Source organism: Balearica regulorum, chromosome 8 (assembly GCF_011004875.1).
Source record: "Balearica regulorum gibbericeps isolate bBalReg1 chromosome 8, bBalReg1.pri, whole genome shotgun sequence".
Taxonomy (NCBI): domain Eukaryota; kingdom Metazoa; phylum Chordata; class Aves; order Gruiformes; family Gruidae; genus Balearica; species Balearica regulorum.
Window position 1 is genome coordinate 337,500 of NC_046191.1, and position 240,064 is coordinate 577,563.

A 240,064-nucleotide genomic window follows, 5' to 3' on the forward strand; every position below is an offset into this window, starting at 1 on the left:
ATGGAATCACATGTTCAATGCTGACCCTCGTTAATGCTAATGACTGCTGCTGGCCAAGGCCCCCATTCAAAGGGGAAAACGTACTCTGTCCTTGAGCTTGTTGAAAGGCTGCGTGGCTGAACAGATGCAGGCATATCTAACCTCTGTGACAGTAACCGTCTTGAATTCAGTCCTGCGCTGTGGCCGTGCTGTCAGAGACCGGAGCACAGCCCTTACTTCTCCATGGCGACTCCCAAAAAGACTCGCACGGACCTTGTCAAGGTGGGATTCAATGCCATTGCTTTCCCTCTTTAGACCGGTTGCCTAAAAGCCCACGTGCTGCCTTTTGGCACGACAGCCCAGCAGTGGGGGTCAGGCAGTCCCGAGTCGTTGAGAAACGCGTTGGGATTTTGTGAACGCGCAGGAGCTCACGTGCACTCAGGCCGGTGTTTGACACGGTGTTTGTCTGCCAGGGATAACCTGGGAGGCCAAGCACCTCCAGGCTGAGAAAGGGACGCAGCCCGGCTAGATGCAAACAGGGGAGGGCTCTGGCGGGTGCCCGTGGCTGGGAGGAGAGACCTGCACCTGAGGAGAGGGAGGACCTTCGCTGAAGGGCTCCCAGGTGAGCCAGGCATCAGGAGGGGAGTGCAGCATGCTCGTGTGCTGCCCTGTGCTTGTCTCTTTCATCTTCTCCAGACTGTTCACCAGCGTGTGCAAACAAGTATATCAAACCGGGACATCTGACTCTGTTCTCCTGCCTTTCCTGGAAAAGAATGTTTGTGGTGCTGGCAGTTGCATGCAGGTAAGTCCTGAGCGGTCCCGGTGCCAAGCTTTCTTGCCCTGCGCTGTGAGTGATGTGCGTTCTGGAGATGGCACAGAGCCGTCTCTGGTAGTGCTTGTCTGCTCGGGGGCAGTTTGTCCCCTTTGCCGTGGTGCCTTTTTTCAGCAAAGGGAATTTTCACTGTTTGGTTTGGATTTTACTTTTGTGTGAGGTTTCCAGTCTAAGGCCTTGGGTAATCTGCCTGCTCCAAAAAATTACAAGTGCTCAGTGTCTGTAGATGTGGTTATACCCTTCCTGCCTGCACTCTGACTTGCTGACATGTTTATTACATTGTTATAACTTACTATGGGCAAACTTTACTTTAAACGCTAACCTTCACTGATAAAACAGATAACGACCTTCCTAAGCCATGCCAGCCAGAGGAGTCCCACTGGAAGCTACTGCAGCGGAGGGTGATAAATTAGCAGATGACACAACAAATAAATAAGGGTTAAGGGAGAAAACGTGGGCACGGTGCACATTCTTTCTGAGCGTAGCTGACCCTGGGGATTGCCAGGCTTTTATGATGCGGTTTGGGTGCCAGCTTGAAATCCGGTAGTCCTGCAGAAAGGTGGAATCCCAGAAAGAGACCTGTGTTTTGTGGACCAACAGGTAGCACTGATCATCCCAATGCACAGCAAGACTTGGTGATTTCATCCCAACGTGCTCCCCTGCGTGTACTCGTGGGATTTCTGCCTCTGTGCGTGGTGGGATCAGGGCCTGTGCTCACCTTCCTCGTCTGACAATGCAGCACTTAATGGTTGGAGCTGGTTGGTAAACAGATTTGCATTCCAAGGGGGGCAGAAAATTTGTTACTTAACAATTTTGGGGGGTCACTTCTCATGCTTTTGAATGTTTAGACACTGGCACAAGTAAAGTTTTTTTTGTTACGACAAAAATGAATTGTGTAATGGAAAGTTGCCTAAAAATGTCTGGATTGGGCTTCCTTAATATGTGGAACACTGTCAATGGAGAAAAAAGTGGAGGTCAATAATCGATTTGGCAGGTCTGACCATTTGAAGGAATGTCTTCAATGAAGAGCAGCTCAGGAACTGTAACTGCATCACAGAAAAGCCTTAAGTCTTAAAACTGACTTTAGAAACTGGTTGAAAACAGCACAAGGACAAACAGACAAAGGACTACTGCCCTGGCCGCCTGGTAGGCTTGAGGTGATGGTCTAGCTCTTGTTGCAGGCAGGTCTTAAAATCCCAGAACTTGCTTAAGCCGTGGTAAACTATGATAAAAATCAGGTAATATATTAATAATAGCTTTAATAGAGTGATTCTGGGGTAACACTTTTTTTTTTTTTCCCCCTCTGGGCTGGATTGATGCAAATGGCAGCCCCTCTGATGGGCACCTTGCTGAGCATCTCCTCTGAGAGCGTGTAGGAGCTGCAGAGCTCTGGCTCTGCACGTAGCGCTGCGTCCCTGCCGAGCTGCCTAGCACTGTGCTGCTGCGGCATGTCTAAGTGCAGAGCGCTTGCTCTGCGCGACCACCATGGCAGTCCCACAGCCAGCTGGGGTCTGGGGCAGGCCAGGCAGATGAGCTGTCAAGGGCTCCGGTCTCACCGGTATTTTAGAAGCACGCCTGCCAAAACTGAGTTGTAGCCAGCCTGCGTGGCAGTGCTTCCACGAGGGAGCAGACCCAGCAGCCAGCATGCCGGAGGCGATGGCAAGTCCTGAGCTCTCCTAAGCTGCAGAGACCTACCTGTGTCTCCTGGGTCAGCACCAGTGAGCAGGCATGGCCAGGGCATCGTGCTCCGTCCCTGCCTTTGACGCAGCGTCCCTCTGTGTAAAGAGGCACCAGAGTCATTGGCGGGGAGAGAGAATGCAGGGTGGGGTGGGAATCGGCTCTTCGGCCATTGACGAGGGTGTTTGGCAGCCCTGGGATCTGTTCCTGGTGTCCCACGCTACACCTGTGTGCTGCCTACTGCAGAATATAAAAGTTGTCTTGCAGCCAGACCCATGAAGCAAAGATGTGGGCTTTTTTTTTTTTTCCCCAGGGAAGTGCCCAGAAGTTAGTTTGCAGTACCTGCCTTGTCATTACCTCAGGCTAGGCCCAGTAAAGAGTATCAGCAATATGTTGTTTGTTAAATGAAGGTTTGCGCTCTGTGCCAGACTGTGAAAGTATCTGCATGATGTGAGTCATTCCACCAGAAATAGACCCTAAACGACCAAAAGCTCGTTGCACTGTGTCAGGAATAAAGTTTGGACAGGAAACAGAGGGTTTTTTGGCTTCAGCAGACAAAGTGAACCCCTCGTGAAAAGAATTTGCGATTTCAAGTGGAAAATGTGGAAGGAGGGAAGAATGTACAAATAATGCCAAGAAACAGACTCACTTCTCTGGCACAAAATATGAAGACGTCTTTCCAGCTGATGGTGGGGGACCCAAAAGCGATGTAGTGGTCAAAAGTTAGTAAACCTGGTTGTCTTTTCATTCTGGTTAGCATGAGTAATTTTCAAGTAGGTTTTGAGGGCCCTACAGTATGTTATAAAATCCCTTTTGGGTGACAAGAGCAAGAACAAAAAGCAGATTCGAAGTTTGTCAGATGCATATATTCATGTTTCACTGGTGAAAACAAACAGAACGGACAGTTCTTTTGAACTTGGGTGTAGGTGTATACAATGAGCTCATGTAGATCCAGGTGCAGCCATTAAGGAAACATTTGATATTGCTAAGTTCCTTGAACTTCAAATGCTGGTACTTCTAGAAAGTGTGTTATTTAATGTAAGTGTAAATACCAGGCAAGAAAGGGAACTGCTTTTTATAGCTTAGGAAGTCACGTGCTTTCCCAACAATAAATACAATTAACCATTTCATGCACTCTGCACACAAGAAGAGGGTCTTAATGATGTAGAACTGGCGACGTTATCCCTCTATACGCTGCTGATACATGGAACTGTGACAACATTGGCTGCCTGTAGCTTTACTAAAAGCCACGCTTGAACTGTCTTCTGCCTACAAAACATAAACCCCCTGCTTCCGAGGCTGTTCATAGCTGTTTCTTTGCAGACCTCATCTCAGTGATTTTCCTGCCTTCGTGCCTCTGAACTCTTTCTTACAGCCGACTTAGAAAAGCGTCACACTCCTTTCATGTGCTGGCAGGCGGCCGTTGAGCGGGACAGAGAGGGACGGAGGGAGCGGAGGTGGTCCTGGCAGGGACCCGATAGCTGTGCCAGCAGAGAGCCGAGCGTTGCAGGGGCGGCTTCCCAGCCTCAGGCAGGGACTCGGCTTGTTTCTGTCAACTCTTAGGTTTCGGTGTGGCGCACCCGGTACACCCCTGCTAAGAAAAAGCTGATGGTTCGTGTTCACGGATGTGTTGAGGACCAGTCTTGCACAAGGAAATTACTTTGGTTCAGGCTAAGCAAAATATTAGTACGGTGTTGATGCGGAAGACAGCCCTCCTCCTGCACTCCATATTATTTTGTTTCAACATTGTAAAGCAGGAATTGTTATTTTTTTTCACTGTTTTGTCTCTGTTTTAAAATTATTTCCAACTTCTAGCAACCTCTAAATTTGCTAAAGAAGTAAGGCAGTAAATGGTCTACCTTTGTAATGGTGTTTAGTGTTGAGGGCATCATCATAGTTTAATGTATTTGTGGGGGGAATTAAATGACAGATAGACCAAACTTCACTATCCGCAGATGTTTATGCTGTGAAATGTGGACACAAAATCGCTTTTAAAAGGTTTTAAAAGCTGTGTTTTACACTTCAGTTTCTAGTGTTAAAGACAACTTCTCACAAACATTGCCTAAAATTCTTACGTTCTCTCCTTCACTGATGTATTTAGATCCTGAAATGTATTGATCATATCTCTTAAGTTCCTTTGTGCAGGACTAGAAATAAATTACCCTAGGTCAAGTTCTGTTTATACAGTGGACTGTTCTTGCAGAATTACCTTCTTGACTTAATAGCTTCCTTTTGGATGACATTTCTGCCAGAAAGAAGACAAATTGTCTAAGGTCAGCGTGCAGATCAGCTCAGAGTGTAGGAGGAAATTGTAGCGGATCAGCTAAATTGCAGCGGGTCTGGGCGGCAGTGTTGGGCAGCACGCCGCCGGTCAGCGGCAGGCACCGTGGGAGCGCAGCCCCCTCCCTGCGGGCACAGTGCGGCAAGAGCCCTTCGGCTTCCGAATGTTGTCGTGCTGTAGTTTGCCTGGTTCAGGCGGTTCTTGAGGTTGACAATTTTAACTGGCATGATGACAATGAATTAGATCAGCATAGCTATCCTTTCAGCTTAGTGTTGACGTGTTCGGCGTTCCCCCAGACTCCTTATCTTAAACCTAGCAATTACCTGGCCGTATCCACAGTGGTCACGTTTCTCTGCGGATGTTACACGGTGCAATTTTCCCTGCACCTTCCCTCCCACTCATTCCCGCAACCTTCTTTGAAATTGTTGTCTTACAAATAGTTGGGAGCCGAAACCTCGCAGCTGAGTCTGCTCTCGTAATTGCACAACAGCTGCGATGTTGAATTTGTTTCCTGATGTGTAACATCGGGGGACAGGACTGAAGGACCTGATGCAGATCCCATAATCCTACTCTTGGTGAACTTGACGCTGTTCCGTATATGTATGTATGTTATGTAGAACACATTAGGTTGTAGTGAATGCATTATACATACATATAAACCCCCTATTATTTGGTTTATGTGTATATATAAAAACCCAGATAAATAGGAGTTGATTTGGAATAGTTCCACTGAAGTGAGTGGCTTTATATTGTGTGAAATTTATGGTGAGAGAACAATCAGGGCTGCAGGCACTGGTCAGAGTGGCACCGATGTCTGTGCATTTTGCAGATGTGCTTAAAAAACTAAACTAAAACTTGACTCCATGCCTGCCTCGTCATATACTCTCTTCACCGAGGTGGGGGTTAGCCTGTTTCTCTGTTGCGTTGCTTGTTACTGCACCTTAGCTCTGTTCAGAGCACCCCCAAAGCCCAGGCGTGTGGGGGGGGAAAAGCTAAAGCACTACTGCGTCACATTTAAAACGATGGAGTTACCTTTTCCCTTTGCAAATTCTTCTATTTATTCTATGTTCTACAAAAGAAGCAATATAAAAGTCTCCTTTTAATTAAGCTCTTTCTCCTTTGAAGTTATTTTGGATTTTTTTTTTCACATTGGTGATGTAATTTATGTAAATAATCATCTATCTATGAAAGGAGTGTGTCTGTCAAAAGCTAAAATAAAAAACATCCGTCATTTTGAAGTGATTAACATTCTCCAGATGTTTAAATCATCAGATTTCAGGAGTTTCCCTTTGTTGTGATAATGATATAGTATCCAGAACAAGAATGTTTACTTTTTTGTATGGGTCAAACACAGATTTTTCACAATCCTATTAAAGCATGCAGTTTATTGTAATTGTATGTGCAGATGAAAGCATATGCAGTTATTATTATTTCCCTTAATTGTAAACTGCTGCTGGTAATTTTACTGTAAAGCTGAAACAAAAGGAGCGTACTTGAAAGGACCACCACTGCCCACTTATGTAATCAATTTATAGATGTCAAGTTTGTACAGAGATGGTTATCCCTCTCCGTTAGAGGACCGGTGACACGCTACCACCCTGCAGCCCGTGCTCTCCCCCTCTGCGTTTTGGGGGAGTTCCTTGGGCATACAGTAGATGTAGCTGATAATATTAAGTGACAGTTCTGAACCGCTGTAGTCAAACGCGTTCAGCTTTAGGCTTCAGGGAGGAAACAAAACATGCATTCCTCTCTAATGCGATGGACCTCACGGTTGATCAAGAGAGCTTTACCCGTCCTCCACCGGCCAGCTCACTATGGTAACTGGAGACACAAAGCCTTGCTGGACATACGGGGGGTGACAGTCGAGGAAAATGGCTGCACATGTATGCAAGGGGTCATTTCCTTTCCTTTCTGCAGCCACGGCAGAGCAACACTCTGCAGTTCTTAACACTAGCTAACGTAGGAGAGAAATGTATGGATCACCGTGCTGGTAGGCTTTTCTCTGAGCTGACAAAATACACCTGGATAAAACTCTGAGTCGGCTGCTGGATGATGGCAACTAGCCGGCATGTTTGTTTTTAATAAAACCTCTCCTGAAATACAAATTTTGAAAAAAATTCCCTAGAAAAGTAATAGATACTTGTACCAGATAAATAACTGCTTTTTCTTCCCCAAGATTTCATTGGAGCTGAAACGTTAACCAAGGCGTTGTTCAAAACGTAACATTTTCTCAGTTGGTGGAAGGTTCTTGTCAAAAGAATAGACGTGCCCTGCGGGAACGCGGCATTGGGCGGCAAAGGCAGGGACGCCTGTGAACATGAGGATCGCAGCGCTCTGCCCTCCGACACCTTCCCCCCGGGGCTTGTTTGTGCACCCTGTCTGCTCAGCAGCTCCAAGCTGACTTCTCTTAGAAAAAGCCACAAACCTGTCAGAGCGATTTCTTCCTTGTCCCACCCAGAACTCGCATTTCTCTAAAGCTGCGCTTGGATGGGGTCCGCGAGGGGGAAGTTGAGCCGTGTGCCAATCTCTAGTGCATGCTACGAAAAACATGCCTTTTCCCAAGCATTATCTCATCCCCCTCGCTGGCCTTTACACCACGGGAAAAAGGCAGATAAGTGAAAGCTGCGTTTTCTGGAAGATGAGAAACCAGAATTTCTCTCCGTTTCTCTCCAGGGGCCCCCTAAGATACCATACGTGATTAAGTCTCTAAAATGTTTGCCTATTATTTTTATCGTGCTCCTCAGATCCGATCTTGCCTTAGGCAACGGGAAAGAGAAAACTCACTCAAGTACAGCTTTTTAAAAGTCCAAGCTGTCCTGAAGTAAGTTTCCTGCGTCACGTGACCTTTACAGGGTCATCAGTGTACTTGCTTAGGATGGCCAAAATAATTTAGTAAGGACATCAAGATTTATTTGCAAATAAACCAGCTTATTCCACCGAGGCTTGCTCTGCAGCCAAAGGGCTGAAATGGTGAGCCAGATCAGCCGAGGAGCTGAGATGTGTGGGGAGGAAAAATACACACATGTGGTCAAACATCCGAGTGCTGATCCTGGAGCGGCTGGAGAGAGGAGCAGGGACACGGGGCGGGAGGGCAGGGTGGTGGCACAGGCAGAAGGGCGACAGCCGGCCACGGGAAGGGAGGACCGGCAGGCGTGTGGGGACAGCAGGAGGACAAGGCACGGGGAGATGGGACGTCAAGCAACGCCAGTGGAGCCGTCCCCCTCTGGAGGGACAGGGCTCTGCCCTGCAGCCCCACCGTGGTCTGTCCCCCACCGCTCCCCCAGGCAGCACGGTCTCCGTCCTCACGCACGTGGCCTGGCAGCGACCCTCTTGTCAGCACATCCCCTTCTCTGGAGGAGCCTCTGTACGCAGGCGAAGGCTGCGGCTAACCCTGGCCACACCACCCAATCGTCCGCGCCAAACCGCGACTGCCGTGGGTGTGGGTGCAGGGCTCGTGCGGGACATGAGCAGCTCACGCGGTGGGATAGTCTTTTCAGAAGAAGGGGTAGGATTTGGACGCCCCGGTTTGCCCTGCGTTTTGCATGGTGTTCAGCAAAGCCCGCTGCCTTCTGGGGGAGCGCTCGCTTTGCTCCCTGGGCAGGCGAGGCGGTGGCCGGGAACGGGGCATCCCTGGCCGGCTGCGGTGCCCGAGGCGGGCAGAGCCCCAGGGTCACAGAGGCACCTCTGTGCGCCCGAGGGGCAGCCCAGGAGGCCCTGCTGCTCAGGGCCAGCTCTGGTGGTTTTTAGAGGTGCTGAGCAAAGCTCTAACTGAGACAGTCAGAGCCTGGGGCTTCTTCCCAACCATGTTTCAACATTTTGATTGCTCTTGTGCTATTTTTGTTACGCTGAACTTGCTTGTAATTTTCGTTACCTAAGACAGGAGAGACGGTCAAAGAGCAGTTCTTCTGGGTCATGTTTTCCATAATTTTGCATCTTTTTTTCTTCTCTAGGTCTATCGGCCTGGTTGTAATGGATGCATTAGCACAATTCCCGAAGCAGATAATAAACAGACGGGGCTCACTAAGCCCTTACCCACAGCCGAGATGGCCACATCAGGGAGTCTGGCAGCGGCTCGAGGCTCCGCTCTGCTGCGCGGGGTCTGACTCTCCATCCCCAGAGCTTCTGTGGGGCTCGGCTGCTCTGCCAGCACCGCACCAGCGCAAGTGTGGGCAGGAGGATCGGGTCAAACACCTCGCGCCTCCCAGTGTACTCGCTTCCTCCCTAGAAACCAGTGCGCTTCAGAATATATGTAATCAATTATGCAAATGGTGCCATTACAGACTAGGTGAGCTGCTCTGATGGACGAGTACAACTAGGCACGTTCTCCTAAGGACAAGGGAAGTGGGTGAATGGGTTTAGTTGTTAGCACTGGGATCTGCTGGGAGTAAACCAGTTCTCCCCTAGGGAGTTATGTTAGCAATGTCTAGCGTAAATGAAGGATGAATAAAAGCCAAAGGCCGTCTTCTGTCTTTGTCCTACCCTGGTATTTTCGCGTAACAGTCCTGTGCAGTCCACTCTGGACTCTTGGTGCTAATTAAAAAGGTAAATACAATGCGGCACAGTTTTTCTGAGTCTGCATTTTGGTTCTAAGCACAGTTTGTTAGTCGCACGTCGTGTCCTGGGCAGAAATACGCCTTTTTTCATCCCTGGTAAATGGTGCACCCAGTTGTCTTTTTCTGAGCTGGTTCTCCCATCTGTTCCCAAGGGCTGGCAGCACCGCTTTGCCCTCTGGCAGTCTTTGGGGCTCCTTGCCCACCCCTTGTAAATGCAGAGAGCGTGCTGCCTTTCTGATTGCCAGAGCAGTGGGAGCCCGCTGCGAGGGCAGGGTCCGGCTGGGGGGCGAGGGAGGCAGAGGATGGGCTGCGGGGAGGTGCCAGCGGGGCAGACCCGAGGCTGCCAGGCCTTGGGGAGGAACAGGGGGGTCTGCGCGTTGCTTGCGTCTGCTGCAGAGACGCGTTAGTGTGGGACGACTCTTCCCGGTCCGGTCGCTGTACACCGGGGTCCCGTCGCCCTCTGCCCCCCATCTGGGCTCGGGCAGCTTGCTGGCATGAGCAAGGGCAAGAGAAACACCCCATTCCCACGGGCAAATATTTCATCCGGGTTGTATCGGCTCTCCCTGACGCTGCTTTCAGGGGAGGGTGTGTGTTGGTGCTCTACGAGAACATACTGTAAATACAGGCTTAAGAAAGCAAGTAATTTCTCTCGTTGCATTTTGACTTCGCTGTGCGTTCCCTCTGAGCCTGACTAATGTGGTTTTTTTCCTGGCTGATGCTGAAACAGATTCTTCCCTTTTCTAAAGTAACTTCTTTTTCTGAGTCTTCCATGACCTCATTCACATAAGCTTGCTAATTGGGTTGAAATATGAGCCGGTTGTGCAGCTAATTTTCCCCTTGATATACTGGACCCTCCAAAATGACGGCTTTGGAAAACAAATGACTGCTAAACAGAAGGTGAGTTACAAAGCCATACTGAAGTATCTGTTCTGCGGCATTTGCAGTCTCTAGCACCCTGAAACGTTAGTTCTGTTATTTTTACTCTTCCTGTTTTTACACACAGTAGCAAGTACTACCTGTCTAATGCAGCATTATATTACGTAGCACGGTTTGGCTGCCTGTCACCCCGCTGCAGTAGTGGATTTGGTGCATTTCAGTGCTACAATGCTGGTTTTAGGGACACATGAGTGGACCACGGGAGCATGTTTTATTTGGTTAGCTGACATAGAGTTTCTGCCTGCAAACGCATTCTGAAGAAAAATCCAGCTATTTCAGAGCAGTAGCAATTAAAGAAATCAAGTAGGTATTTGTGGCTTCCTACAAGTGTGTTTACGCGTTTCTGAACCCAAAGTGCCCCTGGGTTCGGCAGGCTGGCACCTGAGCGGGGCTGGCCCCGGAGCGGCTGTGCCGCCCGTCCCGTGCCTCGCTGCTGCGGCGCGTGGGCAGGGTGACGGCGTGGGCTGTGGGCTGTGGGCTGTGGGCTGGAGGAGCCTGGGGGCGACCGGCTGAACCCTGGGATTCTGCGAGGCCTTTGTCCCTTGCACCAGGACCCCCTCAGCCGTGCTGCACACCTCCCAAGCAAATTTGGGAGGAGTTGTAAAATAGGATATGCCAGCAAAACAGACGATTTCTGGAAAGAAATGGTATAAATACAAATTCTTGGCTTGAATCTGGTTTTCAGGCAAACAAAACTCTAAACTCCAGCACCTGGGCACCCGTCAGTGCTTTTCGATGACTTTAGTCATTTGAGCACGTCGCTTCATCCCTATTCCTTATGGAACTGCAGATTTGTTGTGTGCTCTGGAGTCCAGGCGACACCCCAGCCAGCTTCAGCTGTCTTCTTTCAACTTCATGCTTGGAATTAAAGTTCACACAATGTTTTCATTTCCCTCCTCCCCCCACCTGCCCAATAAAGTAGAGGGGAAAAAAAAAAAAGGGAAAGAAAAAGGGTGAGGACAGAAAGGGGCGGGGGGGAGAAAAGACAAACACAAAATGCAGTTCACTTAAAAATATCTCTGCTTGATGGAGGCTAAAAGGTGGCAGCTGTGCCAAAGTAGTGGACCCTAAATCGCTGAGCAAAAAGGAGCAGGGAAAGCTCTGATTGCTCCTAGTACAGTAGTGAATGTGCACTCTCAGCCACAAATCAAGCAAGCTTAAAAAAAAAAAAAAAAAAAGACTCAATCAAGGCAATAATGGCCTCCACTTCACAATCAGACAAGTGCTTCTACTTCAGAAATCCTACCATTTATGGCTGATTGCTAACCCTGGCCTCATTTCTAATCTAAAGGGCGAGTAATAATTTGGAAAAGGAATTATAACAACTTCCCAACCATTTGGTAAATCGTTATTATTTTAAAGGGGTGTTGGGAGGCTGTTGCTGTTTGTCAGATATTTTTTTCCTGCTGCTGCTCTACCACTTCCACCACACTGATTCTCACTGATGTCACACTAGAAGAAAAGTAATGTACAGTGAAAATATATAAGAAAGAAAAGCCCAGAGCGATATTCCGGTCACAGGGCTTCGCTGTGTTAAAAGTTTCTATGAAGGCACAGGAAGCGAGATGAAATGGTTCTTTGCCTTTGTTACTGCAGGGGTGCCCAGAGCCTTGCATGGGGATTGGGGGCTGCGCTGAGCAGGGACGCTGCTCCCACCCAGGAGCTGCTGGCTGGATTGCCTGGGGTGGGAGGCCTTCTGCCTTGGAAACTTCCCCAAGGAAAGGGAAAGGGGGAAGCAGCGCTGACCCTGCCGGCAGCCGGGGCGATGTCGCTGCGCTGGGGGCGAGGGTCTCCCTGCGGAGGGGCTGCCTCAGCTCTCACCCTCTGGGGTAAGGGGCTGCCCAGCCTGACCGAACCGACGTGCTCCTGGCCTAATCCTTGGTGTGGGCAGCGTAGCGAGAGACCGTGTTAATCATTTAACCGATGGGTTATCTTGACAGGAAACGCAGTATTAGTCTGGAACCCTGACATCTTAATTGCATTTATTGCACTTACTTTCCCGTTTCAAGCACGGAGAACTGCATATGTAAATATTTCGATATTTACGTAAATATTTATTCCAACATCTTCTGCAAGTCTGTTGTGATTTTCAGGTACGCATTTTCTAGGGAGAAAACACCAAATCAGAGGATTCAGACAATGCGCCTTCCAGCCACGAGTCTGGGGAATGCCACAATTGCCCTGGGTCAGAACACAGGAATTTGTCTGATGCCTCTGTTCTAAATGACAAAACATTTAAAAACACGCAATGTGAGGCAGAGCAAAAAAAACCAAGGGGGACCTGTGTGCGGCTTCACCTGAGTTAGCTAATCCTGTTGAAATCATGATAGTGTTTTCATAATAGCAGGCATCTGTGATCAAAATACCTCTTATCTAAGTGAATGGAGGACAAAATGGGATGCCATCATTTCCCTGGATGAATGTGATATGTTTTGTGAAAGGGACGATCAGTATATTTTGGAGGATGGCAAAATTTCATTCACTGACTCAGGAGATAAATGCAGCAATAGCTTTAATGCAGCATTATACGCCCTATCTCTGGTTTGTGTTGTGAAGGTGTCTGTTGCAACAGCTCTTTAGGCCCGTATTTTAAATATGATTTGAAGAGAGACTGATTCAAAAATTTTCAGTGACCCAGTGAAATCTGAACTACTTATTGCAAGACAAAAAATATAATGCTTCAATCAAAATAACAACTTGGAATGTGTTTTATTAAATGGAGTTCATTTAATATTACCCCAGAGTGCTGTGGATTTGAGAGCACATTCTTGAATTTGAACTTTCATATTTAGGTAATAGGAATGAGGGGAAAATGGTCATTTGTAATATTGCAGATTTTGGGCCAAATTCTGATCCTGCGTAGAACTAGCCACGGCGTTCCTGCATATATTTTCCAGAAGTGGCATGTCCTTGGGTCCTGTCTATCATTCCGAGGTGAAGATGGTGCAGGGAAAACATGTAGGTCCTGCACAGAACTCTGCTATATTTCTGCAATATTTCTGACATGAGTGTATTTTCAGTGAGAGAAAACAAAACCAGGCTCAGGCTCAGTCTCAGTGGAACCGAAGAAAATTTTGTCTAAAATACGCCACTGAGGGATGTAAGATAATGGAAAAAAGTAGATTATATGCATAAACTCTGGGCACATTTCACTTGTAAATATTCCTTGATTTTTGTCAGCAATGTTATGCAAAAATATTTAAATTAGCAGATTATAGAAGAGCAGTACTGTCAGTTTAACATTGATACAGAATTGATCATGGAGGGGAAAACTTCTTAGAAAGCAATGGGAGCCATTTACATCTCTATTAGTGGAAAATTGGTGGTCATTGCAAGGGAAACAGGTTTTCCCGGTCCAGCTGTTTAGTATTTCAGGAGTTTAAATGACTCCTACTGTCAGAACGCAGCATGTGCGAAACAAATCACGAGAACTGATTTTTCTCTTCAAAGATAGTCCTGCGAGTAAAACTGACTCCGAAGTCCGTCACGTCAGGCAAAAGCGTAACCTAGCGACTGACTCACGATGAACCTGAGGTACTGCATCGTTTCTTTTTTATGGGTAGCCCTGAGTGAGACCGCAATAATCTGTTTACCTGCTTTGAGAGTTTACAGCTTCTGTAATTTGAAAGGTATCTCTTTCTCTTGCCGTAACTACCACACCAGTAAATGTGACTGTGGGTGATGCAGCCCGATCTGTGTCACGGACGTCTTGGGGTACGGAAAGGGACAATGTGGCATCAAACGCCCTCCGTGCGTAATGAACCCAGAGAATTAGAGCAATTTCGGTGGAATATATCACATAAAAACCGTGTCGGCTTATCTAGATGTTAGTGAGTTACAGATGCTGGGAGCCTCGGCTTAAAGTTCCCGTACCACTGACAAAAGTATTTAATGGAGAATCAGGTTACAGACATGTCCAGTATCACAATCACAAGCACCGTAAGCACGATACTTTACATTCTCTGAAGTTGCTCGTGCATTTTATGTACTGTGGACAGATGTGTTATTGACAAAAAGTGTAACACAGCAAAGCTAACGCCCTAAGTGCTCACGTCGCCGGCAGGGCTGCGGTCTCTGACCCCGGGAGCGGGCTCAGCCCGGGGCAGCACACCGCCCGCCTCGGGGCCACCGGAGGCAGCGGGGGCGGGACGCGAACGGACGGGGCGAAGGGAAGGACGGAGGGAAGGGAGGGCCGGGCCGCCAGCCCCTGCCTCCTGCCCGCTGCCAGCGCCGCGCCCGGGCAAGCAGCGGCGGCGGGGCCGGTGTGGCCGCCAGCTCGGCTGCCGGCTCCGCTCCGGGCTCCGCTCCGCCGCCGGGGCGCGGGGTCGGTGCGAGCGGCCAAAGGACCGGCCGAGCCCCCGGCCGGCACCGGCTCACGCGTGGGTGCGGGGCAGGGGGATCCCCGCGGGGTCTCTCCGCGGGCGCGGCCGGTGCGGAGCTCAGGGAGGATGCGGAGCTCGGGCAGGGTGCGGAGCTCGGGCACGATGCGGAGCTCAGGGAGGGTGCGGAGCTCGGGCACGGTGCGGAGCTCAGGGAGGGTGCGGAGCTCGGGCAGGGTGCGGAGCTCGGGCACGATGCGGAGCTCGGGCAGGGTGCGGAGCTCGGGCAGGGTGCGGAGCTCGGGCACGATGCGGAGCGCGGGCAGGGTGCGGAGCTCAGGGAGGGTGCGGAGCTCAGGGAGGGTGCGGAGCTCAGGCACGATGCGGAGCGTGGGCAGGGTGCGGAGCTCGGGCACGGCAGCGCCCGCGGGAGCCGCGCTGGAGCCGCCCGGTGCTGCGCCGGGGTCCGCGCCGCGGGGACGGGTCCTTGTGCGGGTCCTGAGCTCGTCCTGCCGCGTGGGCCGGTGCTTCGGCACAAAACCTGGACGTGTGGGGAAGTGACCGGTGCCTACGGGAACAGAACAAACATCTGCGAGCCTGCGCCGTACAGGTTTCGCGCTTCCTAGATCGTGCCACAAGTCCCGTAAAATGGTATTTACAGGGTGCTTGTTTAGAGAAACGAAAAAGCCCCTTCTTTTGTGTATGGGGCAAACTCTGACACGCGTATAAATTGTCCCGCGCTTTTAGTTGGGGCTGTGTACCGGAGGTTGGATTTTTCACTTGCTGCTGTGTGGATCCTTATGCCAGTGCAGCGCTAGCATGCGTTCCAAGGTATGCCTGCTGAATGGCAAAATAACCCACGGGTACGTTCCTGCGATGAGGTGCGGGAATTGGCGTGTCTGCCAGAGAGGCAAAGTGATTTACCAATTAAACAGTCAAATTGATAGCTTTTAGCATTCTTCTTCAAAAAGGCTAATTACAATGACTATAAAACTTGATTACAGTGTTATCTGAGGAAAGGAATTATGTCCCTTTTGATAAAAATTCAATTGGTTTTGAGAAAAGTGTTTATCTTTTCATGGGGTCATGCAGAACATGATGGAAACAAAATAAGATTTTTTTTTCCCCTCAGTGTAAAATTGACCAAAGTATTGTATCTGCTCAGTTACCATAAAGAAACTGCATCCAGAAAGCAGAATAAAAGCTTATGTGTAATTTCTATATGGAATTTGTATATTGTTCTCTGTTTTTAAAAAGAAGGTGCTCTGGTCTTGATGTCTAGGTAGTTGTGTGCTGTGGTCACACCAGAGCTGGCAGGTTTAAGACAGTAATTCTTACAGGCTTTACTTTCTCTTGGTGTAAAGAAACTAAGCGGGCAGCTAAGACAATATAGGCACACGATTATTTTTTTTTTTAAGACTTAAATATCCTTTTAAAGGTTGTTATGAAAAATGCACAGCATGCTGCACTAGTGTTATTTCCAACTGTTGGTAGATCAGAAGTTAACGATTCTCCTTAATATCATATTATGTAAAATCAAATTGACAAGATATTGCAAAGCAATTGTGTATTTTCAGCATCCAGAAGTATTGAAGACCTTCTAAAATTCCAGTGCATGGTATAGTTTAGAGTACAAAGTAATTTAAAAAAATTGAGATTAAATTGTTGTTAAAAGCGTAGACTCAGGCAACTTCCAAGTAAAGCATTAATAGGAGTGATGACTGAGAACTGATAAGCCGTCCTATCCCGAGAGTTTCAACTCCATTTGGAAACAATGATTTCCACTGCAATCTGATGCAGTTACTGCTTTGTTCTTGTAAACTGATTTAAGTACTTTTAAGTCTCAGAGGAAGAGCTGTTCCAAGCAAATACTTGTGCTTGTGACATCTGTGATTTGCATGTAAAGAATTATCTTGGCGAATCAGTCAAGTGACTTTCATGCTGAAGTGCCTGCTGGATGCCATTTCTGAGCACAACTGGCTAATGCTTTGGCTCTAATCTGAGGAATGACAACGTAAAGTGATTTTCTGGTATGGATGCTAAATGTTATGGGTGAGAAAAGACGATCAGTTACTAGAGTGAGTGAACACATCTGCCTCCCCAGAAACGACTGAATGCAAAGCGAATGGGATTGTAATTTTAAATGTTCCAACATTTTAACATAGCAAAAGCAAATACGGAAATCGGGCTGAAAATACCCTTTTGTTAATTAAGTGGCTAAGCACACTTACAAATGGTAAAGATTTGACCATTTTAGGAATCTTGTTGCTTATCAGTAATTTTTTCTTCTGCCATGAACCCCAGAATTACCTCTCCAAAAGCTGCTGCCTCCTGTTCCGCGTAGCCTTTCTGTCCACTGCGATGCCTGCAGTCTGCGGCCGAATATTGCATTTAAAGCGTAACAGAATTAGTTATATGAGCTGGAAATAAAACACAGCTTGCCAAATTAATCTCAAAAGAAACTTGTGAAAGTTGGGTAAGACTGGGGAGAAGCATGGTTATGCCCTGGTATATGGGTAAGGGCAGTGGTGTGTGGAGCAGGGCAGCGCTGATGTTCTGCACGTTCCCGGCACGGCTGCGGGGCCAGTGAAACACAACCCCACTGTCACCCTCTGAAACTTTTTGTGTGTGTGTGTATGTGTAAAAAAATCAGAAAAAAACTTGTCAATATTTTAAGCAGTGAGGTAACATGATTCCCTAATCTTTCACTGAGAATCATGAGACTGTTTATTTTTCTTGTTGTAGGGTCTTGTGGGTTTTGTTTTTTTTTTTTTTTTTTTTTTTTTGTTTTTTAATAAGATCCCTAACAGTCTTCAATAATTGGAGTTAACAGGTATAAAATAACAAGATGGCAATAGTTAGGGTAACCTTTCTAGGTAAAGACTGTCAAAAAATCTTCCCGAATTTGGTATCATTTTTAAGAGGAAGGTGGGATCATATCACACATCAGTTTCTGACAAACCGTATTTCTAAGAAGGTAAATCCTGTGCATAGTGTTACATACTGTAAAGGTTTGGGCCATTATTGTAGTGCTTGGATTGCATTTGAAAAAAAAAAGAAAAAAGAAGCTTCCCCAAAAAAATGAGGTAGTTGCATTGAATACCTTTTCTTCCCAATACATAGCTCTGCCCTTGAAAGCATACCAAAGTCCTGGTTTATACACAAAATTAGTAACTGTGATCCCGCTCCCAGCATACGCAGGTGCGTTCATGGCTGTACGTAGTTGGCAGGTAACCTCTGGACTCTGAAATGGGCCGCCTCTGGTCTCGAAAATATGGTCTCTTTGGGCTGGCGTTGAAGTCTGATGGGGGTTCTTTGCATCTCGGCTTTTTCAGTGCCGAATTTTATCTTCCCACGCATGGTGCAAGATCACAGTGCTGCAAAGCGTGTGGAAACTGCTGACGCTCATTGATGGCTTCTACAGTCACTTGCCGTCGTTTCTAACAGACACGAGCCAGACCTCGGCGGGACGGCTTTAAATGCAGAAGATGGTTCAGACCGTTGTGAACAAACTCTCTGAAATCCACCCCCCCAAACACCCCCCGCTTTTAAAAGCAACACCCGCCTCCCCCGCAGGCAGGAGGGACGTGCGGGATGGTGGCACCCCCGCCAGCGGGGACGGGGCAGCCAGCCGATGGGCTTTGCGGGGCTGGGGGGTCTGCGAGAGCCCCCGCCCCGCCGCACCGAAGCAGATGTTGCTGTTTGTTGATGGAAACTTCAGGGTTCAGCTCAGGGCACAGAAACAGTCGTGCCTCGGAATGGAAATGAAGGTCTATGAAAATCTGCGACTGGAGGCCTGGAGCAAGCTCCCGCCGCAGCGCTCTGTACGTGCATGGCAGAAGCCACGACCCTGCACCCGGAGGAGCTGCTGTCCCTTTGGCCTGCCGTGGGGACCCCCGGCTGCTCCCCCAGTGTGCCTGCTGCCACGCGGGCTGCGGGGCTTGGACTTTGCTTGCCCACGTCCCCGGTGCGGTGGCCCCTCAGCACCTGTGCCACGCACTCCAGTCGCACCAGATGCTTGCCGTGCACCCCCCAGCAAGCTGTGCTGCAGCACTGGCCGAGCCCCCTGCCCCGGGTCCGGTCAGAATTAAACAAGGATTGGCCCGCTCAAATACCCAAGGTTTGAAAACAACATGCGCACTGTATTACTTCTGAAGGTTTCTTGTGGTATTTCAACACCTTATGGTCTTGGTCCTCTCACAAGCTGCTGTTCTTTCATCTTCAAAATTTGTCACCGGTGCCTCGCCCCCTCCACAGAGGGGGAAAATAGCAGAGCCCGCGCTTTCTGCTCCTTGCTCAATTTGTGCTCGCAGCCAACAGCTAAGGAGAGCATCAACCACCCAGCATTTCACTGGATATGACTGCAATCTTCGTGCACGGACAGAAAGGTGCTGGCCTCTCACTTTCCCATGCCCCATCCAGGTGCTGAGGTGTTTCAAGCCACCAGAAACAGGATGAAAGCAAGCACGTCAGACTGCTCAAGCTGTAAGTTAGCAATGCAAACAAGCAACACAAAAGGCTCAAGTTTATTTTCTTGGCATGCCTGCTACTGGAAACACAGGCTAACAGGTCTTTCAGAATCTATTTAAAACCCCCAATTACTTTTCCCTTTGGCTGCCACCTAGTATGTCAAATTTTTACAGTGGAATTAAAATGTCCCCAAGACACATGCTTATGTAATGGAAACGATGACAAGTCCCTACCTATATGAACTGGGAGTTACTGTACCAAATAACTGTTTCCCTCAGGGTCTTGTTTTGTCATAAAAGGAAGGGCTTAACATCCACTATTGCTAAGATTTACAAATTCACCATTTTTCTGAAAAATACACTAGGAGTATGGAGTGACTTCTCCAGGAGTACAACAGAAATGCACAGATTATTGCACTGGTCTATATTTAGCACTTATGGCACATCAGTGGCTTGCAGCCTGGTAAGAAAGCCTGTTAACTCTACATTTTGGTTGACTTTCTGCCCAACAGCTGGAGCTGAAGCCGCGTGCTGGCCACATAGAATGACACACGTAAGTGAGCTAACGAACTATCAGCGTACGGAGTTGGCTAAAAGATGCAAAGAAAGGTAACACTTGACAGCTGCTGGCCAAGGGAAGCAGAACACAGGAACACGCTGGGGCGGGAGCCTAAGGCAGAGGAGAACAGCATCAACCTTGCTGCCTGCTGCATCAGTCCGGAAGGAACCTGGACATGCCCGGCTGGAGCTGGCCTAGAGCTGTACGTAACTTCTAGGTCTCCATTCTAACCTCCACACCAGATACTGCTGACTAATATGTGGCTCTGTGTTGTTTTAAAAGGGCCATCTATATTGCTGCACATGGCTTTGCAGAGTTCCTACAGGGATTAAAAACCTTCAAAGATAACAACCCAGTGAGTTTCTCTGCTCTGCAAAAATCAGAAGGCCTGAATCCAGCATTTGGAAGTGAAATGCTTCCATAGAGAACATGGCCAAAGGCTGTAGCAAACCAGTTATTTCTGTGGTAGCTGACAGAGTAAAAGATTGTTAATTCAACAGTGCTGTTAAACCCCCCCCCCCAAAAGTTTTGTTCTCTCTGCTTCTGTGGCATTAAACCTGTTCACAATTCTGTTTAATTACATTTTTCTCCGGTACATGTCCATCAGAGTGTAACTACTTAGAGCAGTATTTATATCTCTTACAAAGAGCATTACAGTTATTCAGTTTGCCATTTGATTTCAAATGCCTTAGTCTATATCGTGATTTCAGCAAAAATATCGAGACTGCTTTCTGTGTCATCTTCAGGCTCCAATTCTTCATTGTGATCCTCTGGAGAGGTGTGTACACTGTGTTCTTGAATGGTCTTCCTCTTTCTTCTGTGAATGTACACAGAGCGATTCTTCTCTGCCGCCTCAGAAGGCGAGTTGTTTGCACTGACGGCACTTTTCAAAGCTAACTCTAAGCCTTTGTGGAACCTAGAAAGAAACAATTGTATAGTTACCATTTTTGTAGGTTTGCTCAGGATCTGCAAAACTACTCTGAGAAACTAATGCTTTTCTAATACAATCAAAACGTGTTAAGAAAATCGTTACTAACATTGAAATGTTCTCGCCAATACTGGAAGAAAAATAAGAAATATCAGCACACATCCTCGTGTATGCCATGCCACTTCTCTTCTTCTGCTTGTATGTTAGAAATTAATTAGTGGATGTACTCACATGCCATTAAGACTGTTAATCTTGCAGAAACCATGAAATGGTATCAGGTTAAATGTCTGATGAACGATAGCATTAATGATCAGATGCACTGCGACCATCAGCAATTACTTTTAACTTTAGCAACTACAGAGATTTTCAATGGATATATAAAAAGAAACTGGTCTTAGTGCACGTAGGTGTCTCTCCAGCGTCCCTTTGATCCTCAGGCTCTTTGGCTCTTCTGCCAATGCTGCTCCTCAGCTGGAGGCAGACAAGCGCGTGTAACCTTCCACCACCCTCACACACCATCAGTTTGGGAAACTATACACAGCATTTAGGGGATTAAAGACTGCACTGCAATCTGAATACTTCTCAACTGATTACCGTGATAGAATAACAAATGCTGTTATCATTAGAAAAAGAAACTTAAACCCTACTCAGTAACAGTCTGCAAACTCATATTGTTTATAGGTTTTTGCTTAAACAGTTTATAGTCTTCAGAGCTCAAAAAATTAACTGAAATTGTACTTTAGACTTTGGGGGCGTTGTCTTTTTTTTTTTTTAACATAACCTCTCTGATGCATTTTTCACTTTTGGATTTAGATGTCATGAATATGATTGGTGTAATCTAACAAACCTGTCAATCCTCCTTATGTTTTCTTCCATTTTCCGATTAGCTATATGTATCAGAAATTCAATATATTCTTCGGAGACCATCAATTTCCCCTTGTGGATTAATGGAACTTCTAAGCAATGAGTGCTCCGGACAGCCTAAAAAAACACACAGAAGGATTTATCTAGAATAAAGTTTTTTTATTTTATGAAGGTTATTTAAACAATATGGGGAATTCATTAAAGGAAAAAAAAAGCCAAACCACTTATCCACACCATTGGTAGCTGTGAACTATTGGTTAGTGTGAACTAAAGCAGAAAGATGTTTCTTTGCTACAGCACACCCTGTGATAGCTGTTGATCGCATTACAATTTAGATCTTGGCTCATAAAAAAAACAAGCTTAAGAATAATGATATCATTTTGTTACATTCCTTACAGGTTAAGTAGAAAAGTCCTTACCATCATAATTTTTCCTCCTCTGCCAACTGTAATACCAGAGTTCCTGAACCCAGAATCAACAGCCACCGAATGCTGCAGAACAAATAAATGCCTTAAACAGGTCTTGTAGACTTTTACAGCAAGAAATAATTACAGATGAGTTGCAATGCAGTTTATAATCTCAGTTTTGCAACTTACTCAAAATCATCTCCCCAAATTAATGAAATAATAGTTACATTACAATGTTCTTGAGATCAAATGGATGTAGTATCACAAACTGTGGTTTGTTTTCAAAGAACCACTGTCAATCTTCATTGTCTAATCTTAATCTATTAGCACAGATGGGATATTAACATCTCTCTGGGCACTGTACTATTCTATCTCGAAGAGCTGGTAACCACATAGACAGTCGTGCAGCACTTTCAGAGATAACAGTGTAGCAGTACTATAAAAAAGCTAATCAACTCTCTTCCACATTAACGAAGGAACAAACCCATCACAGATTACTCTCTGGAATCAGTGGGACAGCAGAAGGCAAAGGTCCTATTCAATTACTTGAAGCACTGGAGCCAAACTGCCTGGCTGGTAGCAAAATGATGTCTAAAAAACCATCGCTTTTGGCCAGCGAAAGCAACCCAGGCTGCCTGGGAAAAATCTTTTACCAGGCAACCTGCTTCAGCTTGAAGGCTGAATCGTACTTGAGTAATTTTGTTTTCTAACAAGTAAAGCAAAATCTCTACTAATTTTAAAGCTGTGTTTTCTTCATCGGCTTACTTTCAGTACCCTAATTATTAAACATACAGCGCATCTGGGACTAGTGCTAAAACTTACTCAGGAGCCAATGCTTTTGCAGCAAGGAATGTAACAGAACAACAAGTTAACCCTGTTACTTGGCGTAATTTTACCAGAAGCTGTGCATCCTGCAGCTCTCGACACAGCACATGAAGAACGAATGGTTCAAACTTGAGCACAACGTCACCGGTGGCTTTCTCTAGTGCTGTCATCTGGAAAAGACACCAAAATATTTACATTAATACTGCAAGTATGTACTGTTACTACAAAAAAACCCCCAACAAACCCAAACCAAAAACCAACAAACAAACAAAAAAACCCAACAAAAAAAAGCTAGTCAGTGTGTGAAACAAGCATTAAAAATGCACCAAATGAGTTCCAAGCAATCAGGATTGTTCAGCTGCTTTTGATTTTTCATTGCTCATGATACATAGAAATTCCATGGATTCCCATGATTCTGTTTGCTAAACTGATTAAGTTTGATAGAAATTCATCGCAAGATAAGACTTTAAAAAACCTGAAAAAGTGTGCTTCCCTATTTATTTCTTTGTACATTCAAACAAATCCATACAGTCAGTACAGCATGGGAAGAGAACTGTTTTACTGCAATCAGATGAAACCTGAGCAGGTTTTTTTTTTTTAAACCGTTCTTTAAAATCAAAGACATTTAGTTTCTGAAGTACATTTCTCAATTTCGGAAAACTTTCTGAGGTTCAGCAGATTAAATTCATGGCCTAACATACTTGATCACATTTTAATCCTAGTTTAAATAACAATGCATAGCATACTGTGTAAGAGTTATTACGATAAAAAAGTCAGAGGTAGAAATTAGAGACATAAACCCACAAGACAAGGAAGAAAAGAAGTAGCAGCTTCAAAATTATAAAGTTTAAGAAATTACCTTCAGACCCCTCAGTTCCACTAGAAGGCTGAGATGCTAGTGGCAATTTTTCCTGGATTTGCAAATGTGGAGAAAGCTGTATGATGTTCTGCATGGCTTACTATTATAATTTCTCTACTTTTCTATGCTACCTTTATGCAGAGAAATCTTAGGGGCCGATATTACTTTCTTCCATTCAGAAAGGTCGCTTTGAGGCAGTTACATTACTTATTTCACTGTATGATTATTTAATCATAAGCACCATTTGCCCCCCCTTCTTGTTTGCCTTCACTCGCTTAATTCCCAGCACTAAAAAATTTGCTATGTTAACTTGAGAAATTTCAGCTGTTTTCCCATACTTTGTTGTTTTGTCTAGCCCTTCTCATCTTTCTTGTAAAATGAAAGTGTTCAATAAAATCTTCAGGAAATAATCACATTCACATGCTTTTTTAAGACATGATTGCATAAAAGAAAACTGCTGAAGTAACACTCCTTTAAACATTGAAAAGTATTTAGATGTATTTATGCAGCATCTCCTCCATAAAATGTTCTTATTTTAAGTTGAAAGCAGGTCTTTCTGAACGGCTAAGTTTGTAATTTGTGTGCCAGATTTAAAAAAAATGCCCAAGTAACCACAGCTGCACTAAAGCTGATGAGAAACAGAAACGATCAACATTGCATAATGCGGCGTTGTACAGAAATACCTAAGCTAACTTATTTAGCATTTGCCTGGGCCTGGAAAGGAGTCGTGCTGACACAGTGCTCCTCTGAGGTGAATTCACCGTGCCCGAGAGCGTGCTGGCACAGTCAAATAGCTCCCTTACCCAAAGCTGGGCTCTGCAGTTTGCCTGGTTCCTCTTGCGGCGCAGCACCAGCTGGCTGTGCAGGCTGCCGAGGGCCCCGTGCTGCGTAGTGCCTGCCGGGGCCGTGCCGATTTCAGCAGGAACACACACATGCACACGCAGCAGTCGGCATTCACGGTGCCTAACGTGGGCTGGGACGTGCCTCGGACGCGTGCGTCCCCTTTTCAGGCGTGTTTCCGTGATCCCTTTTCAGACGCTCTCCCATGTTTGCGAGCTCTGTTCTGGCCATCTGAGCAGCACAGTGTCTGCTTCAGCAAAGCCATCGGCACCCATCGTGGCTGGAAGCCAAGTTAGACAGACTTGTCTTCGAGACAAGGATTATAACAGAGAACACATTATTAGCTGCAGTCAGCGTGTGTGATACCAGTGAGGGTGTTTTTGAGGGTTTCTGTTTCTCTGAAAAGGCTAAGTAATTTACCAGATACTCTAGAGGCAGCTTTTCAGCGAGAATACAACTAGTTAAGAAAGTTACACACCTATAGATGTTAGCACTGCCCCAAAGCTGTCTTGCAGTACCTCAAAAAGCTTAATAATGAAACAAAATATTTTCAGTAAAGGTTTTTTTAATTGTCTTACTGCATCTAAATCATTAATTTCCTGCAAACTCAATCAAATAGGGAAATACCGACAGTAATCTTCTATTAAGTCTATGAAGCCTGAGGCCCTGCTTTGCTCCCAGTGAAGCTGATGGGAAAACACCCGATGGGAATAGGATTAGGCCCCCCATCTCTAAAGAGTCAAAGTCTAATCACTATCGTGAAAGTACCTGTTGGCGATACGTCAAAAAAGCTCACACAAAGCAATACGAAGCAGAAAACAACTGACGGTGTTTAATGACTGACCATGGCAACACATTTACAGCAACGCAGAACACAGCCCTTGTCCTAAGAGCAGCATACGCTGGTACTACAGCAAACGCTTTCACTGCGGCGCTGCGCAGCCGCGCTCACGTTACTGGCTCGGGTGTAAGTTACAGTCTGACGAGGGCAGTGCACAGCCCACTGCGTTGGGCAAACCCTGCTCTGGAGAAAGGGGTGCGGTGACACCTCACTCATGAGACACGCTGCACAGACACTCCAGCTAGGTATTTGTCAGCAGTGTGCAAAACCAGCAGCTGACGCCATACCTTACAGGTCTGTCCGTATAGACGTGTGGACAGAACTACGTGTGCATAGGTCCTGGTGGAAGCAAACGCTCTGCACACACACGTCTCAAGGCATTAAACGGCAGCTGGCCAAATTCTGCTGTACATACAACCAAAAATCCAAAGTTGAAGGTGGCTGAGATTCACACCAACAGTATGTCAAGGAAAAAGTACACCATTTCAGTTTTACACTACTGTGTAGTTATGAGATTATATTTGTGTCATGTCAGTAACCTTGCAAAGAGGTACTTCATAACACATGATGCTTTTTCTCTAGGCACTGGAAGGATAAAGGGATAAAAACAGATTACAAAACAAATAGCCTATATTCATACTGTTGAGGTTAATATACAAATGGTCTGACAGCCGAAAAGCGCAACACTCAGCATGCAAGATCCTGCCTTCCCTTCTCATTTCCTAAACACTACATTAGCAAAGCTTTATCATACATTAGAGTATAGTAGTTTAAAAATTAATCAAAGATATTTTTCTTACACTTGCATTTTATTGATTAAAAAACCAGTCCCATCTACCTGTTAAAGGGAACATGAAAAATCAGAGTATTTCCTCCCATAAGAGTCAGCAACAACCCACTGTGTCCTACTCCGCCTGAAATTTGCTGATGGAAAGTTCGGTGAGCTCTGGTTTGCTAGAACAAATGCTAGCAAAGCCAAATATTTTGAGGGAGATGTTTTTTTTGTGCATGTGTGAGAATGTATGCATATGGTAAAGTGACCTATGAATTGAGTGAGAGAATTTTGCCCTTGTAACTGCTTCTTTTTTGTGACAGACAAAGCAAAGAGATGTGTGCAGAGAGCAGACTATTTTGAAAGCATACTAAAAAAATCCCACTAGATGTAATTTTTTTTTTTTTTTAATTTTAGGGGATATTAAGATACCAAATTAAAATGCAGTACAAGAGATTCACTGTTACACTAGTTTCAGGTCTCTGTAAATTAAAGGCTGTTAGCACAGCAAGCTGGGCTCAAGACAGTTTTAAATTCAAGACAGTTGTTTTTTTTTTTTAACTCAAGACAGTTTTAACTGTCTTGAAGGAGTTATTCCGTACAAAATGAACATGCTCATTGGCATGCTTACCTGAACACATCTACATTTAATGGAAACAAAGGAATTAATTTTGGTTGCTTCAGGAATTGCTGACCAAAACAACAAAGCAAGAATGGCTGCAGCTTATGAAACAGTTAATGAGGACACCACAAAATATTTGTTAATCACAACTGACCCGTTCTGAAAGAGGTATTACAGTTACTGCATTAATGTGTACGTCAGGCTCCAACTGTTGGAGAACAGGATAAAAGCCACATTGTCCTGCAGGAGCGTTGCTGCTTGAGTAAGCATCACCTCAGATGCTGCCTGACACGGAACTTTTACTAGCTTCATACAGCAATTGCTGCTTCAGAACTAACATGGAACATACTGTTTTCATTTAGCCCATCGTAGTCTGCTAATGACCAGGTCATCACTGTCCAAAGACCAGCAAGTCAAGTATTGTACAGAAATTAAGCTTCTATTACTTTTGGATAGGAAGGCTTTTAAATCAAATCTAGTCTCCACTGCATACCTTGGTGGCAGTCCAACAAGAAAGGAAAACAAAGAGCAGATATAAAGCTGCAGAAATGAAAAAATACATTGTTATCCTAACAGTAGTATTTCAGGAAAGGAAGAACGTTTGCTTACAAAAGCATTATTTCTGCTTGTTCTGAATAATGAGAATATAAGAGAATATAAGAGAATATAAGAGAATATAAGAGAATATAAGAGACAGAATCACTGTATCTCGTATTTTCAGAAATCATTTTTTGAAAGACAGCCTTCTGCTGTAGAAGCAATAGTAATTACTGACTTCTTGTTGAGCTATCGTGGTGTGGCAATTATGTGACTCCAGACAGCAAGAAATTATTCAAGTTTCACATTAGCGGCATTTAGAACTATACAGAGAATTTGGTATTGAGCTTAAAAGTATTCCCTTCAAAACAGGTCTTAAGAATTCATTAAGTAGAACGCCTAGAAGAAAGTTTATTTTGAAATTAGGTGTCAATTCATCTCAGTAACAGGAATAAAGAACCTAGAAATTTCTTTGTATTTTACATGATGTGTTTTCCATGACACCGGACACGTTACATTAAATAAATACAAGTTGTGTCGTGTTGTCCTCTTACCACATCGCCTTTGGTGCACGCTTCATGCGTTACCATGAGCCACGTGCAGTTCTTCTTCTGGATCTCACAGCTGTTTATATCCTGGTGACGAGGAGAAATGATTAAACTGGCGCTGCAGAGAGGTGAGCTTTGATCTCCTGCTTGTGTAACAGGAAAAATACGGTCCCTCACAATAAATAATGTCGCTTTTGAAAAAGCATGTTTTCTTAACGTACGGAAACACAAAGGCAGCTTAAAACTGACTTACCGATGCTCATGTACATTGCCAGCGCGGGACTACAGCCGGCGAGCCACGGAAGCCGCCTGCCGAAGGGCAGCCCCCCCCCTCCGGGGACCGGCCCCCCGCCTCAGACCGGCTGCGCTGCCCGGCACCGGGGGCCGCACCCCCGCCTCAGACCGGCTGCGCTGCCCGGCACCAGGGGCCGCACCCCCGCCTCAGACCGGCTGCGCTGCCCGGCACCGGGGGCCGCGCCGCCCCCCCCGATGAAACTCTCGGTTTGGCTCGCCTCGGCCGAGCGGCCTCCAGCCGGCACGACCCGCGGCCCTGAGCGGGGCCGGGGAGCGCGGCCAGGGACACGCACCGCCCCCCGCCCGGCCCGCCCGAAGGGCCCCGAGAGCCGAGGCTTCGGCCGGGCCCCCCCAGAGCTCTGCCGCCGCAGCGGGATCCCCAGGGCGAGGCGGGACTCACCGCGGCGCTGCCCTGCGCCAGGACCAGGCGGCCCGAGCAGGAGCTGGTGGTGCAGAACTGCGCTCGCCCGTTGAGCAACTGCACGACGGCGGCGGCGCGCTCGTCCAGGGCGCCCTTCCTGCTGCCGTCCGCCCGCGCCAGGCGCTGCGCCTTCCGCTGCCGGAAGGTGGCCATGGGGGACGGCGGCACCGGGGACCCGATGGCGGCCCCCGCGCGAGCCTGACGGCGGCCCGGGAGGGCCAAACCTCCCCACGCAACGGCCGAGGGGCGGGCGGCCCGGGCGCGGTGTGAGACGCCCGTCGCCGCGCCCGCCCTCCCCCGCTGCCCCCGCCCCCGATCGGCACGGGCCCGCTTTCCGCCGCGGGGCAGGAGCGCTCCGGAGGTGGGCGGTGGGCGCGAGGGCTCCCCGGCGGTCTCCGGGGCTCGGCTCTGCCCCGGGCAGCGGGGCGGGCCGCGGCGGGGCGGGGCGGGCCGCGGCGGGGCGGGGCTGGCGGCGGCCCCGCACTGCCCGTGCCGGCTGTCCCCGGTACGCGGGGCTGGGCTCCGCAGGCCGAGCCGGACACGGCCGAGGTGCTCCGGGCCGGGCAGTCCCGCCGGCGGGAGCCACTAGGCCGCGGCGGGCGGCGAGGGGTGGCGGGGCGGGGCCTGGCCGCGAGGGGCGTGACAAGGGGGCGGGGCCTGACGGCGAGAGGCGTGTGCTGACTGCAGGGGCGCGCCGGGGGCGGGGCCTGGGCGTGTCCTCCCCGCCGGCGCTGAGGGGCCGGGGCTGTTCTCCTCCCGCCGCGCGTTTCCCCGAGCAGCCGGTGAGCCTCCCGCGTCAGGCGCGTCTCGTCCGGCTGTGCCCCTGCTTGCGACGGAGCACCAGCTCCGCTTCCCGACCGCCCCGGGGCCCGGGCTCCCGGCGGCTGCTCTGAGGCAGGGAAGGCCCCGAGCAGCTAGGCGCCGCCGCGCCCGCCCTCCCGTCCCCTCCCCTCGGCTGCCGGGGCGCTCGCAGAAGCCCGTCTTGGTGCCCTGCGCCCCAGCTGGCCGTGGCCTTCCCGGCCCCATCCCCGCCTGCGCGGAGGCGCTTCCCGGGTCCCCTCTGTCTGCCTGCCCCCCCTTTCTGTCTGAGGAGCTGCTCCGGCATCCGCCCGGGCCTGGCGGGTGGTGGGCTTGTGCGGGGGGACCGCTGGGCCTGGGGCCCCCCTGCCCCCGGCGCTCTCCGCAATCCCATGGGATTCCCCGAGGGGCAGAGCCTGCCCTCCTGACCCGCAGGCTGTGGTCCTGCTGCTTGCCCCGCTCCCTCTTCCCAGCGTGCTGAGCTCCTGCACCTCCTGGCCGCTGTAGCCAAGGCTGCCCCCAGCCTCCGTGTCCCCCGCGTCCCCCGCCAGTCCTTCCTTGTGAACTCCTCCTCCATCGCCTGCACCTGGACGCTCTCACCGAGGCACTCGGGAAGCCTCCTGGGTTGCCTGTGCCTGCCTGTTGCCCCTCCAGCAGATTCCGGGGTTGGTTCCAGTTGTCTGGAGAAGGCCTCAGTCATCAACCTGCAGAATCATTTCTTAAAACCTACAGGTCCAGTTTTTTTCTGAGCAGAACAGAAGCCTTCTTTTAATTTGGTTTATTGTCTCTACCAATAAAAGTGATCTATAGTTCAGGAATTCCTTTGCAGTGTAGAGTTTTGTCATGTCCTGGAGAAATGTTAGTAGTGTATATCCACGTGACTAATGCTCCTTTTGACTTGAACAGGTACCCAAAAGTGTGAAGCCTTACAGACTGTATCGGTTAGGAGAAAAAAGCAGTGTCAGAGTCAGATACTTTTTAAAAGCTGTGATCATCTTTAGGAAAAAGCCTACCTCTGGCTACAGCCAGAATGTCTGCACTTCAGTTTTTGCTGACTTGTTTTAATGTCCTATGGTATTTTCTATTTTTGATAGCTGATGAGTGGTTTTGTGCTGCTTTTTTTTTGCATATGAGTTTAATAGTAAGCAGGAGCAGTGACTGGAGCGTCACTTGGTTAGATGACCCTGTCAGCCAATGTGTGACAGCCTGTTTTGCAGGAATGTAATAGTAAATTGTTAATGTTTTCCCCCAAAGTATTGTACATCTCTGCGTATTTGATAGCAGTGCAGTATTCACAGGAGCTGCGATAGAAATACTTCTATGGATAAATTATTTGCATGTGATTCTTTTAATGTCCATAAAGTCCTGCAAATGGTAGAGTTAATTTTATGCGTTTTGCAAGATTAAAGGGGGTTTAAATCAGGAGTGAGGCTCAATTTAATCAGTTGCTTGACAGGTGGTTGTTTGATTTCTTTATTTTGAAAATGCAAAATAAATGATGAAGGCAACACAAAATTACTGTTTTTCCCCTCCCCCAGATATTCTGATCACTATGGCAGCCACAAGAAATGTGATGAGAGCTGTCAGAGTTTTTGAATTTGGTGGCCCTGAAGTGCTTAAACTCCAGTCAGATGTCTTAATTCCCGATCCAAAAGAAAATCAGGTATGTATGAGTTCTGCAAACTGAAATAATGGTATTGAATGATAACAGGTACACTCAGTACAGAATGAAGAATCCATACCAATGCTTTTCATCTTGAATATGTAGGTTTTTGATCAGCATATTCATACTACCTGAGACATCGTGTTTAACAAATGTGGGCTTTTTACTGTTATATGGGCTACATATTCCATATAAAGGATTTCCTGAAAATGGCTTCAGTTCAACACTGAATATTTGCTAACTCTGTTTAAGAATTTAGTTAAAATGCCATGATACTGTGCTGTGAATTCAAGTTTTAAATCTTTTAAATTATTGCTTAAGAAGCATCTTTTCTTTTAGGTGTTAATTAAAGTCCATGCCTGTGGGGTAAATCCTGTTGAGACATATATTCGTTCTGGAAATTATGCTAGAAAACCAGCTTTACCCTACACTCCTGGCTCAGATGTGGCCGGTGTAATAGAAAGTGTTGGGGAACATGTGACTGCATTCAAGGTATTTATACATTGGGTTTTAATTCATTATTGTTTAGTGTATCCTCTTTGTGTGATTGCTATACTACTACTCCTGTTTTTATTGCTTATAATCATGTAATCTGTTTTGGGAGGGGGGTGGAAATCACCTTTATTGCCTGGTGAAAGCATGCAGCGAGATTGTATTGGCAATCCAGTCTGCAGATCGAGCTGTAGGGAGGTCTTGAATGCTGTTGACCTCCGAGAGTTAAAAGGTCTCAGAAGAGGCACTTCAGTTTGTCTGCTCAAAGCAATGATATCAGGTGTACAAAAGCTGTGGTTCAGAACTATTTTTATGGTATTGTAGAAATATTTGAAGTTGGATGCTTCCTGTTTGAGGTAATTTTATGCAGAACTGAAAAATTTTCTGTAAAGTTTTTTTGGAAATGGAAATAGCTTTTATTTTACTTACTTATAAGGCCCCATAAATTACATATTTGTTGTTGAAACTGTTCAAATACTTTATTACTCTAGTCTAGTAATTTGACTTAGATTTTCTCTGATATCCGTGAAATTTATTTAGTTTTTAAATCAGTTCTTCCTTTCAAGTCACTAGATTGTTGGTCTCAGACAAATACAAAAATTGTAGTTAAAATTGTGTTGAAATTTCCTGACTTGGAATTTATGTAACTGTTGTGGGAGAGATCAGAGATTTGGTTGTCTAGCGAGGAGAATCATGTTTCTTCACATTTTCTTATCAGTAGTTTGCTGTATCTGCTGTGTGTGCTTTTTGTTTCTTACGGAAATTGTGATGCTCTTCGCTTGAATGAGAGAGAGAGATGATGAAATCATATGTGTGCTGCAGACAGGCATCCTGAAAACGCTGAGTAGCCAAGCTCGTTCACTTGCACGCTCATAGTGCTTGAGAAAGAGCTACGCTGTCATGTAGGCCCCTGCACAATAGTTAATACGTGATACCTGCAAACCAAACTGATGGGGTACACACGCTGTGCGTTTATTGAGATCAACGTGCAAATGGCAGAAAAACCAGAGCTCAGTAACTGTGGACGTTGACTGACGTAGTTCTGCGAGCGGGTTGTGCAAGGCTGGACGCTGACCCAGAGCAGAGCCGCTGGCGTCGTACCCGTGGGCAGGACTGAAGTGCTGAGGCACACAGGCGTGCAGCGCCCTGCTCGCCGTGCGTTGCCTGCATCTCCTGCTGAATTGCTGGGTTGAGTATTCCCTGCTGAAGAACAGCAGCAATACTTAGTTACCTTAGGGTATATTAAGGGTGTATCTTTCTTCCACATTTAAACAAAAATAATTATAAAATGTTTGTTTTGTGTTTGTAAAAGATTTTGAGGTTTTGCATTTGGAATCTGTGGATGGAATTCTTTAGTGTTCAGGTTCATTAGGGTTAATATTAACGAGACAGTAGGTTTGTGTGTTACACTGTAGAGTGGGGGTTATAATTATGACACTTTAAGTACATGAAATTATTTGGTTTGTGTTGCATTGGTTGTATGTATTGGCATTAATAAAAATATTCTCTGTGACAAATATAACTGGTTATTTTTAATAGGAGAGCTATTAGAAATAGCCTAAACTTCCATGAACTGGTTCTTTATGTATATTAAGGAAAAACTAAGGGAAATAATTGATTTTTCCATTTTCTTTCCCTCCTTTCTAGAAAGGTGACAGGGTTTTTACCATTAGTACGGTCTCTGGAGGATATGCAGATTATGCAGTTGCTGCAGCTAATAGAATCTTTCCTTTGTCGGATAAATTGGACTTTAAGCAAGGAGCAGCAATTGGGATACCCTACTTCACTGCTTATCGTGCTCTTTTCCAAAAGTAAGGTGCTAAATCTAAGCTTGTGCATTTTAGTTCTGAATATTTAAAATACTGAAGCTCATATTTTCACTGTCCTGTAAAATGGGGGGAGATCAATGAATGGGAAATGTTTAAAGCACTTAAGTTAAATTTGTTATACTGATGGAATTGTCTGGTAATTGTTACCTAGAAGCTAGTGACTGTATTTTACTGTTAAGTATTTCTTCTTAAGAGAACAGTCCTGGAAAGGCTTCTTTGATAAGTATCATGTAATAAAACATATAACTCTATAACTCTTTTTCTGTACTCATTGGTATTTTAGCTAGGGGAGAAAACCAGGAATAGTTTTAATTTCTTAATTAAATGAACAGTGTGCTGTAGAGCAGACCCACCTCTTTCCTTCATGAGCCAGAGACTCTGCACAGTCCTGTCTGTGGGACAGTATAACGAGTAAAAGCCAGGCTTCCATGTCAGCTAGGTGAGAGCTTGGGGCTGCAAATCTGGTTTAGTTTGATAGAGCAAAAGATTAGAACTAGTGTGGTTTGTTTTAAGACCTGTAACAAGTGAAGATCTTGAACTGAGGTTCAGTACCAGATTGTTACTTGCTGCTAGTTGCGTGTAGACATAATTGCATATTCCTTAAATTGATAAATGATATGGTTTATTTTGCGTCCTTGTTTTCCCAAAGTGGCTGATTATACCTGTTCAGCCATAGCATAAATTGGAAATAATGCTGTGTGAAATATGAGATTTGATGTCAGTGTATGCAATCTGATAGTTAATGATTATGTACTGCAATCTCAATGCCAATGTCTTCCGTTTTTTTTCATTCAGAGGACGTGCCAAAGCAGGGGAAAGTGTGCTAGTGCATGGTGCGAGTGGGGGAGTAAGTATTTTGAGAAGGCAAGTTGTAAGAAATGCTGTTTTCTGTCCTTGTATCTGCTTTTGTCTGTGATATGAATTATGGTCACGTTTATGTCAATAAATAGATTAGCAAAATTAGGTTTTTATTTCAGATACGCTAGGATACATTAGAGAGCAAACCCCATTACTCCAAATAACCATGAACTGTGTGATTATGTAAGCTCCCTAAACCCGAGGGTCACATAAAAGCACTTCGCTGCAGTTGGAAGTTGGTCCAGAAGCTTTATAGCTGGTCTTCCTCAGTTAAAAATAATAGCAGAAAGCTGTAATTTTAAAATACGTACAAGTTGTTCTCAGTTCTCTGGGTGTAATGACCACTGCATAGCAACTATGTGTTTCTGTGATATTTTTACCTATTAGCTAACAGCTAGCTGCACGAGGAGAGATACTGGAATATATAAATTCATGACTGAATACTATGTGAAACTGAATGTATAGTTTTCCTTAGTTCTATGTGAAAAGCTAGCTTTAGATCTCTTTCACACAACATTCTAGTTTAATTTATCCCCTATACACTGCATGGTGTTGCTCAGCTTCTGCTGATGCACCAAACAGCTGCAATGATCAGGCAAAGTTTCCTTAATTATTTGATAGACAGCAAAAAGGTGATTATGACAATCTCATATGAGGAGGAATTCGGATCTCATTCTAAGATACTAGAATGACAGCATCGTACCTCTTTTTTTTTTTCTTAAACTAAATGCAGTGTTTCTATTCTTCTTTATGTTTCTTGAAAAGATATATTGCCTTTGGTCTGCAGAAGCATGTAATGCAAATGTGTTGTTCTGTGGACTTGTAACCTTTGTATAGGAGTACTTGTAAAAGCAGTGAGATATGTATAGGTATGAAGCACATGCTGAAGAGAAAAGATGATTTGTGCTGCACCTTTTCTTTCAAGTGATGCTGACTTCCATAATGATTCTTTCTTCTTTTGTATTTTTCTTTGAAAATCAGTCTGGCCATGATGTATTTTAATTAATGGTGTTTGTTTTTTCATTTAGTTGAAAACTGATGGTCTGCTGTTGAGAAAACAAGGTCACATTTGGCAAACAGTTTGGGTAGATCCTGGCCAGACAGATGGTCATGGTAGATTTTTTCAAGAAGCCTGTCCATTTATTTTGTGTTACTCGTACGTACAAATTTAAGTAGCAGAGCCACAGAATGGAGGTTTTTATGGTCGTCTTTCTTTGTGTATTTATTTGCTTGTGTCCCCCTCCAAAAAAAGAAAAAATATAAAACAGTCATATCTTAACACATCCTGGAGGAGGTATCCAGCTAGGTGGTAGGTACAGCGGGCTGCTGAATCCGTGGCCTCAGGAAGCTGACCAGCTGGGACCGAATCCCAGAGAGGAGTTGTATGTGTCTGCTGTTCCCTCGTTTTGCTTCGGCATTCTGTTGCTGTGACACAAAGCAAAACCAAGAGATGGCATTGATATGCCTCAAGTGCTCGTTGGCTCCAGCGCCAGGTTTTTATGAAGGGATCCCTCAGCTCTAAATATCCTCTGGAGTGCAGAGCTGGTATGAGACACTGGGAATTTGGCTTCTAAAGATATCATTTAATCTGTTTGTGAAAGGTGAAAAAGTAGTGTTAATAAAATTTGTGCTTGCAGATTTTCTTTGTGATAAATAATGCTGGTATCAATAGCAGGTGATTCTGGAAGAGAAAAATTTCCTTGGCTTTGTATCAAATATATATGGCCCAACTTTAACAGATAGACAACATTCTACATGGATTTATGTCAAATGCTAATAGCTATTAAAAAACGCACAAAACTTTACTATGCCTCTGTAAATATATTTTCTTTTTTTAAAGACTATTTGGCTATCTTTAAGATCCAAATTACTTATTATGGCTAAAAAAAAAAATTTACCAGGCCAACTTTTTAAATGGGTAAGTTCCAAGTTGCTGGTACATTATATAAAAGTTAAAATACTAAGAAAGAAAGAGAAAAAGAATTTTTTTCTTCCTTTTCTCGTTTCTTTTCTCGTTTCTTTTCTCGTTTCTTTTCTCGTTTCTTTTCTCGTTTCTTTTCTCGTTTCTTTTCTCGTTTCTTTTCTCGTTTCGTTTTTGTTTTGTTTTGTTTTTTGTTTTTTCTTTTTTTCTTTTTTTTTTTTTCTTCTCCCCTCAGGTGGGAATAGCAACATGTCAGATTGCCAGAGCTTGTGGTTTAAAGGTTTTGGGTACAGCAGGAACTGAGGAAGGCATGAACATGGTTCTGAGAAATGGTGCTCACCAAGCATTTAATCACAGAGAAGCTAATTACACTGATAAAATTAAGGTAAGCATGTATCAGGGCTAGGTGATGCAGTGTGTATTTTTCTTACTAATAAAATGTGAACAGTTGTTTGCAGAAGTTTTTAGAAGTAGATTTATGTAGAAGAGTAGTGTACTGCCTTTTTAATTTCTACACAAGGAAAGCCTTTTCCAGGCTGGAAAAGCTGAGCTTCACAAGCAATGGCATTTAGAAATTCTTGCATTCCAGCAAATTCCAGTATGGTAGCATATCATAGTTCAGCATATCAAAATATGCTAAAATTAAACTTATTAGCTGTCAGCCTTAGTACAAAGGCTGTATTTAAAATTTTAACAATAAACTGTAAAATATATGTTATGTCTAGCATGTGAAATAAACAGCGGTACCCAAGCACTAATTGGAGTGATTTAAATAACATGTTATGTCTTGTATAGGAATACATAGGGATGAAAGGAGTTGACATAATAATAGAAATGCTGTCTAACATCAATCTTGCTACTGACTTGCAACTGTTGTCCTATGCAGGAAGGGTGATGGTAAGTACTTTTTGTCACTGACTTCAGTTTGTGCATTAAGCAATGTGATTCAACAGTTACAACTTGAACTATCATATTTTAACTCGTTTGTAACAGGTTGTGGGCTGTAGAGGTCCTATTGAGATAAATCCAAGAGACACTATGAGTAAAGAATCTAGCATAATTGGAGTTAGTCTGTTTCTTGCAACTGAGGTAAGAAACATTTCTATGTTAAAGAATGTTTTGTTGGCTTATTCCAGTACCTCTCTATTTCCAGTTAAAATTGTTTGTAAGGGTGAAGGGATGATTTTACTGTAACTAACTTGTTTGTTCATTCCTTTATGTTTTTATTTAATCTCAGAACATCATAAAATATTTGTGGATCGTGAAATTTGGTTTAACGTGCATAAATAGTCAATACTTTTCTAAAATGTAAAAACCTTGTGGTAAATGCTGTCTTTATTCAATGCAGGAGGAGATGCATGAATGTGCAACAGCAGTCCTCAAAGGCATAGAAGCTGGCTGGCTGAAACCAATTGTAGGCTCTGAATATCCACTGGCAGAAGTAGCTAAGGCTCATGAAGACATTATTCATAGCAGTGGTGCTCGAGGAAAGATGGTGCTCCTTCCATAAAGTCTTTTTCCATTTATTTTGTAGCTGTTCTAACTGCACCTTGGCTTATATGATTCATTGAATGTATGTTATAAAGCATACTTTTGATCAGGTTTGACAGTAACAGCAAATGCTAACTTACATTAATTAATCAACAATCTATTTTCTTTTTGTAATAAGCAGAGTTGCATAGAATTTAAAGTAATTTTTGTAGCCTTTTTGGCTGATGTGGAAATAATTAATTTGCTTGTGTGGCCTTGTGATGCAGGGGAAACTAATATCTAAGATAGGATTTGATACCATGCTCTATGTGAAGTTATAGTGAGGCCACTGTAGGTAGTGCAAAATGAAGCCTGCTTTTTAAGCAGATACACCAATGCATATAACTAAGTATATGCATATAACTAGGACTCTGCAAATTCTTTAGCCACATAATTTGTCTTATCTTTTGTCACATAATTTACTTGGAATAAAAGCATTTACTGCCAAAATAGTTCACTTGCCAGCTCAAAAGATGGCCAAAGAATCTCTCAAATCTGAACTGTTTGGAAGCAGAGGCAATTTCATTTTGCTATGCCTGACGGTGTCTGAGGTGAAAGTGTCCCAGTTAATCTGAAGCTGTATGCTAATATTTGCTACTTTGCAACTGATCATATTGGCAGCAGCAGCTGATTCCTTGATGGTAAATGGCTGGGTAGTGAGGATTGCAATTCTTCCTGTGACCTTTACTAAATTTAAAGTCACCTGAATCCCTGGCTACGATGAGGAGAAAGGAGAGGCTGCACTGCTTTCGTGGGTATTCATGTTATTGCACAAATGAATGTGTATATGTTGTTGACTTGTTCCAAATGCAATCCAATTAAGGAAGGACAATTTCTTTGACAGTTTTTACACTCAAAATACTGTTTGGTATTACAGGCACTTTCTTTTAATGATGTAATTCTCTAATGAGCAGTGAAGTCATCACTTGCTGAAGAGTTTTCTCAACTTCAAGGATGAGCTTTTCTGTTCCTTTCAGGAAAAGTGAGTCCTTACTAAACAGAAACTGTTTAGAAGTATTTTTGTCTATGAAGGTTACATGCTTTTTAACATTCGGTCTGGATTCATTTGGTGTCATACTATCAGAAATCAGTACACATTCTCTGAATCTCTGTACAGGTTCCTCAGGGTGATAGCTTCATCACACTACCATTTTCTAAGTTGTGATTTTTTTTCTGAACAGGCATTCATTTCTGCTGACATTTTGTTTAATCTAAACTAAGAAAATAATTGGCAAAATCTTTTGAAATGCCTGGATTTCTCCTCTATGTTTGTGATCCTTTGTTAAAATATAAAGGTGAGAGAGGGCCCCACGATCTGTCTCTTTATAAGCCTCTCGATGAGATCTTAACATTTTGTTTTAGTGTTTAATTGACCATGATTGTTCTGCGTGTGGTTGGGAGAAATCAAATCCTGACACACTACTTGTCTCTAGAGCCTGAAACGGATTGGTTATTTTACCTGTGTGTCCTCTAGGAACAATTGACTCCTTTTAGAAAATTGGACACTATCTGTGTTGAACTCTTGCTGATATTCGAGCGTCTTCATTGCACTTGGCAGACATGTTTAAAACAAAAGAAAAACCTATGCCTGATCTCTGGTTTTGCACAATGTTTTTGGTTTTTTTTTTATTAGAGTAGTTGGAATCGAAATATTTTCCAAACTTGTAGACATGTTAGCATATAAATACTGGGTATACTAAAAAAAGTGGTAGAAAATTGTCAACTTATTTACACAGAAAATGTTACAGGTGATAGCATCTGTCACCTGTAGGATCCTCCTTCCTGGCAAGTGACTTCCCCTTGGAGGAGACCAGGAATAGTTGGATCATTAGAACTGATGCAATGCCAGCTTGTTTAAAGTCTATCTCAGAAAACATCCAGTTTTGCCGCTTGATTCTTCTCTTGCATGTAGCTATGCAAAGAGATGCAAAACACTTGCTTGGAAATGAGATAATACAGCTTTACTTCCTCCTCCTCTCCAAGTGCAGTCTTAATAGACCAGGAAGTGGGTCCTGGCCTTCATGTGGTCTTCTCCAGTAGCCATGTCCCGAGTGCTGTCACTGCTATGTGGATGAAAATATTTTGGCACCTTGTTAATGGAAAGTGGGTGATTTATGGTAAGTGGATGGAAATCAAGAGAGGATTTTCTTCAGAGCTCTAGCAAAAAGACTTAGTTTTGTGTTATTGTAGTTGATTTGGGTAACAATAGTTGAAGTATCATAAAAATCATAGATGGTTTGGGTGGGCAGGGACCTCACAGCCCATCCAGTGCCACCCCTGCCATGGGCAGGGACACCCTCCACTAGCCCAGGTTGCCCAAAGCCCCATCCAACCTGGCCTTGAACACTGCCAGGGAGCCAGGGGCAGCCACAGCTTCTCTGGGCAACCTCTGCCAGGGCCTCAGCATCCTCACAGGGAAGAATTTCTTCCTTATGCCCAACCTAAATCTACTCTGTTTAAAACCATTGCTCCTTGTCCTGTCAATACAGGCTTTGGTAAAAAGTCTTTCTCCATCTTTCCTATAAACCCCCTTTATATATTGAAAGGCTGCCCAGAGGCTTCTCTTCTCCAGGCTGAACAACCCCAACTCTCAGCCTTTCTTCATAGGAGAAGTGATTGTTGAGTGCATCACCCATGTCGGTTGTCACCAGCTCTCCTGTCTTATTTACTGGAGGTGGTACATTTTCTTTAATCTTCCTTTTCTGGCCAATGCATCTGTAAAGGCTCTTATTATTCTTTGCATCCCTTGCCAAATCCAGCTCCAACTGTGCCTTAGCTTTCCTAATCCCATCCCTACACATCTGGGCAGCATCCTTGTATTCTTCCCAGGATATCCATGGAACTATGTGCTCGTGCTACTTCCAATCTAGCTAGCACAGTTAATGAGACTATTGGGAACTGTTCTTTGGCCAGTTGTGTGTTATTTTCTAATTTGAGAGAATGTGAGATAAATAATAAACGTCAGTATTTTTCTAAATAGCTGAGTATAGATACTAATCTTTTTCATATTTTACATTTTAAAATTAATTCTGATTCTGACACTCTGTTCTGGGTTAGCAATCAATGATAGGAAAGACTGGTGTCAGATGAAAGACAGGTGGGATCTGTCCTTCAGTTACACCTAGATTAATGTTTTCTTTTTGTTAAAGGAACTAGTAAGGTCTCACTGGGTAGTATTTTCATTGTTTCTCTAAGCTGGGAACTGAGGCTTAGGTCTGAGACAGGTGATACCCTGGAGACAAATATTGTGCGAATTGCAGTGTGTTGGGGGAGGAAATCAGTATGGCTTTCAAGAATATGGACTTGTGAGCAATAACCAGGCACATATCACAAAAAAGGAAAGAAGGTCTTTACAGTGGGGCTTATGAAACTAATTCACTTAATACTGATGATAAAAGAGCAAGGTCTTAGTGTCAAATAGAGAAGGAATGTTTTTGTAATGCAAGGTTAAGTGATGTAAGGAAGACTGATTTTGTCCAGCACTGAGTTGGTCCCTATGGAAGTTGGTCCCTATGGCATCTCTTCTGTTGTAAATTAACTTCTTAGTAGATAGGAGACCACTCTAAATTCAGGATTCATGTTTTCAGGTATGGAGAGGTCTCTTTTAATGCCATGTTAATTTTATTTGGGACTGCCACACAAGTGATAACTTACGAGTGAAATTTAAACTTACTCCAGCCAGTAAATCAGCCTCATCGGGGGCACAACTGAAACGCCTCTATGTGAATGTGCATAGCATGGGGAATAAACAAGAGGAGCTGGAGACGTGTGCGCGCCTGCAAGGCTATGACCTTATTGGCATTACAGAGACGTGGTGGGATAGCTCCTATGACTGGAGTGTTGGGATGGAAGGGTACAGGCTCTTTAGGAAGGACAGGCAGGGCAGGCGAGGAGGGGGTGTCACCCTCTATGTCAATGACCAGCTGGAGTGCATGGAGCTCCATCTGGGGATATGTGGTGGGTTGACCCTGGCTGGGGGCCAGGTGCCCACCAGAGCCGCTCTATCACTGCCCTCCTTCTCTGGACAGGGGAGAAAAAGTATAATGAAAAGCTTGTGGGTCGAGATAAGGACGGGGAGAGATCACTCACTAGTTATCGTCACGAGCAAAACAGACTGAACTTAGAGAGGGAATTCATCTAATGTATTACTAAGCAAAACAGAGTAGAGGAATGAGAAATAAAATCAAATCTTAAAACACCTCCCCCCACCCCTCCCATCTTCCCGGGCTCAACTTCACTCCCGGGCTTCAACCTCTGCCCCCCTCAGCAGCACAGGGGGACGGGGAGTGGGGGTTACGGTCAGTTCATCACGCGGTGTTTCTGCCGCTTCTTCATCCTCAGGGGGAGGACTCATCATTACCCTGCTCCAGCATGGGGTCCCTCTCACAGGAGACAGTCCTTCACGAACTTCTCCAATGTGAGTTTCTCCCACGTGCTACAGTTCTTCACCAACTGCTCCAACGTGAGTCTCCTCCATGGGGTGCAGACCTTCAGGAGCAAACTGCTCCAGCGTGGGTCCCCCACGGGGTCACAAGTCCTGCCAGCAAACCTGCTCTGGCGTGGGCTCCTCTCTCCACGGGTCCACCGGTCCTGCCAGGAGCTTGCTCCAGCCCGGGCTTCCCACAGGGCCACAGCCTCCTCCAGGTGTCTCCGCCTGCTCCGGCGTGGGGTCCTCCACGGGCTGCAGGTGGAATCTCTACACCCCCTCATCCTCCCTCCATGGGCTGCAGGGGGACAGCCTGCTTCACCATGGTCTTCACCACGGGCTGCAGGGGGATCTCTGCTCCGGTGCCTGGAGTACCTCCTGCCCCTCCTTCTGCACTGACCTTGGTGTCTGCAGAGTTTCTTACATCTTCTCACTCCTCTCTCCAGCTGCAAAAGCTCCCTCTAACTGTTTTTTTCTCTTTCTTAAATGTGTTATCACAGAGGCACTGATTGGCTTGGCCTTGGCCAGCGGCGGGTCCCTCTTGGAGCCGGCTGGCATTGGCTCTATCAGACACAGGGGAAGCTTCTAGCAGCTTCTCACAGAAGCCACTCCTGTAACCGCCCCCCGCTACCAAAACCTTGCCATGCAAACCCAACACAGGATAGATGAGGAGCTGACTGAGAGCTTATGGGTCAGGATTAAAGGGAGGCCTGGGGCAGAGGACATCATAGCTGTGGTCTGCTACAGGCCACCTGACCAGGGAGACTGAGTGGATGAGGCCCTTTATAGGCAAATAGGAGCAGCCTCACGTTCACAAGCCCTGGTCCTTACGGGGGACTTCAACCACCCTGACATCCATTGGAGGAACAACACAGCAGGGCACAAGCAATCTAGGAAATTCCTGGGATGTGTTGATGACAACTTTCTTCTCCAAGTGACAGAGGAGCCAAGGAGGAGAGGTGCCATGCTGGACCTTGTTCTCACCAACAAGGAGGGCCTGGTAGGGGATGTGAAGCTCAAGGGCAGCCTTGGCTGCAGTGACCACAAAATGGTGGAGTTCAAGATCCTCAGGGCAGCAAGGAGGGCACACAGCAATCTCACTACCCTGGACTTCAGGAGAGCAGACTTTGGCCTCTCCAGGGATCTGCTTGGTAGAGTACCATGGGACAAAGCTCTAGAGGGAAGAGAGGTCCAAGACAGCTGGCTAATATTCAAGGGTCACCTCCTCCAAGCTCAGGATTGATGCATCCCAAGAGGAAGTCAGGCAAAACCACCAAGAGGCCTGCATGGATGAACAAGGAGCTTCTGGGCAAAGTCAAACAAAAAACAGACGCTTACAGAGGGTGGAAGCAAGGGCAGGCAGCCTGGGAGGAATACAGAGAAACTGTCTGAGCAGCCAGGGATCAGGTTAGGAAAGCCAAAGCCCTGATAGAGTTAAATCTGGCCAGGGATGTCAAGGACAACAAGAAAAGTTTCTATAGGTATGTCAGTGATAAAAGGAGGATGAGGGGAAAATGCAAGTCCCCTCCGGAGTGAAACGGGTGACCTGGTTACCCAGGATATGGAGAAGGCTGAGGTACTCAACGACTTCTTTGCCTCAGTCTTCACTGGCAAATGCTTGAGCCACACTGCCCAGGTCGTAAAGGCAGGGACTGGGAGAATGAAGAACTGCCCACCGTAGGAGAAGATCAGGTTCAAGAATATCTAAGGAACCTGAAGGTGCACAAGTCCATAAGACCTGATGAGTTGCATCCACGGGTTTTGAGGGAACTGGTGGATGCAGTGGCCAGGCTACTCTCCATCATATTTGAGAAGTCCTGGCAGTCTAGCAAAGTTCCCACCGACTGGAAGAGGGGGAACATAACCCCCATTTTTAAGAAGGGAAAAAAAGAACACCCAGGGAACTACAGGCCGGTCAGTCTCACCTCTGTGCCTGGCAAGATCATGGAGCAGACCCTCCTGAAGACCATGCTCAGGCACATGGAAAATAACGAGGTGATTGCTGACAGGCAACACGGCTTCACTAAGGGCAAATTGTGCCTGACAAATTTGGTGGCCTTCTATGATGGGGTTACAGCGTTGGTGGACAAGGGAAGAGCAACTGACATCATCTACCTGGACTCATGCAAGGCATTTGTCACTCTCCCACACAACATCCTTGTCTCTAAATTGGAGAGACATGGATTCGATGGATGGACCACTCGGTGGATAAGGAATTGAGTGGATGGTCATACTCAAAGAGTTGTGGTCAATGGCTCAATGTCCAAGTGGAGACCAGTGACGAGTGGCGTTCCTCAGGGGTCGGTACTGGGACCGGCACTGTTCAACATCTTTGTCGGCGACATGGACAGTGGGATCGAGCAAGTTTGCTGGCGACACCAAGCTGTGTGGTGTGGTCTACACGCTGGAGGGAAGGGATGCCATCCAGAGGGACCTTGACAGGCTGGAGAGGTGGGCCCGTGCAAACCGCATGGAGTTCAACAAGGCCAAGGTCAAGGTCCTGCACGTGGGTCGGCGCAATTCCAAGCATGACTATAGGCCGGGTGGGGAATGGATTGAGAGCAGCCCCGAGGAGAAGGACTTGGGGGTATTGATTGATGCGAAGCGCAACATGAGCCGGCAGTGTGCGCCTGCAGCCCAGAAAGCCAACCGTGTCCTGGGCTGCATCAAAAGGGGTGTGACCAGCAGGTCGAGGGAGGTGATCCTGCCCCTCTACTCCGCTCTGGTGAGACCCCACCTGGAGTACTGCATCCTGCTCTGGGGGCCCCAGGACAGGAGAGACATAGAGCTGTTGGAGTGAGTCCAGAGGAGGGCCACGAAGCTGATCGGAGGGATGGAGCACCTCTGCTATGAGGACAGGCTGAGAGAGTTGGGATTGTTCAGCCTGGAGAACAGAAGGCTCCGGGGAGATCTAATTGCGGCTTACCAGTACCTGAAGGGGCCTCCAGGAAAGATGGTGAGGGACTGTTTATCAGGGAGTGTAGTGACAGGACAAGGGGTAATGGGTTTAAGCTGAAGGAGGGTCGATTTAGATTAGATGTTAGAAAGAAATTCTTTACTGTTAGAGTGGTGAGGCCCTGGCAGAGGTTGCCCAGAGAAGCTGTGGCTGCCCCTGGATCCCTGGCAGTGTTCAAGGCCAGGTTGGATGGGGCTTTGGGCAACGTGGTCTAGTGAAGAATGTCCCTGCCCGCAGCGGGGGGGTTGGAATTAGATGATGTTTAAGGTCCCTTCCAACCCAAACCATTCTATGCTTCTATGAATAATTTTTTTAACATACTGTAAATAGATATACATCTCCAGAGATATACATACTATTCCCAACAATATTAATTCAGCAGGACTTAAGTAAGTATTTGCATTTCTCTTGGGGGTGGATGAGACATTATAGCTTTAAGTCTCGTTATTAAACACAGGATTAAAGGAATATGCTGGGTCACTGAGTCGTCCTCATTTCTTTCAAGCAGTTTGTCATATAATTGGTGTTGTGAACTACTTGAGCTCCATCTTCTAGAGTAGGTAGACCACAGTGCTGTTTCCTCTGTGCAAATGTAAATGTGAGGTCGTTTTGCTGTTACACTGAGTCATTTCATTGCTTCTTGTTCTTAGAAATCTTATAAACCTTAAAACCATTGCATCAAATGGATTGTTTTGCCAGAGAAGAAGATTGAGTGTTTCTGAGTTAATGATTTCAAACTAAAATTTCAGTAAGTGCTTTTGGAAATAGTTGCTAGGGAGGAGAAGGGTTAGGCAGACTCAGCTGTAGTAGTGCAGTAACTTGGTTCCCTGCCTCTTACTCCCCTCTGGGTGTAGCAGGACACTTCATACCTCAAGGCTGTGCAGATGCCCAGAAGCTGGTTTCCTTGCAAGTTGCCCTTTCTATAGGGGTCAGGAGCTGCATATCTGCTTGCAGGTTTAAGAGTGATTAACCTAGTGTAAGTGATGTGGGCAGGTAGTTTCTCAGCTGATTGTTCCGGTAAAAGATGCTGATTGTTCCTATTCATTCAGGCAGAATGCAGTCTGAGGCGGTGATGGCATGTAGGGAATCTGTGATTCCACTTGGCAACGCTGTTAGAAAAAGTAAAACATTTCTTAAGGTACTAAATAGGAAGTGAAGAGTAATGGTTAACGATGGATATGATTATGGAGACCATGATATGATATGATTATGGAATATACTATTTCCTTATGCATTGTATGCTTTTAAATACTTAATTCTTTCTAATTTGGCCTTTGGTCAGAGGGTGTTATATGCATGAGTCTTATGATTTACAATGGCTCCTTCCTTGCTTGTTGCTGCCTCTGCATTGTGGCTAATGTTTAGAGATGAAAATCAGAGCAGCGTTTTCTTGTCTGCGTATGCACTGCTGCTTTTAACAAGGGTATTGTTTGTAACGGGGTTTCTCACCAGAAGGTGTCAGAGTAGTTCTATTTTTATTACATCGCCAGCTTCTCTCTAGAGATGTAACCTAGCAGAACAAGACGGCATAACTTAGACTTTGTGAAGAAATGTAATAGAACATTTAATTCTTCTGTCCATTTTTGATGTATCGTACAAATAGAAGAGGTTGCTGAAGTCGTGTGAATAAAAATAATGCTGTAGCGCTGAACACAAAGTGCAGGAAGGGGTGAGGAAGCTGGGGAGGTGCTTTCAGGCTGCGGGCAGGAGACATACTTGCGAGGCCCGGGTTATATTGCTGGTATTGTTGCAGAAATAAGGTTGGGCCTCAGCTGGTGGGTGTCGTTGAAGCAGTGTAAGATCTTGTCACCGCTGTCATGATGAAGGTGAGGAGGCATCGACTGGCCCACATCTCGGTTACAGCAGTCCAAGCCTTGCACATTAGCGCAAACCCAGCTTCGCTGTGATCGGCGAGGGGGAATGGTCGAGGTGCTCCTGTGTGTTGCAGGCTGTATTCGCCGTTAGAGGGACACTAATGGCCAGTGGAGGGAGAATCGTCTTGGCTAGGTAACTTCTTCAGCTGCTGCAGATAAATTTCTTAGAGACCTTATTTGTCACATTTCTGCCTAATCTTTCAGGTGTATCTGATCTGTGCAAGCCACCCATCTAATGACTGTCAGCCTAGAGAGCCCTTGGTTCAGCTCTCCTTTTAGGACATGCCGTCTCCCTTGGCAGGGTGGGAAGGATGGAGGATCATAGACAATTGAATTGGGCAGAAGAATTCTGTCAGCCAGGTTGTTTATTTTCAAGTAACTTGTCCTGATTTAATCAGATGGGGTTTCTGCAGCAGTGGTTCCCAGTGCTAATCTGCTTGGGGCTGCCGTGAGCGGTGGGAAAGGTTGCAGGGGCTCTGACTGCTGCGCTGGCCTTTGCATACGCAGGCAAGGTTTGAGGTTTAAGGTGTGCAGTTGTTTACGCGTGCCACAGTCTGGAAACTGCTGCTATACCTGTTTCTGAAACAGAAAAGAGTGGAATCGTACTGAAAAGCAGCTGTTATTTGTTAATCTCATTGTACCCAAAATAAATGCTGCCTGTGCTTTCTAGTCATTAAAAGTATGGCCTCTCCATTGTAACCACGTCATCCCCTGTGTGTATTCCTGACTTCTTGTGCTACAGCATGGTACAATACATTAATGAGACTTTAATTAAAGGGCTAGGAAGATAAAAAATCAAGAGGATATTGATGTTCTTGATAGTTGCTTCCTTTAGAAAAGACAGTTCAATATTAAGTGCAAGCAGATGGCATCACAGAAGACCTGAGGACAGTGGAAGTCCTTTAACATTTTGGAGGAAGTGCATCAGAGGGGAAGGCTGTCCCTCCTCTTCATAACCTTGAGGATGCACGCTCAGTTCAGCCGTATTGTGGGCCCTGAAAGCATTACCTGTGTATTTGTGCTTCAACTTGAACTCACAAGAAGGGAAGGCAGAAGGGAAAAATGGGAGCGTGGAAGGGTGATTGTATCTATCTGCTTTATTTGAGTAAACCTAGAGATCATTGAAATGCATACTTTGGAGCTTTCTTGTCGCTTGCACTGAAAGAACAGAAATCAGGATGGACATTTGAAATGATTGTGCATCCTATCACCTCCTGTGCTATATTTTTAAGTTCATAGGTCTGTGTTGTATCATAACTCCTTTTCCACCCCCCCTTTCCTTCCCTGAAAGCTTGGAGTCACTGCAGGGGACAGGGAGCATCCTGCAGCCCCTCCCACCCCTTCAGAGCTCAGGCCGTGTCGCCCCCCGGGCTGGACCAGGGCCCGGGCTGGGGGGCTGCGCCGGGGCTGTTTTCCCCCGGCTTTTTCGTGGGCCAGGCGGGGTCCGTGCGCCTCGGCCGCAGGCGGGAGCTGGGGGCCGGTGCGGCTGGTGGCTGCGGGAGCAGCTCGGGGGGCCGGGGCAGCCGGGAGCGCCGGGCGGTGCGGGGGCAGGGCCGCCGGGGGCTCGGGGACCTGCCCGGGGCTCGGGGACCCGCCCGGGGCTGGGGCCGGACCCTCGTCCCCGGGCGCAGCGGGACCCACCGGCAGCGCTGGCGCCCTCGGCGCGGAGCGCTGGCGCCCTCTGCGCGGAGCCCCGCCCGCCCCGCGGCCTCCCCCGCCGTGTCCTAGCGACGCCCGGGGACGCGGCCGGCAGCGCCGGGACCGCAGGCAGCGCCAGGCCCCTCACGGCCGCCCCTCGGCCCGCCGCCGCCATGAGCGGACCGCCGCCGGGGTGAGTGGGGCGGGGCGGGGGGGTGCCGCGGGGCTCCCGGGTCCGGTCCCTTCCCCGCGGCGTTGCCCCGCGTCCCTCGCTGTCAGCGGCCAGCCCTCCCCCGGCCGGCCGGCCGGCGCCGGGCCCAGCGCTCTGCCTTCCCCCCTTACCCCCAGCAGCAGGCTGGCCGTCTGCTGAGGCGGGGGGCGGCGGGGGGCTGCGGGGCCACCGTGCGGTCGGGGACACCCGCGTGTGCTCAGGCGTGGCCGCACCCCGAGCAGCCCCACAGCCTACCTGGAACAAGGTGAACCGGCGGCTGCTCTGTTTTTGTGGTTGTTTGCCTTTTTAATTCCGTAATAGCAATGGCAGGGGATTAAGTGCCGCAAACAACTTGGAAGATCTAAAGGTGTTTTCTTGCACTCCAACGTGGCCAAACGGTAGTTTTGGATGTTACGTTTGTGTGGAGTCAGGTGCCCTGACCTCTGCAGCTTGGCAACCTGGGATGTCCCGGTCAGCCTGGGCGGAGGTGGGCGCGTTTGAATCCAGGAGCCCTCCGATCCCAGAGCCCTCTGATCCAAGAGCCCTCCGATCCCAGAGCCTTCTGATCCAAGAGCCCTCCGATCCCAGAGCCCTCCGCCAAGGCGGTGACCCTGTGCTGTGCACGGGCAGGTGGCTCACAGGGGACGGGGCCGCTGGCCTCCGGCGTCTCCCTTTGCTGTTGCCCCACTGCAGATCCCCAGGTTGTGAGTTTCAGAGTGTCCAAACTTCCCCAAGATGGTATGAGTTACAGATACTGAGGAGCTCCGCAGATCGCCATCTCCATGACAAAATTTGACACATCCTGTTGTAGTGGGCGGTGCTCTGAATAAATAAATAATGACATAACTTGCTTATAGCCGTACAACCGATCAGTAGCAGAACAGGAATCTTTTGGCTTCCGTTTCCATGTCTAGTTGTGTTCAAGACTGGAACATGTAGCATGATTTGATTATTTAAAAACCTTTGAAAAAGCGTTGTGCATGAAAATCTCTTTTATGAAGAAATATATAGAACTTCGAGCAAAATACCTAAAACCTTATTCCTGCAAGATTGTTTCACTCTAGTTACCGCGTAAGGCACTTTTGGACTCTGGATGGCATTTGTTAATTCAGTTTTTGGGAAACAATTATGTGGTGGCTGATGGCATTCACATCACAGATATTTCAAGGAATATCTCCCATCTGCATCGGACACAGAAAACAGTGAGAATTACAGAGCTGTGACTTACAAAGAGCTTGTTAAAGTGGATGGGGAGAGCCCAACACACGTGGGGTTTGCCTCTGCTCCTCAACCATTTCCCTTCTGGAAGCCATCAAACAGTGCTAGCCTCTTACAGCAGCCGAATGAGTCGTAGGATCACAAAATAATTCCGTGGGAGCTCTCTAGTCCAGTCTCCTGCTCACAGGGTCAGCTGTGAGATCAGACCACGTTACTTGATCCAGACTGATCCCAAAAACCTCCGAGGGTGGGAACAGCACGCCCCCGGGTGCCCTCTCCATTGCCTGGCCCTCCTCGTGGGGAAAAATGTTTTCATTAGACCCGCCTCAGGCCCTCTTCTTTCAGCTTGTACCCGTTGTGCCTCCTCTGGCTCCGTCTCCTCCACCCCGAGGCCCTGGCAGGCTGCTGCGGGACCCCAGAGCTGCCCCTGCTCAGCCTGGCCTCGTGCTCCAGCCCCACCATCGTGCTGGCCTCCCCCCAACTCGCTCCAGACAGCCGTGGCCTCCTTGCACTGCACGGACGCAGCAGCGCGTGGGTCTGACGAGTGCCAAGGAAAGGGGACGATCACTTCCCTCCTGCTGGCTGTCCTCGCTGCCCAGGCACGCGGGCTCACCTCCGTTCAGCTTGTGTCCCCTGGACTGGCCGGTCGTCTCCAGCAGAGCTGCTCCCCGGCCCGGCTGCCTCCGGCCTGTGCTGTTGCAGGGGCCTGTTCCTTCCCGGGTGCAGGACTGGGTCCCTGCCGACCTTCATCAGGGTCCTGCTCCGCATTCAGGCAGCTCTGGGCGAGCCACTGGCTGCCTTCCAGAGCATCATGGCTGCCTTTGGGTACAGGCAGAGCAAGCTCATTTCTCCCTGCTCATTCGATCTGTGGAGATCATCCCCTGGGGCAAAGTATTCATACAATAAAGTAATGCTCACTGAGTATCTGGGCAAAGAATCCTCAGTGGTTTGGCAGTTCAATAGTTAAGATTAGATGAAGAGTAAAGAAAACAGCATGAAGCTTTCGAACCAAAACCCCGGGTGGGTTTGACCTGTGTGTCCATGGAGCAAGGCGGCTGGTGGTCTCGCTGAGGTCGGATGGCCAGGGCTGAAGGGGTCCTGCAAATATTTAAGCAGAGATACGATGGATTTGGAGAGACTGTGGCCTCTCCCTTCCTTGGTTACCACCTGAGTAAAGCTGTATGTGTGCCTAAGGGTTTTGTGGGCTTGGAGTAAACTAATTACTGTTAGAATCCAAAGCCCTGTCAAAATTTCAAGTCATCTGCTGACTTCAGCGAGTTGTGGTTCAGTAGTTGTGTTCCAGCATGGTTTCCCATAAGCACAGCAGTAGTAGTTGAAGTGAGTTAACGTGGAAGCCGGAGCTGTGCCTCGAGGTGAAGTCCGGACCCAGCCGCACCTTGCTGGAGGGCGGCCATGGTCCAAGGCCTGGGATCGGAGGAGTCAGGTCACAAGTGTTACAGCCCTGTCTCCTGACAGCGCAAGAGCCTTCTTTTGTGGAGACTGAGGATCATTCTCCTGGCTGAGCACCTCTGAGTAGTCGGCCCTCTTTCTCAGAGAGAGGAACCCAAGCACAGCGTGGTCACTGGCCATACTCACTGGGCTTAAGCTTGGAGGCACCAAACAAAATAAGCATTTATGCCGAGTAGTGTAACAAAGGCAGCAGTTATCTTCTGAATGCCTGTACCGCAGGGTAGATGGCAAAATCCCGTTCTCTGTGATGGAATTGTACCATCTCCGGATTCCTAGGGCCACGTGTGCCTGTTAGGCCATTCCCAGCTAGGATTCACAAAGTCCTTACCTTCGGAGTTTAATGCCGAATTCCGGTGCTGCAGAAAACCACTTTGCCACCATCTGCTTACCTCTCTGGAGAGTCTGACAGCGTTATTTTTGGAAGTGGGATGTACTTCATGGTGGCTGAAGAGTTTCCTTAGGGAGGGAATGGCAGAGAGCGGCCAGGTATCTGGAGAGTCTCCTAAGAGAGGTCTTTCCTCCTAGACGGACCGTGCTGGGCAGGTGTCCCTGCCTTGTGGGATGTTGAACTTGCTGTTTGTGGTTGACAGCCTGTGGTTACCTTTGTTCTGTCTGGAAACTGGACAAGCCTTGCTTACGTCCCCGGCAGAAACAGTGCAAGATCTGGCAGCTTGTTAGAGCGAGGAACGGTCTCCATGAAGGGCAGGGCTGTTTGTTGGAATGGAGTAACGTGCAACATGGGGGCTGTAGTTCCCTATGACTCTACTAATCAGTAACTAGCGCTTTGGTGCTCTCTTAGATTATTTCTTTGGTGAGCAGTCACTGATTTAATTGCACTATAAATTATTAGCTGTGAAAGTTTGCTATGCAAAACTAGTGTAGGATGCCTACTGTGACTTTGTCCTGATACCCTTTCAAATGAGTAAGAATGGTCTTAAAAATCATTGTGACACACAGCACTGCTCTGCATACGGTGCATTGTGCAGTGTAAGCTGATAAAAAACAGATACTGTTAATAAATAATAGTGGCAATGATAATGGCAGTCCTGTAGGATACAGAGTTCCAAGGGGACAGTTCCTTAATTTACTAAAATCCTAGTCGCAGCTCTAGTATGTTTTGTGTTTTGCGTACTCTGTCATCTGCACAGCTGGACTCCCCACAGCTGCAAATGTAATTCTTCCTGGGCGTTTTGGACTGATGTGTATTTTACTTTGGCCCTCAATACATTTTTTTTTAAAAGCAAAATAAATAATGGCTTTTGGTTTCTGTGGCTCCGTTCTGCCTGCTAATTTGGGTATTTGTACTTGCCATTATTAGTTTATTACTTTTGTTAATGGGGAAAAGGGAAGAGTTGGCTCCAGTGACAGCAATTTATTTTTCTGAATGGGCAGCTAAGGTGTTACCCTGGGGGTATAAATGATACCGGGGCGTGAGAGGTGTGGCAAGCACGGGGCTGCTGCCTGGCTCACGTGCCGAAGGGTTGAGCTGCCCAGGCAAGGCACAGCCAGACCTGGCCGTGGGACCGTCACCCTCCAGGTCCCAGGGCTGCTCCAGCCCTCGCGTGCTTCTGTCAGGCTCCCTGTTTCCCCAGGGTGTCCGTAGGGAGTGTGTGCTCCTCGCACGTGGTGGTCTTTGGCAGGGGAAGGAAGTTACCCGGCTTCGTTTCCTACCCTTCTAGCAGTCCAGAAGGTCTTTGTGTTAGATGACTTCATGGACGGGAATTATGGCTGTCTTCCTTTTTCCTGTGGTATGTGGTCCCTCACTTTAGAAGTCTAGTCAGGTGAGAAACAAAGATATTTTTGGCCTTTTTGCTTTTAGAAATTAAAAAAAATGTAATCTCTAATGTAATGTAAACTGTATTCTCATCTCTGGCGGTAAGCAAGATAATGAAAATCTATTTTAAAATGTGGGTGCCCATTGAAGAGTTATTGTTAAAATCGGATGCTGCTGTTTCTCAATGACTCTGTAGTAAAAGTCCTAGATCTGAAACATGGCTGTTGAAGAATTCGAGGAGATTGCTTCCCTTGAATCAATCTTGACTGGGCATGAATTTGGGGAACTCGACTCAAATTTAGATGCAAGTGAGGGAGGATTTTGAGGAAATTAATAAAAAAAAAAATCAGGAACAAACTGTGTACATCCAAGCATTCTAAATAACCTTAAATACGAAATTACTGAACTAACAGCGATATGTAGCAACTGGCTGTGATACCAGAGAAACAAATGTGATACTAATTTTAGGAAGAGCTTCAAAACTAGCCCTGAAAACTATAGATCAGCCAGTCTAGCTTCTGTGCCAGGAAAATTGCTGGCAATTCTAATAAAAAACTAGAATTTGTAGAGAGAAGAACAAACCGGATAAACAGTCAGAGAAAAAGGAGCCCCAGAGATAGCCAGAAAAAGGGACTTTTTGGAGTGTGACTATGATATGACTGTAACAAACATTTTGCATAGTACTGTTTAAGGCTGATGCTTTTCCTTTGCTGTATGTTTTGCTAACATGCTTTTTTGCCAGTTCTGCACTTCTATCTGTTGTAGAGGATTTAGAGGTGACATTTGTATATAGCTCTTAAATATTGAAATCTCTGGAAGAAAACTTCTCAGACGTGAACTTCTGTTATCCTTTTTTTGATAATATGCGCAGGAGCAGAGGAATAAATGAGACCAATGGTCTGCTTTGCTGAAAAGCTTGTTTCTGACAGTCCTCAAGTAGGTAATTCATGACATGTCTCAGATAACTTGCTTTCGGGGAAACGCCGCAGAAGTTAGCGGTTGCATTATTCTGTGAAGCTAGCAATGAACCCAAATCTGTGCTGCAACAGTTCTGTTACTGCATCTCTCGGAATCACCTTCCTGTCCGTTGGACCCTTGTCATTTGTAAGCAGCAGTCTGAATTTTATCTCCAGTGGCGCGCTTTCGAGTGAACGGTGCAGACTGTGTGCAGACGGTAAGGTCTCGCCCTGGCAGTCCCCAGACTGGAAGGTACGCCTGCACCCTGTCCGCTGAAGCACCGCGTGGGTCTGGTCCTTCGGTGTCAGTGGGGTGCTCCAGAGGGGTTCGGGACAAGCCCGAGCATAGCACCAGTACAGCCCGCTCCCAACTAAACTTGCCTAAATTCTACTGGGGGAGGGTGAACGGCTCAGCTGAAACAGGCAGGAAAACCAGGAGAAGCTGGAGGTGAGCACAGGCTTGCAGGGCCAGCCCCTGCCTGCGGTGCGTGATTTAAGCTGGCGTTCGAGTGGGCGCCCGGGTGTTCTGTGTGGCTCCGTCTGTGCTGGTTCTCACCTGGGCAGAGAGCTCAGGCTTCTCCGGGCAGTGCGGCTCTGCAAAGCCCAGTGGGATCCAGTCACGTTCTTTCCGGTGGTTTAATGGGTTTTGGTTCAGGCCCAAAACATTTCCCTATTTCCTCCAATACCCTTTTGACCTTTGAATTTAATTTGTCATTTTTGAGGACCAGCCTGTTCATAATCTAAATGAGAAAACACATGCACAGAAACATCTTTGAAACGAAAGTTGCTACATCACTGTGCTCGGGTGGGAGTTGCATTTTAACTAGTTATATGGTCCATGAAATACCAGATGCAAGGAAGTAAATGAAAAGGAATTAGATTGAGTTTCTCCTTTGCCTCTGTGTGCCAGGTGATGCCACAAGTCAGTACTTAGCACAATTGATGTGATCTGGTGGTTTCAAATGCACATGCAAACAGTAGATTAAAAAAGTAATGTAGAACAGTTGCTGTAGTCCAGCGTTTAATCAACATGCATAACAGGGTAAACTAAAATGTTTGTTTAAAGTTTAATTTATTGTTAGGAGGCACCTGTGAGATTATTGTGAAACCCCAGATAAAATTCCTGTAAATCCACGATCTCTTTGTTTTCTTGGATTTCTTTTTTTTTTTAAATTGTTCTTTCTTTCCTTGAGTATACTTTTGTGCACGGTAACTCAGCCTAGCAGTAGACATTTATCTGGAACTATCCCATTGAAAGACATGTAATAGAAGTACAGCGGCATTTAAATTTAGAGCCAAAGAAAACAAGGGAGATCAATCTCTTGTTGAGTAATTAAAACGCGCCCTGCCTAGAGAGCCCAAGGGTCAGGCTGAACATGTTATGCAATATGTATCTGAGTGTATACCTTCTACAAATGTGAATGGATTTAGAGTATTAAAAACTTAAGCCTACTGTCACTCTACTTTGTTATTCCTTCCAGAGGAGGAAGTAAGATAAGGTTGTGCTAAGAACTATTTAAAAATATATCTGCTAATTATGGAGTCTCAGTTTTTGTGTTCAACTCTCGTACCTTAGGTTCAGTTTTTGGAAGCTCTGATCTTTGGTAGCTGCGGTGATGTGGCTCTGTTGGCTTTCCAGAGATGCAGGACATTCCTGGAGCAGAGCGGGGGGGGGGGGGGGGGGCCTTGCTTGGGTGGTCTGCGTGGTCTGGTTCTCCACGTTTGTTGGTCCTACAGTTTTTCACCAGTAAATAGAAATGCAATTTGTTCACTTTGGATTGTTCGATGTACGCATTAAAGAGAACCTTTAGTAGATTGACTTGGGAACTGGAAAAGACTGGAGAGGTTCTCGCGTTTCGTGTTGGGCCCATTTGTATTGCTCTGGACACAGCAGGGGACAGTGCCCCCCTACGTCAGGGGTCTCTGAAGGGGAAAAGGTTAGCAGAAGGTAGTGTAGCCCAACTGTTCTGGCCACTTCGGCAGCGTAGTCCCAGGAGTCTTTCGGACTGAACGGCACTCTAGAGCCGTCCTAGTACCGGCTGCTTGGTCTCTCTGAAACCTTGGTGGTGCGGCATGGCGAAAGAGATCCACCCAGGTCTTTAGCTGTGACCTGCGTGGGCCGATACTGCGCTGAGCGATGAGTTGTCCAGTGCTGGTGCTTTCTAACCCAGGAGGGGCTGGTTCTCCAGAGACGGCCACCGTCCCTCACCACGCAGCTGTCTTCTGATGCCCCGGCTTGGGTGAGAACTCGCCGCCGTCCCTCAGGCACAAAGCGTGCTCTCCACAGGAAGGCCAAGGTGGTGAAAGGTGGCAGCTTGCCGAGCGCCAGAGCAATAGTGTCAGGATTCGTGCAGGCAGATGAGTGTGCTTGCTGGCCTTTTGTGCAAACTCTTTGGTTTCCTGCAGAGTACATTCAGTTTTTATTTAGCTTGAGCAAATCTGTCACATCATAGAGTAAATCCGATGATTTTGGGTAAAGTGTAGTGTACTTGGGGGGGGGTAAAAGAAGTATTCTCATCAATGCACGCTGTACGTCAGACAAACTGCTGCCATATGGTGACAGCCAGCAAAAACATACTACAGTAACGCAAGCTTTCTAGCCTGTAAATACCACAGAAATCACGAATCTTGCTCTGTACAAGTTTTGTGCAATTGAATTTATTAATATGTATGTGGGACAAGCATTATTGGCTGTTTATTTAAATAAATATTCTAGAGTCACTGTTGTGTTCAAATAATTGTCCCTGAGACAGGTAGGACAGTTCCTAGTCTTGCTGCCATGGGTTAGTTTTCCTGAGTAGTTCGTGAGTTCTGTTGGTGTAACGGCCAAATGGAGAACTGTTTTTTTGAAACAGGATTTTTTGTTCATGACCAAATTAGTGCTTGGACAGGCGACATTTTAACAGACATGTAGCTGAATCCTAGTTGAGAAAATGGTTCAAAACAGGAGGGAAGACTTAAGTGTATTTTTTGACACCTGAAATTGAAGCCACTTTGTTTTCTGTGTAGGTATTCCAAGTGATGAATTTGATATGCAGTCCCTCTGATGGTGGGATCATTAAAGAAAAGGGAGGTACCACAAAGAAATGGATGGAAATATGGATACCAAAGGAGGCTTTGGCTGAAAACACAAATAAGTAGTCTTCATCAGAACAAAGATTTGCACCCAAGTTAATAACGTGTGTGCTAGCTTTCAAGCCAGTGAAAATACAATGGAAACTGTCCTGTCTTAAAAATCTGTTTTGGTGCTAGCAGTTTCTGTTAATGTAAGTAGACTGAAGAAAGCAATTTTTTTGTGTTAAATACCAGACAATAATGTCTGAGAGCTGGCAATGGAGACCGCAGGAAAATTCCTTTGTGTAGGCGAAGTCTGATAAGTGATATGCCTGGAGCCGGAGGTTGGACTAGATGGCCTCTGGAGGTGCCTCCCAACCCAAGTTATTCTTACAGGTCTTTGCAAAAGCTGCCAGAAACTTTCTCACTGTCACATCTATCAGCAGTTAGGAGGCGGCCGAAGGAAGGGGAGCGTGGGGCGCGTGGTGGGCAGTGGGAGCATGCAGTGGTGCAGGAGTTCTGGGACCTCGCTCTTCAACAGGGCCCGTGGGAGGGTGGCCAGGGAGCTGGGTCTGTGCCTGCCGGACTCAGCCAGCAATCCAGCTCTGAATGTTGTGTGGCATGGTGCTGACCTGCTGAAGGTCAGAGTTTCTTATCAGAGGCGGCTGTTGTGGGAGCTGGTCTTGGAGGAGACCTGCAGGGCTGGGCTCTGTTGGACCCTGTGCCTTGGTGGTGGTATGCCGTTCGATGCTGTATCTTGTGTAGAAGTCACTTGTTTCTGATACGAATCTTCTGGAGGCAATAAGATGTTACCTTTACATAATCTAATGGGCATTTATCTGACAAAATGCTGGGCATGATTCATCAAGACAGCATTTTCTGCAGCAAACTATCGGGTAGGTCTTTATAACTTAAGCTGTAATTATTTGGCTGTCAATGGGATTATATGCATCTGTATTGATTTTATTTCAGATTTCTTGCAAGCTACAATAGCCTTACAGACAAACACCTGGTTGGATATTTCAGCAATACCAGGATAAGACGGCATCTTCAGAGATCAGGACTGGTGAGATTGAAAAGTTTCTTTTTCTGAGAAAAAAAGAAAAGAGTTCTTTAATATTGCACAAGTCAAACCACTGATGGTTCTGTTGGTTATTTGTTAGAGGTATGTTTGTCATTGGTAAGAATTTCACCAGCTAGCCAAACATGTGAAATTATGCTGTGCCAGATCAAAGCCACACGATCACACTGAGACTGAGGGTAGGTTTGTTCAATCCAAGCATTTCCCACTGCATTATTACCTACCGTTGGTCAGCTAGGTACTGCGGGGACACAGGTGGTGCATAAGGCTGTGCTTAGCTCCCTGTGCTAAGTGGTTTTTGAAACACTACTAACAGCTGAGGAAATACCGTAGCTGGCATTGAGCACATTTCAGGATGTCAAGGTCTGAGGGCCACCTGGGACTATGAAGATGCTGGCCTGTGGGCTGCTGGTGGATGATGATTGCATACTAGAAGTGATGTGCTAACAGTCAATCTGGAGGCCATACTCCAGAGAATACCATGTTTACACTTCCACTGCACTTTCTGTAATGCAACAGCCAGAACGCTTATCTGCGAGAAACTGGAAACAGTGGCTGACATGGATTGGTGCTGTATGTAGACATTGGAGAGCCTTGGCTTGGCCCTGAGCTTCTTCTCAGTAATGCAGTTTCAGTAAGTTATTGCATATTACTGCACAATTACAGTGACGTGAGTATATTTGTCAATCTGCTTGTATTTCATATCCAAGCAGAAGCAGATATTTTATGGTGAGGTTTTGATAAATTCAGAATGTTTTTGTGTTTCTGCTCCATTTTTCTTTTTTTGCTCATTGGAGTTCACCTCTGAAAAATCTTTCAGTTTGCAAATATACAGAATCATATTGATTCTTTTAGGTTTTTTTAAACTGTGAGTCTAAGCGTCTTTGACTCTACTAGTTGTTTCAATAGCTTCAGTGTTATTTTTCAAAAGTGTTTAATGGAAAACTGGAGGATTTGGTAAAGGTGAATGTGCCGAACATTTTGAAAAGTACATACACGCTCCTAGGTGTGACTCTCTTTATCACAGGCAGATGCAACCCTTACGCAGTAGGAAGGCAAGTATTTAATTCCCCTGCACTGACTTGGGCAATGGCCCATGAAGAGTAAGGCTGAGCCCTCAGCTGTTAGGAAATGTGACTGCTACTCTTCTGCTCTTCCCATTTGGCTGATGGGGTCCACAGGGTCAAAGAAACTGCAATTCTGTGCTGGGCAGGTGAGTGCCAGCACCATGGCAGAAGCAGCGGGGGTAGCTAACTGGGAGGAGAAAGTAGTCTTTTTGGGAAATGGCACTCTGCTTGAAAACATACTTTATTCTGTCTTCTCCTTTTTAGTTACATTATATTTGTTTATGGCAGATCTCAAGGAGTGGAAGAATAATATCTGAGAAAGAATACCAGCTAAATGCTATGAGGAGGGAGCACCAACAATACGTACAGGAGTGCCTGGCTCGGGCCATATTTCATAAGGTCCTTGACATGGAGGTACGCATTTACTAGAGATGTGTAAGCCTTTTCAGATACTTCCCTACTGACAGCCAGTGGCTGTTAACTCGTACTGTCCTGTTTTCTGTAGCTGTGCCCTCATGCTCCCCTGAAAGGCTCTCTCCTGCTGGGAAAAAGGACAATCTTTGTGCTCGATGTCCCCCACATGAAACCTCCACTGGCCTCTAGCTGTTTAACCATACTGTTGTTAGAACACTGTCCTGGTCACTTACTGCACTTTGGCAGTCGTTGGATTGTGGGATGATATTCACAGGGCTAGTTTGCTTAAAAAAATTCTAATCAAAACAAAATAGTTTGAACATAGTTATGTATCTTATCTGAGTACAAAATTTGGGCACATTCCTGTTACATATCAAGAATGGACTTGGTCCCTACAACTTAACAAATGCTCAGTCATTCCCTTGCTGTTGTTAATATACACAGGTGTAATGCAAATGGATTGAATCAACAGTAGTTTTATAATAGGGCTTAATGAGGGTAGTGACTGGGGAGCAGGCAAGTGGTAAGCAGAACAGAAGCATTCATTGACATCTCATAATGCCCATTAATGAGATTTCTCTTTCTCTTACATGGACAGCGTCATCATCAGCTGGAAATAAAAAGGAAACTTGAAAATTCTTTGGGGAAGGAGAGGGTGCAGAAAATCAAGGTAAAGCTTGTGTGCTACTGAGAACTGATGGGCCATGGCAGTTTTGCCCTGTGTTAAATAACAGCCATGAGTCAGGCCAGAGATTCACTGAGTCAACAGTCCTGTCTTTGATGTTTATGGAAAAAGTACAAGAAACAGGCAAATAGAGGATGATCCTGCCCCCCCCCCCCCCCCGGTTACATCTCCTTCCTCTGTGCAGCAGTTCCAGAACTTCCATTCATGCACGGGATTCCTTTTGAATCTGCTTACTATTTTGGTTCTTCAGTGTTGGTTGTGGAATGGAATTATGAATTGTATGAAATGGTACTTCCTTGCATTTCTGCACAATAATTAATGTATCTGCTGTCTGATAATTCTGTTTGATGCTCCATTGTTCTAGTTATGTAAAAAGTGAATAACTGTTCTGCTTTTCCAAGGTATTTGTGGTTTTACATACCTTTTGCATATTCCTTCTCAGTTTTCAAAGCTGAAGACCCTCAGTCTATTGCATCTTTCATACATGAGCCATTCCAGGCTTCTCATTACTGTTGCCATTTTTTTTACCTTTTCTAGTTCTACTATTTCTGTTTTGAAATGGGGAACCAGAATGGGATGAATAATTCAAGATATGTGCTGCAGTTCTCCTAGTAATTCTAGACACTATCTACTTTTGACTGCTACAGAGCTCACGTTTTCAGTCATTTGCCTCTCCACATGATATTTAGCAGAACCAGCATGTAAGTAATGAAAAGAGGTTTCAGAAGTCTTCACTTTGATGTCATGTAGGTAGAGCTTGATTCTGTGGTTGTTCATGGATATCCCACAGAAGTCATTGATTCTTCTCCCCATGAAGTCACTTGGACTCATATGGGAAAAGTTGTTCTCCTTTTGGCTGAAATATACTCAACATCTTATTTTTTTATTAGGAGCCTGCACATATTGAGAAGAATGCCCTGAGAAGCTAGCTGCTTCTTTGAACAGTTGAAAAAAATGTGAAATCTTTTTAATTTTAAATAATACATTTATGAGCAATTCATTAAGAAAAGAAAGGAGGAGATTTTAATGAAAAACACTGATCACTATGGTAATTGCAAAGGCATTATTTACTGACTGAAGTTCTGCTGGTAGAAAGTCACCACAGTGGAAGTACTGACTAAGGCACCCTATCAAAGGATCTTGGACTTGGATTGTTTTGGAACATAAACCCAAACTGCTTCCTTCAGTGAGAAGTATAAGGGAAATGCCTGCAGATATGTGATCTGTATCTTTGCTGTGATGCCACAATGGGACACAGGAACCCGACTGGAGTTAGCAGTGTAATTTAATTCTCACCTCATACATTCAGTGTATTCAGCTGAGTAGCTAATCTGAAAGGAAAGGAGAAAAGACAAATGACTGAGCAAGGGAGGATGAGAGACAGAGCTATCTATTTCCAGAAGCGTAGTTAGCCCAACGTGGAGATTTTGAGAAGAAAAGGTAGGGAGGGCAGCAGTCAGAGCAAGGAAGTGGCAGGTGCACTCAAATTTAGAAAAGAAAGAGACCTTCAACCAAACCAAGAATTGGGAGATACACAGAAACAGGCAGATGAATTGAATTTGAGGGGATCAGCAGCTGGAGAAGGCTGCAGGGGAATGAATCAGAGATGGGAACAAGTCTTTTCCCTCGTCCCTCTCTCATTCTCCCCATGATTTCCTTTCTTTCCTTAACTAGGTGTTCCATCGGGTCTAGGCACATTGATTGTCATAGCTGTCCGATGAAAGACGGATGGAAGGCAAGCTCAAACATTGCTGTTAGAGTATTTAGTACCTCAGAGATGTAAATTTCTGTTCTTTTAGGTGGAACGATCCAGAAGATCAGTGGAAGATGCCAGACCTATGCGGTCCCCACATCCACCCCTTGGTCCAAGAAATCATTATGGGCTCCAGCCTTTAGTGGCTGGAGAACCAACTGGTCACTCAGAACTGGTGAGTTTCACCAACTGCTCCATGTGCTGCAGTGTAAGCACACGCAGCTGAAAGTGTGCACGTACACCTATGACATCTGTGCTTAGGCTAGAGCACTGACTGCCCCAATTGATCCAGGCTATGGCCTCATCCTTCATCACTTGAGGCTGATTTCCTGTTTGCAGGATCATGTCATTAAAGAGAAATCTTGCAAAGCCGGTGTTGCAGGAATGGCACATCAGAACCTGGAAAAAATAGCTTTGCTTTGTGATAAATTTGTTTTAATCTTTCCCTTTTATCTGCCTTGTCACCCAAGGTTAGGCTGGTATCAGTACATTGAGTATTGTCAATGAATACTGTGGCTGTCGGCAAGTTTACACATGTTGTAAAGTCCTGAAAACGATGGAGGTCTTTTAGAAAGCAGAGTTGAAGGGGTGAAACAAGACTAAAGGTCATTCCAGAAGGCCTTGCCTTGGAGCTGTGGTTCAGAAGCCTCTTACTCTGTTTAACAGGCAGAGAAGGAATGTTAATATACTCTTGAAATATAATAATACTAAACTATAATGATACTAAAATCTAAGGTCGAAAGTCAAATATCTAGTTCAGTTTTAACTGGTTCTCCATTTCAATAATGATAATTGGTGCAGACTGAAGGGAGACTTCCAGTCCTGAGTGACCGCCTCCTCTCCGTACAGAGGGCACCTGGACCTCTATTTGATTATGCTGGTGGACACCCTCCTCATCAACGCCGATGCAAGGAACCTGTCTTTTCTAAGACGGTGAGTTAACCCCGTTAAACAGGTTTTTTAGGTTTTGACATTTTAACTTGGTATTCTGAAGGGTATACAAGGAAAAGATGAAATAAAAAAGTCAGAAAAATGCTGAGTATTGAACAGAAATAGCCATGCTTTTGTCGTGCATTCTCGTTGTCCGTGTGCTGACGTCACCAAAACAGCACACTGCTACAGTTTCTCTGAGTTCACGATGTTTGCTTCAAGGCTGCACTGTGATGAGACAGTAGCAAAACCTGTATTTATGGCCAAGTGTTATTTTGGATGCTCCAGGTTTTGGATGCTCAATTACACATGCCTAAAGGGGTCTGGCTTTTTGGAGCAGACTAGAACATTTCATTTCCTGAAGGTACCTGAGAATCACTCATCCCTTCCAAATATCTTGATCAGTGCTATTTTTTTCCTTTTTTTCTTTATGATGGTGCTCTGCACTGGCAACTATACACTGAGATTTTGTAGCTGTTTCCATTTTCTTTTTCCTTTTCTAGACTTCCTGGCGACCAAATACAGCTCCGGGAAATATGCAACACCCACTTCGACTCCAGCCACTTCGCAGCTGTGCTGTAGAAGGGTCTATACCAAAGACTTCAAGCTCTAAACAGAAGTGCCACACACTTGAACATGATCAGCAGTTTGCCAGTGGGGTGAGGCCATATTTCATTCTGAAAAATAATGTAATTTTAGGGACAGCTTTATAATACTGCTTTAGTACTGTAGTTCCCAGAGCTGCATACTGCAGGCAACATGCCTTCCAGATGGTTGCCAGCTTTTATTTAAACTCTCCTTTTTAACCTCCCCTTATTTTTCTAGACATTGTTTTACTGGTCTAATGCCCAGTTCTTGATCACAGTGAGGAAAAATATGGTGGCTTATCTTTTATAGTATAAAATCTCTCTGCATGCAAAATTTTCTCACTCTACGTAGATTTTCTGTTACATGGAGAAGGAGGCAGCCACTTGGTTAACACCAATAACTCATGAATATTTTCACACAGTCTCACAAGTTTTTATATTCATCTACAGCTGCAAAGAAGCAAAAAACTCCTTCCTTTTTTTTTTACCATTCCTCCTACTAAGTCACACTAGCGGGTTCAGAGAATGAGAGCTTTTTGGAATAGCCAAACATGATCTTGATGTGTACGCAGTTACTTTTAGGTGAGATTTGGACTTGTCTTCTGATCTAGAACAACATTATGTAATTGACTTTGTGTTAGGAGTTCCATGGGACTGGAGGATTTTGGAATGAGACCGTGACCTGCTACAATTGACTGGCAGACACTGTAAGAATAGCCCCCTTCTGCTGTGCATTTGCTCTGTGTTGTGATGCTCATGAGCCTTTCTCCAAGAATTTGCTGGCACTATCTATGTCTAGTCAAATTACAGGTTATTAAATTGTTTTTTTTTAATGCTTGCTACTGACAAAACAGCTAAATCAGTCATAGATTATGAAGACATGATGCTGAGCTCAGATCCAGAGTGTGCAACATTTGCAGAATTTATTCTCTAGGGATATCTTGCTTTTCAGGGCCCTGGACCCTCTGTTAGCATTTCATCCTGAAGGAGGACTAAACCTCCACTACAAATGTGAAAGAAGCGTTTTGAACCACATCTTGTATAATTGATGCCAAATGATGTTATTGTTGAAGATTCTGGCTGCTTTGGAATTTGCTTGCCAGCTGAGAGAACGCAGCAGTGCTGTGGGGTTGTGCAATATTCTGTCTGCTTGTGATCAGAACTCTGCATGGTTACAAGCACCACATGGTTTGCAATGTTGTATATATCTATGGGGGTGACATTTTCAAGCAATCTGCCTGTTGCTTTGCAAATTAAAAGAAAAGGTTTTAGCACAGAAATGTTTTCATGAACAAAATTGCAAACACCAAGTTAAGGAATTGTTCTAGAAGTATGTGTGGTACTAAATGTAAAGAGCAGCCAAACCCTGGCTAGTTCAATACGCTTGGTAGCTTATTCTGCATAACCTATTTAACCTGGTTAAAATGTTTTTGCAGGGGCAGAGGAGTGGATTAAGACTTATGAATTCAATGGGATATGTGACTGGTATATCCCCATATCAACTGCCCGTCATTAACAATTATGTGATACCAGTGCCACCTCCGCCCCTGCAAAAAGGAGACAAGAATGTAAATGCGGTGAGAGATGGGATGCCCAGAGGGAGACGACTTCATCCCACCACTGCACCAAATGGCTTAGAGCAACTTTTAACAAAGGTAAGTTATCTCTGTCTACTTCTCTGTTTACGCATCGGTATATTACCTTCCTCATTGGTGTATTTGCCTCATGCTGAAAGATGTGTATACCTAGTTTGCATAAAGATTCACTGAATTTTTGAAAGAAAGAAAATTTATAACTATTAAAATACATAACTGCCACCCATCTCTATATATACTAAAACATTTGGTGTTTTTCATTAGCGGGGGGGGGGGGGGGAAGGGTGCTTGAACAAAACCACCATGGGAACTCTTACTCAAAGCCTCCCATTTTAGTCAATCTGATCCTATCTCTGACCTTATCTACTACCAGAACTTCAGAGGGATATATGAAATGCCTTGAGCATATGAAAACTTCATCTGTTACACTGTCTCTCCAGCCAGTTTTGACTCCTGTAAATTAAATTGTAGGACCCAGGATTGGGAGGAACGATATGGGTCATTAAACACGATCCCTGCAATTTTTGGCAATTCAATGCAATGGATTTTCAGTTCAAAATATTTTTCTGCCCTTCTGCATGTTACAAAACACTTTCCAATTTAAGCAGCTCAAGATCTGTCTTAAAAGACTGGAACCCTCAAGTGTCTGCTGTGCATATATGATCTTTGTGTTCACCTTCTGTCAGAGTTGGAAGCTGAATGCATTTTTTGTGTGTCTCCTGCTGCAGAATTCTGGAGGATTCCCGAAGTCCTCGTTACGCAGCAACGCATTTGTTACTATGGTCTTTCTAGGAAAAAGTGTGCATTTATCTCACAATGACACTGATTACAGAGATGAAATCAAAGTCTATCAGCAGCATTGTGGAGGAGAAAACCTTTGTGTCTACAAAGGCAAGCTATTGGAAGGAGGTAAGGATAAAGAGTCAGAGTTCATACTGATTGTGGCAAAATCTTTTTTTTTTTTTTTTTTTGGCTAAAATGTTGATGTGATACCAAATGCTTTCAGCTGAACTCAGTCAAGATACACACATCCAGGGATTTTTATACCATTTACCTCCACACTGAATCTGGATCTACTGTTTCATGACTGAGGGTGATGTTACAATTACTTTTGCAAGTTATGGTAGAAGGAGTTTAGAGAACTGATTTAACACAATACTGTAGCTTATATTAATTTTGTATAGAGAAGTATGGTTAATAAAGTGGTTGTAGCAATAAACTGTCCTTAAATAGGGGTTATCTGTTTCTAACTTGCTCTAATACATCAGTGCATGTTGCTTATTATTCCAGAAGAAAAAGTACATAGTGGGAGCCCAATTCCCATCTCTTTTACATGATTCCATCACACCAGTAAAAGGTGAATTGTGTTCTGGGAAATTGAGAAGAGGAAATGGCTGGGAGATTTTCACCTATGAGGAGGAGTGATTCCACAGATTATTCCCCTCATTCCAGCTCACAGAACCTGCTGTGTTTGTGTTTGCATTTTCACTGGATATGGGAAGACGGTGCAGAGATGCCTGCACTTCGGCCTGCCCCCCGAGGTTATGGGTGCACTGCGGTGTTAAGCGTGTGCTGGAGCTGTGCCGCAGCCGTGCAAAAGGTGTCCTTTGTGTGTGCTCCTGTTGTCCCTGTTCGGGAACCCGCTGAGTACAGCGTGGCTTCCTCCCTGCTGGTGTGTGCTCAGTCTGCTTTGGAAGGTACCACAGTTGTGGGTTACGGGAGTACAACCCAGCCCCCCCGGCACGAGCGGGGGAGCAGCCTCAGTGCCCTCATGGACGGCTCGGATGCCCAAAGTGCCCTGGCAGCGTAGCCTGAAGTGGCTCGTGGCTCCAGAAACAGCATCTTTCAGCTGCTCCATCTTGCTCCGAGTAGGACCGTATTAGTGCAGGCGCAGCGCCGCAGTAGTGCAGCGGTACTGATCTGGAGCCTGGCTGCACTCTGGAGGAATGCCTGCGTTACACTGCGGGAGCTCTAACGTACTGCTGCACTGCACCATTTAGACACACGCCAGGAATCCTAAACTTTCTGCGCCTAGTGCACACTCTTGTAGGGCAAGTGGCAGAGTTAATCTTTTTGAGATGGGAGGCTCTGGTTTCTGTTCTGCTGTAGCGTGAGTGGCCATACTGACGAGGTATTCGCTTGTCACAGGCGTGTCCAGCTTGGTACGCTGGGGTTGGAGGGTGGCAAGGTCTGGGAAGGAGGTAGAGTTTTACCAACTAATTAATACAGCCGAGAACCCAACCCAGAGGGCTGGGTGCTTTGGTGGCGATGCAGATGAGAGACAACGATTGCAATAGGATGACAGCAAAGCATAACCTTTCTCTTTGAACTCTTTTCTTTCTGTGATTACAGAAGCCTTTCAGTTTGTCTCAAAGAGGCACCATGGTTTCCCGTTCAGCCTCACCTTTTTTCTCAATGGGATACAAGTGGACAGATTGAGCTGTTGCTGTGAGTACAAACATCAGAAGCGTTCCAGGCTGGGAGGCAAACGTGGATACTTCGGGTTTCTTAATGTGGAGGGAGCATCTCCTTGCTACAGGTATGGAGACAAATACGCTTTGCTCACAAGGACTTAGCAGCCCAGTTTTTAGGGAGTTTATCACTTGTTTCCTCTTTGTTAATCTTTCTGGCACCCCACAGCTCTGTAGAACCTCATCTGTTTCTTGAAAGGTACAGAATTGAGCTTATCCCTCAGGGTCCCACATCCAAGGATGCCATCAAAGTCAGCTACTTCTGTGCTGCCTCTTCAGTCACTCTGTTGAGTGACCATGTCGCACTGGGTGTGCTGGCCTGTCGGGAGGCAGTCGGCGCTTCCTCAACAGTCGAGCACAGAGGAGTAGGTGTGGGGTGGTATACATACGCCACTTGTGTGTTTCTGGTGGAAGTGATAGTGAAATAAATATCAAGAGTACCACTGAGTTAACTGTAGTTTTCAGGATTTTCCTTGTGATTGTGGGAAGAAAAATTATTTTTAAACAGCTCTGCCTGTAAGGTGGGATTCTGCTGTAATACCCCCGGCTGCAGAATAGGAGAGTGTTGAATGTTGGCCATGTTTCAGAGAGCACATCTGTGCAGAACGTTCCTGGTTTGGGACAAAAGTCAGTGCTGTGAGCAACAGCTGTAGTTTTGCCAAGAAGCTTTAATTTTAATATAATCTTCCTTTTGTGTGATTGTTAAGATGTGCCAGGCAGGTAAACTTCTGCACACATGGATAATTTTAAAACTTTTTTGTTCTTTTTGTAAGTAATTTTTAAAAGAGCATCAAGCAGTTGGAAGAAGAGAACCTCCACAGAGCTATACTCTATTTTTTAGATAAGGACCCAATTCTAAGAAAAAAAATTCTACTTTATTGTACCATATTTTTTGTACTCCAATCTAACATTGAACGTGATTTATGTAAATGTATTACTTAATATGTTCAAAGTAGTGAAAAGCATCTGAATTCAGAATGGATATAGAATGGACCTTCTGTCCCCCTTCCCCTCTTATTCTTAGTGATATCTCTGTTTTCCTGTCTCTTGTCAGTCCAGCCAACCTTGTCTGGTGACTAAAAACCATCTCCATTAACCAGATTCTCCCTGTAAATGGCAACTATTTTCACGTCTCCTTCAGGTCAAATGCAGTTGTATTTTTTTCCTGTTTTGCGTATGACACCACATCCACGCATTAAGTTCCCCCTTGGATTCTCAGTAAAGATCCCAGTTGATTTCCCCTGTTAGGTTAAGGCTTTGGTTCACAAAGAGGTGATGCCGCAGTGATTTCTACACCGATGCTGTGATCCTTGCACAGAGTTGTCTGCTTGCCTAGGTCCAGCATTTCTGTACAGCAGAAGTGCTTCAATATCTCAAAGGTCCCTGAAAAACATAGCATGAACAAATAATTAAAAGGTAGGAGTCTTTTCAGAAATTGTCACATTTACATTTTATGCCCGCAAAACTGAAGGATTTCTAGACTGACGGTTTATACTTCAGTTGTCACCTTCGAGTGCAGGCAGTGTTACTCTCCTTCAAGGAGGAACCGCATCTGTATTTGTGGAGCACTGGAGGATTTTAGGATCCTTCTCCAAGTCAGTCGTTACCAGTAACCTTGCTGTCTGAGTGGCAATGCAGAGGCAGATAGGTACCTGGTTTTACTGCTGATAACGAGCGAACTAGCTCACTGTGTCTGCTGCCCTTCCATTGTTCACAGAAGGAAAAATGTGATACTTTCCAATTCTCCTTGGGTTTTTATAGGTGCATTATTGCAATGGATCTGGACAAAAAGCCATCCCCTCCCAAGAGAAAGATGGAGAACCATGAGGAAAAGCATGTGGGTTCCTGGAGAGATGGAGTGCGCAATGAGCCAAGTAAAAGCAGTGTTGAGCAGAAACCAAGCAAAGATTCAGTGTTAGTCATCTTACCAGGTCATGAAGTGAGTGTGGACACTATTGAGGACAAAATGGAGACCGGACAGGAGTACAGAAAAGAAGAAAGGAAAAAACTATCTGATCGTGAGAGTGAAGATAGTCAGGAAGACACCGGTAAAAATGGTACAGTATTCCAAAACACGAGCAGGGGATGAAAAATGGGAGAGGATGATTCTGGAGAAGGTATGGGATTGTGGGCTTCCAGCTTTGCCTGGAGCATCCTCTCTTAGGACACCTCATGTATAACAAATGTAGTGATGCCTGTGTCTGGGCAATAAAATTAGTGGGGCTCCTTTCGGCCAAGCAACAGGATGAGAGTGTTCTGCAAGAGCCAAGAGAGTGAGTAAGGAAGGTCAGAGGGGCTGAAACAGGAGCCTGAGGTAGGGGGGAAAGCAGGAGGAAAGTGGGGCACAGTGAAGGGACCACAGTGAAGAGCAGAGTGGCAGCAGGTGGAGGACAAGTAGGGCAGAAGGAAGAAACGGGACTGGGTGTAGGAGGGGGGACCGTGAGTCTGAGGTGAGCTCCTAAGGAAGAGAGGACATCAGCATAAGGTGAATGGAGAGAAAACGGTGGCCATAGGGGCGGGAGGTGGAAAAGCCTCCTGCTGCCTCGTTCGAGATGGAGGGGAGGGAGGAGGCTGAATGCTGGGTGCAGAAGGGGAGAGAGGGTGGGAAGAGCACATAGCAGCAAAATGTCAGCAAGATGTAGTGCCAGATGAACTATTTTGATCTTTTCTCCTGTCTGTTGCCAGTGGGAGTGCGATGCCTTGTTCACCTAAGGGTCTTTCCAGTCCCTTCTCCACCACACTGTACCAGGCACCGCTTACCTGACACCTGCCCAAACCTCCACCTTCCTCACCTGTCTGAGCATTTGTTCCCTCTGCTCCAGGTCTACCAGCTCACCTTTCTTACCTTCTGTGCTCCGACCACAGGGACTATCGTCCTTTCCCTTTACCGAACGCTCCCGGTGCCTGTTGTACCTGGCTGACCTTGCCGCTTTCGCTTGAGCCCCATCTCATTTCTGTTGACAGAGGTTTAAAAAGAAAGACCGGAGAGAGGCTGCCCTTGCTGAAAGTTTGCCCAAGGGGTGTTTCTCGTGGCAGGCAAGGATGGAATCTGTGGTATAAAACTGACGTGTGGCAGCTCCAGCTGCACACCCAGAATGTGCTGTGTGCCTTGTGCCACCTCCGGCCAGTCCCTGTTGCCGTCAGGCTGCTCACGGGAAGAGAAGGGGAGCTCAGCCTGTGCCTTCACTCACGCCTTATTATAGGCCTTTTTTAGAGCAACTCCAAGTTAGAGAGAGATTTTAATTCCTAGTCCTATTTTTACTTTCATAATTCTGCAGTGCTGCTGCTCAGCTTCCTCGTTAGTCCCTGTGGATGTGTGTTTGTGATTAATCAAGCCTTTTTCCTTGCAGGAGGTGGGCACCTTTCTGACAGTTACCTGAGGAGGCCTCACTTCCAACAATGCAGTTGGAATCTCAATTGATTTTTAATACAGAAAATAGATCTCCTTATTCCCTTAATTCTCATTGCCTGGGTAATTGTTTATTTGCCTAATTGGTTCTGCATCAGATACTCTTCATTTCTGTCCTTGGCATTCTGTCACTTCAGTACTTTAAAAGCACTGATGGAAAGAAAAAGAGATGAGCAATAAAATCTGAAAGGTGAGAAATTATGGCCACGAGGGACAGCTGGTGTGTCAGCAGTGACAGCTCTCCTTCACAATTTTGGTTTGGTGCCTCTCTGCTGCATGCACAGTGAGCTAGTGGGAGCAGTGGAATTACTGGATTTTAGATGGAAATCACTGACATCACTGTGCGTGCTGGTGCCTGGGGTTTTAAATAGTGCAGCCTTGGCTGGAAAGGGAAGGATTCTTTAATGCATATGCATGAAGAAAATCTTTACCTATAGATCTGAGCAAAGCTATCTATCAAATGTCAGGCTAGTAGCCTGGGATGAAATCCAGACCGTGTTGATGTAAAAGTGGTTAATTCTTCCATAAGCTTCATTTGTACCAGGATTTCACCTGGGACCTGAAGGAGCATCTCAGAGCAGTGTGATAACAGACTGTTCCTCTGTAGCACCCTTTGGCTGGGTTTAATTAATTCATTTAGTTTGTAAGCCACTTCTTTGCTAATTAGCCATGTCAATCCACATTTATCTTACTTTGTGCTATAATATATTACCTTTCTCCAGCTTTCTCTATTGCTTGGTGGTTTGTTTTTTTTTTTTGTTGCAACAATTTTTTCTCCTATAATAAGAGACTGTCTTGCATTTTATTTCTGAGTTTGCCCAGCTCTTAATTTTTCTAGTCCTTTCAATGGCTAATGATTTTGTTTGTTTTGTTTTTAATGTATTAATCATACTTGATGCATCATTCAGTAGCTTTACTGCATTTTTGCTACTCTATCTATGAAGAACATGATACTTTTTTATGATAATGTGCTCTTATGATTCCTGTCTGTGGTCTTCGATTCTCTGATGGCTTTAAAAAGACTGAGCAAATGCAAAGGCAAAAGGAGATTAATGAAGTTAACCTCTGTCTGCTTAAAAAGACCGTATTAGTTGTGAATTCTGTTTCCTGTCTCACAGTATGATTCTTTTATTTTAGAGTATGATGAAGATTTTGAAGCAGATGAAGAAGTTAATGAAGAGCGACAGACTGGGGTTCAAATGAATGGAATGTCAAAGTCATCCTCAGATGATAAAAAACATGATTTAGACTATGAAAAGGACAGTAAAACCTTATCACAAAAGGCACTGCAGGCCTCTGACAGCGAGAAAGATGGAAGTGATGGATATTCTGACAGTGAGTCAGAGGATGATAAACAAGGTTAGTTTTTCTCATCATGAAGCTTAGAGAAGTTGACCTGATGCATGTTTTAGATATTGTGCATGTCCAGTACATATGTTGAGTCTGCATGGGAAAACTCATGCAATCCCTACTGAATTGGTGGTAAAAGATACCTATTTTCTTTGTTACTAATTTTACCGTCCGTCACTGAAATAGAGCCAAACCCACTGGCAGTGTAAGGTGTGCCAGCTCACAGCAGACATTGCTGAACTATTTACTTGCAGCAATGGAGATGGAGCCAGCCAGCAGATTAGCTTTAAATACTTGGGGCAGATCATCACTTCGTGTCAGTGGTCACCGACATCCGTGAAGTGATGACCACTTACACCTGCTGAGGATATGCACTTTTATCTGAGAAGTCACCAGGAAACCAGACTTACCACCTTGTATTTGGGCAGTGCTGTCTTTAATGGCCCTGACTAATCAGAACCTCAGCTTTGCACTCTGGTACATCACGGACTCTGTCTTGGCTCAGGGAGGAAACATCCCTTCTACCAGCAATGGTTTGGCAATGTTGAGGGTCCTTGTTCAAGTCCGGCTGTGAATGAGTAAGATCCGGAATCAGTATGATAGTTTGTGATTCTTGATCCAAATGTAGGTACAAAAGTGTGCAGTGAAGTGTCCAAGACCATTATTATTATTAATTCAGAGCGGTTAAACTGCTCTGGACTATATTTTTGTAGAATAAGTAACATTTTCTGTCATTCAGTTTTTTGGATCAGCACTTTTAATGCCTGGTGTTTTAACCATTGGCCTTCATGCAGCCTGTGCAACTTCATGAATAATCCCACAGCAACCTTGCAGGCAATTTCTCATTTATTAGACGAACAATAGAATTCCATTCACCACGTGGTGAGTACATCAGAAGTGAACTGCCTCTTCCTTGGGGCACAGCAATTTATTTCTCTCTAACATTTCTCCTCTATGGCTTTGTTAGATCCTGAGCTGACTTATCTGCTTCTCGCTTGTCATAATGTACCAGGATTTCTCCATTTACTGCTGTTGTAAAATTAATTACTTTGTGTTCCTTACATTTGACAGTCCTAATGTGCAAACTATTTCTCAAGGTAAATGGAAACATTACTTTCACATTTGTATTTCTAGGTGAATTAAGCAAAGGTAATACAGCTGTTTGTGAAAAGGTTGCAGCTGCAAGAAAGATCCAGTCTTTTTATAGAACGTATAAAATCCAGCAGAAATTCCAATCAGGTTTGAAACATCCTTACTTATTATAACATTGCAGTGATCAAAAAGAATCTTAATTTTTGTTTTCTTGTGATAATCAGAAATAGCTTGTGAATCATGAATAATCAGTACAATTAAGCATTCTTTTTTGCTTGTTAGTGTATGGCATTATAAACTTTTTTGTGACTTCAGTCACTGCTTCTCAAGCTGTAGTAGTGTGTGCTGATCAAGTGGAAGTGTGTGGATGCATAGATGTGTATAGGTGCAAAGGAACAGGTAACTGTAAGGGCCTTTCATGGCTACCTATACATTAAGGCCTTCGTTAAGGGCCACCCTTATTCACCGTTGTTTGTACTGGGATGTAATAGTGCTGCATGCGCCGAAACTCACTAATTCGATACACATTTTTCTGTGATGAAGAGAAAAGGCTGTTGGGAAGCCATCAAATCTTGAAATCTATGGACATTTAACATCAGCAACTAACAGTGTAAACCAGCGAGTCGTCTTGGCAGGGGTTCCACCAGGGGTGCCACTGGCTGACAGGCACTGCTAATGTTCCTCAATTTGTACTTGCCACGGCTTGCTTTATTCTCCTTTACTGCAGCAGCTCAGGACGAGTGTTTAAATCGTTGACATTCTCTGTGGTTTTAAATAAGACAGGCTTAATCATCTTTCTCAGCAGCCTGATTTGCTGCTTCTATCTTTTACATCAGCACACTAACACAGTATTCATCAGCTACCGCTTGCATCTCACCTGGCAATCAGTAGCGGATGGGTGTCTGGCGCTGGCAGCATTGCCTCCGTGGGAATGAGGGAAGGGGCTCTCAAAGGTGCTTCTTGAGCAGCTCACCACTTGGAATCAGTTTTCGCTTTGGCCCACACGAGCTGTGACTTCTTAACCTTTTCACTGTGACTTTTGGAGAAGGGAGGCAGAGCAGCTGGCTCTACTTCATTTTCCCTGTTGCATTTGGTGAGGATGTAAGGAAGAGACAGGTGATGTTCTGATTTGGTATTTGGTATTTTAATGTGAGGAGTGGTTATCCAAATATTGGATGGAGACCTAGAGGGGCTTTTAGAAGTCTCGTTGTGTAAGTACAATAAATAATGGAAGAGTCATGGATTAGGAGCTAGGGATACTGGTGGAAAAGCCGTTTCCATGATTGTTGGTTATACTGTGAATGCATCTGTTCTGTGCTCTGAGCTCGGTTTGATTGCTTGCTGTAGGTGTAAACGATGTCAACAAGGAGAGCCATGCTTCCAACATTTGTCTTCTCGGGGAAGAAAGCCTGAAGGTGTTCTGCAGTCCTTATTTAGCACAAGTAAACGGTGGACTGTAACATTAGATAAGGATGTTTTAAGGTCACTGCTAGCTTTGGGTGACATTTCAGATCACTGGAATTTTGGATTTCTACAGACTTTACATTTAAGGTGAAGGTCGGGATGACTTTTTTGTTCTGGCTGTAGTGAGTGATTGATCTTCAAAGAGATTTCTACACTCGAGGTGGTAGAAGTATTTAGAAGCGAGTTGGTATCTCCTCCTTCGCACTCGCAGAGAACGTGTTTACAAACAGTAAATAGTGGAACCCAAATGGTGCAGGGCATTTCCTTCTGCATGAACAGGAAATTTGTTGTAGTAAGGATTTGTCATCTCCCAAATGTCTGTTTACTCTTTACCTGATGGCATTAGAGTCCTCATCTAGTTTTAGCCAGATTTGTTTTCAATCCTTTAAAGAAAATGGTATTTTTTGCATTGTTTTTGTTAACCACTCTAGGCATTGATTGAGCACAAAATGCCTGTGATTTTTCATTCCCGTTCCCTATTTGTTGATTTTTTTATATTTTCCCCTTTGTAATGAAATTTTCCCTTTTTTTTTTTCCACCACTGAGCAGAAGAGGTCAAGAGAAGGGATAAAAAAGATGTGGGCTTTTCCCAACTGAGATGTAATAATAAATTTATGAAAAATAAGAATTCATTGGTAATTTTGAGGACAAGAAGAGCTTTCTGTTTGAAGGAAGGACCTTTACTCTCTGAAAAGAGTCTCCATGAAATATTTCAAGCAGCTGTAGTAGCAACTACTAGTTCAATTTTTTAGGAGATTATTAAAGTGCCTAATAGGTCTCAACAGTTGAAGATTTTTCTGAATATTAATTGTTAAAAAGAGTTTTCTTTATTTTCACTTTTAAAAAGAGTTTAATTTAACTCCATTGTTCTTAGTTATTCCTTTTTGCACAGCCTTAAGCAGTTTTTTCCCTTCTTTATATTTACATTTACAATTTCTCCGAGACAGCATATCCCCTGCCTGAGTCATCATTTTTCCCAAATTCTACGTAGTTGTTCTCTTGTATATACATATACCTCTTTAATATCCACCTCTTTTCCACTTACCTGAATTGCCATTTCCCTAATGTATCCAGTGGTGACAGAGAGATCTAGAAATTAATATATTGTCTCAGGGGAAACATCTGTAAAGGAACTCCCTTCCTCAGTCCCTTGAATTCTCTAGTGGTGGCAGAATGGGGTCCTTTAAGTAGTGTAAGGTTTGTAAGATTTCTTTGTACAACATGTTTTTCTGAACATGCTGTTCTGCGTGGCTTACAGTTCTGGCGTGTGGATGGCATGTGAGTGGAAGCGACAGTTAGAGAAGGAATTCTCCCTCTTCTCCCTTCCGTGTGAGTGCCTAACTTGTGTGAAATTCTGTGACTATCTATTTTTCAATACTGAGTGCAAGGCCCCACTGAGGTGTAAAGCTTGATGCTCCATAGTGCACCTTGCAGAGTCTGGTATTGATGACAGTGCTTGCATAAATAGGGTGTTACTACATTAGCAATTTAGTCCACAAGATGAGCTCATTTTAGGTGCAGATCTTCTCACGGAGTCGTGCACAGCACCCAATAACACACCACTCATGTCCTCCGTGCACTTTTCTGTGTGAGGGCATCGAGGCTGAGCCCCCCCCGACAGTGTGCATGCAGGATCCTCCAGCATCTCAACGCCGTGCACGTGGAGTGCACGCCGAGCGCTGGGGGCTAGCGTGGAGTTGATTGCCAGCTGAGGAAGGGTGTAGATACATGGTCCTGGAGTGGTAACAGATCACAGCAAATCAAACCTTGGTCCTTCCCTCTTTGGGAGCATAGATGTAGAGTACATTCAGAGTAGCCCTAGTGCCATCTCTAGATGCTGTTTCTAGCTCTCATCTTCATTAAGTAATGTTGGGCCCATGAACGCTGTTTTGGGAGTTACTTAGCTATTGTATCTCTTAGCCCTAAGGTACGCCCTGTTTCCCCTTGCTTTAAAAATGTGTTACCTTCTGGGCTGGCAAGGCTTACAACTGAGTGTGAGCTGTCGAGCCCTCAGTTATACAAACACCCCGTGACTTGATCTCTGCACTTAGCGATGTCAAGGTTAAAACTGTGAAGCTGTTATTCACATGTGTCCTGGCGTCCGTCAGCATGGACATTTACTTGTTTGATCTGGTAAAATGGGTCTTTGTGGAAGTGTTACTGGGGCACCACGCTAGTGACAGTAACTCATTTTCTCCGGACTTGCAGAGGATAACAGAGCTCTGTTGGGTTTTAGATCTGTTACCTACAGTTCAGCTCTTGAATTTGTCTTTCGGCACACAAGTGATTTAATTTGCAAAGTTATGTACCCTTGTGGCTGCTGTTAATGTCCATGGCTACTCAGACCCCTGAAATCACTCTGCTCCTCTGCGGTGGCCAGCAGAACATGTTCAGCTAAAACATTTAGGAAAGTCCCACTTCCAGCCTTGTTATTTTTTTTCTTCTTCTTTTTGCTGTTATTTTGTTGTTAGGTGAATTTTTGTAGTGTGTGAAATGTCTTTTGATACAGATTGCCCGTTCCTTGCAGTGCTGTGTTGGTCACTGGTAGTGCAAGCTTCCCTTCTGTCAGGCTCCTAGAGGCAAACGCAAACCTGTGACCACCTGGAGATTACCTGCACCATGCGTTTCTCTGTAATTTTACTCTAATTGTTGCTAGCTTCAACTGTTGTCTCCTTGTGACCTGGAATTCCACGTGCTCTGTACATTTACTGTGCCTTGAACTCATCTGTCAAGCCTCGCACCTGTAATTTTTTTGGGGAACTCGCTGTCAGTTAAACATCTGTGTTAGTGTTGATAGACCAAGGTTTTGGATAGCAAACTATTGGGCATAGACACTATGTTTTTTTGGGCATAGACACTATGTTTTTATGTTTCAGTAATTAGTACACTAATCCACTTGTAACCTATGAGTGCTGTTATAGTTAATAGTAGTGGGATCTGGATTTTTATGAGTACATGCCGTGGACAGATTTTGTCTCATCTTCGTTCAGTATATCATTACACTCCTCCAAGAGTGTCTGAATTCATTAGGCCCCTGGGGTCAGTTCAGCCAGCATACAGAGTTTTAGAATAATGTCCAGATAACCGAGGTGCCAAAGATGTTACTTTTGCCTACAATACTATGAATCAGACATAAATAAAGAGCATGTAAGAGAGACCTTGGCACTCAAATCCTCGTGGACCGTAAGCCTGTGAATAAATTGGAAAGAATCGCTGACAATTCCCACAGTACAATATATAAACTGCATATTTGAGCCGTTCTGTCTCTGAACTTGCTTGGTTTATGTTCTTGTAAGTGTCTTTAGGAGTCATGGTGTTTTCTGGGAGTTTGGTTGCTCAAGGGAGTCTAAACATACCTACCATTAGAACGCAGGTGCAAGTCCAGTGAGGATTGGAAGTGACTGAGCGTCCTTGCCAGGTGGTTGCTGTCCAGGAGTTCGTGCCTGAAATCCTTTGCAGTAGAGATCCTAGAGGATGGGCATCCACCTCCCATTTGGTACCGCTCGTTGTCCTTGCAGCCACACTCTATGAAGATGTCAAAGTTAGAATGAACGTACACCTGGATAACTTCCCCAGAGATGCATGCAGGTTCCTCACACCACCACTAAAGTGTGCTGGGCGCTGGAGTTGCACTCTGCTCCTTTTCCTTTGCTACTTTTAAGGAAAATCGAGGAGTTTTCTTGAATTGATAGTCTGGCATCTATACAAGGCAGTCCGTTAATTTAGAATTGCAGTTTCCATTCAAACACACCTTCTTTGTTCTTGTTCTAAAATTAATGAGAGTAGTTGACATATTTTAGGGACGTATTTAGCTTCATAGGTTTTTTTAAAAGCAGTTTAAAAGCAAAGCTTTTGTAATACATTGCAGATGAAAAGGATAATTTGAAATATTACAAAAAATTGCAATGAGCCTTCCTCAGATCCACAGAGGAAGAGGAGGCATAGAGGCTGATGGAAGGTTGTGGCTGCAGGAAGAAGGAATGCGGCGCAGATTGGCTCCTGTGGCTCTGAGAATAACCGTTCAGAGACAGTCTGGCAGTCCAAATTCTACCTCTGGCCCTCCGCCACCAGCAGATGCCTAGGAAAAATACGAAAAGGACAAGGATACTGCGCTGCTTCCCCAGTGTGTCTTCCCACCCCTGTAATTAGCTGGTGTCAGGGGTGGTCCCTTTTACTTATTAGGCCTAACTGGATTTTTTCTTCCTTTTGTTTGACCAACCTCTTGTTGAACCCACGCAAACTTTGGACACCAGCAATGTTGTGTAGCAGTAAGCTGTACTGTTCACCTAAATGTTAGATGAAGAATTGTTATTTATTTTTATTTTTTCCTCAAAGTTGCCATTTATGAATTTCATATGATGGCCCCCGTATGTTTTTTTAGAGGAGACCGTGAACTTCCTCTGCAGTTTAATTTGAATGGTTTACACATGATTTTGGAGATCTTCACCATCTTCACTAACAGGAGTGCACTAAAGGACTGTTGCTATGATTGAAATCTTTTATCAAATGGAGCTTAAGAAACTATTCTAAAACCTGCCTGAGTCATATTTAGAGGTGCCTTTGGAGGCGTATTTCTGTGTGATTGATGGAGCTAATCTGGTTCATTTCCATTATCAGAAAAAAAAAAAAGTTAAATGGCTTTGATATATCTGGCCAATGTTCTTCTACTACACTTATTGGAATTTTGTCACGATATCCTCACGATGAGGGTCTAGATGAGCGTCTGTCCCTTTGTGCATAGCAAAGGGAACTAGTGGCCCATGAATGCAGATGTTTTAGTGACAAATACTAAAACAAAATTATGTTTGCTATTTCTAGGTGGGAGGTCTGCACGCTCTCTCTCATCCATCAGTACCCAGGATAGCAGTGAAGATGACTCTCATGCTGGAACGATGAAAGGCAATGTTAAGGGCAAAGGGGAGTATGATATCAAAAGGACATCTGATAACGCAGCACATGCACAATATGGAAATGAGAACGGGGAGAATAAACTGCTCAGAATGGGGGAAAATCAGGAAACTTTTGCACTGGAAGAGGAAGGAATAGATGAAGCAGAAAAGGCAAAACCAGAAGATCTAACAGCAAGGGAAGATACTGGAATTTTTCATGAAGATATAATAGAAATACAGCATCAAAGTCCTGAAGTTGATGGGGAACTCAAACAGGCTGGGTCAGTAGAAAGTAACATAGGGGACGATGGGGAGAAGAATGCAAGTACTAGGAGGGATGATGGGGAGGAAAGTCCTCTAGTGCCTTTGGAAAGCAATATGATGGAAGCGGAAGATAGCAATGAAGAGTGTCCTCAGAGTGACGAAGAAGGTGGTGAGTACAGTCCCTTTGCACAATTGTGAGTGACTAGTGCATGCTAATGTTGCTGTATTTGCCTTTACGCTAAGTCATGGTGCAGCATGGGGAATGCAGTTGCTGGACTGTTTTCAGGCTGCTAGAATACTCTGTACTGCTGTGAGCTAAATCACCACCTGGAATATAACCTTGGTTAATTTTTTCTTTTCTAATGTTTCCAGTGTAAGGCTTTGGCTATCCTTTTTTACTCCAGTAGTTGGGTTTCATGTATCATGCAATTATTATAAAATCCAAACGTGATTTATTACCTATAGGAGAATCTGTATGCCCGATTGGGGGACTCTGTTTATAATGTTGAAATACTAGATTCAAAAAGAACACAAAAAATTACCATGTGAATCATGTTGCAGCAGATGAAGATCAAAACTATGTCAGTTATCTATGGTTGTGTGGCTTCACTGTCATGGATTTGTTGGCAAGGAGCAAATCAGTTAGTTGCGTGACACCTCATTTTTACTGGCAATAAAATGGGCATCTTGCAGTTTCAGCCTTACCTTTGTGAATAATGGGCAGTTAATAAAAGGTTGGCCACATGAGCAAGGCTTTGCATTATTACATCTGGGGAATGGGAAAAAATGTAAGCCCTTGCTTTGCAATGTCATCCAGGTCGTGGGGGAAATGTCTTGGATGCTGTTAAATCAAGCAGTATAAAGGAACAGTCGTCTGCACTGGTGCTGATGTGAAGGAGAGCCACAAGCCATGGTAGATGAAATTTCCAGTTGTCTTTCTGTATGCTGGATTTGCGGTGGAATGTGAAATGCTTCTCCTTTGTTTTAACAGATTTTTTTGCTTCTGTTTCTGTTGCCTCCTGTTCATTGCAGTACATCTATCTAAGATAGCTGTGTGTGTAATAAACAAATTGAGTGCTGGTGCTTAATGCTTTGCAAGCCTGTTGCTGCTGGGTTACTTTCACTGTCTTGTGCATTGCTTTTGCTTTGTTATGCATTCAGGATGGAGACAGTAAAGACAGTAGCTTACTATTCATTGAATAATACTGAAGTCTTCAAAGATGTTTGGTTCTGGAACCCCTCTCTGCACTTGTGTGAAAGAAACTTCAATTTAAGGCTCAGATGAGTAGAGTAAGGACTACTGAAGAAGAGAGAACTTTAAAAACCTAGAGGACAGAATATTATGCTGTAATACAAACCCAAGGAATGATCAGTCGAATGTGTCAAGCTAGTAATCTGGTACTGCGTTAGCCTACGACAATAGCATTGTTCTTTATTAGCATAAATTCCTGTGTGCTTACATTTAACACACATGGTTTCATGGCTCCAGGTGTGAACAGAGATCCTCTATCAGATATAGATAGATTGGGTGAATGTTATGTAGGTAACAGTGTTTACTTCTTAGTCAAGTCCTGCATCATCTCTGCTACCAGGAGACTACCTGAGATTCAGGCAGTGCGGATCAAGGAAGGATGAGAAAATCATGGAATCATAAAAATTACAGATAGAAATGACTTCCTAAATTGCACACAGATTTTTTCCCCATCTACATGAGAGTTGTCTAGGTAAATTTTATAGCAAATAAAGACATGCCAAGAAACTGTGTAGAGCAATGAAAGAAAAATATAATGCCCTTTTTGAGATACAATGAGCATGCTAAAGAAATATTGTGGGTTAACAAAGGTCACATGGGAATCTTAGCTTCTTCCAGGCACTTAGCACAGTTGCTGCCATGATAAAGATTCTAATTCAAAAATTTAAGGGTGTCTGTAGTCTTAAAAGAAATGCCAGATGGTTACAACTCCCAGTACTCCAGTCCTCTGAAAGGCTGAGAGCTAAAAGCCTCCAGAGACACGCGTAGGGCAGAAGGAGCTCAGCTCTTTACTGTGGCTGCAGAATTGTTCTCAGTGCGTTCTTGGGCCTCCCTGATGTTTTCACATGAACTTCTCCGTAGGGCTGGTCGTTCTCATCAGCCGTCCAGCCTGCGTTTCGATGAGACTGATAGGGCACTCTGTTGGTTTTGCCTCGATGAGACCAGTCGTGCTTTGTTCATGACAGGATTTCATTAACAGTGCAGAGCTAATTCATCAGAGAAAATCGTATATGCTGAAGAAAGCAAAAGGTGCAAAATGCTCCTCTCGGGTTGTTCAGTGGCAGGCTGAGTCTGGACAAGTCACAGCCAGTGGTGTGACAGGATCTGTCAGAAGTATGGAAATACCTGGGATGGGCTCCTGCTGCACGTTTTCTGATGTTGCTGTGCTCTTGGTGACAAGGAGATATTGCTGATCCCAAGAGAGAGAATTATTGTGAGCGGTATTTGTCCTCCTTCTTAGGCTCTGTGTTTTGATAGACTGTCAATTCCCTTTTGACAAATGTTACGCAGGCAGTAAATTGCAATGAAGGGGAACTGCCAGCGATGGCAGTCTCTTTTGCACACCAGCCACAAGGAAGGAAAAGGGAATTCTGCTGATTGTCTAGATCTCACTGAAATTGATTGCTTTGCCAGTAGGTGAAGTGAAGGATCTTTGTGCTAAGTATTTAAATTAGGTACCGGGCTTATGGTAGACTTCAGGGCTATAATCAGGTCAAGGTAAAATATGTGCACTGTACCTAGCACAGCACTTGGTATTTCAGCAAGTCGAAGAAGGTGCTGCCTCTATCTCTGTGTGGGGCAGCCAAGGGATGTCCTGGAGCAGAAAGCTTCTTGTCTTCTCTGCAGAGCTGAAACATCAGAACGATTCAAGCAGGTTGTGCACTATTGCGCAGAGACCTTTGTCAGGATCTTGGGTCCCAGAGGGAACCTTACCAAGGCTCTGCTGGGACCTTCCCTGCTCAAGTCTCGTGGTTCCTTGCAGAGCAGATCTTAGTGCTTCACCCAGGTGAAATGTGACAGCAAGGAGTGAAGCCATCACTGCCTTTTAGGACCTATGGTGTAGGCAAAAAGGTGTTCATGCTGAGCAACTGCCTTTTGAACTGTAGACTGAAATGGTCTTTTAAAAATTTTCTCACATTTCTATTCTGAGCTGTGTGGGTGCCGGGTACTGATGGGCTAGGAAGGATGGGTGCAAGCATAAAGTAGGAGGAACCACAGGGGGAAGCAGAAGAAAAAATAAAACAAAAGTGAAAAAAAGAAGAAAAATAACATATACAAGGGTGAGTTGAAAGACAGAATCAACAGCATAGGAAAAACCCGACCTCATAGGAAAAAAGTGAGAGAGCACAGGGTGTGCATTGGCAAGAGAGAGGCAGGGATTTGAGAAGAGTGCAAAGTTGTGGCAGGGAGGACAGTGTTGAGTCTTCTCCTCACTGCAAGCTGGTGGGAACAACACCTCTCCCACACCTGGATCTTTCAGTGCCCTGATGGACTCTGAAGCAGCAGGCAGATTAAATCCCATACACACAGCTACATGTATAAAAAAATCAGTCTCAGAAGAATTGATAGCCATTTTTCTTAACAAATTGCTGGAGGGAACATTCTGCCACCTGCAAGTACATGTGATTTCAATACATGATGCCCAGAAGTGGCAGCAATCCATAGAAGACCTGTACAAATGTTTTGAGGCAAGGCAGTATTTCTGTGGGTTAAGTGGGCAATGTGGATGAGACTAGTGGCCCGGTCAGTCAGTCTTATTGTGCTTATTTTTATGCAACTGATTTTCTTCTAGCAGAGCTCCTGGTAGCTTCAGAAGTGCCTGACAGATCAGCCCAGAGGCACATCTCTCACAGTAGTCTGTGTCTCACAGTGGCAAGAGAAGGTGCGGTTCACAAACACGAGAGGCTCTGTTTTCTGAATTTCACCCATTTTGTAGCTCACCTGCACTCCGATCTGTTGTATAATAGCTGTTAGGAAAAAAATGCCTGCCTAGTTCTTTTTGATGCCCATGAGTTTGTCTAGTCTGTTTTTGAATCTGCTGATACTGCCAGCCCCTCGGGCACCTATCACTGCAGGTTCACTGCTTCTGTCCTGTCCCTTCTTGATGAAGCCCAAAACTTTGGGTACCTTTATTACATGCTCTACTGCAGAGTGACCCACAGTCAGCCAGTTCCTTAGCGTGGGAGTGTTAGCTTTTTACTCATGGCTCCTTATTTTTATTTTCAGAGAAATCAAAATAAGGTGTTGCTTGAAAGTCAAGATATCATACCATGTAACACCTCTTTATCTAGGCTGCGAGTCATGATTTAGCCAGGAACATGTTGAGTGGTTTGTTGTGGCAATTGGTTTCAGTCTCTGTATTTTTGTAATAGAAAGCCAGGTCAGGATTCAGATCTTGTTTTTCTCGCTGGCTGAAACTCTGCTGCTGTACTCTCAAACAAAATACTTTGTCTAAATAAAACGCCATAGGCTGATTCTGGGAAGAGCAGTGGTGAAGGTACTGAAAAGTGTCTGTGTTCTCAGCCTTGACGTAGAACTTGTCTGTAGATGTCTAGAAATGGAAACTTGGAACAAGTGTCTCTGCAGCACTTCCACTGCATAGGTGAAGCTGCCCAGTGTACTGCTTCATGTCACATACAGTAATAAAGTCTAGAAATGCTGTGATTGTCTCCTTTGTGATATGAAAGTTATGCTTGACATAAGTATTGAGTACAAGCAATCGACTGAGTTACTCCCTTGCAGTCAAAGGCTTGATAGTTCCAAGCTGCAGAGGAGCAGTCTGAAACATGACCACTGGCACCATCCGAGCAGCAACAGGAATTAATCGAGTCTCACACTAACAGTCATAACACGAACAGAAGTGGGCAGCCGTTCCAGAGATGTACCTGAAGGTCTGCGGTTCCTAATGGACACAGTATACTGGCAATAGAGGCCATTTGGCAGCAAAACCAAGTGTGAGATTTGCCTTTATGCTGTCAGTCCATACCAGTGGTAAACTAGCAAGCTCTTCGTGCAAAAGACTAAGCCAATAACTGCAACAGAAAAGGAAAGACATAGAAAACTGATGGAACTTGAAGGGAGAAGCCTGGGTTGCTCTCAGAGGAGATGCTGAAGGGATCGGACTGTGTACATAGCTGGAATACTGCTCATACAGAAGTTGTTCAGTATTACTAGCTCGAAAGCCATTCACGTAATCATCCAGCAAGTCATAAAGCAGAAATGGAACTGATAGCACAATCTTGACAATAGTGTCAAATGTGTGACTTGACTGTGAAGCATCACAATCATTGCATTTACAGAGCAGAAAATACTTCCCCACTTATTTATAGACAAGCATAGGTCTTCAGTCACTTACGTTAGTTTGGGGAATTGAGGAATCATCAGAACTGTAGCTGGGGGCTTAACATAGATTTTTTTTTTAAAAAAAGTATTCATAGAACAGTAACAATTTTATGTCTGTAAAACAATGTTGTTGCTTGTTTGTCGAACGCCCCTCAGACTGTTTTCTGAAAATGCTGTGGAAGGTTGCTGCTCTGTATTTCAGTAGATGCTCCTGCATGAATTTTCTCTTTGACTTTTAAAGGTTGTCTCCATTTGGTTTTAATCTACTTAAAAAAATTATTGTTTGTGAAGATTTATGTGGCTCCAGTCAGGTCTGCCCTAACATTTCAAATTTTAAGGCAAGCTGAGATAGCTGGATGGCTTCGACTCCCCTTTTGCTTTTTAATGGTTTCTCTTACTTCCTCTTTTGTAACTTTGTGACAGTTTTTGAAGATTGCAAGCCAGACCAGGAGGAAATAGCAAAGGCAATTGGAAATGATCATCAGCTGAATTCTGAACCTGAACCTAGTGATTCCTGTGCAGATGAGGAAGAAGATGACGTAGCAAGTACAGAGCATGATGCCAGTGAAGGTGAGGTTGGCCGTTGATCAGGGACATGGATTAAATCTTACTCATCTGAAGTCTTTTTATAGAAATGTTGGCCCTTTCCCTTCTCTTTCCTTTCTAGGCTATCAAACACTCCTTGTGCTCTTTTCTTTCCTAACTTGTATAAAATTGGGTGATGACCAGCTGGCTTCTGTAGTCATGTACAATTAAAGCTTTTTTGGCAGTTATAAAGGTCCTAGGTAAAGAATCCAAGCCATGAAAAAACTGGCTGCCAGTCAAGAAAATAGCAGGAATCTAGTGTTTCCCTTTGCTTCCAGGTAGCGCGGGGCCTCCGTAGGAAATGTCAAGACGGGCAGGACGGGACTGACAGGCTGGGAGTGAAGCTGCACTGCAGACTTTGTCTCCATGCTGTACCCTGTTGGTCTCCCAAACTCATCTCCCTGTTGGCAGTTAGCATGATTGGCAGTGAGGAAATTTCAGCTTGATCTTTGTTCCTCCCAAGAATGTTTCTGGTCCTTGCAACCCTAGCAGTTTATTGCTGGAGACTTGATCTGCCTGACAGAAGAGCCTTGCATATTATACAGGGGGTATTAAAGCCAGCCATCCTGCCACAGTAGTGAGCCGTAGTGAAAGTAAATGTTAAGATTCTACTCCACAGTAGCAACGAGTCTGAAAAGAGAAGAAAACCATAGGTTAAAACTGACTTCAATCTGCACTGTTGCTCTTACATTTCCTGCTTCCATCCTCTAGGAGTCTTAGAGCTGGCAGGAACAGGTCATATATAATTTTTAAATTGCTAGTTGCACGCTGTCTTGTACTTCACATTAATACAGGGTGTTCTAAGGTTTTTTTTGGTCAGCTGGGAGCCTTTTGATCTTCTTCCTCTATGTAGTCTAAGAACCTAATCTTTTAAGGTTTGTTGTCTTTCATCCAGAGGCTGTATACAGGAAGCTGGAGGTTCCTTCTCATCTCTGGTCTGTCAGTGATTGTCTTTTATTCAGTAATTCTTTCTCAGATGAGATTGCTTCTGCCTTGGTCTCACCAGCTGACCATAAAGAACTGTTTATAAAATTTAATTTCAAAGTCCAGTAGTTTTCATGTGTTGATCTTCACAAGAATCTGTGTTTCTGATGCATAGAACAGGGTAGAGAATATGTCGTTCCTGGGCAGCCTGACTTCTGTGTCAACTGTGCCTCCAAATCAGGGTTGAAACATAGAATCATAGAACGGTTTGGGTTGGAAGGGACCTCAAAACCCATCCAGTGCCACCCCTGCCATGGGCAGGGACACCCTTCACTAGCCCAGGTTGCCCAAAGCCCCATCCAACCTGGCCTTGAACACTGCCAGGGAGCCAGGGGCAGCCACAGCTTCTCTGGGCAACCTCTGCTAGGGCCTCAGCACCCTCACAGGGAAGAATTTCTTCCTAATAGCTCATCTAAATGTGCCCTCCTTCAGCTTAAAGCCTTTCCCCCTTGTCCTGTCACTCCCTGCCCTTGTCACCAGCCCCTCTCCAGCTTTTCTGTAGATCCCCTTTAGGTACTGGAAGGGGCTCTAAGGTCTCCCCGGAGCCTTCTGTTCTCCAGCCTGAACAACCCCAACTCTCTCAGCCTGTCTCCATAGCAGAGGTGCTCCAGCCCTCTGATCATCTCCGTGGCCTCCTCTGGACTCACTCCAACAGCTTCCTCAGGCCCCTTTCCTCCAGGGCTTTGTCCCATGGTATTCTACCAAGCAGATCCCTGAAGAGGCCGAACTCTGCTCTCCTGAAGTCCAGGGCAGTGAGCTTGCTGTGCACCTTCCTTGCTGCCCTGAGGATCTTGAACTCCACCATTTCATTGTCACTGCAGCCAAGGCTGCCCTTGAGCTTCACATTCCCCACCAGCCCCTCCTTGTTGGTAAGAACAAGGTGCAGCATGGCACCTCTCCTCCTTGGCTCCTCTGTCACTTGGAGAAGAAAGTTATCATTGAGGCATTCCAGAAAACTCCTGGATTGCTTACGTCCTGATGTATTGTCCCTCCAACAGGTATCGGGGTGGTTGAGGTCCCCCATTTGTCTACAGAGGGCCTCATGTGCTCGGTCTTGCTGGTTAGATGGCCTGTAGCAGACCCCCACTATAATGTCCCCCGTCCCTGCCCTCCCTTTAAGCTCTCGGTCAGCTCCTCACCCATCCCCAGGCAGTGCTCCGTGCCCTCCAGCTGGTCGGTGACCTAGAGGTGACAACCCCTCCTCATGTCTGCTGCCTGTCCTTCCTAAAGAGCCTGTACCCTTCCCTCCCAACACTCCATAGGAGCCATCCCACCACGTCTCCGTGATGCCAGTGAGGTCACAGCCCTGCAGGTGTGCGTCTCCAGCTCCTCTTGTTTGTTCCCCATGTTTGCTCCCCAGGCAGGTGGTCTTTGGAAAGCCTGCACTCTCCCAGTCATTACCTCAGGTTCTCATGGTGCCTCATTTTCAACACTTTAATGCTGAAACCACTCTACAGTTGCCATTATCTTTCCTGCCCAATGCAAGACCTCGCCTTACAGAAGGGAATACTTCATAAGCAGCAGCCAGAGTAAATTAACTCCGCTCTCTGCTAATGAAGCAGGTAAACATACAGACTATACCATGCACAACACAGCATTTAGTTTCTTTGAGACAAAGTGAACAACGCATCTATTTTACAGGGACTGTCAAAACCCATTACATTAGACATTACATTAGATCAGTCCAATATTAGCAGCTGGACAGCTCAGACACTATACTTTTGTGGAGTCAGTGATGTTTAACTCTGAGTTGGGATGACAGTTGGGATGTTGTATTTGATTTTGTACCAAAACTTCCATTAGAAATTTTTTAAATGATTGCATGTTACTGATTTTGATAGTGGACCGGAGCTCTCCTAGATTCAGAAGGTAGGATTTTCAGTGTAAGTGCTGTAAAAATATGATAGTGATTGATAACTGATTAATATATATATGTATAAAAGAAGAAAAATTTTAAAATATAAGGGGCAGAAAGCTAGGAGTAAACATAAGCAACAAACCTCGTGCAAGATGCGTCTTGGATGAAGGCATTATTTCTTGTATTGCAAAATGTAGAGTTTTTAATTCTAAGGTGTGGTCTAGTGTTCAGGTGATGTGAGGGGACACAAAACCTTCTGTGCTCTCTCCTCTCCTTCCCTGACTCCGTTCTCCCCCTGGAAACTCTTCTCAGCCTGTCCTTTCTTCTGGTTCCTTTACTGTCGGCAGCTGCTTGAGCTGCCTTGTGCGCCTTCTGCTTTCCTCTGCAGCAGACCTGCCCGTGGATGAATCAGGCCCGGCTCGGAAGGGCAGAGTGGTGTTGGAAGGGTTGTGGGAGGGGGGAGCAGCAAGGCTGGTGAAGGGTCGTGGGAAACAACCACAAGCTCTGCTGGCAGAGACGGGCCGGGCAAATAGTGTCCCCCAGGCCTGTTTGTCACCTGCAGTCTTCTCCGGCTGCCGTTCCAGAGATGGGGGCTAGTTGCACAGGCGGTTGCCCAAGCAGGCAGCAAAAAGCCGTAGCTGTGGAGTGCAGCAGCAGTGCAAGAAGGTAAAATAAGTCAAAAACAGTGGGAGATGATTTGGGGCAAGACAACCTCTGCCCAGTTTGAGAAAGGATAGCTTGGGAAAGACGTTGCTCCTCGCTCCTTCCAGTGGCGCAGAACTTGTCATTTTCTAAAGAATGGGAACCTGCCACGTTTGTACAGAACACTGGTGCAACAGCACAAACTGCGGGGGTCCCTGTCCAGGGACAGACCCTGGAGCACCGAATGCAACAAGGGCATTGCCGTTAAATTCCCAGGGGGCAGGAGTCGACCCCGGATTATCCCCCTGGTGTAATTACAGAATCCAGGGGAAACAACTACCCATTTTACACAAACAGCTGAGTATTCTTCTTCCCGTGTGTGCATATTTTACAGAGCAATTTACCACCTATTTCTGAATTTTTGAATGTCACTGTCAAGCTTACAGCTATTTCATAAACCCACACCTGAGCTCCCTGCTAGGCAGGTGAGGGAAGGAGGAAGAGTAGGCAGGGCAGGCAGAACTGTCAGAGTTGAAAGCTGGTCATGCATCAACATTTTTGCTTAAATTAGTTATGCCAGATGCCAGAACGGCAGCACCAGAAATGTAGTCAGAGCACAGGTGTGTGATGAGAAGCAGCACAGCAAGATTTCTTCTCGTCACCATGCTGATGTCCCTTCATGGCTTGGGAGAGATAGCTTCTTTAATAATAGCCCTGTAAAACAGCCTTCACACTAACACAGTTCTCAATAAAACTAATGTTTTGATTATTTCTTAATAGCACCAGATGGAGCTTTCTTGGCAGAAGGAACAAGAACACTTGATGTGCAGAAGGCAGCAGAACAAGTGGTACAAGAAGGGCAGATGGTAGGGGAGAGACAGGCACTTGAGAAGGAAGATTTTGTTGCTGAGGGAGGAGATGCTCGCAGCGAAGAGGCAGGAGAAGAAATGGCGCGGGTGGGAGATTTGCTGCCCGGGGAAGAGGCAGTGGCAGTGCTGCAGGCAGAGGGTCAGCTTGCACTGGAGGAATCCGCACCTGAGGAGAGTGCCACGGCAGAAGAAGATCCCAGGGGAAAGGGGACAGGGAAGGAAATGGAGCCTGGCGCAGAGGTGGCACCTGGGGAGCAGGAGGTTCTGATGGAGGGGACGGAGAGCAAGGTAGCACTGGGAGACCAGGCGCCTGGAGAGGAGCCATCAGGGGCACTGCTAGGCAGGGAGGCAGGTGGAGCAGTGTCCGAGGGACAGGAGGTGGCTGGGGAGGTCTCTGAGGGAGAAGAGGCTGCAGAGGAGGCCTCCGAGGAGAAGGAGGCTGTGGGAGCGACAGGGCCGCCGGTGAAGGAGATGGTAGGTGAGATGGTGTCCGAGGGACAGGAGGTGGCTGGGGAGGTCTCTGAGGGAGAAGAGGCTGCAGAGGAGGCCTCCGAGGAGAAGGAGGCTGTGGGAGCGACAGGGCCGCCGGTGAAGGAGATGGTAGGTGAGATGGTGTCCGAGGGACAGGAGGCGGCTGGGGAGGTCTCTGAGGGAGAAGAGGCTGCAGAGGAGGCCTCCGAGGAGAAGGAGGCTGTGGGAGCGACAGGGCCGCCGGTGAAGGAGATGGTAGGTGAGATGGTGTCCGAGGGACAGGAAGCGGCTGGGGAGGTCTCTGAGGGAGAAGAGGCTGCAGAGGAGGCCTCCGAGGAGAAGGAGGGTGTGGGAGTGAAGGAGATGGTAGGTGAGACAGTGTCTGAGGGAGAGGAGGCCATGGAAGAGGGAGGTTCTGCGGGGAAGGGTGTTATGGCGGGTGCTGTGTCTGAGGGAGAGGAGGCTGTGGAGGATGCGAACTCGGCAGAAGAAGGGATTGCTGTGGTAGTTGGCCCTGAAGCAGAAGAGGCTGTAGAGGAAGCCATTTCTGAAGGGAAGGAGGCTGTGGAGAAGCCTGGAGCTCTCCTGGAAACATTAGGGGATACGAATGTTTGTGCAGGAGAAGCAATGCCTGAAGGAGAAGACTTTGTAAAGGCAAATGAGTTTTCCCAGCTGAAAGCAGCAGGGGAAGAGCGGATGGAGATGGGGAGAGCTGCCATAGGAGCAGCAACATCTGAGACTGGCAAGGCATCAGACGTAGAAGGGAACTCTCTGCTGAGGGCAGAGGACGCAGCGGAGGAGTCTGTGGAGCCTGGCAAGGGTCCCGTGTTGCAAGTAGCACCTGGATTAGAGGCGCTGGTGGGTGCTGGAAGGGATCCCATAAGTGAAGGGTCATCTCGGTTGGAGGAGACCGCAACAGTGGAGAAGGAGGAGGGCTCAGCAGAAGCACTTTTGGGTGGCAACCCATCTCTGGGCAGCAAAGCAAAGACAGAGAGCCCAGTGGAGGAAACACCCGATGGAGGGGTGATGGAAGTATCTGCAGAGAAAGCCAGAGCGGGGTCAGGAGTTGAGGGGGAGGTCACGTGTGGAGCTGCAGGACCAGGGGAGGTGGCAGCTGGGATGGAGGGATCGTTGGAGGGAGCGGCAGGGGAGCTGGCACTGGTGGGGGCAGCAACGGGGCAGGAGGTGGTGGTGGCTGGGGACAGTGGGGTGGGCGATGGGGCAGTGGTGCAGGAGAGCGCGGCAGGAGCAGTGTGGGGGGGACAGAGTGGGACGGAGGTGGCAGAGTGGGAGGGGGTGTCAGCCGAGGGAAGCGGGGCAGCTGGGGAGTCCGGGAGGGACAGGGAAGGGGTGGATGGTGGAGCCACAGCCTGCGGGCAAGGGGTGAACCAGGAGGCAGTGCTGGGGTGCGAGGGAAGGGGGCCAGTGCCCGCGGGGGCTGAGGGCCAGGGCAAGGCAGGGTGGGAGTGGGGCACAGCACATCTCATGTCCCCATGGCATGGAGAACCGTGTGGAGCGATGTGCCCCGGGGAGCAGCCGATTGCAGAAACCTCCCCAAGCACCCTTGTGCATGAGGACGGGGGAGCGGAGCCCAGGGGCAGAGGGTCTGCAGGAGGTGAGGGGCTGTGCCCGGGCACCCAGCCTCAGCCGGCAGCTCCCGGGACAGGGCCAGTGGAGGGCAAGGATGGGCCGCAGGAGGGGACAGAGCAGGCAGGAGTGAAAGCCGAGGGGGAACAGTCAGGCCTCTGCGAAAACAGGAGAGACACACAGCTAGCGGGTGTCTCGGAGAGTGCATGGAGTGCTTCTGGGGCCAGGCAGCAGAGGAAGGACAGTGCTGTTGGAGGAAGCCCAGACACCCCTGATGCTGGCAGGAGGAGCCGTGGTCCCCATGAGGTGAGTCCTGCGTGGGTGGCTGTGGCCCCTCGCGCTTATTCGGGTTCCCAGACCGGTCCCATCAGCAGCAGAAACCACTTCGTCCCGTTTCTTATACTTTAAGTATCTGCTGCCGAAGGGATAATAAATCCTTTTGGGTGGCAGCTTCTGCACTCTTTCCTGTTCCCGAAATCTCGTTACACATATCTTTGGTGCTAACGCAACCCGTCAGTCGTCTCGCCCCTCGCCCATGTGGAGCAGCTCCCACCACCCCACTGGCACTGGTGGCATCGGGTGAGCCTCGGCAGCACCCGCTTGCCCTGATGCTCCAGGTCAACGGCAGCACCAGCTTCGCTGGTTATGCTGGCATCTGCTTGTAGGAAATCTGTTACAGCAGTATCTCAGTAACTCAAAGGTTAGGACATTTTCTGCAAAGCTAATGTTTTCTCATTGTTTTGTAGGATGTTGTAAACCCAGACGCAGTTGTCGTGCCCTCAGTACAGCCCCAGGATGGGGAGGAAACTTTCCTCTAAGCTTTTCTGCAGCTCCTTCAGTGCTGTTTTCTGCATTTACACAAATCGCTGTAGATTTGTGCCAGTTGGGATGTTCACTCCTTTTTTTTTTTTTATTCCACGAGTACCACAACCGTCTGTCATGTTTTACTAGAGCAGCTACTCAGCGTGCAGCAGACAACTGAAATAAGCCTGTATATGCCAGCCCAGGAAACAGCACTCCTTCGCAATTATGAAGACAATAATCGCAAGGATTGTTCCACAGCTGTCATGCTTGTTTTTCCCAAAACACAGAGAAATATTGGACTGGCTGAACCTCCCCTCCTCTCTCAGGCACCGCTTGCTTCTGCTGGCTGGTTGGAGGGAGGGCTGAGGGTAGATGTGCTGTACGTGTTTCCGTAGGACAAGAAGCGTGTTTGTACAAAGTGCCTGTGTTTGACCCTGTGTCTGTGTACTGACTGCATTTCTCTGCGTCTCATTTGCCTTTCTGAAGTGCAGGCTTCACCGTGAGTCTTCGTCGCTGTGCATAGGGCGCTCGCGCACGGTAATGCTTTGATTCTGATGAGGGCGTCTGGGGTGTTCAGCAGAGATGCAGAACGGCAGGATCATGGGGAATGGTGGTCTCACACATGGATTTTTAGCTTGAGGGTCTGTGTTCCCCCCCTCCGTTGCCAACAAGCAAGCCCTCCAGCGTGCACGGGGCCGCGTGTGCCGGGCTGGCTGCGCCCAGGGGGGCTTCTCCTCGGGGATCCAGGCTTCTTGCAGGCCACGCTTCAGGGCGTTCTTGGGACTTTGAAATGTTGTTGAAAATCATTCCGTTCTAACTCGAATTTACAAATGAATACAGCCTGGCCATTTGTTTTTGCTGGTGTCAGTCAGGAGTAACTCCCTGGGCCACAGAGTCTGTGCTGACTCTGCAGGAGGGGTGGTCCGTGTCAAGCTGTTCCAGGCCGGCACTGGCTGTGGATCTCTGCTGTCGAGTCATCCTTTCAGCCCCCCGCACCTCCAAGGGCTCCCCGAGACCCTGCCAGGCTGCGGTGCCCAGGGCTGTGTGTGCAGCGGCCCGACGGGCATTGCTGCGCAGGATGCAGGGTGCTCTGCCCCTGAAGCGGTTTGAGTGGATTGGTACTGTAAGTCACTGAAGATCAGTACATGTGGGATGGGGAATTTCAGTGTGATCAAGTAATCAAGTGTTTGTTCCCTCCTGTACTAGAGACAGCTGCATTTGCATTTTTGGTCTGGATACTAGGAAGTACTTTGAAAGAGAAAAGTAGACAAAAAGACTAATCATAGCTTTACAGTCCTCAGCAGTTGCATCGAGTGATCCTGAGTGGTGCAGCTGAAGTGTTTATTCTGTGCTAGATATGCAATATTTGCTTAAAAGCACATATTTGACTTTTGACCATTCGGCAATGGTCTTTTCTTTTTAACCAGGGAATGTACATAAAATCAGAAGTGGCTTATTCACTGGACCAAGACATTTTCAATGTTGTTCAATATAAAAAAAAGTGCAGTAAGTAGATAATCGGTGTTTATATGCTCTACAGTCAAATACACCTGGTATGTGAAGTGTTCAGAATTTAAATTCATGGTAAGGACCTTCTCCAGAGGTTTGGGTTTTTTCTGTATACATATGCACACCTGCACATTTACTTGGGTCTATAAAAAACCCTGTACCAGCCTGTGCAGTTCCTTGAATTTTTTGGATTGTTTCATTGTAAGAATAATACGTGCCAATCAAGTAGGGCCTAGTCTTCAGTATTTACCTCTGCTTTCTAACTGAATGGCTAATGTTGGGTTGAGCATTTGTGCTGCTAAAACTGTATCGTGCAGATATCCATGGAAAGCAAATGCCTGCGGCTCGTGAGCAGGACTGTACCAAAGCCATTGCCAAATGCACGTTCACACACATGGGTTGCGGTTCAGGTGTTACGGATGAGCAGAGGCAGAGGGATCAGTGCAGGGATTTGCCTTAGCGGTGAGTCCCTGGAAGGGTCGGGATAAAAACTGAGGCTGTACTTGGTCATGAACCACACTGGCTTATTTGACATTTAACTGCTTCATTGAGCAAAGGATGAAAATGCAAAAGGTAAGAGGTTTGATTCATTTGTCATAGCAAGTGCCAGAGTGATCTGCAGAGCATCTCTAAAATACTCTTAACTAATACTCTTGATCTGCAAAGCGAGGGCACTGGGAGGGGGGTCCCCTCTCCCGCGCTGGCGCTGTGTCGCGCTAAGGGAGCTGCAGCCACGCGGGAGCCCTGGGCAGCCCTGTTCTGCCTGAGGGAGAGGGCCCCTCCGGGCTGCAGCCCTGCCCGAGCGCTGCCCTCCGGGTTCTGCTCCAAGGTGAGCGCTGGGCGATGGGAGGGCAGTGCAGGGGTACGATGGGCCCCGGGGCAGGTGGTCCTCCGGGCTGGAAGCCGTCTCTGAAGCGGGTTCCTCCTCTTGGTGCAGCCTCTCGCCAGCCACCAGCCTCCACTGCCGACACTGCTGCCAGGAGGGAGGGTTCGTTCTGTATGGGTAGACGCTTCCTTTAAAGAAATCCGGGATGCAGAGCATGCTGGAGATGATTAAGTGGTAGTACGAGTGTGCAGCAGCAGACTGAACTAGATCCACTCAGCCTTCTAGAGAAGGCAAGAGCTGGTAACCCGGAGGCAGCTGAACCCCCTCGGCACTCTTGGGCTGCACTAGACCTGGGGCACCAGGGGGGTCCCAGGTGAACCATGCAGTAGTGACTGTAAGGAACCAGAGAGCTGACAATCCACTGTTCACAATACCTAAAATATTTATAAATGGCACTTGGGCATTTAACAGTTAGGGAAATGAATCCTTTGGTTAGGGACGTGCCGCCTTGTACAAGTTGTTGTATTGCTCTAAATAAAACACACTCAAGTAGTCTGGTTTTATATACTGATAGAAAAAAAAATCAAATTTCCCAAGGACACTCCATAATTTCTGAGCTCATATCATACTGATGAGGTCATCTCTTTACTCTCATGCTTCTTTCTCTGACAGCTGTATTTAGAGGATGGATATGGGGGGGTTTGATCTGTGGTAAGGACACGGCCCTTACCCCATCCTGTCAGCTTGCCCCCCGCGATGTTCCGGACGGTCCCCCCCGACTCACGTACTCCCCTTCTCCCTCACTTGTTTTGCACGCTGGCAGTGCCACAGGTACTCGTTGGTACAACATGGCCGTGGGGTGACGTGAGCCAGGTCTGTGCCTGGGACATGGCATTGCCGTTCCTGTGTCTGGGTCCTTTAAGGCCACCGATTTCTAAAACGGTCAGAGGACTTGAACCAGCATACGGAATTGAGTTGAATTTGGCAATTTCAGCCTCAGAGAACTGCTCTACTGCTGCTGGTGTGGCTGTTCAAGATGTACCATTTGCACACTTCCAAAACATGGGTATGCCTGGAATCTGAGCAAGTGGAATTTTGGTAAGAAGCAAACCCATCAAAATGGATAATATTATGGTTTTGGAAATGCTACCCGTGGTAATTTCTGCTCTCCTGCCCAACGCTAGTTAGTAATTAACTTCAAAGTGAAAAAATGTAGGTGGCACCTAGGGAAAAACAAGATATGCACCCAAAAAAAAGAGGAGGGACTAATTAAACTGAACATATGTGAAAAAAGCAAACTATCTAACAGGGCTGCCACTGGCAAAACTCATTTTTGGCTCATCAGAAAGGCTTTTTTTAACTCCCTAAACTGTCAGGTGTTCTCAGTAGCTTGTCACTGGATGCTGATGGTTGTGCCTCAGATGTATCATTACTGGCTTAGAGCCGAAATCATACCTCGTGACATTCCACAGGCTAAATGGATGCATTTCACCAGTGGAAGAAAATTGCCCGCTGTGCACTATGGACACGGTATGAGGAGGATTGTTTGAAGTCCGGCTCCCGGAACCGGGCACCAGGCCTGGGGCATCACTCGCAGGGATGTAGGGTGGTGATCTTCACATCCATCACCTGCAAAGTCTGCAGCAGGGAGCACCTTGCAGGTGGCGCGTGCATCTGTCTTACACACGCGCTCGTGCTACGAGGTGGGTTCCTCTGGCTGGGAATTGTCTGCAGTGTTTTGCAGGCTCAGCCGTACCAACCGAGCGTGACCGAGCCCTCCGCCTGCCTGGGGGGGCTGTGCCAGCCGGGCTCCCAGCCGCCCCGCCGTGCCGTGGGCTCACTGGAGCTGCCCGGGGAGCTGGCGGGGGCTGCAGCAAAACGCCTGGGCGGCGAGGTCTGCCCCGGGCCAGGGGTCTGCGGGCACAGCCCTGCGCGCGGCCGGGCAGCACGGCCTCTGCTGCGGAGGAGCCGGACCCGCTCCTGGTGCCGGGCGAGCTCTTGGTTGGTCGGGCACCAGTTTATTTTAGTCTAGATCATCTGTTACTGATAGGTTAGACAATTTGAAATGGCACTGGGTGGTCTTAAAAGCAGAGTAAGAATCCTTGGAGTGTCTCATTCTTTAGGAATGTTTCCGTGTGCTCAGCTCCTTGGGCTCCTCTGGGAACAGCACAAACTGGTTTCATTCCTGCAAACAACTTTGGAGGATTTTCTGTTCAGTAATTTACATTTTTCAGAGATTTCAATTGTATTAACAACTGATCGCTCCTATGAAAGACACTTTCCCCCTAAGCCTGATGTTTCTTCTGTAGAGACCAATTAACTGAGACATTGTTTTCTTCAAGGAACCAGTAATTTTAATTACTGGTAAAATTATTTGCAAGCAGTTGGCCTTGTACAGAGCTTTCTAAACTATGAAAGTTTTGCCTTTGAAACCTTTATGATTTTTTGTTGTTGTTGTTTCTGTATGTCCATTTCTGACACTTTCCAAGGAAAAGCTCAGGTATAAGCGAGTACATAGAGGTATTAATGCAAATGAAGTCTACTTTCCTTGCTCTATTTTCTGTTCTCTAAGCCAGTTTAGTGTCTTGTTTTCAGGTACGGCTGCTGTATTAATGAAAAGTCATTGCGTGATTGCTTTAAGCAAGGGAAAAAGACATAGCATAAAGGTATTTTTATGAAAAAAATCTTGTCGAAAAGGAAATTTAATGCTGGAACTGATTTTTCAGATATGACAATTGATCCTTTCTGCCCTGTTAGTGTCTCATACTCTGGCCGGTGCAAAAACCACGGAATAAAATCTAATCTCTGTCCACCCCTCCCTTCTTCAGCTTATTCCCTGCCTGTGCTTTGGTAGCTCTACCATAGGAAACACCTGGTCAGTTAGGTACTCAGGTAGAGAGTTTTCCTCAGCATCCCAAAGGCACCTTCTCCTGTCTGCTCCACGCATCTTTCCTCAAAGCATCCAATTTCCAGTGTTGCTTCTACTTCTAGAAAGAACACGACGTATTTCCTCCAGGCACAGGGAAATCTGGATGTTGTTTTGTTGTGGTTTGCAGCGCGGACATTGGATCATTATGGTGGAAGGACCACAGAATGGCTGAGTTCAGCGGGTGTTGGTAACGTTGCGTCTGACCTAGAGGGTGCTAGCACCAGGGTCAGAACTGTTTGTTAGCAATGAACTGGAATTGTTTGGGGGATACCTCCTTTTTTTTCCCCACAGTGATTTATCCGAGTGGGCAGAATACTAATTTCAGTGTGTCAGAGGCGGGGAGGACGCATGCGCGGGGAGCGGGACGGGATGCTGGCCGGTGCTGCTCGTGGCCACGGGGTGGTTTCCCGGCTGTACGTCGTACGGGGCTTGAGGGACTCCGCGCAGGGTCCGCCAAGTCCTCTGGTGAGCTGCGTCCCAGACCTTTCTGGGGATTTCTTCAAAGGTTTCCATTAGCCCAGCAGACTGTTGGTGTAAATGAGACTGTAACCGAAACACGAACCAAACAGAAAGTAACTGCTGGGGGTACCGGGGGCTGTCAGCAGATCTGCAACACTTTGTGTACAGCTTTATTTCCCTTCCTCCCCAAATGAAGTTTTCAGAAAGTGAAACAAAACAAAGGAAAAAACGCACCTGTAAGCCTTGCTAAGTGAAATCTTCCCCATTTTTATTGCTTCAGGACTGTGAAATTAATGACATGCATGGAAGATGTGCATTGGCAGAGCCTACTGTGCATTTATAGTTCACGTCTGTCGCACTGCACGATGCCTCATCGCAGACCTTGGTTCAGGGGTCATAGTCGTAAGAAACAAACATCCTGAGTAATATCCGCAGAGCAGCACACAGCAATTGTGAACACTGGTTTCTACTCAGCCAGTAAGACAGTTGTGTCTTTGAATCCAGGTAAGGAATCATATTACAGCAGGATTGCTTGCAGCTAGGTTTTGCTAATTTGAAAAAAGACCCCAGAAAATAACAGCATAATTAACTCTGTAATTGCTTCTAGAAGAAGACTTCAAGCTCTCCTGCCCTACGTCTTTTTTTTTTTTTTTTAATTTTTTTAATTTCCAGTGACCCAAGTTTCTGTTGCAAAGCCCGGTCATGGCACTCATCTAGCTTAGCACGCTCCAGCTGCACTCTGCTGCAGTTTTGCTTTGAGTAAAAAATGCAATGTTGCACTGTGTTAAGATTATCCTATTTGTGATACAATTTTACTTATTTTCCTTCTGGTTTAAAGTTTGTTTTGGGGTACCTCTGTTGCTTTTTGTAGGCAAATGTCTGAACAAAAGCTTACACTCTGGGAAAAACAATCAAACCAAGACAAGAAAGTGGCTAAGAAAGCACAAACATCTGGACGAGTACAATTAAGATGGCCACCCAAATATCTCTTTCTTCTCAGCTAGCAGGAAAGCATCCAAAGATCAGGGCTCTGACGAGCTGCAGCCATGCAGCTGCTGTGCTGGGCACATGTGTGAGCCCAGGATGCTGAAAATGAGACACGGACATGTCCGGGGCTGCGGGGGACTCAAGAAAGAAACCAGATCTGGTTCAGAATCTGGGAGCAGGAACAACTGTGCCTCCACAGTGGCCTGGATGGTGGTGGGGAGCAACATGCTCCTTCTCTTGATGGGGATGGGGCTGGCAGCTCCCTGGCACCTACAGGTCGGGGGGGGGCTGATAGCCCCGCGTCCTAGTGCAGTGCAAGGTAACAACACCTCGCCTGGGAGCTCTGAAAATACAACAGACGCATTTTTACTTTCATCTCTTCAAATGAATAATGCTCGAGATGAAACAGCAGCATTCCTTGTGGACATTGACTTTGTTAAATAGATGCACACCACCAAAAAAACCCCAACCCTCAAGCAGGTCAGCAGAGAGATGCTAGAGCAGAACTTATGTCAGGGAAATTTGCCATCAACAAACACAGCTGTTCAGTTTAGGGATCCTCGGTGTAACACACGGTGCCTGGGAGTCAGGCTGATACAGTGAGAAGTGCTGCTGCCAGGTGATGACAAGTCTCTCTGCGGGCGGACGGTTCGTGCTGTCAGCTGCTTTCTTCAAAGCTGCCACTGCTGCTGCAGGAGTGAAACCTCATGGTGCTCATGGGATCTGACACGTAGCCTGCAAGAACACAGAACCCCAGACTGGTTTGCGTGGGCAGGGACCTCCCAGCCCACCCAGTGCCACCCCTGCCATGGGCAGGGACACCCTCCACTAGCCCAGCTTGCCCAAAGCCCCATCCAGCCTGGCCTTGAACACTGCCAGGGAGCCAGGGGCATGGACAGGGAAGATGCAGAGAGAAGTTCATGTGTGCATCACCATAGCAGCGATTCTGCCCCACCTTTCCCTGCAGTGACATTGTCAACAAAATAACGTGCGTATCAGTTTGAGATAAATAGATGCAGATCACACTGATACCATTTTGCTGGCTGCAAATTTCCATTCAATATAATCTGCTGAGGAAAAATTTAAAATAAACAGCCCCTGTCATTCATGCAATGAATTCACAATAATCAAGCACAAAGAAGCTTTGGTGACTGACATAGAAACATTAATCTCAATGTTTTAATAACAGGGTGGAAGTTTGCCATTAAAAAACCCACAAAACCTTTTGCCCTTTCAACTAGAGCTTTGGAGGGCTCAACATAAGCATTCTGATAGGTGTTTTTAAAATATTTTAACTCTTGCCACTGCAAAAAGAAAGTGACTGCTCTTGCCAGCACTGTATTTCCAATGAGCTGCTCTAACAATGCCAGCGAAACCGTTTCTCCCTTTCCACGGTGGCATTGGTCAGCTGCTCCCGGTCTTCTTATTTTACTGAACTAACATTAAAAATCCAGTGGAGCCAACTCAAATTTCTTTTAACTAGGCATTGTACAGAGATGCTCAGATGGTCAGGAAACGAGAGCGGATAAACTGGAACATAAAAACTTTCAGGGATGCACGGTGGGGTGGGGGAAGTGTTAGAAAATGTTGCTAAGGCTCCTGCGTGCCAAATTCCTGTTGCCAAACATAAGACACACAGGTCCACAAAATTAAGACTCTGGTAATTACAACAGTACTGACCATGGCATCCCTAAGCTGTAATCCATAAACAACCTTGGTTATCTCCTAATCGTGACATACTATGCATTGAAAGCTGGCAGCGAAGCTTTTCTGTATGGGAATGTCACTCGTATCCTAAATAAGCTGGGCTTTAACGCTGCGACTGCTCTGGCACGTGCTGAATGTGCCCCGTGAGGTGAAGGCAGCATGTGTCATCGCTGCAGCCACGGCCGTGGTGCAGCACTGTGTATGTGAGGACCGATGGTCTGCGACGGGCACCGTACAAGAGCAGGATGTGCTTTCGAGGACTCTCCAGCCGTGGTGACAATGCTTCGCACTGTGCCGCCGTACACTGATCACGCTGGGTGGGAGACTGTCTGCTGCTCCACCATCACTTCCATTTGCCTTACTGCTGCCACACAGCGGGGAACCTTCGCTTTAATAAATGCTCCAACCCCCTCGACCATATCCTGCGTGTTTCTCTTTTCTTTGTAGTGCCGTGAGTTTCATACCAGCCGGGATTAAGACCACGAGGATGCTTGGCTTGCCTCACTCCCAGTGCTCCCTTCTTGTTGGCCAGCGATGCATCTCTTCTCAGCTGGATGGTGCCCTTCCAAGCACCAAGAGGGATGATGCTACTCTATGCCACAGCCTGGGCTTGCACCATCACATAACTAGTCAGTGAGTGCACGCACTGCCTTGTGTTGCAGGACAGCTTCTGTGCTGCAAGCGTTGCCAGTGCCGCCTTTGCAGCTGGGAAGCTTTGGTGACTGTTGCAGCAGCATCGTGAGCTTGTCTGCCAGCCTCTGAGAGCTGCAGTGAGCAAGGAGAAGCCAAAGTTAAAGTCCATGTTTCCACCTGTCGTCTTAATTATTAGAGGATGTACAGTTTTCTTTGGGCATTGTGCATCTGCCTCGTGTGGTTTCACTGCTTTCAACATACTAACTCACCATTTGTGAGACTTCCCGTGAAGAGCAGATCCTTTGCTTTCACTGAAGAAGTCAGGGCTGCTTATTTGTAGAATTCCTATTTTCAAATACACTCAATGAAGAAAATTGTTCACTATCAGAAAAGCTCTTGCAGGAATGGGAGCAGGGTACTTTTGGGGCTTTTACTGAGAAAGGAAAACAGTGAATGTATTCTTTATTGTTACAGGCTGCAAGTGCAAATGAGGATAATGGAAAGCATTAGGCAAAAAGCAAATAGAAAGAAAAAGGATCAAAATGGACATGAATGGGGAGTGACAGTAGTGAAATTGGTTTATGTGGCATAAAGAGTACAAATATTTGCAATCATTAGAGCAAGGGCTCTGATAAAAAAGGGCTCAGAGCTTTCTGTCTTCTGGTGTGCCGCTATACATTGCAATGGCTTGATCACTCTACCAGGATCTTGGAGCATGGGATGCAGTCAGAGCAAGGGGTGGCGGGGCTGCAGAGCGCTATGGTGGGCCTCCAGAGCAGCTGGGTCTGGTGCTTTGCAACAGGGGATGGTGATTCTGCTGATCCTCGAGATACATATCCTGCTCACACTGCAGGACTCAACTTCGACCTGCATAAGCTTGCTGTAATGAAGTATGTGGCAAGGAGTAGCTTTTCCAGTCCTGTTGTGTCCAGCAGGCAGGATCTTCACTTTCCTCGATACCACCATGGCTTTTTCCATTGCTGCCTGCGTCAGCGCAAGGCTCAGCTCCTGGCTGTGATCGGGCTGTGCCGTACCACGGCCCTGGTATCCTGACCAGCAACGTGGAGGTCTGGCTGGGGCCACCTCCCTTCCCGCTAGCATGCTTTGGCTCCCTTCTGTGGAAAATATAATTCAAGGAACAGGTATCTTTCTTTGAAAATAAATCTTGAGGTCTCATGAGTGGAGTCTGAAATCACTCAATCCCTTCAGCTTAAATGTAGCCATGGAGAGTCTCTTCTCCACCAACCCTTCATTCCCTTGTGGCCCCTTTTAATACAGACTTGAGAAACTCTCTCCAGTCTTGCCTGGACGGTCTTACTCTAGGAGTTCACTAAACATTTCTGTTTCATTGTTTTCTTCCTCTTCAAGTTTTCCAGTGCCACGTACCTGATGAAAGCTCTCTGCAGCTGTGGAATCCACATACAACAAGTAATAACAAAGTTTTTGTCCTTTTCCCAGTTTCATAGAATCATGCAATGGTTTGGGTTGGAAGGGACCTCAAAGCCCATCTAGTTCCATCCCCCTGCCATGGGCAGGGACACTGTTCACAGGACCAGGTTTTCTCACCCAGTGAGCTCAGTTCAGAGGAGAGGAGGGAGTGCAAGAGTCGTGCTGAGGCCAGGGGAAAGAAACAGCAAAGATGACAGTTGATGAGCTTCTGATATATGTCACAGACAGATATATGTCTCCTGGTGACAAGACAGGTTGGAAAGTGGCAGGAAAGGGAGCAGATGCCAGGAGACGAGTGAGAAGGCCCCACGGCAGGAGACAGCAGCAAACCCTGAGGATGGTGACACCATAAAGTCAATGGGTCCACTCAACACAGTTGCCGCTTGAACGTACAGAAAAACGTATCTGAGCATAGAGCATACAGAAGAATGTATGTTTTCCTTGCAGGTACGCCTCGGAGAGCAGAGACTTTACGCGGCACAAAGCAACTCTGCTCAGAGCAAATGCAGGGACGCCTTCCTGCTGGGACTCCTGGGGGCAGCGGCCGTGGTGTACCTGTCTCCTTAGCGGTCGTGTTGTCCGTCAAAGCCCAGCCCCGGTCCCCGGCACTGAGGATGTCACGTTCTCTGTCATGTCAGTCTCACGGCTCCTGCCGTTTTGGTTTGCCCTTGTCCGTCGCACACCAGTCTGATACGAGTTTTGATGAAAAACGCCTGTTCCCAGTTTTCAGAACAGGCAGTACCACAGCCCGTTCCCTGCCTGGGCTGGGGCACTGCTGTAGCAATGTATCGTCAGCCTGGTTTTGCATCTGGTGTCGCCGGGTGCACTGCGGTGCTCTGGTACAGTGACCCCTCCAGCAGTGGAGACAGAAGTCACCCTCTTGCCCTGCTCTGTCTCCAGGGTCCCCTGAGCTTTCACAGCTGTCACACGAGACCCAGGATATCTGCCTTGCTCTGGGCAGGTGGTGGAAGCACGGTCTGTGGTGCTGTCGTCAGGCAGAGGTAACCGCCGCGAATGCCGCACTGAGGTTTCTCAGCAAATACAGCAGCCACAGCGGATGGCCCTGCCTGTGAATCAGTGCTGAAACAGGGAAGTGGTGTCCTGTTGACGTGGCCCTCGGGCAGCTTAGGATGTTCAGGCAAACAGATCAGCTGGTGCTGGTGGAAGGAGCAGCACCGCAGGCAGCAGCTGGAGGCTTTCCACAACCCGGCACTTGGTAGGTGCAGTCCTCCTGCTGTGTTGCTGCACAGAAGGGAAAGCTTAAAGAACCAGGCAGTGAGTTTGTGAGCCGTTTAGAAAGGGTGGACGAGAAGCAGACTTGCAAGGAGCTGCCTGCAAGACAAGACCCGAGCAAAGGCTGTTTAGCAAGAGAGGTTTACTGGGGCTGACTGCAAACGCAGAGCCTAGGAAATGCCGGAAAGCCATTTGTGTGGCGATGCGTGGACACACACTCGAATGTGGTAGGACAGAAAGCCAGGAAGGCAAGAGGAAGAAGCAGTCAGGGCATCTCTGTCCTGGAGGGGAGCAGAACGACGGGATGCCCTCTGAGAGAGGAGTGTGAATGGTGAAAAGGATGTGTTGTGTCATTTTATGCTCCTGTGGTACTCCAGAAATAGGACTGTCTTGCCCAGTTTTTGCAGAAGCAGCCTTGAGGATATAATGCCACATCTTCTCCCTGTTCACAGATTCATGCACGTAGAAGAAAGGACCACCTCAGCTCCGAAGTGCTTGGGGCACACATGCCGTGAGCTGCAAGGAGCAGAGGGTGAGACCTTGGTGGCTCTGGCTGACCGGAACCAGCAGCCTCCATGCTACATTCGTTTTCTCATGAGACTTTTTGGTACCTCAGAAGACTGTAGCTCTGCACTGGTTAAACATACCCAGATGCTCAGAGGAGTATTCTGCAATAACTCACCATTTTTGTCGATTGGTGGGTACTGGAAGTTTCTTCTCATGTCATCCAAAGAAAGACCCTGAGAAGGGTGTTGCCCAGTGCTGCAAATTAAATAGGAGGTGTCAGTTGTTTAGATAAAACTGATAAAGTCACATGTCCGGGCCATGAGACCTTTTTCTACAGAGTTGGAATGAAAAGACAGTAACATGAAATACCTCAGCCTGATTCCCAGCCACTGGCATTTGCAGTAAGCAAAAAGCAAGAAAAAGTTGCGAAGCAAGGACATGAATCACACGCGTGCTCACATTTCATCCATTCTCAAAGTAACTTCCCTCAAATATACTGTTTGGGGCTTCACAATTGTTTGTACGTTGCTATTTTAGAAGCAATTCTAGGCATCATTCCAGGATCATTGTAATGTATTTTATGCACCACTGCTAACAGATTCCTGCAAGTAAGTTTCTCTGGCAAGGAAGATCTCTGAATTATCTTCCAGTCATTGACCAAAACCACTGTCCTGGTCATAAGCAGCTATCTTGTACAGCACTGTCCTCTACCAGCTCTTCTCAGGTCACGGGCAGACAGAGACCAAGCGCACACAAAACCAAGAAGCCCAAACTGTTCTCATTTAGCCCTTAGTTCATTTATTTCCAAAGGAATAAAGCAAGGGACGATGGTTATGGAGGCAGAGCCGGTGGGACAGGGAAGCAGTGCAACGCCTGGAGGACCTGGAGGTGCCCCACAACAGCTTAGATGTGTATGATGGAGAGCCCAGACCTATCGGACTGTCTCTGATACTTGATTGGGGGACTAAAGAAGACCTACTGGATTTAAGTGCTCCATGAAACTAATGCCTTAGTGTTGTGCTTTAAAAAGAAGCTCTTTCCTTGGGCCTGCCTTCACTGGGTATGCTTGCGTAAGCCTTGAGAAGCCTTTTAACTGAAAATACCATTAGCCACAGTTCTTGGGTTTGACACTTTGCACGGTCCAAGTAGAAGGCACAGTACAGAACAGAACCTTGTATCAACTTATGTGGACGCTGTGGATATTATTTATCTCAAAATATATAAAAAAACCAAAGGTCTGTCACCACTAGACTATCTAAACTTCACAGGTGTATTCATGGCTTCTGAATGTCACTAAGATACTACTTTTCATTGTCTCTTTGTGCAGCTTTGAGAGGACAATAGGATTAGGTTTAGTGAACACTAATGGCAGAGTAACGTGCCATCAGCTTCACTTACTCTTCAAGTATTTTCTGTGGCAAAACCGATCAGCCTAGCTTTTCAACCTCTAAAACGAGAAGTGATGATATGGGAAGGTCAGCTCGCCCAGCTTCTTTCAGACACATCTTGAAGAAGGACGGACAGACGGACGGACGGACGCAGGTTCCCTGCGGTGACACCTGGAGCAGCACTGTGCCCCGTGGGGGGAGGCCGGGCAGCCGCCTGGCAGGCTGGGGGTAGTTCATGAGGATCAGGAGTACCCTGAAGGAGTGGGCAAGGCTGACTCCAGCTCAGACGCTGCCTCTGGAATACTGTTTCTACCCTCTTTTCATCTTCCCATCCTCCTCCGCACTGGTCCTGGCGTCCCTCTCGCTGGAGCTCTCGCCTCTGTGCCCTCTCTGTTCCCTGCCGTCCCGAAGAGCTGTCCCTCCTCTGCACCGCACAGCTCCTCCACCACCACCCACCCGCCGCCCGGCCGCTCGCCCTGCAGCCAGCACGGCTGCCCTCCCGGGGATGGAAACCCTCCGAGGGCCGACCCGCAATGGCACGGACACGTATACCTTTTCTGTATCACTGGCATCATTGAAAGCTCGTTCATAATTAAGGACAAAAAGCCCTTCTTCAGGCAGAGGGAAACAATAAGGAGGTCTGTTTTGGGAAAACACTGTCCCGTCAGAGGCTGAAGCAAAAAGCCGGTGAATGACTGGCTGGCAAATCTGCATCTGAAAGAACTGCCGAGAACTATCGCAGCATCTCCAGGGAAAGGAATAAAACACTTTGTGCAGCATTCACGTAGTAACTCCTGACGTGTTAGCCAGGAGAGTCGAGCCATGCTGCCGAGCAGGGGCTGGCAGTGCCGGCTGTGCCGCGGACGCCTGCCCGGAGCTGCGGAGGAACCACAGCACTGGTCTGTCCCACGCGAGGATTCCCTCAGAAAGGAGAGGCTCCTAAGCAAGTTATTTGGCCTCTTTGCCCCTGGTGCAGCTCAGAGCAAAACCAGCAGACAGGATCAGCTGTTGGGAGGAGAACTATAATACAAATCTGTGATAAAAAGCACACCCTATTCTGCCATGACCCTGACTTTAGAAGGCAGAAAATCTTGATTATTCTCAGAACAGCTAACTGAACCCCATCCACTCGGTCATTCTGCTATATGTTTTTTCTTTAAATGTCTTGTCAGCTGGGTAAGGGTTTATATTAACTAAACCAGAAGAGCTGAAACCATCTCCAGCAAATTGTTTAGCAGCCTCTCCAGGCATTAAGTCTGGAAGAGGAAGAAATAGCTGCCTGGAAAGAATCTGAAAAAAGCTTGGAAAGAGCGACCTTTCCCTTGACAACAAATTTAAAACTTTTGTCTAAGGGATAACTCGGCTTTTCTCTTCTTGTCCTCTGTTCTGTGAGAAAAGGTGGTTTGTAAGGGACCAGGCACTTGTCATCAATCCACGAGAACATCTGCCCGGCAGAAAGTACACTGGTGGGAAAGGTGGAGAGAAACCACACGGGTGATAGTGTCTGCTGCGAGTGTCTGTGGGACTGTTGCACAGCCCGGAGAAAGAGAGCTGTTAGCAGGGGAGAAGAAAAGGACGTCTTTCAGCTAGAGGAAATAAGCCCATCAAAATGCCTTGATTTTCTGCAGCTGGTTCCTGCACAGACCGTTTCCTTTGCGAATCTGCTCTAAGGCACTGAAAGCAGGATGCTGTGTCCTGCGATCCCACCCAGGCACGTACGCACAGCAGTGAGAACTGGTCCACACCTGACACAAAAGCTTCTTGGCTCAGCAACGGCAGTGCTGCTTTCGTAGGCTTTGCACCTAAACCTCAGAGCCCGAGCACAGCAGAGCTCTGCAGTCCTGCCTGTCGCTAATTACGGACCAGCACCTAACGACAGAGATCTGAGCGTGTGGGTCTCTGCAGGACAAGACCCACACGGGAGTGAGCAGGACCCGTCTCTGCTGCTGCGCTCAGCTGAGGACGGCGCTGCCAGGCTGCCAGCCAGCAGGATGGACGGGGATGTCCCTGCTCCTGCCTCCCTGGCCGCTCACCCAGCCCAGGAGCTGGTGCGCACCGGAGGACGAGGTCTGTGCGATGCAGCCGAGCCAAGGCACCCACGGCAAGTGCTGCTCAGCACGGCGTTACTTCTGTGTGCAGGGCAGGTGTGCACAGAGGTCCCGACGGCGGCACACAGAGCTCACCAGCTGGCTAGTGAGGTCTGCCTGCACGCACCCAACAACGGTCTCATGGCAGACAGAGCAACATTTGCTGCACGATTCCTCTGTTCTGCACAGATAAGGAATTCTTTCAGAATATTACGACATACCATACCACACAGGCAGATATTTGCTGTTTGAGGCAGCCCATAGCATAGGCTAAAGAGCAGCCTCTGCCAAGCCCATCAGACGTGTCAATATCACTATACAAAGATACAAAGAAAGAACACCCCAAATTAAGAGCTACTTAAAGAAGAAAAGACTATTCTTTTGCAGATGTTGCCCTTGGATTCTGTGGGAAATGCCTAGGGTGCAAAGAACAAGAAAATCAAGAGTTAAAGCTCCTATACAGCCATGAGTTGCCATGTTAAGCTGTCCTGTCAGACAACTAAAATGCATTGCTACTGCATCCAATTCATTACGAGACTCCTGCCTCCCACTGCTCATTACTTGGCACAGAGCAACAGCTACCGTGCTGGGGAGAGCCTAAAGTTGCAGGGCAAGAAGCAAACAGATAACTTCAGTGCTACGGCTGTTTAACTCCGCATGAATTACACAAAGATTTCATCAGACGAATTGCTTCTGCCGTGGTGCGGTGCTGCACAGTTTTCCAGGACATGAAGTCGTTGGAGCAAGTGGAAACAGGAGGCAACCCAGGAAATACAGTCCAGCTTGGGAACAAACCAATGCGACCCCTTCCCTCTGAAAATGCTCATGCTTACAAAAATGAAATCCCAGGAAACAATTGTCATTAGGAAATGAAGTCATTAATCATCTCAGTGTGTTGCATAACTGAAAAACTACTGAAACTGTGGAAACCATTCCCTTTTCGTCAAGCGTTGTGCCTCTGGGTGAATCTTTCTGGGTGCTATTTATAGATTTGAATGTTGTTAGTTTGTATGGCAGAGCATTTATAAAAGAATCCACCTTTAAATAACCGCTGGGGCTATAAGGAGCCCATTTTGGTGGGCTAACGAGCCTCAGCACTGCACAGGGAGCACTCAATTGCAGTACGAGAGGGGCACTTGCAAGTGCTCCCCCCTGCTCCTATCTACGCTGACCTAGATATGGCACTTAGTCCTTTCATGCAAATCTATTACGCTCAACAGCCAAATCTGGTCCTTTACAGAAAATAAAAGTCTAGCTCACATTGCCTTCGTCCTGACCTCAGCGCCCATCTCCATGTCGGGCTCCAGCAGCATATGACAAAAGCAAAGCAATTTATAGGATATTGCCTTTTGCCAGATGAACGTTTCGGGTCTGATTTATATTTTCATGTAAAAGATATCGGTGTCTGTCTGCAGGTGTTTGCCTTCTGCCTCTCCATGCAAGCCCCCGAACAGGCAAAGGATTGATTCATTTTGCTCCTCTATTCCAGCTCCCCATTTTAGCTGATTTTATTTCTGACTCTCCAGGTCCCGGTTAACAGGAACATACCAGGAGGGCATGGCTTGCTCTGCTATTCCTCTTCCTGACTGCTAAGTGGTGCTAAAGGCTAAAGTTTAAACTAAGTGCACTGCTCTTCTGCCAGAGATTAAGAGCACCATTTCATTTTCGCAGCACTCTCACTCCCCATGGGATAGAGATGGGAGATGATTGCTAAATTTGCCCTCCAAACCAAGTCTCCCAGTGGTAGGGTAGACTGCCTCAGATATTAACTTAATGGTGCAATGGTATAGAGAACCCACACGTGACTTGCCTTAAAAAATACCGGGAGTTTTTATTCCTCTTTGGTCATAAATTGAATGATATGTGGTTTTTAGGATGTACTCCAGTGGGAACAGCCCCAGCAATGCTGACTCCCACAAATCTCTGTGAGGCTCTTCCTTAAGGAAAAGGGACTTGGCATTTGTATCTCCTGGCTCTGTACCTGCTGGGACAGTCCGGTGTCTGTCCGTCTGTCCCTCCCCTTCTCGGCACGGACACCTTCACCTGCCGCCCTCCCCAGACCACAGCCTGGGCTTTGGGACGAGCGCAGGTGGCAGCACCCGTCTGGCGCTGCTGGCTCCTGGCAGCACAACACCATCTTCCAGTAGCACGGCCCACCTCATCCATTTAATCATATCGCAATTTGAGATCAAAATGAAAAAACCAAACCCTAAAATCCAGAACTGAGAAACACAACATCAAACCCAGCACTCTTCAATCACTTCTCTACTACAGCTGCTCTCTGGGATCGCTAGTCTCTCCCCGTGTTTTATCTTCATCACAGGCTCTTACGGTCAGGGAACTGGGTGTTCTTCCTGTCCATAAAACTCCCTCTCATTAAATAAACTCCACTAATACTAAGAATCTAGTAGAGGTGAGGGCGTGTTAGAAAATAGTTTTCAGACACTTGGTCAGACACAAGCTCTGCACTCCATAAAGTGGACATACACATATAAATGTAAAAGGAAACAAATTTTCTCGTACATAATGATCATAATGGTATTTCTTCCCAAATTTGGTTATTTCTGGGATTTTCAGTTGGATTTTCCCACGTGTTCCCTGTTCTTCCTAATCAGGAAGACATGTCTGCCTTGGATTTTGGCAGAGGGAACAAGTCATGTGTGAGACGAGTCAGCAAACGTACTTACCCCAGCTCCGCGGGGCTCAGATTGCTGCTGGGAGCTGAGGTCCCCGAGGAGCTCTGGCCCCTGACGACGACTGGCAAATCCTGCCCTCCCGTTTAGATGCGACACACTAACACAGACTTCTCTGTTTTTCAGACAGCCTGTAGAGGTTTTCCTGCCTCCAGTATAACAAACGGGTCTGCCAACCAGAGAAGAGCTCCGCAGGAGCCAGCTCCCCCCGATGGCATTGCTGCACAGCGGTTACGTACGAGCAGCTCTCCCGAACGCGAGCGGTGCCCACACTCATAAGCTCTGTGCCCACACTCGTAAGCTCCGAGCCACAGCGCTGCCCGATGTCACCAGCCACGCCATTCGGTACTCGCGCTGCCCATGGTCTAACCTGGGCTTTCCATCTTGTCTCCGATGCCACACACCGGAATATGTTTTTCTTTATTTTTTTCCAAAGAAAAGATGTGTCTTTTAGCTTTTCTTTGCTGAAAATTTTCAAATTTAAACCACATTGTGATATAAACACTGGCCTTCCCAGACGTGCTGGCAGGCAGTGAAGGTACGTCCATCTAATGACCACTCATCGCCGCCCCTGTGGATGGGCGGTCATCGGTCTTTCCTTTCATATGATAAAGCAGTGGTACTGTGTGTAGGGCCCGTACATGGCAGGACTTGATTTGCTACTATTTTTATGTTACTCATAGTGAAAAATGCAAATGCTTAGCCGTTGTCTTGGCAGCAGGATGGCTTCCACAGCATTCAGATAACCTGAACTCCCTGTGCTACAGCGGTTACAGGAGAAGGCAAGACTGCAGAAGCGCTTTCCCCGGCTGGCCCTGGCAGTGCACCAGCCCCGGGGGGTGTTTGTGCCGCCGGCTTCCCCCACAGCCACATCCCCTAGCCAGGCACGATCCCTGCTGCAGGGACCTCCCGTTCTAGGCGTGTGAGCCACGCCGTCTCGGGGACGACTCCTTCCGTCCCTTTCGGAGCGAGGGCGCTCCTCGGCCCTGTGATGACGGGTACGTACCTCTGTGACCAGACAGCGTAAGCTCGTGCATTCAAGGCATATTCCAACTCAAACCGGCTCCGCAGCGCTGCAACGTGACTGCGGCCAGGACCTCCTCGTGCAACAAGACAGTCTGAAGATGACGAGGGAGACAGAGAACCGCTGCTGTTGCTGGAGGCTGGAGACATTAGCTGGATTTAAAAAAAGAAAAAAAAAAAACAAAAAAGGCAGCACTGTTAATATTTACAAGTCTTTCCTCAGCTCTTTCTCCTAAGTTGTGTCCCCCACATTTCCTTTATAGTTTGGCTGAAAAAAGCGGTGCGTCCTGACTTTGATCAGCTGAGGAGAACTGGGTGCTGCCTGCCACATAAAGCGGTCCATTCATCATTGCCTAGGGTTTTCAGCCTGGGCTTGAATGGCTTTTGAGAAGGTACGCTTTAGCTCAGCCATGAGTTATTTGGCGTGTGAGTGTCCGCTGTGCAGCTGGAAGACATCGCTATCTCCCCGTCGGGATCCACCGGTTGAGAGTTTTCCATCTGCCCCAGAAAGGTGGCAGCGCTGCCTGACCACAGCGGTCCCGTCCGAGTGTCCCAGGACAGGAGTTCAGACTGATGGTGCAATGTAAATGCGGGGCTGGTACATCGATGTATGTGTTCCTACATATGGCCCAGCCATTCCGCACGGGCGCCTGCAGCAGCAGGGACCCAGACATGCTGGCACAAAAGGTCCCTGCCAGTCCTAGCTTCAGAGGTACTTAAAAGGAGCAGGAATGATGTGCTGAGAGAGGAGAAGAAAAAAGAGAGGAAATAGAGGGAGGTGGAGAGAGAAGACTCTCCACCTTCATCCTCCATTGGCTGCAGTACTTAGCAGAGATTTTGTTCCTTAAAACTCCTCTCAAACAAACCTTTGCCCTGGACACAGTGCAGCTTAGGTCTAACTCCGCAGGTAAATAAGGCTTCCTTTTTTTCTTTTTGTATGTAAGCTCTTGCCCCAGATTTCTTCTTGCATGCACTGCTGCCTATGTATCATAGAAGTCAGGTCTCCCATGAGATGACACAGTTTCTTGTGATATAGTACTTCACTTTTTTTTTTTTTTTTTTTTTACACCTAAAAGCTTCCACCTACGCATAGAGCAACCAGCTGCAGTCAGAGCATGAAGGAATGTAACAGATTATGGGTGTCTTTTCTGACCCTTAAGCTCAAGAGCAGTGAACCATTTTAAAAGGAGGTTGGTGGTTTTTTTTTAAACTCTTACATGCACACATGCACACAAACACAGAGAGAAAATATAATTTCAGGAATTGCAGCCCTGAATCATTTACTTTCTGTTTGAGCACTTATCTTACACCAGGCCGAAGGCTGCTACATCCCTGTGTGTCATAGCCACAGTCCAGAGCAGGAATTGCTTTTGCATTTATCCTTCATATGTTTTCGCTTTTTACCTTTCTCGTAAGGCCAGTTTGTCTTTTCTTCTTTTTAAACCAAGCAGTCTTGAATGGGATGAATGGGAGTAAAAAGTTCTGCCCAGGGCTGCTGTGAGGTGCATCCCCACAGCGCTGGTCACGCTCTTCCGTGCACCCCTCTGAGTGGCTCCTGACACTCACAGCAATAGCTGGTCCCTCCTCCTGGCACCCGTATAAACCGCTGCTGACAGCGTGCCCTAAAAATACAGTGTGGTGGCTAACGATAGGACGAAGCAGCTCCAGCAGCTCGCAGGCTCCAAAGCCACCCCTTCCTCAGCTGCTGCTCTCCCCGCTCGTACTCCCAACCACGCAGCGCACGCACAGGCACTCCGCAGTGCAAATAAGGTCCTTACCTCAATGTTGCACAGACATTCTTCTAATTTCGTGACTACTTCTGAAAACTCTGGCCTCCCCTGTGAACGCAATAGAAAAAGCAGAGCTGTGTTAAAAATAGAAGGGGACATACCTTCTGGGATTGAACTGACTCACAGATCCGTGATGAATCACAGCTCCCCTCCATTTCCCTTTCTCTGAATTTCATGGCATTGCCTTCAGTCTGCTTGGGAATCTGATGGGAGCTGCAAGTTCAGTGCTAAGCTATGAAACTAAGAGGTGTGTGCATAACAGCTTTAAGTGCATCGTTATTCTCTTTTTCTGTAACAATTAGATTTGAGCTAACAGTGACTAGATCATAGGATTACAAAAATACTAGCAATAAATACTTGGCTCTCCTTATACGTTAGGTATGCTTCCTCTTTGCCCATAAACACAGCAAGAGCTTGAAGAGCAGCAGAGAAGCTCCAGAGCGATACTGCGGTCACCCTCTCCCTTCCCTTCATGGTGTACTCACATCGCTTCACGGGCACCGTCTCTGCAGCTGCTCCCCACCGCCTGCCCGACCTGCTCCCAGAGACGTGTCTCCATCTCCGTGTGCTTTATGCGGCACGAGAGATTGCGGAGGGGAATGACCAATGTATCTCCTTGTTATTGCTGATCAATACCCCGCTCCAGTTTACAGCACAGTCTTCCCAGGCTTAACTAAAGCATGGCATACAACGGCGTTTGACAGAGGAGCACTGGGAATACCTTAATTAACTGTTAAACACGCACCACATCTTCCTCAGCAAAATTGCCTGCAAGAGGCAGGCATAATTTAAGAGCTTTAGGACAAAGTCCTGCAGCCTTCACATCTATGAGCTATGGCAGAGGGACAATACACACAGATAAGACTTCAGGTTTTAGCCCTTTGTGAGAAAGTATCGTAACAAAATGGGCGTTAAATGCTTTTCTTTCTCAAAAGGGTAAGAAAGAAAATGACCAGTCCACGTTAAGTTCTATAGACTTGTCCTCATCTGCAGTTACCGAGGAAAGGGAGGGAGCGAAGGGTGTTCATGGTGTCCGCAGCGGTGTCCTGGCTGACACGTGCTCCCCGTGGAGGTGCCTTAAGGCAGAGACAGTCTGCAGCCTTCTCCTGCCTGTGCCACCAGCCCTGCCCGGAGCAGCCCGCGCAGCGTGCTGGCTGAGGAAGGGGAGCTGTGATGGGCTGCTCTGGGGGCAGCCGGGGTGCAGACCTCGGCCGACTTCTCTGGACTTCTACCAGCCTCTCTGCGAGGGTGGCACGCTGTGGTCAGCTCCGCTGACCTTTGACAGTCCCCTGGGTGCTTCCCTCCTCAGCCAGTCAGTCTTTAAAGCCTTCTGCCCGTCCGACTACTTCAGCCGTTCTGCCACGTGATGCCAACCACCGCGCCGAGACACTCCTCTTGAAACAACGCTTTGGAAAGACACGCTTCCACAAGGATCTCAGGCTCCGGTAAGCGCTGCGGTGAGTAACTTACACCCAGGAAAGCGCTGGGGAAAACTACTATGGGAAAAACTACCCCCTGAACACGGAGTCCTTCAGCGGGACTAGGAGCCCTCAGGGCTGGGTCTTCTTTAGGCGGGCGAAGGCTGGTGGGAAGGAGGGAGGTCCCGTCCAATGACTGGACAGAAACTTGTGATTTCAGTGGCTCCTTTTATAAAGGATTCTGTCATAAAGCATTATGTGACCACACTAGAGTACCCCTGAGCTCTAGTCTACAAAACATTCAAGAAATACTGCATTTACTGCATGTGACAAGCTCTGTCACCTTCGATGGAACTTGATCGGAGCTGTTGGACCCCATTGGAGTAGCCCATCAGAAACCATGGAAGAACTGACTGTAATTTAGACTTGTACTTAATAAAACTAAAACAGGGTTTATTTTCTTTACGGAACTAAGCCCCAGGTACTATGGCAAATACTTTGACTGTAATTAGAGCTTAAAATTAAAATACCTAATGAAAAATGCTGCTTGAGAGACACTCTCTAATTTTCTAGTCATCAGTCTGCCTTTGGAAACAACTACTGCCAAAAGTTTGTGGAAAACAGATGTTCAAGTACCTGATAAAGAGTAACAATGATGACATGACACATGGGAACTAGTTTTCGGTTGGGATGAACCTTGAATCAAACTAAAGACAAATAAAATGATAAATTTTCAAATCTGGAGGCATTTCATAGACAACCAGCAAAATCTGTACAGATATATTCCATTTTCTGCCTCTTTTATTTTTATTTTATTTTAAACTGTGCTAACCTCTTGGAGAATTCTGACCTGCGGACACTTGTTGAGGCCCCCAATTCACCATTTTCCCCTGACAAATAAGCCTTCTTGTAAGTAAATGTCTTTGTTTATGCATCTACAGTGAGATGCTGTAAAATGGATATTGATATGTTGATGCTTTTTATCTTTCAGATGTTTTGCCCATTCTGCTCGTTATGGCAATTCGGTACTAGCCTTCAGCCCCTCCTCTTGAGTGGCACGCTCGGGAGACACCTCTGTGCAAGGCTTGTGGCACGTACTGGATAACTGAGGGAGACGCCTGGGGAGAATTGCTTGTTAACCTCTGCAGTGGATTTTCAGCAGCCCTGCAGCTCTGTGCTGACCGTTTCGGGACAGGCTGTTGAATGCACAGCAAACCCCACAAGTGCTGGCCGGGGGGTGATAACGCCACTTTGTCCTTCTCTGCCCAGCGGCCCTGCTCACACTAGTGCAAGGGCCTCAGGAGTAGCTCAAAACCTTTGTTCCTAAGAATGGTGGCAAAACGCCTTTTATAAAGCTCATTTTAATAAGTTTTTGCCCACATCTTGTGCAAAGTTCGAGCCATCCACTGGCTGACTGAGCTATCAATTGCCTTATAATTCTGTCATGCAACTTTAAAACATTAGCAAGATTAAGTGATGTTGGAGTGATACTGACAAGTAAGAAAGTGCATTAGGATACTGAAAAGATGGTTTCTTTTTATTGGGGCTAAATGAGCTGTGGAAATGTTAACAAGACACAGTGACTATATCCATTACATAGTGCTTGCGTAAGTTGACAATTTAATATGACATCTTATTAATAAATTTAAACAGAATGTGAGTTACATGATGACGATTATTAGCAGCTACTTTATAGTTACATGGAAAACAAACTAAACCACCCACCCTCCTGCCCTAGCATCAGCTCATAAAGTGCAATGACAAGAGCATATTCAAGAATCCAGGAAACACTAATAACAACAAATAAAGTAGCGATGAAATAAACTACCTATGCCCCACACTGCGAATGCATTTTATCCACAATTCTCACACCCATATATTATGTACATAACCAGTCAGGAATACAGTAAGGGGGCAAAACTCCGTGCCCAAAGTCACACAAACCTCCCTGTTCCCCTGCCTCGGTAGAGCACTCGAGCTTGTGCTTTAGTTCACTAGACCAGGCAAGAAAGCTCCCAAGCACCCAGGGCAAGGACAGGCATAGGCACATGGTAACCCGTCTTTCTAAGCTGCGTAACTAGAAAAGGGACTCCAGGGCACAAATCCAGGACTGCTTCCAGTCAGAAATTCAAAGTCGGAGTATCTGGTTCAGAAACATGAAGCTGCAATATGAAACAAGGCCTCCTGTAACACCAGAAAATTACGTGGGTTCCAAAATCTGCTCCCATTCATCAGAAATGAGACTCCCATGCTGTTCAATGAAGACCTCGAATGCCAGAATAGCACCAGAAAACCAACCAACCAACCAGTTTCCAAACCCAAAGCCTACCCCTGCAACACGTTTCCTAAAGCAGCTAACCCACTTTGTGGAATGTTTTCTAAGCAAACTGAATTTCCTGTCTCTGGAGGATATTTTCAGACAGTTTAGAGCCATGTGCAAAAATACCAGTGCAATAGCTGCAGTGGCATGTGCGAACACGGCATTAGAGAACACACGGGGTCCCTTGCCTGGCTGACACACAGGCGTGTGTAAAGGACCTACCTGTCTCCATAGTCCTCTGCGTGAGGAGTGCTTCAGAGAGATGACATTCATCTGGCAGATTTCTATTTTCCATCACCAAGGAACGCTGTCAAAGCCGAGAAGTTACGAACAAACCCATCATTCTTATGCTGTACAAATGCCAGAGCAGTAACACTGTCAGTAAGACAGCCCTGACTCATCTGAGCCAGCCCAGGTGCCCACACACTCCAAAAGCTGTACCTGTATTTTCATGTGCAAACACACAGGACTCTGTATAATCCAGCCAGCCAGGAAATACAGCTGGGACGTAGCGTCAGAACAGCGCTGGTTAGCAACCCTGCTTTGGAAGGTTTGACCCTCAATATAAGGACAGAGGTTTAAAGACTAGTTAGGGAAGGGTCACTGTTGTTCCTCTAGCATGGATGTTCTCAAGGACCATTAAATCCTGCTGTGGCCCTAAGGGCTACCAGCCTTTGAGGATGATGGTGTTTTTGCAATCTTGCTTTAGTTAGTTCATGTTGCCTTTAGTGCAGGAATAGCAACAGACTGCAAAAGCCCCCCTGCTACACCCTGCCCTTTATTTCCCATCACCCCGCTCAAGTGACAACCACCAGCTGAGGTGGTGATGGACGCGTCTGGCCATGACGGCTGCATCCCGCCCAATGTGGATTGGGAGACAGGTACCGACACAGTAGCCAAGGGCTAATTGGAGCAAAGCGCCCACCTGACCACAGCGCTGGTCAATGTGCGACTCAAGTCAACTCTGGCAGAAACTAAACATCGGTGGCCGGTATGCAAAGATGACTAAGAGTCAATCGTCGTTCCCCATAAATAGTGAGCAGCCCAAGAGCCCGTTGAGCTCTCCTGCACGGCCCCGGGCTGCACGCCAGGATCTCCCCCGGAGCAGGGACGTCTCTCAAGGTTACTCCTCGGGGCTGAGATTCCTTATCGCGTCAGATACTTGGTAAGTGACTAATAGCATGCTAAACGGTGAAATCCTGACTCAGTGATGTAAAGGAGGGATCGCGCGTATAGAATCCCTTAGACAGAAACTGTTCACCAAGTCTGGGACTAGGACTGGATCCAGCTGCACCTCGACTCCTCTGAGGAGGAGTTTAGGAAGCAAGGGAGTCCTTTCCGAACCTCGTGACTCCACGAGAGGGTCTCCCTGACAGCTTTGTCTTTCCCTGTCCTCTGTGCAGTAAATAATCCAGTGCACCGTGCCATCGCACCTTGTGAAACCACTGTCGCGTTTACCGCTGAACTGCGTTAATCACTGTTTTGCATGGGTAAAGTATATTGTCGCTTCTCTCTTACGAGTGAAGTGCATGACTCTATCTGTGACAAGCCAACATAAAGCAATCTTTCTTCAACCATTTTATAATTGCGGGAGGGATCACTTGTGTATTTTATTTTCTTTAATGCTGTGCTATTGGGTTAATTGGGATAATCAGATGGACTTCTCCAATCATTAAAACCCAGTCCCAATTGCCGCATGTGAGACAGGTGCCGTAGCAACAGCCTTCCTGCAATAACTCCTCGTTCAATCAGACTCCTATCCTGCAGACATTGCTGGGCTCCAAAAGGCAGTAATTACAGCAGATGCAACACATATTTTTGAAATTCACAGTATACTTAGTTTGTATCCTAAAGAGGAGTTTATTAATTGTAACACATATCTGACATTTGTCTTTATCAGCATTAATCAGGGTCCCACATGAAAATTCCCAGAGTATCAGCTGGGGAAAAAAGATTCATTGTGTTTACTATTTTAAGCCTGTATTTTAAACTAAATTCTATATCATATAGGGATATATTGAAATAATAGGAAGTCCCATAAATAGTTTAGCCAGCTGGAATAGGAGAAGTTTATTTTAGGATTAGCAGTGATGTAGCTGATGAGAATGAGCCACTCTGGGCGAGCTGTGCATGTGAAACGCATACATCATCGGCTTGTACCCTGCCTGGCTCTAAGTGATGTTGCTTTCTCACCTCCCTAAGCAATGAAAAATGCATCCTAAAACAACAGCAATGATGATAATAATAAGCAATGTAGTCATTTTGAGATATAATGGAACAGACGGCTTTCAGTTTTTCAAACAAATATGTCATGTCATGGCATAGCAAAAAAAAAAATATCTAATAGTTAGATGCATAGGAGAATTACACGATGTTTTTGATAAACGATCGAGTGCCTGGGTTGAAGCGGGAGGCTGGAGGAGGGCTGGGTCCCCACAATTCAACCCAGGCAAGACGGAGATTGTGGCAGTGAGCTGGGTGCTGGGGCTGGACAGACTGACCGAGCCGGGCACTGACGGGGAGATGCAGCTCAGCGAGAAGAGAGGGACACACTGGGGAACAGCATCAGCTCCTGCACCACTGCCCCAGGGACTGCAGCAAACAGCATTTTCACCACCTGAGCCTGGCAAAGACACGTCTGTGTGAACTTTGTCACCGCTCCCCTTCCCACCCTCCCACCCTGCAGCACGCCCTCCACGGGACCGCCCTCACGGTCGCCGGGAGCCTTGCCGCGTACTCCTGAGGTCTCATCCTGGGAGCAGGCTGCACCGTCATCAGTCACAGCTATCCGCAGGTTTCGGGGGGAAATGCAAGGAGCTGGTGTAACCTCTGGAGCTGTTAATGCTTTGAGACGTGGTTGCCTGAGAGACCCTCCACGTGCTCACGCGCTGATGCCCCCCGCTCTCCAGGCCACAGCTGGAAGGGCTCTGCTACGGAGAGGGGTCCTGTACGTGACCCCTCATCTGTCCCCGGGACTTTGGGAAGATTTACTGCTGGCTGTAGTTGTTCTGTCTAAGTACCCAGAATATATTTGCCGCTGGATATTTAGAGAATTGTCAGTGTAGTGTGAGCAGTCCTTGAATAAAGCGATATTAATTAAAGGAACAGACACCTTCTGGGGATTTCAGACATTAAGAAGCAATGAGTAAAATTCCCCCCCCCCCAATAATCCAAAAGAACCACTTTCTTTGCATTGGAAAAAATGAAAAACATGGTTTGCTAGCTCCAAAGGTCATAAACACGATCTTTCTAGGATTAAAGCTCTGATAGGAAACAGAGATCAAGAGCCAGGCTATTTCTACAACTTGTAAATGACGTTCCTGTTTCTCTTTTACAGCTGCTCCTGTAAACACTGACGCTTTGAGCAGCCCTTATGGGACACTTAAAAGTCAGAAGCATTTCAAGGATGTTCTGTGCCCCAGACAAAAGGAGAAATTCCAGGAAATGGGAAAACCCCGCAAGATGGAGTCCTGGCAGAGGTGGGTTCCCTGCTTGGAGCTCGGTGCTACTGCCCGTCAGCGTGTTGGCCATCCGAGCCCTGGGGAGTACTCAGCCTGGTTGTGAATGTGACACCCCAGGCTGTGCATAGCTGTCTCTGTCACATCTTTTACCTTCTTGATGTGGCTGCAGTGTTTTCTCTCCTCAAATCCTACATAACACTTTACACTTGTCACCTACATGTCCCTCTCCTGCTGAAGTGTGGGAACACTCGTTCCCATGTGCTGACCTGCATTTCTGTACAGCTCCCAAAAGCCATCCTTGAACATACTCTCTTTCATCTTACAGCTTAAAATTTTGCCTGCAGCCATACCACTGCCTGCAGTCAAATCACCTAAGGCTGAGAGCTCGCGTGAGCTCTTGGGCTCAGACAGGCTGGGCATAGTCCGTGCTTGGACAAAGCCTGCTGGGAAGCAAAACAGAACATGACAGCCCATCCTGGAGTCCAACGGTTGTTTTCTTAGCTTCTCTTGATTCTTCCTATTGCTTGGGTTAATCATGGCTTTTTGTTTGTCATTGCAGCCTTTGACCTCTGAGGCTTGCTCCCTCTGTCCCTACAGACTGCAGGACCTGTTCTGAGTTTTCAAAAGGCGTAGGTTTTTTTTTTTATCTTTACACTGTCATCATGTGTTTCCAGTGAGCACTGTCTTCTGCGGATGCAGATTCCCTGTCTTTGGCTAGACCAGTTCTACTAAGTCGTGCATCAGTAATCAAAACTATCCTCTTTACAAGATAGTGAAGAAATTTTCTGGTAGAGCAGGGAAATTCTGGTCCACTGTTACGGCATCTGCAACGCTAACAGCTCTGCCAGGAGGCAGAGGTGCACTGGTGATAAACTCAGCTCAGCGTGTGAAGCTTGGTAAAGTCTCCATAGCCTGAGTTACACGTGAACAACCTTGCTCTCACATGCAGTCACTCGGAATGCATCACCATCTGGAGAAAGCCCGAGGGGTCGTCATAGGGTGATTAACTGCCGGGAGTAACGGGAGCTTTGCGCTGCTGCAGAACCCGCCTGCAGAGCTGCCACTACTCTGCAGCCAACTGGCTGCTCTGCCAAATCTGACCCAGCGTTGCAAGCTGGTATGTGTGCATTGTGCTACCTGTGAGATGGTATGGCAAAAGCCTTTAATTGGTCTTATTATCCTTATTATCTTAACTATCTTCTTCTCTCAATTTCCAACCACTGTAAAGTACAAGAAAACTACCATAGTATTTTAGAATGCAAATTTTTCTAACAATATGCTTACGTATGCAATTTTGTCTTTCAAGTTTGTTATTTGTTACAGGAGTTTTTGGTCTCTCTTGTCCACTCTTGGCCTTCTTCACCTGGCACCTTGAACAAGGTAGAGCAAATGAGCGTGCATCAGAAAACTCCAGGGGCATCCCCGTGTGAACGTGAGCCAAGAAATTATCTCACCGTGGGATTCTGTAACCACAGCTTAGCTCAGGAAAGTGAAATAATCACCGTGTCTGTGGCTGGGTCTGACAAAGAAATGTGCCGCTTTCTACAGGAAAATGAGCCTCATGTAACGTTAAAGGCAAAAAAAGCGTCCGTCTGGCTACAGACATCACGTCGGAGCATTCAGAGGGATGCTGACCACAAGAGGAGAGGCTCATTCTCATGCCTCGAGCACAGGTTGATGGAGTTGTGCTCTCAAGAGCTGTGCAGAAACGTGCCGGTGAAAGACGAAGCAGAGGCCCCGAAAGAGGATTTCTGCGGAGCTGTTACTAACCCCAGCAGTCTGGGCCAGTGGAAGGTTTACAGACTACAGCACTGCATCACCTTTCAACTCTGATAAAGGTGGGTTTCCTTTTAGGAGAGAACAGAGGGGACTGTGAGGTGAGAATCAGTATGAAATTCAAAATCCAGAAGGAAAAATAGGGTTTGATTTTCCATTGTCACGCATTTAATAAGGACATATGTGAGCAAATCAGTGGCCATAACCAAAATTCAGGGACATGTTATACCTCCTGTACGCTGTATATGTGGCTATAAAAAAACAAAGTAGTGATGACCAGGTCCAAGTGCGTGATAGCCATGGTTTCCTAACCTTGCAGTCAGGTTAAAAGTCAAACCTATAGAGGATAATATTGGAGGCAGGGACGGGAAAGTAGTATATTTGGTTTGCCTGAAAAGCAGAGGAACAGTACAGAACTCAAGATTTCCCTACTCTGTCCTTCAGATGGCTGATGGATATTTTTAATCAGCAACAAAGTTGTCTTTAAAAACCCCTCGCCCTCACTCAAATTACTCACCCGTGCACAGTACTCCTGAGTAACAGTATGCCGTTGAGGACAGTGGCATTTGAATAACTTTAACACTAGAAGGGCTATCTTTAGAATAATGCAATGCCATCACAGCCTTCTGCAATACTCTCTGTGGAATGGATCATGAAGAGGATCCTCTACTTTCATAAGAACAAAAGCAAGAAATGTGCCCTGGTTTTGTAACTGGGATGATGCAGTAGATCAGAAATATCTATCAGAGAGATGCACTTTTTTTTTTAAAGTGCTTTACAAGCAACCCAAATAATACACTGAACCACACTGCTGTGAATTTGAAGGCAGTATAAAAATCAAAGCTTTATGTTAGTGAAAACAATTTGTGCTAGGGAAAAGACTCTGCATCACCATCTCGGAGGCAGGAGTTTCTTCCGTTCCACATCCCTCTTCCTGTGGTCCTCCTTAGCTCTTCTCTCCTGCTCCCCAGACAGTGACTGCCTTCTCTGGGCAAATTGCCCCTGAAAGTTCCCTTAAGAAAATCGTACTAATGTTAACCCATTCTTAAAAGTTTGTATCTTTCTACCACATAAAAAGAAGAGAGCTAGACAGACCGTTCTTGCAGCCTTTTCACTGCATTGTGCTTTTTTTTTTTTTCCTGAGTGCCGTATAAAGCCGAGTGTCATCTGTCATCCTCCAGCACTCCCAGATTATCTGCTCTGGTTTCACTGAGCAGCACAACAGCATCCAGCCCACGGCCGCGACTTCCTCAGCACCACCACCCCCAGCAGCTCTCTGCTCTCAGCACTCCAGCCCGCGCGCGGACATGTGCCCAGCGCTACGTCCTGCCTGAGCCACCCGTGGCCACTCATCTGCCACGGGAGCTGCACTTACGCAGCAGTATCTTCTCTAAAACGTCCTTAACATTTACAATGAGATTTTAAAAAAAAAGAATGTAAATGCCTTGCTCCATCCAGCTGCAGACTAGAGGTCTTTTACAAATCTGGTGCTTATAAGTCCAAGTCTTTTCAATCAGATTATGCTCCCAAATATTTTTTTTTTTTTCATGATGACACGCAGCCCTTTCTGAAAATGCTGCCCTTGATGTTATTCCCTTTCTTTCCAAAAACCATACCAGGCTGGTCCATTCCATCACCCCAAGACTGTGGGCTGGTGCAAGTAGGAAAAAGTTGCAGAGAAAACCCCCACAACCCAGCCCCCACAACACCCCCAGATGCAGATGCCAAAGGAGCTATAAGGAAGATAGAACAATACCTGCTCTGGCCTCATTTATCTGTCCTCCATTCAGTCCATCTCTTGGATCAAACTTTTTTATTATTTGATTTAAATAACTACATAAAGCAAAGATTTAGCCAAAACCTTCTCATGAGCTTGAGGCTACTAGGAAACAGTCTTACCTGCAAACACAGGAACCAAGAAGTTCCAGAATTATTCTACAGGAAAAAAACCCATAAAGGTGGAGAAAGACAAGAACAAAAATCAGTAGCAGAATAATGGAAGAGTACCTAATGACAAAGAGCAGCCCTTCTCAGCTGGAGTCCAGAAAAGGTGAATGCCAAAAAATGGTAGCTTTTATGTACCTAATCTAGCAAAGGGGATGGGTGTTACAACGGGCTCCTACGAGACAGGATCACAGGGAAGGCAACTGCAAAACGTTAGCTTCAAACCCAAAATGGTCACTTGTGAAACTAGAAAACACAGGAGGTCGGAAACAATAAACGGGAAAGGTAAACGGTCCATTCAGGATCTTCCTGGAAATCAAAACTGAGTGAGACAAGATGGAGCCAAATGGAAAAGTGAAATGAAAATAAGGGGATGTGACTTATCGACCATAAAATTTAATTTGCATCTAAGATTAGAGTCCAGCCAGGTGGACTGTCCTGTAGTGAACAGCTGGAATAGCAAATCAGTCACCAGCAAAAGGAATTGCCAAATGAAATCCTGAGAAAACTGACAGTGGCTTTGAAAACACAGCTGATGAGAGCAGAAAGGAAAATAAAGCTGGCATCTTGTGTAATTGCCAACAAGCACACTAATGCTCAAGAAGAAAAAGAGATCTACTCCAGAAGCATTGCTCTGCACGTTGTGACAAGCAGCCACCACCCGGGGCAAAACCACAGGAAGTGTGGATATTAGAACAAATAGCGTCAGGCGCTAGAAAATCATCAGAAGCCTGCAGTGTCCCGGTAGTGGGCATTTATTGTCCTTCCCGCAACACTTCTGACATAAGAAGGATGAAGGCTCTGAAGGCACAAGTCGTAAAGAACAAGATGACCTTACCGCTGCCCTCATCCCCTGAGACTGTAAGAAGTCTCTCTCCTATTTTCAATCCTGAATTGCAGAATTCGTTTTCCACAGAGGGAAATGAAGGTGATGTGATGGAGGCCACAGGATTACACGTGCAGAGGCATTTAAAAAAGGAAAGAAATGCCACTAATGAGACAGGAGTGGTAAAGAACTCAGAAGGAAAAATCCCAGCATTGCATTGGGTAGAGAGCGGAGACTGGTTTTTGAAAACACCGCACAATACTTCAGCCAAAGCCAGGAATGCAAATCCAGAGCAAAAATGTAACTACAGTAGAAATGTCAAGGATTTGGGAAGCACATGAAAACATGCCCAAGGAGTCCTGCCTGTTCTAAATCCTGTAATTCAGCTGCTGTGGCCCAGGTTTCTGCAAAGAATGGTACAATTTCAACACAAATTCACACTGTTCCCTGTTAGAGTCACCAAGTTTATACTTGAGTATTCTAGTTAATTGGCAGTTAACTAGAAGTCAAAAGAAGTTAATATTGCAAACAACCTGAACAGGACTGATAACACTGGAGAAGACGAAATGGAACTAGAGAAAAGAGGAAATACAATGTCACTTAATGAAAATGAATTGAAGTCAAAAACATTATTTCTCAGACACACAAATAATCTCAGATACCAAAACAGAAAATATGCTACAAATTTTGGATAATGTGAAGAGCAAAACATACCAACACAATAAAAAAGTACCAAGTTACATCTAGTACAGCCAGTATCCTCAGTCCTACAGAAAATGGAAATATATTACTGGGCAGTGATACTAGTCTTCAAATTAACAGTGCTGTGCACACAGAAAACATGCAGGATTTGCAAGACTTTAAAAACAACAAACCTTATCAAGACAACAATGCACTTGAAGCTGAAATGCCACTGGAAGAACACAAAGAACTCCTTTTCTAGCAGAATTAGGAGATGGTAGGTTTGGGGCAGAAAATGAAGTGTGTTTAATTCTTTGTAGAATAAATGAAGCTGAAAACTCCACTAAAAAAGCTATACTGTACCCACCATCTGTGGAATATGCTAATGCATCACCTTTGGAAGCAAAAGAAAGTGAGGAAAAAACCCATCATGACGGTGCTCTTTTTCTCTCTTCAAACCTACAGACAAACTGCCCCAGCTTTCCTGAAAGTTATTAGCATCGTTGCGGTGGGAAATTTCAGCAAGTCCAAAACCATAAATTAGTTTTTGATTAAAGTATTGGGAAAAATTTAAGGTAATTCAGCTCAAGCAATTTTACTCTATTAGCTGAATGGTGGGTTTGGTAGCGGGAAGAATCAGACGGGAACCACATCTGGTTGTGCCAGAGCCAAACAGAACAACATAGAACACAAGCGAGAGGAAGATAAACCAGGAAAAGTTCACTGACCGGAGCAGGCAGTGTGTTTATGACCTGCAACACACAGCACGAATTTAATTTAATGTAAAAATTTACATTTACAGTTCTCAAAACCATGTCTGCTCTCTGTAACGTACAAGTTGCGGTACTTGAAACATTTCCGTGCTTGGCTTATTAGTGCTTGCTTGATACACTTTTTATACCTGCATGTATTGAACTCTGTCTGGAATTCACAGTGCCTGCTGAGTTTTCTGGTCTTCCCTCCCTCATGAAGCCCAGGTACCCGCTGAGCTCCTGGTGGCAGGGGCTGACGTCTGGCTCTCTCCAGGACCTGAGCCCTTTCTGGTAGGCTGCTTTTAAGATCCCTGGGTGGCAATCCCATAACCTGTTGCTGGGTGCTCTCCAAACAGCTAGCTAGAGCTGCTGCTCGGAAACTAAATTTTAACACAGAAGGAGTTCTGAGCAGATCCAAAATATTCTTAACTCTTTGCTTGACTTCCAAACTTGTGGGTCTGAAAATTTGTCACTAAAGTTCACCTTGTGAGGACTAGTTTCTTGGACCAGGCAATGTGTCCTCATTGCTCTTATCTACTCTGCATTTGAAAGGAGAAAAATATATTGCTTTAAAGGCAAGAAACACAGTGATAAGTAAATATATATAGGTATTTTTTCATGGAACATAAATACACAAGATTGGTAGGCAGAGTTTATCTTAAAGCAGCTTAAGAAAAAACCCTGCAAAACAGTGTGCAGTTTTGGGTATTATGAACTGAGAGCAGCTGCCCTGACAGAGTCTCCAGATTGATTTCTGTTGCTCTCAGAAACAGGATTTCTCATAACTTCTGACTGTATGACCTATCCCTGACTGTTCCCAGAACAGGGATTGCAGCAATGTGGCAGAAATGCCAGGGCAAGGACTTCTGATTGTCTTCAGGTCTTTCAGTCTTCTACACACCTCCCGTGCCTGTATCCTGTTAGTATATCGGGGAATGGCCTCAGGACATGGCATAGTCAGAAGTTTATACACTGCCAGGGTGACCTGGCTCCTCTTTGTGATGGTACAGATTTTATTTTTCACATGGGAAACAAATCAAGAATTCCTAGAAAATACTTTCAAAATCTGAGAAGAGCAAGCACTTTTCTACTCACTCAATAATAACTCAAGTCATAATCAAAGTTACACAATTACTTAAAGTTTCATTGAATGGCTAAATGTTAGTTTACTTTCTTCCTCAAAACCAACTCTTCTGTATTCCTTGACATACACCGTTATCAGTCTCGGGGCTTTATGCATGGCACTTGTCTGGGAAAGCAGGGCTTTTGGGGGAGCCAGGCGAGGTCAGGCAGATGGTTGCCCAAGCAGAAATACCCGATATCCTGCTGCCTTTCTGGCTGCGCGAGGCGGGGGCACTCACCTCGGGACAGGCGTTCCAGCCCCTCATCAGCAGGGCGGAGATGGGCTTGGGGATGGAGTACCCGATGGGCGGGCGGATGTGGTGGTACGCCATGTCCGCCGCTGCCGCCGCTGCAAGCGAACAGCCCGACAGAGACCCGTTAGCACCCAGCAATCACACACGTTCCCAGGAAAACACAACCTGTTTACTACTGACATAGAGAAGTGCTGAACCATCAAACCTGTAGATAAAGACTCGTAGCTACGGAGGCTTTCCCACCCGCGCTGTTTGTAAAGAGAGCGAAGGCAGGCCATAACCCTGCATGGACACGCATTGCTGCTAAGAGTGAGCATGGGTGAAGACAACCTAATTCAGGTTAAACCCTAAAAAAAGAAACTTTAGGGGGAAATATCAGTTAACCTTCAACTCACTAAAAAAAAAGAAAAAATCTTCATTATTAAGAGAGGATGACAGGTATCCTCCAGTTGCAGAAAAGTTGGTAACAGACTCGGATGACTTAAAATAACCCATGGCTAGTTCGGTTACAGTCTAAGACTAAAATTAATTTCATGTCTGTCTTTAGGACAAATCTAGTAAGTACCTTTTCACACATGCTAGCTGCTACTGACTAAGACAAAATTTCCAGAATGTTTTCCTAATTGGGTGTACACATTTAGTGAATCCAAATACATGGTTAATCCCTCTCATTCCTCTTGAGCAAAATTTTTTCAAGTCAAAACAAATGTATTTTGAACTCATATCAAAACCTAAGTAAAATCCTTTGTTTGCCTGACACTTTAAAAAGTTGTGATCAGAGTATATGGAATATGCAGGGAACTGTAAGATTGCAACCATGAGATTGTATCAAGAATGGTCTGATTTTTTAACCATATCCCATTCTCATCACAGTATAAGTACCATAAGACTAGATTAATTTCAGCCATTGCCTGTCCTCATTGCAGCTTTTGTCTGCATAATGATGTTTCAGAGTGATAATATCAGATACATCCTGTGATATTGTAACTGTATGTAGACAGGAGGTGCAAACACAGTTTGCCTAATTTTGATTCCACTCTAACAAGGTTTTGAAGGCATGGCTCATATACTACTGGATTCATCTTTTGCCTGTCAGACACTATGACAAGAGGGAAAATGCAAATCAGATTGATAGCAATAAAAAATGCTCCAATTTTTCTGCCAAAGGTAATGTAAGTGATATATCACCTATCGGCAAAATCTTGTCTTACCAAAGTTGATAGGATTTATTCCATGAGTTTAACGGGGTCAGGATTAGAAAAAGAAGGGGAGAAACACACTGTGTGCCTCTGAATACATCTATGATACTTCACAAAGTTTGTTTGTGTCACTATTTTTTGTGCTCTCCTTTCACAGTCAGTGGGCTTTTTCCTCAGCTAAAAAAAAAAAAAATCTCTCAAAAAGTACTTTAGAATGTCTCAGTTAAATAACAAAAATCCATTCTTCTCAAACATGAGCAAAACAAAAAAGAATTTGGGTGGTCCCCAAAACTCTGAACTTAGTGATGCTTTCCAGCTCTGCTATGTGATACCCTTGAACCTCTGGGTCGGTCAGACTCTGCCTTTCCCCTGGGTCAGAGCAACTATAAACCATGAGAGGAATCAAGGAAAACCTACCTACAAAAATGTTATTTCAATTTGTTCTTGTTTATGGATCAAGGGAACAACTGTACTAACTGCAGAATGTTAATCAACATCTCCTCTGTTGGATACCTGTGAGTTTATAACCATAACATGCCATTTCCTTGTGCGAGTGCCATCTTTGTGTTATTTTTGCTACGTGGGAGGCATTGGTTCAGTTTCTGGATCTAGTTTCACACCTGTAATTTCCAGGCATCTACATGCCTGTGTTTCCCCACAAAGCTCTACCCAAAGCTTACGTGCTGACAGTTGTACAGGTGTAAATGGAACGCCATCTGCGGCAAACAGCCAAGGAGGAGGATCTTCAGATATCTGAGGGTGTCCTCTTGCCCCTGGGCCTTCCAAAACATCTTTTAAATGGAAGGTTGTACCCCAGGTGACTTCCAGCAGCTGCTTCCACAGGCAGACTGTGCCTGGAGCCCCGAGCGAGGCCTTTGCGGTCGTGCCTTGTGCCAGCACGCGCGAGAGGTGTGTAAAGCACAAATAGAGACCGGAGCCACAGCTCTCAGGAAAACAGGACAGGATCAGCCTGGGAACCATTCTCACTCGATGACAGACCCAGTCATCTCCACTACAGCTCCAGAAGTGGGCAACAAACACATCGGCACATCTGCTGACGAACCTGCAGCCCAGCCACACAACCCCCGAAGGAAAACAGTGGCAACAAACCCAAAGATCAGACAGACATCCACCTGCACTGGTCTGCAAGAGCACTCTCTGTTTGCTTACGTAGGCACACTCCTGCTGAGGTCACGCAGTGTTTGGGAAACACAGCTCTCGTGCCTCTGTGCACGTTTGTTTGTGCTCCATGCTCACGCAGCCTCAGCCTGCTTGTGAATCCCAACTGTTCCCTAAACTGGCTGCAAACCTGAATGGCATTTGCAATGTAGCCTGGGCCTTAATAATATAATGATCTGATAATGACACAATTAATTATCAACTGGTTGCCTAATTGCAAAGTATATGGAAATTCTCAGACTGTAAAAACCTCAGCAAAGAAGTAATCTCTATATTTAATAAATACTAGGTTTTGCATTCTCCAGTTACTTCTCAGATCCATCACTCTCTATGGTTTTCCCACCTTGTCTGTTTTACAGGTGACTGCTGAGTGCATGCAGCAGGTTTCCTTACTAACCAGGACACATGCTGCAGGCTTTGGTTCCATAGGGCTGCATGACACGGACCTCAACAGCTGTTAGCTTTGGCTTAGTGATGAAGTGATTTCATTGGGGAATGCACCTGTGTTAATGGATATTCCACTTGATAAATTAAGTAGTGACTTTGATTCAATATCTATAAAAATGTTTATTCATATTCATCAAATAGAAATCTGATGAATGACTGCCTTATTCAATATAGAGCATACCCTTATATACTTGGATATTGTACTAGAATTAGTAGAGAACATGTAGTTCTTTTAATGGGGTAAGTACTTTTATTTCAGTGGGTGACATCTCGTTTCCATTATAATCAAATCTTATGATCATATATTCAACTCCTAATTATTTCAATGAACTTCATCAGAATGGCTTACTGGACCTCTAAGCCTACCCAAAGGTAACTATAAACCAGAGAAAAAGTCACTGATGCATAATTAGCGTTCTGCAGATATCGTACAAAATTTTCATAAGAAAATTCCTCACCTTTAAATACATACTTTGAGAAAAATATGGGATTTGTATTTAACTGAATAGTCATTATGTGAACATACATCTGAAATGTGGTACTTTTATATAGACTATAAACCATACAACATCCTCAAAGCTGCTTTTTGCAGAATATATATATAAATTAGATGTGCACATTCAACATCTTTTTTTGTACGTAAACATATCCTTCACAAGCAGAGCAGTTTGAAGTACCACAGAGACTAGGAACTGGTTATAAACCATGACTGCTGCATCTGAAAAATCACCTGCTTTGTGACCTCGTACAGAGTCTCAGTTTCCTTATCTGTGCAAGGGGGCAAGTCACGCTTGGGCCACTGAGAGGACCAAAATTAGGGGCTGCGTGGGCTGGTGAAGTAGGCTTCTAAAAAGGCTAACTCAGCTTGAGAGCAGACTGGGGTCAAACCTGGGCGTTTCTGAAAACTGCATCCCCCGTGTTTGAGGGCACCAGCATGGTCTTTGGAAAATGTGTTTTGTGATAGGATGCAAAGAAAGCGTTGGTGCTCTGGAGGTGAGGAAGGACCAGCGCAGGAGAAGGAAAGAGCACTCCCTAGGCACAGGGTCTCGGCAGAGAAAGAAGGGACAGAAAATGCTTCTCCTTAAAGCTGCAGAAGCAAAAAGCCAGCAAGCCCATGGAAGTCAGGGTGAAGGGACCTTATCATTCAGTTGATGTAATACATTAAAAAAATAAAAAATAAAAAAAAGGGAGGGGGGAGGAGGAGGAGACAAACAGTACCCCTATACCTTTTTTTATGCCTTTTATTTCGTTTATGATGCTCCTAGTGAGCTTTAACTCCTCTCAAGTCTTCTAGTCCTATCTAGACCATAATTTGAACAGAGTAAAATGGTTAATTCAGAATGAACTGAGACTAATGTCAGAAATGGTAACCCTACAGAAGGCTTTGATAATATGGATGATAGTGAACTAGAACTGCACCCAGGAACGGACAGTCCTGGTCTTCAGTTAAATGGCCGTGATACAAGAACCCGTGGAATAAGAACACAAACATGAAAATAATTAAGAACTGAAACTCAGGTTCACAGCTAAAGGTATTTTATTTCTAGACCCTGAAGTGGAATTGAGTCAGATGTTCAGCTTCTGCATCACTTTAGCAGTTAGAAATAAAGGGATGAAGACCAGCTAATTCAGTGTAGGTTATACACAAAGCTGGCACACTAACTGCCAATGATGTTCATGACAGCCGCCGTTTGCATGCGAGAAGCTGAACGTCTGGACATGACAAAGGCCTCCAAATGAGTTTAATGAAGGTAAAATCTCAAAATAGCAGAAAACTGAATGTTTATGTAATGATTTCCCCAAAAGAAACAAAAAACCCAAGCCAATGAAGAAATCAATAAGTAAAACTTTGCATATCTTTTCAAAGTAATTTTTGATATAAAAGCAATGCCCTAAGGAGAAAAATATGTTAGATTTAATTTAGTGTTTAAGTAATTTATAAAACAATTGACTTATTAAGGGAATAGAATATTGATAGGCACCTAAGAAGCAGAATTTGACATACAGATATACACAGAGACATAGATGTATGAGCACTAAAGGACTATACACTGTATATTTATAGTCTGCTTGGGCATAAACATTTGCATGAACTAAGAGAAATTCACCTTTTTCGAGGTCAAAACGTTGCCATAGGCCATGTTTTCTCCAAACCTCAGAAAAAACTATTTGAAATCCATCTGACAAACTTTGCGCATCTCTTCCCCCAGCAACTGTTCTCTTTGTACCCCAAACCCGGTTAAGGCACAACAACAGACCCCCCACGCTTCACAGCCGTTTCAGCTGCTGGAGTGAAATGTCTCAGCACGGTCCCCCCGGCAGAGACCGAGCTGCACAACAGCGTGACCACAGACCCCCTCCCACCGGAGGGGGACAGGCTGCGGCAGTGCTGCGACAGCACGGGGGGCCCAAACCCCCCTCTTTGCCCATGCTGAGGCACTCTGACAACTCCTGGCAGGAAGGGCTCAAAGTCTCGGGGAGAGTGGAGTTGCGGTCCTGGAAATGACGATTTGCTGTTGCTACCCCACCGCTGTTCGCAGGTGCGCGCTTGAGCCACACGAGATTACGCTCGAGGAGGAGATGGATGTGCCAAGGAATGGCTTTACAATCCCAGCACCAGCGTGAGAGACAAAAGGTCTACAATTAGAGTGACTTGCTCATAAGCCTAGAGCTGGATAAGGAATTTTAAGTTACGTAGATCTTTAGCGAGTGATATATACAATTATAGTGGGATAGTTCTATGCTTTTCACTGAATGCGTAGTCTTAGCACGTCATAAGAAACTTCAGTAAAATATTGGTTAATATTATGCAGTGTAGCTACTTCTCTACTTCAGTTCAGAGAAATTTAAATATTAATTCATTGAGCATCTTACCTGGTTTCAGGTGAGCAAATGGAATTTCACCTGTTAACAGCTCCCAGAGGCACAAAGCATAGCTGAAAACATCGGCCTTTATGGTGTACCTTGTGCACTGGGTGAACACCTCAGGGGCCATCCAGCGTAGGTTCTGCAATTCAGGAAACATCAAGAATACATTAACATTGTTCGCTTCCTCACATATGCATCTTTTCCTGTATTTGTGTGGTTGTTTTCCTTTCTTTTCTTATTTCTTTGCTCCCCAAAATATCTGGTATATTTGCCAGGAAGAGTTTTCACCATAGCTGGGTTTAGCATCACCCATCCTATTCCACAGTTAGTCATTCTGATGATGTAAACTTTCACGACCATGGAGTGGCACACATAAGCATCTGGACTAAAACTTAGGAAGACAACAATACTGACTTGTAAAGCTGACTCTCTGCGAGCAATAGGCTTGTAGTGGAGAAAGGAACTCTGAAAGAAGATGAGTGTCGAATAACTAATTCCCTGTTAGAAACAGGAACCACCCGACAGCAACATGTGTATAGGAGTGGGGAAGGGTGGATTAAAAATGACACTCTACTAAGGATTTTGGGGGAAATAGAGCTCCAAAGACAATCTATAAAGCATTATTTTCTGTTGCAGATATTCTGTATTCACTTATCTCTGCTATTAGAGACGCTTAAAGAAAAAAAAAAGCCCACAGAGAAACATTAAGAGAGATCAAATAACTATACCAGTTCATCTTTTCCAACGAAAATATTTCTAATAGCATTTTCTCCTAAACTGAGTTTGCCTGTATGTTTTATATTAATTACATGGAACAAAACAAGAAACAAACCCCAGGTTGTTTTGTCATATTGTCTTCATCCAGGGATTGCAAAAATCTAGATTCTGAAACAAACAGAACAAGAACAAAAAAATTACTGTTAAGCCAATGCAGATACCCACCTTATTATACAAAATTCTTGGTAAAAAGCTGTGGGGTGGTTTATTTTATTTATTTTTTTTAATAACTCTGTGATTTTGGAAGCCCAGGAGAACGGTGATAGCTGTTTTTCAACAAGGGTTTGTACACACAATGAGGCTTCTCAAACCTCCATGCCAAATTCAGCACTGACATAAATCTACAAAGCTCCATCGACATTAATCGCAGTTTACAGCAGCTGAGGATCCATCTCAGAATTTGTGACCTCATGGTTATTTGTACTGGTTAATATAACTGTATCTAGATTTACAACAAACAGTCACTGAGCCCTGCATTAAAATGCAGTCCCACAGAAGCCTATCAGTCTTATTTAATGGCAGAAAAGCAGCCCATCTAAAAATGACAGGATCTTGCAAGACTATGGTGAAGGTGGTAAATGCTATATTTTGTGACACATAAGTAAGTCCCCAAGCATGACTTAGATGCCTTTGACATATCAGAAAAATACACTTGGGCATGCATCTGTATGAATAAGAGTCTTGTCAGCGACGCGCCAGAGAAGCAGCTGCTCCCATGTGGTCCAAGCCTTGTGCTGTCTCCTTGCCTCGGCAGGTCTGGGTCAGCACTGGGTCCCTCACAGATACGGTCGTGTTGCCACCACCCTCCTCCTACGTTAAGCTGATGTTCGTGCATCTCTACTGATCGCATTCATGGTGATATTGCACAGTGAGGCCGTGTCTTAAGTAGTTCCTGAGGAGCTGGGTCAAACCCAGCACCCTAACCTCCGCCTTTGCACCAACAAAAATGCCTTCCCACGGAGCCTGACTGGCAAACACCAAGGCGATGCACGAAATACAGATTCGTAAAGTATCACCTAGTCTAATTCTGAACACGAAAGGTTACTGAGGTCCATAACTGAATTAAAGAACTACATTCTGCTCTTTAACTAAAATGAAAGAAATGCGTCCTATGGCTGTGGGGCTTGGCTGCCAAGAGCCAGACTTGCACAATAACTCTCCTCGGATCCTGAGCACTTGCCATGAGAGGAGGACACATCTTCTATTAGAGGCACTTTCACTCAACTTCCTCCTCTATCCTTCTGCTAAAACTTGCTCAAACTGAGATGTGTCCATCTCACTATCATCAGGGCTTCTTCCTCAAATAAACAGTGGGGGACTCCACAGCACGTGCTAACTTAGATGAGACAAAAAATAGTAGTATTCTCATCCATAAAAGCCTTCTGACTCCTCTCATAATAGCAAAAATGAAGAGCAACCTCCTCAGCATTTTCTTAGTCAGCACATATTTAGGTTTAGAGAATTTGAGGTTAAATTATAAATGTTTCATAAAAACTCCTTACCTCCAAAATCAGCAACAACTGCATGACCATCCTCATACAGGAGAATATTGTGACTGGGGAAAAAACATTATTATAGATAATTGTTTAATAGCGTCTTAAAGATGGTGAAAATTTTACAATTTTTGGTTCATAGCTAAACTCTTGAGGAGTTCAAATCACCTGCTTAAGAAGATAAATATCAATAGATAAACCACTTTCAGCTACATCTCATATTTATCATTATGAAGTACACATTAACACTGAGGAGGCAAACTCAATGGCTTCATAAATATGAATGGCAGTTTCTGATCAATACTAGTACAAACGTATTTCTGCAATTAGTTGTACATCAAGTGTAACAGCTTTATTTAATATGTACACTGAATTGCAGTGATGAAATTAAAAAGATGAAATTTGAATATAAACACCATGATGGTCTTTAAATAAAATGACATGGAATGATTCTCTTCTCTTTTAAGGCTTGTGTGAGTGTAAATTCATAGCGGTAATTCCTAATTTATGCTGATGTTTAGAAGGGAAGAAACAGATCTGAAGAGTCCATATAGAATGGTTCACTAGAAGCCATCAGAAATCCATTAAGCTGGGAAAAGAAATGGTAAAAACACAGTAGCGAGTCCTATTCAGTTTAACGCCCACAACTAATAACGCCAATGTTACTTTCATGAGACAAAGGTACTTTATTTCTTAAAGTATCTCTGCTTATGAGGAGAAGACACACCATTCATCCTGTGGTTTATCTCAGCATCTAGGATGAGAACCTATCCCTGTCACACCGATGGAGGGAGAGGCTTACGGTCACGTCTTCTAACTGGACTGCAGACAGCAAGAAATCCTGGGAAAATGTGGCATTCATGCTAGCCTTGTATGTTGGGTATCGTTTCAATATAGAGTCTTTATCTTTGCCCAGACACGGTTTCTGGAGTTAGGAAGGAGGGAATAAATGCAGGAAAATTCCTGTTTGGTCAGCACGAGTACGGGGCAATCTCTGTCAGGACATCTAGCGATCAGAGAAATCATTTATCAAAGGTAATTACTTGTACTGACACCTATAAAAGTCAAATCTTTGAAACCATAGCAACTGCAGACCTCAGTGAATGCAGAGGAATGGATAACCAGAACTTTGCCTTAGATTGTCAGCAGAGATATTTGGAGGCTTAAAGTTAAATCTACTGGATTTGTCCTAAAACTACTAGAACCAAAGAGGTGAATTATGAGATTTGTGTGGTGGTTTAAACCCGTTTATTGAAGGTAATGTGAAGAAAATTCAGCTTTATTTACATATTATTTGTTCAAAGACAGTGAGGGATATGGATAATGTCTGGGAGGAAATCTAACCATATATATGCATCCGCTCTATTAATTGGAGGATTTAGAAAAATAAGCTTCCAAGTATGAACAAAGCATCTACAGAAAGATTTCTGCATAAGGCTATAAATATTCTTATGCATTTTAGACAAGTGTCGTCTTGTGAGCAGGTAGGCAGGACAGCTGTGAATCAAACCAAACCAAATCAAAATATTTCTAACACCGAAACTGTTAAAAGGAAGATATTCAGATTAGATAAGAACCAAATGGGCATTTATTACACATTTTCTCCTTGATAGCTTCAAATAAGAGAAAAAAAGTAACATTACCCTTGGAAAGCAATGAATTCTCATTTGGGGGCACTTTATTCTTGGACTTGGACTGAACAGATAAAAGACTAGATGATACAAGTGAGAAAAGTATCAACTCCCGAATTCTGGAGTTTTAGAGTAGATTCAGTTGGAAGCAAACAGGACAGAAGTTCCCAGCCGTGCAAGCAGAACCTCTGCTCTGGGGGGATGCTCAGCCTGAACTAATTAGCCCTCCTTAGGGGCAGGGAGCAGTTTTCTGCACAGACTGCCACGACAACACACCAGCGGTTTTTGCTCAGTATCAGTATCCTCGTGCAGAAGGAGAACGGGTAGGTGTTTGGTACGGCTGCATCAGCTCACCCGCAGCTAGCTCAGGAATCTTTCGCGTGGGGTTGGCATTCGGAAATGCCTTCTGTTGACTTGGAGATTAATATTTGAAACAATATGTGCTGATAGAAAATAAAATATTGAGGGTGAGTCTCCATCGGCTTTACTGCTTACGCAGAATGGAAATGAGAAGAAATCCTGTGTAGGAACTTACAGTGGGAAAACCCCATCCCTACGTATTTGGCGTTTCCAGGGAGACTTCAGTTCCATTAATATATTGGGGGACTTGGAACCAGTTGAACGGGTCTCTGTCTATACATACAACAACAGCTGGAGAATATCAGCATATAGAGCTGTGGCGCTACTCCGACCCGTGCAGTGGGAAGCGGATGTATGAGCTGTGCTCCAAGGTGGCTGGCGTTTACAGTGAGCACCCAACTTCTGTTTTCGATGAGGAGGGAAGAATTTCTTCCTGAGAGCATCTGTAGAGCTTAAAACAAGGCCTCCTCTAAAGTCACGGCAGTTATTGCACCTTGATGGAAGCTCACGGCTCACAAGCCTCACTTCTGCAGCGTCACCTGGCAGCTGGATGCCATTGCCCGCAGACGGGTTCTCCGCACTCCTGAGGCCCCTGTCGTGAGGAAGGGCTTTGGAGGAAGAGTGTGCGCCAGCTTGCGCAGCACAAACATCAGCTCCATCAAAGGAGGAAAAGCAGAGCTTGAACGTTATGCACAGTTAAGAGCAGAGTTCTGAGATCCCGCAGGCTGCATTCAGGTTAGGAACAGCGTTGTAAAGGTGCCCGTATGCGCCGTTCGTAGTGTACGCTGGGGACACGTCGGGTTCTCTGCGTGCCCAGGCACTGCTGAACTCTCTGTTCTCTGAGAATTTAATTTTCCTTCCCTTTGATAATGATGATGTCTAACCCTAATAAGACACTGTGTTCTCCCCGAAGCTACCAACGTACTACAGACACTTAAGCAAGTGACTTCCAAGCTTTTGGTTCTGTCTCCCTGATGAAGGCTGTATAGGAAAATATTCAGAGCTATAGGCCAGCTGGGACTTATTCCCTCCAAAACCGATATGGCGAAACGCTCGTTCAGAGATATCTCACTCCTCGATAGTTACTAAAAGGATATTGCCAAGAACCCAAATAGCTGTAATCTCTTGTTGCTGCCATACCTCACAGTTTGAGTTAACGAGTAGCCATCAAATTAAGCACGCAACAGCAGTTTAGAACAAATTAACCTTTTCAGCTCTGCCTCAGCTCTTAGTTATCATTTTACAATTTCATGAACAAAAACTCCTCAAAGTAAAAAAATAGGCATGAGATTTCATTTCTTAAGTAAGCAGCAGTTTATAACTGAAATTTGCAGAAGTTATAAAATCTAATTACAGTCAGATTTTTATATCATCTTTATCTCTATAGTATACCTCTTCTCTCACTATTTCTGTCTCTAGGAGAAACGTGTGAGAATTGCACAGATGATTTTCTACAACCACGTGACAGAACAGACAGCACTCTGCTCCTTGCTGCATCGTTTTTTAAAATCACGTTTACAGGAGGGAGCGGACCCAGTTCCACACGGCTTTTCTCAGTGGGAACAACAAGCACTGACCTCCAGACCCTCTGACCGGCTGCAGGGCTCACCCTCGGCCGCAGCCCCCCGCAGTGAGCGGTGGAGGCGCGATCGTCCCCCCTCATTGCTGCCGCAGCCTCGGGGCTGCCGTGGGCGCGCAGGGCAGTTCTGCCTCTGTGGTCCTGCAGGCTCCCAAACCCCTGGCCCAGGTGGCCCCCGGCTCTGCTGAGTGCTGTCCTGGGCTCCCTAGAGCTAGCCAAGCAGCTTAGAGGCATTTGGCTCCCAAGCAAGCTCCTTTCAAAAGCTCTGTAAGTCACAAAGCAAGCAATCGAAAAATAGATACATACATACATAAAGGTAATCAGGGAATGAGAATTGAGTGCTTAGCGGCTCTGTAGTACTTTTGTTGAGGACTTGGGTAGTTTCAGATGCTCCTTCCTCTCCAAGGGTGAGATGTTCAGGTAACGCCATCCTGATCCAGTGCGCGCTGGGTTAAAGCAGTGGTTCCTCTGAGCTCAGGAATGCTCAGCCACCCGTACCTGCACCCGGCACCCCCAGCTCCCCGTGGCCGGAGCCCGGGCGGATTCCTGCCTGGATGAACACGGATTCTCGGGAGGGTGAGGGGACAGAGGGTTTGATTCAGCTCATTTGGTACCTGCAAGCACCGTACCTCACCGCTGGAGACGATCCCGGGCTGACGGGAAGGTGAGGCAGCAGGAACCCATTTCTCACAGTGCATTCAAGGGACTGGAACAGCACAACGCACTTTCTGTGTGCTCACCAGCGTGTATGCGTCGGCTTCCAGGGTTGATACATGGGGACGGGGCTGGGCACCTCTCAAGTGCAGTAATATGTGCTGCTCTAGTTTGAGCAAAGAAGTCGGGAGAGGCTGGCTGAGTCTGCAGCAAACTCTGCTCACCAGTGGAGCCGACTGCAGAAGGGGCAGCCTGTGCCGTTATTCCAGAGAGTTTTATGTGCTGCTCACCAATGAAATACAATTTGCTAAGCATTAATTTCCTGAAAAATTAAGAAAAGGAACACTAATATACACAAAGATGATTGGCTAAAGTGAGAATTCTGTGGGTTTTTTAGCCAAGGGAGTATTTGTATTGATAATCTTTGCACTGCCTACCCTTTGCTGCAACAAGCAGTACAGTTCCCACCATCACCAAGCAGTACAGTTCCCACCACTGCTCATCCCTCTCTCTCCCCTGCAGCCTTGCTCCCGCCAGGAAACCTGACCACTAATGAGATCTGGAAGTGAGGATGGTGTCTCTGAGCACAGCCACATCCTGCTTTGGCCGCGTGTCTATTAGCTTAGGGAGCATTTTGACTTTTGAAGGTCAGCAGTAGGGCAGGGTAACTCTTGGCAATGTTTTGCTTGGTTTTGAGCTCAGATCTAAGGGGCAAATTGCAGCCCATTCACTGCTTTCCCAAATGAGCCTGGAGGGGCTTGTTTCCCAGAGTCCAAATCTCTGGCGAAACAGCTTGATGTACACTTAATAATTAACTTTACATAACTTTATTTGGAAGCTTCAGATAGCTTCTTTCAGTGGTAGAAGTGTTAAGAAACAGTTACCTCATTGGTGTTCCTATTTCAGCAGTTTGTAGCTCAGTAGCAAATGTAAATCTGGGCTGGGCTGTGATTTGCCAAAGGCCAGCCATGTGAACAGAAGTTAGAAAAAAAAATTGACCACTTCTTGTTTCTACTCCTGGCCTGCCTGTGATACACATAAATATACCTGTTGGTCATGATGGTGGCATAGTCAGTGTTAATGTCTAACTTCAGAACCACAGAATTATTGATAATTTTAATTAATCAAATCCAACTAACTAATATCAATTATTTACTCAGAGACAGGGGGTTTCACCAGAACAAACTCGCCAAGAGAAACGACAGAAACCAATTTACGATGTGACATTTAAAACAAGACTGGAGATTTAGGAAAAAGACAACAGGGAACAAATCTGCAATGGCTACCAGAAGGTGGATTTACAGATTAAGGTCCTTAGGGTGTACAGCATCAATCTGATCTGAACTACCACGTAACACAGGACATTCGATTCCTCTAAATTATTGGCTCACAGTAAGAGTTGTGGCTGAGTGGATCATATGTTTTGGAAAAAGAAGACACGTTCCTCGGTGAGACGGTTACTCTGCTCTGACGCTGAAGGAGCCAAAAGGCTGTTTGACTGCACTGGCATAATCTTCTAAACAGTTGTGGCATAACCTACACTACTAATGCGTAGCCCTCACTGGAAGGCTTTTAGCTGCATGTGCCCAGCACGTGCATTAAATGTGTAACTCCTAATAAATCTGCAGCTGACATGTCACCACAATGATCTACAAAACAAAATTCCTCTAATCGACCGTGGTAGGAAAGTCTAAAAAGCTCATGCAGAATATGTACACAGTCTTTCAGGCAATCTTCAACTTACACCTAGCCTATAAATATTCCAGAGGTTTTGTATCATCTTCTCAAACCCCATTATCTCAACACAACTACCTAAGAAGAACACAACAGCACAAGATCGACAAGAAGCTAGAGGGCTTCTTGCTGATTTCCTGCTGCCCACTCAGGCTTAGCCATAAGATGCTTATGCATAAGTGTCGGAATTATTAGCCAAGGACGCCGGGACGGAGGCATCTGCAGAAAACTGGTAATATACAAACAGAGACTAGGCTGGTGTCCCAAGGAAAATTAAGCCTCAAAGGTCTTGGAAATAAACTAATTTAGTAGGGTTGGTGGGGAAATAAGCCCAGGTATTTCTGGAAATTTCAAAGACTGCAACTTTTGATTTTGTCCTGCATTAAGATGGAAAGCAGACATTTCATAATGTGCTGTGCAAAGAAAATGACATTTTTTTCCCCTGTAAGTAACTAAATAACCTGACTGAAGTGTTTCATTCTGAATTTATCCTCTAAGCTGGCCTACATTACAAAAAATGATAAATCCTAGGAGCCCACATCATTCAACTATCAAACAACTGCACGTGAAAAGGAGAATTTTGATAATGCCCAGGGAGAATTTCCATGAACTTCATGCGTTACTGAAAACAAAACACAAACATAACTTCTCTGATAGAAAATACTTCAGATGGAGTTTCCAGGCAGCCCTACCATGGTTTATATGCAGACTGGTCACTAGAGGGGGATGCAATGCACAGTTTGTAAGCTGTCACATTACCTCTGAATTTTCTTTCACTGTGGGTCTCTGTGATATGGATCAATTATACCCTTCGGTAACACTTGTTTTAGCTTAAATGCACATGTTCATTCTGGAAAGATAGTTAAAATTATATTTACTTTGCCAAAAGTATAGAGAAAAAAGAGCAGACAGTAACAAAGAATGAAGTAGATAACACTTTCTAACATTTCAACAAACGTTGGAGTAGATAATGCTTTCTTTTTGCCAACTCTGTAATGCTACATTGCGCTACAAATTAAGATAGTTTTATATGTTGCTTGTGCTTGTAAATATGTTATGGGACTAAACCATTTGGAAGTAATAGTCCTTACTGGGTATACATCTTTTTTAAAATCTTATTTTATTTTTTGTGTGCTCCTTAATGGACCAAAACAGGAGTAAGAAAGACAAAAAAAGAGGAGAGATCTCTTTTCTCCTCTCACAGTCTTTTAATCCCCAGTAAATGGCAGTAAGCATTAAATCAAATCAGTCTCTTTGACATTCTTGGTTACGTCTCTCAAAGACAGACATGTTCCCTGGTCGTTTAGGAGACACTACTGGCTTTACGAGCACTGTGACACTGCAAATATGGCTTAGTGAATCTTCAAAGCCTTAATCTTGAAAATCTGTCTTTCTCCTAATACCAGTCCCCATTTCATGGCTTTTGACTGGACTGTGGAACTTGAAATTAAAGCTGTTGGCAGCAGTCCTTCCTCCTCTGCGGTACTTCCTTACTGAGGGATAGAGAAGCAAAGGATTGAAGCTCTGTCAATCAAAATGACCAAAATTGAATCTAGTCCAAAACGTCTTCTCTTCTGCATTTTGTAAGGGGCTCAGTCTAATCTACTGGTAGGTTTTGCCATATGAAATGAAATATTCTGCCAGAGATAAGGTTTGAAGCCAGCTTTGTACACTATTACTGGATTTCATACAGGCATTTCATTTTGAAGTCAGTCCAACTTTGGGGAAGGTTTTGTACTAGATGATCTTGGAGGTCCCTCCCACCTTAACTGTTCTGTGATTTTATTAACTGTAGCTTTCCAGTGCTCTCCCTTTAATCTCTCGGCATGCAAACAGCTCTTTATGCAACAGACTATGTAGGGATTTGCTAAGGGAATTAATTAATTCCCCAAGCATTGAGTAAACACCTATACACATAGAATCCCAGAATCCCAGACTGGTTTGGGTGTGAAGGGACCTCCCAGCCCACCCAGTGCCACCCCTGCCATGGGCAGGGACACCCTCCACTAGCCCAGGTTGCCCAAAGCCCCATCCAGCCTGGCCTTGAACGCTGCCAGGGAGCCAGGGGCAGCCACAGCTTCTCTGGGCACCCTGTGCCAGGGCCTCAGCACCCTCCCAGGGAAGGATTGCTGCCTCCCATCCCATCTCCATCTCCCCTCCTGCAGCTTCAGGCCATTCCCCTTGGCCTGTCACTCCCTGCCCTTGGCACCAGCCCCTCTCCAGCTTTCCTGGAGCCCCTGCAGGGACTGGAAGGGGCTCTAAGGTCTCCCCGCAGCCTTCTCTTCTCCAGGCTGAACCACCCCAACTCTCTCATTTTTATACACGTACGGCCTTTTGCTTCTGTGGATTTAAAAATACCTTTCTAATGTACTTATTCCCTGCTCCTCTTCTTTTTCAAACTATATTGATTGTGCAAAATGACATTTTGCTACAATGCCAAAGCATTTGCCAGCATACAGTTATTAGAACTGCAGTGTTCCCTCCCCGTATACAAAGGAATTTTAGCTACTCATGCTCAGAACTGGCTATAGAAAGACTCTTCATACCAGCATAGTAAATACAAGCAGTTTTGCAGAAGGTGTGTAACTAAGAACCAGCTTCTCCCTCGGTTCTGCAGGCTGGAAATGCCAGGCCAGTGGCTTCAGAGGTCTTTCTCAGAACCGAGAGGACGCATTCAGTGTAACAGAATCTTGGTGCAGTCTGTGCACTACTGCTCGAGATATTGCAGAATGACAGTTTTCTTATACACCATAGAGACAGACAGTTGCATTCTTAGGACTGGAGTATTTTCACATCGCCATCTGCCTGAACTTGGGAAAACTCCTGGTGTGACTCATGTTCACAAGGTTTGATGGAGTTGTTTATAATGTGGAAAGCTGAACAGAAACATGCAACGTGTATTTAATATAACAAAATTGAGTGCACTAAGGAGTTAGGAACGTAAGCCATACTCACAACACTATGTGACTTCAAACTGGAATTTGGGTTTACTGTGGGTAAAAACTGAGGTGAGCACCTACGCTGTCATCACTAGGACAAAACCCGCAGAGCTTCTCTGAAGGGAGAGAACACAGCGGTTTTGGAAGGCACCTACTTCACGTTAATAAAGAACAAAAGTCCTTTGATAATCCAAGAGAAGGTGAGGAGGCCAGTCGATAGATGTTGGTAGATCTAGGGTACTTGCAACCTTTAAAGTGGAGGTAAGCTATGAAAAGATTGATAGATTATCTGATCCCTAGGGACCTGAATACGCAGTGGTATTCCAGCTGAAATGTGTGCACTAGTCAGGCAAAGCTACGGCCCGGATGATACGTACCAGGCTGAAATGTTTGGTTCTAACAGCAGAAGACTGTGTTTCCTAGCGCATGTAAGGTCTCATGGTCCTAAGCTGAGCAATGACCAAAATGATTCTTTGTGGGTTTATTATCTATCTGCAGAGTTGGATGAACAAGAGACCGAGCACAGTGTTTGAACAATATCCCCCACATGAGAAAAATGATGTGCTTTCATTCCTGGCTGTGTAGGAACAGACTAATTTGAATCTAAGCTTGTTTTCCAGTCTTCAGAATTATTTCAGATTCATGTCTTGTTCAACATGACACTCTCAATTGAAGGTTTTTTAGAAAAGAGGCTGAACTGTAAGATATGAGGGTTTGGAAAACCGTAGTTTGAGGTCAGTAAATTGCAAAAAATAAGATAATACTTTTCAAGTAAGGATAGCTACTGGTTAGAGTAAAAGGTGATCTGATTCACTTCACTCTGTTTACAGCTTCTGAGATCCTTTATTCTTAACCTTGCAGTGGATCATTGCAACATCAGCGCAAAATTATAAATGGTTGTATCCTGCAATGGGCATTGATTCCAGGGGATATTACTCTATACAAACTTCTGATGTGAGCCATAGTACTTATCGATTTCATCAGTGTCCAAATTACTTTTCTTGTAATATTGACTTTTTTCTGCAAAAGCATATACATGTGAGCAGAACAGCCTTCACATTAAATAGTCAGCCTTTCAAAACAGTTAAAACCATTTCTTTGCTGCCCTTCCGAACCCTGAGCAGTGCTCCTGAATCACGCGTTACCGGGCCATGCGTAGCAGAGAGAGCAGGCTAAATCAATCACGAGCCAGTACCTGTCCTTCGACTCACATAACCGAGTCCCACCGAGCTCCCCGCAAACTGAGGTTTTCAACACCTCTCCTAACTGCGATGATTGTTCAGGTGTAGAAATACAGATTTAATAGTTTAATACAACACATCCTGACTTAAAGCCCGTGTTATGATTCTCTGCTCTCTCCTCTGTGTGTAGAAATGTAAACCCCAGAAGACTGGTGCACCACAAACATAAATGCCATCTCTCAAAGTGCTGACATAAGGTCTGAGCTCAGCGACGATTTCTCAGCTGCACTCAGGACTCGAGACAGAGGATGTGACTGAACCGGGGCCGCGCTGGCGGGGCGGCTCAGGAGCACCCACGGCAGGAAGCCCTCGGCAAGAGCCTCGGCCAGCCTGCTCCAGGGCAGATGCAGACAGATGTTATTTCCCTGTGGGAGAGGGGCGGGCGCTGGGGCTGCGCGTGTGTCGGCACGACGCTGTGTTCAGCGCGCTCTGCCCCATCAGCAATCCGCTTGCTCAGCCACAGTGCCACGGGCACTCCTCATCGCCAGCAGCCTCCCCGCAGAGACAAAGCCATGCCTGTCTACACCTGTGGGCAGCACGTCGACGCGTTTCCAAAGCAGCATTTCACTTCCTACCATCCACTACGGCCCGCATTTTCCTTCGGCCGGGACACTGTCTTTTGACCTTCCCTCTCTTCCCTTCCCCCTGCCTGCTCCCCAGTCTGATCCTGGGGATCACACGCTGGCCAGCAGCACGGAGGCTGTGGCTGCCGGGAACGGCATCGCTCCCCTTTATCCCTTCCCTGCTGCTCTGACTGCTTCGCCGAGGGACCGAGGTGGCTCTTGCAGTCGGCCTGAGGGCAGCCTGAGAACCCGCTTCCTCAGCACGGGGGCTGAAGCCCTGGCTTGCTGCGACGCGGGCCTTTCTGCATTTGGGGTTTTAAAGCAACCGTTACAAAGGCAGAGGCAGGCAGTACACTATCAGTCACCGCTAAAAGAAGTAAACGTATGCCCAGCGAAGAGAGAGTGTGGTTATAGTTCAGGATGTACAGGAGGGCTAAGATTTGTTTCAGGGCTCTCGAAAAGGGCTCAATAAAATCCATTTATTGTGACAGAACAGCAACAATGGATCAAAATTCATTATTATGCTAGAAGGATGTCTGGAGATGTAAGCTTTTCTCTCAGACTTTGAAAAAGCCTTATGGATCTCAGTTTCCTGGGAGAGACTTTGTAGTAAGTACATAAAATGGAAAATGGAAGGCAAACTTGTGAAGAAGAGATACCAGGAATTAACAAAACCGAAGCTTTGATTATTTTTCTTTGTTTGTTTCTATGTTTGATCAAGATGAAGCACAGCCAGCAGCCAAGTTAAAAAGGAACTCAATGTGTGTGTTCTAAACAAAACATTACATTTACCCCAATTTGGAAAGATCGACTCACACATGTCAAGATTTTGTGAAGTCAGTAACACCGAAGCAGCAACGCAGTGCGATGCAGCATGAATTAGGATTATTTAGAAGGTACCTGTGACGCTCTAATCAGCAGGGAAGCATCTACATGCCAAAGAAGAGTTAAAACATCTTTAAATGTGGGAGGTTAGGAGAGCGAGCACCACGCAACAGAGCCGCTGCTGCGGGCAGAGATTTGCACAGAGGCGGCTCTGAGCAGGGTGAGCTCTGCGCAGGGATGCCGTCCCTCGGACCCTGCACGGTGCGACTGTGCGAGCCTTTCATCCAAACATATCCACAGCTTAGGAGTCAGCTGGACTTTCCAGGCAGCTCAAAAATAGGCTGAAGTGTGGTGAATATCACTTTTTCTAGCAGAAAAAGACATTTCTGAGTTTTTACACACCAATTCATTTGCTTTCCAAACCACTGTGATACTACCATAAATAAATATTGCCGCAGGGACAAGACATCTGCCATGGATGCTAGCAACCAGAAAAGCCGAAAAGAGCTGGAATAACATCTCCCCACTTCTGCACTGAGCTAGATCCAGCTGGGTATCTAGCTGAAACAGCCAGACACTCTTCAAGTACTTTGACACTTGCAAGAGAAAAGACAAGGTTCTGTACCTGGTATGGAAACTTGATGAGAGAGGAAGCCTCTAAAAATAACTGGAAAAGTGAGCTATTGCCACATTTACAAACTTTCACAGCTCTATAAAAGTTGGACAGTCAAGCTTAGGGACAAAGACAAAAAACTTGCTAATTAACTGTTTGATAATGAAAGACATGTACTGTATCCAAGAAGCAGTGCAAGAATGTAGATCATGACCATGCAAACAGAGTATCTTTTGCCTTTTGCAAAACGTCATTTAGCAAGAAAAGTTGTGGATGGAGTCATGCACTTCACTCGTAAGAGAGAAGTGACAATATACTTTACCCATGCAAAACAGTGATTAACGCAGTTCAGCGGTAAACGCGACAGTGGTTTCACAAGGTGCGATGGCACGGTGCACTGGATTATTTACTGCACAGAGGACAGGGAAGGACAAAGCTGTCAGGGAGACCCTCTCGTGGAGTCACGAGGTTCGGAAAGGACCCCCTTGCTTCCTAAACTCCTCCTCAGAGGAGTCGAGGTGCAGCTGGATCCAGTCCTAGTCCCAGACTTGGTGAACAGTTTCTGTCTAAGGGATTCTATACACGCGATCCATCCTTTACATCACTTAGCCAGGATTTCACCGTTTAGCATGCTATTAGTCACTTACCAAGTATCTGACGCGATAAGGAATCTCAGCCCCGAGGAGTAACCTTGAGAGACGTCCCTGCTCCGGGGGAGATCCTGGCGTGCAGCCCGGGGCCGTGCAGGAGAGCTCAACGGGCTCTTGGGCTGCTCACTATTTATGGGGAACGACGATTGACTCTTAGTCACCTTTGCATACCAGCCACTGATGTTTAGTTTCTGCCAGAGTTGACTTGAGTCGCACATTGACCAGCGCTGTGGTCAGGTGGGCGCTTTGCTCCAGTTAGCCCTTGGCTACTGTGTCGGTACCTGTCTCCCAATCCACATTGGGCGGGATGCAGCCGTCATGGCCAGACGCGTCCATCACCACCTCAGCTGGTGGTTGTCACTTGAGCGGGGTGATGGGAAATAAAGGGCAGGTCGGGGGGTGGGGGGAGCACACCGTCACAAAAGTGTATATAGAATCTATTGAAAATTGATTTTCTGATCCAAGGAAGCTATTACAATTGATTGAATTTTCAGCAAGGAACACACAAGAGGAAGCAGAAAAACACCAGGTGCATGCAACAAATAAAGAACAAGGCTTTTAGAAGTTAGCATCACAAACACAGATTTTCTAACAAACTGGGAATGTGCACAAAGATTCATAAAATGCTTTAGCTAGGTCAAAAGCTTCCAGTAGCGCTGAAGATCAAGGTTTTCATACACCAGTTACTGTGCCTTCACGGCACATGGCTTTTGAAGGGCTGAGCAAATTAGAACATAAAAGCGTATGAATGTGGACACAACAATGCTCACATGATATTTATCAAAATGTTGACTGAGCAAAGTAAATTCAGGAGACTGAAAAGTATATGAAAAAAAGAAATGAAAAAGTTGGCAATGGCTTACATGATGAAGGGAAAATGAAAGTAATATTGATGGTCTCAACAAAAAAGCATGACTTGCCCATATTAGAGCTGTAGATACAAGCAAGAACAGTCAAGTGAGGAACACAAATTTTACCAGATAATAGTTTTTAGGACAGAAAAAATTTAAGCTCTCCCAACCAAGACTCCCACAAATCACTGTCTTGAAGATTTCTAGCTTCACCTAAACCCAAACCTTGGGATCATAAATTCAATCATAAAAGCATAGTGGGTTCATACAGTGTAGCCATGACTCTTTTAGTTTATATTTAATCTGATTTTAGCACCCATATATACTTTCCATCAAAATATTTAAGTGATTTGAGTATGACAGGTGGAATTGTTTTGAGACTCCCGCCAGATGTCAAATGAAAATATTAATCAAACACAAGGCTAAACTAGAGAGACTCTTGAAGGCTGTACCCTGGGTTGAACGTAGGCACACAAATCATACAAAATTACAGACTTTTCTGTGGTCTTGGTTCAAATTTGACTTCTATCAGCAGGGACAAAAATTACCACCATTTCTCAATGGGAATAAAATGTATTGAGCCCTAGCTTCAACTTCAGTCTATTCAAGGACTGTATAGACCTTGAATAAACCCAACTTGACGATACACATAGTCAAGACCTGGGTTGACATTTTCTGTGGAGAAGCTGAGAAATCAATAAACAGACCCTTTCACCCTTTCTACGCATGGTGTGCATAGGTCTTTCTGACAAAACGATGCCGAAATGCCGATCTTGGTGCTGAGTGTATGGATGTATCTGAAAGCAGAAGGTAGTCTCTGGAAGGGTTGTGTCAGTCTGCTACCACCAGTGAACACTACAGTTACTAATTTTTCTTTTCTGAAGTAAAAAATATAACCCGTAGAAATGAGGCTTGGATGATACAGCTCAAAAAAGCTATTATTGCCTCAATGGCACTTGGAAATTTGAAAACCACAGATGAGAAAGGAACTCTTAAGCCTCTGTTTTGAGAAATACAGCAAGATAAATCTGAGCTGAGCTGAGCTGACAGCAGGTTAATAATGAGTTCAGCAGAATCAGAAATTAATTGTCTTCTGTTAAAGCCACACACAGTTTGAAATGTTGAGACCGAGCATCATTCTCTTCATGAAACCATGGAAGGAAAAAACCGAGAAAAGAATCAGAAGTGTGTAATCATCCCGGCTTTTACAAAAGCAAGTAGTTCTGTGGGCCTGCCAGATGCAAGGGCTTCTCCTCTCAGGGCAAGAGACAGGCAAAGCGCATTCAGTGCCTGTCCCTCTCCCAGAGAACAGGGCCATGAAAAGATCCCTCTACCTTTAACACACTGTGGGTTTAATGAAAGGCAACTGCTATTTCAAGATTTCATAAGGGATTTTATAACAAAGAGGAGTTGCAGACACCATCCCCATTACCACCAGGCTTCCATCCTCCCTTTCATCTTTCTGACTAAGCCAGCTCTCAGAAACTTTCACAGATAGTTAGAGCCATCGAATGAAGGTTAGTCGCTCAAAGGCTCGGTCCAAACATGTTCAGCTGTTATGGCTTAAATTAAATTGATACTAAAATGGTCTCTTTTTTATTAAAGTGCTGTAATCATTGTGGCTACAATCCCTCACCACAGTGCAAGTAGTAATAAGCTGATACGTGTCACCATTGCTGAGAGCTGTCAGAACTTCTTTTTCCAGAACTGGAAAGCAAAATAAAACTCCCAATTATTCTCAAAATGGAAGGATAACCCCTTTTCCAGGGTAGAGACATGAAAGATTCATTTTCTTTGTTCTGTCAAGCCATATTGCAGGTTTATTTAATGCATTATGTGCATTTCAGAACTCACAAAGAGGGTTACAAGCTATGTGAAAATTTAAGGTAAAAAACTTAAGGCTCCTGTGAAGCCACTGGCAAAACTTAACACAAGAGGGTCAGAATTTCACTCTTGGTCTTTCTCTTCATCTGTCGTAAAGATTTTCATCTAGTAATTGTGCCTATGGGCTGACTGGGACTCATGCTGAAAACACAACTTCTGCTCTCACACTGAAAACTTTCAGAAGTTGAGCCGCTCTCAGCGCCACACATCAACTGCACCGACGTCCTTATAGCAAATTATCTTCTGACCCTCACAAATATGATGTGGGAAAAGTTCTGTGAGGCAATGATGTGCTTTTTGGCTCTCTAGTGAGATACTGTTTTGGGTTTTCTTTTGTGGAAAACATTATTTAAAATCCTTCAATGCAGAACTATTTTTCTAACAGCCAGTAGTGACGAGGCATAAAGCTAAACTGTAAGGTCTGGATTTTTGCTGTCCTAAAACAGTTATGCAGACTGCAGCATTCAGACACGGGCTCTTGGCTTGTGCCATGACTGAGGCAAGAACTACAGCGTCAAAAGAAAGCATCTCCTGCTGAGCTCCACACTTTGGTGGCCCGAAAGGAACCTGTGAAGGGATGTAGGTGTTTGATGGAGATTCAGAATGTGGAGGATGTGTGAAGTCAGAGCCAGTGGGGTGAGGACAAGGGAACCTTCACTGTAAGGAGGAGGAGAAGAGGTGGTGGACATGGATGGTATGGAGAAACGAGGCAAGTACAATCACAGAAAAAGAAAAATGGGGTAGTAAGAAGACATTCTTCTTCCAGCCCGCCTTTTTTGTAGGTTGATATCCAGGCTGCTTTCTGCACAGCAAATCCTATGAAACCACCTTATGCTTTAAAAACCGGACACTCACTACTGTCTGGCCTAAACAGCTTTTCTGTACCATTTCCAAAAATCTCTAGGACTGGTAGAGCCATGTCACTGTTATTAACAGGGGTTTTTTTTGGTTGGGTTTTTTTTTTGTTTGTTTGTTTGTTTGTTTAGAAAGAAAGGTTAATGTAGAAAAGCTCTGTCCAGTGCCAAGCTTTTCCTCACAATTTAATGCATTGAAAGTTTGTAACATCAATACTTTCTCTTTGTTTTTAATCCAGCCTTGTCATACAAGCTGGGCTATGATAGATTTGCCAGAAGAGTAAGGGTGCCTAGTTTGAAGCTCTTAGCAATCCTGACCTGGGCCCAAATTGCAGAGCTGAATGTCCATCTCAGTACTCAGGACTTCCAAGGGATGAGTTGTGCAAGCGGAGAGATGACAGTTGCGGGCAGGGAGCCGTCTGTTCAAAGCAGCGCACAGCTGTGCAGCGTGAGAGGAAGGCCCGACCGTCCCTTTTGCATTAAAGGGTGAGGGAACCAAGAATCACGTCTTGCCTTTTGCAAAAGGAGGCATTTGCATCTAAAAGCTCACGATCCAAGACAGTTATTTCACCACCCTTCACTGAAATAAGCATGTCTTGAGACTATTTGCATAGCCAGAACAGCAAGAACGGATTTTCTCTGCTTACCCCGAGGACTAAGTGCTTCCGCTTGGGTGTCAGCAAAGAAGGGGAATGAGCACACACCTGCACTGGATTTTAGCTCTCAGAAGTGATCCAATCACAGGTGCTTTTATTTGTAACAAATGGCCCAAACAAACCAAGATACAGTCAGAGGAACTTGTGATTATGGGAAAATATTTAAAGTAAAAGAGGCAAACCAAACAAAGGAAAGGAAAAGAAGTAATGAAAGAAAGCGACAAGGTGTTATTTGAAAGCTCAGTGCTACACTGAAAATAAACTGAGAATTCTCAAATGGAAAATTAAAAACACCCCAACAAACAGATAAAACAATTATTTGTATCCATCTTTCCAGGACAGCAGAAGAAAGTATTTGCCTGTGTGGGAAATCAGATCAACAAGGACAGAAACCAATCAATCAAGTGTTTAGCATTTCACCATTTCAGTTCTTAAAAAATTAGAAAGTCTTCATAATGACGAGATGTCAAGGCCGAGCACACTCTGCACTGAGGAACAACAGTGAGACTGAGACAGACGCTGAAGGAGCCTTTGCTGACAGTACCAAAGGCGACTTAAGTCAGGACCTACCCCTGCAGACCAAGGAACAACAGGCACGAGGAACACACCGGGTACCAGTACGACGGTACCAGGAACGCACCAGGAAATTAGAGGAGCAACATCTGCCACAGCGAAGCAGTGCCTGGGCAGGAGCAGCCGACGGCTGCAGGGGGGAGCCCCCCGCCCCACCGATCCCCAGGCTTCCCTGGGGCTGGGAATTGCAACTTGAATCAGAATTAAAAAATTAAAACACTGGGAAGAACAGAAAAATAATTTAAAATGTCAAAATGAAGCATTTCAAAGGCCTCTGAAATGTGGGTTCAGGCTTTTTTCAGGTGAAAAGAATTTTGATAAAAGTGACATGGTTTTTGAAAGTATTTAGTCAATTCAAAGTGCATTTAAAATATTCTTCAACAAACAAATTTTATGTGGTTCTGCTACAGTAAAATTGCCAAATAGGCCTTATAGTAATATATTTAGATTGTTTCCGTACAGCCACCCTACACAGATGAATACAACACATCAGCAGTATCCTTCCAAACATCATACATTTCTCATGTCCATACAGAAACACCGTATCTGCACATTTCAATAAAGTAATTGGGTATGTAATTGGCAATGCTTAACGGGAGCCGTTTTTATGTGCTTGTAGCAGTTTTAACATGAGCCGATGGATGCACTCATACATCGGAGTAGATGAATAAAGCAAAGTGTGCTAAAATTTGCAGTCAGAGTATAAAGCAGAATTTGTGCCAACATTGCTAACCCAGGGCACATAAACCCCAGAAGACTGGCTTGAAGTGATATGGTTTGCAGACTGCATTTTTCAGACTAAAATAAAGAAACGTGCAGTTTCTCTTGCATTAGTGATCCAATTTTCTTCTTCAGTCTGCAAGAATATTTTTTCTTTCACAACCACAAATAGAGTTATTATTTTGTTTAAAAAATGTGACTTCAAGAGCAGGTAGTCATTTTTGAAAACACCCTTTTGAACCCAAAGTTCTCGGGAACTGAGAGAGAATTCAAGGCATTCTCACTATACCCATGCCTGGCTCTCAAATTTGCCACCACGGGCCACTGCCAGAGACGGGACGCTGAGCTTGGCGGGCATCACCTCGCACCCTGTGACTGGTCCGATACAGACACACGCTGTGTCCTTGTTATGATTCGAATCCCAAGAACCCTCCTGCTTATAATGGACAAATGCCACATTTGCAGTCCCTCCCTTCGCACAGCTGCCAGGGCAGGAACACTTGGAGCAGGAAAACAGAACCTTTCCCCTGCACAAGCCGTGCTGTTCTCCTGGAGATGCCAGCAATAATGCCCAGGAAATTGCTGATGCCTCATAGTTTTTTTCAGAATTTCATACCAGAACCCTGAAGTGGGTATAGTCTCACAGTCGGTTTACTTCTTCACTCAGCAAAGGGGAAAATCCAGCTCCTTCTTCCAAAAGAGTGAGTGTCTTTCACAAGGAATCTTTCACTGCACCTATCAGTGTCACTAGGAAATGAAAACTTACAGCAAGATGCAGGAAAATAATTTATTGTATCATCACCACAACTCTATAGGACTGGTCACAAAATGAACATTTCTGTAATTTTTTTTTTTTTTAAACAAGTAGGTAAGCTAGTGGAAAATGAAGAGGTGTATGGCTGACACTGAAGAAAACCTGTTTTGTAACTCACTTCATCCTACTTTTATAAAATCCTTTCTGTGTAAGCTTTCTTGTCACAGTGCTCGTGCATATGAAGGAGCTGTTTCCAAGCCGACTACTGCGGCCAACGAGTGCAACAGCTACTCAGCACTAACTTTCTTTGCCTGGTTGGTCTCCTTCAAATACTCCTACAGGTAATTTTGGTTAGTCCCCTTCCAGAACAGAGGTTAGTGCAGAATGGTTAGTTTGAGTGAATTCTGATGGAGACCTGACACACAAAATTCCGCTCGGTAGAGCAGATGCTTCCTGCTTCTAATGAAGACCGAGCACTGGACCCCCGGGCTGGGATTCACTTTCCGTACCTGCACTTAGTCCAAACTCATGGCTGCTCCCCTGCCCGTGACAAGCACAGGCTCAGCCGAGGCTCCTCCCTGTCCGGGACAGGCACCTAAACCCAACGGGAGCGATTTCCTTCCGGAAGCCTTCTCGCATTTCTGCATCGACCCTAGGGGCACTGGTGACCAGTTTAAATTAGGCACTTACTGCTTACAGGGGCAAACGGAGGTGACCCAAATTAATTAATGTTTTGGATTCCAACAGGTATGCGGGGGCAACATAGGAGATGGCGCAAGTCATAAAAAGGCTGTCCCGCAGGAGTAATGTACGCAAATGGGGTACAAATATTTTGTACACTTCAGATATCTGTCCGTGAAATGATTATAAGTGTGAAGCTGACTACTGTCCGCCAAGCTGTTCAACTAAAATCTGTTCAAGCCTCCGGTGAAGGGGAAAGCATCGTGCCCCAATTCCCCAGTCCGACCCATGCAAGCAGACCTTCCTCCAAGCTCCATCAGCATTAATGAGATACCACACAATTACAAGATCCTGCAAGTACAGGTGAGACTGCAGACCATCGCTGCTGCTCTGAGGCTTCAGATTCCCTGAATTTTCCCATAAAGAAAGAAACTTACCTGTTCAAATCACGGTGTATGATTGGTTGTGTGAGATTGTGGAGATACTCCATGCCTTTGGCAACATCTACAGCAATGATTAATTTAGACTGCAGATCAAGAGTTCTGTATTTAGAAAAAAAAAAATTACTCAAAGTTAATAAACAGACAAAAATTATCTGTAAATTATTCTTATCTGTAAATCATGGAACCTTTAAAATTTTTAAAATACAAAATAATGTTATATAATCTATGTAATGTAAATTCATATAATGTAAAATAATGACTAAATAACAATTTTGCGATTACTTACTAATTTCCCTTGTACGCCCAATAATCTGAATCAAAGCTAAAATTTTTCTAGTGTGTTCCTTTCTCTATTATTTTATACTGAAATGAAAAACATTTACATCAGCATAGATTTACTAGTCTTCCGAACTCTGTACTGCAAGTCCAAGCAGAGAACGAGTGGAATACCTCTTCTGTTCATGAAGCAGGGAGAAGAGCGATCCTCCAGAAATATACTGAGTGACGATGGCAAACTGACTTGGGTCATCTAAACAGGCTCCCACAAACTGGATGACACACGGATGATTCAGTCGGCAGAGAATGGAAACCTCGCGGCAGAACATGTCCACATCAGATTTGGAGCAGTAGGTATTGGCTCGATAGCTTAGAATTTACATGAGAAAACAGGAAAGCAAAAATTTAATTTTTTTCCCCAAATATTTCAAACTAGGTCATTAACCAAACAAGATGGAAAAGCCTGATAAACTTACCGTTTGATTGCGACAATTTTATTTCTGCATCGTCCCTTATATACCTTTCCGAAAGATCCTAAAATGATTTAAAATAAAGAGGCACAGGGATATTTATTATGAACGTTAGACATTTAAAACGTACGCATTCTTATTTCTGGTACCTGAGCCAATAATCTCATGGAACTCTATTTCAGAGAGCTGAAGATGGAAATGTGATGGCAAACCAGCACGGAGGAGGAGAACATCTGCCTTTTCTGCAAAAGAAAACACTTATTATCCTGTTTGTAAGATGCAGGGTCATGGGGAAGGACAGGATGTATGCATTTAACTTCACAAAACTGTTGCACCGTAAAAGCTGATTTTCCTCCTGTAAATTGGTCGACTGGTAATCCTATTCCCTTTCCTTTCAGTAGCCACAGGAAACCCCAACAGCAGACCAGTACTCGCAGCGCTGCAGCTGCCTTGGGCTGTCTTGGCTTTGAAACCTTATCGCTGAGGAACGCTGTTCCACGGCCGTATTCTGCCTGTGCTGCGTGACGGTTGGGTAAAATTCCTGGTACGGAGAGGTGGATCCTGTTGTTCCGTACAGCTAGTGCTCATTACTGATGCAGGGGATGCTATTCCACATCTGACTGACTCTCTAGTGACATGGGGAGTCTAAATTTTGCAACTTAATTTAGTTAGCAAACATCTCTATCTTCTTGTTATTTTTGGTCTATTAGGATAAATTTTATCAGAATATTTCTAATTGGAACATTTCAGTGCTGCTATGCAAAGGATGTAGGGATTTGATTATATCCAGAGTGAATATTTGAAGTGGAAAATTGAAAGCACCACAAAAATGGAAATATTTTGTGGTTTATCTATACGTGTTCCAGGTTAACACAAATTATTTTTGGACAGAATTTTTCTTGTAACATTACTCCAGGCACATTACAGTGGAATTCAATATATTTGTTTGCATTCATGGATATGTGTGTATTTGATTTGTACTTATGCACAATCTCATCCTCTTCTCCAAAGAAATAAATATATTTTTTAAAGTAAATGAAAATAAGATAAATACAGGAAGTATCATGATGCTGAACAACAAAGGTAACTATATTGTTTCCTAAAATTATCCTAGGGAAATATAGCTGCAACTTGTGCACATCATTACATTTCTGAACAAAGACAATCCCAGGAATAATGAATCTTGCATAGTATGCTTAGGTGGACAAACACCTTGGGTAAAAAGACCGTAAAAGTTCAAGTTTTCCCTTGCCATTGAGAATACCTTTAGTCATGTTCTTAATCTTTCCTAGAGGGGATGGAACCGACACATAGGAACCATCTGAAATAAAAGAACAGAATGAGTTTCATGGGTTTCAAAGACAGTATAAGCATCTGTACTGATAAATCAATGAGGCAATGATTGCTTAAAGAATGAAAAAAAAAGGGGTAGCACACCCACATGGGATTGTGGTGCATTCTTGGAAGTGATTTGTAGGCAGCTTCGCTGACTTCTGCAGGACCGTACTGACTTTCACTGGTGTTAAAGGCGGCCAGTGTCGCCTTTTGTATCGGCTAGATTTTGTGAAGGAACTCAGATTAGATGAACAAATTCTGGCAGTTGGGCTGCGAGCATATTGCATGGTTTAGTTCACTGACTAGATTTTCTAACAGACCTCAGCTTTCTCCACGTACCAAAAATTTCAACTCTTGTTTTTCTGCTTAAGTGGGAGCTGAGTTCTTTTAACAATTACCATTAAAAAAAAAAATCTCTGGGTGTGTTAATTGCTTGCCAAAATACATTTCCAATACGGGCAAAACTTAGTCTCTCAAAGATGTGCACACACTTGTGATCTACAAAACTAATCCTGGACCAGGGCAAAGCGCGCAGGGAGCAGATCGATCCTGCTGCTGGCGGCAGGTCCCTCCTGTTTGCACACAGGAGGAGTCACTGGCCCGGACAAGCGCAGGGCACTGCAGAGTCACCCTCTCTGCAGGCAGCGTTCCCAACGCACTGCGAAACGTGCTGTCTACCTAACCGCTTGCCTTAGCGTTCTTCTTGGCACTTCTCATTTAGTGCCAACAGACATGAGTATTTTTGTAGCAAAAAGGGTAAGTAATGGTTCCCAAGGGGGAATTTGATATCCAAAGATATTAAAAAATATGAAGGGGACTGAGTATAGAAATGCACCGAATGTCAGCAATCAAAGAAACATCAGAGCTAAACACAAAGCGAATGGCTAAACAAGGCATTAAGGATGTAAAAAGGTATAAGTGGTGATTACTAGGGACTGATCTTCATCTCATAGCTTCTGGTTTTTCTTTCCAGCGAGTGGTACAAAGTGACAACTGTATTTTAAGACTTTTGACATAAATAGAGGGTACCTGGAAACTGGGGATTCTCATGACACTAATTTTCTTTGTGCCAGAGAGAACTGACCAAACGCTCCCTGCCATCCGTGGAACATTCCCAGAGATTTCAGCAGTCTTTGGACCAGCCCCTTCAGCTAGAGAACAAAGCCGTGTCTCAGACCATACCTCCTCCAGGCTGTGAGTATTCATTACAGGGGGAGTCATCTTGAGGTCTCTTATAATGCTTCAGAAGGGTCACAATGGCATCATGACCTAAGAAAGAAAGAGGAAATATAAGCATTTGCAGGTAAACAAGACAGTATTTTTTTTTCAGTTAATTTATACAAAATAAAATCTAAAAAATGTACAATGTGCGTATAAAAAAATGCCAACAAAGACATAGCAGCCCTAATAGTAATCTGATTCTTCACTGCACAAATAGAGGGAAATACTTTCCAATAAAACTGAACATGTTATCTTCATAAGTCCACCTAATCCTAAAATGTGATATATGGCAACAGAAAAAACCCTGCTACAGAAATCCTAAAATGGAAGTTGACAATAGTCTTCAACAGGCCTTACAAGGAAAACCAGTGCCTGAAAATATTTCAGTTCTGGTGTCCCAAACGGGAGAAAATTTGTACACTCTGTTGCTGTAGACAGTTGCTATACTGATTCCCCTGTGCAAGGAACCAGGAGCGAGCGGTGTGCGCACAACATGCTCACGCTCTCAGATGTTTGATGCACAAAGTTCTACTTGGCAACAGTCAAAGTTCTTTTCTAAACCTTTCAAAGATGAGTTTTCCCTCAGTAATTTCATACAGAGTATTTTCCAATAGCAGGTTTTTGAAAGGCCTTTGAAATCTGTACTTTTACTGTATTACAGTCATTCTCATAATAAATGGTACTGCAATGCTTCCGGAGGAGGAAGGAATGTCCCAGAAGGCATGGAGTCAAAACCGGGAGAGAACACTGACACATTGCTGTACATGTAGGACAGTATAACAGGAACCATGGCAAATGCCTTGCTTTGATCCATATTTGCAAGAATTTAAGGTTACAGACTCTGTATTGACTCATTCGGTAACAAAATTAAAACTCCTCATGCACATATCAGAGGGACAAATAGCCTTTTCTGAACAAGCTGTATGTTTTCTATTTTAGCAGCACTTAAATACTCCTGTCCTTGAGATTGTGTTGAATTAGACTGATGTTTAACAGAGTATAAACAAAAGGGCTGTTTTTTATGACCCTTCATGCCAGGAACTGGAAAGCAGATGGTGAGAGCTCCTAGTCCACAAGGACTGAGGGGTTATTTCATACTGTTCTCTCCGTCCTGTACAGTTCCTATGGATTTTGCAGCAGAAACTAGAAAATTGAAATACCTTTCTCATAAGCCCACATCAAACAGGTCTGCTCATCCTTTTCTCCACTGGACCTGCTGGGATCACAAGCTACCAGGTTCATATCAGCTCCATTATCCAGTAAAAACTGTACAAGTCGAATATGACCATGGTAGCAAGCACAGTGTAATCCTAGAGCATCAGAGAAGCACAGCTGTCAGAACATCATGATAGGACTTGCAGCAACAACTATAAAGCACAAACTGATTTCCTCAACAAAGGAATATGTTATCAAAAAATTACCTGAGGCAATAGGTGAAAACAAAATATTAACGCTGTAAGAACCAATCCATTGCCCACTACACAACGTGTCAGCATTTACTCTGCCACCTGCAAATCACATCTAACGACTTTGTGCATGAGGAAAAGCAAGTAGAAACCAAGGCGGCTCTTCTGTTCGTTGTCTATAGTGGGACACGGAGGTGTGCAGCCCCTCAGACACTATATCCCATATGCCTAGTCCCCAGCGGAATAATACTTGGGCCCAACTCTTAAAATCGCTTAGAAGTCTAACTATGGGAGAATCAGTTTACATCAGGTTTTGTTACTCATGTACCAGCTAACGAGCCTGACACATCCTCACTGAACTCTTGTCACTTCTATCCCTGCCTTCAATCGTATTTCAAAGCAGTTGAGATCAGTCCGAAAGGTAACTGGATGCTGATCATTGTGTTACCACGGGAATTACCCTGGAAATCCTGATTGTGTATGACTTCCAAGTGTTTTGGTGCTGGTATATGCACTCATACACATTAGAGATGATGATGTTACCTGTATGTCCATCTCTTCCCTGGTGATTGACGCTCACGACATTCTGGTCAAGAAGAAATTTTACAAGTTCTATGTTCTTTCCATAGGTGCAAGCACTGCAAAAATAAAAGAAAAAGTGAATGCTATAATCCATAAAAGGACAAATACTTTAACAAGAATTACTCAGAGATAAAAACGTAGTAATAGAATAAAGGATCTTTAGAAATGTGCAAAAGCATGATTAATCCACCAAAGCAAGTTCATTTCTGTCATTTCAGAAACATTCTATTTATTCCTGTATGCATTAATTTTGCACAGCTATGCAAAATTTAGAGTGTGTTTTGCAAAGTGCCTCTTAAATTACACTTTACAAACTTACAGCATCATGACCAAACTGTGTTCTGCCACCTCATTTCCAATTCAGAACATCTAGACCACAGCAGTTTCTAGGCAGAAGAGGCCCTGAACCCAGCTTCCAGGCCAGACAGAGAGAGAACCAGTTGTTCACGCGGATGTTGACGAACTGGATGCTTTTCCTACCTTCCTCGCTCTTGCTTGCTCTCTGTCTCCCCATTCGCTATCTGGTTCTGCCTCTTCCTTCATGCCCTCTCCCATACCTCAAGACACAGACTTACCATCCATCTCGAGCTCGCTGCTTGCTTTGCTCCTCACCCGGCTGATGGTGAAACATTTGTAATTTTGGGTGTTGTACCACACGCATGCATAGGTGGAATTCTGTTGATAACGGCATTTTGAACATCTCACCTGTGGAAAGCTGTTTCACTGAATATATTTTCTTTAGTGAGACTTTCTGTTCCTGAGAGCTGAATTATTTCCTTGACAACTTCAAACTTTCCATTGTAGCACGCACTGAAGATGAAGTAAAAAGTCGTTAACACCACCAGCTTTCTAATTAGGCCCAAACCAACAAAACGGAGCTTCTCCAGGTGACTCACAGATGCAAAGGTGTGTCTCCGTAGATATTCACCACATGGGGCTGGACTTCGAAGCTGCTCTGCAGTAGGAACTTGACAATTTCATGGTGTCCAAATCGACAGCAGAAGTGCAGAGGAACGTGGTCCTCATTGTCCTGAGCATTCACTGCCATTTGACCCAGAAAGAGACCAAAGAAAGTATTTTATACTTAACAGTATTTATATTTACCCAGTGTTTTGGGTATTTAGTAATGCTTTATGTGTTGTGCCTATAAGTTTTGAAACCTCCTGCTAAAACATTTGTGGTCCTATTTCTTTAAAATTGAAATTTCTGTGAGCTTTCATGTATCAAAACTGTATTACTCAGTGCCATCTGTAGTACACTGTCAAGCCGATTTTTTGGACTGAGGGTATAATTGCTTTCTTCCAGCAGCAGATGGATTGAATGTTTTGATGTAGCTTTCCATGAATGAATCACGAGTTATGAATGACCCTTAGAAAGAGCAATTGCTGTCAGTATACCACAAAGTGAAGCAAAGTTAAGATACGTGGTTCCTGTGTGTAAGAAAGCAATCCAGTGAGTTATTCCAAATGCATGGAACAACAGTTATCAATTACAAACACTAGGAAGAAACATACTTCATTGTTGCTTTTAGGAAAGGAAAATCCCGTTGGTTTTAAGGCTTATGTTAGCTTCCTTGAGCAGCAGAACCAAGAATTCTTTATGTACTTATACAGTGACAAAAAAAAAGAAATTTAAACAAACTAAGAGAGACAAGATAAGGACATATTTTTCATAGTCACTATTAAAATATAAATACATAAAAGGCAAGAAAGGAAGATGAGAATTCATTCAAACTTCTGGATTACCAATGTTTTCATTTTCCATAATATCTCTTTTTACCTGCAAGGATGATTATGCAGGCACATCACATATTTAAGAGGATGGGAGTATTCTTTGACATGACATGAAACTATATAAAAGAATAGGCAAAATTAGAGACATGGCATATTATTGTTGGGCGGGAATGGTATTTATCTCTGTTGGTTCAATTTAATTTCACATGGGAAACAAATGATGTGTGATACAAAGTTCATTTTGTGTTTAAGAGGTTTGTCCCTCCAGTGCTTTATGTCACAAAATCATGCATTGTGTATGTGGCATACAACTTATAAAAATATATCCAATAAAAGTATTTTTTCTAAATTTCTGAAGACCAGTTCTTATATCCTTCTACCTGCAAACCCAGTTGCTTTAATCAGTACACAACAGCATAAGATTAAAAGCATAAGAAAATGGAAACTGATTCATTCTAAATACCTCTCAAATAAGCATGTATCTCCAAGGATTTGAATATGATGTGATTTCTTAAACCCCTAGCTAGCTCATATTCTCAGACATTTTTGGAGAAATAGTAGGGTTGTTGGAGAATTCTTGAAGATTTGGGCCCCGGTTCAGCAAAGCACTTGGAAAACTATCAGTAAGTGATCTGTTACATCCAAATGTTGTTTCAGTTAGCATGCAGAAGCAGATTCACATTTCTGAAACCATCTAATTTTGACTGTTGTTGGTTTAATATAGCAAACACTAATACTGCACACTTTTTATCACAAGCCTCTATTTAAAAATGAATCTGTAATAAAACAACATAAACCCAGCAATTCTTGAGAATAGCTGTTATCAAGTGAGGAGTGTGAGACTGTGGCTGCATGTGTACTGATAACATAAACCTGACTGGGAACATTCTGGCACTGGGGCCAAGATCAGAGAACTGCTGGTATCTACCAATGCTACCAAACTGCTTCAACAGCTGCTGCGTGAACCCGTCTACCGGGGAGCCGAGCCAGGCCTGGAAGATCCTTGACCCGCAGGCAGGGATTGCTTGAGACTGCCAGTTATCCTGGACCACATCCACGCCAGGAGCCTTCTGCCTGTTTACTGGATAGGCGATTGCATTCCTGGGAACCTCCTTAGCCACGCCTGAAATGGGTATGGAGATACCTCATACGGCTGTCTGTCTGGCTGTCCGTCTGTCTGTCTATCTATCTTCTATCTATCTATCATTAGGAAGCAAGGAAGAGATTGGAAAAGGCTCTAGGCAGAGCTCTTCATTGGTACAGAGACATACAAATACTGCTTGCATTATCCGAAAAAGATCTTTATTCAGTTTTAAAAGAGAGCATGTATTTCTGTGATTCTTAATGTATTTCTTTCTATGTTTAAAGATAGAACCACCATAACCGGTTGATACCATAACTGATGGAATTGACAAATCCAGTGTACTTTGTACAACATTCAGGTCTCAATTCAGTCTAGCACCAGATCTTTGAGACAGTTTACAGGAAATTAATAGACTACTAAGGAATAATCTGTCCATTAGAAGTGTTCAAACTTGTACAACGCGGGCTTTTAAGCACTGCTTTGACCAACACCTCCCAGGAACAATTCTTTCCTATAGCTGAGTCTCCTTGGGACAAAGGGTAAAGCACACACATTATGAGGTTCTGTCTTCTTTTGATTTTCTGTGAGTATAAGGAACAATGAATATTAAAATAAATCCCTGCTTTAAAACCTTTCTGAAGTAATGCTGAATGCTCGCAGAAATGGACAGTCCTTTAAAATGAGCTGAACTTACAACTTCACTGATGTCTACTGACAGATAGTTCCAAAGCTGAATTATGTTTCAGGCCAAAAAAAAAAAAAAAAAGAAAAAAAAGGAATTATTGTGACTTATATTAAGCTTATGGCCCACAAAATTCATTAAGTGCCCCCACTAACCTTCCTAGCAGTCTTATATTAAAAGGAGTAAAGAAAAGTAAACTGTTTTATTTCTCTATTCTAAAATAATTCTTCACTTTGTAGATTCATGTGACATGTTAGCCTTTATGTTTTATTATGATGCGGTACCAGACACAGATTCATTCTGAAGTGCAATAAATAAGAGGGGAATAAATGTCAAAGTTTTATAATAATAAATGTCAGTGTTTTAGAATATGTTCCCACAGAGTGGCCTGAAGGACATCAGAGGTCTCAGGGCCATGAGCTTCTACAACACAGCAAGGTGTAAGATGGAGCAAGGAAGGAAACATATATCTTCTCCTTTGTCTGTGCAGTTGGAAATGATGTCAAATACCTGCAAGCCATTTCCTTTGCCTCTGGAAGGATACATAACTACAACATGGGATGATGGTTTTTGTTTTAATTGATAGCTTTTTGATTTCTGAATGAAACACAACAGGTAAACTGGAATATTTTCTTAAAAAGAAGTAGTTCAGAGTCAAAACAAAATAAAATCAGCCAAAAACACTTTAGAAGAGAGTTATAGCAAAAAAGTACATCATATTGATTCAGGAATTACTGAAGAAGAATACAGGAGAGTTCTTCAAATTGAGATTTTGAAGTATTTTTATATTAAATTGAGGATAGATAGTACAGCTGTCATGGGAGTCAGAGACTAAAAATACAAATTTCCTTACCAATAAACAGTGAAAATGAGCAAATGCGAAGTTCTTGACTGAAACAAAATGGAATACTGTAGAAATCATTCTTAAGACTGATACATTACATAGGTAGAATGTAACAGGTGAAACCATTTCAGTAAGTAAAAGGATGAAAAGAAGAGTGAAAGTATATTTTTAAAAAAATAAGGGAAATTGCCCAAACAGTGATAATGGTTTAATATTCAGGGAATCATGACGGAACATGCCTGGACTTCTAATATCAAACTCTGGTTTTAAATTTAAAATTGATTGTATTCGGCAGAGGTGACAGTGATTTTCAAAGATACCTGAAAAAAGGAGCTGCCAACTCTAAGCAGCTCAGAAGTCCTGAAAGCAGACAAATTTTATTAAAAGACCATAGAAGTTATAAAGACAAAGAATATATTTTATACATGTGGTCCCTGAGGAAAACCTCCAGGACCACCAGTTGGAAAAAGAATTAAAAATAGCATTTAGCTTGTGTGAAGCAAAGGAAGTGCTTGTTTCCTGGCCACCAACTAATTCTCTAAGTGTGTAGACATTCTGTTTCTTAGCTGCCCCATCAGGCTATAAACCATTTTTTGGTTTTTATGTGAATTTTTTCTTTCATTTTGAAAGGAACAGTTTTTGAAGTCATGCAAAACATCTATATTAGAAGAATGCCACATTCAAGCATTTGAGAAGCAATTATTTCCAGGCCCTCCTTGATTTCAAAGAAATGGAACATAAGAAAGTAGAACATACCAATAACTCTAAATTGCCATTAATTTTTTTAAAAACCCCCACCCTTCATCCGCACATTCCTTTTTCTACTGGAGTGCTGGGCCACCAGCAGAAGTGTGGCCATACAACCAGGCCAGCTGACAGCAACAGGCGAAAACCACAGCTCTTGATTTTCAATAATCAAGTTTATCTTCCTTCGTGTAAGTGGCAGATGAGACTCAGACTTAGGTTCAGAAGTCAGCCCCCCTGAGACCCACACACGTACCCATCTGATTACCTAAAGGGCTCAGCAGCTCAACAAGACACCTCTCAAGGTCAAGACCATACCCAGCCCACTGCTGAAACCATGCGTCATCTGGATCTAACGCGTCTTGCTGAACAGTCATTCTGAGAAACTACATAGACAAAAGTCGGGCATGGACCTGAGCACAGTGAAGCTACAAGAAAGGCAAGAAGGAGACAAAGGGAGCTCAGTCCGATGGGATGAGGAAGGAGAATGGCTCTTTAGGAACACCGATGGTTTCTCATTGTAATGAACTGCCTTTTCCACTGTAAGAAAAAGCTCCTTCTCTTCATTTTGTTTATTACAATTATCCTAGAAAAAATCTACCAGATTACAAGAATGAATCAAAAATTATGAAGTGATACTTTGTACCCCAATTATTGCTACATTCTACTGTTTGGGTATTCTAAAATATAAAACTGAATTTCCTGACAGAATAAATAATGCAAGTTGGTAGCAATCACATTGAGTCAGTAATGCAAAAAAATCTCTAGGAGTTTGGAAGGCGTTAAAAAAAGAAGGAAAGAGAAGTTGTTAAAAATAAAACCAGAAATGAGAAATTCCATGCTAAATCAGTTTGAAAAAATCTCAAGACAGTTAAGGCACTGTAAGTGATAGCAGCTTGCAATGGCATGCTGGTCTTTGAGATATATTAATGATCTCAAAATGAATTGGGAGCTTAAAGGAATCTGATCGATACCTCAGGAAATATGCTTGAAAGGCCTTGTGTGATTTCTGGAAATATACAGAATTTACTTAGTCTTACCCTACAGTGTTTATGTTAAAACAAATTATGAGATTAGCATCTGGAGAACAGACTGTACTTGTAACATATTGGTTTTATGTACATGAATATGCAAAATATGAACATTTGTGGTGCTATATACATGGGCAGTACATTTATATTATTTTCTTATATACTGTGGCTGGGTTGAAGGAGAACTTTGGCTATTGTTAGATTGCAAATGTTGCTATATTTCAGTATTCTGACCTTTTCAGGCAGGTTCGGTGGTCACTGGTTTTCTTCAGTTGCCATGGCCTCAGAGCTGATCGACGAGTCAGTCAGATCATATTAAATGAAATAGTTCAAGTTTATGACACCAGTTGCTGGTCTGCACAGAACACTGCCAAAATTTCTTTAGATTATTTCACCAGGTACTTTCATTCTAGGCATTTAAGAGTGGTTCCTCCACTGCTCTATTTACGGCAGGTTTCAAAGCGTGCTACTTCATGAGCGAAGGACTTCCCGCTTCCAGTCTCTTTCTTTTTCCAATGCTGAAGATACTGACTTTAAAGAAAAGAATCTGAAACGGTGTCCCAGATTCTCTTCCTTTTGGAATAAACTATCTGATAGTGAACCTCCCACTGCCTTGTTATGGTGAGCGAACGCCTCTTCTTTTTCCCCTCTTTATTATAACCATATCAGTTCAGTGCACACACATTGAGACTGAAATGTCAAGAGCTCGCTATTGAAAAAATACAAATCTGAGTCATGCTGTTTCCCTCCACACTTTTTTTGCTGCGTGAATAGGACGTGTGTACTGTAGGCAAGACTCACAGAGAATATGGTACATTTGTCCTGCTAAAATCTAGCAAAGAGGAGGAAATTGGGGAGAAACACCGTCGGTGCCACCAGCAGAGTAGGCACAGGGGTACGTGAATGCTGCTGCGTTTGGCACAGCTGGCCGCGTCGAGCAAGGAAGAAGCCTCATGGGCTCTTGTCCCTGCTTTTACAGTCGTGAAGGAGTGACAGCACCGAGAGTCAGCACCGAGGAGTGTCGGCTTGAGAATGCAGAACTTGTGCAAAACGAGCACTCGACTGTCCTCTCCTAAGTCCGATACAGGTGTCAGTGGGGCATTGGATCAGGTGAGATTGGGAAGGAACCGACCCCGTCAACTTAATAAGCATTTCAAATGTGGCTATACAGCACCCCTTTTAACCTTCCCATGTTCTGCTCGATTGTTTTCAATTCATGAATAGCTATGTGCAGAGACTGGAACCAGACATCGGATGGGATACGAGACCGAGAAGCAGCAACTGAAGAATTTTGATAACTTCTTGTTCTTTCTATAACATGCAGGATTCTTGCAGCAATTTTTTTTTATTATTTGTGTCTTATTTTTCCAGTTCTGCTTTTCCAAGATCAAATTGTGATACCCTAGGCAAAATCTGAACCCAATGAAATTAATGGAAGTTTTGCCATAGACTTCAAGTGGATCAAGATTTTACCTTGTACCTGTATACTGTGGATATAAGTTAACAAGAGTAATGATGTAGTCCAAAGATGTGTTAAAGGGCAGTACTTTTGCAAGTTATGTACTGTTCCTTTTCAAAAACCTTTTCTTTCTCTTATTCTGAGGATAAGAAATTAATTTCCAAATAATTTTAATGTTGTTCAGTATGTAAGAACCTCTGCATTAATATTCATAATATAGATAAAATTTGACCTCTTTGTTCTAACGTTTATAAGACTGTAGTTGACGGCCACAAGTGCATATGCACGTGCCTACGCTGCAAGTGTCACAGCAATGGAACAGTAAGGCTGGCGTGTGGTACGTTTTGTGCCTTCTACATTGCTGAAACAGGATAAGGAGAGGGAACAAAAGAGCAAGCGTAAGAATTCAGCAGTACTACTACTTGCATGCTGATATTAATTACAAAGGAAAATATTTTAAACTGCTGCACATGCAAAATATACAGCACTGAACTGTAATCTTATAGTCTCGCTGGCGTCAGCGTGAGATCACCTGTAAAACAAATGCACAGATTCCTAACCTTCATAGCACACCAAAAGCATGCTAATAGACCTTTGCATCTGTCCAGCCCATTACGTCTCTCTCACACACGCTTTCTCTTAGAGAAGATGTCCCACCAGGAAGCATATGAAGCTTGTGTAGCATAATGAAATGTGTGCTAAAAAGATTCCATTTTCTGTGGTATTGTTTGTGAACCATTTGCAATTTCTCATCTGAATTATTTAAAATTACTTGCTGTATAATTTTGACTTAAAATTCTTCATCTGTATCCCCTTCACTAGGAGTTCACTACGCACCGAAGTAATTTCGATTGGAGATACATACCACACGGCCGCGTGTTCTCTGATTGAAAGAGTGTCTCAATAGTAAGCCACCTCTCTATATTAATCTTAATTTTGTTTTCTGCTGCTGTTTTTCACCTCTAACTTATTAATGGAAACTGAATGCAAGTGAGATGACAAACCAAGCATACTTAAGAAGTGAAGAAAACTCTCCAACTGCTATTTTTCTGTTTCAGTTGCCCAAACACGACACACAAACACACCCGAGTCTGTGTTGGCAAGCTAAACTCAAGATCCAAGGCATGACTGTTTATAAAATACAATGTTAAAGTTGATTTTTAAAAAAAATCTTTTCTTACCATCAGCTTTGCTTCCCTCTTCCATCAAGAGCTTTGTGATGTTGAGAAAGCCTTTGGCAGAGGCCAAATGGAGGGGTCTGTCTCCAACTTCACCACTTGCATTCACATCGGCTCCAAACTTTAGTAAGAGGTGGGTTACCTAAATATTTCATCAAGGCTAATTAAAATATTACATGACAATAAATCTTTTGACAAAATCAAAGAGAATATTGCATTGGGTAATAATATGTGTGGGCATCTCTTTAAAGTTAAAACAGGGAGAGGAGATTCAATAGAAAACTCATTTTTAAATTACATATCTATAAAAATATTAAAATTCTCAAAAGCAAGTGCTCATTCATTCTCTAAAGTGTTATGTATGGTAAAGGGCTCGACACAAGACACATGTATTTGTCTAACTGACGAGTCAGCATAAGAAAGAGAATGCCCTCAAAGTCCACAAATGTCAGAGCCCCGGCTTCCTTGCTGAGCAGTGTCTCTTATCACAAAAGCACCATATGAGCTTTTAGCATAATTTCACAAGACTGTGACTATTTGTTCAGAAGCAGCTTACGGCAAATAGGCAAACTAATCTCTCAGCCCAACGTGCAAGGAGTTTCGTAATGTTACTGGGTGACAAGGCGCATACATGTGAAAAGAAGGATCTCGGGAGCGCAGCCATGGTTCGCACCCTTGCTGTCGCTCAGCCACAGAAGTAGAGCATTTTCAATCATCTGCGCATCTGGACTCTGTTCTTTCAAAAGCTTTTCCTACAACAACTCCTCAATGCACTCCAAGTAGCATGTCACTGGAGTGGAAAATGCACTCTACCTAGAGGTCATCCTTTGAAACTTGAAAATATCCCAGAATACCTGCTTTTAGCCAATGAAAGGTATAGGAAATGACTTGCATAAGCCAAAATAGACCCATTATTATATTTCACACAAAAATGCTCTTCAGGGCAAATGACTGGACTGCTAGATTAAACGTATGCCAATTAGACTTTAGTAAAAGAAAGAGAATTGGAAGTTTTAATGCCAGCTTTGCTCAGAACTTCAGGTTATGTTTCAATACGTCTGTGATCTGTGTGAATGAAGGAAGCACAGCTGGACTTGTCATCAGGTGCACAGTATCTCATGGAAAATCCTGCTCTCTAAATGATACTTTTTTCCATTAACTTAAAAGTGGCCACTATTTAGTTTGTGAATTCCAAGGAAAACCAATAGAATTGACATTTAATTATTACTGGGAAGTGATCTTCACTTCCTTGGAGAGGTTAAAGCAAGTATACTCAGATTCCTTATGCAATGTGTGAAATGTGGGATGAATAAACATGAAATGAAATATGCCTCTGGGTCCAAGTCTGTTTATAGGTTATCGAAGCTGGCGAGACAATCATTTGTTTCAAGAGGACTAGAGGGGAAGATACCGATTTTTGCTGGGGTCAAGCACAGAGGATTAAAGTGTAGAAATTTCCTGTTGATATTCAGACTCTTAGAGCAACCAGAGATTGACTTACAAGTGTAAATTGAGTATGTGAGACCTTTTCATGGTAGGACCCTCTGGAATGTAAAGCAAAAATATCTAACACTAAACCTAGTGTTGCCTTGGTGTTCCACATCTCAGCTTTCTGAAATTCCCCCGTTTGGTTACCTGCTCATGGCCATAATACGCAGCAATATGCAATGGTGTGAAAAAAACCGCATCCTGGACGTTCACATAAGCTCCATGCTGCAAAAGAATATCAACAGCCTGCAAGGAAAGAAACAGAAAATTCCAATTAGAATCACGAGATATATATATATATATATGTGGTCAGCTAGTGAAGCAAGATTTTGAAACCTTACACCACCAGTTTAAAAAAAAGCAAAAAGCCCCAAACAAGCAAGCTATAAAGGTGGAGGACTGCATACAACATGTAAAAGTGATTAGCTTACAGTACTTTAACTGAACACTGAATGTCACTGATGCTTTATAAATAAGCCTGAAAATCTGTTTGCCAGTAAAAAGACTGATTTATGAAATAAGAGGCACAGAAATGACTGTCTGGAGTTTCCCAGTGTAACCTTTAATTTTCTTTTAACCATTATGAACAAAGAGCAACAAACATATCAGAGTTTTTAGAAGTTAAAAAAAAAAAAATGCTTTTAAATGTAAATGTGTGAGGGTAAATCCTCAAGCATAATTCCCTCGGTGTGTAAAGATTTCTTTGTATTTTAGAAGATAATAGTCCTTTGGCTTCAATAAATAACCCTAAGTGTTTTCTTTCAAATTTCCACTTTTTTGGTCTTTCAGGAGGCCAATGTTTTCCTGGACAGCTATGAATTATCAAACATTGGCTTTCTGAATAACTGTCAAAATAGAAGTCTGAATGAAACCACTTTGGATTATACATTGAAGCTTAAGGGCTGCTAATTTTTTGAAGCACAAGGGAGTCTTCAGGCACGCTAAGGGACGTGTACCATAGGTATTTGAGTAGCTCTACATATCATTTTGATGAACGTTAATTTTTGAGTGTAATGATGATGAAAGATGCTGGACCGTGAATCGCCCACAGTACAGTGAGCAACTGGGAAACACCTCCCTGGCAATCGGAAGAAATGACAAAGAAGGGGAGACGGCCAGCTTCTGTGCTGTGCTATTTAGACCTGTACCTCCCCACTGAGACTTCCACCGATGATGCCAATTAATGCTAGCTGCGATGATGCACATTTCTGTCAACTGCGACCACCAAATCATTTCACACACGTGACAATGGGGCTGGTCATTTAAATCCATGCCATTCTCAAGTACTCAGAGAACGAAAACCTGTTACCAAGCAACATTAGTGTACAGGGATTATTTCTTTACACAATTTAAATTGAAATACATTTTATCCACGGGACGAACTGAATACATTTTCTGTGTAAGGTCCATTCCCTGACATATTCACTATTCACCCTGACTATTTCCCACTAGTTTTAACCATTTCACTATGGTATCAGCTGTAAGCCTCCCCTGGAAGCAGCACGGCAGGGCCAGTGGTCTCTCTTCAGAAGCCAAGGGCTTCAACAGGTCCAGCGTATTGCAGGAGGCACCCAAGTGTTGCGAGAACTAAGCCTCGAAGACAGGCTGAAGGAGGTGGGGATTCCTATGGAATTATTCCTCAGCACCTCCCAGAGTACAAATGATGGGGAATGTTTGCCATCCGTGCCCAATATCATTTTCCAGAAGGTAGAATTATCCTGGGAACACACTAGGCAGGGACAGATGCAGTTCTGATGTGAACGGGATAAGCAGTGGGCATCATCCTAGTTAGATCACAAAGAAACCCCACAGAGGCTGATGCTTAGCTTTGGCTGCTGTGGTGGTGCAGACACGTGGGTTCTGAGCGTGCGGCAAGGGAGAAGGTGGGAGCTGGCGGGAGTGAGAGGACCCCCAAATAAAGGCCATCCTAGGGATGAACAGCATCCCAAGCAGCCATAGCCAGACTCTGCAGGTAGTACAGAACCGCATAATCTTTGAGGTTGGAAGGGAGCTCTGGAGATTGTCCAGTCAATGCCTCTACATAAAGCAGCATCTCCTAGAGCAGGTCACGCAGGGCCATGTCCAGTCAGGTTTTGAATATTGTCCAGTCTCTAAGGATGAAGGCTCCACAGCCTCCCTGAAAACCTGTTCCAGTCTGGCTCCCTCTTCTTTACCACCCCCCACTCAGGTATTTGTACCCATTGATGAGATCCCCCCAGAGCCTTCTCTGCTTCAGGCTGAAGAGTCCCAGCTCTGTCAGATTCTCCTCATGTGTCAGATGCTCCAATCCATGAACAACTTCATAGTCCTTTGCTGGACTCACTCCAGTATGTCCATGTGTCTCTGGGAGCCCAGCACCGGACACAGTGCTCCAGGTGCCACCTCACCAGAACTGCGCAGAGGGGAATAGCCTCCTCCCTCAGCCTGCTGGCAGCGCTCTTCCTAATGCAGCCAGGATGTCTGTTACTGCAAGGGCATGTTGCTAGTTCATATTCAACCTGTTGTCGACCAGGATTCCCAGGTCCGTTCTGGCAAAGCTGCCTTCCAGCTGGTCAGCACGCAGGGGAAGAACGTTTCACGTATGAAAGAAATAGAGACAATGAATCATAGAATGATTTAGGTTGGAAGGCTCCTCTGGAGATGTCTAGTCCACTGTCCTGATCAAAGCAAGGACTAATTTCAAAGATCACGCTGCTCAGGGCCCTGTCCAGTTGAATTTTGATTATTTCCAAGGATGGGTTCTGCATCCTCTCTGGAAAGCTTTCAGTGCTGCACCACTCTCGTTGTGACCCTCTCACCCCTTTATACATATAGTCAGAATTTCCCTTGCTAAACCTCCTGTGTGTTGACATCCTTCCATCCCTCCATTGTGCATCCCGTGTCCAGACAATTTTCAGTATACCAGTAGCTTGGTGGACTGGAGGTGGGAACACAGAGCCAGTTAGTCTGTGATTTAATGGCTTGGTGGCTTTCGAGTGCATCAGCTTAGACATTTTTCAGCAAACTACTACCATAACACTGAAGTTGTAGCTGTTGGCTCTGAAGAGAGATGTTTGGACCTGTAGGTGTTACAAGAATATGGTTGGGACTTCTTTGGATCAGTTTGGTTTTAATTTAGGCATGGAACTGTGAGGCTATAAGGTGCTCAGGGATGGGACCACCACTCCAATTCTCCTTCATTTCTTTGCAAGATGGAATTCAAAATTTAGCTTCATCTACAAGCTTCAAGGTGGATCTTCAAGATGAAAAAACTGTGCTGAGCAATGTGGATCCACCTCTGATGATAAACATAAAACTAGATGACTTTTGACACATTTTTCCAGGCTGTAGAAATGGCAATCATGCTAGCTTTGTGATCTCCTGATAAAAAGAATTTTGTGAGTCAAATTAAGCAAACTCCACTCAACTGTAAATGATGAGAGGGGTACAGAGACAATCTTGATAGTTTCACAGACAAGCTATATTTCCAAGAAAGAAGAAAGGAATCTTAGAAAATGTTGAAAGTTGTCCTATGCATTACAAGTAGGTGGGTGTGCTGGGCTGATGTGTAAGGATAAAATTACTTCAGAAAGTAAGGGGAAAATTTCTGAGGCAAAAAGACACTTAAATTCTTATAGAATGACCAAAAAAAGATTTTTATCCTCAGGAGACAGACTATGACTAAAGGTGCAGCTTGTAACTTCGGGGAAATTTCCCAGCTGCAGAGAAAGCAGTTCTCAGTGCCTCAGTGACTGGGTCTGGCCAGCACTGATTTACCAAGGGTAAGTCTTGCCTGGCCAACTGATTGTCCTCTGTGAGAGAACGACTGGATCTTTGGGTGAGGGGAGAGCAGTGGGTGCCATTTACTTTGATAATATTCTTGTAGCAAAGCTGAGATCTTATGGTCTGGATGGGTGCAAAGCTGGGCGAGTGAAAAAGTGGTTAGATGATGGAGCTTGGAGGGTAGCAGTTAAAGAGTTGTACTCTGCCTCAAGGCTTGTATCAAGTTGAGCACTAGAGGGGTCTGTGCCGGGACCTGCCCTGTTTAACATCTTTTGCAGTTGTCCTGGAGGGCACTCGTGTTGTGTTGTTTGATGTCCTCGGTGCACTGGAGGGTGGGACTGCCATCCAGAGGGACCCAGACAGGAATGGACCAACATGACCCATACGAAGTTGAACAAGGACAAACACGAAATCCTCTGCTGCAGCAGCACAGGCTGTGGGCAGCTCTGCTGGAAAGGACCTTGGGACCCGGCTCGACGGTGGGCTGGGCTCGAGCCCGCTGGACCACCTGGCCACAAAGATGGCCAGCAGCTTCCCAGGCTGGGCTCACAGTGGCGCAGGCGGGAGAACAAGGGAAACAACTGCTGCCCTTTTCCTCACATAACCCATTTTTAACTCAAAATGATACTTTGAACACTTTGAACAATACTCTTACTTTGTAATTGTTCTTAAAATTCTTTTATGAAAGGTTTATTCAGAACCTTTTTGAACATTCAAGTCAATTAAGTTCACTTCAAAGACAATTAACTAAGCTACTCTGAAGGTTAGAAGGAGTCAACAAAATAAAACATTAGAGAGACTGTGTAAGGACTTTGTCTTTTGGACAAGGGCAAGGGATAAGAAATCCTCTAAGAAAATAAGATCAATTATTGACTTTTTAGCAGGTAAAATTTAAATGAGAAGACAACTTCAACAACGAAGGCCTTTGCACCAGTGCTGGCCTCTGTACAGCCTTACACTAAGATATGTAAAGAATCTGTCATGATTTTCAGAGTTTCTTTATTAATTAAAGTATTAAAACAAAAATATGATTAGTGGCAAGCATTTGCCTAATTCCCTCCAATTTAGCAAATGTAGATATGATCAGTCATGTCCTGCAAAATGTCTTTGCATTAAATTATTACAATTCCTAACTCCCCATGTATCTGTAAGAATTTTAGAACAAACTATATCAGACTGAATTAAGAAACTGCTAAGGGGCTTCTGAATGTTTTAAATGCAGCCTGCTGATGAATGTACAATTAATTGTCTGTCTTAGGAAAAAGCCTACTGAAATATTTAATATATGCTCTTCTGTAAGACACGAGGACAGACATCTGACCAGCAATAAGCTTTTGCATGTTCTTTTATCTTAGTTGTTCCAATGAGCAGAAACACAGGTCTGAGAGAGATCAGAAATGAAAGATGCAGGTACTGGTGTCTTGAAATATAATGCTCTCCCCAGGACTGCTTTTTCTGCAGACGGCCAAAGAATGGGATTTTTTAAATACTTTGCCAATATTGATTAGATGTTCAACACAGAATATTTTAAATGTTTTAGTGCAATATTGCTAAGAGATAACTGTTCTGGGCAAAGCGATGGCTGTAAATGTAACAATACTATAGTTTTAAAATGTTGCATGTACTTTGAATTCTTCTAGCTTAAAAATGGGTCAGACATAACTTTGCGGCACAGGACACTTTTGGGGAGAAAGCACAGCTGGAGAGAAGTGTTGTCAAAGTTTGTCAGAGTTTTCAGACAAGTTAGCATCATCAGGTTGATGTAAGCTCCTTTACTGAGCCACAACTCGGTGCTTTTTCACTTGTGTTTGCAAACGCCTCCTGCTCCCGTTCGTGGGCTGTAAAAGCCTTCCTTCACTTCATTCAGTCTGGACAGTTTGTTGGTAGCTATTAAAAACAGCTATCGAATTAAAAATTCGTGAGTTCCAGTACCCTTCATCACTGGGTGGATCCTCGGACAGAGGCAAGTTGTGAGGATCTTTGATTCCCCATATCTTGCAGCTGGTGTAGTCACGTACATGGACGCTGTGTGAATACCATTGCTGCACTCCTGGTTCTAGAACGATTCTGAAAAGGTCTGAAGAATTGGTGTCAGATAAAACAAAGGTCTGGGAAGATGCAGCACTGGCATAAAATGCAGGGAATGAAAGAAGAAAATGGGGACTTTGTGAACCATTTAAGTAGGCTCACATAAAGTTAATCTTTCAAGGCTGCTTAGATCATTTGAACGGACTCCTGTTACTAGTAAAATTCCAGTGAAGACAGTAGGTGACAAACATGCTGGTCTAACATAGGAATTGTTACTGAAAAGGGATCTATTAATGCAGAAAATCTGTAAGATGGGATGAACCCCCTTTTCCCCAACAGATCCTTCCTACAAACACATTCACACTTTGGATCCTCAGGTTTGCAGATTGCCAAAATTAAGCAGTGCTGGTTCATCCTGCCTGCCACCCTCAGTCCAGTTCACACATCCATAGATGTTGTAATCTCAGAATGACAACTTTAAATTACAAAACGAAATAGGCAATGATACTGGTGTTCCAACGTGATAATACTGGACAACACATAAATGTGTATGAAGCACATGAATTATTTATTTAGCAATGACCTCCCTGGGCTGGAAACATTTACTGTTTTCAAAATAGCAGACTTAATGGGAGACTTATTAAACTTATTTGGTGATGTTTCTAATATGGTCATTGGCTTATTTTATAATTTTTCATTAATTTTTCATTCTTCCCATTGAGAGCGGCAATTTCCATTAATAGATAATATAAGCCAGCAGCATAGTTTTGGTCAAGTAAAATACGACACTAAGTCGTAGAGCACATGAAATATTTATACACCACGCTGGCTCAAATGAGTTGAAATATCCCGCTGATGCCGATGTCCTTCAGTATCCTCATTTCAGAGCACTCTAGTGGTTTGAGGTGTGGTGATGGAGCAAAAGCCATAGACTGACTCTTCAGGGAAATGGGAAACAAAGCAATTTTTTCCCCAGTTCCCTCTGTCTTTCTCTTAAATACAGTAAAAGACCATGTTGCATAGATTGGTGTGTACACCTCTGCTGTTTATTTATTTAATGGTATAAATAATTATTTATCTTACTGGAATTAGGAAGATGACCAAAAATCTATTTTCTCTTTCTATTTTTTTTTTTTGTGAGGTTGAAAAAATTATTCCATATTTCCACAAATATTAATGAAATTTTGGACAAAATAATCTATTTTACCTAGCAGAAGAGCTTCTAAGCTGACTGAAAATTTCAAAGCTATACAAAGAAGGAAAGGAAAAGCCTGCACTCGGACTATAAATCTTTAATCCCCAGACCAGCAGATGAACCAAATGAGTTGTACAGAGTCCTACTCTACTTATGGAGAATAGTTCTGATAAAGATCTGATCATTCCCAAGGAAGAAATAAGGGGCTTTTCAAAACCACTCACAATAAGTTATTTCTTATCAAGTTAATGGTCTTATCCTTGTCAGATTCTGAGCACCCTTATTTTTCACTAACCTCAGCAGGAGCTAAAGACAAATAGCAGGGTTGCCTTTGACATTTGCAGGACAAGGCCCAGACCTTTCAAAAATTACTCGAAATATTAAATACATACTCCATAAAAATGAAAAAGATCATTAAAGAGTTCAGACTCTGGTTAATATCTCCATTATAATTCTTGCACAGAACAATTAGGTATGGTGGTTCCTCACCCGTTATTTAGTAATAGGACACATGAGGACGGATGCCCACTAAGCTACTAAAAAGGGCTGTACGTGTACTCGAAGGGACCGACACGACGCCCTGTGAGCTCCGGGCTGTGAAGCGACAACGCGGACACCCCGTCCCCGCTCCCTCTCGGCCTCGCTCGTGCCGGCACACCGAGGAGCCACGTTCGTCCGACTGAGGAGCTGACCTTCAACATGGAAGGGGTTTGCTTGCCCTGCTAGCGTGCTCCCTCCCTCACTGCCCTAAACAGACCTACAGATTGATTTGTCCCCTGATCGCTGCTGGAGCTGCCGACTGAGACACTGAGGGTTAACAGCTTTTAATTGAGTTCCTTGGTGTGACCACCTGTAAACTGGTTTAACCTTCTTTCAGCTTAACCTTCTTCACGCCCACAGACTCTCTAGGTAACGCAGGGTTGTCACCAACTGTGTCTTTATGCATCCTGCCTTTAACAAGAAGCACAAACATACCTGTTGGATTTAAATCATTTGGGAACCATTTTGGAGGCTGCAATGTAAAGCTAAATTCACCAGCATCCTCGGTTGCCCCTGCTGGCCCGCAAGCCTGGGAAAGGTCCCATCAGGCAAAGTATACATACACACACATATATACAGTCATATACTGACGTGGTTCAGCGCCAGCCCTGAGCACCAGGCGGCCCCTCACTCACCCCCCTCTCCCTGCGGGATGGGGAGCAGAACGGGAAAACAAGGGCAAAGCCCGTGGGTCGGGGTAAGGACAGGTCACTGGGACGTGGGTCGGGGTAAGGACAGGTCACTGGGACGTGGGTCGGGGTAAGGACAGGTCACTGGGATGGCAAGGGAGAGGAGCCGCAATGGGTGATGACAACAAAGAGGAATTTACCGATCCCACGACTGACCGGAGCTCAGCCCGTCCCGGACCACACCGAGCCGCCCTCCCTGCGCAGCCCCCTGTATGGGGAGCATGTCGGCACGTGGTATGGAATAGCCCCCGGCCAGCCTGGCTCACCTGTCCTGGCTCCAGGGAAATGTAACTCCATCCTAGCCAGGCCCAGGACATATACAGATAGGCTACATCTATAGCCCTGAAGAGGGTGAAACAGCGTAAGGAATATTTCCAATAGAAATGGGGGAGCTTTAATTGACACAACGTCTCCCCCTCATGGGACTTACCATGCACTCCCTACACTAACCAGTGCTAAACCCGTTGCTCCGGTAATCTCTGCCTCCTTCACTGTCACAATCAGGAAGCCTTTTGCAGCCAAGCTATAGTAAATTTACTAAGTAAATTGCAAGTGCAAGTAAATTTACTAAGGGTATACAGTCCTTACTTGCACTTGCAAAAGTGCTGGCACGGAAGCTGTTCAGAGCTGTAGTTGCAAAGCGTGGCTTCCTTCTCCCAGTGACTACTTTACTGTTGGTATCCTCGTTTGCTTCACTGCCCAGAGGCTCCAAAGAACTCTGAGCCCTGCAGTGACTACTGTGATGTGAGATACTGTCTCTATCTACGTATACCTGCAGTTAAGGCACAAGGTGAAATACTGAAAGGTGTTAAGTGCAAGAACTTGCAAAGGATGCCTGGGGCACTTTCCAAAAGCTTCCTGACTGCAGAGTCCGGTAGGGATCTGTTGGCATTTTTGGAAGGCTAAATAAAATAGAAAATCTAGCATATTGTTACAAACCCAGAGATCTGATAATTTCTTCAGACTAAACAGAAACAATAAGTTAAAAAACAATCTAAACTGCATAAATGAAGAAGCATCACATTTCCTCAGCTGCACTTCTAGCCTCACAGTTTCTCAGACCAGGTATTTAAATGTTAGCACAGTTCTAGAGAGAGTATAGAAAATTCCTAAAGCGTCAGCAGCTCCACAACGAAACTGCCTGTTTGGGGGGGGAAAGAAAAAAAAGTCTTTTCTCTCTTTCAATATATAACTATGCAACTATTTCTATTTGTGTATTTGTAGTAAATAGTTTGTGTGTGTATAAGTTGGTTGACTGAAAATGTAGCAGAAGAGCTGGCTTTCAATATATAACTATGTAACTATTGCTATATGGAACTGTTTCTATATGTAACAAAGAGATGCTTTCAATATATAACTATGTAACTATTGCTATATGGAACTGTTTCTATATGTAACAAAGAGATGCTTTCAATATATAACTATGTAACTATTGCTATATGGAACTGTTTCGATATGTAGCAGAGATGCTTTCACTATATAACTATGTAACTATTTCTATATGGAACTGTTTCTATATGTAACAGAGATGCTTTCAATATATAACTATGTAACTATTGCTATACCTAACTGTTTCGATATGTAGCAAAGAGCTGGCTTTCAATATATAACTATGTAACTATTGCTATATGGAACTGTTTCTATATGTAACAAAGAGCTGGCTGTCAATATATAACTATGTAACTATTGCTATATGGAACTGTTTCTATATGTAACAAAGAGCTGGCTTTCAATATATAACTATGTAACTGTTGCTATATGTTTCTATATGTAGCAAAGAGCTGGCTTTCAATATATAACTATGTAACTGTTGCTATATGTTTCTATATGTAACAAAGAACTGCTGTCAATATATAACTATGTAACTATTGCTATATGTTTCTATATGTAGCAGAAGAGCTGGCTGTCAATATATAACTATGTAACTATTGCTATATATATGCGTAGTAAATCGGGTGCGTGTGCAAGGTGGGTGCCAGAGATGGCTTTATTTACACCAACAGGCTCAGGGACTGCTCCGACCTGGGGGTCGTAAGACACGGGCTCGCTCTTGCCGTGTGCGTACATCGAGGTTCTTGTTTCTGCTGAAAACGGTGCACGCTTTGTTCCGTCATCCAGCCACGCTCTTACACTGGAAGTGAGTCTAAGATGCACAACTAAATTCACAGCGTAAAGGCAAGTATTAATATCACCTATATTTCCTTTGTATTTATTATTTTTTCTTGCATTTCTTGCTGATTATCTCTCTTTAAAGAATTCTGATGTTTCTGTCTCCATAAATTAGTCCAGCACTCTGTATAAGTTAAAACTCTTGCTGAAGCGGAGGACAAAATCTTTGCTTGCTTAATGGACCCAAAGGAGATGAAAAGCAACGTACCTGAATTCATGAGTACATTTACAGTCATAAACCCTTCATTACCAAGGTGATTTTGCACACCCAGTACTTTAAGAGATTAAAAAAATAAATAAATTACACTGAATGAGCTGTTGCCAGGGTGACAGAAATGAGATGATGTGTGAAATGACTGAACTGAGGTGGTAAATGATAAGAAAACAGACTCGTGACTGACAGCGTGGCTAGAAAGGGAACGGCTCGATTACAGGCACCTAGGGAATCCCACCCCTCTCTTCCTTCCTCTGCTCCCCATAGTGACACATCTCCAACCCACAGGAGACTTATCGACATGGATGTTTGAGATTCACACTAGACTCACCCTGACAACAGTTTTCTCTGCACTAATCCGAAGTATAAAATAGCTCTAAACTGAGAATCTCTGTCCCTTCCTGAAGTGAGAATCGCAGAGCTGTGAAGCAGAGCCCATGACACCTAGAAGAGGGAATAATTATTGTGCTTCCTTCACGCTCAGAAAGACAGGAAGCCTCACTCCATATCCAGCTTCAGAAATCCTAACGTGTATGAGTGAGCGTGTTTCATCACGTATCTATCAGTTAACACTTCTGATATTTAGAAAACAGTGCCATTTATTGCCAAGACTTTAAAGGTAAGAAATGTGCAAACAGATGTATGTCCTTTGTGCATGTTTGCTCAATGTAAAAATATATGCACAGATGTGGCTTTCTGAAAATGTACAAAAAATTGTTTTGAATGGCATCCATCTAAAATAAAATGACCTATTAATATTAGTACTCATTTCTGCCATTTCCTGTACAGAAAAGGAGAAACGTACCTTATGATGACCGGTGATTGTGGCAATGTGAAGGGCTGTCAAAGCTCCATACCCGACTTGCTGAATGTCAGCTCCACCATGCAGCAGTGCCGTTAACAGTTCTGCGTTGTCCTAAAAGGCACGCATTTAAAACATATTATTTCTGGGACACAGCTCTAACAATTCCAGGGAGGGAGCCAAAGAGAACTGGGTATATCAGGCCTCCCCAGCTGTTGCACTGCTGCGTTTCAAGCAAAGGGACTGGCCGTGACCCCAGGAGCACAAGAGTGCAAGGAGGGGAGTGGAGTGAAGACTTGTCCTGGGCACCCAAAGTCTCTCTTCTGCTGTACTGGAGCCTGTATCTTTAAAAGCGGTCTCTATTCTGATTTTATCATGTCTTTAAAGATCTCTCAGTCTCCAAGCCATTATTAAGTGCTCACACAAACTGTTTTAAATGCCAGAACATTACAGTACCTAACACAGAAGGGCACCCGAGGAGTCCCCAGGAGATAGATATAGATATATATATATACACATCATGTATGCCAAATTCTGATCTGTGAGCTTATTTTTCATGTCATGTCACTTCTTTCCTGTCATGCACACAATTTTTGCTGTGACTTCTTCCAGGTATAGCAACAGCAATGGGCACTATGAAATGATAGTAATAAAAATAAACGTGAGAAACACAGTAAGAGTCATAATGCCAGGCAATACGACTATTAATAAATTCTTCTTTACAAATAGAGAAGTTAAACACAATTTGTCTGGGGGCAGTGGCAGAATTCGCAGGAGAAACCAGGCCGTCTGTCTCACTGTCACCCGTTCTAACTGCACCAGCCAGAGCTATTGTGGTTTTCAGTTCTTGGGGATCTGCCTTCCATCCATCACCAGCACCATCGCCCAGAGCTGAGCCTTCTCCAGTCCGTTTTCAGTGCTCCCTGAGCAGAAATGCACACAACACAAGGGCAAAAGAGATGCTAAATCTCCAAACTTCCTCATTGTTCTCTACCTCTTCGAAGCAGACACTAAAGGAAGGGTAAGAATGAATCAATGGCAGAGAAGCAGCAGTTACAATATGCCTGTGAAAGCACAACATGTGTTCATGCTGAAATAGTTTTTCTGTTTCCAGGAAATATTAGGATTTTTTCTTTGATAATGATGGACAGTAAAAGTTTATATCACTTTTCCTATCAAATAGTTTTAGACCTTGAAGCATGGTACTGGGTTGCATAATGGACTGGATATTACGCAGCCTGGGAAGACAGGCTGAGTTTGAATTATCTTGAGATGTTCTGTTCTAATTAGTGAGTCAGGCCAGTTTTCTTAGTTCTGTTTTACTGTTATGAAATGTCACAAATATTCAGGGTATAGATAAGAAGTCAAGGAGTTTCACAAGAAGTTGCCCTGTCTCAATATATATTGCTTTATTGTTTTCGTGGTATCTCTAGGCTCCTTTATATTTTACTTAGAAAAGAACCATAATACAACAAAAACTGTAATTGCGTAACTCATGGCAAATCTTAAAGTCTTAAAATGCCACTTACAGAAGAAATGTTATATTGCATTTTATTTTACATCCCAAAATTCACACTAGTTTGCTTAGCTTTGTGCACCCTGAAAAAGATATTGGATATTGCATCACATGACTGGAGTGATTAAATAAGTTGCTGATATAGTTTTGTGCCTAAGTGGATGTGAGAGATTTATCAACTTTACAGTGCAGAGAAAACAGACAAACCAAGATTTGATAGCAAAATGAAAACTATTCCCAAGTAATGAAAACATCTTAGAAATCTGTTATAAAAGTTCTATTAAACAAAGAGTTTTAGTTTTCAACTAAATTATTAATTGGAAACCATTCACTGAGATTGACATTAAAGAAAGGCAGAGAAATTCTTCTAGACATTTGGCTAATTATGCAACATTGCGCATGGGGAAAGTTTCTTTTATGATTGCTGTAAACCATCGCTTCATTCCATGATGTATAAGATTTTAATATTGTCGTAATTATATAGCTTGCATATCTGATTGGTACCAGTCGTTGTAAAATTAAACTAACAAAGGAATTACGAGACATAATGCAAGATATAGCAAGTGCTCGTATTATAGTAACTAGGAGAGGAAGGTAGCTTATGGTGCAGACATACAGTTAAGACAGGGAGCTGCAGAGCATAAGGCATCCACAGCATCCACAGCATATCAGAACTTTTAGGTATCCGGCTCCACGATTGAGTCTTCAGCCTATTTAATGACCACACATCTGGGGCAAGTTCAGTGTTCCAGTGACCAGATTTATGAAATCCAGCACTTGGAGCAGGAAATTGGCTCAGCTTGTCCATTGCAAATATTGGAAATAGGGCGGTGTCTTTCTTCCCATCTTCAGACAAAATTACAAAAGCTGCTGCTTGCATCTCTTCTTTCTTTGCACTCCTACCCACCTCTATGACAGCTAAACCATTGCTACATTGGGGTAGCTCAACCAGCATGTTGAGGTTCTCATCCCCCAACACCCTCAAGTCCTTCTCCTCAGGGCTGCTCTCAATACATTCTCTCCCTAGCCTGTAGGTTGGGGTTGCCCCAACCCATGTGCAGGACCTTGCACTTGGCCTTGTTGAACTTCATGCAGTTTACACAGGCCCATCTCTTAAGCGACCTGTCAAAGTCCCTCTGGATGGCATCCCTTCCCTCCAGCATGTCAACTGCAGCACACAGCTTGGTGTCGTCAGCAAACTTGCTGAGGGTGCACTCGATCCCACTGTCCATGTTGCTCACAAAGATGTTAAACACTCATCACTGGTCTCCACTTGGACATTGAGCCGTTGACCACAACTCTTTCAGTGCGACCATCCAGCCAATTCCTTACCCACCGAGTGGTCCATCCATCGAATCCATGTCTCTCCAATTTAGAGACAAGGATGTCATGTGGGACAGTGTCAAATGCCTTACACCAGTCCAAGTAGATGATGTCAGTTGCTCTTCCTATATTCACTAACGCTGTAACCCTATTGTAGATGACCACCAAATTTGTCAGGCACGATTTGCCCTTAGTGAAGCCGTGTTGCCTGTCACCAATCACCTCATTACTTTCCATGTGCCTGAGCATGGTCTTCAGGAGGGTCTGCTCCATGATCTTGCCAGGCACGGAGGTGAGACTGACCGGCCTGTAGTTCCCTGGGTCTTCCTTTTTTCCCTTCTTAAAAATGGGGGTTATGTTCCCCCTCTTCCAGTCGGTGGGAACTTCGCTGGACTGCCAGGACTTCTCAAATATGATGGAGAGTAGCCTGGCCACTTCATCCGCCAGTTCCCTCAAGACCCGTGGATGCATCTTATCAGGCCCCATGGACTTGTGCACCTTCAGGTTCCTTAGACGATCTCAAACTTGATCTTCTCCTACAGTGGGTGGTTCTTCATTCTGTCCCTGCCTTTGCCTTCTGCAACTTGGGCAATGTGGCTAGAGCACTTGCCAGCGAAGACTGAGGCAAAAAAATCATTGAGTACCTCAGCCTTCTCCATATCCCGGGTAACTAGGTTTCCCATTTCCTTCCAGAGAGGGCCTGCATTTTCCCTAATCTTCCTTTTATCACTGACATACCTATAGAAACTTTTCTTGTTGCCCTTGACATCCCTGGCCAGATTTAATTCTATCAGGGCTTTGGCTTTCCTAACCTGATCCCTGGCTGCTCAGACAGTTTCTCTGTATTCCTCCCAGGCTGCCTGCCCTTGCTTCCACCCTCTGTAGGCTTCCTTTTTGTGTTTGCGTTTGCCCAGGAGCTCCTTGTTCATCCATACGGGCCTCCTGGAGTTTCTGTCTGACTTCCTCTTTGTTGGGATGCATTGCTCCTGAGCTTGGAGGAAGTGATCCTTGAGTACTAACCAGATTTCTCGGGCCCCTCTTCCCTCTAGAGCTTTGTCCCATGGTATTCTACCAAGCAGGTCCCTGGAGAGGCCAAGGTCTGCTCTCCTGAAGTCCAGGGCAGTGAGCTTGCTGTGCACCTTCCTTGCTGCCCTGAGGATCTCGAACTCCACCATTTCATGGTCACTGCAGCCAAGGCTGCCCTTGAGCTTCACATTCCCCACCAGCACCTCCTTGTCCAGCATGGCACCTCTCCTCCTTGGCTTCTCTATCCCTTGGAGGAGGAAGTTATCATTAACACATTCCAGGAACCTCCTGGATTTCTCATGCCCTGCTGTGTTGTCCCTCCAACAGGTATTGGGGTGGTTAAAGTCCCCCATGAGCACCAGGGCTTGTGAACGTGAGGCTGCTTCTACTTGTCTATAGAGCGCCTCATCCGCTCAGTCTTCCTGGTCAGGTGGCCTGTAGCAGACCCCCACTATAGTGTCACTGGTCCCTGCCCTCCCTTTAATCCTGACCCATAAGCTCTCGGTCAGCTCCTCACCCAGCCCAAGGGGAGCTCCAGGTCCTCCAGCTGGTCAGTGACGTAGAGGTGACACCCCCTCCTTGTCTCCCCTGCCTGTCCTTCCTAAAGAGCCTGTACCCTTCCATCCCAACACTCCATAGGAGCCATCCCACCACGTCTCCATGATGCCAGTGAGGTCACAGCCCTGCAGGTGTCTGTCTCCAACTCCTCTGTTTGTTCCCCATGTTACATGCATTTCCCTAGGGGCATTCCAGTTGGGCCCTGATGAAGCTGACTGACTGGTTGGAGTGGCTGGAGTTCCTCTGTGCTGCACTTCAGGTGTTCTCCTGCTGACCTGTGATCCTTCTCCAGGCTCTGCACATCTATTGCTGGCGCTGGTATCAAACTGGTTGGAGTGGGATGGCTTGAGGTTCCCCTCCCCTGGCAATGTTAGTTTAAAGCCCTCTTCACCAGCTTGGCAAGCCCATGACCAAAGATGCCCTCCCCCTTCTCTGACAGATGGACCCCATCGGCCCCCAGCAGACCAGGTTTCTCAAAGCGAGTCCCACGGTCTAAGTAGCTGCACCCCTGACTGTGGCACCAGCCCTGTGACTGTTTGTTGACTCGCCAGATTTGATGGGCCCTTTCGTACCCCTTCCCTTTGATCGGGAGGACTGATGGAAAAACCACCTGTGCTCCAGAGTCCCTCACTGCCGCTCCCAGGGCTCTGTAATTGTCACCAGGAACAGCAACTAGAGTTCAACTAGATAGTTCAGACAAACAAGCTGCTCAGTTCTGATTTCTTTCAATCAATTCTATTCAAAATAATTTACCTTATAAGCTGCCAAGTGCAGAGCTGTAAATCCATTCCTTGTTAATCTGGAAGGGCGCAGTCCTTTTAGCATAAGAGTTCTAATATGTGATTTGTTACCTTTAGGATGAAAATTGGAAAAAAATATCATTTACAGAAAAGAGCGTGCAGATAGAGTAAGAAATTTCCGTGTGAGCTTAAAAGCAAAGAGAAATAGGTAGCTCATCTGCTGACCTGAGGCAAGCCATAAAATATATCTCGTGAAACCTCCAAATGGAGTTAGGCACCACCTCCTTATCCACTGGGACGGCTGCAGATCTGGCCACGTACTGGCTTACTGTTTGTTCACACTTTTATAAGGATTTGTTAAGGGTAGTTGAACTTAAAGAAGCAAACTCCTCTTTTAACATCCAGACCATGGTGCAAAGAACATAAACTAGCAGATGCTTCCAGAATCCCTGGTTTCTCAGACACTTAACTCCTTTGTCCTTTCGGAACGGAAGCACTGCTCTCCTTCTCTACACACACCATTGCAGGACAGTAGTTCTGAGGGATGTTAATGAATGTCAGCATGGGCAAGTAGCTTTACTGTTACCTTTCCGATGCACAGTGATGATCTAAAAAAATGTATCTGCCTTCTGAATACTTATGACAGTAATCAAGGACAATCTTGGATCTAATAGCTTCTCTGCCTCCTTCAAGTGTTCACATACTGCACCTAATTAATTAACAGTGTATGTTTTCTTAAACTTCCTCTCTGCAATCCCATCAATCGCTCTAATGTTACCAGGTACTGATGTCATCTTTGGATATGATTTTGCACTCTGAAATTCACAGTAAAGATCCACTCAGTTTTCAGTGGTGCAGGATCAGGTCCTCCTTCATGACAGCATCTAACTAAGATTGAGCAAATCGTTTATGCATGATATTAGTAAGTACTTTGCAGAGCTGAAGCCTTAGGGTAAAATTCGCTTTGCCTCTCTCAGCCAATTTCTGCTGAAAATCGTGTAACAAGTGCAAAGTGTGTGCAGTAACTAATGACTCATTATGTGGATAACAGAGCAGCAATGTGGATCAGACTGGAAAATTCCACCATTATTTATGAACACCCCAGAAGACATCTTGCACTCTTTTCTTGCGTACTCTGATTTGCTCTCTACAAGAATCCTAGCAGCTGATATTTTTCACTGAAGCATTTGAGTTCTTCTTTTAATCATCATGAAATAAAATACAGGTATTTTCATTATACTAGAAAAATAGATGTTGTATGTAAGGCAAAGAACTGCTAAAACTAGCTCCCTAGCCTGAAGTCTATGCCATGTACAGAAATGTAGAGCAATACTATATGATGAGTATGGGGCGATTAATTCATACATATAGCAAGTAATTTTGAATTAGTTGAACACCTGTAGTAAAACATCCTACATTATTAACCAAAACTTTTCTTGGACCGAAGAATCAGCTACAATGGGGTTCAGTCTAGCTTGATCCAGCCCCCTTGGCAATAGGGTTTGGAGTAATGCTTATAGATGCTTGTCCAACTGTCAACGAGGACAACACAGAAAGAAATTCACTGAAAATGTATTCTTCCTGACAGATATTAGACAGAACAAATCAGTAGTCATGTAAAGAAAATGTTTACAGAACATCATATTTCAAGTACATACCCCCACATACGCAGCATAAATGAAGAAGAGAGAGCCCATTTTCTGTGCGGTAATTTAAATTGACTTTGCAGAAGGCTTCATCAGAGCTGAAAAAAGAGATTTTACAGATGATTACTGTTTTTATACTTTAGTACAGTTTCTTTCATTTGTAAAAAAATTTAAAAAAGAAATCTCAACATAATTTTTTGAGACACAGGGCTAAATTTATACCAGTTTACACTCTGTAAATCTAGAAATACTTCACTGATATCAAGGGAGTAGTCCAGATGTATTGTTTTCTGAACAATCCTGCTGTTCAGTCATGGTATATACATTCTAAATTCAGCTAAATTAGACCAAAAAAAAGAGGAAAGTCTCTTTAGAAATATAAACAACCAATACAAAACCAATTTCTTTACTGATGCAATAATAACTAAGAAATATTTTTAAAATCTGTGCATTTGTTCTAAAACGATGAGCAGGACATGCACAGAACTAGAGGCAAAAAAGCTAAGTAAAAAGAATAACCAGAAAAAGCTTTTCAGAAAGTAAGCTTATGTTCCCCAAATGAGATCATAGAAACACTATACGTGGGTCAATACACGGAAACTTTTATACGGAAGCACATATACGGAAGGAAGGTAACCAAAGCTCAGACAAAATTTGGCAATGATTGAAGGAAAAATGTTTCTAAAGCATGTTGAGGAATGAAGTAGTCTTTGCAGCGGTGACATTTCTGGCTGCAGATTTGCGGTTCAAATGGCACACAAAGTCCAGAGCTGACCTGCGAGCGTCTGAGATCTGAGAGGAGAGGGGCTGGAGCGAGGCAGGGGCAAAGCCGCGCCGGGACGGGGCTCTCCCCTCGCTCAGAACACCCACTACTGCCGTCGCTTCACGGCATCAGGCGGAACGCGGACCCTGCAACTCTCAGCACACTGGTGCGATTTCGTAGCGCTGTTTTTCTGCTTTGGCTTATTGCACTGGAATGTGATAAATTAAACTAGAATTTTATAATAACTTATAGATCCTCATTTTCACTTCCCATTAACTTGTAGTCAAGTATTTCTGGTTTTGATATAAACAATTAAAATATTACAGTTTGTACTCACATCCTACTAAGGAAAGGCATGTTTGCACTTGAAATTCTCAGACGACTAAATGTCACTTACGTATTGTGACACTGACAAAATGAAGCTCAATTTAATGTTTAATTTTCTTCCCCATTTTTGGTACAGTGTTACATTTTTATATAGCTTGATGATTTCATAGTGCTTTCTAGGCCACACAAGGATGAAGTAATTATTATTAATACATTTCTAGGACCCATAAATAGGACCCGTACCAAGTCTGACTCACTAAAAGAGACATTCAGCATTTGTATTTGATGCTCTATTCTTTTTTAGAAAAAAAAAAAAAAAGTTACAACCTATGTAATTTTATAATTCATTAATTTCCATTCTCCTTTTCCTGTCACAGAACTCCGGTCAAAGCTCAAAAATAAAGTACTTCATGAAATAAAGCTAGAAAAGCTGGCAGTAAAGGGGATGGATAGTAACCTAAAGATGCTTCCCGTTTTACAAAGAAACATGAATGGTATCTTTGTATAAGATTGTGGACAATGTGACTGGACATCTTTATTTCGATAGTTAATGAACAATTATATTGTCAGAGCGAGGTAACCTCCCCGTAGCTAGAGCTATACGTACTGCCGGCTGTAGGTCCTACCTACACGTATGTTATAGCTTTGCTTGACAAACTCCCGCACGCCTCCAGTGTCACGTTTATTTTTTACACAGTGAAGAGAGCCTCTGAAAAGTGCGAAGGAAAACGATCACTCCATTTTTACTTACAGATTGTTAAATGATTGCCATACGTGAACATTTTAGCTTTTGTTGTCAAGTCTCACGGTTTTCCTTCAGCGCAGATTGGCTTGTTACTGCTCTGCCGAACGTCCTAAGTAATTACACTTGTTGAAAGTTACATACACATAGCAATTAATATTGTTGTGGAGAATGAGGATTTCAGTCAGTCAGTAGGAGTGTGGGTGTTTTTTCATTCAGTATCAGTATACCCGTGATCACTTAGATTTGTATATCTATAAATCCATCCCGAGTGAGCAGCACCGTCAAACATATTTAACACAGTTCCAATTAAAAATAAGGTTTTAATGCTTCTCTCTCCTTTTAAAAGAGAAACCTATGTGAAGCTCCCCTTAGCAAGATGACCTTTGTTAAGCAAGGTGACACTTAGGCCTTTTTCTTCAGTAGATGTTTCAATAATTTATTCTTTAAATAGAATTTAAAATGCGGAGAAAGCCAGAGACTGTTGCTTCTGTTCTCTTAGTTGTGTATCCTAAAAGAAATCCTGCCTGTTCAATGTGCGTTATCATTCTAACCCAGGTATAAAACCTGTGCTTTCATATTCTTTTTCTGAAGTGTGACAAAATTAATTTGGAAATGTTAAACCACTGCATTTTTCTGGGGTTTGTTTTGAAAGAAACCATTTTAACTTCCAGAAAGTTACTTTTCCAGTTTAGTGGAGTGTTTTGAGAGCTATTACAGCGCAGAGTGACAGAGTATAGCCCATGGAAGCTGGAGTCTGGACTCTGAGCGTGTTCTTTAGAGGTCAGGCTCCGGGACGGCACCTCTCTGTGCTGCGGCATCCAGCGCCACAGTCCCTGCGGCCACGGAGGGAGCGGGCAGACAGGACCGCGCATCCACGAATGCCCGTCCACGGAAGAAAACGGTGGTGTGAGTCTCAGGCGTACAAAGTATTGTGCTGGTAAGTAAATAATTTAGCGATTCTAGCTCAAATGAAAGGAAATTGTAATTAAATATTAAATATGTAAAAATTAAATATTTTCCTTCTGAGAAATTTTGACATTTTTTTTTCTCATGAAAACTAGCTTTTTGGAAAAATCTTCTTCTGTCAGAAACACCACTCTGATGGAAGCTCCGGACTGCCTGCTTTCAATATCGAGTGTTTTAGAATGTTCAGGAACAGTGCGCCATTTGAAAAGGATATGGGCCTGATAAAAATAGAATATACTATTTATTGATAAATGCAAAAAATGGACTTATTTTGCCAAAACTGTGTGCTTCAGCAGATTAATTCTTACATCAGTCTAGATTTTCATACGCGTTCCTTAGAAGATGGGTATCACGTGTTAAGGAAGCTCATTTCTTTATGTCCTAAACATAAACTGCTTCTGTATGGAGCGTTTTTTTCACACATTATAGTCACATTTACCTTGGTTTGGTGACAGCCCTTCATCTGCCACTTCCATTTTTCTAATATGGAAAACGTTTTGCTCAGTAAGAATAAAATCTCATTCTACAAATGTGTTTTATCTTCATGCAATTCTTCTCTGACATACTGTGATTAATGACAGCAATATCAGGCTCATCTATTCTTCAGGTTTTCCTTTAGGGGCAACTGAGGGGAAAAATAAACTCTATGTCCTGGGAAACAAGTCGTCTCAGTTAGTTAACTTGTCTTCGCTGTGCCGTGCCGGGTACGCACGGAGGTACAACTGAGCCCATGGATGCGCTGCCGTGACTGCGTGGGGGAGTGGATGGCTTTGTTTGAAGGATGAATTCTGCAAGTCTCAAAATCACAGAATATTATCGTGCTATACAGTCGTGTCTTCTGCTTCAATTTTTCTCTTTAGAATTACATGAAAAATTCATATTCCTAGCACTTAATGTGTGGCTAAGAATCCAGGTTTTACCATTTTAGCTATATCCTTAAATTTTCCTCTTCTCCCAGTTTGAATAATAATAAGTTTCAGTTTGTTTTCTTAATGATATTCAATTTTAATATAATTTGAGTACTTATAAACTGGTGAAATTTTAATGTTTTTGTAGGAAAATATTGCAAGGAAAGTTCTATATATTAAAAGCTGCGATTAAAAGGCCTATGCTGAAAATGAAAACTAGCTCAAATGACTACACTCAGGGCCCGGTTTTGCTAGGTGTCCTCCCAATTCCTTTCTGAAGACATAATGGCATGTTTTAGGGAAATGAAATTCTGACTTTTTATATTTAGGGCAGTGTTTTTAGGAACCGTTGCACTAGCAGCTCTGAGATATTGGAACAGAATAGGGACAGCTTTTATCCAAGGAGCGACAGGTGCCGCGCTACTTATAAATTTCCTCTTCGCTATTGCAGCTGTTGGGTTTTGTTCATGGCACTGGACGATTTACCCCTTGCCCTGTACATGCGTTCCCTGAGCGTAATGGGGATGCTGACAGCTCTTTCCTCTGCTCAGCTTTGTCACTGTTGTCCTATTTATGTCCCAAATCTTCCAGAGCAGGGACTTTAACAGCTGCTTATTTCATTTCCATCAGGCAAACTACCTTCTTTGCCTTACCTTCCAACAACCATCTGGTTTCTCAGTCCTAAATTTTTTAAATAAATGGATTTGTCTTAACAATGGGAAAAACCCTATCAATTCCTCTGCTACTTCAGAAGTCTTCCAAAAATAATCACTGCTGCTGTAGAGAAGTTGTTCATATAGTCAAGATGATTGATTTTTTTTACACAGGCCATATTTGGAATGTAGACAATCACAAAACCTGACTGATTTCATTACCCAGGGGTGAAGGCAGCTTTTGGAAATGAAATCATTGGCTATTTCCTCAAGCCTGACTAAAAAAAAAAAAATAAAAAAAAAATGCAGTGTAACCTGTATAACTAATTCCCACTCCTTCCATGGAAAAGACCACTGCTCCTTATCTAAGAAGAAGAGTTTGGCTGACATCTTGACATCTTGTCGAGACTTACATGGGACAGTAAGATAGACCGATAAGCTGAACTGCCAAAGCTCTGCTAATCTTGAAGTTAATTTTGTCTTTATTCCTATGCCTAATGCAGGAATTAAGCACTTTCACCATATACTCAGTTGTCTTGCTTATCTAGAATAAAGAGTACTTTGGCTGCAATTTGTTAAGGTAATTAGTTTTACTGATTTACTAAACATGCTTAAAATGAGGCAAGAAGGGAAGTACCTTACTGGATCACAGCCAAAGTGGCCAGCATATCGCAGCGAAAGCCCAATGTCATCTTTCACTTAACAGGCTCAAACAGTGATAATTATGCGAGCTGAAAGTGAGCACGATGAATAATTTATATGACCAGTTTGGCTTTTTTGAGCTTGTGATTTATTTCTGATTAGAATCCCCTGATTAGAATTTTTTCAAGTGGTTCTGATGTCGGAAATTATTTACCTGATCATTTTCTTAATTTATTCACAGTCAATGAGCTGGGTGTTTTCTGGATTTGCACTTTCAGATAACGAACATGTAAGTGTGTTACTTGGTTGGATGAACTTGGTCGTTAGCATGTGCTGTCCCGAGAAAGCAATTACAATCATGAATTTGAAATCCGCTTTCAGAAGTGCTTTTATGTTCATTTAAAATTTGTTACTTCAGCAACAGTCCTGTCCGAAGAAACACATTAGCAAAACTGAAAAGTACACATCAAAATTAGACATCCCATTAAAGCTAATTAACTTACAAAAGTATATAGGTGTTTGTTATAAAATATTGGCATTAGTAACTAACAGCCACTAATTTTGGTAGTATGCTGTGGGACTCTGGCCCAGAACTGTAATGACATATTCCCAAAAATAGACATTAAAGAACATGCATTCCGTACATGAGAAACTCCTTCCATGAGAAAACACCTGAAACTGAAAATGCTGTTTAATAGCAAATTCTCATTTGAAAGACATTAATAAGCAGATTTCCCGAATATTTTACCTAAAAACATGCTTCAGTTCTGTCAGCTCCTTTTCTTTGATTTGCAGGTCATCTTCTAATCGTTCTATGATTATAGCATATGATTCACTAACTTTCTTCTTCCATTCATCTAACAACAAAAAAACCCTGATTCATAAAACACTTCAAAACATGTAAAAGCCAGGAACTGAAATCATAATGTCCCAGTAACCAAAGCTCTTGATTTTTAAACATCCAATTGTACACAGTTTCATATTATTAAGGTATTATTAAAGTCATACTATTAAAGTATGACAGTTTAAAATATTACAGCTAGTAAACTGTTCTTGCTGCCACCAATATAGACACATATATACTGATTTCATAGACAACTAATACGTATGAATCCTTATCAGAAATACTTTTAACTTGAACAAGAGAAAACTTAAACCTTAGGTTGCATTTGTTAGCTCTTATTTCTTAAATCTTAGCATAGACACACAGCAGAAAGGTTGGAAGTTTAAAGGTTTTTCTAATGAAGTACGAGTTAAATCAACATAATAAGCTAAGTTATTATGATCTCACACAATTACCCAAAGAAATTTAGTTTACTAGCTTTCTGTCTTCTCTTACAGTCTGTATATGCGATTTGGATTAAGCCATTCTTCTTGTAAACCAAGAACAATACAATACCTTCTCCTTGAACTCAAGAGTAAATTAGCAATGAGTTATTTCCTGAAATATCATTTGCTTCTTGCAGATGGATGTATGGTATATTGCATTTAAAAAAAGCAACATTAATTACCAGTGCAAGTTTGGGTTGGTCTAGATTTATAATTTCCCATTTGTCCAATATATCTTCTTTGTTTCAGCAAAGTTCTTGCAGTAATATGATTCCTTGTTCAAGAGCAGTGACAGTCCTACTGAAAAATACTTTTGATAGTCTCTGGCTAAAAATAAACTCTGTGCCAAATGGAATGTCATGCAACAATGGCACGGAGCAAAACAGTCTGTGCTGTCAACTGTAAAAAAATAATAAAGGTACCTAATCAGCTTGCTTAAAAACCCACTGTCCATTTCAACGGGAACATTTGCTTTCATCTGTTGAATAGCTAAAACTGGTGGGAAGCAGGTAGTTTGGCAGCTTGCTACCAATTTTGGAGAGAAAAAGGATTTTAAGAAGCTGAATCCCAAGTGCACTTTGAGGATCCCCAAGGAGTGCCACGTGTCCCCAGTCTGGAGAGGCCAGAGATGATCTCAACTCGTATCGTTAAAATGCATCCTAACATAGGGGATGGCTTTGGAACATCTGGGTATTTTACGTAGGAAGTGCAAATGTCGTCACATCAGAGAGTACTGACTTTTTGAAGTTTGGTAATATTTGCACACGTTGTTATGCCAAGGAAGTCCCACAGAATTAGACTAGGAAACGAGGTGCCTGTCAGGAGTTTGGTATGTTTACTTCATGTCCTTCTGCGGGCACGTACAGAACCACCGCAGAGATTCACCCTCCACGCACCATCAGGCAGCAGCGGCTCAGCTGGCTAAACTGGCCGTCAGATGGCTGATGAAGGAGGTGGCCTGGAGGAAGCGGGGCTGGTCCCCACTTACAGACTTACAAAGAAGGGAGGAGACTCTTGAGGCCGTTTTGCTGCTGCTCCTGCCCCAGGTGGAACTTGCCCAGAGATGAACGAGGACACAATCAAGCTGCTTGGTTCGTATTCCAAGCAGAACATGTGCAAAACAGCTGAGGATCTACATAGATATGTAACAAAACCCCGTGTTCAATCTATTTTCCTGTTTATTGGTATTTTATCTCGGACCTAGTGTCACAGCAATGTAGTAAAAGCCCCATGATCTGCCTAGCTGGAAGGGTGAACTGAGCAAACTGGGCACTGTGCGTGCACATACCTGCAAACAAACCATGACAAAATTAATCTAGCCTGTGTGCACAGATGCATTTCCGTAAGAGTCCGTGCTTAAGAACTGTGAAGGATTGGTTAACAGCAAAATAACATTGCTTTTCACTCACACAAACTGAATCTCCTCAGTAATCTGGTTAGCACGGATCTGCTCATTTATTGTCTACCCTTTTCATATCCATTTCCCTGTATTTTCTACCAAATGGAACCACTTTACAAATGTTGTCCCAGCAAACTATGGGATTCATGCTGGGCTGTATGTGTTTCTTTTCCTCCTTTTATTTTTTTTCTTTTTTTTTTTTAAACTTATTTGGTATACATATACCTATATGTGTATAAATATATGCACATATATATTTATATATTTAAAGTGTGTTGATTGACCTTGGCAGCTGTTCTGCTTGTAAGTTCTTAGTTTTCTCAGTTAAGAATTTCAGGCAAGACAAGACATAAATATAATATACACATATAAAATCTTCAACATGCTGCATCCCCTTGTAAACAAACTTGCATTCCTATGATAGTTCCTGACACAGCACCAGCTCATCCATTTATTTGCACTGATTTACACATAAAACCAAGGTTGTATTTCAGAAGACTTTGAACTGCTTTGACAATATGCCCTGTGATATTCAACTAAATATTTGCAAAAAGGCACCAGCCTGGGAACTGATCCTCCACATCCAGTTGCCAAGCAACCGGAGGAGCTGGAAATGCAGCACCGGGCGGGTATCTCCTCTCCCACTGCTTTTATTAGCTCAGTGTTGTTTGTTTTTCTTCGCATGTCTAAAATGCAGCTGTGGCTGTGCAGCAAGGCGAGTGCTTTGGCCACCTCTCCCTCTTGCTGGACGCTGGGGTAAGCAGGCCTGCCGGGACACGTCCCCCTCGGCAGCCTGGACTACCTCAGGAACGCGGTCATGGCCGCGATGTGACTCGTTAGTGCAGGGGAGCTTTCCGAACGCTTTCTGACCCATTCACGCAGGAGACTGTTAATTGTACTAGGATTTTTACCTTCAAATAAGATCAATCAGCCTTTGTCTTCATAGCCTGTGTTTTTGGGAGCTGCTCTGAAAGAAGGGCCTGCAGTGGGACCAGCCCGGGGTTCCCGGCTCTGACACAGGGTGTCTCGGTGGCTGTCACAGCCGCCACGGCAGCGCAGCGCTTGTGCAAGCATTTGCACTCCCGCAGCATTTACACAGCCTCTGCTGCAGATATTGCTGAACTCAGTTCTATCAATCCTCAGGGATCTGAGGCTCGGCCTTCTCCTCCGTTCCACCACGTGCCCGCATGCAGCACTGCGTTACGCTCCGCTCCACGCCGCCTGCGCCGCCTGCATGGCGGCAGAGCAGCAAGGGAGCTGCGTGGGGGCCCATCGCCTGGAAGGACCCAGCCCTGGGGAGCGCTGGGCCTGCCCTCGCACCACCCACCCTCCAGCCGCCTCCCCTCACTGCATGGCAGCCCTCCGCGTTGCCTCGCCTCCAGGGACAAGGGCGACGCTGGGAGCACGGTGCGGGGCCCTTGCCCGCCCTCAGCAAACCTCGTCTGCAGCCGCTGCTGCGAAGGCCGCTCGCGGTGGTTCGGGGAGCTGCCGTGGAGAGCAGCTGGCAGGCAGGCAGGGACAGGACACCTCGCGTGGAGCCTTCACAGGGCACCGCCACAGGCAGCACATGCGTGTTTGATTTTTCACTTTTCCACTGTTGCATCACAGGATCTGGGTAGAAGCACTTCAGTTTTCACTGGAGTGATAATAAAACCAGTAATAATATTGTCCTTTTATGTAAGAGTCTTGAGATTTATGGAAGAAACCCTTACGATCCAGGCTGTAAAAACGTAACCTCTCCCCTCTGGGCCTGCTCAGCCTGGGCTAGCTGGAGGGAGAGCCGGGGTAGTGTGGAGTCGTCGATGGTACCCCGACCGTGGTGGGGGACCCGCCATGGCAGTGACTTAACTGCTCCACACACACGTGGACTTCAGAAGGACTTGGCTTCAGCCTGCTGTCACTTAGAGGCTTGGATGCACTGTACAGCCAAACTGGATAGGTAAAAATCATGGGATAGTCTGAAACAGGCCTGTGGTAGCTCCTCGGCCCAGGGAGCCCCCCTTTTCTGTCTGGCTTGGTGCTGCAGCTCCCGCTGTCTCTGGGGGAAATCCCAGGGTGGTTGTCAGTGCTCAGCGAGGGGCTGTGCCAGCCCCACATGGCACAGGCAGCGCCAGCCCCGCACAACCCGGGCAGCGCCAGCCCCACATGCCATGGGCAGTGCCTGCCCCACACGCCACGGGCTGTGCCAGCCCCATATAGCACAGGCAGCGCCAGCCCCACACGCCACGGGCTGTGCCAGCCCCACACGCCACGGGCTGTGCCAGCCCCATATGGCACAGGCAACGCCAGCCCCACACGCCACGGGCTGTGCCAGCCCCACACGCCACAGGCAGCACCTCTGTCCCACTCCCTCAGCTGATGCGGTGCTGCCTGCAGGGAGGAAAGGAGGGAAATGACCTTCAACAGCTAAAGGAGAAGCGAGGCGAGGTGAGGCGAAGCAAAGAGCATGAAGGTGAGGTGAAGAGTGGTGAGGTGAGGCGTGCAGAGGCGAGGCACGAGAGCACTGAGGCGAGGTGCTGTAAGCTGAGGAGAGGCAGCGCGAGCAGAGGCGAGGCACAGAGCAGCCAGGCGAGATACATGGTGGCATGGTATGAGGCAAGTCACAGAGCAGGGAGGCGAGGAGCGGTGAGACAACGTGAGCTGAGGGGAGGCCTGGTGAGACGGTGAGGTGAGGTGTGTTGAGATGGCATGAGGCAAGGTGCAGCGCAATGAGGCACGGTGACGGGAGGAGAGGTGCTGAGCAGCAAGGGGGGCACGGTGATGGGAGGAGAGGTGAGGCTCCCATACTGTGACTGTGACCAGAGGTGGGATCCAGCAGCTCCAAGGGCAGTTATTAGCTTAGTGGAAAATCGCTCGAAGACGAGGGACGCTCTGGCAGAGGTGAGGTGGGGGGTGATGACTCACGGCAGGGAGTGAAATGCCAGGGAAAAAAAATCTGGAGTTGACAAAACAGGTTTTGGCACTCCTTGTGGCCTGAAGAACAAGACTTTGCTTCCATTCAGACCAAGCAAACAGGACCAGGACAGACTCCAAAGCCCAAGAAATTGTTCTGGTCACTTCTGCACAGGAAATGCATTTTAATACAACAGCCTTATCAAGCAAGAGCATTAAACTTCTGGGACAAGATAGAGATAAAATTATTTGCTTTAAAAGAAATAAATGCCTTGCATATTTTTTATATTCTAGTACCATCTACTTTATGGAAATACATCAAAAAGAAGTCATCAGTTTCTACACCATATTTTATTCCTTCTTTGCAAACATTTGTGTAGGTGAAGATGCATTCGTATGGACGCTCTGGGAAGAGCACTGGGAACTGCAGCACGGGAGGATAACCCGGTCAGTCGGCGAAGTCAATGCAACAGCTTTGTTCACCATGAAAACTCCTTTCAGGTGAATTCTTGAAACATTCACACCATAGGGTATGTGAAGCAGTTGCAGAATAATGGAAACTAAGGGGGGAGGGGAAGACAAAAATTAATAATAATTGCAGAGCCTGTTTGCAGATCGTTTGCAAACAGAGAAGAGAGGGATACAAGTAGCACTAAAATGTCAAAAGCAACATTTTTCAGTGAGTAAAGACTTCAGATCTAATGTTTACAGAATACTGAGCTGTACAAATTTATTTGATTAATTTTTTAGAATTTTTTATTGCAGTTTTATGTTTGGAACGTGCAGCTGTCATGTCCAATCTTACAAGAGAAACGTGAAAAATTCTTTTCCCATTTCTGGTTTTAAATGTCCTTCACCAGGAGCCTTTAATCAGAACATATCCATATCTATCATTTGCTTTGAGAATCTGTAAGTTGCTCCTATACATTTCAATGTCATTCTGGTGACATTCAGATATGTCACAGGATGTTAAAAGAAAATGCATTTTTATGAAAATAAAGTACAAGGAACTCTGCAGCCCATATAATGAAATGTGTTTACAATGGCTTCTCTGTGGCAGTGGATTAAAAGAAATGTACAGAAGAATAGTACTGCTATTTTTGTTCTCACAGTAGTACAGTGGCATTTGCACGGGGATTAATCTTCCACATGTGCGGAGAGGAGAAAATGAAGCTGTTGCATCAGAGATTTAGGAACGAGAGGAGGCTGGAACTGCTGAGCTCCAGTACAGACAAACTCCCCATCCAAGTCAAGAACGTTTCTATGCAGATCCCAGTGACTGTCGGAGCTTACTCTCGCCAGTTCCCCAAATCCTTCTGGCACAGATACCTTTCAGCTGCTCATTTTTATGTCAGCCGCCTTCCCTTGTGTTCTTTTTTGAGAGCCCAATTTCTCAGATTTCAATTTCCTGCCTAAAAGGTTACTGAAATAATCCTCCTCTCAATTTTTGCAGTGTAATATATACAGTATGGCTAAATCTCTGTTCATTACAGCATGCTCTCAAAGCATTCAGGGAAATCGTTAAGATGATGTTCATTATGAGCCCTATTATTACACTACACAGCAAAACTAATTAAATAAAGAAAGCTGACATGAATAAAATCATTAAACACTCATCTTGGCTTTATCTGAGACTGTACCAGCCTCAGTTGCATTTCAGGAGCCAGGCAATGATCTAGAGGCCCGTATGGAAACTGCATCCATCTAGGAAGCTGTAAGCCTTAACCAAAATCACACTCCCGAGGTTCAACAGATGCCTCCTGTTCTTAGAAAGTCCTTCCTGCCTGACATTTTCAGCCTTGCATCCTTTAGTACTCAGACAGGAGGAAAATCATGGCCCAGGATGCCACGATGGTCTCGTTTTCAGAATCGGACACCAGAAACCAGCAACCCTGTTATTACTATTATCTTGCTGTTAAATTTTACCGTCTGGCCTTGCACGGGTCTCTCAGTTTCCTTGGGACAAGTTTATCCCAGCTGGTTGCATAAGAAAATTGTTGTCATCTACCTTAACAGCCGATTGGGGAAAAGAAAGATAGCTAAAGTTGTAAAATGCAATACGGATAAATCATATACACATATCATATACATCCACCTCAGATTATTGTAGTAAGTGTCCAGTCTGAAGTCCTTTTGATTTTAATAAGATCTGATCACACTACAAGGTAGCCCTTGTTGTAAGGACTAGAATTTGTTATAGCTAAAACATGTGCACACTTCATAAATAGCTGCAATACATGCACTAAAGAATTACCTCATGCCTAAATACAGTATTTTTCAGATGATACATTCAAGGATACATACAAATACTCATCTGTCTATCTCTCTCTCCTCCCTTCTTTTGACAGAAATACTGTTGTGTTAACTCGAAAATGACGTTACATCCACTACAGACTGACTGTTCTCTGTGCTACTGCTTCCGTGCTCCGCCGCCGCGGTGCTTGCGGTGCCTGCTGGCCCCCTGCTCGCCCCCAGGGCTGCGCAGCAAGGTGCAGGGGGGTAGTGAGGGGTCGGCAGGCATCGGCAGGGTGACGGCACTCGCTGTCGGGGTACTCAGTGGGAGCTCTGCCGCTCCTGCTCTGCAGAGATTCCCATCCCTGCTGGGCTCTAGAAACCTTTGCTCCATCAGCATGCTGCCAGGGGCAAAATCCTGGCCCCTGCTTACACCAAAAGCAAAACTCCCAGTGACTTCAGTCAAACAGGGCATTCATTCCAGGTTTTCAGATTTTATTCTGAAGCTGATACAGGAAAATCAGCAAACCTAGCTACTTTCTGTAGCTTGACAGGGTGGAGCCATTTAAAACTCACAAAGAGCCTGCAGAAAAATATGCCTTGCCTACCTTTCAGCAAAATTCAAAGTGCAATGAATGTGTATTTTAATTTTTAAATTCCACCAGCCCTTGACAGATGGATGCTTGGATTGCCAATACCATTATCAATCTTCATGCGCTAACATTCTCTGTGACACAGTCCATTTTCTCTGAGTATTTCCATAAACTTTCTAATCTTGCACTTCACAATGATAATTTTATTGATAGTAAGAAAGACCACAAAGGATTATGGATGCATTAGAAACTTAATGGGCAAGCATGCGCTTCCTGTGGCTCAATGGAAATTAGTGGAAGCTTATACATAAAAGTGTTTATTCCTAAGTGTGGAGTCCAAGAAAGAACTTACAGAATGTGTGTGTGAACACAGAAGCACAGAATGGTTTGGGTTGGAAGGGACCTTAAAGATCATCTAGTTCCAACCCCTTGCTGCGGGGGTTGCACACATATAACCCTATATGATACATAAACATATGGAAAAGAATTAACAGAGCTATGTATTAAATATGTTTTGTAATGTTTGCCATAAAAATTTTACATTAAACTTGATTGTAGTTTAAAAATGAAAAATAGTACAAATCCAGATATTTCAATACCTGCTGACATTACCTATGGCTAATACTGACCGAAATCTGCTTTCTAAAATTTGAGACAAAAATACTTAAGGGAAAGCATGGAGTGGCATAAAGACTTAAAGCAGTCTAATGTTTCTTACCTAGTAAATCAAATCTACACTTATTCCATTACAACAGATTTTTACATTTTTTTTATTAAGTTCTTTGCCTCAAGATCTAAATACTTTTTTTCCTAACAGGGCAATTCCTCGACAGGCCGCTAAGAACTGTTACATGAGACTGGACGTTATGCGCTTCACAGGTTTGCAAAAAAAGGTATCTTAGGCCTTTATTCAAAGGTTAAGAGAATATTCCTAGCTCCTCACTGAAGTGTTCAGCCACAAGCCTTTCAACTCAGACACGTATTTTAAGAGCTAGAAATGAAGCAGCGTCTGACCACACATTTCACGTGTTTAATCACAGACACCATTTGTTTCAGCAATAGCTTCACGGGGTGTGCTCTGCAAAGCAGATGATGAAAACCTGTCGTGTTTTGGGGCATCTTTTGCGCAGCACCCACAGTACAGCCACGCGCTCCGGGGCTGCGCCCACAGAATACTTTCAGCAAGCCTTTACGAAGTTCTCCGCATTGAGGTCCTCGCCAGCAGGACTAAGCGCAGCGGAAGCGCGATTGCCCTCGGTGAGACAGACACAGCTGAGCTTCCCGCAGTTATCTGTGAATTGTGTAACCTGAGGTTTTTATGAGCGTTTGCTCTTTGCACGTGCTCCCAAAGAGCACCCACCACGAGCCCGAGCATGGGTTCACCGTCAGCCCTGCGGCTGTGCAGGTTAAGGGATTACCAGTGGAGATTACCGCCCTGTCACGTCCACACCGTCACTCTCCAGCACAGCACGTCAGAATGACAGAGTTTTTGTATAACGCTTACTTAGTAACTCGGATCATTCCGACCCGGGGCAAGGTTAAGGGACAGCAGCAATGGGCAGCACATCCCAGAGGGCAACACCTTCTGCAGGGGTGCGAGTAGCTGCTGCTTACCTGCCCTGCTGCAGCTGGGCCAGCACGTCTCAGCAGTGCCGGGCAGCACAGGAGCACAGCAGGAAGGGAACTGTGAGCGCAGCACTGAGAAGTACCTTTACCTTTCCTCGGGCACTTGTACAGACGGAGCCCGAGGCAGCCTGCTGACGACCAGGATTGCACTCCTCTTCTTTTTCTTGGAAGGAACACCGCTTCCAAGACCATAGCAGCTGCTACTTGATCAGCTCTACCTCAATAAAAGCTGTATGCTTTTCTTCATTCTTTTTTCCCAGTACTCATGTGTCAGAAGCAAATCCATTTCCTATTTATATCCAGATTGCTTTCAGTAATGAAATCAGTACATGGTCCTTACAAAATTTAGAATAAATGCAACTGTAACAGTTAAAGTGAATAATCATGTTAAAAGAATGCAACTTCATTTTACTGTTACAAAACATCCAGAACACTTGTCTAGCAGTAAAGCAATCATAAGGGAAGGCTTTTCAGACAGTTTGGTCTCCCATTGAAGATGCAAAGTCTATGTCAAACATTTGTTTTTCCCAAAATCTTTTGTATATTCAACAATAGATTAATAGATTATGCAAATAGGATGATATAAAAAACACAGTTTCGTGACTATTTCACTTTGTGACTATGCATTTGTCTTGGACCTTAGTGTTCTCTGATCTACTGCTGTTTCCAACCTTAAACTAGTATTTTATAATGACTTTTAAAACTTCTATTTGCTCAGAAATTCTCCTTATTCCTTTGAAGTCAACCTCAGCAATTCCCCACCTCCCTGTCTAGCTCCTTTGTACTTCTTCTTGCTCAGAAGAGATCCTCTGGAAAAATACTATGTCTCTTGAAAGGCTTCTTTATCAACGAGGAGGAAACTTGGTGAAGGTTAAGCCAGCTCGGATAATGTTCAGGAAATACTAACTACTACCTTGTAGATGGCACAAGAACGATGCTATTAGGAATTCAGTCAGTAGGGAGATAAACACTGTTATAACGAAACATTAAATAAAACATGAAAACCCACAGACAAATGCAGGAGAAAAAGATGCATTATGTTTGCAGTCAAATTACACTGATAAAACGCACAGCACATTCTTAAAAATAGCATGAAATTGAAAAATTAAAAATGTGGTCATTAGAGAAGCAAAATTAAAAATAAATTATTTGAGGTATCTGCATATAAACATAGTGTGAACAAGCTTTTTTCCACCTTGTAGCACTGAAGTATATACTGATAGTTTACGTAACGAGCTGTTGAAAACACAGAGGATCACAGAACTGGGTAGGCTTGCACGCTCTCCGTGCACAGCACCTTTGCCTAAGACAGAGTACAGGGCCAGAGGGAGCACTGGCATGACCTACTACGGCACTCCCTGTATTTGTAAAAAAGCGGCGCGGGGAACAGAGAAAAGTACATTTCAAGTTGTACACATAAAAAAGGCACCTTCCTTTTTGGTCAGGCCAGAACAGAAAGTATAAAAAGCATACTTGTCTATTTGGAGCTGGATCTTTGACAACTAAGCTGGAAACAAGAGGACATCTTCTTTCATAAAGGGTGGAGAAGAGGAAGACAGACTAGACACTGCGTGTTCTCTGAAGGCGTGCCTTGTGGTACCGCTCCCGACAGCTAACCTCTCTGTTTCTGCTCCACTGGTCTGCATGAGGATTAAGCATCGCCCCAAGGACACTGACAGTTCAGTTTAGAGAAATACAAAGTGTGGGTTTTCATGGGGCACATATCAGTAAATCTGTGGATCACAAAAAGTTGGTAGCTGCCCAGTCAAACTACCAGCTTCCAAATGACTAACATTAAAAAAACCCTCAAACAATCAGTAGGTCTTGATGCTGGGTTTTGACCCCAATATTATTAGCCACAAGAGAAAGAATGATCTCTTGTGCAAATCTTTTTCCTCTGATGAAAAACAAGAAAGTATAAAAAAATTATGAAATAAAAACAAATATATAGAGAAAATTATTAATGCTTAAGACAGGATGTCTTGGTTTAAAAAATACTTTTAATAAATTTATCTCTACCTATTTGAAACACTACTGTAAAAAGGCAGCATGAAAAGAGAGAAATGTTAAGTTATTGCTATATCATTCCATGTTGCTGGAGCTAATGTTCTACTTTGAAAAACTTTTAAAGCAGTTTTCAGTCAAATTACTAATTAATTTGTTCTGTATCATATTCGTACTGACAAAGACTCCACAACATAATAATATGCACCCCAAGGAAAGTCACCAATTAGTGTTTTCAGAGATCTGAAATATTTCATTACTACTTTCATCAAAAGAGTAGTTTATGTGCATTTGCTGCATTATTAATGTTATGCTACAACAACATTGTTAATGCAATTTCATTATTTCTACTTCAATGAAATCAGAGAAAAGATCTGTGTACTTTTTTCTTACGATTTTTACAAGCTGGGAAGTAACCAATCATCCACAAATGAAAACAAGAAATTTGTTCAAGTACTGTTCCTTCTACAAATCAGACTTCTCTTTTGGTCTTTGCAGATGGATGTCGTCATAAATTTGCTTCCTAAACTTCAACATGTCTCCTACATCTTTGTAGGTGAGCATTTCTTCAACAGACAAGAGCTTAAAGCCATTCAATTTAAAAGCCGACATGTGCTGCACAGAATTTAACATTTTTAATGACATTCTAACCGATTCACTTAAAGTAGAGCAAACAGGGAAAATCCTGGCAGTCCACAACCCCAAACGTGTGTTCTCACTGGAGAAGAGCTGGTCGGAAACCTTTACTCCCCAGAGGTCCAAGCATTCTAGTAAGCTGACTCCAAAGAACTGAAGTGAATGTATATCTGACAACAGTTTCACGCTCTTTTTCAAGTTGTCGTCTACACTAAACACCATACTTACGTATTTTACTTGATCGTTAATTTTTATACTTAATGAACTCAGGAAACAGTTTGAAGGTATGTCTACTTTCAAATTTATGTACGCTCCACTAACGATGCTGCTCTTCCCTACTGAGACTTCAGGTCCAATTCTAGAGTACTCAATAACAGATCCAGGTCCTACAAAACATCCAGGCTCGAGGATGCTTTGAATGACACTTGCCGATTGACCCAAGGTCTTGGCTTTGTCGGAAAAGCTGCTAAAAGCCACAGACAGTAAGTCAAGCTCAAATTTCAGGTTGCTATCAGATGTAAAATGAAACAAATACTCTTGAGTAGTTCCAATGTGATAGAACTTGGAGTTGTTTAAGACTATAACATGAAGCGTAGTTCCTTTCAGAAGAGAGTATAGCTTCTGCCGTACTTCTACTAACCGTGATTCCTCTTCTGTGACGTTACTCGTATTTTTTGTGTAATCTTCAGTGGCTCTGGGTCCCAGGGCCTGGAGGAAGTCACCATATGCATCTATTTCACAGCAAAGAGTTCCCATCTGCTTATAAAATGTCAGTAGTTGTTTTGCAATGCTATGATCCATGTAAAATATACTGTCTGTATACACACACTCCATTTCTGAGTCACTGGAGTCTCCGGAGGAACTTAGCTGAGAACAATTCCCTCTTACGCATACTGCGCCACACTGGCGCATCGTCTCAATATCAGGCTTGTGCAGGAAATGATGGCAAGATGTGTACTCGAGTCCTCCTTTTCCTGAAAAACTGGACGGATCTAAAACAAACACTCCGTGAGTGGTCCCAACTGTCAAATCTGAAGGATGAGCTAACGCAGTAAACCCAGGTTTATCAAATGCGACAGTTTCTGTACCTCCAGTGCTGTAGAGTTCTATGTCATCGGAACACGTAACGAGAATTCCTGGTTTCATGTGACTGGGGAAATCAATGTACATGGCGAGCTTCAGTTCCAACATCTGGTAAACGGGATCGCCAAAAGGTAAAGCTGTGAAAATCTTTCCCAGGGCACTTGCATTTGGTAAACGTTGACTGTAACCACCTTGAAGAAAAAGACATTTTTAATCATACAGAGACATTATACGGAAGCAAGCAAAAACTAACCTATACAGCTATTTTAAATATACACAAAGGTATTAAAAAACTCCAAAACACAACAAAAACCCAACTTGGTAATATACTAAGTATTCCTCAAAAAATGTAAAAAAATCATCAATTATTCTTCTTCAAACATTTCTCAAAGCAGGTATGACCTTATATCCAAAATTTAGCATGCCTTAAATAGCTTATATTAAAATTGTCATTTATTTCATTACCTTTAGTTTGCTTCAGAGGTGGAGCATGGACCACTTGTCTGTAACGAAAGTGAAGCAAGCAAATGATGCCTGCTTTTCGCTTGAAAAAAAGGAGGGCCCCCGCCAGGAATGTCAAATCGGAGAGAAGTCAAACAAGCAGTGGTTTGGTGAGCCGACTTGTTATTACCTGGTTTCTTTCTCTCCACAAAACTGATGCCCCTTTTGGAAGTATTCCGACTACATGGATAAGAAGGCAAGTATTCAGTCTGCCTGTGGCCATGACCCCGAGGGGGACATGTTCCTCCAATGGGGACTTCAGATACTCTGAATTATGCTTCTTTCTCCATTGTGTGATCAAACAACTTTAGTGCCGAGAAGAAATGCTTAAGTGGCAGTAAGTATCAATCTAAATTCAAATGATCAGATGAGATCCATTTGGGATTACTTTTCTGAGGGAAATGCGTTTCAGAACTCTCCTCTGCCATCATATTATTTTCAGAAAAATAAAAAAGGCATATAATTTTAGAGTGTGAAACGAAAACCAGAATTTACCAGAATGAATTAGCAGCACAATAAAAGAAGTCCATTTGTCACCATACAGATCTTCCAAGCACCGAAGAACGTGAAGTGTTGATCCACCATTTCCTAAAGAAAAAATACATTAGTGTCTGCTGAAACCAGTAACATGTGCACTGACATGTGAAGCACACGGGGCTCTAGTGCTGTGGAAGGGTGATCAGTAAGCATGTCTTAAATGCTGCCTTCTGCTGTAGAAAGGAAGTTGTCACTGATTTTTAAAAAGTCCTTATGACTGCAGAGATGATCTTTTAAACAAACCGAGTGTCGGAGGGTACATGGATACCCATCTGAAATTTCCCTAACCAGTTCTGACAGCACAGTCTTTCTACTGCGTCGTAGTTGATACAATCATGCAAAGATGATGGACAGTAACTCTGGAAGCCTTGTGCACTCAGAGGGAAGGGCACCTTGAGCAGACAGCTCTTGGGAAAATACCGCGTTGCCTTCCCAGCCATTCTCCGAACGGCCCCAGCACCTGCAGCATGTCCTCCCTCAGCAGCCCATAACTGACCCTAAAAACTAGCTCCAGTAGGAAACAAGTCACACAAAAGTCCACTAACGACTTGGGACAGGCGCTGGAAAGTACTTCTGACCTCTACAACATGGAAATGAGGAAAAACGTTTGGGTATGAGGAAATGGTTTGGGATATTCTGATGTGCTCCTGCAATACAACGGCTAGGTTTCTGAAAGTGAATCTCTGCCCATTATTCTACTCTGCAGACTGAAATTACTTTCTTCATCAAAGCGAAGAGGAATTAAGAATTACAGAAGATATTACGGACAGTCAGACCACTTGTAGGATTTTGCTGCGGGCCGGGTTCGCTGTGGCCAGCGGGGCGGGAGGAGAGGCCCGCCCGGGCCCCCCCCGCTCTGAGCCGCCGCGGAGCTGACACCGCCTGGGCCTGGAGAACTGCTCTTGCCCGCGGGAGCCGGGGAAAGCCGGACGCGGGTGCCCACCGATTTTCGGTCCAGGTGGATCCACAAAAACATGGTACCGCACGCCCAGCGGCAGCTCCTTTCTGCTCAGCTTCTCCGCCAGCTGCTGCCGGTAGGCCAGCGCCTGCTCCGCGTCGGCGGCCGTCACCGCCACGACGTCCCAGAACTCGCCGGGCCGGGCGGCCTTCCCTGTCGGCAGAGCGGGCTCCGCGTCAGGCGCGGCGGAACAACCGAGGCCCGGGGCCGAACGCGGCTCGGCTCGGCTGGGCCGGCTCCCCGCCGCCGCCCCCCCCCCCCCCCGCGCCCGCCCGGGGCCGCCCCACCTCTGAGCGCCGCGAACCGCGCCAGCCGCCGGCCCGTGGCCTCCCGCCGCGCCGCGCTCCGCTCGTCCGCCGCCGGCATGGCCGCTCCGTGGTGCCGGGCCGGGCCCCAGCGCTGCCGTGCCGCAACCGCGGCGAGAGGCGGATCTGCAGCGCCCGACCCGGAAGAGCCGGGCGGGGACCCGGGGCGGGGCCGCCGGTACCTGGGTCGGTCCCGCGGCGCTGGCGCTGAGCTGGGCCGTCGGGGCAGGGCCGGGCCGGACGGAGGGGGGTGGCCGCCTGCCCCGCAGCGGACGGGAGCCTCGCCTGCGGCCGCTCTCGGGGCCGGGCCTGCCCGCAGGCCTACGAGGTGCCCCGCTCCTGGCCTCGGCCTGCGCTGCCGTGCCGGGCCCCTGCGGGGCTGGAGGGAGAGGGGCGCGGGTGGATGAAGGCCTTGTCAAGGCCCTTTCTGCCCTGCCGCCTCGCTCGCTCGCTCGCTCTCGGGTCTTTTTTTTGGTTTTTTTTGGTTTTTTTTTTTTTTAAATAGTACCTGTTCACTAAATTCTCGGGTCTAAAGGTGTTGCCAGTGGCGTTTTTCCCGGCAGGAAAATACGGCGCTTCCACCGGCCTTCCTGGCTTGGTCTGCCGCGGCCCTTGGGCTGATTAACGTGGATGAGGATTTTTAAGAAAATAATTTTCTTTCCCATTCTTTTGAGTTATACAACTTGTGGAAGATATGTTCATACGTACGGGCTCAAATTTGGGAAGGCTTCGCTGCCTCAGAAGGCAGGTCCCGTTTTGAGTGCAGAATCCGAAGGGTTGGATGGGTGTCCCCGGGCTGACGCCTTTCGCCATTCCTAGGAATGGATTGTCGTTTTAAGGATTAGCTTACATCTCTGTGGCAGTCACAGGAGGGAGTAGGATGAGTTAGGTGGTTTGGTCATGTAATTAGGAACGGAATCCTAATTGCACGTGAACTAGTCCACTTAAGTCTTGCTTGTCTGCACCCGCCCTGTTTGCATTTGCTGTGGCACCCCCCAGCCGTACCGGGCGTGCGCTTGAGAGCACTGAGCTGAGCAGGGTTTGGGTTTGGTGAATTGATCCTACAAGGACTAACTGCAGGCTCTTTTATTGTGTGTAATTATCTGTTACCTACAGTATTCACACAGCTGAAAGTTCTTCCCGCTGCAGTTTTTTTGCCCTGGATATTGTGCTTTTTGATCTGTGGACTTCATCTGTCTTCCTGAATTCAGAGTCTGCTGAGACTACAGATACCAAATACAAACAGATGAAAATGAAAGGAGGGTTTGTCTTGATAAGATCTCATTATACATAAATCTTACAATAAAAAGTAGCTGTAAAAGCCACTATAGGAGCTACTGAAAAAAAGAATTTAGCAAGTTAAAAAAAAGTTTTAAAATCCAGTTTTTCATGATTGTAAACCGCTGACACAGAAGATTAAAGCAAAAAAAAGATGAATACTTCACTGCTGCTATCAGTTTGAGACTTTTCTGTGATGCACGTGATAACAGCCTTAATCAGAGTAATGTACACCGCAGAGATCTGCTTGATCCTTCCTTATGTTCTCACCTCACTCTAGTAAGGAACGCCGTCTGTTTTGTTGGAACTATACTTTTGCCCCTTTCTTTTGCATTGAGTTTTCATTGTTGACAACAACTCTCTTGACCTCAACGAGGAAAAGTTCCAGCTGTAAAGATGTAAGGTCTCATTACAATTGGTGAGGATTCACTGCTTTTTACAGGGCTTTTTAATACTCTCTTGCCCGTTCTTCCCTTCAGGCTAATGTAGCGTTAGTGATGAATCCTATCGATCAATTGACTCTGTTTCCTGAGCCCAATTAAAAACCACATCACCCTGATCGCATTAAAAAGTGCTCTAGACATGAAGCAAATGTTTTCTATTTTAAGTCAGAAGAGCGAGTGATTCTTAACAGAGCCAGGAGCCCTCACATACTAACTAGCAGGTTTTCCTGTGTCCCGTCCCATGTGAGTAATTTATTTGCCAAGGGAGAATCCCTAGCTTTCTCAGTTGGAAAAAACAAACTGAAGTTGGGAAATCTTTTTGGTGTGGTATGGTAGATCCCCCCCTTACAGATTGTGCTTTTCTTAATCTATGGCTTGTGTGTCTTAAGGCATTGTATAGAATAAATACAGCTTGGGAGAGGTGTCTTTAATAACTCATATATTTTGCTAAACAGTGACACAGTTTTCACAATGTGATTAAAAATACATGCTAATTTACAAGTCATTTAGGAAACCACTAGAGATACAAAATAATTAATGGTTTACTGACAATAATACTAATTTATTTTTAACTGCAGCAAGACTTTGAAGCTATAATTGGGACCCTAATGCTTGCAATGAAATATGGCTGCAGTTCAACAGAGCTTTTGTTTTGAACTTTCCATCGTTAGTCAGACTTCCTAATGCACATGCTTCTGTTTGCGCTAAGATAATCCAAGTCTAGAATAATTATTGGATCCAACTATTCATGGTAATAATTTATTTTAAAATTGCTTCAGTTGGATGGTTATTCATATTTTTAATAGTCTTATTTTATAATCACATAACCTGATAGTTGATTCCAGGAAATAACATGTTTTCATCAATACCGCATTGCTCTGTCCTCCCCAAATTTCAAATAATATGTAAAGTAACGGTGGCAATTCATTAGATTCAGGGGCAGAGCCAGTGAACCGCTCTGGGGAATACATGTTGTCCGAGTGATGGAAGCAGAGGTGTTCACTGGTGGTGCTTAGCAAAGAGGCGCAGGGCAGCTTTTCGAAGAGCAAAAGTATTTACAGTGGTCTTTAACTGAAGTGTAAGTCCCCAAATTGCATTTTTCTACAGAGATCGTGGTTACAAACCAGGAGAAAACACACGCCGTTGTGTGTGCAGATAGCTGCCTCGCCTCCCGTCTGGTCGTGCTGGTGTCCCTGATCCGCCCAGGCTTGGTGCGACCAGCCGTCGGTGGAGCCCGGCTCTGCTGCCCTGGTGTCAGGCAGAGGAGCTGGATTAACGCGCAACTCGCTGTTTTTTGTGTGAGCGCTTGGCTGAGTAAAGAAAATGTGAGCGTTGTGGAATCATGCCAGTAGTTAGCAAAGTAGTGTGTGTGACCCTCTGGAGTGCAGTATGTCCTATACAATGTGTTGTCAGCACAGCAGTATTTCTTACTTAAACAATTAGTGCTGCTGGAGTTTTTTCTGCCCTGTGGGTGTGTGGTACTTCATAAGTAGTATTATGACAAATTCCTGAATATCTTCTTTGGTTATCTGAAATTCTCCTTTTAAAGCTGAACACGTAGCCTTTTACGCAGTCTTTGTATTCTTCTTTTCCTGGATCTCGGAGGGCTGAATCAAAGAAGAGAACTTATCATGAAGAAGTTAACTAAATACTGAGTATCTTGTTTCTACTTCAAAAAACCTGATGCTTGAATGTTGACAAACTATCGATCAAGATAGTTGGAGAAAAGTTAGAAGGTCTGGCCATAGTTCAGTTAAATGGGCTGTATCTGAAGAACACAGGGCGTTTGCAATGTTGTTTTTTCACTTAAAATATGCATCCTCTCAAATGATTATGTTATGAATATTGATTCACTTGGTCTTGTGCTGGATCTCTGTGCATGTCGGGTAAATAATAATGCTTTGTGATGATGCAAAAACAAAGTTGATTTGCCTTTGGACTCTTGTAATTGTATTCCTTGGGACCAATATATATTTTGAATAAAGTATGATTTCTGCACGGAGGAAGCTCTTCTGACTGAATATATTCATTTTTTTACTAGGAACAGGTGGTTACATCTTGGGCTCACAGAATTTCTGCCATTTGTGACAAAAAGGCAAGTGTTTTTCCCTGCTGTTTGGTGAGGAGGTGTGATACCAGGAATTTCAGCGTTTGAGGTCTCCCCTCCTTTAGAAAGGAGTGGAGAGGATGAGGATGATAACATGGTTAGTTACGTGTGAATTTGAGATTTTTCAGTATTGAAATGGATTTGGCTTAAGGGCTGTAGTTTGAAAAAAAAATCTTTGCTGTACCAAGAAAATGATAAAGCAACTTCTTGTGAGTATTTTGTACGTGTTTTAAATGACATAAATAAACAATAGGAAAAGTCCATATGACAGCTTACGTATTGTAAGCCGGTAATGATTTATTGTTCCTACTGTGCGTTGAAGTGCTTCATCTGTCTCTCTGAATGGTTAAATCAGGAAGGCATCTGCTGCTTCCCTTATCCCCAGACTTACTCGGAGGGGTTTTCTGTAGATACTCAGTATACATTCTCCAGCTCTCGGTTTTAATCTTCTGTTAATCTACTATTTAATCTTTCAGTTCATGGAGCAAAAGTTGAACTTTAATCTGCAGTTTCACATCTGGCCTTCTGAGCTCTATATGTGCTGGAGATAAAATGAGATGGAACGGGCCAGAAACACAAAAATTCTTCAACGCTGCTTAGAACAACCTGGCCCAAAGTTCCAGCCTGGTGGGTGATGAGCAGTAGGTCCGGTTGTTCGATGTGTGAAGAGACACGTGGTGCGGAACGGCTCGGAGTGCCTGATGATGTCGAGCTCCGAGTTTCACGGGATCATCCGCAGTCGTGAAGGCCAGGTTCAGCCCTTGTCCGGTCGGAAAATTTACTTCTGTTTATTCCAGTATTGAGCTGGTATGTGATGGTTTATGATCTTAGATGTTAGTAAATTACATTTTTCTGAAGGATGAATTTTCATCATTATTTCAGGTATGGCATCTTCCAGGTCCAGTGTTTTGGGAAGGCATGAAGGAATTAAGTCTACTGTATCTTTGTGATAATGAAATTGGGAAAATGGCTAATGTGCATTCATTATCTTTCAGGCCTAATCTGATGGGCCTCACCTGGTTTGATACTCCACTGAGCCTGAAAATAGCCTGCAGGCATATTGTAGTTAACAGCAGTTTCTCCCTCAAAGCGCTGGATTACTGTGTGATTTGTGATGAGGAAATTGTTGGGAGATGGGAACTTCCTGACAAATAGACGTGTTTTTGCCATTATTTTGTCCTTGACGTCTCTCCTGTTGCTGGGAGGTAAGCCAGCTCATAGCATGCTGTTCTCTGAAAGGGTCAGTTGTGAGGGTGCTTTTTCTAATTGCACGGCTCTTGTTTGATTAGAGCTTCATTAATGCAATATTTTATTGAACTGCGTTCAATCTAATAGGATTAGGGATCTGTTACTGAAATTGTTTATTTAACATGACTGCATAAAATTTTTCAGGTGATGCAGTGGAACTGTAAGGTCTCCTTTTCCAGAAGGGAACATTTGTGTATTAAGAACACCGCGTAGCTGAATGTATGTAGTCCACTTGGCTCACACTAAGTTCCTGATCCTTTTGTCCGTCATGCTTGTTAGTTGCATGACGCATCCGTTGGTTGGACGGGTTGGAGGTGGTAGATGACGCCATTGTACGTGTGAAACCAGTTGAGCTTCCCAACGGGGGTTTTGCGGAACTTGTGCTGGGTCCAGTCTGGGGTTCTCTTTCCAGGTCCCCGAGCAGCCCTTGGCTTGCTGGGCGCTGAGAGCGCTGGCCCGCACGGCAGCCGGGGCTCTGCTGGGAGCGGGGCTCGGCCCGGGGCTGCTGGCTGCTGGCTGCTGTGGTTGTCGTCCAGTTGGACAGGCCGGGGACGGCGTGCTGGCCCTGGGGCCAAAAGGCACTGAGATCTTTTAGGAATCTCATTTAATTCTTCCTCTCTGCTTTCTTAACGGGACGAGAAATATGCAGACGTGGAGGGACAGGGAGCCTGCCTTTTACTGCTTTCTGGGGGTCCTCCTGGCTCTGGCCACACCGTCCCACTCTCCGGTGCATCTCGCAGAAGTCCTTTCAGCATGCCTTTTCTCACCTTGGCTAGGTCTGCAGCGGAACAGAATATTTCTTGTTTACTGCAAAGTCATACTAATTTATTTTCCTCTATGTTCGAGGCTTTCCATTGGGCTTTTTAAAATTTCCCCATTTATTCTTTGTGTGAGTCCTTTCTAAACATTTTCATTATCACTTCTGTTACTTTGTCTTTGGGGAGCCCAAGTCCTTTGCCTGAAAGCAGATAGGGAAAAACTCATTCTCCTGCTCCTAACCATTCTCTAAGCCTAGCAGTTATTGGAAAATATTTTCCATTTTCTAGGCACGTGGGGATATGATAAATCTTTCATCAAAACTGGCTACCTGGAGACGTTTCATGATAAAGCTATTTTTTTATTACAAATGTTCGTCAAAATCCATGACTTAAATACAGACAGGCTCTCATGTTACTGTTTGTGTATAGGACAATATTTTTTCATAGAGTATTTGTAAATAGATCATTGTCTTGGTGACTAAGGATACCAAAGACACCACCAAAAACATTTAAACGGTCTTCTAAAATTTCTGACTGTATTTTTGTAAATGATCACTCAGCTTTACTCAGGTCCCTTTTGATGTAACAAAACTATAGCTTATGGAAATAATTTCAAGGGCCTGTTAATAGTCAATCATTTTTTAATCTATACCATTGGAAATATGCTAGTGATTTAAAAAATAATACTTTCAGAAGTGAAAAAAAAAAAAAAGTGTGAGAAATCCTGTGCATAGAACAGACCATGCTTTTACTTAACGTAGCAAAGGTTGATTTTATAGGCTATGTAAATCCACTGATGTTATGAGATATGAAAATTTCTACGTTATTTGCTTTTCCCAAAGTCCAGTAACATGAGATACTACCTCAAAATGAAAAATACACAATGACCACACTGTGAGCCAGAATGTTGGATCTGCACAACTCTGAACTCGGTCTCTTTCGTACCATACGCTGTCAGGGACGTTACATTAGAACTATATGCATTAGATTTATATACGCTGCGTTCAACAAGATATGTCTTTTGTCATTGAGGATGAACTTCTGGAGTCTCAACATTTGTTTACTAATGTATTTAGTTTAATTTGTTAAAGTCAGATGAATGGCAGGAAAGAAGTACTGTATTAGTATCTCTACTGCAGATAAAATCATTACTGCATTTTCATTTTATCTCGTACATTGTTAAGAACTTGATTGTATTTCATTGTGAAGATGTAACATAACTTCATTTGCATATAAAACTGCCCATACTTCATAACTACAAGAGCAATCACTCCAGTAATAATATTAAAAAGCAGGCAGTATTTGATATCTATATTTATTCAGTTGGATGACTTAATCAAAAAGTTTATGTATCAGGACTGTAGTGTTTTGTCAGATCCTAATGCTGAAACTGTTTACAGAAGTTATCCAGACTCATGGATTTTTCCTGTTTGGTGAAGTTAGTAGATGCAGTTCTGTTGGTCAAAGCGTTTCTTCGTTCAAGCCTTTTTTGATAAGTCAGAGCAGTCACCCGGCTCTGTAGGTGACATGGTTTGTTTTGTGTGCTCTTCTCTCTAGCTTGTGTTTAGCTGTGCTTTTACCAGGTACCACGAGTTGTGCCATTCCCCACTGTTACTTGTGTACTTGGGTTGGAGTCATTTTCCTGGGCCTGGAGGCGTTCTGCAGATTGTTTGCATTTTAACATACAGTTGTTGTTGTCTTATTTTCATGAAGTAGGCTGTTTCCTTGCAGCTTTCTAGAATGAGGTTGTACCTTAGGCTTTTTCTTTACCATATCTACTGTCTAGCTTAAGAATGCATTAATGGAACATCAAAGTATTAATATTCGTCAAAAGGGGGAAAAGTGCGTTTGACAGAATTTACTTCTTTTGATTCTCACAAGCTTTGGTAACCTGTAATGTATTTACGCCCTTTTCCTTGGCATGAAAGCCTGTTCTCGTGAGCCAGAGGGGCAGCAATGCAGAAGAATGCCAGGGGAGGAGGTGACATACGCAGCATCGTCCAACACAGACAATAAAAGATTGGTTTGAGGACAGATTACTCCTTCCCTCCCCAAAATGGGTGGTGGTTTAAGAGCAGCCTTAGCTTTGGTTACCAATTGTTTGCAGAACTGTAGTTAGGCATTATTTTTTCCAGAGGAAGACTTGCCTTTTGGGTGATCTTGTGAAAAATTCCCTGTTCATGATTGGTGCTATAATTGGATCTTTTTGGTATTTTTTGTGTTCCCTCAACTCACATTGCTTTCCCAAGGATCGTTTTTTATTTCTATTCTGTCCGTCAGAATTTTAATCATGACAGAGGATCATGGCATTATTTTTCTGCCTATTGATCCTTCTTATTTCAGTTTGTTTCAGTGATATTTTAGTCTATTTTTCCTTAGTGGATAAATAAAAAAGATTAAAAAATTCTGTGCTCCAGTGTTGGTTTTCCTGACCTGCTAAGCTTGTGAAGAGGGACAGCGTCTGCATTATTTTGAAAGATCAAGTTTTTCCTCTGGGAGAGCAACATTTTCTCACTCCAGGTACACAATTAAAAGCAATCTGGGAACACTAATGCTGTGGGTATGCACAGTAGCGCGCAGCCTTCGGGGAAAGCTGGTGGAGCTGGCTGTTAGCCACCGTGCTATGATGGGGACCTGGAGGACCTGGCGAGGTTCCTTTGGTGTCTCAGAAGCTGTGTTTGAAATGACGGGACGGGGTTTTCCTCGTGCTGTTTGATGCACAGTGTCTGAAGAGCCGTAGTCCTTGTTTGCAGAGGTAAGCCACCTCACGAGTTCACTCACCGTCTGCAGCTCTTAAACATGTCTTCTGGAAAAAGCCTTAAAATGGAGAAATAATATCTCCAGAACTTTCTGTTCCTCTGTAGTGGGCTGCCTGATTTTGCTTGTTATTTTGTATAGTTCCTGAGTTATGGTAACTTCGATTCCAAGCGATCCAGAAAAAAACAGTCTGTGATTTTTATTAGCTCATGGTTAGTAATGTGATGAACCACCAGTGCCCCGTGGCTGGAGGGTGAGCGCTGCGCAAGGTCAGCGGTGGGTTCCAGTGGCACTGGGCCGTCAGGGTGGTCCTGTGAAGTGGGGGCTGCTGGTGGGTCCCCCCTCGCCATGTGCCTCAGGGTGAGCTCACAGCCCAAAACAGCCCTCTGCAGCACGGCCGAGCACCCGCTCGCTGCTGGCTGCGGGATGGGTAGCATGCTGCAGAGTGGCCGAGCAAGCCAGACACCTTGGCAACGGCACAGCATCCCTTCATCCCACCTGGCAGCGAGCGTGGGAGGCACCGGGCAGCCCTGGAGGACTGCGGCGAGTCAGAAGAGTGAGCAGAAGAATGATGGGAGATGAAGGAGGGAGAGGAGGAGCGGTACTGCGACAGGGGCAGCAGGGAGCAAGCAGGGAGCGTGGCACAGCAGAAGTGGAACCAGCATCAGGAGATGCAGCTCGGCAGGGTCCCCACAGCGGGTCCGTCCCCGAGACAGCCGGGTCCAAGGCGCAGTGAGAGGGTGGTTTATCAAACACCTTTCAGGTGGTGTGGGGTTGTGCAAGGAGAGAAACGCTACCTTGCTTTTATGTTTTGCTGGGTGATGATGCATGTGCTGACGTGGTTCCAAGGAGGATGTGGGCTTGATGCTTGCCAGCGGTATCTGGTGCCTGATGCCAAATACTCCAAGTAGGTACAAGGAGCATTACTGTACACTGGTAATTTTGGGTTCTTAAAGAAAAAAAAAAGCAGGATTAAGTACAATCACTGCCACGGTGACAGAGCTTGCCCACTTTTCTGCAAATTGGAACAAAACATGTTGTCTTACTTATCCCAGTGTGGCAGCTGGGCCATGTTTGTTACACAGCAACAAGACTTGTCTGGCAGAATTTTCTGTCCCAGTCTCACGTTGTCATTCCAGGAGAGAAGGGAAACGGTGCCGATGCCCTGACCGTTTTCAGACAGAGGCAAGTAGCTGTAATTCCTAAACACAGCTGTGCTCTTAAACGAATGGCTGTTCAAAGCAGGGACCTTTAACATGACTGTTCTTCATGCTTATGCATTTTACGGGTTTTTATTGCCATATTGCGTATTACCATAAAAACCTCGGTGTCTCCATAATGGCTCGAAAACTGTTTCATTATCATGTTAGTACGAAGTCCTTTGCAGACAATGTTTTGTCAATCTTTTTCAAGTACTATGCATTACATTCTAGAAATTATGTACTTATTCTTTATACTTACTGAATATTAACTGTGACTAGCAAGGGTTTCCTTGAAATTTGAAGATCTCTTCCAGACAATGTTTCACTTGATTAAACTCTTCTTTTTTTGACAGACCAGAGTCAAAACTTTTGGGAAAAAAAAAAAATCTTTTTATAAAAACCCACTATTTTTTCTCATTTCTGATGAATTAAAATCAGCCTTTACATTTAAGCAAGGAATACCTGTGTAAAATTAATTCAGAATGACCGATGCTCCTTCAGTAACAAACTCAGATTTAAATTAAACCAAAGAGGAACTTGTTACCATGTCTTTTACATTTATGAGTGCCAGCTGCATGAGCAGAAGAGTAAGAAAATTAATGAAAAATCGTAATTCTAGAATTTAACTTATTTGCATATGCTAAACACACAGAAACATATGAACGTGAAATATACGGAACCCCTGTTTAGCATGTTGTGCGTTAAAAGCCTGTCTGCAGGCAGCGGCAGTGGTATCAGGGGACGTGACTCTGGAGCGCCCATCCGCAGTTCCCGGGAGCTGAGCCTGGGCTTCCCCCTGCCTGGGCTGGGAGCTGCTGGCCCGTGGCCACGCCAGCTGCTCGTCCTGCCCTTCCGCCGGCCGTCAGGCGTCCCTTACAGACCTCTCTTTGGACCGCCTTTGGTCTCAGGTTTTTAGTTGGGGCTGTGTTTGCCCGGTTTGTGCTATGGAAACTGCGGGAATCTCCAGTCTCCTTTCTGATCCTTGCAGGATTTATTCGAATACTTGTTTCAGTGTGCGTTTTGTATTTATTTTATTCTTTATCAATATTTGTGCTCTTCATTTGAATGCCTTATATAATTTCCATTTTCCATAAGTGACCTTTTCCCCCACCACATCTTCTCTAGTTGGTGTAGCCAGAACTGAACAGCATTCTTGGTGAGAATATAATACTGACCTTAGAAATGTTACTGTACCCAACATTTATTGCATATTATTGTTACATTTTTTGTAGATGGCACACTGTTTCTTTTCACAATTTTATGGGTATTTTAGAAATCAATGAAGTCTATAAATAGCAGATCATATTATCAGAATGTTCCTTTAAATGTGCATTACTTTGCATTTATCAACACTGAATTTCACCAGCTGCTATTTGTTCATTAGCTTACCTCTGTTAGGTTCCTCTAAAGATCCTCCAGACTGTATTATCTCATTAGCTTCATGAGGTGCACTTTTTGCCGTTTCACAAAATGATAGTTGTTAAAGATGATGAATACATCCTCCTTAGAGGTCTGGAGAGTGTGCCCCGAGTTACACCGACCGTGTTTGCTAGTGCACTGCCCTGTTAAAATGCCTGCAGAGAGCAAGGAGGCAGTTTTCTGTCTGCTCAGAAACTGTGCTGCTTTGTCCATAATGTATGGGAGCTTTTATTTCGGTTTTGGTTCCAGTCATTTTATTTGGGACTGAAATGGGGCTCACTAGTGGTCCTTAATTTGCAGGATTACTGCTGGCACCTTAAAAAGACACGTGGCTTTTGCCATGCACTGGCGCTCGTACGTAGCCCCTGATTTTAGACAAGAAGGAGTATTTTCTGTTAGCATCTCACCCTTGGGCTTAAACGTACTTCAAAGAAACCCCGAGTTAAAACCCCCGAGTTAAAACTGCAGTTCTGCCCCAGATTGCACGGGGTGAGGTCCTGGAATTGCTTTCGGTGGGAGAATCCACTCTGTCGCGTGATGAACCCTGGACAAGGGTGGAAGGGGCATAAATAGAGCTGTGGGCTCTTGTGTCAGTGAGATGGAGTAAATTTGGGACCAGAGAGCAGTAAGATTTCCTCTCACTGCCTGACAATGGTGCTACAGCGCTGTGGGAAAAACTGCTCCCGTGGGTGGTCCGCCGTGGATTCGGTTCCTGTTACCACTCTACCATCCTTCCTTGGGCTGTATCTGTGTGAGACTGGTCACGTCTAATGCTCTTCAAGTGAGAGTAAATGTGTCACTCCTTGTACCTGTGGAGGATTGTTGGTTGTAAATAGGTAAAGAGAGGGAAGACTCAATCATGCTTAGCAGAATACTGTATTTTTCATGGTAACATCCATTAAAAAGAAAGTAAACTATGTGACAAGTCAAGTGGTAACCCTGGGGCAGATCCCCTTTTCAGTAGATGGGTTCACCTTACAAGAGGGCTGTGCAAGTCCTACTTTGGATGGGTCTGACGCTGACTGATAGGAGCAGACCTCCCTGTAGCCCGTTTTCTGTGTCGCTGGTGGCAGCCGGTCATCCACCCCAGCTTGACAGACCCAAGGGGTCTGAGGAGACGCTTGTGTTTGTATTGGCTCTGCGTATATCACTGCATATTGTATATGAAAAAAGCCTTCATTATTCATCTACCTTGATGAGATAAGTTAAACAAGCTTTAAGGAGTTTAAATAATATTTTCTTAAACTTTCTAAAATTTCAGGGTAGATTTTTCATTAATATTAAATAAAACCTTTCAGTATGGCAGTTCACTTAATTTTAGCTGCAACAAAAGAATTAACTCTGCTTTATTCCTATTTTGAGTACTACCTACTTCTTTATATACTGTGAAATAGTCACAAAGGTTGTTTTTACAGTAGAATTCCTTTGCCTGAACTTCCACTGCAGAGACATTATGTCAGAGATGAAGATAAACAAATTAACAGTCAAAGCACACCTTCAGTGTGTGATAGGAAAAAGTTTATGTACCACATCATTAAACCAGAACAGAACACTAAGGGTGAAAAGCGTTCATCTGGGAAACGAGTAAGTGCACTATTCAAAACATTTTTTTCTAAGAAAAATGAACTCTGCAAACAGAGGAAAGAACCATTCTAAGAATTCTGGGAAAGTCTGATAAAAACAGAGACTACATATAGGAAATTGTCACAGAATCAGACCAATCGAGGTTGGTAGAGACATCTGGGTATTGTCTAGTCCAACCCCCTGCTCAGGCAGGGCCACCCAGAGCCGGTGGCCCAGGACCGTGTCCAGATGGGTCCTGGATATCTCCAAGGATGGAGACTCCACCACCTCCCTGGTGGTACTCGGCCACCCTGACAGTGACAAAGTGTTCACTGGTGTCCAGAGGGACCCCGCTGTGTGTCACTCTGTGCCCGTGGCCTCTGGTCCTGGCCCTGGGCACCACCGGGCAGAGCCTGGCTCCGTCCTCTCTGCACCCTCCTGCGGGTGTTTGTACGCAGGATGAGATCCCTGAGCTGCTCTGCTCCACGCTGAGCAGTCCCAGCTCCCCAGCCTCTCCTTACAGGAGAGATGCTCCCGTCCTTCAGCATCTCGGTGGCCCCTCGCTGGACTCTGCAGCCTGCCTGTGGCTCTCTGCACTGGGGAAGGGGACCCAGCACTCCAGGGTGGCCCCACCAGTGCGGGGTGGAGGGGAAGGACCTGCTGGCAACGCTCCTCCTGATGCAGCCCAGGACACCGCTGACTTTCTTACAGTTATGTCGACATACGACACAAATACAAGATAGAGGTAGATCTCGACATTTAAATACTATATTTACGTATGTGAAATCTGAAGAGTTGATAAGTTAATTGGCCTTTGAATGTCCTGGGGCTCGAAAGGAAGTTCTTGAAGAACGGATGGGGGACTGGAGGCAGAGGGGAGCCGAGGCGGGGCACAGGGAATAATCGAGCTGGGGGTAGGATTTGTTGTACCCTTACTGCAATATGATCTCGTTGCTACTGCAGCCGAACCGCAGGTATGGGTGGTGTATTTTATGTATTTATCTATTGCAGTCATCTCTAGGTTACGTCTGTGCGTGTAGAGCGCTTTGCTGTGTTAGCTGCTGCTGCGTGAGCTCCCTGCCACGGAGCACAAGGTGTGTATTTAGGTGTGCTGTCTTTTACGATGCTTAAATAAGAACTGCTGTGCTATCTTAGTGGTATCAAGTATAAAGAGCATTAGAAAACCCATTTTTATGAATAGAAGAAAAACTTTGCTTCATTTTCAGATACAACTTTTCTGCCTTTCCAACACCTTTTTGCCCTTTACAGTTTCAAGGTAGGATGGTATTGTCCTGCTCTTCTCAGTTAATGATAATTTTTACCTCAGAGAACAGAACTAGGATTTTTTTCTGTTTAAAAATAACAAAATTATACCATGTAGGCCATATGGCAGAAAAAGGGGGTGAGAAAGATGAAAGGAACTTCAGAGCAAGAGGGTTGGTAGAATTGTTGGATTTGGTCCCTTCTTTTTTCCACAGGTGATTTATCTACAACATCACTCTGTTCCTTCTTTAAATGGGCTTATATTCTGCAATTTTAATTTCATAATGACGTTCATATAGCAAATCCCTGCCATGATGGGGAGTGACATTATGATTAATTTTGAACTAACAATGCTGATTATTTGAACCTGAAAAGCAAACTTTGCTGAAGAGATGGATTCAGCCATCATCTCTGGGAACTGAGTGTTCAGTGATAGACACAATGAAGTAACCGCTTACGTAGTCTTTGAAGTTTGGGTTTTTAGCTCATCACATGCCTTTCCAGAGGAAGCATGTTACATTGCTTTCCACTGCTCCGAGAAGAGCAGAAAAGTCCACAGAGCATTTCTCCGAATCTTTGATGACTGCTGAAATATCTGGCCTTAATGTAAGAAAGTTTTTATTAGGACTTTGCTCCCTAGAATAATTTCCTGTATTTTAACAAGTATATGATGAAGTATGAGAGGAGCAGCTTCGTGCATTATTCTTAGGAGTTTGGTCGCTGGCTTCTGCCATTTGATCAAGTGACTTTTAGAGGTTTCACATACATGTCGCCTTGCTCCTAACCTGCCGTTTGGGCATACGTGCTGTAGCTGGAGTTGGAGTAAAGGGCAGAGAGAAGCAAACGATGCACAGGGTTAATTTCCATCCATCTGCTGTGAGTTACTGGAGTATAAAACTGTCGCTATTGTTTCAGTGCAGCAGTGCCTTTTGGCACAGGTCTAGAATGAGTGGAGTGAGTGTCCATCAGTAACATGGACTGTACGTGCATGAAGTTTTGAACTCTGGAAAGGAATAACTCGGGCCGTGCTGGGAGACGTGCTGCCGAAGGGACTGCTGTGGAGTGGGACATGGAGAGGAGCCTGGACAGCCCACAGCTGTCACAGCAGCAATTGCGCAGCGGGCTGGAACCGGCTCTAAGTACACCGAGGTATTCATTTAAATTAAATCCTGCAGCAATAGTGCTTTTGAGGATTTATAAATGTGAATGAAATAGCCTTTTGAGAAGTTCTGTTTAAATGTGTGGAGGGTTATTTGGTATAATGGGCAGGTACGGTGTCTTAAACCAGGTGCATGCTGATTTGGTTTTATCATAGGAGAAAGCACGGGATTTTGTTAGGGGAGTATTTATAAACGGCTGTTACCCTGATGTAGGGTTTGAAATGCTTTCAAACCAGACAGTCATGATCCAGCAACAAGACACTTGATGTTTTCATCGGTTACACCAGGTTTTCTCATGATGCCTCTGCCTGTGGGCCTTGAGGCGGCGGGCAAGGTCCTACCCCTTGTTTCCCCAGCTGATGGCAATCCGTCTGCAGGTGGGTTAAGCTTTCGCAAACACAAACTTAGACATTTGAGCAGACATTTGTGGGTCCAATTCTAGTAGAAGGTTAGCTATTTCCAACATAAAATGTGGTGAAAACCCTGCTTTTTGTCCACATTAAGAAAAACAAGATAGAATTACTCTTCCTCTTGCATTCGGCTTTGAGTAGAGTAGCTGGAAAGCTTGGTAGGGCTGGACGGTGGGAGGGATTCCTGCGCTCCGTTCTCAGGAAGGTCAGGCCAGGCCGGGAGTGCCGGTGCCATCTCCGCACGGCGGCTGAGAGGGTCGCCTGGAGCGGTGCGGGCCGAGGCCAGGGGCTGGCACGAGGCTGCAGGGTCTGCTGGGCCTGCTTGGCCTTGCCTGCGCTCTCAGCCTGCCCCTCTCCTGCGGGGAAGGAATTACAGTCTGGCTTGGAAGAAAACATGAGCCCTCGGGGAAATGTTAGAAGTGTAGTGAGAGGAGGGGTGGTTGGAGGGGGTGGTGGAGGAGAGGGCTGCGGCGTGGCGGAGGGGCTGGGGAGGGTCCCTTGGCCCCCTCTCTCCCCCGGGCCATGGCACCATGCCGGCCATCCGCCTTCCCAGTGCCGTGCGTGCTTGGGAACGGGGCGCAGGCAGCACGGGCCGTGCCCCATGCCTCCGCGCGCAGCAAGGTGAGCGGCAGCGCTGCCGCCATTGCGGCTGCCAGATGTCCTGCCTTTGCCGAGGCAGACCTTGTGTTTGGCACGCTGGGCCTGGCCCGATTAGAGTTATCCCCAGAAACGTCCCCACGCCTGGCGTGTCCTGCCTTGTGCCGTACCCCCTGCGCCGGTGCAGCACGTGCTCTGAGGTGGGACTCGTCCCCGCGTCCCCGCGCCACGCTGCCCTGGCTGCTCTGTCCAGAGGGGTGAGCGCTGCTCGGCGCTGCTGCAGCCCCAGCCCTGCCGCACCGGGGCAGGCGGTGGCCTTGGGATGTCCCGGCGTCCTCCACCGGCAACGCCTGCCCGGCTCCTCCAGCTGCGGCACGGCCTTGTGCTCCTGTGGGGTATCGGGTCGTGTCGTGGGGAGGTTTTATAATGTGGGCTAGAAAGAAAGTTTGTTTTGGAGCTGATTGTACTGATTGTTTCTGAGTATGATGGCCTCTGATATTCTTTTATGTTCTGTTAATGAAAAGAAAAACATTTGGATACAAATATGACAATTGTGCTGATGCTTATAAAACATACAGCCATAGTTACACAAATGCTGAAAAGATGATAATGATTATCCTTTCAGTTGCAAAAAAAAAAAAAAAGACTTTCTAATTGTGTTTAGTTCCTCTTAATACCCATCCTCATATTCATGCTTGATGTGTGTCACATCGTGCATCATCTTCCAGAACAATATAAAACTGTCATTAGGTATTGGGGAGGTGCTTGGATGTAAACGGCAAGCACCAGTTAGTACAGCTATGCTAATGAGGACGGGTGTGAAGCAGTTGGAGCTAATGCATCGTTTCTAAAGTATTAATGTTAGCTAGTCCTTCAGTCGGTGATCGTCCCGAACTTTATCATTCCTGCAGCTCGGTTTCTGCCGGCCACCCTCTCCCAAGCCCGAGGGACTCCTCATCTCTCCGTTTGCCTGTCGATGGTGGCCCCGCAGGGACCAGACGTTCGAGTTATGCTTTCCCTGCCTGCAGCTTTGCATCCATGTTCGCGGGAGCCACGTGGTTTTGCCCAGTGTCCCTCATTCAGTGACAGCACACAAGGGGCTGCTCTGTGGCCGGCTGCGTACCGGCAGGCTGGCACCTTCCAGCAAAAGCTCCAGAAAATAGCGTCCTGTCACCAGACAGAACCTGAACTTGCCGCGGATATTTGACCAGTGCGATCTACGTAGCATTGAAGGAGTAAGTGGAGTTTAAATACGGGGAGGCTGGGGTTCTCTCGCCTGCTGCCAATTCTCTCCCGGTGTGAGCAGCGCGAGCTCGGGAAGAGCTGTCTGAATTCCGGCTTCCCTCCCTGAACAGGAGAACATCCCGGCGGGGTGGTTGTACCGAGAACGGAAAGGCTAATCCTTTTTAATCTGGCCTTGATTAATTGTTCACACTATCTCCAAAGTGGTATCAGTGGGAAGTACAAAAAATCAGGCAGACGAAGGATGTAACTTTTGGAGCTCTGTATTTGGTTTGCATTGCTCTTTCTTATGGCGCACAAGGAGAAGAACCAAGGCTTTATAGCAGTCTTGGAAACAGAATGCTTGTTTTGTAAACAAAATCCCCTGCAAAAATAATTCACAGTCTTGTATATGGTCATGCTGTGAAAATTTTGCTCGTAAATAAAGTGACATAGACACTATTTTAGTCTGGTTAGTATTTGGATTATAAAAACAGAAAAACTGGATTTTAAGTACGAATACAGTAGATGGAATATATGTTTTCACATAAATTGGATGCATAATTTCAAGGGAAATACCAGAAGAACTATTGTACCAGTAGAGAAGGAATGCATTTCAAATATGGACATGCACAATTATCATTTATATTATTATCTTCTACTCATATATGATTTTATGCAGTGAATTTTGCGTTGTCAGAAGATTTTTTTAAAATCTCTTTTAAAAAGCAGCTACTGTAGGAAGCTGTGAAACTTTCAGGAAATCATTAATTTTTACTTACCTTATTTATAGAGTTTAGGGTCTGGAAGTTGTTTATGGAAAGGCTTGCTTTGACTTTGCTGGGAACAGCGCTGGGCTTTGTCTCGGCCGTGGCAGGGGGCACTGGTGCTGTCCCAGGGCAAGGTCCGTGCTGGCGTTGGAGCCATGGCGTGTTTGAACCTGCCGATGCTGGAGATGGTGGCAGGGTATATAGGGACAACCTGCTTACGTCATAGTTCAAAGCACTATGATATTTAATTCAACACAGCAAGACAGTAACTTCTCTCACACAATATATCTGTTGTCAGCAAATACTACATTCTAATTAAAACTGAGAATTATTGTAATTGTACATTTCTATATTCCAGAGGCTGGATTTAATGCTATATTCTTTTCTTCATCGGTCCACTGAAAATGGAAAACAGTGATACAGTGAAACAAACAGAAATGAAGTTTGGCTTTTCCAGCTGTACGAAGCCATTCCAGCAGCGAGGGGTGAGCTGGCATCCCTGCGGGCTGAGCGGAGTGCCTGCAGCGCTTGACAAATCTCAGTCCGCAGTCGTTCTGCTCCGCAGGATGATGCCAGACACCACTCGGTTCACTTAGAAAAGAGCAATTTAGCTGGAGTGCGTGGATCTAGAAGATTTGACCCATTTTGTTTTGCTGATAATGCTACGCAAAGAATGAACAACATGACAGCTACACTCGCCTGCTGCACCGGGGTTACACAAACGTAAGTCAACACAGGGAAAGGCAGACAGGATTTTCAAGAGTTTCTTGAAGAGAAACAATGCGGAGTTCAGAAAACAAGTGAAGAAGAGGTCTTAACTGAAAGAGCTTTACAGCAGCATCAAATGAAAAGATCAAGATTATCTGAAATGTGAGGCAAAGGCATAGTTGGTTCTTAGAAAGCAAGAAACAAAAACCATTTCAGTGTTCATTAGGTCAAGACTTCAGTGATTGATGTGTTGCTTTGACACAGGCTTGGTTAAGACTTGACAGATGGAGGAAATGTGAAGGTACCGTAAAGACAAGACAAAGAACTGTAGAGGAAGACAGAGGACAGATGAAGAAATATTAGCAGTTGATCAAAAATGTTAAGGATGAGAAGTATGTCTCTTTTAACACTCCATACTGTAAATGTGAATGTATCGCACAAAAGGAGATTATTTTTGTATACTTAAATACATCTGTATGCTTGATGGATATTTTCAGGAATTACTTTTTGTTGAATAAACCAAATCAGATTCAGCTTCACAAATAGACCAAAATTTTGATTATAATATTGTAAAGAAAAAGCTCCTCTAAAATAAAAAATGCAAACCCAAAAGAAATGCCATGTTTTTACTCTTGTGAATTGGCAGAGTGAGACGATCTTGGGACTTGGGTAGCTCCTGTGGTCTGGTACTTTGTTCTGTGGTGAAGCACTGGTGCGTGCAGGAAGGGCTGGATGAGAAGTGCTGGGCGCGGGTCCCGCTCTCCAGCGCTGCTGGGTGGGGATGCTTTGTACTTCACTGCACGGCCAGAGGAAATTGCAGGGTTGGAGCTTCGCTTAAAACTAAAGCAGGTGCCTTGTTCTTGCCTTTGCATCTCTCAATAACAGAAAAGAATGATTATTTATGCTCTGCCATGCTGCTGCTGCAAATATTTGCTTAGTAATGTCTTGCTTAGATTAGATGCAAGCACTTTAATCTATTTATGTGTTGCACGGTGCATTGTTAAATTGAATGCTGAACTGAAATTAGTGATGCAAAACTAAGAGTTTCCTAACTTAAGCCATTCTGGGTGTGAAAAAAATGAACCAAGCATGTCACCGTGTATTTTGGAATATATCTGGGTTCAGTTAGGATAAGATCCTGAACCAGCAGGATTTGTTTTTTTTTCAATTAACAGTAAAAGTAAATTGCCTAATACAGTTTTTCTCTATACCCAGAAACTGCCTTTTTATCATTTCATTTGTAAGTATTGTTTTCAAAGGCACTTTAAAGTTGCCATTTGCTCTGAAAATTGACTTAAAAATAAATGTGAAGTTCCGTGTTTGTTGGGTCTGCAAGATGAGATAATCCATTTCCATTCTGTTTCATTAGTGTTTGCACAAGTTCTGTAGGACGAAGTTACAGCTGTGTCACTGATTCCTTGAGTTATGACCTCCGTGTCAACAGCGCCCATCAACTGTGCTCTTTTGATTTACATGTGTGATGAAAAGTAAATGACGCACAAAATGTAACTGAGCACCACTCAGGCTAATAAGAAACACTAACGGTGTTGCAAAAGACAAATCAGTTAGAGCGAGACGTGCGAATTGACGGGAGAAGCTGGGTTTCTCTTGTTTGTCCACGAGATGGTGAGGGGGTGATGAGATCCTGCTCTGTCCGAGCCTTTGTGGGGAATTTCTTCTGTGGCTGGAAGCGGATGCTGTAGGTAAATTTGGGGAATAAATAAGTTGCAGTTACTTAACAGCCAGTGCAATTTGCCGTAGGAACAGCTCACTTGGAGATGTGGTCGATGACTTGAAGTCACTAAATCAGATTGGATGGAAGTCTCTGCATTGGTCAGCCAGAAATGATGGGCTTCGTATGGGAATCACAGGCTGAAGATTGGTTACGTTATCTGGAAGGGCAGACTAGATAATCGTAATAGTCTCTTTCTAGCTGCAAAATCAGCAAATCGGTAAATGCTTGGTTTTGTCACAAATGGCAGTGGGTGTGCTTCTGAATGCGCGCAGGTCGCAGCTCTGAGGAGAAACCCCTTTGGTCAGGTTTCTCCCACTGCTGGATTTACCCCTAAACAGGCATATTACTTCACTAGAGTACGATATAATAATTAAAACAAGCACAAGCATTTATTTCTGAGCATGATTATTCCACATAATCAGGCTAAACCCAAATCCTATCAAATTGCATGCCCTGACCAGGAACAGCTTCCCTACATTTGCAGTACGAGCAGCAGTAGCCGTGCTTCCGGTGGAAGACACGTAGTCACTCTGATGCCTCAGATAAAACATGCTCAAACTCTGAATATTTATGGAAATGCTGAAATTTGATGTCACTTTTATAATTTGAACTGTGCTCTCATACAGACGCAATGAAAAAGCACTCTCACTTAGAAATTATAGAGCTGTAATACCAGACCCACTGCTCGTATCTGCCAGACTAAACCAAACAAAACATTAACTACCGCACTGTGGTCTGATTTAGCTCAGATTTTTCTGTAATCCCACCCAGAATGGCAAATATCTGGTATTTCAGATTGAATGGTGCGGCATGAAATATTTATGTTGATAAAACAAGTACTGCAGATCCGTGCGGTTACCTGCCCTTTTCCTTGGAACTAGATCGTGAGCGCTGCGTACTAACGGGGGGCATGCCCCCCTTGCTGAGGTGGCCGGCACAGATCCCAGCCTTGCCTGGAGCTCCTCGTGGGGGCTGTGCAGAGGCTGTGCCCGACCCCAGGACGTGCAGCGCCCGGCACCGCGCCTTCCCCAGGACACGCTTTCACCTCCCCAACACGTCTGACGCAGCGATCGTTTCCTAGCTGCTAACCGTCATTAATGTATTTTCTTCCATGGGTTTCCCTGTCTGTTTTCATACACGCAGTTACTTATGCTTTGGGTTTATTTTGCATGAATTATTTGCGTATCTGTGTCACTGTGGAAATACACCTGATGGTACCGACATCCTCTTGGCCCCAGAACAAAGCACGTATTGTTATTAGTGGTAATACCACTGGTGGTGGTATAAAAAAAAGGGGACACAGTTCGGAATATTTGCTGTAAATAGCCTTTCCCCCCCCAAGATTAGTATTTCTGGGTAGAATCTATTAATTTTTTAGCAATATATAACTTGGTTAGAAAAAGCTTTCACAAAATTAGAGATAAAATATTTTGTAGAAGTCATATATTAGAAAAATGATAAATATTTTACAAGCATATCAGCTGTGCCCGAAACTTCTTTGCTGTCCTTAGTTACCAGTTGAAGGTAATATCTGTAATTTATTGGAGAAAAAGCAATTGAAATACTCAGCATAAGATAAATGATCTTTTTTAGCTGGAGTATAAAGTCCATAATTACAGTATGAACAGATTAGGAAAAATAACATTCCATCATATCTCCTGTTCAGCATTTACAGAAATTCTGGGTATTTATTTAATATTTAAATAGCCCATCTCCAAGAGTGTTTTCATTGTTTGATGTGGTCGAGCAGTTCTCTGACACCCTTCATCATTCATCTAGATTATTTTTGTAGGCATACAATATTTTAAAATTCTGTCTTTTTATCTGCTGAGTATTTTTACCCAGGCATTTTGTTAAACTGCTAACGAGTCCCACAGGGCAATATGTTTAAATTAAACATACATTAATACCTGTTATAAATTAAAAAAGAAAAAAACAACAACAAAAAGTCTCACTCTCTCTATATAAAACCAAGTATAAAACTAAGTTCTGCTGTTAAACAATAGATTAGGACTAGGGCTGCCTTCGCTGTTTCTTTGGCGTAGCCGAGCTGGCCGGGAGGTGAGACGCGTTGGTCCAGCGGGGCTCGGGGAGTCGAGCTGGGGCCGGGGCACGTGCAGGTCCAGCACCTTCGGGTGCTCATGGAGCGGTTTTGCACGCCAGCGCCACGAGGGCAGGTCCAGCCGCGGGCCGACCGCGTGTCGTAACGCATTGCTGGTGCCTGCCCAGCCACGGCGCAGCTTGGCCGGGGCTCCTGCCCTCCCTGGGACGCAACGGTAGCACCGTGAAGACACAGCGAGTGCCTGTGTCTCACGTGTCTGACCGCGAGCCTTGCCTTGCTCTGGGCGTGCTGTTTCACCCTGCGAGCCCTCCCTCCATGCCGCAGAGTACCGGGGTCGGGGCGAGCTGGCAGCGGGGGCGGTGAGTGCCCGTCAGCACACACATCTCCTCTTCAGACAGGAGCTTCCTTCGCCGGCTGGCCGTGGCAGAGCTTTTAGCCCACAAGACTTCTCTGCCCAAGCAGCAGCTCGGCTGATGGGGAACTCGGAGCAGCACGGGTCGGTCAGCTGGTGAGAGCAGCACAGGTTCATACAAGGACTTTCCATAATGTGTTTTCTGGAAATGAAGGGTTTGGTGCTGCCTCTTGTCTTCCGCGGCGATTGCTTCCCCTGCCGTGCTGCTGGTGCGGTGCCGGTGCCGATACCAGCTCCACTGCAGACGCCACTGTCGCAGCTCGTCGACAGAAGGACGCAGGTGGGTTCACCTGAAATGGGCCGTTTTACCTGATCTCACCCACCTTGTGCTGGGGCAGCTGGGAGGTCTCACCGAGGTTTCAGCTGCATCTGAAGCAGTGATGGCAGCTGCAGCAAATGCGCCTGGCTCCTGGTGGAGTGTGTTGCTTTTGGAGGGGCAGGGATGCAGCTGGGTGAGCATCTCCGTTACCTCCTTATTTCTAAGGTCACGGGCTGACCTGCTACCCACGTGAACCTGGAAATGAAATGAAATCCCGCTGAGTAGCTTTGTCTGTGAACACACAGTTGCTTACAACTTCATGAAGGACAGAAAAAGTTAATTTTCAGTGAAAAATAAATAGTCATAACCTTAAGTCAGTGTTTTTGATCCTACAGTTTGATTGTGCAAGCCACTAAAACCTTTCACCTGTGCGTCCTGCATCAGGCCCCCTTGGCATTCCAGGTCCTGTCATTAGCTCTGATCTCTGGTGCTGACAAAACACGGGGTGCTGACGCCGCGAGGGATGCCGATTGCGGCGGTGCAGCCAGGCCGGGAGCAGCTCGTGAGCTGCCGCCGGGGCGTGGGAGAGTTTGCTGCCCTGGGAGGGGAGGTTTGGGCAGCGGTGTGGGTGCCCACGGACATGTCCACAGGACACCAGGTCGCGTTCCAGCTTTCCAGCTGGCGCCGGTGCTGCCCTGAAGGAAGGGCAGGCTGTTATGTCAGTTTGCTTGGCTGAGAAGCGCGGTTTGGTGATAGCAGTGCTGTCTGTGCTTTTTAAGAGGAAAAAGGCACCGAGCGCAGTGGTCCGGTGGGGAGGGGAGGAGGAGGGGGGGTGTCTGCCTTCTCCTCTGGGTCGGACCCACCATCTCCTCCAGTGCAGCACTCTCATGCAGGATTTATGTGGGATTTGCATTGTCCGTTGCATTACTAGCAAAGGGACTGGAAAGTACCACTTGCTAAGGACTCAGCTCTACAGAACCCTCCATATCTGGAGAAAATTAATCACTGTACTTTGCTAGTTAATAGCTACTTGCTTGTGGCAGTTTTCTTGGTCATATTTTTTCCTTGAATTGTTCAGACAATGGTTTGTTTTCATCTTCTCAGTAAATCAAGTTACCAGGTAATGACATTTTAAAGCTAAATCACGCCTAGTTTGTTTAAGCTGTCCGATGCCGCAAAGCTAATTCCCTTTTTAAAGTGTTAGACCAAATGTTTGCCAAGACCCTGCTTTCATTAGTCCGTATTCTTTCTCTGCCTGTTGCTCTTCTTCAGCATAAGAGGATTTGTTCCTAATGCTTGCTTCGAAATTCCCTTGCTGCTGGTCCTAATCTCTCCGTGTGTTGAGTTGAACAGGTCAGTGCTCTCCCGCTGTGCACCCCTGAGCTGAGACCCTCTCGGCATTTCTCCTGTTGGGCATCACAATTACTGTGGTGTTTACTGGGCTCCCGGTGCCCCTCCATATTGGGCCGTATACTTAACACCCCCAGATGGCTTCAAAGCAAATTTGTCACTGATACTTTTACCCGAATAGCCTCTGTCATCATCTAGCTGTGGTTACTCAGCAATGAATATTTAAGTGCAGGACTTCTTTAACTTCCATTTGTAATTTTCCATCTCTGTACCTCATCTGCTGTTGTTGCCTTCCCAAATTCATTTGACAGAGATTATTCTATTTCTCCCCCAGTGCCGTCCTTTAACAGATATATTGAATTTGCAGATGAATCTGTAGACAGCTCTTATTTCTGTAAACACTTTTCACTAACATAATAGCTTGTGCTGTTTTTTAATGTTGCTTCTAGACCTTATTGCCATGTCTTTCCTCCCCTCTATATGTTCTCTAGTTCTAGTTCAATGTTTTGCCTCTCCTTTACCCAATGCCCAAAGAGCTGCATTCTCTCAACGGGACACGCCGGGTGGGTGCTCCAGGTCTGGCACCCTTCTAGCAGTGCAGGGCAGCTGAGGGGAGGCAGGCTCTCCCGGGGGCATGCCTGAGACATCGCACCAGGAGCGGAGATACCAGAAGGGACGGGAGCGACGGGGCAATTGCAACTGCCCCTGAGTGAGGAGTCTCCTGCGCATCCGCTCTCCTTGGTGTCACCGCTCCTGTCTGGCATCCTGTTGTGTTGGCAGCTACAGCCTCTGCCAGCCTGGGAGAAACCCACAACAACCAGCGGAGAAACAACTGTTTTCCCCTGGTTCGCTCATGCAGTAATAACTGGAATTGCAGAAGAGCAGCGTGAGTCTCCTGAGACACCAGCGAGGGCTTCAGAGACCACAACTGAGCAATGCAAGTCAAGAGCGTTGGAGGTTTCGCTTTAGCAGGGCGAAGGACGTTTGGGATACGCCCTCCCGAAACCGGCGGCAGCAGTCGCTGTTGTTTCCCCTGTGCTGTGATAATGGCCCTGGCAAGGCTGCCCCAGTACCGCGTCTTCTGCAGCCGGAGCTGTTGGGCGGGGTACGCCATGGCGGGGTGCGGAGCGGTGCCCGCGGCGTGCCCTGGCCCGGGGCTCGCTGCCCTCGGCTCCCTGGCGCTGGGCTTGGCCGCAGCCCTCCCGTGCCTGGCGCCCGCCGCGGAGGACGACGAGTTGGATGCCCACGGGCAAGGACTGAGCCTCTGCTGCCTTGGAGAGCAGGGTGAGAAGGATCGGTCCAAGCGGGGAAGAGACTCAGCCGAGATGAATACGTGGTGTCTAGCCGTGCTTCGGGACTGTTCTCCAAGTTAGCCGGCTGTAAGGGGTGCAGGAATCTCCCTAACACCTCACTTACCAAAAGCTCAGAGAGGTATTCCAGGGAAAAAATGTAATTTGCCTGTTTGTCCTCAATGGCAACAAGTAAAAACTTGCAGAAGGTGCAGTAGGAGCTTCTGCAGTCAGTTTTGCTCCTAGCGTGGGGCAAACAAACCACTGAGGCCTATTAGGTAACTTTTTGTTTACCGTTTTAGCTTATTTTTCAATGTTTTAAATCTAGTCCTTCTATATGCTTAATGTTAAGCAACAGAGTTAGTCCTTTTGAAGTAAGTGGAGCAACAGTAGGGAGGTAAATTTGATCCCTTCAGGGTTTTTGGGGAAAAACACTTAAATTTTGCTTGATTAAGTTATGCTTTCCAGTAGATGGCAGCATATATTCAGTCTTTATTTAAAAAAAAAAAAAAGGGAAAAAGTAAAATCTTTAGAAAGAATGAAGGAAACGCTTACAGAAGTCCAAAATATAATCTTTACAATGTTGTTTACAAGTATCCATTTTTTATATAATCACTGAATATTTGATAACCATTGGTCTTAATGTTAATAAATCCTTTTAGAAATTGCTGTTGAGAAGGACGCTGTAGGAGCTCAATAGAGAAAATTCAGTGAAGCGTGCAGTAAGTGGAAGAAAGTCTCTGTGTCTGGCTGTCGGGTATTTTTCGGGACTGAAACACAGACGAGAAAGGCACGGGTGTGGGGCCGGCTTTCCCCGGGGAAATGAATGCCCACGACCTCTGCTTTGGTGTAAAAGTAATGCTGCAGCAAGGGTTTGATTCAAGTTCCCTAAGATCAAACGCACCTTGAGAAATGTTTGTTGTTGTTGTTGCTTTATTTATACGCCCTGCGTTGCCAAGCCCCCCCGGATGCCACCGCGGAGGGCTGCGTCTGCGGGGAGATGCCATGGCAGGCTGTGCGCGGCCAAGGGCTGGCCGTGGCCCTGACCAGGGCACCCTGAGTGAGGCCAGCTCTCGGCATCACCGCGGGACTCTGGCCCTGCAGAGGTCTAACCTTGTAACTTTGAGTGTCTGTGGAAATGAGGGGGTTTGTAACAAATCTTGTGTGCTTTGCATTGTCTAGGTATAGTCCATCAATGGTGACGCTAATGCAGGAAGGCATGAATGATTATTTTGTACTGCTCCTGGCAGTAGTTGCGATATTCTTATTTTCTGTTTATTGCCAGCACTTTCCTCTTCCCTTTTCAATGCTGTACTTTTTTTCTTTAATACATGGCTTTTGTTCCTGTTACACTTATTTATTATAAATGCATTATTCTGCTACTGGTTGCAGTAATGTCTTTTGGGGACTTTCTCTTTCTAAGATAGGGAAGGAAATTGGGAAAGAGAAGAGTTTTTCTTCTGCTTTTGGGGCTGGTCAGTGCTGCCCACAGAATGGGCGGATTAGCAGCTTCTTTTATGAGAGGCTCCTTCCAAAAACCACGCGTCACACTGCTACCTGTCAGTGACTCTGACTGTTGAGGCTACAGAAAGGCACCCAGATACCAAGGCGTGCACTCGGTTTTACGTAAGTCCGTGCTGATAGAGGAGGTCGCTTGCCTTGGACGCGGCACGGGGTCCAGACCGACACTACGCCTGCTGCATGTCCGGCACGTTGCTGATGGAAGCTGCTGCCGCGCTTACAGGCGATGACACGGCTCTTGGAGCAAGGTCGCTCGCTTCATCTGCCAAAACCCCACGTGTGCAAGTTCATCCCACCCTTCCCAACTGTCCCAACACACAGCCAGCCTGAGCCTGTCTGCCAGGGCAATGGAAGCCAAATGGGCGCAGCACTCTGCTTGTCAAGCGTGCGTTTACATAAAGCCATATGTGATCTAACCACCAGAGAAACCATCTCCTTCTCCCGCATTTTTAAGGCCTGCCTGCACCCGTTGCTCCAAAAGAATTTGCCGCCTG

At 44.9% G+C, this 240,064-nt stretch overlaps 5 protein-coding genes across 8 annotated transcripts; 2 read left to right on the top strand and 3 right to left on the bottom strand.

Moving 5' to 3' along the window:
• Positions 1-19,074: 19,074 nt before the first annotated feature.
• On the bottom strand, positions 19,075-28,787 carry TYW3 (tRNA-yW synthesizing protein 3 homolog). Its single transcript, XM_075759092.1, has 6 exons — positions 28,343-28,787; positions 27,655-27,735; positions 22,701-22,799; positions 21,817-21,888; positions 21,381-21,514; positions 19,075-20,521 (listed from the first exon to the last, which is right to left on the bottom strand). The coding sequence occupies exons 1-6, from the start codon at positions 28,514-28,516 to the stop codon at positions 20,299-20,301; spliced, it is 783 nt and encodes a 260-aa protein (XP_075615207.1). The 5' UTR covers positions 28,517-28,787; the 3' UTR covers positions 19,075-20,298.
• On the top strand, positions 28,611-39,035 carry CRYZ (crystallin zeta). Its single transcript, XM_075759091.1, has 9 exons — positions 28,611-28,724; positions 30,700-30,824; positions 31,164-31,316; positions 32,964-33,127; positions 33,941-33,992; positions 36,160-36,309; positions 36,720-36,821; positions 36,918-37,013; positions 37,273-39,035. Exons 2-9 carry the CDS (start codon positions 30,714-30,716, stop codon positions 37,432-37,434), a joined length of 990 nt encoding a protein of 329 aa, XP_075615206.1. The 5' UTR covers positions 28,611-28,724; positions 30,700-30,713; the 3' UTR covers positions 37,435-39,035.
• Positions 39,036-48,396: 9,361 nt separating this feature from the next.
• ERICH3 (glutamate rich 3) lies at positions 48,397-93,675 on the top strand. The gene is made up of 19 exons (XM_075759099.1): positions 48,397-48,541; positions 58,004-58,097; positions 59,468-59,593; positions 60,192-60,263; positions 62,078-62,206; positions 62,881-62,964; positions 63,465-63,620; positions 64,985-65,203; positions 65,872-66,052; positions 67,496-67,682; positions 69,376-69,671; positions 72,161-72,382; positions 79,748-80,251; positions 85,880-86,026; positions 90,306-90,835; positions 90,941-90,998; positions 91,236-91,972; positions 92,018-92,758; positions 93,199-93,675. Exons 1-19 carry the CDS (start codon positions 48,522-48,524, stop codon positions 93,268-93,270), a joined length of 4,575 nt encoding a protein of 1,524 aa, XP_075615214.1. The 5' UTR covers positions 48,397-48,521; the 3' UTR covers positions 93,271-93,675.
• A 5,553-nt stretch (positions 93,676-99,228) lies between these two features.
• Positions 99,229-197,575, bottom strand: TNNI3K (TNNI3 interacting kinase). Of its 3 annotated transcripts, XM_075759101.1 has the most exons (25): positions 197,455-197,563; positions 196,692-196,800; positions 190,952-191,037; positions 189,307-189,404; positions 184,134-184,244; positions 172,879-172,977; positions 171,247-171,385; positions 163,385-163,529; positions 163,194-163,298; positions 162,450-162,544; positions 161,661-161,810; positions 160,462-160,548; positions 159,209-159,265; positions 158,094-158,186; positions 157,951-158,008; positions 157,649-157,843; positions 157,193-157,297; positions 137,003-137,055; positions 135,556-135,608; positions 134,730-134,862; positions 129,016-129,125; positions 114,465-114,524; positions 112,670-112,839; positions 105,671-105,750; positions 99,618-100,701 (listed from the first exon to the last, which is right to left on the bottom strand). In XM_075759101.1, the coding sequence occupies exons 1-25, from the start codon at positions 197,492-197,494 to the stop codon at positions 100,625-100,627; spliced, it is 2,508 nt and encodes an 835-aa protein (XP_075615216.1). In that variant the 5' UTR covers positions 197,495-197,563; the 3' UTR covers positions 99,618-100,624. The 3 variants fall into 3 exon arrangements, with proteins under 3 accessions (XP_075615217.1, XP_075615216.1, XP_075615215.1); XM_075759102.1 differs by lacking the exon at positions 105,671-105,750 and having other exon boundaries at positions 99,229-100,701; positions 197,455-197,575; XM_075759100.1 differs by lacking the exon at positions 99,618-100,701 and having other exon boundaries at positions 105,506-105,750.
• A 9,455-nt stretch (positions 197,576-207,030) lies between these two features.
• Positions 207,031-212,198, bottom strand: FPGT (fucose-1-phosphate guanylyltransferase). Of its 2 annotated transcripts, XM_075759103.1 has the most exons (4): positions 212,021-212,198; positions 211,719-211,886; positions 210,734-210,826; positions 207,031-209,928 (listed from the first exon to the last, which is right to left on the bottom strand). In XM_075759103.1, exons 1-4 carry the CDS (start codon positions 212,097-212,099, stop codon positions 208,484-208,486), a joined length of 1,785 nt encoding a protein of 594 aa, XP_075615218.1. In that variant the 5' UTR covers positions 212,100-212,198; the 3' UTR covers positions 207,031-208,483. The 2 variants fall into 2 exon arrangements, with proteins under 2 accessions (XP_075615218.1, XP_075615220.1); XM_075759105.1 differs by lacking the exon at positions 211,719-211,886.
• Positions 212,199-240,064: the final 27,866 nt, after the last annotated feature.

What these genes read in the sequence shown, in the direction of transcription:
- TNNI3K (XM_075759100.1), bottom strand. Translation starts at nt 197,494, where the DNA reads ATGGGAAATTATAAATCTAGACCAACCCAAACTTGCACTG. An exon ending in GAACTGAAGCATGTTTTTAG is followed by an intron (nt 191,038 to 196,691) that starts GTAAAATATTCG and finishes CTCTTTTTTCAG; the next exon opens with CTCTGATGAAGCCTTCTGCA. An exon ending in GGAGACACACCTTTGCATCT is followed by an intron (nt 163,299 to 163,384) that starts GTGAGTCACCTG and finishes CTTCATCTTCAG; the next exon opens with TGCGTGCTACAATGGAAAGT.
- TYW3 (XM_075759092.1), bottom strand. Translation starts at nt 28,516, where the DNA reads ATGGCCACCTTCCGGCAGCGGAAGGCGCAGCGCCTGGCGCGGGCGGAC. An exon ending in CGTGCACCAAAGGCGATGTG is followed by an intron (nt 22,800 to 27,654) that starts GTAAGAGGACAA and finishes TGTCTTTTCCAG; the next exon opens with ATGACAGCACTAGAGAAAGC. An exon ending in TGCAGGATGCACAGCTTCTG is followed by an intron (nt 21,889 to 22,700) that starts GTAAAATTACGC and finishes TTTGTTCTGCAG; the next exon opens with CATTCGGTGGCTGTTGATTC.
- CRYZ (XM_075759091.1), top strand. Translation starts at nt 30,714, where the DNA reads ATGGCAGCCACAAGAAATGTGATGAGAGCTGTCAGAGTTTTTGAATTT. An exon ending in CCGATCCAAAAGAAAATCAG is followed by an intron (nt 30,825 to 31,163) that starts GTATGTATGAGT and finishes CTTTTCTTTTAG; the next exon opens with GTGTTAATTAAAGTCCATGC. An exon ending in ATTACACTGATAAAATTAAG is followed by an intron (nt 36,310 to 36,719) that starts GTAAGCATGTAT and finishes TGTCTTGTATAG; the next exon opens with GAATACATAGGGATGAAAGG.
- FPGT (XM_075759103.1), bottom strand. Translation starts at nt 212,099, where the DNA reads ATGCCGGCGGCGGACGAGCGGAGCGCGGCGCGGCGGGAGGCCACGGGC. An exon ending in GCGGTTCGCGGCGCTCAGAG is followed by an intron (nt 211,887 to 212,020) that starts GTGGGGCGGCCC and finishes CTCTGCCGACAG; the next exon opens with GGAAGGCCGCCCGGCCCGGC. An exon ending in TCCACCTGGACCGAAAATCG is followed by an intron (nt 210,827 to 211,718) that starts GTGGGCACCCGC and finishes TTTTTTCTTTAG; the next exon opens with GAAATGGTGGATCAACACTT.
- ERICH3 (XM_075759099.1), top strand. Translation starts at nt 48,522, where the DNA reads ATGAGCGGACCGCCGCCGGG. An exon ending in ATCTTCAGAGATCAGGACTG is followed by an intron (nt 58,098 to 59,467) that starts GTGAGATTGAAA and finishes TGTTTATGGCAG; the next exon opens with ATCTCAAGGAGTGGAAGAAT. An exon ending in AGGCAAGCTATTGGAAGGAG is followed by an intron (nt 66,053 to 67,495) that starts GTAAGGATAAAG and finishes CTGTGATTACAG; the next exon opens with AAGCCTTTCAGTTTGTCTCA.